Source organism: Phoxinus phoxinus, assembly GCF_949152265.1.
Source record: "Phoxinus phoxinus genome assembly, chromosome: 21".
Taxonomy (NCBI): Eukaryota; Metazoa; Chordata; class Actinopteri; order Cypriniformes; family Leuciscidae; genus Phoxinus; species Phoxinus phoxinus.
Genome location: NC_136896.1, coordinates 26,779,611 through 27,048,233, shown reverse-complemented (window position 1 = coordinate 27,048,233; position 268,623 = coordinate 26,779,611). Strand labels below are relative to the sequence as shown.

The 268,623-nt window shown below is 37.5% G+C and overlaps 12 protein-coding genes across 20 annotated transcripts; 6 read left to right on the top strand and 6 right to left on the bottom strand.

The window, feature by feature from the left end:
* Window positions 1-1,829: 1,829 nt before the first annotated feature.
* On the top strand, window positions 1,830-10,430 carry cep55l (centrosomal protein 55 like). Of its 2 annotated transcripts, none has more exons than XM_079596348.1 (9): window positions 1,830-1,971; window positions 2,137-2,356; window positions 2,547-2,798; window positions 5,624-5,668; window positions 5,751-5,901; window positions 6,000-6,262; window positions 9,216-9,287; window positions 9,636-9,761; window positions 9,862-10,430. In XM_079596348.1, the coding sequence occupies exons 2-9, from the start codon at window positions 2,162-2,164 to the stop codon at window positions 10,069-10,071; spliced, it is 1,314 nt and encodes a 437-aa protein (XP_079452474.1). In that variant the 5' UTR covers window positions 1,830-1,971; window positions 2,137-2,161; the 3' UTR covers window positions 10,072-10,430. The 2 variants fall into 2 exon arrangements, with proteins under 2 accessions (XP_079452474.1, XP_079452475.1); XM_079596349.1 differs by having other exon boundaries at window positions 1,860-1,967.
* Window positions 10,431-12,059: 1,629 nt separating this feature from the next.
* Window positions 12,060-13,231, bottom strand: rbp4 (retinol binding protein 4, plasma). Its single transcript, XM_079596248.1, has 5 exons — window positions 13,073-13,231; window positions 12,856-12,992; window positions 12,664-12,770; window positions 12,377-12,589; window positions 12,060-12,286 (listed from the first exon to the last, which is right to left on the bottom strand). Exons 1-5 carry the CDS (start codon window positions 13,172-13,174, stop codon window positions 12,267-12,269), a joined length of 579 nt encoding a protein of 192 aa, XP_079452374.1. The 5' UTR covers window positions 13,175-13,231; the 3' UTR covers window positions 12,060-12,266.
* A 4,214-nt stretch (window positions 13,232-17,445) lies between these two features.
* On the top strand, window positions 17,446-30,789 carry pde6c (phosphodiesterase 6C, cGMP-specific, cone, alpha prime). Of its 2 annotated transcripts, XR_013795790.1 has the most exons (23): window positions 17,446-18,047; window positions 20,147-20,299; window positions 22,215-22,304; window positions 22,382-22,522; window positions 22,605-22,679; window positions 22,768-22,832; window positions 24,128-24,194; window positions 24,457-24,504; window positions 24,737-24,886; window positions 24,982-25,125; window positions 25,199-25,264; window positions 25,378-25,524; window positions 26,193-26,300; window positions 26,381-26,490; window positions 26,577-26,664; window positions 26,744-26,844; window positions 26,935-27,042; window positions 27,128-27,191; window positions 27,276-27,350; window positions 27,457-27,540; window positions 27,746-27,899; window positions 28,230-30,312; window positions 30,359-30,789. XR_013795790.1 is itself a non-coding variant. In XM_079596245.1 (22 exons), exons 1-22 carry the CDS (start codon window positions 17,580-17,582, stop codon window positions 28,286-28,288), a joined length of 2,565 nt encoding a protein of 854 aa, XP_079452371.1. In that variant the 5' UTR covers window positions 17,446-17,579; the 3' UTR covers window positions 28,289-30,789. The 2 variants fall into 2 exon arrangements, 1 of the variants encoding a protein (XP_079452371.1); XM_079596245.1 differs by having other exon boundaries at window positions 28,230-30,789.
* A 1,635-nt stretch (window positions 30,790-32,424) lies between these two features.
* fra10ac1 (FRA10A associated CGG repeat 1) lies at window positions 32,425-47,452 on the bottom strand. Its single transcript, XM_079596247.1, has 14 exons — window positions 47,324-47,452; window positions 45,942-46,021; window positions 45,347-45,439; window positions 45,205-45,250; window positions 44,873-44,949; window positions 44,626-44,709; window positions 44,443-44,527; window positions 43,682-43,727; window positions 34,831-34,944; window positions 34,182-34,224; window positions 33,963-34,099; window positions 33,612-33,659; window positions 32,711-32,798; window positions 32,425-32,605 (listed from the first exon to the last, which is right to left on the bottom strand). The coding sequence occupies exons 1-14, from the start codon at window positions 47,360-47,362 to the stop codon at window positions 32,563-32,565; spliced, it is 1,023 nt and encodes a 340-aa protein (XP_079452373.1). The 5' UTR covers window positions 47,363-47,452; the 3' UTR covers window positions 32,425-32,562.
* Window positions 47,453-47,641: 189 nt separating this feature from the next.
* On the top strand, window positions 47,642-56,835 carry lgi1b (leucine-rich, glioma inactivated 1b). The gene is made up of 10 exons (XM_079596246.1): window positions 47,642-47,729; window positions 48,412-48,495; window positions 48,649-48,985; window positions 49,150-49,221; window positions 49,989-50,060; window positions 50,152-50,223; window positions 50,817-50,888; window positions 50,979-51,148; window positions 52,425-52,589; window positions 55,460-56,835. Exons 3-10 carry the CDS (start codon window positions 48,795-48,797, stop codon window positions 56,275-56,277), a joined length of 1,632 nt encoding a protein of 543 aa, XP_079452372.1. The 5' UTR covers window positions 47,642-47,729; window positions 48,412-48,495; window positions 48,649-48,794; the 3' UTR covers window positions 56,278-56,835.
* Window positions 56,836-58,382: 1,547 nt separating this feature from the next.
* Window positions 58,383-66,485, top strand: slc35g1 (solute carrier family 35 member G1). Of its 2 annotated transcripts, XM_079594624.1 has the most exons (4): window positions 58,383-59,341; window positions 59,438-59,673; window positions 62,428-62,602; window positions 63,600-66,484. In XM_079594624.1, exons 2-4 carry the CDS (start codon window positions 59,499-59,501, stop codon window positions 64,345-64,347), a joined length of 1,098 nt encoding a protein of 365 aa, XP_079450750.1. In that variant the 5' UTR covers window positions 58,383-59,341; window positions 59,438-59,498; the 3' UTR covers window positions 64,348-66,484. The 2 variants fall into 2 exon arrangements, with proteins under 2 accessions (XP_079450750.1, XP_079450749.1); XM_079594623.1 differs by having other exon boundaries at window positions 59,226-59,673; window positions 63,600-66,485.
* Window positions 66,486-73,011: 6,526 nt separating this feature from the next.
* Window positions 73,012-161,002, top strand: plce1 (phospholipase C, epsilon 1). The gene is given in 36 exon segments (XM_079595346.1): window positions 73,012-73,370; window positions 78,143-79,469; window positions 112,759-113,005; window positions 122,732-123,048; window positions 125,477-125,622; window positions 126,661-126,919; window positions 127,260-127,468; window positions 131,906-131,932; window positions 133,572-134,241; window positions 134,947-135,132; window positions 135,219-135,336; window positions 135,535-135,715; window positions 136,730-136,852; window positions 136,946-137,082; window positions 137,166-137,404; window positions 138,319-138,380; window positions 138,519-138,684; window positions 138,880-138,987; window positions 139,073-139,189; window positions 139,291-139,449; window positions 140,717-140,846; window positions 141,071-141,112; window positions 142,866-142,975; window positions 143,070-143,187; window positions 144,177-144,308; window positions 147,613-147,906; window positions 149,301-149,464; window positions 149,558-149,819; window positions 150,708-150,826; window positions 154,772-154,900; window positions 155,291-155,482; window positions 156,376-156,537; window positions 156,623-156,835; window positions 158,479-158,605; window positions 160,667-160,681; window positions 160,684-161,002. Coding segments are annotated over 35 exon segments (6,945 nt in total). The 5' UTR covers window positions 73,012-73,370; window positions 78,143-78,371; the 3' UTR covers window positions 160,851-161,002.
* A 962-nt stretch (window positions 161,003-161,964) lies between these two features.
* On the bottom strand, window positions 161,965-175,805 carry noc3l (NOC3-like DNA replication regulator). The gene is made up of 21 exons (XM_079595347.1): window positions 175,608-175,805; window positions 173,486-173,696; window positions 173,285-173,411; window positions 171,808-171,965; window positions 171,673-171,723; window positions 170,543-170,673; window positions 170,310-170,471; window positions 169,085-169,178; window positions 168,829-169,004; window positions 168,620-168,748; window positions 167,653-167,784; window positions 166,658-166,738; window positions 166,471-166,571; window positions 166,290-166,362; window positions 166,140-166,203; window positions 165,993-166,064; window positions 163,656-163,837; window positions 163,441-163,569; window positions 162,679-162,776; window positions 162,519-162,603; window positions 161,965-162,437 (listed from the first exon to the last, which is right to left on the bottom strand). Exons 1-21 carry the CDS (start codon window positions 175,614-175,616, stop codon window positions 162,309-162,311), a joined length of 2,394 nt encoding a protein of 797 aa, XP_079451473.1. The 5' UTR covers window positions 175,617-175,805; the 3' UTR covers window positions 161,965-162,308.
* A 247-nt stretch (window positions 175,806-176,052) lies between these two features.
* tbc1d12b (TBC1 domain family, member 12b) lies at window positions 176,053-214,454 on the bottom strand. 5 transcript variants are annotated; one of them, XM_079594604.1, is made up of 20 exons: window positions 214,317-214,454; window positions 211,937-212,096; window positions 209,111-209,192; window positions 208,888-208,976; window positions 207,641-207,678; window positions 195,667-196,098; window positions 193,781-194,666; window positions 192,303-192,414; window positions 190,104-190,160; window positions 187,743-187,864; window positions 186,370-186,452; window positions 184,879-184,996; window positions 184,605-184,711; window positions 184,151-184,231; window positions 180,802-180,887; window positions 180,643-180,714; window positions 179,905-180,033; window positions 179,572-179,681; window positions 177,523-177,781; window positions 176,053-177,200 (listed from the first exon to the last, which is right to left on the bottom strand). In XM_079594604.1, the coding sequence occupies exons 6-20, from the start codon at window positions 195,668-195,670 to the stop codon at window positions 177,132-177,134; spliced, it is 2,295 nt and encodes a 764-aa protein (XP_079450730.1). In that variant the 5' UTR covers window positions 195,671-196,098; window positions 207,641-207,678; window positions 208,888-208,976; window positions 209,111-209,192; window positions 211,937-212,096; window positions 214,317-214,454; the 3' UTR covers window positions 176,053-177,131. The 5 variants fall into 5 exon arrangements, with proteins under 5 accessions (XP_079450730.1, XP_079450732.1, XP_079450734.1 ...); XM_079594606.1 differs by lacking the exon at window positions 207,641-207,678; XM_079594608.1 differs by lacking the exon at window positions 190,104-190,160 and having other exon boundaries at window positions 214,317-214,453.
* Window positions 197,607-198,914, top strand: drd6b (dopamine receptor D6b; the record flags this gene model as incomplete). The annotated part of the gene is made up of 1 exon (XM_079595462.1): window positions 197,607-198,914. One exon carries the CDS (start codon window positions 197,607-197,609, stop codon window positions 198,912-198,914), a length of 1,308 nt encoding a protein of 435 aa, XP_079451588.1.
* A 613-nt stretch (window positions 214,455-215,067) lies between the features above and the next one.
* Window positions 215,068-238,744, bottom strand: LOC306989665 (poly [ADP-ribose] polymerase tankyrase-2-like). 2 transcript variants are annotated; one of them, XM_079595572.1, is made up of 27 exons: window positions 238,445-238,744; window positions 234,847-235,034; window positions 233,677-233,901; window positions 233,438-233,533; window positions 232,192-232,228; window positions 231,991-232,066; window positions 231,673-231,767; window positions 230,227-230,293; window positions 229,942-230,128; window positions 229,738-229,859; window positions 229,118-229,209; window positions 228,946-229,024; window positions 227,696-227,867; window positions 226,439-226,518; window positions 226,155-226,300; window positions 225,097-225,262; window positions 224,734-224,953; window positions 223,924-224,033; window positions 220,873-221,095; window positions 220,707-220,789; window positions 219,683-219,803; window positions 218,871-218,968; window positions 218,557-218,631; window positions 217,793-217,898; window positions 217,231-217,417; window positions 216,884-217,040; window positions 215,068-215,937 (listed from the first exon to the last, which is right to left on the bottom strand). In XM_079595572.1, the coding sequence occupies exons 2-27, from the start codon at window positions 235,025-235,027 to the stop codon at window positions 215,878-215,880; spliced, it is 3,261 nt and encodes a 1,086-aa protein (XP_079451698.1). In that variant the 5' UTR covers window positions 235,028-235,034; window positions 238,445-238,744; the 3' UTR covers window positions 215,068-215,877. The 2 variants fall into 2 exon arrangements, with proteins under 2 accessions (XP_079451698.1, XP_079451697.1); XM_079595571.1 differs by lacking the exon at window positions 238,445-238,744 and having other exon boundaries at window positions 234,847-235,265.
* A 173-nt stretch (window positions 238,745-238,917) lies between these two features.
* Window positions 238,918-246,834, bottom strand: abi3b (ABI family, member 3b). The gene is made up of 5 exons (XM_079595219.1): window positions 246,608-246,834; window positions 241,127-241,294; window positions 240,753-240,947; window positions 239,742-239,818; window positions 238,918-239,657 (listed from the first exon to the last, which is right to left on the bottom strand). The coding sequence occupies exons 1-5, from the start codon at window positions 246,737-246,739 to the stop codon at window positions 239,123-239,125; spliced, it is 1,107 nt and encodes a 368-aa protein (XP_079451345.1). The 5' UTR covers window positions 246,740-246,834; the 3' UTR covers window positions 238,918-239,122.
* Between the last annotated feature and the right edge of the window lie 21,789 nt (window positions 246,835-268,623).

Below are 268,623 nucleotides of genomic sequence, written 5' to 3'. Positions count from 1 at the left end.
TTGGTCACAGAGACGGGAGAGGACACTTATGTACAAATTTTTCAAATGATTTGCTAAGAAATGCTATGTTTGAAATAGAAAAGGAACAAACAACAGAAATGATTGATTAATAGACGGATGGACAGAGAGATAGATAGATAGATAGATAGATAGATAGATAGATAGATAGATAGATAGATAGATAGATAGATAGATAGATAGATAGATAGATAGATAGATAGATAGATAGATAGATAGAAAATTTAGAATAAAAGAACAAACAAGGTCAGAATAAGAGAGTGAGAGAAATAAAAGATGGCTGCCATTATCCAGTGAAGCGAACACTGAAGGGATGGAATGAGAAAGTCTCGAGGGAGGAGGAGTAGTAGGCAGCCAGGAGGGAATAGATATTTAATGAGGAACCGCATTCTAGCCTTTAAATCTGCTGTAAACATCTAACGCTGCTTAAATGATGTTTACACTGAACTGGAGGATCACCAGGCGAAGGAATGAGATCAGTGTGTGAACGACAGCTTCATCATCCTCAGATCCCGAGATCACAGCTGCACACGCTCTGTGTGTGGACTCCCATCATACAGTATTTATTACAGAGGAAATCCTGACAGACTCATGGGGGGAAGAAAGCTTTCTTCAAGCCTTTTCCCTCCTCTCTGCAGAATCCTGGGTTAGCTGGATTTTGACGATGGGTTTTGCATTAAGCACTGAATTCACAAATGAATACTGCTCAAAGAGTGTGGAGGATTTCTGATAATGAAACCCAAGTCTTTCAACACCCAAATCCCAGATGTACCCAGAGCAGTATGAGGCCCATGTTGTACTTCTGAGGGCGATGTGTGAGCGTGTGTGTACGTGCGTGTGTGTGTGTGTCTGTGTATGTGTGTGTGTGATAAACAGCTGCATCAGCCTGCTGTCATTAGTACAGATTATTGCAGTTGAGTGCAGATGCAGCACTAAAACCCAAACATCATCCCCCCCGCACACAGCAACACTGACCTTGCCAGAACCAACCAACACCAAAGTAACTAACTTTAAACCACGTCCTCATCAGCCAGCATCACCAGATTTACTGACACATCTGTTTTTGCATTCGATTTCAAAATGATTCTAAATAGAAGCATATTAAAATAGACACACCCACCTAAATTACTTCTTGTATTTAATTATTTATGTACACGTTTTCAGCAAGCCATAGCATTGTCACGGAGTAAGATCACATTTGAATGACCCATTTAAATGAGTGAGAATAGAAAAGTTTTCTGTCATTTAATTTATTTTAATTAATACTTAAATTAATTAATACCTTTATTCAGCAAGGAAGCAAATTGAGTAAACGTGACAATACATTTAAAATGCAGATTTCAAATGAAAGCTGTTCTTTTAACATTTTTATTCTATAAAAAATGATCACAGTTTTCATTAAAAAATAGCAGCAAAAATTCAGCTTTGCCATCACAGGAAGAAATTACATTTAAATTATTTTAAATGAGAAAACAGTTATTTTTATGTGTAATTATTTTAATTGCATGGAGACTTGACCCCAAACTTTAATAATGGTAGTGTAAACGAAATGGAAATGTATTATTATATGTTGTTGTTGTTGTTGTTTACATTTTGGGCCTTATATAGTTGCATATAAATATTTTAGACTACGGATTACATTACAGATTGTTTTTATTGTAATACTGCATTTTACAGACAATAAACTGGTATGCTATCTGTGGCCTGAAGATAAAACGGCAAGATCTGTGTTCACTGTAAGTAAACATCAGGGTAAACCATAGACAGTAAAAGAAGGGGTAAACATATGTTACAGAATCAGCGCCATCTGTCTTCACCCGACGACTGCTTTCCGGATATGACGCAGGACGCGCAGTATTTGAACTTGTTTTCAATATCACGGAAGTGAAACAGAACCGTTTACTCACAGGTTGATGTTGCTATTCTGCTACACCTAAGCATTCATTCTTGTGCGTAAGTAAATACTTTATTTGTTTTATCCAGATTATTTTGTATAACCCTCCGTCTTAAATCGAGCAGAACTTTCGCTATTTGCTATTCGATATAACTGTGATTTTACTTGGGAGGTTCACGGGTCCTATTCATTTTGATTTTGTTATGGTTCGTTTTACACATAAGAAAAAGCTGAGACATCACTCCAGACATGGCAGCAAAGGGGGCAAAGGAGACTCTCGTGAATAAACTGGGCTTTAAAAGCAACAGCTCGAAGTCAGTGGACATGGAGATGGAGAAACTGAAGAGAGAGAATCAGCAGCTGAAGAAAAGTCTGGAGGACATGAAGAGAGCTGGAAGACATCAACACACACACCCAGACTCGGACAGAGCCAAACTCCTGGAGGTGAACTCATGCTTCCTACCTGAAATCTGACGGAGCTTTGCAAAAATAATAATAATAATCAAGATGTCTGTGTCATTCTATAAATGTTTATAAATATAGATAGATGTAATATTCTCTACATTTCCTCGTTATGAAGTGAAAGATTATCATCCTGAACATATGATCTCTTTAAATCTCCATTGTGCCTCAGAGGATTCTGTCCCTGGAGACCCTGAGGGAGAGGAACGCTCAGCAGCTGCTGGTGAAGGATCAGGAGGTGTGTGTCCTCAGACAGCAGTTACGCTCCGCTCACGGGGACGTGGTGTCTTCACTGCAGAACCAGCTCGAGGAGAAGCACCAGGAGGCCGAACAGAGAGAGAAACAGTTTCAGGCTCTCTCAAAGGAGACCGAAGACCTGAAAAACAAGTATTGTGTGGTTTCTGAGAGGTGTGACACACTAAAGGTAGGGGAGTTGACTTTAGACCCTTCGTATGGCATTTGGGCTTTCTTAAACTTTATTTTAAAGTGTACTGTTGATCATTTTGAGCTTGAAATATGCACAGTTTCTACTTCTGTCGTAAACTGCTGTCATGGTTGAATAAGATATAACCCTCTGATAAGAATAAGATACTAAATAAATGTAAAAAAAAAAAAGTGTCACACACAAGTCAGAAATTGACAGGGTCCCTATATATATATATATATTAGGGCTGTCAAAAGATTAATCGCGATTAATCGCATCCAAAATAAAAGTTTGTGTTTGCATAATATATGTGTGTGTACTGTGTATAATTATTTATATATATAAAAACACACAATCATGTATATTTTTAAGAAAAATTGGTTATATTTATATATAAAATATTTATATATTATATAAATGTATATACAGTATATAAATGCAAATATTTTTTAAATATATACATGAATGTGTGTGTATTTATACATAATAATTATACACAGTACACACACATATTATGCAAACACAAACTTTTATTTTGGATGCGATTAATCGCGATTAATCTTTTGACAGCCCTAATATATATATATATATTTACTGTAAATACTGTATTTTAACCATAGTCTTTAAGCATAGAAACATTGCATTACATTACAAGCTCAATTCTTAATGGTACACTTTTCTCTCATTAATTAAAGGGATAGTTCACCCAGAAATTAAAATTACTCACACTCATGTCATTCTAAACCCTCCATTGAGCGGTTTAGTCCAAATTTTCTGAAGAGACTCGATCGCTTTATATGATGAACAGATTAAATTTAGGCTTTTAGTCTAATATAAACATTGATCAGTGAACATAAACTCAACCGAACCTGCTTGACGCGCGAGAACAAACCTCATTGGTTCTTGCTGAAGCTCAAACGTGCTGCGTAACACATGAGAATGAACCTCATTGGTTCTCGTGTCAAGCGAACATGCTCAAGCTTCTGTTTACCACAACTGATGTGTGTGTTGATGAATGTTTATATGTGAATAAAAGCCTAAATTCAATCTGTTCATCATATAAAGTGATCGTGTCTCTTCAGAAACTTTGGATCAAACCGCTCAATTCATGGATTAGTTTTACAATCTCTTTATGAACTTTTTGAAGCATCAAAGTGGTAGTTGTGTAGACTGTCAATGGAGGGACAGAAAACTCTCAGATTTCATCAAAAAGATCTTCATTTGTGTTCCAAAGATGAACAAAGTCTTTTTGATTTTTGAATGACATGAGGGTGAGTAATTAATGATGGGATTTTCATTTTTGGGTGAACAAACCCTTTAAAAACGAACAGATGTTTTTTTTATGTGCGTATTTCCTTTTGGGCTTATTAAAGCAATGTTATATAAGCAATGTTTTGATTTAATTTTGTGTGTATGTGGGTTTTTTTGGTATGTAATTTCCTGTCATTTAGCATCGAGGTATTTCCAGGCACTTGAGTGCACGACGAGGTTCATACACTAGATGGCAGCATTTCATCTCAAACTACTATTTTCTTACTCCGAGAAGCCGCCTAACTAGTGTTCAGTGATGTCAGTAGACCACAATAAATTATTTTATTAATGTTGAAATAATAAAAAAAAATTATATTTGAATCTAAATTGTTTTATTGAGACAATATCATTGGTCAACTCAATCACAGTCTTCTGTCAAGAAGAGTTCAGACTTCTTGGATTCAGTTCAGAGTTCAGGAAAATCATGTGCTACCAACACTAGACTAGGGTTAATGTTCGGGCTAGGGGTTTGTATTCGTGTATAATTTGTGTATATATATGCATAAAATTCAGTAATTTCATCAAGAATCTTTAATTGAATTGATCGTAGCCAAACTCTTATGAATCTCTGAGCTTTGTGAAAGTACACACACCCCTGTCGTCCTCGTCCATTTGAATAAATAAACACTGCCATTTTTAAATGTAAATATTTCTCAAATAAACACTCTTACTTTAATTAAATTAAAGTGGGTTTTAACTCTGTCATGTAACTTCCAGTGTAACCTTCACAAATTATGCTAACAATTCATCCTTTTCAGAGATAGTCAGCGTATTGGGTGAAGTTCCTGACGGGTCTCAGCAGGGCGTCGGTCAAAGATGTGCTCGGTTTGCACTGTACGAGATTGGTGTTTTAGCTTATGGGGTGTAAATCTGACATTTCATCACCGTACGATCTGACATTGATTCTCTTAGCCAGCGTTACGATCTTTGCTGATGCCTCCATACTGCGATACGCTTACATTGTGATCAGATTCAGAGGCCTGCGATCGATATATGGATATTACTGCATTATGTGCCTATTTTTCACAATCAGTTACATTTTTATTAGCTCACAAATGCAACCAAAATATAACAGGAACATTTAACCCAACTATGAAAATAATGTATCTCAACTGGAACATCCACAACAAATAAATAACATGAAAAGTAATAAAATGTTGCACACATCAATACATCATATTATTTGATTTTTTTTTTTTTTTTTTTTTTCAAACAGCTCAGTGCCAATTTGATCTCTTTTTATACTTTGACATCTTTTTGCACATTGCATCAATACATCATATTATTTGTTAGTCACATGGAATGCATTGACCAAATCCATGTGTCATTGTTTAAAGATTGGACTAGTAACCCATAAATGGGTGGTTCAAACCCAAGAAGAGGTTATTAGTGAAGTAAATTATGTAAGATGTGAAAGGTTTCATCTTTTTTATCATTTATAAGATTTGCGATTTCAATTGTAATCATCCGAACACATTTATCTAGTGTTTATTTTGTGTTTATTTCCCCGACAGGTTTCATCCAGTGAGCTTGGGACAGTGCAGGAGCAGTTACGAGATGTGAGTTCACAACCCAAGAGTTCAGATGAGGCGTTCCTGCTGGACTCGTCTGTTCATCACCTCTCTCTGTTTTTGAGTACAGGCTCTGGAGAAGAACCACAACTGGCTTGTTTACGACCAGCAGCGGGAGGTTTATGTTCAGGGCGTCTTAGCCAAGGCCAAGGAGTTTGAGACGCAGTTAAATGAAGCAAATAAAGCACTCCAACAACAGCACAAAGAAGCCAGTTCAGAGGGTCAAAATTCTTTAAAGACACTCAAAGTGGACAGAATAAAATGGTGGACGGTCTATATAACCCAGTCTCATCATTGGTTCTCTCTTCTTGCCCCACAGGCCAGTGTGCGCAGGAGGCTCAGCGTGAGCTGGAGGCCGAGCGGGCCCGTGTGAGCCGCTTCCAGGCAGAAGTGAAGGATGTGAGAGGGAGGTATGAGGAGAAGAGCAGGGAAGCGGCTCAGGCCCGGGAGCAGCTCCTGGAGGAGAGGAAACGAGACCGAGAGACTCTGCAGGAGGAGAGGAGGTGTTCATCAGAGCGAACTGCTCGACTGCACGCTGAGCTGGAGGACGAGAGGAAGAGGGTGGCCGAACTACTCATGCAGGTACACATGCAGAGTTTGCTGTTAGAAAATATCAACCTCATTTGGGTGTTAGATCAATATGGACTTTTTAATTGCCAGCATTTGGAGAGCAGGAGGGCCAAAGGTCCTTCTCATGCCAATATACATTATGGAGTTTTAGTTGGCAAGTACACATATTGCAATTTTGTCAATCATGTACATACTTATAATATATATAATATAATATATACTTATAAAAATATATTTAATTTTAATAATAACAGAATGCAATGGACTCGTGGCCTCAGTGGCCAGTCTGGCTGACACAATTTCAATATTTAATCTTAAAGAACAGGACAAAGCAATATGGAGCTTATTGGGGGTCATTGATGTTATCATTTAATATAGTAATGTGTTATGTATACTAGACCTGCAATCATGAATTTTGTGCTGATGATAAATTGTCATACAGACAAGCCCGATTAATGATTTTTTTTTTATTTATTTATTTTTTATTCTTTTTTTGCTTTTTAACTATACACACGAACATATACATGTACCAAAAAAAAAAAAAAGACATAAACACAAAACAAAACAAAAAAAAAAGAGAAAGAAAACAAACAGAGCAAAAACAAAACAAAAAAAAACAAAACAAAAATGCCTCTCAGTATTGTACATTGATATTCTATACCTCCTATTTTCTTAGTCTTTTATTAACACCTTTCAAAGCCCGTCACGTTTTAAGAACGATCTGAAAGGTCCCCATACTCCATCAAAAACTGTATGTTTGTCTCTCAAAATATAAGTCATCTTTTCCATTGTCATATTTGTTACCATTTCTTTTAGCCAACGTTCTATACTTGGTGCACAAACACTTTTCCAATTTAACGAAATAAGTCGTTTTGCTTGAAGAATGCATATATTTATAAATACATACTCTTTCTTTTTTAACTTCATCTCCTTAGGAAATAAATGTAATAGAAAAAGTAAAGGTGACAGTGGAATATTAACATGAAGGATCTTCTCTATCATTTCTTTCACACCTTTCCAGAAACGTTTGACATCTTCGCACTCCCATATGCAATGATATAATGTACCTTTAGACTCATTGCATTTTAAACAAGTGTCAGGGACATTTTCATTATATTTATGCAATAAAACGGGAGTTATATAAATCCGCATCAACCACTTATATTGTAGCAGTTTCAAACGTGTGCTCGTTGTTTGTGCTTGAGCCTTTTTACATGTTTCCATCCAGTCCTCCAACTGAATATCGTCGTTAATATCCAATCTCCAGGCTTCCAGTTTGTGGTTTGAGGAGTCCTTTGATCCTGACACCAGCATATTGTATAGTGATGTAATTAAGCCTTTACTTGAACAATTTCTTGTAATCTCTTTTTCTAAAATAGACAATGCTGGCATATCCAGAGAATTATTTTGTGATTTAAGTATTAAATTTCTTATCTGTAGATACTTAAAGAAATGTTTTTTAGGAACATTATATGTATTGACTATTTCCTCAAAAGACATAAGTGTGTTGTTAACATATAAATCTGCTATCTTTCGTATGCCCTTGTCTGCCCAAATCTTGAAACCTGCATCTAATCTGCCTGGTTTAAACTTTGTATTGCCCCAAATGGGACTAAAACAGGATAGAGGGTAGGAGACACCTAAAAACTTTTTCACATCATACCATACGGCAATCATATTTCTAACTATAGGATTGGAAATTTTTTTTTTTAGATCTTTCAATTCGGATGAATATAAAAATAAATGTAAAGGCAGGTCCGATTTGCTAGCAGAAGATTCTATATCCACCCATGGTGGGCAGTCTTGGGATAAAAAATAAAACATAATAGTTCTAAGTTGGACAGCCCAATAATACCAAAGAAGGCCGATTAATGATTTACTGTAATTCTCTGTAGTTTTGTTTAGTTTAGTTTTGCTGATTAAACGCACAAACCTTTATTTCTGTGTGTACTTTGCAACAGTGTTTTTTGTTGTGATTGAAATAATTCGGATTAGATTGAAAATCCACGATCAGTTGATTAATCAATAATCTCGACAGGCATAATATTTTCTATAGTTAATTAATATATTATAATTCAGTTTACTATTTATATTGAGTTGCGATCTATAGTTTTTAGAAATGCCAAAGACTTGTAAGCTACTACCACACATTTTTGTGTAAGTACTTGGGCAGTAGGCATTGCTAAATGCACACTACCAGTCTAAAGTTTATACAGTATTAGTGTAAGCTAGTTTTGATTTGATGCCGATCTCAAAATGGCCAAATATTAACAGATTGACCAGTCCAAGCTAGAACTGGATTAAAATATAGATTTTTTTTTTTTTATGAAACAATATAAATTTGAAATACCAAGAAACGATTTTGAACAATTAAACATTTGCAGAAGCGCCTCTTATCTGATACATCGCATTAAGCTTTGAGCGTTGCTACTTCTAATATGAAACAAAGTCTCAGCTTTTAAATTCTGTCAATTTTATAATGAAATTCAAACAATAAAGACCGTTTTGGTGCTCTTTAATGTGGCGTGACAGATTTATGTAGTGCCTCATTTTAAGCGATGCGGCAGCGTGTGGAAATAAACATCAGAAGGAATGTTGAAAACTTTCCCAAATGTATCATGTCTCATGTAATCGCTTAATCAGTGTTTCAATCACAGAAAAATTTCAATAAAATGCTTGTCAATGTCACGTGACGTTACATTTACCTCTGAAAAGCCATTCAGCTCATAGCTCGCTTGCTGGCTAGAAAAATGAACACTTCAATGAATCGATATTGAATCAAATCGCAAGTTTGTGAATCGAAATTGAATCGAATCGTGAAAGTTGTGTCGATGCCCAGCTTCATGCTGCATTTCCCAAATACTGTCCATTTTGGCTTCAAGTGCTTTTGGGAAACGCATTCCTGGTTGATATATTGGTATCTATCTACTCATTTCATTTGACAGACATTTAACTGTTTTGAAAGGTGAACCAATTGCAGAAATCCCTGATGAATCAGCAGGAGGAGCAGAAAAGAATCGCTATATTGGAACAACAGGTATTCAGATCACCCTTCAACACTAGCTTTCATTGTTTCATTCCTGGGTCAATGACATGATCTTCTTTTTTATAATCTTGCTCATGTTTTAGACTTGTAATATGTATTTTGAGTGTATACACCCCCTACTGCTGATTTGTGCTGCTCGGACTGATACACTTTAAACAGCGTTTCTCACAAACGCTTACTATGCCTTTAATGGTTACACCACATGACATATTTTTAAACCAAATGAAGCCAACATAAATTTCTAAGACATGCACTTTGCACATACATTTTAAACTAGATTGATGGAAATTAGTGTTTTATTGGTGTTATCACCCTTATTTGTCTTTGACCATCCTACAGATCCATTTGTCAGCCAAAGAATCTGAAAATGAAAAGGTAGACCGTCAAACTTTACAGCACCAACTGCACAAAGTTTTGAAAGAGTTGCGGAAGGCCAGAGACCAGATTACACGCCTGGAGTCTTCCGTAAGTTCTGAGATGCTCCTGGATGCGTCCCGACGTGATCATTGACATTTTTTATCATGTAATTGTGTAATAATATGCTTGTATTGACCTTGTGCCTCAGAAACAGCAGAGAGAGGCTCGTTTCTCTGAGCCCAGCTCATGTAACAGGATGGATTTTGAAAGGCTGACTATTCAAGATCGAACCACGTCTCCATCTAAAGTCCATAACATGCTAGACGAGAGTATGCTGGAGTGTCCGAACTGTGGCGCGTCTTACCCCACCAGCCAGCACAGAGAGCTGCTCGCACACCTCGACTACTGCTTCAGATAAAACTTCATTATTTACAGGGATTTATTGTAAGCACCAAATGTTTCAGTATTTTATATTAACTTGTTTCATTTATATATATTTTTAAAGAACAAATAAGTAGTCACATTTTTAAATTCTTGCATTTGAAAAGTTTGAAGGTATCAATAAAGGTATCTGTTTACATGGGGCATATTTAAATATATTTTAATTTATTAGTTTAAATGTATGTTATTTTCTTAGTTTGCTTTTGGTGACCAGGTTGCTCTTTTATATGCAGTTCATATAATCAGTGTTGTACCCCCTCCAACTAAAAAACAAACATTTTTCACATAGTCCTTCACTGAATTGTCAACTCTACTTGAATAAAAGGAAAACGACAGAAAAAACCCTGTGTTTGTCTTGTATCCTCGTTTTCCCTTGTATCCTCATGGCACCTCTGAAGTGTTACTTGTCTAGAAACAACTCCAATCCATCAGTCCTGACTTTGCGAACCAAATCTGTCTTGAATTAGACTGCATGTGTAAATCCTGCATTAAACTATTTAAAGGTGGGATTAGGTGAAGGCACAGTAGCCAGAGGAGAACGAGTTTATTAACTCTTCGGTTCCAGGAAGTGTCATGCATTATTTCATTGCCAGTTAAGCAATATATTTGAGTAAGGATAACTGGCAACAACAATAAATAAATTGATAAAATCCTTCTGAGAGAGAGAGAGAAAAAGCATATACTCAGGACATTGTTTATGTCTAATCTAGATTGATTTACTAGACCCTGGTCATCTGTGATGGCATATATATGCAGGCTATACACACAGGGCTTGACATTACCTTTTTTGCTCACTAGCCACTCTGTAATTTCCCAACAACATAATTGTGGCCAGTGAAAATGCAGGTTTTTTTATTTTTTTATTTTCATGGGTACACAATATTGTGTGCATGAGAATGAGATGAGACGATATTTTAACACCATTTTTAATATTCGTCTGAGATTCACAAAATGCAAAACAACGCAGGTGTGTTTTGAAATGGTATAACTAATATTGTGTTAGTTATACCACAATAATAAGATTGTTAAACTTTACAGCACGATCAAATACTTGTTTAATATTGGCTCGATCAACATTTAATTGAAATGTCCACTTAATCTTTAATATTTGGCCACTTCAGCAGGATATGCTACAGGAACTGTCATTTCTTGGACAATAACATTAGGCCTATGGACATCAAAACATGCAAACTCCGAGCGAGAGTTTACATTTTTATTTTGAAACTGCGATGAACAACAATTAGCATATTTAGAAATTTATCGATGTATTCTCCTGTGTTGACGTAGGCTTACAAATTATTTGCGTAACAAATCGTGAAATGACGCACATTGCGTTCCCGGGTTAACGTTATAAGCAACCCAAACTCGTTTGCAGAGATGGAGTGGAAATGATGACTTCACTGTGAAACAAAGCGTGTCAGACTTGATATCTGCTCCCAAAAGCACTTTATTGTAAACTCAAACAAACAACACATGCAGAGACTGAGCATTCACTGTAAACTGAGACGCTGGAAGAAACACAACCTGCACACATGCAAATAATTAAAGCTTCACTGTGAAAGCTGCAGCGCACAGCATTCAACTGGCCAATGTGTCTAGATGGAGAGATGTCACTGCTGAAGTCGAGTGTTAATGTCAAGCCCTGTATGTATGCATTTATATATTTAATACTCTGTTTTATGTCCAGGAGGAGGTTCTTTTATTTAAAAGTCTTATATGTTGATATAACTCTTGACAGATTACATGTTCTTCTTATGTATTTCCTCATACTGACCTATAATGTGTGTGCTGACACCCGCTGCTCTGTATCATGGTGCAAGTTGCACAACATTTAGTCAACAAAAGCATTGATTTACCTCAGTGCTGTTTGTATTGTTGGTTCATGAGTTCAAGAGAACCTTTGACTTTGACTCGCTAAACCGTGGCGATACACATCAATCACTCAATTTAATAATGAATTCATACTTGTTTTTTTGTTTGTTTTAAGTTTATTTGAAAAGTTACACCATGCACTTATTGTGCATTAAAATTATTATTACACATTTTCACTTTTGCTTTGTTCAAACATTGTTATCCATTCTCTTTTATTAAGTAATATGCTTAATAATTTACATATCAGCTTGAAATATATAACAGATTACATCCTCAGAAGCTCTTTTGCGCAGTGGTCATTTAGGCAGCGTCACAGAAACCTGCGCAATTAAAAAAAGCAAAAACACATCAGCCCATTTAGATCTTAGTACATATTCGTGATGATAATTCATGAGGCTCAACCATCTTACCAGTGTGTGTAACGCGTCTGTATTTGCCCAGGAAGCAGATCTCCTGTTTCTTCTCCGTCACAATCTTCTGGTCTTCAGGCCTGAGTCCATCAGGGTATCTGGAGAATATGAAGGAATAACCATCCAAGCAGGTCCCATCCTCGTCCTGCTCTCTGCAGGAGTAGTGGATGGCGTAGTTATCGTAGTCGGTGTCAATGATCCAGTGGTCGTCATCTGTGAAGCGGTCACAAACAGGTCATGAGCAGATGACCTAACCTGAGATTTGCACATGATAAATCTACACTTACATCCAGTCTGGAGATATGCAGCGGCTCCCCAGTATTTCATCTTGAACCTGGCGGGGTCTTCGGTATCTTCAAATGTGCCAAACATGTTGGCGCACATCTCCCAGTTGCTGAAGAGTAAAACGGCATGCGAGAATTGAATGGTTTTTATAGCGTCAGTGCACGACATCAACATAAAATCCCACTTAAACTCACTTGAGAATGATGACTCTGCCCATAGCGGTGGCTGTCATGGTTCCATCTTCCTCTACTTTGAAACTGGCAACAATATTATCAAGAAGGAAAAGACCAACGGGGTCTTTCTTGGCCACGGCATACCATGTTCCTTGATACTGCAAGGTCAGTGGAAATGTATGAGGAACAAAAGCTCAAAAACAAGATGTGGATTGAAGGAATATACTGGGTGACTTACCCTCGTCCTGTCAAAGTCCTGTTTGACGGTGATGTTGCTGACCTGACAGTCCTGCGCCCAGCATGTGGCCAGGACACAGAGAGCTATGCAGAACCTGAGCATGGTGCTTCTGTGCTCGAGCTGTGGGAAATGAGTAGAACAGTTAGGAAAACACCAACAAATGCATCAGTCAGTCGTCCGTCAAACACATCCTAAAGCGCGTACCTTGATCACAGTATCTGAATGACTCCCGCTCAGCTGCAGCTGCATTTATATAGGGCCACGATTCTGGGACCCTAGATTCAAAACCCCACCCAACGACCCAAAATTAGGTCTCCACCATCCCTGTCATTGGACAAAAATCATTACATAACAGCAGTGTTTCAGGTCTCTGTTTGGAGCGCGGTAGCGTTGACCTCTGCTCCCCGAATGTGTTTTTCTTCAGCTGGATTGAGCAAGAGCTTGAGCTGAAGCTAAAATAAACGGAAATGCCGGCTTGTGCGCATTTCTGACTCGTGTTCCCTGAAACCTGTTCAATAGGGAACGTTTCTGTTTTGTGTGTGTAGAACCATTTCATTAAGCTTTGTAATTGTAACCAAGCAACATATTTGCCAGCTTATATATAATGTTATATAAATATATAACACTTTGATTCAAAGAATCACAACCCAGCCTCGAACAGAAACAAGAGTATATATATTTGTATTTAATGACCCTACAAGTTCAATTAAACCAACATACTTTGAGGAACACATATATATTAAATAACAAGAGAATAACAAAACACTAAACCGTGCAAATAAAATGCAAAAAAGCTCACAGGAAAAAAACATACATTGACTACAACATAATCAGTTATTAATATTTCGTTGTTTATCTCTTTATATGACAGCCTGAGAAAAATGATGTCCTCACAATGTGTTTCAGTGTGTTATTACAAATAAAATAATGGGCTCAAACTATGGAACATGCTTACAAAATCCTTTACTGTTATTTTAGGTAAATATGTCAATATATTCACTCACCGGCTACTATACTGTATTTGTTCAACTGCTCATTATCACAAATATCTAATCAGCCAATCACATGACAGCAACTCAAAGCAGCATGTAGACATGGTCAAGTCGATCTGCTGAAGTTCAAACTGGGCATCAGAATGGGAAAGAGATGTGATTTAAGTGGCTTTGAATGTGACATGGCTGTTGGTGGCAGACGAGTATTTCAGAAACTGCTGATCTACTGGGATTTTCACCAGAGAATGGTTTGAAAAAGAAAATGTCCAGTGAGTTGCAGTTCTGTGGGCGAAAGCGCCAGAGGAGAATGACCAGACTAGCTCGAGCTGATAGAAAGGCAACAGTAACTCAAATAACCACTTCAGAACAGGAAACTGAGGCTACAGTTCGCACGGCCTCACCAAAACTGAACAATAGAAGATCAGTAGAAGTTTGCCTGGTCTGATGAGTTTTGATTTCTGCTGCGACATTCAGATGGTAGGGTCAGAATTTGACGTAAGCAACATGAAAGCATGCATCCTGCCTTGTATCAATGGTTCAGGCTGATGGTGGTGTAATGGTGTGTGAGATATTTTCTTGCTATCATGACAATATGGACCAGAATCTCTGAGGAATGTTTCCGGCACCTTGTTTCTATGTCACGAAGAATGAGTTTTGAAGGCAAAAGGGATCCAAACATTGTACCGATAATGTCACAAAGCTCAAATCATCTCAAACTGGTTTCTTGAACATGACAGTGAGTTCACTATTACTCAAATGGCCTCCACAGTCACCAGATCTCAGTCCAATAGAGCGACTTTAGGATGTGGTGGAACAGGAGATCCACATCATGGATGAGCAGCCGATCTTTAGCAACTGCGTGATGCTATCATGACAATATGGACCAGAATCTCTGAGGAATGTTTCCAGCACCTTGTTTCTATGTCACCAAGAATGAGTTTTGAAGGCAAAAGGGATCCAACCGGTACAATAAAGGTTTAACTAATAAAGTGGCTAACAGAGTTTCCTGTTCATGAATGGGGGTTTGGGGGTTTAATTATTTTGCCATTTTCCAAAGAATCAAAACCCATCCATGAACAGGAAGCTCTGTTAGCCACTTTATTAGTTACACCTTTTTGAAAGAGTTTTGGCTTTTCCTTGTTAATAACACAGAACTAAGTGTAGAGTTCAGTGAAGAGTGTGCTGTAGAGTATTTCATGACTCTTTTTAGTGTCATTGACATAAGTTACGTAGCTGGTTTTGCAAAACTAGGTTTGCAATGACCTAAATTCGGGAAAACCTTGAAAAAAAGGTAACTTATGTAACTTGTTACACCTCTTTTTTTTTGGATGGTACATAAGGCAGCAAAACATTTGTAAAGGTGACCTACAAATTGCCATTTTGAGGTAAAACAATTAAAGGAATAGTTCACTTAAAAATGAAAATTCTGTCATACTTTACTCACCCTCAAGTTATTTCAAACCTGTATGAATTTCTTTCTCCTGCTAATGACAAAAAAAGATATTTTGAAGAATGTCGGTAACCACAGTTGATGAGCCCCATTGCTTCCACAGTATTTTTTTTCCAACTATGGAAGTCATCAACTGTGTTTGAAAAAATCGTACCGACCACAAACTTCTGAATGTTATATATGGTCAAAATTATTACACTGCTGACTGGAATACTGGATTCTGATTGGTCAATTTGTATGACTTTCATGTCTTTCTTATTAACGCTGTTGTGCACACAATATATATATTTTTATCAATTCAACATTAATTTATTTTAGTAAGCGTCCATGTAATTAAGAGACTAGCTGACTGTTCATTATCTGTTACTATAATGGAAAACTAACAACAAGAGATATTGTGATGTCATTGTATACATTAAAATTATTTTTATGGCCAGTTTGCAAACAAACTGTTTAATCTTCCAATGCTTTATTTGCAACGTTACTAATACAAGTTAAGGAAAGCAGATCTGATATCAAGCTAACTAAGCCTAATCTCAGCTCATTAGATCTTGACTGTTGTAGGCTGACGACGAGCAGCAGACGATCCTTGACACACAAATGGTGATCCTTTTCGGGTGTTTGTTTGGGAATGAGGGGTATCAGACAACTCTGTGTTTTGGCTCAAAGGTGATGCTGATGAATTGCTGACGTTGTCTTGAATATATCAGGGTCAAAAATTCAAGACTTTGCTGTTAGCCTGAGGCCTGGTATCTCCGTGCACCACTGCTCTGCTCCAAGCCAAGATCACTCAATAAATACATGACCGCACTTTTGTTCTCGTTTGCATGTGCATCAGACACACACATTTGCCTATATTAAAACATTGAGTGTGTGGTATTTTATCAATCAACATCCAATTAAATGAATGGCGAGTGTGGTAAATTTAGCATTGCTGTGTGTGTCGGCTCCTCATTGTGAACTGAAACGTGCCAAGCTGAGCTCTCTCCCTTCAAGAGAGGATATCCTGATAATCACTTTTACTTAATCCTGGATTTACAAAGCCAGGTACATTACATTCCGTATGCCTGCTACTGTACCTGATCCTTTCTTTGATAGAAAAGAAAAAGGAGACAGATCCCTTTATTTGTCTGGCAGACTGACAGATCCCACCGGTGTAAATAGATCCTGGGTGTGCGGCATCATTCCTGGGTGCAGAAAGGGCAATAAGGCTAATAATAGCCGATTCAGAGAATCTCTCTTCTTACTTGGAGAGCTTGAGAGCTATGGGTTTAAGAAAGGCAATGCTTCAAAGAATTTGCGTTTGGGTGGTTGGCATATAATTTGTTAACTTTTTGTATTTAATATCTTGATTTTAAGCATTTAAGTGTAAGCATATTAAAGGAACTGTCTGATTTTAATCATGACTTTGGCTTTCAGTGTGTGTGTGCATGTGTGTGTCTGTGTGTATATATATATATATATATATATATATATATATATATATATATATATATATATATTATATTGAGCAGCAAATCAGCATTTTAGAATGATTTCTGAAGGATCATGTTACACTGATTATGTGTAATTGAATAATATTTTTTTTCCACAAACATACGGTTTTCACGGATATGAAGATCTGAGCATGTCCAAGGACTGCAACTTCTCTCCCTGTGCACACACTGAGCACAATGAACACACAAGCGCTGGTGAGGGTGATGGTGCATTAGATCAGAAACACCATCGGTCTAATCGACAAACTGATGTGACAAATATTATGTCATGTATCAACACTTTCTCCACGGGAGAAACAGGGGCATTTGGCTCTGACTGGATTGTCTAACATAAAATGATCAGGGTGGGGATTTGCAGGTTAAGAAAGCTTAGTGGTTTAATGTCATGACGTCACTTTCATTAGCGGCCGCTTTGATCCCTTCAGCCTGTAAGCCACTATTCTCTGGAGGAGACCAGCACTGGAGGATGCTCCTGTCTGAAGCGGGCCACTGACACGCTTCACTTTCCATCCTGTACATCACACAAGTAATGAATCTGTGAGCGGACGAGCACAGAAGCGCACTTCAAAATGGCAGACAAGGATAGTGTGGAAAAGTACTTGGAGAATAACCCACAGTTCGCCAAAGAGTATTTTGAGAAGAATATCCGATGCGAGGCCCTCGCCGCCGCTTTCGCCGAGAAACTTGAAATCAAAGATCCGACCTCGTTCAAGGATGTCAGCCAAATCCAGGAGGCCACCATCATCTTCGACATGGTCCAAGACATGCATTCGCAGCCCATTATGGAAAAGGCCATGCACAAGGTCCTGCAGAGGATATGTATGCTGGTGAACGCCGACCGCTGCAGCTATTTCATAAACCGAGCGAGAAATGGCATCCCTGAGCTCGCTACGTGTCTTTTCGACATCACCCCTACCTCGAAATACGAGGCCAACCTGGTCAACCCTCAGTCTGAAATTGTGTTCCCTACTGACATTGGCATAGTTGGCCAAATAGCAACCACCAAAAAACCAGCAAATGTTCCCGATGTCAAACAGGTGAGTAAAAGAAGTAAAGCTGTCTTTCATTGCTCCCCTAGTTATTCTTTTCTTTAAAACTTAATTACACTCTGTAAATAACAAACATATGTGTTAAACACAAACACAATAAATCCAGGCAGCATACATTGAAATTTAAATTAAAAACAAAAAATGAATAGATAACAAAATATACAAAAAATGTTAGCACATAAAACACTGTCCTACATGGAATGTTGTTTTTTTCTGAAATGTTTGTGTTTTAAATGTTACTAACTTTTTCAGAACGTTCAGAGAACATTCAAAAGTAACGTTCCCATAATGTTTGCAAAATTATCAAATGGAATATTCCTTTAACGCCTGAATAACCAAGAAAAACGTTTTTAATACTTAAAAAAAAAAAACATTTTGAAACAAGGTTTTCATAACTCAATGAGTACATTATAGCAAACCGTTCTTAGAACAATATAATTAATATATATTGCTGCTACTTCAGAGAGTTCAAGGCATTCTTTTTTCAGCTCCTTTAAGGATTGAAATACATTTTTCAAGTCAATTTTTAAATGCCACAAATCTTGTAGCAGCTTTTTGTGTGTAAAAACTTCCAAAAATTCAACCTCTTTGTTTTGCATAAAAACCCTCATATTTTTTTTATGTCCAGCCACTGTAATTCCCTGAAAACCGCTGTTTTTAAATAGCATTTTTGCAATATGTAAATTGTGTTTAAAATTGAAGAACACATATTTTAAAAGGCCATTAAGCAGTGTTTTATATTCCTAATAGATGATGATGTATGCAGATAATACACCATAAACATATTATGTGGTAACATCTAAAAAAAGGTGTTTTTATTGTAGTCAAAAATATCATTATAATATTAATATGTCTTAATCAACTATTAGGTTACAGCAGTGAAAGTCATTATTAGTTCATGGAGAAAGAGCTCTCCTCCTGCTTTACACACGTTCGTTTATGAAAAGACTGCATGTGTTTAGGCAAAAGATCTTCTCTTACCTGAAAGTCGACCGCTAGTTTGACAAAATTAAACTTTTTCTGTCCCATGGTTATTAAGGCTCAGGCAACCCCCTGCAGAAAAGCAGCTTATTTTCTGTATTCCTGGTAGCCTGCACTTGTTCACTTATAATTGAGATTCATAATTTAAAATGAAGGACAATGTAAAAGTGATTTTATCACTCTTAATGTGATTTCTAAATAAGTGTTTAGTACTTCACTAAGAGACATGACACACATTGACTTCCTCCAACAGATATTAAATGTATTGTGTAAAAATTAACATAATTAAAGATACTTTCATCTGCTATATAGCCTACTAGCATGGTGTTTAATCATGGCACATATACTGGTGCAACCTCAGCTTAAGTGTTCGAGACAGGGTTAAATGTATTAACCTTCATAACATGCCTAAGTGTAAATTTAGGCAGAATTAGGACCGTTTCACACCAAGGAGGACGATACCTAAAAAGATAACGATAAAGATATCGTTCTAAAAATCGTTCTCAATATTAAAGAATAGCACATCACAGCTATAACGATAATAACTGCACAGAGAATCGCTGGAATCACTATTAGAACGATTGTATCCAGCTGATGGACGATAAAAACATTGACACGCACGTGCTAAGAATAAACAGAATGATATCGTTCGCTGGTGTGATGGCTAATATAGTTATAGTTAAATCGTTCTTGGGGTGAACCTTTAAGAACTCAGGGACAAGAAAAACAAATAAAAAATGTATCATTAAGTTAATTAAGTTGTTAATGTAGTTATTCAAAACGCTGTAGGTTATTCAGCAGTTTAAAAACATGCATATGTAGCCTAATAATATTAATTATTCAAAATACCTTCACTTTATTTGTGTCATATTTTAAAATATCACCAAATGATTCCCTGAAACAGCTTTAGCATTATACATTTCTGTGGAAATAAATATTTAAATAATTTTCATATGAATGCCAGCCAGATATAGGTTAACTGTCTAAAATGGCGGAATTTATAATTCGTAGTAAGTAGTTTTTAACCAATCTATATTTTAACCAATTTTTCAAACAGCCCGATTGGACATTAACGTATACAACACTTTCCTGTCTTTGTTCCTTAGAATTCCAGATTCAGTGACTTTGTGGACAAGCAGACAGGATACACCACTAAAAACATGCTGACTGCACCTCTCATGAGCGGGAAAGACGTACTTGGTGTGGTTATGGCAATAAATAAAGTGGGAGGAAATGAATTCTCCAAAGCAGACGAAGACGTAAGTATGCTATCTACTTGAAATATGACATCAATGTGAAAATCTTTTTTTTTTTCTTTTTTTTTTTTCTTTTTTTATCACAATGGGTATAAAGATGTAAAGCAGAAATCATTGTGATACTGACCTCAAAATTTGTGCTGAATCGGCATGACCAGATTGTTATGGTTTCGGAGTGCGGTCACATTTACCATATGCTCGGCAAAAATTCGATTATGGGAGGCACTTCCGGTTTGACGAAGTTCCACTCAAATACAAAACAAATCATTTCATAAAGTTGCGCAACAAACAATCAGTCAGTTTGACTGAATGTGCGGTAAAGTTTTTTCTATAAATTTTCAGCCACTGCATTCTTTCCCTCCTTATAATTTACTTTTTTCCTTTGTATCCCCCTGTATGAAAAAATAAGACTGCACATTTGTGGTCGCTCTCTTAAAGGTGGGGTATGTAATTCTCTTTTTTGGCCATTTTTTCAAAATCACTTAAAATCCTATTCCTAACCCACTTACAGCCACTGAGTTAGAAGCACTGAAATAAAAATTAAGCAATTTAATCATCTGTGGAGCAGGCAGGACTCAAAAAACACCAGCCAATCATTTCCAAGACCACCTAGAATCATTGGACAGTAAGTGTGTCCATCAATCGGTCGTACCATTGATTGGTCCATGTTCTTTGAATGGGTGGAGTCAAAGGAAAGAAGGTAGGACCATTTGAGTTGTGTATTTTCAAAATCTACCGGCCGTTTGGCAAATCACATACCCCACCTTTAATGTACGATAGATCCCATGAATAATTCATTGAAATGCACTCAGAATCTCTTGTTTTTCTCCCCAAATCCTCAAGTCTCTTTCCAGGTTTGTTTTCACAACGATGCTTTAAAACATAATTACCTTATCTCCCCTTTTCACTTCTAATCCCTATTAGCAGGGTTTACTGAAATGTTTCTAAAGCAATATTTATTGTCCCTCAAAATGACAGAAATCACTTTGAAATTGTATCACTCAATGTTCCAGTTAATGAACATTATTGTATAAGGCAACGTACGTTGCATAATACAGACTCATCTGGAAAACATCTGCTGTGTGCAAACATAAGCATCTTTAAAAGTCAGTTTTACATTCTAAATCATAAACATCATGAAGAAGTTTTCTAAATGTCTATTTAACATCAGACAGGAAATGTCTTAAGAGACGTTTTAGCAAACACTCTAAAAAAATACATCTTGCAGATGAAAAAACGCACATCAAATAGACGTCTCCGAGATGTTTGTGTGCTATCATCAGGGGATGCTGTGGTAATTTGTTAACGCTTTTACTCTTCGTCATGGGCCGTAGGAAAAATGTGGATTGGAATCTACGCGATCGGAAGTTCTCCACGCAGATTTTGCTCGTATTCAAGTTGGTCACACACTGACCAACAGAAAGCTTTTGAAGCGTTTTGAATAATGTGTGAGCATTGCTTCATACGTCTCTGCTAACTGACAATGGGCATCCAATTGACCTTTATATTCGTTGAAATTACGGCAATGTGACCGTACCTAAAAAGTCACCATGAAATAGAAGTTGCCATAGTCTTATCTTCCATATTGTGATGAGTGAAACGACTTTTCGAACAAGAAAAAATGTACGGCGGGACTTGATTTTGTCCATCGGGAATTGATTCGATGATTGTGGTTTGCTATTGGTCGATCTCATGTGAGTGACAGGTTGTCCCGTCCTCATGCCAGTAATCAAGTCATCAGAGAAGAGACGTCGCTGCAAGAGGGAGGGGAAGTTATTTGGATTAAAGATTATGAGGGCAGGGCACATTAATTTATATACAATAATGATTATTTATGACCAACACTGCAATATTCCATGAAATGGATTAAATTTTGATTTCATGTTGACTAAGTAAATGTGTTACAAATGTTTTTCAGCTCTTCTCCAAGTACATCACTTTCGCCACAGTCATCGCCCTACAGCACTACACTGCATACATGTATAATGTGGAATCCAGAAGAAGCCAGGTAATGCTGTGGACTACAGCACCTAATGATGTTTGACTGTTTTCAATCTTGATTCTGACTGTAAAGCGCCACCACAGGTTCTTCTATGGTCTGCCAGCAAAGTGTTTGAAGAGTTGACGGACATCGAGCGACAGTTTCACAAGGCCCTGTACACCGTCAGGACCTACCTCCTGTGTGAGAGGTACTCTGTCGGCCTCCTGGACATGACCAAAGAAAAGGTTTGTGACATCTGGTGAACATCCTCCATTTGGTCATTGATCAGAGGTTCATAAAACGCTCGACTTTGCTTTGATTGTTTAGGAGTTCTATGATGAGTGGCCGGTTAAATTGGGAGACGTGGAGCCATACAAAGGCCCGAAGACGCCTGACGGCAGGGTAACACATTTCTTTCTCTTCGGTAAACAAGTCAGTATTACTGGCTATGGCTAGTAGTATTATTATAACTTTTTGTTTCTTCTAACAGGAAGTCATCTTCTACAAGATCATTGATTATCTGCTAGAAGGCAAAGAAGAGATCAAAGTCATACCGTAAGCATAATTATTTAATACATTAAAAGAACATTATTTACTCATATTATGAAAAATCACAGGCCAAAAGTTATGTATTCTGTCACACACATGGGCAAAACTATTTGGACACCATTTTCTAACGAGCTTGGCTAATCATGTAATATCTGCGAGATCAAATCTTGTACAGATGTGCACAACCAGACCAGACACCTTTGGGATGAACTGTAGAGATCGACCAATGTTGGTGTAATGCATTACTAAGTAATTAATTACTATAATTGAATTACTTTTCCCTTGAAAAAGTAAAGTATGTTATTGCTCTTCATTTTTACTTCTATTACTTCTTATGTACAGTAAATACTGTATATGCTATAGATCAAATTCTATATAAAACAATAGTGTATTTAACATTGTCTGATGTTAAAATACGTTTGTAATGTAACCGTCTCCCTTTAAATGCTTTGGTCACTTCAAGAATAATTTATGAAATTTTATATAATTTATTTGCAGTTCCACGTTTATGCTTGTATTGTTCAACTAGAAAGTAATTTATAATAATTAATTCATTACTTTTTAGAGAGTAATTAGTAAAGTAATCAAAATACACCGTTGAAGGTTGATCACCGAGCTTATGATTCAATTTCATATTTAAATCCGCTTGAGCTTCTAACGGATGCTGTAGTGACGCGATGGCTTTACCAATTAGCGATTTGGACTTTTATTTAGAAGGTGGCACTTATTCCGCCATATTGTGCGTTACACTTTCTCCCATTCATAGTAATAAAAGTGCACAGTCTTTGCATATCTAAAGTCTTTGTTACAACACAGTTTAGAGACAAGGATTACCAACCAAAACGCTCAAATCTCTTGAGTGAATGGCCTTACATTAAACTGTACTTTTAAACAAATGATTACATTTATGCGCAGTTGATAGACTCTCGTGTCATTTATTTCTGTTCTTCATTTGAAAACATTAGACTGTTGCTGCTGTTGTTATTTAAAAATTGCTTTTTTAATTGTTGTGATATGCTGAAATTAAGCAAAAACAAAAGTAGAACATTTAAATATCGGTTCTGCATATCAGTTATCGAACATACAAATAATCAACATTGGTTATAAAAAACAATATCAGTTGATATCTAATGAACTTAAACCAAGTGTCGTCCAGTCAAAACTGTTCGGAAGGACTAACTCACTATTAATGACTATAGTTTTAAAGTGAAATAATCAACAGGTGTTTGTTTGTCTACATACTTTTGCCCATATAACATACTACATTGCCAGGCTCACTTATTGAATGTTACTGCTTCCAGGGGTCCTCCTGTTGACCACTGGGCACTTGTTAGCGGCCTCCCCACCTATGTGGCTGAAAACGGCTTTGTAAGTCCAAAGCATTTTCTTTAACAAAATCAATAACTATGCAGCTGTGAAAGTACATTATCCTAAAACCATGTTTGATAATGTTAGTGTGGCTGGAAATGGATAGAGCTGTGCCCTTGAGCAAGCACTTAGACTAAAGTTGTTTTATAACCAGGTTAAATAACCACTTACCCCAAGTTAAATGAGATACTTAATGGGTTAAACTTACCACCTTCTTGCCTATGTTGATGGGGGAAATCTTGTGTTATTTCTCTTTCTGCAGATTTGCAACATGATGAATGTTGCTGCTGACGATTACTTCACATTCCAGGTACTGTAAGCCATCCCAGGATAAATCCCTCTCAGAGCTCATATTATTCCTAATCCACACCTAAAATAGACACAAACCTGTTACCTTCGAAATAGATTTAAACTGAGCTGGAAAACATTTTGGTCTTAATTTTGATTAGTTTATCAGCAAGGTGGTTGTAAGAATTTTTTTCAATGATCACACTGTTAACAAACCTGTTTTAATTTGACTTTTTTTGTTTGCAACTTTTTAGAAAGAACCTGTGGACGAGTCGGGCTTCGTCATCAAAAACGTCTTGTCCCTTCCCATTGTCAACAAGAAAGAAGAAATTGTGGGTATTGCCACTTTCTTTAATCGAAAAGATGGCAAGCCATTCGACGAGCAGGATGAACAAATTACTGAAGTGAGTCTTTAGATGCTGAGTAGCTAGATGCATTCATTTGGCTCCATGAATCTTGTGCAGCAACACTAAAGTCTGTTTGTTGGACTTTGTTTCAGGCCCTGACACAGTTCTTAGGATGGTCTGTACTGAATTGTGACACATATGACAGACTGAACCGGATGGAGTGGAAAAAAGAAATTGCACAGGAAATGGTCTTGTACCAGACCAAAGCCACTCCAGTTGAAGTCCAACAGATTCTGGTGAGGCATCGTAGTGTAAGAAACTGCAATCTGTTTTATTGTGTTGACTAAACATTTGTTTTTGTCTTGTTAGAACACGAAGGAGAAGTTTGACCAAGAACCTGAGGACTGTGATCAGAAAGAAATGTACAAACTCTTGGTATGATTTCCCCCCCATCTGAACCAATATACTCCTAGTGAACATATTATTGATCTGATATGTTCAATGATATGTTTGATTTTTAATGTATCTACCTGTATTTTTACACACAGAGATCCACCATTCCAGAGGCCAAAGATGTCGATCTCCTATTATTTAGTTTTAGTGACTTTCCTCTCTCTGAGGTTGAACTTATCAAGTGTGGCATTCGTTGTTTCTTTGAACTTGGAGTGGTGGAGAAGTTCAAAGTGCCAGCAGAGGTGAGACTGGACTTTACAAGCATTTGCACGTTGACTTTGAGCGCACAAAATGTCAGCGGACACTGCAGCGGTCGTGATATGGCGCCATGATTTGCAGCATCTTTAAAAAAAAAACATAAATTAAACATAATAAATGTTGTAGCGAATAATAAATGCAAAATGAAAACATATACAATCTACTCCACTTTCCCGCAATGCAGCAGATTTAAAGTTTGTGTTCTTTCATTTCAGAAAAGAGGTCACGCCGTGACTTATCGTTATTTTTTTGGTCTACCAAACTTGAACTTTGCGAAATGCGACACTTCTTCACATGAGCTTGCGTTTTCGGTCTCCAGCATTCATAAGCGTATGAATGGAATGAAAAGTGTCGTGTGAAAGCTGATTTTCCAAGTAGCACTCATCTTATTACTTAAGCCTATGTTTATTTGGCAGGTGATTAGCCATACATAGAAAGCTCAGCAGATTTCCACAGAAATCAAATGTCCACCTTTCACAAAGTTTTACATATTCCCCAGCCATTGCAAAAATCTGGACCTGACCTGAACATAATACAAATTTGAATGCAACAGTTTGGCAACACGTGTATGATTTTGTGAAATCAATAGCATGGCATGTTCCTTCACTTTTGGGATGAAACTTTTTTGGACTTAAATGTCGTCTTACACCAGGTCCTAACCAGATGGATGTACACCGTACGAAAGGGCTACAGAGATATCACCTACCATAACTGGAGGCATGGCTTTAATGTGGGCCAGACCATGTTCTGTCTCCTGCAAGTGAGTTTTTTTAGTCCACACATCATGTTATTTATCATTAAAGAGGTCATAATATTAAATATTTTTTGCTTGGCTAACAGACCGGAAAGCTGAGAAGATATTACACAGACCTTGATGCCTTTGCAATGGTAGCAGCTGCATTCTGTCACGACATTGACCACAGGGGTACCAACAATCTCTACCAGACAAAGTAATTTAATATATATATATTTGTTACTACTAATATTTTACAATAAAGCAAGGAAGACATTTGCTCACAATTCATTTCCAATGTAGGAGCGGATCACCTCTGGCCAAGCTTCATGGCTCCTCCATCTTGGAAAGGCACCATCTTGAATACAGCAAGACGCTGATGGCAGAAGAGGTTTGTTAGGATACAAAGCACAAGTGTTCCAGAGTTTAATGCAATAACCAGGCCAACGTTATTCTTTGCTCTTTTACAGAATGTAAATATTTTCCAAAGTCTGCAGAAACGCCAGTTTGAGACAGTCCAGCACTTGCATGATGTCTGCATCATTGCGACTGACTTGGCCTTGTATTTCAAGTAAGCGCTCGAGAGCATATCTTCACCTCAAGTAGAGCCACTCTTGAACATATCATACTGATGATGGTCCTGTTTTCTTCCCCAACACAGAAAAAGGACAATGTTCCAGAAGATTGTTGATGCCACCGAACCAATGTCTGATGAGAAGGAAGCGGTCGCCTATGTGGCCAACAACCCCATTAGGAAGGAAATCATTATGTAAGCATCACTTCTCATTGAAACCCTAATACTTGAGAAAATATTGAATTGAGCTTTTGAAGACGTGTTGTTTGTTTCCAAACAGGGCAATGATGATGACCGGTTGTGACTTGTCTGCCATTACCAAGCCATGGGAGGTCCAGAGCAAAGTATGTGCAACTGTGGTAATTCATGGTCAGGATTATCCAGTCCATGGGTTATTGTGAACTAATGGTGCTTTTTTCTCTCTGAAGGTGGCTCTCATGGTGGCAGCTGAATTCTGGGAGCAGGGAGATCTAGAAAGGAGTGTGCTAGATCAACAACCCATTGTGAGATTATGAAGATCAATTTCACCTAGTTTTGCTTTTCAATTGGTTGCATTGTAATATCACTAGTGCCTGAATGAGAATACATTTCTTTTGAATCTCTTCTCAGCCCATGATGGACAGGAACAAGTCGGATGAACTTCCGAAGATGCAGTGTGGTTTCATTGACTTTGTGTGCTCGTTTGTGTACAAGGTAAATCCATCAAACTGTCAAGCTGGAATCAATTTGTTTTTTTGCACAGACATCCCTGTAAGCAGAAAATGGGACAACTGTCTATAATGGCCTTTCCTGGAATGTCAGCACAACTTTGCTATAATGTTCTGCCAGGGAATGATGTATCGGCAATAACTGGTGGGCTTGTGAATGCTTGCAATAAAAGGCCTCTTTTCTCATACAGGAATTTTCAAGGTTCCACAAAGAGATTACTCCCATGTTTGATGGCCTGAACAACAACAGGGTCCACTGGAAGGAACGGGCTGATATTTGGCAAGCAAAAGTGGACGCTATCGAGAACGAACGAAAGCGACTAGAAGAGGAGCAGGCTAAAAAAAGTATGTTGTCCTTATTTGGCACTTTTATAGACAGGGATAGTAGATAAATGAAAGGAAATAAGGGAACTGGGTCAGAAAATGGCAAGAATTGCCTTCTAAAGTAAAGCTAGCTGTGATTTTGGACTGAAAGTCTCTCTATCACAGCCCCGTTTTCATCTGCATAAAATTTAACAATTTGTCTAACCTGACTAAGGTTGAAAGCATGTGTATATGGGATACCCTGTGCTAATCATAGCCTTGGGGGAACAAACGTACATGACATAAATTGTTACATCAACTACTTCAATTTCTCTCATTTAAACCCTGTTTTTTTGCTTTTCTTCACCAAAGCAGGTGGGGATGAAGGAGGGGGAGAGGGAGGAAAGTCCAAAACCTGCACCATATTTTAAACATCATCTGCCAGAAATTCAGAGCCAGAGAAGTCTGGGCCAGCTGGCAATCATGTAGAGGGAGGTGAAATGTGCTCCTAGGATCACTACATTTTCACCAGTTTCCTCCATTTTCTGTCTCATTTCCCTGGACGTACCTTCTCCAAGTGAACACGTAGGCATTCGCCAGAAATGGAAGTACTGTACCTGTCAGATTCTCTTTCTGATGGGGTGCCAGCCTAGAGCACCAGCTAATTTTCACCATATAGGCAATTTCATGCTTTTTCCTAACCGTTGATTTCACCTTGACTGTACCTTTTATCGTCTCACTACACTGGAGGAAGTAATGCATATGCAACTACTACTATTTGCCACACAATGGTGGCCGAAACACAACTCTATACATATGTTGAATGTGCTGTAGATCACAGAGCTTACTTGGAGAATACGGCTTTTGAGTCCATAAAAGTTCTGTCATTATGAATGAATAACTCTCAAAATAGCATAATTCTCAAATGATTCCAGAATTATGTGATGTTTAGCTTCTCTGTAAAATGATCATAGAAGCTTCCAATTTGACTTGATGAATTCACTCCCATTTAAAGGTGAAGTGTGTAATTTCTGTGCCACCAAATGAGTTTCAAAAATACTGTTTTCAAGCAAGTTTCCTGAACACGCCCCCCATCTGTAATTGGTCAATCAAAAAGATAGCCCCACCCCCAAAACAAACGCCATTGGTGTTGCTGTTGCCAGGCTGTTTATTATTTTGATAGCACCTTTTTTTGGGTGAAATTAACTTACAAATTACTTGCTTATAGCTCTTTCTGCATACTAAACAGGAGAGAAAGGATTTTAAAATCCCATAAAACTACACACTTCACCTTTAAACTACCAAAATGCATTTTAATACATATCAGTTGCTTTGTTTAGAGTTGAAGGACCAACTCATTTGAATAAGAGCTTTTAGAAGCTGTGGCCGATGGCTTATTAGCAAGGGATTTGTAAAATGCTCAAAGATCTCATGCTACAAGTCTTTCACACTGACGATGAGTTGTTCAAAGGGCCGATGGCACTGCTAATGCTAAACATCTTGTGCAAAGTTAACCACTTGTTGCATTTGCGTTTGCTTGTCGCAGTTGTGTTTGGATGGATGTGATACAGGACGTTTGGATTCTTAAAAGATACACTTTTCTACTTTTTTGTTCTTTAAGGAAGACGAAGCTGAGAAGGTGAAACGGTCTATTTCAGTGTCAATGGATTATGTATTCAGGAACATTCCAGCTGTGAAGAAACATTTATGACCAGAACTTTGATGTTTGTTCTTTATTCATTTAATGATACCTAAGCATTGCACATAGTTTTCAACCATAATGTATTATCGAAAGTATAACATTGAGTGTATTACATAGAATATCAATTGATAACATAGAGGTATTTGTTTATACCAAACGTTTAAATTACTTTTAAGGGGTATTCTATGGAGACTCAAACAAGAGGTACAAAATGTCAGGGAATATTTAAAGAAAGTCTATCATATGCTGTGACAAGGCAAGAGGGAACGGTCAGTTCTTGAACGTGTGTAAACCTATAAGGAGATTTGAAGAGAGTTTGATGGGGGAGCAGCTCCTGAGATTCACTCAGATTTAATCTTTAAATACCATGCTTATTTAAAGCAGACTGCTGAAGCCTCTAGATATCTCCTCTGGCAGAAGGCACTAACCCAGTTCGTAAGGTCAGAGTCTCCTTTTTCTGATCTTCGGCAGTAGCATTTGAACTAGTAAACGAACTGTTTCTTTCAGGTAGCTGCACACTGATATCGCCTGATGTCTAAAAAGCTCATTCTGCTTTAGGAAATATACTAGGCCCTGATTTGACCAACCAAAAGTGTATATAGCCTATATAAAACGACCACTGAAGAGATTTAGAAAATGTACTAACATAAAATTCTTATGCAACATCCGCTTGTTAGAGAAATCTGTTAAAGGGAAAGTTCACCCAAAAATTACAACACAAAAGAAGATAATTGATCAATGTTGGTAACCACAGTTGATGGAAGCCATCGACTTCCATAGCAGGAAAACTCAATGGAAGTCAATGGTTATCGACAACTGTGGTTACCAACCTTCTTTAAAATATCTTCTAGACGAAAGAAACTCATACAGGTATGTAGCAACATGAGGGTGAGTAAATTATGATAACATTTTCATTTTTAGGTGAACTATCCCTTTAAGGCCTTTAATCCAATAACAGGGGCCATGACAGTTTAACTACACCGGAACTACTAACTGCATTTAAATGTCAAACCCTCTAAATCCAGATCAGACGGTAGAGGCCAAAAGTGAGTAAATCTCATCTCAGGTTTATGGTTTGTACACTTTGTTAGGCTTGTGTATAATAATATGTACTGCATCTTTTGGAGTGAGCATGGAACTGATATCCGATCCTCTTATTTACCGAATACTACCACACATATAAGATACTGTAAATGATGTCATGTGAACAAATAAAAACATTATTCAGAGCTTTCTGGCGTAGTCTTTGACCACATCTGCTGTTAGTTTAAGGTCAGGTGACCGCACAGTCCTGTCAGGTTGCTTAGAGGGCATGTCAGGAAGCTCTCATGACTTTTCTATCATGCAGCGGATTACCTAATAAAGCTGGATCATCCCCAGGAAAAGAGGCTCAGGTAATTGGCTGACAGCCGAGACAAACGACTTTTCTCTTTCAGTGGATCTTATAATAAATATAGAGCAAAACGCTTCATGTTCAACTTTTAGAACTACACCTCATTTGTTATTTTACGTTTTGAGGAAATACAGAAAGGCATCAGAAGCCGATTCGCAAGGGCGTAATAGACATGGATCTCATTGAACAAATGGTTTTCTGCCCCCACCTGACTGATTCTTCACATTGATTGGCTGGCAGCCACCGTCGGGTAAGCTAAGGCCCGGGAGAATTTGACAGTCTACCGTGACCATGAGAGTTTGACGTGAGAGGTATACAAAAGAAAGCCTGTCTATTTCAGAAAGTCAATGGTTGGTGCTAATGCGTTGGTGATTCCCAGGCAAAAGTGACATCAGTCAGTCATTCTGTCAACATTGTCAGATAATACAAACAGTGTCTGATTGTAAACTCACAATCGCTAGTTAAGTTGCTATGGGTTCCTACAATGTTTTTATTGACATTGCTGCGAAAGTAAAATCCAAATATCTATTAATGATAATAAATAATAAAATCTATTAATAATAAATATGAGAGGTAAACATTATGTGCCTCGGGTAAAAGTCGGGTTTTTACGTAAATGGTTGGATTATAATATATAATATATATATATATATATATTAGAGCTTCACAATTAATTGTTAAAAGATTGTGATCAAACATCCATTCCTAAATTACAGCGATTCACCGGTGTCAATTAAAGGGTAACTAAACCCTAAAAAAACTTTTTTTAGTTTATGATCTGTGAGACTGGGGCTTTATTAATGCTGTTCATTGATTAAAGTAATTTTTTTGACATTTGGGTATAAAGTGTTTTAATTCTACAATATATGGTGTAAAAACATCTTCAGGTTGAACGGTGGCTACTGCAGTTGTATTTTCCTATTGGAAGTTGTGGGGCCCTGTGACGTAAGAGGCTCACGCCCTTGCCCACAGAGAGACGGGTCTCAGGTGCACGCCCCCCTCCGCTGGGCTATGCCCACTTTTACAGCATTTTTCAAATATTGCGAGTGGGTGGAGTCAGGCTGACCAGGGGTTTAGTTGCGCTTTAATAACGATTGTATCAATTACATTGTTACGCCACTAGGTGTGCAAGTGACTGTTAAAAATGTATTTGCCATTGAACCATTCATTAGAGATTCGTTCAAAAACGCTGATTCATTCAGTAATGAAACAAGTGAAGTCTTTATGAGTGAGTCATTGAATCAGTAAAACAAACTATTATTTATTTTATTTCAAATTTAATTCATTTTTTTTATTTATCCATAATCGTGCAGCTCTAATATGTATGTATGTGTGTATATATATATATATAGTTTACATTGAAATTAATTCTAGTAATGTCTTATAAATAAGGCCTGATGTGTTTTAGAAACACATGTATAAAATTCTTCATATGCATATCAACGTAAATGAGGACCAGTGAAAATTATGTAAAAAAAAACTGGTTTAATTATAACAATCACTGAATTGTAATCAAACCATATACTTCAAAAAAAAAAAAAAAGCTAAATGAATTTGTATAAAAAGAAAACCGTAGGAATGGGATTCTTTTGGATCCTCCTTTCGTAGTCTCAGAGAAACATGTCTTCAAAATACTCATCAAACTCTTCCTCCCTGAAAGACAATCAGACACACCAGGTTTGTTTTAGAGACACACTCCCCACAGTGTTTGTATATACTCCACATCGTAGTAAAATACATCATAATGGCGATACGCACCGTGATTTCTCCTCCACAGTGGGAGCTGGACCTCTCCAGTGGTCTGATTCTGAAGGACCCTCTTCTTCTTCATCCTCACTTTCTGCATCTGGAGAATACACCACATTAGATCAAATTACTGTAGTAAAAGAACTACCAAATGTGGGGAAAGATTTAAAGTCAGGGGACATTATCCCATCCAGCATCTTCTAAAACGGGATTTTTCTAAATATAGGAGTTGTTTTAGGGTGTGTTCACACGTGGCATGTTTGGTTTGATTGCTCTGTGCGGTTCATTTTGAATAAGTGTGAACGCTGCCTGGTGCGCACCAAACAAGCGGACCGAGACCACTGAAAAGATGGATCTCGGTCCGCTTCCACCGGAAAGCAACACGGAGCCAACACATGTAAACAAACCAAAAACGGGACATGATGTCAGGGTGAAACCCTAAAAAAGACAGTTTTTTCTTGTCAGTCGTGATGTTGCCCATCAGTTCGGTAGTCGGTACAGACAGTGTGTGACGGAGGGATTCCTGCTGCTGTTTTTACTCCGTTACACATTTTATAAACTCTCTACAAGTTCTCAGCTGGTCATCATATGTAGGCCACGTACATACAGCACACAGCATTGTTTTGGATGTTTGATAATTTACGTCATGAAATATAATAAAAGCCGACCAATCAGGTTGTGAACATATCCGTATGCCTTTAGGTTCGGTGTTTAAATACCAAGCAGACCAGGATTAAATGTTTGGGGGTTTTTTTAGGTCTAGATCAAACGAACCGCACTACAAATGTGAACACACCCTTACAGGTCTGAACATATTTCTTAGGGTGTACTGAGAACATTCTCTGCCTGAGGGTACTTCATGAGGGCCATTCATCATTGTTAGGGGAATGAGGGCAAAAAGGGGCATGCATACCTTTATCTGACTCCTGAGACTCCTCCTCTGAACTTGAAGATGAGTATTCTGTAAAGAAAAATGTTTTTATGTTTTGTTTTTTTAACAAATAACTTTTGCAAATATAAAACCTAGAATTTAAACCAAGTGTTAATTTGGTAGCAACAAAAATTAGATTGGAAATGGGCCTAATCTGCTTTAGGAAAGGAACTCTTTTGTGTCAAAATACTTTCAATCATAATCCATTGCATGTATGTTCTCTTTTAAAGACTACAAAACACCGCCACAAAAATACGCTAAAGTTAAGCATAGGCATGCAGTGAAAATCTTGGAAATGTTTTGAGGCTTGATCGGCAATGAATATGTGCTTGCCTTTGCGCCTCTTTTTGTGTTTGCGCTTGTCTTTGCGCTTGTTCTTTCTGGAGTGGGACGATTTGGATTTCTTTGAGAGTGACTTGTCCACGTTCTCTTTCGATCGCCGTAACTTCTTCCCTGTTACTTCTTTTCTCCTGGAACAGAGTTTAAGCGTTTCTGGCCAGTCCAAGGATATCTGAACATTCAATTGTGTTTGTAATAGTGGAATGTACTTACTTGTGATGATAGTTCAGTTTGAATGAACACTCTGGACACAGACCTTGAAAACAATGTGACGATATCAAAATTGAACAGTGAATGCAACATTAACAGTGTCTTAATGTCGGTTAGAGAAAAAAATATTGCTGAGTAAACTATTTACAGTTTCATTATTTTCTCTGTTTTTTTTAAATTGTTAACTGTCACATAACCGTTTGAGCATGGATCTAACCTTAAGTTCACAACAGAGTTCAAGTAAACAAAAATATTATTTTATTGGTACAGAATTAATATTTTCTTAATATTTCTTATAGTCGTTAGGTCATGTATCTTTCTTTCTTTTTTTTATCAGAATGCTAAAAACTTTTTCTAGGTATAATTTAGATTTAGAATCCCAGATTTTAATTTTGGTCTCAGACTTTTGGACCCCAATTTAGTATAATATTTAAAAGGCATTTTAATGCACTGTAGACAGTTTAGGTAAAGTAGTATTCAACAATAAGCATGCTATATTAACAGTAAAAACTAGGCAGTCTCACAAATAGAGACTTGGGCTTCCCTAAATCCAAGCTAATTAGATTAGCTCTACCCCTGTGTCCTGTGAGCGGAGGGGATTACAGCATGCAAGGTTTAGACGGCCACGTGGTTTCGCAGCTCTGGCACTCACGCAGTTTCAGCAGGGCGTTCCTCTTCTCCTCGTGCTCCACATAGGCAAAATTCACCTCCCAACTCTTCAGACCCTCCTTATTCTCACAGCGCTTGTTACCGCAAAAGAACTGGCCTGTGTAATTCACAAAATATCCACATGTGAGTTGCATCCAACATACATGACAAATAGAATATAAACTGTAGGCCATGATCAAGCCCAGTAAAGCATACTGTATCATTTTTTATTACAAATTTCGAACCTGACCGCAACAGCTGGAGGGTGTCTACACCGACCGCAACAGCTGGAGGGTGTCTTCACTGACCGCAACAGCTGGAGGGTGCCTACACCGACCGCAACAGCTGGAGGGTGTCTACACTGACCGCAACAGCTGGAGGGTGCCTACACTGACCGCAACAGCTGGAGGGTGTCTACACCGACCGACCGCAACAGCTGGAGGGTGTCTACACCGACCGACCGCAACAGCTGGAGGGTGTCTACACCGACCGACCGACAGCTGGAGGGTGTCTACACCGACCGACCGACAGCTGGAGGGTGTCTACACCGACCGCAACAGCTGGAGGGTGTCTACACTGACCGCAACAGCTGGAGGGTGCCTACACTGACCGCAACAGCTGGAGGGTGTCTACACCGACCGCAACAGCTGGAGGGTGTCTACACTGACCGCAACAGCTGGAGGGTGTCTACACCGACCGACCGCAACAGCTGGAGGGTGTCTACACCGACCGACCGCAACAGCTGGAGGGTGTCTACACCGACCGACCGACAGCTGGAGGGTGCCTACACTGACCGCAACAGCTGGAGGGTGTCTACACCGACCGCAACAGCTGGAGGGTGTCTACACTGACCGCAACAGCTGGAGGGTGTCTACACCGACCGACCGCAACAGCTGGAGGGTGTCTACACCGACCGCCTGACAGCTGGAGGGTGTCTACACCGACCGCAACAGCTGGAGGGTGTCTACACCAACCGACCGACAGCTGGAGGGTGTCTACACCGACCGCAACAGCTGGAGGGTGCCTACACCGACCAACCGACAGCTGGAGGGTGTCTACACCGACCGACCGCAACAGCTGGAGGGTGTCTACACTGACCGCAACAGCTGGAGGGTGCCTACACCGACCAACCGACAGCTGGAGGGTGTCTACACCGACCGCAACAGCTGGAGGGTGCCTACACCGACCAACCGACAGCTGGAGGGTGTCTACACCGACCGACCGCAACAGCTGGAGGGTGTCTACACTGACCGCAACAGCTGGAGGGTGCCTACACCGACCAACCGACAGCTGGAGGGTGTCTACACCGACCAACCGACAGCTGGAGGGTGTCTACACCGACCGCAACAGCTGGAGGGTGCCTACACCGACCGCAACAGCTGGAGGGTGCCTACACTGACCAACCGACAGCTGGAGGGTGTCTACACCGACCGACCGCAACAGCTGGAGGGTGTCTACACCGACCGCAACAGCTGGAGGGTGCCTACACCGACCGACCGCAACAGCTGGAGGGTGTCTACACTGACCGCAACAGCTGGAGGGTGTCTACACCGACCGACCGCAACAGCTGGAGGGTGTCTACACCGACCGACCGCAACAGCTGGAGGGTGTCTACACCGACCGACCGACAGCTGGAGGGTGTCTACACCGACCGCAACAGCTGGAGGGTGTCTACACCGACCGCAACAGCTGGAGGGTGTCTACACCGACCGACCGCAACAGCTGGAGGGTGTCTACACTGACCGCAACAGCTGGAGGGTGTCTACACCGACCGACCGCAACAGCTGGAGGGTGTCTACACCGACCGACCGCAACAGCTGGAGGGTGTCTACACCGACCGACCGACAGCTGGAGGGTGTCTACACCGACCGACCGACAGCTGGAGGGTGTCTACACCGACCGCAACAGCTGGAGGGTGTCTACACCAACCGACCGACAGCTGGAGGGTGTCTACACCGACCGCAACAGCTGGAGGGTGCCTACACCGACCAACCGACAGCTGGAGGGTGTCTACACCGACCGACCGCAACAGCTGGAGGGTGTCTACACTGACCGCAACAGCTGGAGGGTGCCTACACCGACCAACCGACAGCTGGAGGGTGTCTACACCGACCGCAACAGCTGGAGGGTGCCTACACCGACCAACCGACAGCTGGAGGGTGTCTACACCGACCGACCGCAACAGCTGGAGGGTGTCTACACTGACCGCAACAGCTGGAGGGTGCCTACACCGACCAACCGACAGCTGGAGGGTGTCTACACCGACCGCAACAGCTGGAGGGTGCCTACACCGACCGCAACAGCTGGAGGGTGCCTACACCGACCAACCGACAGCTGGAGGGTGTCTACACCGACCGACCGCAACAGCTGGAGGGTGTCTACACCGACCGCAACAGCTGGAGGGTGCCTACACCGACCGCAACAGCTGGAGGGTGCCTACACCGACCAACCGACAGCTGGAGGGTGTCTACACCGACCGACCGCAACAGCTGGAGGGTGTCTACACCGACCAACCGACAGCTGGAGGGTGTCTACACCGACCGACCGCAACAGCTGGAGGGTGTCTACACCGACCGACCGCAACAGCTGGAGGGTGTCTACACTGACCGCAACAGCTGGAGGGTGTCTACACTGACCGCAACAGCTGGAGGGTGCCTACACCGACCAACCGACAGCTGGAGGGTGTCTACACCGACCGACCGCAACAGCTGGAGGGTGTCTACACCGACCGACCGCAACAGCTGGAGGGTGTCTACACTGACCGCAACAGCTGGAGGGTGTCTACACTGACCGCAACAGCTGGAGGGTGTCTACACCGACCGACCGCAACAGCTGGAGGGTGTCTACACCGACCGACTGCAACAGCTGGAGGGTGTCTACACTGACCGCAACAGTGTTGTCATTATCATGTGACCTAACAGCGTTGCTTCACTGCCATTCATAAACCCTTTTTTGTGGCCTCATGGTATAGTAAAGTGTCCATCACATTAGGGCTAGGTAAAAAATATTGATTTCTCGATTTTAATCGATTCTCATTTTTACGAACCGATATCGATTCTTAAATCCTAAGAATAGATTAGGCTAGTCATCCTGAGCATTTTGCTAAATATATGCACCATATCACATAGTCATTTTAATTTTGAATGTTCTTCAATATTTAATGCATGTTTGAATAAATCTGGCAAGTTTTTATGACAGCCACCATTTAAATGTTTATATTTTCATATAACTTTATTATTATAAAAGTAAATAAAAGTGTTATTTAAGTGTTTGTATACAAATCAGTTAATTTTGACCTTCAATATTATAGTAGGCTAATGAAGCCTAGTAGGCTACAACTGACTCCCATAGTTTACAACATTAGTTTAGAGATTTGTTTTTCTTGAGAAAATTGGCCATGTATTGTACCTGATATTGCAAGCTTGAGAATCGAAATCAAATTGAATTGTGAAATTTTTGTCAAAACCATCCCTACATCACATGCACACTTCAGAATTTTGTCGGAAGTAGTAGGTCATCTGGGGCACACTGTTGGCATACTGTTTTTCGCCTACTATATAGTAGCAAAGCATTTGATTTCAAAGTATTTTGTTATCCGTATCAGAAATAGATTTGTCATGTCGCGCCACATCCAGTGTAGACAGCATCACTGATTATAATGGCTTCTATCTGCTTATGTCTGGTGTAGACACAGTGTAAGGCCTCTAAATTATCAACATGATCAAAACTTTGCTGAAACCCTGTTGCACACAGTCTACTACATGCCTTCTGTCGTCTGATTTTGCGCTCCGGTACTGACAGGAAACGGCTAGTGAGACAGACAGAGCAAAAGCCACTCTCCTCCCATGACCTTGGCCTGACATTTCACCTCAGATATCAGCGGGCTGACATTTGCTCCAGCAGGTTTACAAGGGGATCCTCCAGAAAGTGCGTCATCGGGGAGTTTTTCTGACAGACTTCCCACACCTCTGACAGTGTGTTGTCTGGATTGGCTTTGGCCAATCGCCCTGAGCCTGACAACACTTCTGTTTGAAAGTGAACTGCTTTAAAGTTTACAACACTCACATTTCTGAGATTGATATTATTAGGTCTTCCAGGTATGTTCTGTATGGAAAACCCTCTCTGTGAATGAGTTTCTTGGTAAATGTTTTTGCAGTAACTTGTTAGGAAAGAAAAACTCTTATCCTGGAAGTGACCCCGAAACAGCAAGCATGGAAACAGGAAACATGTTTTAGCAATTTTCAGACCTTTGATAAAATGTGTCCAATTTGCACTGTGAAAAGCAATACAAATTGGCTCTGTTTAGAATGATTATGTCATGTTGCAACTTTGAGAAAGGCTTGAGCTTTGACGTAGCTGGCAGATGATCTCGCGGCAGAGAGAGTGCCTGAGGTATCATCCTCACGTTGCACATGCAGATTAACCCCTTAATTGATGTACTTTGAGTGGGGAAGATCTGCACAAAGGAGGAGATATTCCTACAGGTCTAAAATGGCCCACTTATGGAAGCTTGTTTCTGCCACAGAATAAAAAATAAAAAGGTAATTGCGACTTTTTAATCTAACAATACTGACTTTTTTCTTGCAATTTCAAGTTTATTTCTCACAATTCAGACTTTTCTTTGTCAGAATTGTGAGATATAAACTCACAATTGTTAGTTATAAACTATGAATTGTGAGATATAAACTAAGCAATTCTGAGAAAGTCTTTACGTTTTTAAGATATAAACTCGCAATTGTAAAAAAAGTTTTATGTTTGTGTGTTTATATATCACATTTCTGACTTTTTTCCTCATAATTCTAAAGGTATATTTCACAATTATGAGAAAAAAGTTAGAACTGCAAGTTATAAACATGGAATTGCAAGTTTAAAAAAAGAAAAAGGTCAGAATTGTGAGATACAATTACCTTTTTCAATTTTGTAATTCCATTGTGGAGACGAGCTTCCACACTCACCATGCTTTTGGCATGGAGGTATGGGACTTTTCAGTTTTTCGCTCACTGGATATTTTCTGTTTTTCGGACACCTCTCTGCTGATCTACTGGGATTTTAATGCACAACCATTTCTAGGGTTTACAGTTTCTGAAATACTCCAGCTCGTCTGGCACCAACAACCATGCCACGTTCAAAGCCACTTAAATCACCTTTCTTTCCCATTCTGATGCTCAGTTTGAACTTCAGCAGATCGTCTTGACCATGTCTACATGACTAAATGCCTTGAGTTGCTGCCATGTGATTGGCTGATTAGATATTTGCGTTAACGAGCAGTTGAGATACCTTCTAGATAGAAACACATGTTTTGATAAAAACAGCTTGAGGTCATTTTTATATGTCCAATAATAAGAATTTAAAGAGAAAAAGGGGTTTTTAGGGTTGAAAGTTAAAGGGTTAATGCGATGCCCAATTACCCCGTCATTCTGATGACGTACATGCCTCTGCAACTAAGCTCGTGTGAGCAGCACTGAAGCTGTTAAAGCCAGTGAAGCTGACAAACAGCGTCTTTGGAGAAATGACAAAACGCATCAGGGTTAGCCCTCATTAGGAGTCTCAGGGAAGCCCTTATTATGCTAAACTGTGAAATAATGCCCAGCAGATGGGAACTCCTCATGACGAACTCCTAAAGAGACCTGTTAGAATGTCCCTCAGCAGCAGAGAAAACAAGCTGGTAGAGATATTAATGAAATGTGCTGTATGAGTAACCTGTATGAGTTTCATATTCTCTAAAGAAATGCGAGTGGCGTTTACCAATGCAAAACTTGCCACTATGATGCAAGGATGTTGTGGGTGGTTGTTAAGGTGAAATCTTCAAAAAACTAATTCATGAAAGTCATTCATGTGAGTACCAGATTTCTCAGCAATTTCCACCTGAAAAAATATCTTAAAGCTTGACATTAATTTCAATGCCACTCACTCTAAAAGAAATGGGTTGGCTCAACAACAACAAAAAAGAAAAAATTAACGCAAGCGTTTGCATCTTTTTTTTTTTGTTATGACAACTTCATATTAAATTCTGTTCACTAACAAATCATTAATCTGATCTAAATCCACAGGTCTCATAGCACATGCTAAATCTAACTTATTTAGCATACATTTAAAGAATAAGTAAGATATTATTCATTGCTTAAGAGTCAATAGTGTTTACCTTCATGTTTTGTAGTCTACTCTTCAAAACAATGGTATAGCCTAAAATTTCAACATTACAACTCGACTTTGTCAAAATGTCCAACATAATGGCATTAAACACTAAAGGGTCATTCCCTTTACTAAAAAACAAATAAATGAATACTTAATTTCAACATTTATTCTCTTTATCCAGTCCTATGCAAAGCATGCTGGGAACTAGAAATCCACTGCCCAATTTGCCTTAAAGTTTTCAAGACATTTTCATTAAAGAGGTAGTTCACCCAAAAATTTAAATTATCCCATAATTTAATCACCCTCAAGCCATCCTAGGTGTATATGACTGTCTTCTTTCAGCCAAACACAATCAGAGTTATGTTAAAGGAGTCCTACAATGCTTTTCCACTTTTTCCACTTTAGCTAGTGTGTAATGTTGCTGTTTGAGCATAAAAAAAAAGATCTGCAAGGTTACAAAGCTGAAAGTCCAATCCAAAGGGAGATATTTTAATTAACATAATCCACTTTCCCAGAACTACAACGAACGACTCGTTTGGTCTACAACACGTTTTTTTTCTGGTCTTTGTGAAGTCATAATGTTCCTCATTTAAATAAAGCCCGCCCTCTGAATACAGAAAAGGCAGATGAGGCCTGGTTGAGCTGTGTTAGAGAAGACAGTGTGGTCACTGTTTTTTCCACCCCGTTTCCAAAACTCTTTTAAACACTGTTCCTGAACATTATAACCCAAATGTTTATCTGTGTGCAGAACAATGCAGGCTACGCACATAAGCTTCTCCTGAAATGGAGCAGTTCCCACTTTGTCAGGACAATCTGGTGTTTATGGATCACAACTTGTAAGTATGTCTTATTATTTGTAGTTGTGTTTTCTACTAAAAGTTCCACTTATAAGAATAATAACTATTAGTGTTGATGTAGTGTTTACTGTAGCTTTTGTAAGCTCTCGCTTGTGTAAGACTGTTTACCACCCGTTAGGAAAATTAACCATGCTTTTGTGATCAATTACTGTTTGTATTACCAATGGTTTCTGACAAATATCATAATTAAATGGTGTATAATGTATCTAAAATGTATAATAAAACATACCACTCTGAAATCCGTGCTTGCAAAGTCTGTTTATAATGGGAATGAATAGTACCATTTTTATCAAACTCGACTCGATTATGGGTAATAAAGTTGTAAATATGGATATTTTTCTTACAAAAATGCTTCACTTCAGAAGGCCTTTATTAACCCCCTGGAGTCGTATGGATTACTTTAATGATGGATGGATGCGCTTTTTTGAGCTTCAAAAAGTGAAAGCTGGAAAGAGCCAGGATATTTTTTTTAATATAACTCCAATTGTGTTTGGCTGAAAGAAGAAAGTCATATACACCTATAGCTTGAGGGTGAGTAAACACTCTGGAGACAAAATGTATCCACAAAGATGGCAATATCCAAAATCCTTGTGGGGACATTTTTGTAGTCTCCATGAAGAAACGGCTTATAAATCATACTAAGTGATGTTTTTTTTCATGTAAAAATGCAGAAAGGTTTCTGTGATGGGTAGGTTTAGGGATAGGGTTAGTGTAGGGGAAAAAGATTAACAGTTTTTACAGTATACAAATCATTAGAAAGTCCCCATAAAACATGGAAACCAGGTGTGTGTGTGTGTGTGTCAGTAAGCTGTGGCTCAGGGTGCGAATGATGGCAGATGGTCCATGACAGTGAGAAAAATAAAGCACTTTGCTAGTCTCTCACATACAGTACAAGCGTGACAGCGCGAGGCCATCTGATCAATCGTTTGAGGGCCTCTTCATGGATCTGCCTGTTTGTTTGTGTAATTTTGATGATTGTTACACGTACTTCACCCTTGTTTACCTACTAAGATAACATAACCGTGAACCATGAACCAGAGACAACAAAATCATTGATTTTTGTTATGACACAGGCAAACCCAACACAACCTTACAATTATGTCACTGTCATAGAAAGTTCTATATGCTAAGTAAACAATAATAATCTAATATTAAATTACTCTGGAAAGACATCATGTCAACATTTAACTGAAAAAAACCCAAGCTACTTCATGAAGCATATTCAACATTTACTACTTACTCAAATTAAATAAAAATGTAATCAAATGTGCCCCATTACTATTTTAAATGGGGAAATACGTGTATTTATTGTCAAGCCTTCACCATCTGATCAGTTGAATTAAAAGTTGAATAATTTATTTATTATGTAATTTAACTGTGCTTTCTTTTTGCAATTCTGCAACATCTATTTATCAGCACACTAAAGCTGTTTTTTCAGTCCCAGTCTTTCCCTGGTTTGGTCAGGATCATGGTCAGGATGAGGACGCTATTTTACACAAGATAAAACCGCATCACCACCTAGTGGCTGAGAATAGTATTGTTTTGATATTGCCCTGAATTTTAGACCTGTTTTGTTCTTTATCCAACCAGAATAGGTCAAGTATGTGAACATATTAATGCTCGGTTTCACAGACAAGGTTTGAGCCGTTTTAACTGAAAGCAACTTGCACTGACATATCTTAAAATATGTCAGTGCAATTGTTTTGTCTCGAGATGAACAGCAGAAATGGTGTTTTCTAAGGCAAGTTTATTAAAGCTACGTAAATGTCTTAGTTTAACTAGGGCCTAATCCTGGCTTAATCTAAGCCCTGTCTGTGTAACCAGGCCTAAAAGTTTTATATATAAGTATAGAAGTAGAATTACCTTTTCCAGATATTACTTCATTTTCAATGCGCCACCGAAATCCAAACTAGTAACAGAAAAGATTTAATTCAGTATATATACAGAAATGAAAGAGCATTTAAGATACTAACAGATAACATGCCCAGAAAAGTATTTAACATTAGAAACATTGAACCCTGTGGTATCATATTTGATCTGTGAATTTCTAATGCCTCAAAATTATCAACATGTACTATCTATAGCACACGATTGATAGTTTATACTTTTTTAGCCAGTTAAAGGCTATAATACAAATAACTTTTATATTGTTAGTAATATTTCAAGATTTCAAGACTGAAGCAACTTAGGTTTACTTGATTAAATTGAGAATTATTATTTAGATATTATTATTTATATTGAGAATTTATTATTATTTTATATTTTATCATATCTTAAAACATATAATTTGGAGACAACTAATATTTTCATGCATTTTATGTAAGTATGCAATAGTGTTAAAAAAATATAATCGATTCACATTACAAGCTATCAGAATTGCATCCTTTTCAATTTTTGATTGAATATAAATAACAACAACAACTGCATCAAATTGCATATTTTTGCTTTTGGGCTTCTGAATAAAATTGAGGTGTTTTTGAGCTCCATATTTTCACTATATCATACTATATGAGCCTGGTGAATCAAATATGATACAAAAAATAAAACACATTACAGAAATCCAAACTTTTCTGACTATGATGTCATACATCAGGCTTTAGAGGGTTAAAAAAGAAGAGGCAAACCTTATTTTCTTTGTATCTGCTAAGGTCTGCGATACAGTACTCCTTGAAGAGCTTATCGTAGTACTTCTTTGCGAGCTCTTGCTCCCTATAAACAGTTCAGAAAATGTGTCTTAGGGTGACTGTGCAGAGGTCAAGAACACTGCTCAAGATTAAAATAAAAAAATAGAGATAAGCAGACATTACCATGTCATATCCTCCTCATCCTCCTCTCTCCACAGGAAACGGTGGTTCTCCTTCACCACATCCAGATCTGTCTTATCTCTAGACCTGCGTATGGAAACACACACTTCCAATCAGCATCTATTAAAGCAGCTAACCTGAAATAAAACTAAAGCTGAAGTGTGCACCACTTAACTGTAAAAATTGCAAACTTCAGTTTTCATGTGAGTGACAGTGTTTCTATAAAAGGCAGATTAAGTAAATTGCTCACGTGGATCGTCTGAGGTCCTCCATCGTCCCGCCATAATACAGAATGTAGTCGCTGACAAACTTCTTGTGACGTTCAAACTCACAAAATACTGTTAAGGATTGTTTGCCACTCGGAAGAAAAAATATTTATGCTTTGTAAGGTCTAACTTTCCAAAAAATACACTTTCAGCACTTTTAATCCAAACTTTATTACATCGTCTCATTCGGTCTCTCAGTCTAACGAGATGAAATCATAGAATGTAAAATGAGCCACAAAGAAATGCAGAGCTTTTCAAAAGCTACAAATCTGCAAGTGCCACACGATTTTGTGAAAAACACCCATTGACAGGATACAGCGTTCATTGATATCAGGTGTTGCCGTCGGTTTCTGGCTTCCTCTCTGTCAGGAAAAAAAACACGAAATGTATTTCAGCATACAATATTAAAATGATATTTTTACAATATACTTTGATATTTTGATTGACGAAAGCAGTACCTGTCCCATTCCTGGGCAGCAACATTTTTATGCGCCACCTTGGTGTGTCGACCTTTCTGGAAAGGCTTCTGTAACAGCTGATCTTCACCTGCCCTAAAACCCAAAGCACACAAGATGATCAGCACTTCAAATGCTAATTAATTACATTCTTTCTAATTATATTCCGTTATTTGCTGTTGCTTACATGTATATAAATTCACCAAGGCAAAAATACAGTAAAAACAGTAATATTGTGAAATATTATTACATTTTAAAATAACTGTTTTCTATTGTAATATATTTTAAAATGTAATTTATTCCTGTGATGCAAAGCTGAATTTTCAGCATCATTACTCCAGTCTTCAGTCACATGATCCTTCAGAAATCATTCTAATGCTGATTAGCCTCAAAATATATTTAAAAAGAAAAACTTTATTTTAAGTAGTAATAATATTTCACAATATTACTGTTTTTACTGTATTTTTCATTAAATAAATGCAGCCTTGGTGAGCAGAAGATACTTGATTTCTATGTGATATGTTAAAAAAATGGTATTACCATTATGCTATGCTGAAAAATATGATACCCAAAATCTTTTTTCTTTTTTTTATCTCACCTTTTCTCATCATAATTGGACTGCCCTCCACCACCATCATCATCACTGAAATCAGAGTCATACCCTCCGCCTCCATGGACCTAAAACAAGCACAAAAAAGGGACACTGATTACACAAAATGCATAGAATCACCAACAACAGTGTGCAGGTTACTAACCTGGTGTTAAAGCACAACATTTAAACATATTTGTTAATCTGTGAAATGCCAACATGGTGATTTGTGGCTGGCGATATACTAAACAAGTACAGGAGGAAAAGGGAAGGTGAGCCGGCTGACCACAGCAAAGATTGAAAGTACTTGATGCACTGAGTCAGCTGCCACGATGCCACTTCAGCACAGCACAGGACACACAACACCCAGAGTCCACGGCAGCAGGACGTGAGGGTGGGTAAAGAGTCAGTGACAGGAAATGCAGAACAACTGGTCTTTCATTCCGAAAAAATGGTAAAAAATGAAAGCACTGAAGGAGTTGCAGTGATCAGGACAGGCACTTCACTGTTCTCAAATGGCTATGAGAAAAATCCATAGAATGCAACAAAGAAACATCCTTATGAGCTTTTCAACAAAGACTGAAAAGGAAACTCATTACAATATAAACTATTTTGAACTCGATGAATTATCTAATACTAACAACAACAACAACAAGAGTAAAAATATGCGTATGAGCATGCGTATATCACAAAAATATGCAGTGACATTAACATTAATATAGTATTCCTTATAATATGTTATTTAATAGAAAGTTTTATTTAAATTATAATAACAATTTCAGTCAATCATCATTGTATTGCATGGCATTAGTTTTGCCCCCACAGTTTGATCTGTATATATTCTCTTTATAAAATATGTTATTGGGAGATATAGTTTATGCTAATTACTGATAGTTATTATGCTAATAACTGATATTTATATGCATTTTATGTAAGAACTGTGTTATACCTTTATGAAAATCATTTGATTTCAGTTATGCTATAATAATTTCATTTTAATTTCTGTCCATGTAAATACCAACATCCGCAACATACAATACATGCATGCTATATATACATATTAGATGTACTATATCGTTTCTGACTTATTTCACATGTCATGCTTTACAAGGTTTATTGCGGAAACGAATAAATATGTTTTTCTTCAAGGTAACAAACCACATTTAACACTTATTATTAGTGTTATACAACCTAACTTACATTTTAAAGCACGATCATTTCTGTTCTATAATTAATACAGGGAAAAGATGTGCCATGGATCATATGTACGATATGAATAAATATAACCTTTACTTTCACGTCACGCATGACAATCTGCCACAACACAACAATGCACGCAAATTAAACCACATCTTCAGATTCCTGTTCATAACTTGTCACTTATGAACTACCTTAACAAGGTCTAGAGCTGGTTTGTCCGAGACGTTCATCTGTGTTTACATGCCGCTGAACCTCCGAGCGGGCGCGAAATGATGACGTATAAGCCACGTGGTAAAAACAAAGGTAGACCAGTCTTCCCGTGTTCACAATGCATGGTTGCGTTGTGCTGGTTTTGATGGGAACCACCAAGGCCAATCCTTTTGTCTCAATTTGTGTCAATATTATTTTACAACGGAGTCTGAATAATAGTTATTTATATATTTTAGGAATAAAATAGCTTATAAAAGTGACAGGATTTGGGTAGGCTATGATTTTATTTGTTCTTTGTTTCAAACAGATTATATTATTCGCATCATAATTCATAACTGTTTACATCAGAAATTGGTAAAGATTCAGTCTGACTGGAAGTTAGAGGAGGTAAGGGGGCGAAGTGCCATTTTCTCACATGCAGAACAACTGGTCTTTTATTCAGAAAAATGCTAAAAATGAAAGCACTGAAGGAGTTGCAGTGATCAGGACAGGCACTTACTGTTCCCAAATGGCTATGTGAAAAATCCATAGAATGTAACAAAGAAACATCAATTGATCTATTTGTCATTATATACAGTATATGCACAGACACTTTTAATATACTGTATAGGTGACCTTATTGTTAAGTCTCTCTCTCTCTCTCTCTCTCTCTCTCTCTCTCTCTCTCTCTCTTTCTCTCTGTCTCTCTTACTTTTTATAAAATGTATTTTAAATATCTAGCATTATTCAAGCACCTTATATTTATACAATGGATTGTGCATAATTGAAACCTATATTATAATATACATATAATATGAGACATAGACATTAATTCATAATAGAAACCTATATTATAATATAGGTTTCTATAATGCACAATCCATAGTGCTTGAATAATGCTATAATTAAAATAAATTGTATTAAATGTAATACAATGAAATAAAAAAATATGCTTAATGAAAGAATAGGCATAGCCTATTACTGCTATTTCTTTCTCTGATTGCTTGAGGGGCGCAGGTGCATCTCTCTAAAGCCTCATGAATATTCTCACTATCACTTATTCATGGCTTTGGTTCATGCGCATTCACAGTAATAACACCATTGGATAGCAGCTGGTACATCATGATGCAAAAGAGGGATTCTCCCAGGATCTGAAGGAGCCCGCGTCGCCAAGGTTTTTTTTTTTTCTTCCCACTTTCATTTTTTCACTGTTGATTTTTTATTTTTTTTTTACCTCTCTCGGTTATTAAGGCAAAAAAAAATGTTTAATTTCCAAATCGGCATGTAACTAATGAAATCTGATCCCGCTCGGATATCTTCCTCACAGCAGAACGAATCGCCTGGACGAGCGCCTGCCACACTGAGACTAGACATTCATCACACGGACACAACTGAGGGGAGTCGACCAGACCAGCAGACCAGCACTTATCACCAGCGAAAACACCACGGCACTCAGGAACACACCGGGACAGAATGGGAAATGCAAACAGGAGCATAAGACGATTCAGTTTTCTGCTGTGGGTCGCCACAGTGCTGGTGTTAGTGGAGAGCAGAAGAGGCAAACAGCCGAGATGCCCCTCTGGATGCACGTGCACCAAAGATAACGCCTTGTGTGACAATGTGAGATCTGTGCCACACAGCTTCCCTCCTGATGTCGTCTCACTGTAAGTACAGTTTACATTCATATTCAAGTGCAGCGCTGATTCATTTACTACGATGCAGATGCAATCGTTTGCATAATGAATATGCATATACTATCTGAACCTTTGTTTGTGTTGTTGTATAATCTTTGTCCTGCTCACACAGTTCTTGAATCTTTTCCTAACAGATCATTTGTGAAGTCTGGATTCACTGAGATTGCCGGGGGAAGCTTTCTCCACACTCCATCCCTTCAGCTTCTGTGAGTTTCTCTCAGTGTCAAGTTGTTGTTGTTGTGGGTTCTTTATTAGGATGGGGTGATCACCATGTTAAGTGGTCCAATGTTTGTTCTAAGCAATTACAGCCCGCCCCCCATTTTGGGACATTCTTCAGCGTGTCTAATTTCTCAAAGCCTTTAAATTGCTGTGAATATTATGCAATGCAGCTGCTCTGTGAGGGACATGGCCCGGTCCTCGTGATAAGCAAATAAGAAAATCTCGGTCTTCTAATATCACACCGTCTCGCTCCTAGTTTATAAAACACAAAACCGTAGAAATGACCATCGGAAAAGGCTCGAAGGCAGCAAGTAATGCATTTCTATGCAAATGTAGGCTCACACAAAAGAAAATGCAAATCTGACTGCTGGATTTGGCACTATTATGCAAAATATGACCAGTCTTTTATATTTTACACCCTGTGTTAGATCTGATTGAAAATACCAGTCTTTGGTTGGGTATCATTTCATATGCTAGACTAAAGTGGTGTTTCAGCAATACAATTAAAAACAGAAAAGTATGCATGGAGAAAAATAATGCTATTGTTATTTTGTCTTCATCCGGATGAAACTGATTGTCATGTACACATTTAATTATGTGATTGGGCTAAACATCAGCCTAATATGAACATATTTGTGGTTATAAATGTTTTGTGGATGTGGTTATTGTGTTAAGAAATGAAACATTGCTTAATATGCAGCAATTCAAACTCTGTAACCACTGAAACTGTTTTGTGTGTTCCATGATTTCCTAGATTGTTTACAGCCAATTCTTTTGACTTCATCGACGAAGATGCTTTCCAAGGCCTGCCACATCTGGAATATCTGTGAGTTTGATTTATTGTGTTCGAAACTCTCATCATTCAATCATTTTAGATTATCACTCTGATTTACTATAAATGCAACACTCTATTTCAGATTTATTGAAAACAACAAAATTGAGTCGATTTCACCCCATGCCTTTAGAGGTTTGAAATCTCTCATACACCTGTGAGTATATTAAAAGTTTTTATTATATATATTATATATATACATAAGTCTCTTCTGCTCACCAAGGATGCATTTATTTGATCCAAAATACAGTAATATTGTGAAATATTATTACTATTTAAAATAATTGTTTTCTATTTGAATATATTACGATTTTTGATGAATCATGTGACACTGAAGATCTGAGTAATGATGCTTCAGTTCTTCAAAACTGGAATAGAATTTCACAATATTACAGTTTATACTGTATTTTGTATAAAATAAAAGCAGCCTTGGTGAGGATAAGACACTTCTTTCAAAATATAAAAAAATCGTACAGACAAACAAACTTTTGAATGGTAGTGTATATATTACTATATTATTGTTTTATTTAAATATATGGTATTATGCTAGAGTTCATAATACTGTAATCTTACAATATGTTCTCTATTGTTAACATTAATTAATGGATCAATTACCATAATAATGTTCATGTTAGTTCACAGTGCATTAACAACTTTTGATCTTAAAAATATAGTAATAAATGTTCAAATTAAAATTAACTAAGATTAATATATGCTGTAGGCTTGTTAACAAATGTTTTTGTTTGTTAGGAGTCTTGCCTACAATAATCTTGAGACGTTGCCCAAAGATATTTTCAAAGGAATGGATGCCTTAACAAAAGTGTATGTATTTTACCACTCATCATTATTGTAATATATAATATACCAGAAAAAAAAGTTCTTTGAAATGTCATCTGTAAATCCATTGAGCAGGGATCTCAGAGGAAACATGTTCAGTTGTGACTGTAAGTTGAAGTGGCTGGTGGAATGGATGCACAGCACTAATGCAACGGTGGATCAGCTTCACTGCAGTGGACCTTCAGCCTATCAAGGCAAGAAGATCAATGACCTAGTGCCTCAGTCCTTCGACTGCATCACAGCAGGTAACCGTGCACGGGGCTCTCCTCAGTAGATTCTGGCTTTTGAAATAAGCTGATCCCTCATGTCTGCTGAAATGCTTATGGATAAATAAAAAGGCATTCACAACAAAAGAATTACATATTTATTCCCCAGCAATTTATATTTCCCCAAAAGACAGTGAATGTAAAGTTGGCAATGTGCGAGTACAAGAGTATGTTTAGATCTCGAAAGCTTCAAATAGTGGCCATTGGTGATTGAGATGTATCTAGAGAGCAGGGTGGCTGATTTTTGCAGGGCAATTTATTGATAACAAGTGAAATATATGCTAAACTGCTGCTAAATGCAAATTGTCAGTGTTTTGAAGGTTACTTTGGAAATGTAATAAGTAATAACTATTTTTAATACTTTTTTTTAAAGTAATGTAACTGATTACTTTTTGATTACTTTTCTAATTTCCAGCACTGGTACACATTTTTATCACTCGCCAATCTTCCAATCAAAAGCATCAGAATCGCATCGCTTTACTAAACGGCCTTATAGCAGGAGGCATCGTGCACATCAAACAGGCAAAGCAACAAATTAATATTATTTAACATATAAAATATAAAATATTCAGATGTAACCCCCTTTGTAATCACATTTTAAATCACAATTACACATTTTTTCTCAGTAACTGGAACTGATTACAGTTACATTTATTTTGTAAATAAATTACGTAACTATGTAACTAGTTACTCCCCAACACTGCAAATTGTAAATAATTATTTAACAAAAACATTGAATGTCAATTATTATACAGTTATAGGCTTATAATCCCAGAATCCCAGACCAAATATCATGTGATTAATTGGCCTGGCTAATATATCGTCCATTAGCCTCAACGCTAACTATATCCTGCAGTATTTATTGCTTCATGTGAGTGCACTGTACAGTATGTATGAGGATATATTTATAGTATATTGCAAGTTGGAGTTATTAATACATATTTGGCTATATGGAAAGGCTGGGAAACATGACCTAAAAGCCACAAAACAAAATGAATGAATGACTACCAAAGTCGGTGTTTATGTGCTTTTCATAATAGACATTGTTTCAAAGCAGCTTTACAGAAAATCATGATGTTAATGTTTATTATACCTAAATGCATAATTGTCCACATTTAGCAGCTTGGAGACAGGATGGTTTACATATGGCAACGATATAAACAATCAAGTTTCAGTGATGGAGATAAGTAAGAAATGCTTGAAAGCATGATCTAAAAGCTTTTTCTTTGTCTTAATCTTTGTTTATTTGTTGCAGAGTTTGCTTTAAAGAAAACCCTTGTTGTTGAGTCCATATCTGTGGAGTCCTTTACATTTGGGAATGATCAGTATGTCGTATATGCCCAGCCTTTCTCTGGAAAATGCAGCTTTTTGGAATGGGACCACGTCAACATGGAGTTCAGAGCTTATGACACCATAGAGAGTGAGCATCACACATCACACCTCCTACCCAGAGTGCAATGCCTCAATCGCAAAGCCACAAAAAGTGGTTATAAATGTCAATTTGAATTTAGAGACTGATTGAATTTTAAACGGTTTGTTCACCCTAAAATGAAAATTCCATCATTAATTACTCGCCCTCATGTGACTTTCGTTCATCTTCGGAACACAAATAGAGATCTTTTTGATGAAATCTGAGAGTTTTCTGTCCCTCCATTGACCGCTACAGTTCGTGTCTCTTCAGAAAATTTGGACTAAACCTCTCAATTCATATGGATTAGTTTTACGATCTCTTTATGAACTTTTTGAAGTGTTAAAGTGCGTAGCTGTCAATGTAGGGACAGAAAGCTCTCAGATTTCATTAAAGGGATACTTCACCGATTAGCATTAAGCTTTGTATCAGTAGAAACCAGGTAGTATTTTCGAATGACCGTGAGATTTTCTCCTGAGACGAGAGATTTATGTATTTTTGTCTGGAAAAAATTCTCAGATGACGCAAAAATCGTGATTTTGTGTCATCTGAGGCTTTCCTGGCCAGAGGCTAAAAACTACAGCCAGTAGAAGGCGCTAGTTCCTCATGTTTTCAACCTGCCCATAGTGCAGTAGCAGTTTTAACATTAAGTGACATGGCATCTGACGCACAGAAGCCAATGGCACATGTCACTATGCGTATTGGCACATCCGGTGGCACATCCGGTCTTCATTGGCATGTGCCAGTGGATAGTGGCATGTGTCACTGACACTATTGGCATGTGCCAGTGGTGGAGTGGCATGTGTCACTGAAATCGCGACACACTGACACTGACATGACACCTGACTGACACCGAGTCGCGGAACATGTCACCGTGTTTGGACACCTCCAGTAGTGACGGGCAGATTAATCGAACACATAGCCTACTGACGTAATTGTGGCACGAAATCCTAAATAAATTGCCTAATTTTGTGATATTTAAAATATCAATTAAACGAATTAAAGTGCATTAATATTTTTTCAAACGTGTTATTTATGTCACGTCTGTATTTGATTGGTATGTGCCACTGAATGTTTTGTAATGTGGACTTACTAACACCTACTGTGTGGAGCATCATGCAAAAATAGCCAGTGTGGACTTACTGACACCTACTGATATGGAGCATCATGCAAAAATAAAGGTTACAGTAACGGACGCGTTATTCGTAGTGACCCATGATAGATTTATTTCATGTCTTTCCTAGAATGGCCAGTTTGTGACTTTGCGAGATATACAACATAAAGTAGCACTGGTATTACAAAACATTCAGTGGCACATACCAATCAAATACAGACGTGACACAAATAACACGTTTTAAAAAATATTAATGCACTTTAATTCGTTTAATTGATATTTTAAATATCACAAAATTAGGCAATTTATTTAGGATTTCGTGCCACAATTACGTCAGTAGGCTATAGGTGTTCGATTAATCTGCCCGTCACTACTGGAGGTGTCGCAACACGGTGACATGTTCCGCGACTCGGTGTCAGTCAGGTGTCATGTCAGTGTCAGTGTGTCGCGATTTCAGTGACACATGCCACTATCCACTGGCACATGCCAATGAAGACCGGATGTGCCACCGGATGTGCCAATACCCATAGTGACATGTGCCATTAGCTTCTGTGCGTCAGATGCCATGTCACTTAATGTTAATACCGCCTCTCCCATAGTGGGAGGAATCTCATTCACAGAATGTACAAATAGTGTCAGCCATCTTTTTTTGACACTAAACCAACAGGCTCTTGCTCTGTGGAGAAAGCTGAGTAGTAGGGTTGACCATACGTCCTCTTTTTTCCGGACATATCCGGCCAGGACTGCCCGGGCTCTTCCTCCCGACCGCCAAGCAGGTCTCGCTCAGGCCGCCTCCATCCACAATGGCTCCCCGCTGCACTGCGGCCCGCACAGGCAGCCACGAGCATCGGACCCGCGCACCAGACCTCGAGATCACCAAAAATGTCCGGGACTCGGCTCCTGCTTTCCACAGTCGCCATTCACTACGCAGACATTAATACATTATGTGACACTGACACGTTGGTGCCAGCTTTGCAGGTCATGCATTCTGCTTCACACGGATCCCGACCGAGACGAAAACACAGGAATTTTCTTAGCAATGCTAAAACACACATCAACCGATCACTTATTTAGCGTTCATGTAAACACTACATTCAGAATCAGAATGAATTCAGTCCGATTGAAACAAAAGGTGTGCATGTAAACATAATGAATGGCGACCGCAAAAACCAAAAGCCGAATCAGGACATCCCGGGCGATCCTGAAATCCGGGGATTTATGATAAAACGGCGTCTTTTCAGTAGCCTAGTTGACTCGAAACTGAAAAGACGCCGTTTTTTTCCGTAAATCTCCGTGACGAGTTAGTCCGCCCCTGCTCGAATCTGCCCGGGCTCTTCCTCCTGACCGCCGGGCGGGTCTCGCTCCTCTGCAGCGGCTGCTCCGGCCGCCTCTTGTTCCTCCATCGTCCGCAGCTGTTCCTCGCTATGTTGCGGCTCGTCGGATTCGCACGCCGGATTTCGGGATCGGATTTCCATGTCCTGGATTCGGCTTTTGGTTTCTGCGGTCGCCATTCATTATGTTTACATGCACACCTTTTGTTTCAATCGGACTGAATTCATTCTGATTCTGAATGTAGTGTTTACATGAACACTAAAGTAACCTAGTTGACTCGAAACTGAAAAGACGCCTTTTTATCGTAAATCTCCGTGACGAGTTAGTCCGCCCTAGCTCGATGAAAGTCTTACGGGTTTGAAACGACATGAGGGTGAGAAATTAAAGACAGAATTTTCATTTTTGGGTGAACATTAATGCATTTTTGTCATTACAGGCACTTCCACGGTCGTGTGCAAGCCAATGGTCATTGAAGACCACCTTTTCATTATAGTCGCTCAACTTTTCGGTGGCTCTCACATTTACAAAAGGGACAGCTCTGCCAATAAATTCATCAAAATCCAGGACATCGACATCCTGAAAATCAGGAAGCCCAACGACATTGAGACTTTCCGCGTGGAAGGCGAGTTCTTCTTCGTGATAGCGGACAGCTCGAAGGCCGGCTCCACAACGGTGTACAAGTGGAACGGCAATGGCTTCTACTCACACCAGTCTCTCCATCCCTGGTATCGGGACACGGACGTCGAGTACCTTGATATCGCCGGCAAACCCCATCTTATTTTGTCTAGCAGCTCACAGCGGCCCGTTATCTACCAGTGGAGCAGAAGCCAGATGCAGTTCGACAGACGGACGGACATTCCAGAGATGGAGGACGTCTATGCCGTCAAACACTTCAAGGTGAAGGGGGATCTGTTTGTCTGTCTGACGCGCTTCATCGGCGACTCCAAGGTGATGAAGTGGGACGGCGCTATGTTCACAGAGATACAGACAATGCCCTCGCGGGGTTCCATGATCTTCCAGCCCGTCTCCATCGGCAACTGGCAGTACGCCATCCTAGGCAGCGACTACTCTCTAACCCAGGTCTATCAGTGGGACCCCAAGAAGAGCCAGTTCGTGCACTTCCAGGAGCTCAACGTCCAGGCGCCGAGGGCATTCTCGCTGGTGTCCATTGACAACAGAGAGTTCCTGCTGGCTTCCAGCTTTAAAGGGAAGACACAGATTTACGAGCACTTGATGATCGACCTAAGCAGTTAGTGTGCCAATTGAAAGCGCAGAGATCCAGATCCTGGCTCAGCCAAGCCTGTTGTGAAAACACATGCATGATCTAGCCTAGCGCTAATAATAATAATTCCAGATGAATGCCTCTCTAGAAACGCCTCTTTGTGTCTTTCTCTGTTGTCATCATCTGTTCTGCACTTTTCTTCATTTTTCCTGTTTTTTTGTTGTCCTTTTCAACAAAAGCTATTGTTAACGTATTCTCATGCTTTGTCGTGTAGTCACTAAAGAGGTATAACAAGGAAACAACAAAGGTCAAATCAGTTAGCTGTTGACGTGATAACAATCTGCCAAATAAACTGTTTACATTTTTACAGTGATGTAAAAAGCCATTTTTAACTTTTTTAAACGAATGTGACCAGTTTAACCACATTGGATGTGATGGATTTGAAACTTGTCTTGACTCAACAACTTCTTGTATTAATGAGATTGCAATAAACTTAGATTTAGCTCAACTCTTGAGGAAAAGTAACTGTGGGAAGAAAGGTTAGTTGTCAGTACTTGTTTTTATTTATGTTAGAACTAATAAAACCTTTAAAAAAATGAGTCTGTTTTGTCGTGATGCATGAATTTTGCTATAGTGGGAAGCGTATGAGGGTATTGCATGCATGAAATCTGCCAAAATTATGCCTATGGGCATATTTTTCATTAGGATCAAAGAAAAAGAGAATATGGTCCTAAAATGTGTCATTTTCATTAAGCTGTATTAGTGAAATACGACCTGAATATTAGGCTCCCATGTCATAGGCATAGAAGCATAAGTGTTCGATAAAATAAAATAATTTTATGCTGTATTAATTTTTACACTATGGTACAACACAATTAGAACATAATAATTAAGAATAACACCAATAGAGAAAATAACAAAAACATGAACAACCAATACCATAGCTCAAAGCAGAAACAGACAGTAACTAAAAAAGGAAGAAAAGGAAAGGGCATTACACAAATGAATACAAATTTGAATTTTTGAACACATTGAATACAGTAAAAAGTTGTTCTGGGAGCTTTTTGGTTAAGCAAGTGTGAAATTGTGAGTAAATAATGTTTTATCTCTTGTAAGAAAAAAAAAAGAAAAAAAAAGGTTTTCAATTAGAAAATGTACATTTCTAATATAAAATCTACATAGAAAGTCTGCTTAAAAAAAATCCCAAAATGACAGTTTGTTTAACAATAACAAACCTTGTAAGTTACTTGAGATAGACAAACTAACATCTCTCCAGAGCTGAAAAGTATAATTGCACGACTAAAACAAATGACTTATAACATTCAGTCTGTTTCAGTGTCATTCTGACAAAATCAGATCCGAAAAGTTTTCTTCAGAAAAGATTTGACAGGGTAAATATTACGGAGTAATTTAAAAGTTATTTCTTTTACTTTGTTTGTGAAGAAAAATCTTTGTTGCACAGACCATATTTTACCAATTGAAATCATCAAATTCAAAATTACTTATTTATTTATTTCAATGCTAGTCACATTACAAACAATGAACATGACAATAGTAATTTCCAACATAAAAAATATAAAACTAATATAGCCTACACTGTAAATTAAGATGCTGCCTTAAATTTTTAAAACGATCAACTTGGATATTTATGTCATTTCAACTTAAATTACATTAAACTGACTTATATAACTTAAAAAATAAGTTGGAAATTGCTTCACTTATTTTGATACGTGAAGCAATGCATAAACATGTGTTGTCATAACTTATTTGTCATAGGAATTTTTACAGTGTAGAAATAGAAAAGGAAAATACAGTTTAATATATAAAATAATAATACAAGTAAAGGAAAGTAATTAAATAGTAGATGTGTTTCTTTTGCTTTTGTATGGGTACAAGTTTTATTAACGTTGAATATTCATTTTTACTCATGAGCATTTAAAGGAATATAATCATATAAGCAAAAAGCACATTATTAAAGATATAAAACCAAGCTTTTAGAAATGTTAAAAGTTAGGACAAACTTTCAGGAACGAAATGTTCTCTGAGTCATGTGAAGGCTGACAATATGTGTGTGCGCAGTTTCGATCAGCACACGAGATCTGTAGCAGCCAGGAAACTTTTGCTGACATGACAGTGTTCTGTCTAGATATAAATAATGTTGGACATGAGACCATGAGCTAAGAAGTCTGGGTTTAAGGTAACAAAGTTTTTTTTTACACAGGATATGTTAGGGTATATAACATTGGCGAAAGGGACTAGCCGTTTCGGAGGGCATTTATACCTGGTCTTTTTATGTGCTCATTTTTTTAATTAACGAAATGTCAATCTTTATAGGCTAACAGAAGATACAATACAACAATCTTCAAGATACAGTAAATCTTCAAATGTGAAGATGTGAAAACAGATTGTCACCTTAAAAACAGTAATTTGCGTGGTGGAACAAGTCATGCTAAATAGAATTATAGTTAGCAACTTGTTCTATTATTTTATTAGTTCATTAACTAGCCTAATTGTTAACTCAAAAAATGTCATGTAAAGAGCTGGATACTTACTAATTAAATAATGTCAAATATAGTAAATGTATTGTTGCCATATACTAAATATTTGAGTAGTCGCTAATTTAATTTCGTTAATTTCTGCTTAAATACTGCATGGGATATAGCCCATTCTGCGCTCAAGCATGTATAATCTTGACGCAAAAGCAGGCTAATGAATAAATATGTATTTAAAAATAACGATGCATTTTAATTGTTTAACAGAAAACAGCCAGGTATGAATTCAAACAAATTGCATAAAATCTTCACATATACCTAGTGCGTTTTGCTTTTACTATTTTTCAACCCAAGTAACTCAATATAATTTTTATTCAACATTAATTGTAGGCCTAACGTTACTACTCCCAGTGCTCCGTATGTAAACTCTTTGAAACGTTATTGTTGTCCAGCCTCTCTTCAAATGCATTTTGTCTTCCTCTAGCGGCAGAGTAACGCAAAACCAACTCTTTCTTGTACAAGGTTAATCATTTAACTTGTTGCTCTTGCTCGGTTGTAACCATTTCTCCCCGAAGTCAAGCGTGTGTCCAGGGTCGTGGTTAAGGTATGCCCAGCAGTTCTCTTCTGTCATGGGGGATATTAGACAGCGCAATGGCTCTATAGGTAACACTGACACAGATTTATCTGTTGTCCCCTGTAGAGTGGACGACAGAGTGCTTTATCATAAAGTTGACGATGGGGTCGATGGGGAAGAAATCGAGATGGAAACTCGCCCAGAAGTGCGGGATACGGATGCTGACGCTGAGGACCGCCGACGGGGACACGGGGCTTTTTACCGGGTTTGTGTGCCGGTTTGCTGTAAGAGAAGCGACACTGACCGCGATGAGGATAAGGATAATGATGAGGAGGACACGGGGGCAAAAACAGTTGAGAAAGGTAAACTGATCTCAACTCTAACACTAGTCAGACATACAGAGCCTGGATTTGATCTCCGATCGATATATTTCTGTTCTGTTCATGTCTTTTTCTACACGTGTGTGACCTCTGTGTGACTAACGTTACCGAGAGCAGAACAAGTCCCTTATATCACACCGTATAACCATCGTTTCCGCATAACATACCACTGTTAGCTTACGTTACTACTACAATAAATCTGCGGTAACTTGGTATCATAAATAAAAATTAAAAACAGCTGCTGTCAGAAATATTCTGATCGTATCTTTAACTGTTGTAACGGAACAACATATCAATGTAGGCTACTGATGACTTTAACATAGGGATGCACTGAAATTATTTTTTTGGTCATAATTGGTCAAAATTGAAAGCCGATAACCGACATAGCTAGCCTATCCTAATTTGTATATACTTTTTGAGAGCCTACAAAAAAAAAGCCTCACAATTAAAAGCCATTCAAACCACACAATTATGTTCTCATTAAAATTTAATGTAGCCTAGGCTATATGACAGCACTTTACTGTATTTTCCTTTTTTTAAGTGATTTCAAGCAATTCAGCTGAAGGAAATAATACATAATTTATCAGCTTTAATATATCGGCCAGATTTTCTTATCAGGTAGATAACGATAACATTAAAAATGAACATAAATTGATTGGCCAATACCGATATGGTATATTTTGCATCCCTACTATACAATTTTAATAATAGCTATGTTAAATGGCAGGTTTGCCATGGTACGCTACGTTACATTACGTTACAGTTACGTTGTAACAAACCTGTGACATACTGTACATTTACCATGGTGATAATCGTTTCTTCTTTTAAAATACCATCGATACTACAATAAACCTGCAGTAACTTTGTTCAACTTAATCCCATATTGATTTGCCATGATTTTACCATTTTAATTATAGCTATATTATCTTTGATAAATAGCAGATGGTAATATCATAGTATTTTTTTTAAATACCATCGATAGTACAGTAATCTCTGCAGTAACTTTGTATTAGCATATTAACATAAAAAGTTAGCTAATAAATAAATAAAAATGTATATATCAGATTTCAGATTGTTTTAACTGATTGAAGGAATTCTTTTATCAATTTTTCATGATTTTACAGTAACCTGTATGAATGAATGGCAGGGTTACCATGGTAACTCCTTTTTATAGCTGACGAGAACAGTTACATTGTATCAAGTCCCTTACATACAGTTACCATTGTAACCATTGTTTCCGTTTTAAAATAAACTGCGGTTTCTTGGCTACCTGTCATCCAAAAAAGTGTTATCTGAAGTGTTATAAGTTAATTCTTATAGCCTACATTAATTTGGGATTTAGTTATGTATTTTTATACTACAGTCATGGCTAATTCCAAGTTACCACAGTGTGTATAGTGTAGTACAATAAAGTGCAACAGGTCCGGTCCACTTTTTCTGCAGTGCTTCTTCCAGAAGGGAATTAATATAGGCTAAGTCTTCATTAAAGCATTATAAGCCATGACCCAAACTAACCAGTTACAAGGTGGATCACAGTATCAAACTTTGATTTGAACTTAAGTACAAGATGGTGTATTCAACGGCTTCAATGAGGTAAAGAACTACAATCTCATGAAGGTTTGCGAATTACATGATTAAATTAAAAGTGACCTACATTTAAAGTTTGATTTAGTCCAGTTGTTCAAAAACGAATTCCTCTATGGTGGAAATGAATGGGATTTTGAATTCAGACTGTACCAGTCCATTGTATGTTGTTGGAAACTGTGGTGACCATGGTAACTTTTGTAAGGGGAACACTTTTACTGTATCTAATTTGGCTGTTTTTCATTCTAGGCAAGTACCAATGGTATTTTGTTTCAAAGTACCTTTGACATTTTAAGTTGTCTTTTACATAAAGGAAATAACGGAATAAAATAATTTCAGGAAATGCTTTATCATCATGAGCAGTACTGGATTTGTATGACAAATCACACCAGGAAACAATGTCCTTTTGTGTATTCTGTTCTCTCTAAACGCTCAGGTGAAGTTGTTTATTTTAAACCAAACCCATATTGTTGGGTATGTGTTATGTTCCAGGGCCCATGATCTTTGAGTCAGCCCAGGTCCTCATGGGACATTTGATACAATTTGGCGTTTGTCCAATGTTGGCAGCCACACAACCTGATTGAGCATGGGCTCAGCTCAACCACAGGTAGTAAAGTTGCGTTTGGTTGCATCATCATTGCCGTCACATTTGATATCATTTCAGTGTCAAAGTGAAACAGAATATTCAACAGTGTGTTGAGATTCATGCTGCTTTTGTTCCATCTCACTCCACTCCAAAGATCAAAATTCAGATCACACATTATAAAGCCAAATCACACTGTGTGCTTCTCATGTCTCATTTCCATTGTTTGTGCAGGCGGTTTGTCTATAAAGAGTAATAAGTGTGGTAATAAAGTCATATTATATGGTGCTTCAATGAATAAACATGGTGGAAAAGAGAAAATATAATACAATTTAACCTTCTACAGGAACAGTTTAACCTAAAAGCAAAGATTATTGTCAATTATGCTCAGTAAACAAAAAAAAGAGGTTTGGATGTTTATTAGATAGATAAATAGATTTAATTAGATTTTCATCTAATTTTATTTATGCAGTTAAACAGTTAATTAATCAATTTGCACACCATATAATTAATTTGCTCAAAATGTTTAAATGACTGATGTTAAGCTGTTTTGTTATATTCATCCACAGAAAAGAAACCAGCTTGTCCAGGGCTGGGCCTCCTGTATAGCTTGTTAGCGTCCGTCTTCTTCTCCGCTGCTGCTCTTCTTGTGAAGAAAATCGAAGGGATGCACGCCATCCAAATCAGTGCGATTCGGTGCTTCTTCCAGATGCTGTTTGTCTTACCAGCCATGATATATTTCAAGTATGAATCTATGATACATTACAAGAATGATTCAGATATATTTCAAGTATAAATTTATAATACAAGTATGAATCTGTCAATCTGATATTACAAGTAAAAATCTGTAATACAAGTGTGAATCTATAATACAAGTACGGATCTGATTTATTACAAGTATGAATCTATAAAAACAAGTATGAATTTATAATACAAGTATGATTCTGATATATAACAAAATCTATACAACCAAGTATTAATCTATTATATATTTCTAGTATGAACCTATAATACAAGTAGAAATCCGATATATTATAAGAATGAATCTATAATACAAGTTTGAATCTACAATACATTTCAATGAATCAGATATATTACAAGTATGATTCTGATATATTTCTAATATGAATGTATAATACAAGCACAAATCTGATTTATTACAAGTACGAATCTATAATACAAGTATGAATCTGATATATTACAATTTAGAATCTATAAAAACAAATATGAATCTGTAATATATTTCTAGTATGAATCTATAATGCAAGAAGAAATCCGATATATTGCAAGGATGAATCTATAATACAAAGTTTGAATATATGGAATATTACAAGTATGAATCTTTAATACAACTATTAATATTTAAAGGTGCAGTAAAGATAAGCAGAGAGTAACCAGTTAAGCAATGAGGTTTCTTACAAAGATAAATTAAGAAATTATATTTACTTAATTATTCAGTAAAACGATATGTTATTGCAAATATTAGTAGTCCACTGTAGAAATATGGCGGCGCAAAATGGCCATTTCAGTGTAAGGGGACCCGCAGTGTAAATGGCTCATTCTAAGGTAATTAAAACGGTTCATTATGTAAGGTCTTTATACACAACTGAAAACAATTATGCATATCATATTGCATTTCTGTCCTAAATATTACACAGACTCTCTTGACCCTGTGATTGGATCCAATATTATTTTGATTCAGCAATGTGGGAATATAGCCTGTAACCTTTTCATTTTTCAGAACGGGCTTTTTGGGACCAAGAGGTATGCGAATCTACCTGTTCCTCAGAGGGTTCCTGGGGTCCAACGCCATGATCTTGTTGTATTATGCAGTTCTGCAGATGCCCCTAGCTGATGCCACGGTTATAATGTTCAGTAATCCAGTCTTCACATCCTTGCTGGCTTGGATTTTCCTCAAAGAGAGGTGCACAATATTGGACGTCGTTTTTACTGTGTTTACGCTTACCGGCGTCATACTGATAGCAAGACCTCCATTCCTCTTTGGTGGTGAGCTGTCTGGGATCGAAGGAGACTACACCAATCACATCAAAGGCACGTCGGCCGCCTTCGCCGGGGCGGTCGGAGCAGCTTGCACTATGGTCATTCTGAGAAAAATAGGTAAAAGTGTTCATTACTACCTCTCCGTCTGGTACTATGCAGTCCTGGGACTCGTCGAGTGCATTATTGTTTTGTTCATCATGGACGAATGGACCATCCCGTCCTGCGGCTGGGACAGGTGGACGCTCATGGCCATCGGGATGCTCGGTATAGCCGGACAGACGTTCCTCACCAAAGCCCTGCAGATTGAGAAAGCAGGACCTGTTGCACTGATGAGGACGATGGATGTGGTCCTGGCTTTCATCCTCCAGTTCCTGTTCCTCAACCGCAAACCCACATGGTGGAGTCTTGGAGGAGCGCTGTGTGTCATCAGCAGCACTAGTGGGGTGGCCATGAGGAAGTGGTATAACAGCACGAGACATAAGAGCTGATCTCGCATTATAGTGTGATGACAAGAGATTTTTTATGTTTCCTACAAATAATTGCTGCATTAGATACCAAAGAAGCTGATTTGCTGTAATCAGAAGTCTGATTTTATTCCATTAGGACCTTACTGTATGCAGTATGTACAGTTTATTACAGTATTTTCAGTAGTTTTGTAGTTTCTTAATGGAGATATTCTTACCCCAACTAAGGGCTGTTAGTCAAGATGCTACAGATATTTTTTAATCTAGATAATATTGTTGAGACAATACTGCTTTATCATAGTCTATATAGAGTATTGTAAACTATATAATAATAGACTGCTGGTCAGAACCTGAGTTTGGTGAGTGTAAAAATCACCAAAAATGTCAATTTTGTCATCCTTTACTCACCCTCATGCCATTGCAAACCTGTATGATTTATGTATTATTATATTTGTTTAATTATTTGGACTTCTCAGTATGTTAGGCACACAGTGTTTATACTGCAAGTTTGGAAAACTAGATGCAGGTTGTGGACATTAACCATTTAACCATTCTTAACCACTTATAAGATATAAACTCTCAATCCTAAATTACTAGAATTAAAAAAAAAAGGAAAAACACCATAAAATGAGTACATTATGGCATACGTACTCTATTCCAAGCCAAACAATACATTTGTTTGAGGACAACACAGCTGAATTTACCCCATTCGTCAACATCCACATGATGTGAATGACGTCAAACGTCATTGGTTGTTGTGTCCCATTCACTTTTATTGTATGGAAAAGAGCAGCGTTAGCATTCTGTCTAATGTCTCCATTTTTCTTCTATGGAAGAAAGTTTGGAAAAACACGAGGATGAGTAAATAATGACATAACTTTATGGGAAATATGCCTTTAAAACCCTTTGCACTTTGTCACTGACAATATACTGTAACTGGCCAGCTCCAGACGGCTTGCAATCTCAAGGAGGGCAACTCAGACGTTACAAGAACGGCCTCGAAGCCAATTTGAAAACTATGCAACATTGACCCAAATGACCTTGAAGAGATTGTCGCAAGAGATGGCCATACTGCCATACACTCTTTTGAGTTCAGCTGGATCACCATTGCTGTAGTAGACAAACGAAGACAACGAAAGCTCAATACCTTAAAACTAACAACATCTAGCCTGTGCTTCGAGGATCGGCCTCTATTCACATCGTAGGACGCACCATCAACTGTGACGTGATCCGTCATGTCGACAGCTCAGACCACTAGCATTACTTTTAAGAGGAAGACACGGGGTCAACAGTTTGTCTGAATATTTATTTTTGCATGCTGAAATTGAAGTTTGTTCTAGAAAACGTCTTGTTCTGAACCCTGATGAACCAAAGATTTGAACTCTGTCCTTGTGTACCTTAGATATACACACAGGTCTACTGCACAAATATTATCCTGATATAGAACGAGTCTCTCTTATTTATTTATCAGACATGTGTCTCGGCACTAAGATGAGTTATTTTGATTTGTTACAAAAGGCCGTGACTCGGTAATGCTGTTTTTCTGCATCTCATTTGTTTTCCCTTTTACATTTTCTTTCTTTCTTTCTTTCTTTCTTTCTTTCTTTCTTTCTTTCTTTCTTTCTTTCTTTCTTTCTTTCTTTCTTTCTTTCTTTCTTTCTTTCTTTCTTTCTTTCTTTCTTTCTTTCTTTAATTTGACATTTTTATTTAAACCTGTTTGTGTAAACTGACCTGAAAGCACTTTACACTGACGTGTTGTGTCAGTTTATCTTTATTAAAGGCACTATTAATGGTTTACTGAAAGACATGCTGCCTTAAATGTATTTTTTCTTTCTATCTGAAGACATATCCGTTTATGTAAGAGCAGATCCCTCCATATTATTTATTGAATAAGGTTGTCGATTTGAATAATGGCTGCTGTAGATTTCACCTTGCATATTTATACGACTTTTGAACTTATCCGTTTAAATAAATGAAAGATTCTTACCTCGTTGAGTGCAGTGTCTTTTTTTCTGGAAGTACTAACCAAGATTTAAACTTTGTATGCTGCAAGGTGGTAATCATGTGATTCTCACCACTGCCGAGGTTTAAGAAGGATTACAGCTGCATTCTTGTGGATTTTCTGTTCTTTCTTTCATTATTTTGTCATCATTTTAATTCAAACTTTATGCTTTGTGTATACTGTAGGCTATTTGGGGATTCTCTGTAAAATGCTATACACAGCATCAATTGAGATTTATTTTTTGTAGTTTTCTGCCCATGGTCTAGGGTTGTTTGCCATCGGCCTTCTAAGAAAAACATGCTGTTTTGCTCTTTATCCTCAAACAAAAGTCCCAAACTGTTTGATAAGTGTAGCCATGAACAACCTGTTCCAATGCAGTACATTCACCAACAGATAACAGCAGCTGGTGTTAATGATAGATCAACATAGATTCAATAAACACACACACACACACACTTCTAAATAATACACTCTCCTCACACACACAGACACACAACATCTAAATTGGACACCCCCTTCTAAATAATACACTCTCCTCAAACAAGCCTTTTCATTAGAAAGGGTCGTACTAAACTCCCTGGTTGGATGTGTACACATGATTAAGTGAGTCTGGTGTAAAAGGTTGTGATTGCCATACTCAAAACCCAGAAATCCATATCATTTGTTTGAGCACACAACCTTTGACATCATCAACAAAAGATATGGGTAGCAGTTTCCATTTCATATCTTTACCCGTCTTTATAAGAAAGCCTTGTTTAATATTCATTCTGAAACTTTTATAGCATATTTAATGAATCAATGTAAATCTTTTATGAAAAAACATTAATTCATATAATTTAATATTGTTAGAATAGTGCTGGATATGTGACAAATTGCTTTCGTAAATAGCTTTGGATAAATCTGTATGCTAAATGAATTGAAAAATGTTACATGTCTCTTTAGATGTGCTGTGATCAAAAGAAAGAACGTGATTATCAGAAAAATAAATAAATCACAGCCACTTATGTCGGGTATAATAAAGGCTTTGTTAAAATTGGGCTATTAGCCTACTTTAAAACCACAATAAGCATGTTGTGGCTAGAGCGGTGTGAACTGCAGGAAACAGACACAACAAACCGGTATAGCAAATGGGACGTGGGATTATATTTTGATTTACAAATTCATTAAAACAGAATTCATTGAATCTGCTGTAACATCTAAAAAGTTATCTGAGCCAAATATGTTAAAATAATCTCATGAGTCCCATCAGATTTAATATTTTACATGCTCATTTTGATGATCATTATCAGTAGGCCTACAGAATGAAGGGACTGTGATTTCAAAAAATAAAATAAATGTATGTTTATCAGTAGTAGCCTACTACCGAGTCCCTAATGGGACATGGACTGAAGGAAAAAAGAGATGGGAGGAAAATGTGCTATTTGTCAAAAATTGCATTCTCTCGCAAATGGTTTGCGTTTCCGAGAAACTTGTTCGCTTTTGAAATGTTTGTGTTCACTCGAGAAAATTTGTGTTCGCTCGCAAAGAACAAAAGTTGTGAGTGAACGCAAGAAGTTTCTTGTAAATGCAAAAATATGTATTTTTTTACTCCCATCTCATATTTTTTTCCACCACCATATGTCCCCTTAGGGGCTCCATACTTTATGGGCTCATAGCCTACTTTTGTGTGGTTATAGCTTTAAAGATATCAAGTAAGTCTAATAGATCTGAAATGTTTATATCTATTTGTATAAAGTTGGCAAATTTTTTATAAAGTTATTGTATATTGTTTTATGAACATGGTATGACATTTTTTAATGCTAATTATTTTGACAGTAATTATTTGAGTAAATATAGTCTATCAGAATGTATCAGAATATTATTTTGTCTCAATTGATAAAATAATTATTTATATTTTGTTTGAATTTTGACTGTGATGTTTGTCACATGTCAAGCATGCATTAAAAAAGTAGTCTATCAGTGAATTAAGATATTCTGCGACTGTGAGCCAAATAAATGAAAGGCTATAATGGAAATCATAAGAACGTTTGTGCAAAGGAACATATAACACAGATGTTAGAGATTAATAAATAAATAGAAAGCGAATAAACAAACATGGTTATTGCTTACTGCTTAGATGTGATTACATAACTTAAAAGTGCTTAGTCACTTTGAGCGAGCATATTCAAAATTGATTTGTCAGCATCTGGTTATTATTTAAGTGTCCAGTCGCCGTTACAATCCAGTAGAGGGCAGCAGTGTAACAGTTCAGTGGCGAGTTACATGAACAGAGTCTCAGTTAAAGGGATACTTCACCCAAATATGAAAATGATGTCATCATTTACTCACCCTCATGTTGTTCTAAACCTGTATGAGTTTCTGTTGAACACAAAAGAAGATATTTGGAAGAATGTCGGTAACCAAACAGTTTCTGGTCCCCCATTGACCTCCATATGAATAAAAATACTATGGAAGTACATTTTTGGGTGAACTATCCCTTTAAGACTGTGGCTTAAGAACTAGTCGGACCAACTAGCAAATAGTTATGGCTAATTAGTTCTACTTTTACAAATTTGACCTATATCTACCTTTTTATATAGCCTAACTGACTCAAAAATGAATGACCAGTCTTGAAGAAGTAAAATTAGAAGACTAACTTGTAAGCAGTTTATGCGACTGGGCCACAGGAGATGATAAGATCAACAACACATTTAATTGTTGAGACTTCAGTTCATGAAAACCTTCGCTTGCAGGTGTTTAGATGGAAAAACGTGGAAAAAGCTGTGGATGTTCCTACAAAACAAAAAGTCCAGGGACAGATTATGAATCACTTTTGTACAAACCTGTGGCAGACTCATTTGAATCTTTGCAATTACATGAAACCTTATTAATCTGCTCCAAAACATTATCAGACACATGACATAATATGCAAAAATATGCCTTCATAATTCCACAGCCAGCCAATAGATCACAATGAATGATCAGAAATCCTTGTACGAAATGCAAATACACAACAAAAACATAAAAGACTGTCATATACTGCAACATACAAAGGCTTACTTGTGTGGTTTTGTAAATGAATTGCAATTGGAAAGCAATAGTTCCAGATGCTGTAGGATTACATGTGACAGATTGACTGGGAGTGGAAGAATTGCACATTCTTTCTGGATGGCATAAGAGTTCCCTCCTTGTGGACTGAGAATTGGGAAAATCATTGCTATTCTGCCAAGAACACAAACACATGGTTAAAGTGAATATGCATTGGCATATGTCTATATGAGCCTCTGCCTAATAGCCCATTTTATATTCCCTGAGGTTATTTTTTTTAAAGAGTATAAGTGGTGGGAGGGACTGGATACAAGCCCTCTCTGTCTGGACTTTTTAGGTGTGAATTACCACGCATAAACAAAAGCATAATAAACATGAAGAAAAAACAAATCAAATAAATTATAATTATAATAATATTTTCTGCAGTAAACACTTTGAGATTGTAAAACACATGTACAGTTAATCTAGTTTGGCAAAACAGGAAATCTAACAATGTTATCAATTGAGCCAAAGGAAGTAACCTTCAAATGTAGCCATAACGAGATAATGTCCATCCAGCATTCCTAGTGTAACGATACTTGATTATTGATACGCCATACTTTAGGTATGCTAAAAAAAAAAAAAAAAAAAAAAAAATGTTTCTATTGTAAGTAAATGTCAAACAAAGTGGAATTGACATGATATTGTGCCCAACAAACATTGATATGGCTTATTTAGTAACTTGCAAGTGATATTGAGTATTGCCAGTTTGGCATTTTTCGCTCCACCAATGAAACTAGTTCCAAATTTCGAAGCAGAATCAACCATTGCATGTCCATGCATTTCAATAGTGGAGTTATTAAATTAATCAGGTGTGTTCGACTTGAAGTGGCACTGACTGCAGATGAAGTTTGGCATCAAAGAGAGTTTATATCTCACAATTCCGAGAAAATAAGTCAGAATTGCGAGATGTAAACTCTCAATTGCGAGAGAAAAAAAAAAATCAGAAAAAAGTTTTGAGAATTCTGAGATATTGCTGTTAATTTTACATATTTATGTTTTATGTGATATGCCTTTAAAACACATGACTGCCATGTATTCCAATAAATACAAAGACTGTATGTATGGTACATGCCTACTCATAAATTGAATTATCATGGTATAGTATCAGGTCCCTCGTAGTACCCCAGAGTGCAGTCTGGACGATGGGGCGGGGCGACACTTTGGGGCGGGGTTACACGTGTCGCTCCGCCCACCCCCAATTTAATTGGCTTATTATACAGCAATCTTATTGGCCTAGATGAATCAAGCCTGAGCATGCGCATTCTTTATGTACTATTTTTGTGAATGATTTGTCCATATTAAAGAAATATTAAATGCTAACTCTAATCGTATATTATTGTTAAGACACAGAATAGACAAAGTTTAAAAACGAACGCTTGGTGAAAGCACCAGTGTAGGCCTAACGTTAGAGTTGTTTTCATATTTCCATCAAACTCGGGATTTTACGCAAATTATGATAAATCGCTGTATTAAAGGAAAGACATCGGACAAACCCGAACGCAAGCAGCTGATTTAAAATTTTAAATGTAGCCTACATTTTTTAAATTTTAAAAACGACCGTTTTTTTTTTTTTTTTTAAACGAGATTTGTTCTGCTTGCATTTTTTGGCACAAAGTGTACTAAATGAAATGTTTAATGGCAAACTCATATTTCCATGTTGTTTACCTGTTAAAATAGTTTCAAATATTAACACTGGCATAGCTGTAGCCTAACTATTAAAAAAAAAATCACCGCTGTAAATCTGTGCATATGCCTATAGCCTAACAGTAGCCTACTTCAAATAGTTACTTATTTATACCTACTTATTTAAATTGAGGACATAAATAATAATATTTGCTATAGATCGAAATAATAATATCTGTTTTAGTAGAATTTTTTCTCCCCTTTTCAGCACTGCAGGTTTTTAAATTCCCATTGTAAGCAAAAAAAAAAAAAAAAAAAAAAAATGGCCAGGGCTTGTATTATTTGGTAGCCTATTATTGTCTTTTTTGTCACTTTCGGAACTGTGTCTTACTGAAATACAGTGAATTATATCATTATGTAGTGTAGCCTACAACCCCGAGTTTATTTTATTCACCAATTTAATGGAAAAATGAAGAAGCATAAATTAAGGATGTAAAATTACGCAGCCCTGCATGACATGCGGAAAATATTGTCTACTATCAGCTTAATATGGTATCTCTCCTTGCAATGCTAGTAATTTAATGCAGTCATGATCATTGCTCACTTAAAGGTCCAATGATTTATCTGCTGGGTAAATTAATAAATATAATTTAGCTAAATCTAAAACATTGTATATCAGCAACATATTTCTTTATATCGCCCAGCTCTAAAACTGCTCAATATCAATGCTTAGGCCTATATTACTTTTTGTAAAGCTGCTATAAAACGATGTGAATTGAGCGCTACACATTTTTTTGACTTGACTTCACTTGATATAGACCTATATATCGTGGCCACGAATGAAGAATTCGTTCCCCAGATTTAGCAGCACGTATAGGCTATATTACACGGCGGTCTGCCTTTGAAGGGATTGTTTGTTGTACAGTAACTTAATTTTACTTATTAAATCGTATTAACTGTAACTCGTATTAAGTTAATAAAGACAATAGGCTTGTTTGAGATGAGCAAAATCTGCGCAGGACCGATCACCGGTGATCACCACGAGATGCATGCCGGTTAGAAATGTGTCCGACTGCGTTCCGCCTGGCTCTGATGTCATGCTGACGTATGTCAAAAATCTCTCGCGAGCGCAAGGCACACCTGTCGGATTCTGCAGGTGCGCGCAGTTGCTCTCCACCGACTGCGCGGTTCAAAAGCATGATGGGAAACGACTTGCTGACGACACAGCTTAATGCTCATTGGTTTAAACAACCGTGATGTATTGTTCTTTTTTTAAATGTTTGAATTTAAAACTCTGATTTCGTGTTTTTATGTGTATAAATTATGTGTGAGTATTCCCAAACTATTTGACAGTGCGATCTCTATGGATTATGTGATTATGTCATTTTTGTGAGAAAAAAAATAAAAAAAAAATATATATATAGGCCATATATAAAAACACGTCTGTAGTAAAGAAACAAATGATTGATAAACACGTAGCCTATTTGGAGTGGGATTGAATAGTGCTTTGGGTGTCTTGTTCATTATATTTATTTTCATATAAAAGCAACAGAACTTAAATTACATCCAGTTGATTAGCAACACTGTGCACGAGCGTGAATTCCGTGAATCCCGCGATATCCATCTTTGATCTCACAGCTGTCAGATCCATGGTCAGATCCACTGTGAGAAGAGAGAACTGTCCGGCTTGCCTGCGCTTTTTTCACTCCTCCCCTCACTGCAGCCGCCTACTCTCGCATACAATTCAGGCGAGGCAAGGCGCATCTCAAACAAGCCTATTATTTAATTGATCGTTACTGAAATCGCCATGCGTAGTAGCCTACGGCCAAACTGCGTAGAAGATCATTCATAAACTCGTACATAAAGGAATGCGCATGCTCATGCCTCAAGTGTCTACTCCAATAAGATTGCTGTATTATAAACCAATGAAATTGTTAGTGGGCGGAGCGACACGTGTCGCCCCACCCCAAAGTGTCGCCCTGCCCCATCGTCCAGACTGCACTCTGGGGTTACTCGGTCCCTCTGCAACTTCTGAAAGTGAATATTAAGTATGAAGGCGTGTTAGCGTGAGGCTGTTGACAGTAATGAAGTGTGTCAGTCTCATGAGCGGTACCGTGAGTTAAAGTCCTCCTCAGACATTCCTATGCAGTGACTGTAGATCATCCATTGTGTGCTCGCGAGCGGGTTCAGTGTCTGCTGCTGCTGACTGAATAAGTTTCCCGCCTCCATCAGTTTAAACGCCACACCGTTTTAATACAGTAGCTGCAGGGCTCTGCAATTTTAACAGTCATTCTCTGAAACCACGATGAAGTTTCACCCGAGAGACGGTTTTCTGGTGTGACTTTCTGCAGCGGTAAGTTATAGCTATCTCCTGTCGTTGGCACGTGTTTATGTTATGTTTGAAGTGTTAAATCCTACGATTATGTTATCATCTAGAAAATATGCTGCAGCTGGACTCAAAACAACGTTTGATGTAACGTTAACTTAACGTTAGTGTGTGTTAAGTTAGTTGATCAATTGCTTTCTCGGATTATGTCGAAAATGAAAGAAAGACAGTTTGCCTTACGGTTTTTGCGTGTATTAATTCACCTCTGCTGTTTGATTTCGGATGTATTTATACTTTTGTATAATATTTAAACTGTACTCCATGGTACTTCATGATTCAATGCGGTGCTAGCATGGCAAAAACGTATGATACCATGTTTTGGGCATGGTATACTATGGTACTTTTTTGTCAGTGAGATGTGCTCAATGTGTTTGAGCTCAGACAAGTGTTACAAGTTTGACTGACAGAGCGGACTCTTGTTATAAAATACATGTGATGATGTTTTTAAATCGTGTGTGACGACGACGTTGATGATGATGAGTTTTTAAAAGAGGAAATATTTTAGTAAAAGGTACGTTTACTCAAAAGCACAGTTGAGACATTTTTCTGTCCCCCCTTTCTGCCTCACAGGCTCCCCCAAGTCTAGTTTGGTGAAATCAGCCTCTAATGGAAATCTTATGTTGTTCTAGTAAAAGTGTAGTGTGACTGAGTTGACCAGCTTTGTAACCCGATCTTGCACGAGTGATCCTGGGGTTTGGGCTTTTTATGCTCAAACTCACACAATCCATTTTCATTAACTAGCCTGGAAAATGTGAATAGATGGAAAACTCTTCTTCTGCTTTAGTTTACTTGCCACATGAGAACTGGATTGAGAGACTTGGAGGCAAGTAGTACTTGGTTACTGTCCTGTGATCAGATGGGATATTTTGCTTTGCATTGAACAAGCCTGTAATCTTAGACCTTTGATCAGTTATGACACAATACTTCGATGTTGTACATTTTTGCATGAATTTAATTACCGAATGTCGTGCACTTTCAGTCTTGTGAAATTGAATCTGGGATGACACACCTGAGTTTAATGTAGCTAAACAAGAATGACTGTGCCAGAAGACATGACACACCCACAACTGGTCAAAGATTGTCAAACTGTACATTTATGACTTCAAACACTGATTTAGCGTCAACAACTGTCTCTTACAAGTGTTTGGACATGCCCAAATTGATATAGCGAGATCTTTGATTTTGACAAAGTGTCAGCTTAAAGAAGATAATAAAATAAAGCTGAGAGATTATTTTAATAAAACTGAATAAAATGGATGAATAAATATTTTTAGACCCCCAGAGTGACTTAGACTAAGCATTTTTTTAGCACATTACGTGCAGTTAGTTGCCAAGACAAAAATGTTTTAGTTTAAGTTGTTCATCTAATATTTATATTTTCTTTTATTTCAATTAATTAAAACTAATTTGAAATGTTTTTGTTTTAGTTGGCCTAAAGTCTGGAATGCACTATACAAGCTCGAGTTTATGCTAATTACCAAAAGTCAGGTGTTGGTCAGTCGGAGTTGACCGTTTTCATGAAAATCGTGTAATGTACGAGGGGAACAGAGACTCAGATTTTTAAAAATTAAGCTTCAGACAGTGATTCTGTTCAGTTTGTAGGATATCAACCCTGATAGTTTAGAATGCATCTGGTTTTCATTGATCATAAATCTCCTAGCAATGAGGCGCATGTTTCTGCGTGAGTTTGTTGTTAATTTCAGAACGATGTGAAAGTTGCTAGTGTGCGATCCTCAGACGTTTTTGTGTACATTGCCCAGCAGTTTTTCTCTGTAACATTTACAAAGTTGGCAAGTGTGTGATGCCTATAGTGTGCTTAATATCTGTTCATATTTTAAAGTAGTGTAGTAGTTTATTCCAGCCCTAACTCTAATAAAACTGGTCTGAGATCAACAGCAGTTGACCTAGTTCATTTATGATGGGTTGTTAGTTTAGAGATTGTCCTAATCTCGGTTGAACCTGCATGCATGTTGACATTGATGCCATTGTTTACCCTCACATAAACTTTGTAATATTAATAATATGAACTGTTCCACGTCTGAATGAGGCTTTGCTCCAGTAGCTGTCTGTTGCACAGGAACATACTCAAGCTAGCACACATAATTAGTTTGTGCTGCCTTCAGAAAAGAAGGGGAGAAGGAGGGGTGCAGAGGTGGATTTGGGGAGGTGGGAATTCCCGTAATTTCCAATCGTTACAATGGCCTCATGCCTCAACAGACACTCATACGCCCACCGCTCTGGAGGCACGACTGCCTCTTTACTGCTACAGCTCATAGTTTAGTAAGAGCTGTCTTTGACAAGTTCAGGTTTTTAGGACACAAATGCCTGTAAAACCTCCTGCAGGCAGGCTGATACGTCGGCTGTTTGTACACCACCATGAGATCAGTAAGGATTGCAGGAAATTACCTTAATGGATTGGGTGCAATCTCTCGTAGTGTAATACAAGTAAACGCTGGCAATACTTATTGGCTTCCACAACTTTTTGAAGTTTAATTAGTGGTGTTTGTTCTCCCATGATGGGGGATTGGGAGTATTATAGATTCCCATGAAATAGTTTCAAGAAAATGTACCAGTCCCAACAACCTACAAGTCCCAGCATTAATGCTCTAAATGATTTGTTATTAAAGCATCTACGTTCTCAAACCGCTGTTCATTTTGACAGAAAAGCAAGCATATTTGACATGGCATCCAATACAAATAAATAACAACTGCCTTAACTAATGCAGAAAAATCCTGCGTTTGGGACCAGACCCGGTTCCAGAATCAAATCACAGAGGGTGCTTGAAATTAGAAACTAGGAACTATGGTTTCGGGAAACGCTGACCCGTTGAACTATGCTGATAACGACGGAACTTGCGACCATAGTTGGCTAACGATACTTTCGGCAAACGCACCCCAGAACAGCCAGCAGCTTCTTAACAACAGCCTAAAAACTGGCCAAAGTGAAATGAAAAAAGAAAAAAACTATATTTTGCCATCACTTCATGGTCAGACCACCTTATGAAGTCATGTGGACACATGACAGTTCATCATAAGAACGCAGGTGTGTCTGGTTTATCTGTCTGGTGATCTCATACTACAGCAGTAATGCATTTGTTATGTCCTTTAGCAATGTTGAAGAATGCATTTTGGGAGCAGATTAGGACAAAACTTGTTTAGTTGCTTCTGATGATGACGACAAGTTCTGAAATCACATTTTCCCTTCAGTTTTAAAAGTGAACGTGTCATGCCAGATTTTATGTCTGTGATGGCAAAAGCTATTATTTATTGTGTGTCTCATGAACACACAATGACAGAATTTTCCATTTGGGTGAAATGTTCCAATCATTTTAGGTGTGCAAATAAATGGACATTAAAGCTGCAGTACTTAACTTTTGGCGCTCTAGCGTTTAATAAACAGAACTGCATATGTCTTGCGGAAGAACATTGTAGCCGGAGCTACTTCTCTCTGTTTATATCTATGATGACGACGAGTCACGCAGGTACTGGGCTACTCCGCACCAGTACGACCCGAAACAGTCTAAAATAGTCCCAATATAAACACTTATTATAGATGGACCGTAGTAATTTAGGATAAGACAAAAACATGGTTTGGAAAATGGATTCATGATGTAGCCTACTCACTCATTTTATAATTTTTGTCCCGGAGTTCAATATGGGCAACCCCCTTTTTCCTGAGCATGTTATTGGCCAAGGCTTTCCGTCCTGTGCAAGAGCTTCTCATCTTTTACAATCCTCTATTATACACAGTAGATGGCATCATAAAGCCTGTTTTTTCACAGATGATTGCTTTTAAAATATATTAAATGGGGTTTAAACCATTTTGCCCAAATAGAAGAAAAAAAATATCAGGTACAGTACCTTTTAATGATACCATAAATCATGCATATTGTTGAGAAGGGTGTGCTGTTACTTTTTAAAAGTCGCTCCGTTTTGCACAACTCACATTTTCTTCAGAAAATATAAAAATTTAGTGTTTGTAGATGGTTAGCACTGATTATTTCATTCAGCCTGTGAAGTATATTGTCCCTGCACAGCATTAGTAGTATTCTAGTGTCTTTTACACCCTTTCTCTTTCACCGAGTCCATGTATGATTTCAAGCACTCAAGTACTGAGTTATGAAAGAAATACTCCTCACTGTGTTAGCACAGTGATTTATTGTCAACTGTGTGGGTGTGGGAACTGAGCCGTGTTTGAAGACTGACTGGCTGAATCCAGCTAGAATCAATACAGCGAATGCCCCCCTTTAATTGCATTTGGACTACCCCCTCCAAGCTAGGCTTTACATTCCTGAGACCCCTGCATTTTTATAGGGATGGGGGGCTGCTGACTGTAGTGAGATTTTGGACAGCTGTGTGATTTCCTGAGATGAAGATATTTTTGAGTGGATGTGAATTTTCATTTCATGCTGTCAGAATGTGCATCCTGTCTTTGTAATATTTCTTCAGGGTTTTAAACAAGGTTTCGGTTGTGGTGAAGTGCAATTTTAACAACTTCCCCAGATAGCACCTAGCAAGACACAAAACAGCTTGGCTCTGATAAGGATTGAGAAACTTTTTTTCTTACCTTGGCCATGCCAAGTAAAACCAGTGTGTTGAATTACAGTATGTTTATGTATCCTCTTGCATTGTCATATTTTCTTTATTCATTCAGGGAACATTTGCAGGCCACTTAAAATGCTATGTGGAAATAGAAGTTGTTTATTGAAATTTGTTTTTCTTGTTCCCCTCTCATCTAGTGTTCTGAGCCCCGAGGTCTTAGGAGAAGAGGTTAAAGTCGGGAGGGGCGAATAAATTGAGAAGACACAGCCGTCATTTTCTGCTGCAGTAATCCTAAAGCTTCCACTTCAGGCAGACCCACTGAGATTCTCTCTCTGATCTCAAGGCCATCGTCTCTAGGGGTAGTTTGCCAGAAGCTTGTCTCGCGTAAGTTGAGCAAGGAGAATCTGTCATCAGGTGTCTAGTGATATGAGGGTTCGTGTGGAGAGACAGGCGCATATTGGCTTCATGAGCTCCATGGCCTCTGAGAGGGCTTCCGCTGTGCTGGGATTGAAGAGTCTTGGTAAGAAGACTTCGGCAGATGCTCTCATATCTGTGAACTACGGCTTGCCTGAGAGCGAATCCCCTGACCCCTTGGAGGGGGAGTCAACAGGCACAAAGTGCAGAATACGTAAGTGTTTGGATACTAGGTCTAAGAGTTTGGATTGCTTGGGCGATACCTTCAGGTCCAAGAACTGCATCTGTGGGGCTGCAAGGCACGGGGAAGAAGGGTTGTACGTTTGCCAGATGTGTGGGTTTTTCAATCCAGTGGAAAGCAAAGAAGGCTGCCCAGAGAATAGCTTTCCTCCTAGAAGCTGGGGAACGGTGCCCCAGCAAAGAAAAGCAGAAGAGATTTCTTCTGATGTTTATTGCCTCACTGGAGGACGGCCAACATTGAGTGGCTCAGATAGTGAACTGTGCCAGATGGAAATGGTCATCGGCCAAAACACGGAGAGCCTGCCATTCTGCGGGCTGGATTTGAGGCGAAGCAGTGTGCCAGTATCCTCACCACAAGGCCCTCAATGCGCCAATGGCTGCGGCACTGCTGTGAAAAACAAGATGCGTGACAGAATGGACTTTGTATGTGCCGTGTGTCATAAAACTGGATTCTCTAGTCTGGAAAGGCTCAACAGGAAAACCAAACCCATGTGCTCTCAGGGCAGGTGTCTTAAGAGGTCCACACCCCTCAGGTTGTCTGCAAGTCAGGACTGTAGTGACAGTGAGGGCACCGTGTCCGACAGTGAGTTTGTGCGAAACAAGAAAGAACGCTCTACTGTCCTGGTCAGGAGGTACCTGAAGAACAACCAGAAAATTAAAAAGACTGTGTGCACAGGTACCAGAGCTATAGTGAGGACACTACCCACCGGCTGCATCTCTGACAGGGTGTGGGAGTCTGTTTGTGGGAAAACATGCCACCTGGGTGAGAGGCGCACGCATGAGGTGAGAGGATACAGCAGAGCGCTTCAGGCCATCCAGCTGCAGGTTTCCAGGGCCCTTCTCATCTACCCAGGGGTCAAGTATGCAGAGGTAAGGTCAATTTTTCTTTCCACTAAAGCTCTGCTTGGTATGAATGCTTCCTTTATGAACTGATAGTTATTCGGGTGTTATGTTAAAGGTCTATGAATGTGCCTCTCTCACAGTTGGTGCCACAGTTCCTGCATTGAATGTTGGTGTTGTAGCTCATATATTGAAATATTGTTTCAAGTGTGTTTTATCACTGAACAAATAATTATGATGGAAGCCTGCATTCTTAGCTTCTTGGGCACTTGTATACAGATTAATAATCAATATTGAAATTAATTTGTGGCCTAATTTGTATTATTATTAACTAAGCCTAAACAAATTCTAAGACGAAATTACTGTTGATTTTTGACATGTGGAACATGTTTGCATGTTATATAACTTGTTTGCTGTCTTTGCTTTGCTGTTTGCATTTCAAACTTTTTTTTTTCAACTAGACCTTCATGGTCTTGTTGAATTCATTTGAAAAATCTTAATTATAATGTGTAATTTTTTTCTTCTTTTATTCAATAAGCAGATGATTTTATACAACGTTACTTACAAATGAGAGAAATTACAAGCAATTTATTGTATAGGACTAAATGATATTTGCAGTAAGAGTAAGCCACAGTGATGCATTTTTTCATGGTAATTTTCTGTGGTAATTGTAATAGTTCCAGTCTATTTAGCACTAGCCAGCACTTAATTTTGCCTGTGATTTGATGAATTACCAATAGGAGGAAATCTTTCTTGCCAAGGAAATTCCTTTTCCTGGAGCTCACAAAGCTGAAGTCGGTGCATGATACAGACACAAAACCTTTCAGCTTGAGGTTTTTCTGACAGATGATTTAGTGGGCGACTGCTGTCTGATCCAGCAGAACTTCAGATCTATTATGCAGCGTATTATATCTGAGCTAAGGCAGACGTTTTACTAGTAGGCTTGTAAAAACCACTGCTTGTTGTGTTAAGGGTCGTTCCAGCGCTGGCTGGTTTCTCCCGCTGGCCGGGACAGTGGAACCCTCTGTTTCAGAGCGTACAGTGGTTCTCGCTACACTGGCTTAAGACATTAAGACTTTATTGCCCCTTTGAGGCACTAAAACCCTGCCTCCTTCACCTTTTCATTAATTTCTGATAGGTGAAAAATGGGTTCACTGAGTTGGTGAGTAGAAATAAATGTGTTGTAGTCATTACTCTTGAGACCAAACCATTTTTTCTTTACATTTTTTAGTTTAGTGTTCCACTGATTTGTTATTGGGGTTTTGTTTTGGACCCACATACTTTGTGTCAACATCAATGTGGTTATGGATTGAATCATGGTGAAGTGCGACCCGGCGTTATCTCAAATTGGAAAGGTTAAACATAGTGGATAGAGAAAAAAGGAGAAGACTGTATCTGTTCTGGTGGTTTAATACAATTGCATAAAAATTAAGTCTAATATATTGGGCTGTTAAACGATTAATCGCGATGAATCGCATCCAAAATAAAAGTTTGTGTTTACATAATAAATGTGTGTACTGTGTATAATTATTTTATATATTTAAATACACACACATGCTTGTATATATTTAAGAAATATTTGCATGTATGTACTGTATATAGATTTATATATAATTTATATTATATATAAATTATAAATATTTTATATATAAATAATAATTTTTCTTAAATGTATACATGAACGTTTGTGTATATATACAAAATAATTATACACAGTACACACACATTTATTATGTAAACACAAACTTTTATTTTGGATGTGATTCGTCGCGGTTAATCGTTTAACAGCCCTACTAATATTATACGTAGAAAGTGCATATCACATCCCTCAGGCCAGTGTTATTCAAATGGTGGACTGCGGTCCGGATCCGGACAACGGCTTGGTTCCATCCGGACCGCCGGACATAATTGCGCCATTTTACCGATTCTACAGATTAAAATGAGCAGCGCGTCAAAACAACGGAGCGGTTTACACCACAACCACTATCCAGAGCTATATCTATATTTTTTATCTAGAGCTAAAAGTGCTTCATTCAAGCCCTTTCCTCTCCATGCGCGCGTTGCTTCACTCTCTCCCTCACTAAAAACGTAAAGCGCCACATTAAGAGCTGCAGACCACGCGGTTATTTTTTACAATAGTAGCAGAAACACTGAGCAGCAAAATAGAAAATTTGGCTAAAACACTGTAGAAAACAAGAATACAGCTATACAATTATTTTTGTCTGTTATACAGATGACTCTTGACAGTTTAACTAAACCAGGTTTGAGACAAGTTGATGTGTGGCGTTTTTTAATACATTTAAATCATTATTAATCCGCACGAGCATTTCATAATAAACAATGTTAGAATTTGGAAAATTATTTAGAGATTGCAAGGGAATCTTTTCTTTAAATTACTTCGGCTACTAGTTAAATTTGTTTTGTCCTCATGATGAGAGTTTTGATTACTAGATTATGTACAGTAGGCTACATTGTTTGTTTGTTTGTTTTTAGTAGTTTGTTTTAAGCAAAATATAAAAATGGTCCAGGAGGTAAACCTTCCCCACCCAATATGTTTTCTCAGTCCCAATACCTTCAATGTCCATACACAAAGGTGTCTAAATGTAAAATAAAAACAATAGCCTGTTAAAACATTTGTTCTAACCTTTTTATATTCATATCCAGGTGGGAGAAATGGGTACATTATTGGTAAAAATTCACTGTTTTGGCTCTCAGGGCCCAAGATTTTCATCTTTGATGACTAATTTGAGTGTTTAGGTTTTTTTCTTTCTTTTACAAAGTACTACGGCTGCCTCGATGGAAATGTATAACTGTTCCCAAAAAGTATTGGCCGGACCTCCGCTGGGAAGGAAATATAGAGACCGGGCCTCTTAAACTTGAATTTAATACCCCTGCCTTAGGGCTTATGCTAGTGACATAGCCTAGAGAGTTTGTCCTTTGGTTTCTTTAAAGGTGCTATAAGCGATGTCACACGTTTTTTTGGCCAAAACATTTTTTGTCACATACAGCAAACATCTCTTCACTATCCGCTAGCTGCCTGTCCCCTGAACGCACTGCAAAAAAAAAGGAGATAGAAGCATGAAGAGGGAAGTTAGAATTATATTCTCTTAAAGTTTGATATGGCCGACACACGACCAAAGAGACGACGTTCCGATGAACAAATTGCAAAGAGGGAAAAGGATAAGGAACGCGCAAAGTCCCGAATTTACATTGGAAAAGCCTGCGAAAGGTTGCGAGAACTCCGCCGCCAGAGGGGCTTCCAATCCGACATCCAGGTAGCTCTGTTATTGCTGGACAGGTGGGTAAATCCATTTTTTTGTTTTTCTAAATGAACGTTCGTGTTCGCCTAACCAACACAAGGATATAATAATTAGCTAGATCTATGCAGTCAGCGCAAACTTTAGTGTATACAACATATAGGTTTCTAGCAGCTAGCGATCGATCTCTATTGTAAATGATAAAGCAAACTCACAGTAGGGTGACAGCTTGTGTGAATGATTGTGTTCACCCACTGTTTGTTATGAATTTGAATGTTCATTTATAGGCTATTAACAACTTTGACTAAATTTGTTTATGACGGAGCCGTTGTTTATGCTCACTGGGAAACGAAGGGAGGGGGAGGAGATGGGATGAGGAGGAGGGAGGGTCTAGCTAGCCTCCGTTTTGTTTGACAATACTTTAAATGTCAACAAGAAGTGACGTCACCCAGCATCGCTTAGAGCACCTTTAAGCCATTATGATGATTTGCATAATTTAATCTGCTTTATTAGGCCACTATTTCCATAACACAGTCTTTTATTGTTGGTATGGTTATTTTATTGTCCAGATTTGAATATGAATTGGCATTTGTCCTTTTGAAACTTTGTATAGTGATGCAAGTTTTGAGGTGTGAACTCATGTAACAGAACATTATTATAGCAGTTTTCCCAAGAGTAATTTCTTAGAACTAAAAAAAAAAAGCATGTTAGGGGTACACAATGATTTTTGAAATGTATAGGCCTACTGCTTTCTTGCTCAATTCAAAAGCGCAGACACCAAAGTTCTGGTTTCAAGAATTTTTTGAAAAGTAAGTTAGCCATACTGTCATCCTGCTTAGAAAGATAATAATAACAAGTTCAGAGTCAGACAATGTAATAATGATGATAATAGACATGTTGTGCAACTTATGCTTTGTGTATTTTCCCGTTCTCTGGCTGCCACTAAGACTGACAGGAAACGTACTTTTGTTGCACAAGCCTGTTACCTCATAAACAGGTTAAATGAGAAGTATTTTTTGGAAAGCTTCATAGATGCTTATCAACAGTACACACAATGCACCATCACAATAAACACTGAATTATGACCAGTACCTGTTTGCTTCTGCCATGAGCCTTTAATTGAGACACTCCAATTCAGAAAGTCACTCAGAACTCGAAGTTATGAAAACGTTTTTTACCCCTTAAAGGAACACTCCGACTTTTTTGGACTTTAGCCTATTCAACTTATCCCCCAGAGTTAGATAAGTCCATACATACCTTTTTCATCTCCGTGCGTGCTATAAGTCTGTTTGACGCACCCACCGCTAGCCTAGCTTAGCACAAAGACTGGATGTGAATGGTTGCAGCTAGCATACTAATCCAAATAAGTGACAAAATAACGCAAACATTTTCCTATTTACATGTTGTGATTTGTATAGTCACAGAGTGTACAAAAAACAAAGTCACATGAGACACAGACATATTTTATCCGTATAAATACTGGGAACTATATTCTCAGAAGGCGAAGCACTGCTACTTGGGCGGAGTGATAACCGCAGCACCTGAGACGCGCCGTGGTGAGGAGCAGAGAGTTCTTTCAGAGCGTGTCTCAGGTGCTGCGCCCAAGTAGCAGTGCTTCGCCTTCAGAGAATATAGTTCCCAGTATTTATACGGTTAAAATATGTCTGTGTCTCATGTGACTTTGTTTTTTGTACACTCTGTGACTATACAAATAGGAAAATGTTTGCGTTATTTTGTCTCTTATTTGGATTAGTATGCTAGCTGCAACCATTTACATCCAGTCTTTGTGCTAAGCTAGGCTAGCGGTGGGTGCGTCAAACAGACTTATAGCACGCACGGAGATGAAAAAGGTATGTATGGACTTATCTAACTCTGGGGGATAAGTTGAATAGGCTAAAGTCCCAAAAAGTCGGAGTGTTCCTTTAAGCTGGAGTCAACAGCTGGCGATCATGTAATTCGCTCTGTGCACGAGAAAAATGCTAACTTCCGGCTTGAGGGCGGATATTGGGTACTTCGTTTCCGGTTGCCGTCTTGTTTACATCAGTGGACCGGCGTTAAGTTAGTTTAATCGTACGCAATGGCCCCCTTAAACATAAAAAAAACCTTGTGGAATGTCAAGTCAATATAAGAAAACAACTCACCAAGGCAAAAAAGTCACATCTTATTCAATAGGAAGATTATCTGCGGTGCTTTGGTGCTCCGTGTATCTACATCGGCTTTTATTCATGATACTCTGTCTCGACGTCTTCTCACTTCGTCGTCAGCTCTTCAAAGTTATCACTTTCACTCATAACTGTAATCGTTTGATTGCATTTATAATTCTCTTTCTCAACATCTATCCTTTGATACGGAGTGTCTGGAGATCCTGCTTCATCTGACTCGCTCGCTCTCTCTCTCTCAATGTCTCTGACAGCGGCAGTGTCGCCGGCGCAGTCTCAGTGCGCTGCTACCATTGGCTTGTTGGAGTGTCAATCAATGCAGCGCAATCAATGATTGGACGAAACACTTTCTCTTCTAAAACACTCATTTTTCTCTCTTATTCTTTTTTATTTTCCCATCTTTTTACACATCTTTCAACTCTTTTACTCGTAGCCTGGATTATCCGGGTTACACTCTCCCTGCTTTGAAGATATGCAGGTCCCGCTGCATCCTTTAGGCTGCAATGTCACTGCAGTAGAATTCCCACTAACGTTAGACGTTTTCTGAGGATTATCTCCAAAAGAATAGGGCTCTCCCAATGACACAGTGAAAGCTGAAAGTAATGACTGCACAACCAGAGAAAGGGGATTACCCAACGTGGGGTACTGTTGCCTTCTTGGCAGAATATACTATGGAATATACATCCTCTACGTCGTCCATCAGGCTACCGGAAACTAGACACCCCATATCGGTTTCGCAGCCGGAAGTAGCATATGCTAACGTGCACATAGTCTATTCAGAAAGTTTCCCATGGCGTATTTGCCTGTCCATCTACACTTTAAATGAAATGACAGACTGCTCCTTTTAATTAAGCTGAGCTTGTTCTTTTGTTGTGTTCTTAAGCTTTTACTGGTGTTTGCACACGGCCTCAGATGTTGACACTCCGTGTAAAGAGCTTCCCACTCAACATGTGTTTTAAAGGCAAGCCCTTACATGGCATCCAAGAGGCATCTGTTAATCGTCTCCGTTGTGATTATAGCAGCAGTAGGGAGGAGGAAGTGCAGAGTTGAAACTGTGACCTCCCCCGGCCTTGACCCCTGGTTTTGTTGTCTCAGTGGACACCGCAGAGGAGTCAAAAGCAGCTTATGAGATTGCAAGGGGACATTAACCACAGTTCTGTTTGTGGTTCAAACAACAGCCATGAGATTGTAGGCTACATGACTTGTTATAAAAGTTATTATCATTTTAACAGTAAAAGACTGTAAAAAATCTTACGGTTAAAACAAAATTCACGTTTAAAAAAATCTTAACTTGGTTAACAACAATGAATTCCCTTAAGCCAGGGACACACCAAGCTGACGATCGGCCGTTGGGCAACGTCGGGTCATTTTTGAGCGTCGGCTGAGTTTTCCGGTGTGTTTCGCGCTGTTGGCTCTAGTTGGACGCCATACGGTTCAGCATGTAGAATCAGTGTCGGGTTGTCAGTGAGAGAGAGAACTCTGATTGGCTATTCAGCTTAGTGAATGAGTCAGTGCATGAGAATAATAGCAAAACAGCGAGCAAAGCAGCCAAAACGGTACAGATAAAAGGCTGTTCTAATTTTACGTCATCTTACCTGAGTGTTCCTGGGCGAATATTTTAATATTAACATGAGTGGAGTGGAATAAAGAAAGTGATCAGCAGGTTTGATATTCAAAACAGCCTGCAGCGTCAGTTTCCCTTTTTGAATGACGAACGAAATTTTAGTCATTTGGTGTATTAGCACTAGGCTATTTCAGTTAATGAAATGTACAGATATAGTAGAGATGCACTAACAATAGCCGATTATTCAGGATGATTCCTGCCGAGACTGATAGTTTAAATAATGCTGTTAAACTATACAGGGAACCTTCTCATTTGGTAAATGAATGACCAAAATGCATAAGTTTTTCATTTTTAGTTGCCCCTAAATGTCCTCCACAACTGGCATTTAGATCTGCCTCCATTTAGTTGGCACCGCCTAACTTCCCATGATTCAATCAATTCCCGAGGACGAAATGCTGTCCCTTGACTCCCTTCCCACTTTTTTTTTTTCTTATTTCACTCGGAGATGTCACAATAAGGAAAGAAAGGACTATCACAACTTCCGTTGTTGTCTGGGTTGGTGTGAAAAGAGAGACTATATTGAAAATGGAATTTACTTCAGCCGTCTGTAGTATTTAAGGAAATGAGCCTAATAGCTGTTGCCTGACACACCACAGGAAGATAAACACTGCCTGTGATTGGCTGATTAGCACCTAATTAGCAACAGAGCCAGGGGTCTTCTAACTAATGACCACACTGATAAGAGTACTGAAGAATGAAGAAGAAAAACATGTTAGAAAGTAACAACATGAATTGGAGTTTGTTTAGATTTTAACTTAATTTGTAAAGTACATAAACTTACTTATAAAACATAATAATATATGCTGTAAAAGGAGTCATATTCTTTCTTATTTGTTACATTCTATTAATATATAATTAATTAAAAATAAATAAATCAGTAAATGAATGTATAAATACATTTGTATAAATCTAAAAGATTAAAATACAACAAATGTTCTGTAGAGATTCAACTGAATGGGTTAATAATTTTTTTTAAACCACTAAGCACAAAAATTCACAAAAATGCGCCAGACTTCCCAGTGCTTCATAATGGTGAGAGAGGACATTTTATGAAAGCACATTTCTTTATTGCTTCACTCAGCTTGCTTGGCTGTAAAGCTGTGTGTGCAGTACAGTTTTACAAAAGAAAAAACATTGCTACTATTGGAAAAAGTAGTTTATTACTGGAAAAGCTATATCAAAACAGCTGAGCTGTAGTTAGCGTCGCTACTTTGTTTTCCAAATATAAATAAATAAAATAAAAAGGAGATGATATGGGTAACAAACAAGTGGGTTGACACCAACACATTCCTCTCCTTCTCGTAATGCTAAACAGCCTCATAGTTATTTCCCTCACGGACAGAGACCACCTAGAGAGCCTCTCTATAAACAGCCCAAACCACATCATATCCTGATTCAGACCTTGAAGAGACTGGCAGGTTCTGATAAGACCAGTCTAACTCTCACTAGCGCACTGCTGTCAGGGAGCGTCCGTCTATACGCCAAACAAAACGCAGGACAAGGCTGGGGGAGGGACACTGTGGCCCTGATACGGCACACAAAGTATGCCTTGTGTTTCTGAGAACTCAAGACACACAATGAGCCATTTAGAGGAGTTTCTTCTACACTTCATTCTCATCGACACAAATCAAGGGTGCACACTTCTGATACCTTAATTTACAAATTAGACACAAAGGAATAAAAGCTGTTCTGTACCTTTTTGAAAGGTACTTGTATGTACCATTAAAGTACTGATATGTACCTTCAAGGTATTTAATATTGCAGCCTTTAGGGGTAAAAAAAAAAAAGGTATATTTGAAAGGATTTCACACAGTGACAGCTTTTGTACCTTTTTTCCCTGAGATCATAGCAAGGCCGCAAGTTCAGATGTACTTCATTTGAAAATTTTAATATTTAAAATTCATCTTCTGAAAACTTCTACTAATCGCCCAGTTGAAAATGTTATCAACCAATGCAGATAATCATCCAAATTATTGATTATTGGTCTGGCAGGTGTATTGATGTAACACTACTTTGAACTCCTAGCGGTTTCACTGATACAGTTCAAGGTTCAAAGTGGTTTTGTGTTTGTGTTGGCTAAAGTTCCTGAGTGTAATAACTCTTTTCTAGTTAAATGGACTCTACTGAAACTGAAATGGACTGAACAGTCAACAGAGGAGCAGGTGCTTTTGAGAAGAGCTCACAGGGACATCCTGTTGGTGGGCTGTGCTCAAACTGTGACCTCATTCTTAATGTTTGATTAGCTCTTATAGAAGTGGAATGGATTTCGGACCCAACATATACCTAAATTATACGGTCTGTGTTATAAATGTGCGGCTGAAAAGCTGTCAACATGAATTAAAATCACTGAAAGTTTCTAGTGTCTGAATTCATTGCACCATTATGGCTGTATTCAATAGTGTTGTCATGATACTGGATACGATACCTTGAAAAAGATTGATATTCGATACCATTTTCGATACCACAGGGAAAACTGCCATAAGATAATTTGTTATCTAAATTCTTTCATAATTTGGGTAATTTTGTTGTAATGGCTTACACACAAAGCTTTATTTGAATCGTTGAAATAAATTTACAAAAAAAAAAGACAAAAACAGTCAGTAATAAAATAATAATAAAAAAACAAATGGCAAACAATAGCACAAATAAATAATTTGTAAAATAATACAAATATTTACAATAGCACGTAAATAAATACGTTTTTGAGGCGGGTATAACATACTATTCAGGTTAGAAATACTACATAAAGGAAAGTAATCAAATGTAAAATAAATAACACTGGATAGTTTTAATTGTAAAAATAAAATTCATGTTGTTAATGCTTTCAATTCAAGTTACAAATGTTAGTCAGTCAAGAGCAGCGAGTGATTTTCTTTGTCTTTCTTTGATTAACATGACAGCAGCAGGAATATTAGACTGCTGTCACATTAGGAGCATACACACTTGACTAAAATAATTCGCAATAAAAGCACTAGGCCTATTTAACCGAAGCGAATGAGACGAGGGAGTGACAGGAGGCGGGTGTGTGTGTCAATTCGCTGTTGTAGATGGCGCAGCTGGTATTGGCGTCTCTACTGTAGAAAAGCAGTATTGGAACAGTTTCAAATATGTCATTATCAATATATATTGAAATATCAATATTGTTTGACAGCACACTAGTCTATAAACAACATTAGATCCTTTCAGAAAGCAGATTGTGACCTCTTTATCAAACATAATAATAAAAAACACTGTTCTATTAATAATGCCTCATCAATGTTTTTGAAAAGATTTGAATACTCGGGCTCATCCCTAATTACAACAGGATTTGAATATAAAAAAAAGACTTGGCAAGAGATTTTCACAAATGCAAGGGCACACACTGCAAAAAAGGAAAAGGCAGATCATTTTAAAGTCACATCCATTTTTGCTGTAAATCTGTAATTCAAGTTAGTTATTTAGTCCGGTAATTTTGATTTCTTTGAAATGCCTGAAGGCAAATGAGTCACGTACAGTCTTTGATTCACTCCAAACTAGAGGTAAACCACCTTTGTATCACACTTAAGGTAGTTTCCCTATTTATGATGTTCAGGCTGAAACACTCTGTCCTTGATGGTTTGAGGTTGTCCTATCTTACTTTCCTGGGTGTTTTGTCTTAACCTGTCATTTGTATTGTCCTCAGAGGACTGCTGGCAGTTGAGGGTGTTACTATGGGAAGGTGTGGAGTACCGGTCTCTGATTCAGAGATGCGAGGAATGTGCATGGCAGGCTGCTTTCAGTCCCAGCTGGACCAACAGCCCAGATTTCAGGCTGCTGATACAGACTGTTGTTCCACTGAAAGACAATAGCGTGTCTTTTCAAGCTTTTGTCATGCCACATGGGATGCTGTCAAATCCGTTTTTCATGTTTATTTGCTCAAAGGGCGGTTGAATGTGCTTTAAAAAAAAAGAAAGCTTAAAATCTGAATAGATTTTTTGACACGCACACACTGTACGAATATACAGTTTCCTGCTCTTAGCGCATTGCTTCTTTACCATACCATAGCTTATTTTCTTTGTTTTAGAAAAGCAGACTTAATATTTATCTATTTTGGATCCTTATTAGGAGAGGACAAGCACATGAAGCTTTGTGCCGTGCTGCTTTATTTATGAAGCAATAAAAACGCCCCTCTCAGTACCTAAAACAATTAAGGCGTTTGAGTCTCAGCTCGAGGTTCAGGCTTATTTGTTCATTAATGACGTCATCAGCTACTAGTCAACGCCGACTCGACTTTCATCACATTAATGTCAACTTTAAAAAAATCTGACGTCGTTCAACCCCTAGTGTCAAACACTAAACGATAGGATGTAATATATCGTTCTGCCATAACATTGAGTGTAATGGTCTAGGATTTATGAGCTCCTCGACGTGCTGGGAAAATGGATGGAAATCAAGTTTATCATGTTTGTTGTCATGTTCTCTGGAGGGTAAGGAATCCCAGTGGTGAACTGTGTGTGTGTGTGTGTGTGTCATGAAAAACAAACACCCAGAAAGGCCAAAGGCGCATGCTTTCCACTGCAGGGGAGAGATCATTCCCTTTCACCAAACCTTAACCCTTAATCAGTGTTCAAGTAGGGTTTACGTTTCTGGTGTTTGGGGTCCGATAGACCCCAAACTTTTACAGAGCGATTGCATAAGGAAATATAATTTTTTTTTTACATGGCAAAATATATATGTATTTTTTTACTTCTTTACATTTATGCTGTTTTTGTGGATATTTAGCACAATTACTTAACTACGCCATAAATTGGCTCATGATTTTTTTTTTTTATGAAAAAATTCACTTAAATTATGATCTTAATTAAATCTAAATTGTTTTTGGACATTGCTCTATGTGTTAGCGATAGAATACTGCCATCTGCAGGTTTGTGGAAAAACTTTTATTTAGGAATTATAGTTAAAGAAAGAAAGTGCAATGACCACATATATCCAATAGAGGTCCATAGGGACTCATTTAATTTTCACTTAATTTTTCTTGATGCTTCAACTTCTCCTCACAACTTTATGATATATATATTTTATATATAATATTGGTATCGTTCTAAAACTTAGAATCTCAGCTTTTTAATACATCCAAGCACTTTGATCAACTCTTAACGAGTGGTGAGTAGTTCCTCTAAAATAGAGTGTACCGCCTGCAGGCGACACCTACTGCTAGAAAAATAATAATAATCATATTTTTCAAAACTACTACATAGATCAACTCAAGTCAAAATAGGTGTCATTTGAAAGCTTAGAGTCCGGCAATGAATGTAGCCAATTTGATTAACTCCTAAGTAGTAAATAACAGAGTTATTTGCTAGTGGTGTCAACAATAATCGATTCGGCGATGCATCGCAATGCGGGGCATGCACGATTCAGCATCGATGCGGCAAAGTGCCATAATCGATTATGTCACTGTTTATTTTCTGGCCTTGAGTTGGACAATAAAGTTGTGAAGTTTCAATTACTTCCGTGGGCATAACAACAACAACATTCAAGATGGCTGAGGCGGAGGGAGATGACCGCGATAGACGGGTAATTAAAAAACGCGCCCAAAGCTTGGAAAGCGGAACATTTGGGCACATTTCGGATTCTACGAAGTCAATGGGAAACTAAACAAGGCTTACGCGGTGTGTAAAACTTGCCACACTGAAATCAAGCATGTCATGCATGTCAAAGATACAGGAGAGTGATAATACACACATAGCAGCCAATAAAATCTGTTGTTCAATATCTGACTGCTTGTATTGCCTCATGACTGATGAAAAATTTGCCTTGTTGTGTGCAGTAGAATTTTGATGCATCGTATAATCGTATTGAATCGAATCGTTACCTGGTGAATCGTAACCGAATCGAATTGTGAGGGTAGTGCCAATGCACACCCCTATTATTTGCTGATAAATAGATTTTTTTTTTTTTTCAACATTTTTAAAATATGTTTTTGTGTACTGAAATGTGTCGAAAACATAATACAGCTCATGAAACATTCACAGATCGTATAAAATGGCACATCATTTTATACAGCGCATTTTATTACAATTAAAATGAGCCCAAAATGAACATAATCTATTCCTTTTATGACAAGATATTCCTCATGGAGGAACAATAAAAAAATGCCCATTAAAGGACTTCAAGGACTGAACAAAAATGCTATCTTGGTTCCAAATGCTGTAACTTTTGATAACTTTATGCAATCACCACAAAATTTGATCCAGAGGCAGCTCACATGTAGAGGGACTTCAAAAAATACACTTTTCCTACCGTATTTCCTTCCCGAGTTATAGCATCTCAAAGAAGAAAGATATGCAAATTCATAATAAAAATGATATATATATATTTTGTCTTTTATCAGCAGTTTCTCGGCATGAGAATGTCCAAATGTACGGTAATATAAATTTTCTACAAATTTGAAAAGTTTTCTATCAAACGATACCTACCTTTTGACTCTCCTTGCTATAGTTTTGGAATTATGAGTCTTTAGTTTTGTGTTTGTCACTCTGAAAAAACAGCTCTAAAAATGCTCTGTTACAGTCACACACGTGTGTGAGATAGAAAGTTCGTTCCACTTTGTTTATGCTCTTGGACCAGACCTTGGTTTATATGTAGAAATTTTCAGATTTATACTGGATTCATTTTTTTTTTTTTGACAAACAAAATGAAAAAAGCAATTTTTTCAATGTGCGGTCCATTTTTTTTACACACCTTTAGAACAACCAAATCAAGCCCAGATATTTTTTGCGTGTTAAGATAGATTATTTAGGAAATGCACAGAGTTTCGTGACCCTGAGATGAAGGCAACACTTTTTTTATTAATGAAGGAACAGTCCAGTGGGGTCTGCTGGACCCCAAACACTGATTAAGGGTTAAACATTTGTATTTCTTCTGATTCTGTCTCTGTAGAGTGACAGTATTGCCATTTTGCCACATACATTTTTTTATTTATAAAATAATAGTTTATATTCTATTAAGAATAAGATTCTGTTGTTAAAAATAAGTAATCACCGTCATTTGATCTATAATGCTATAAAATATACAAAAAACTGATGGTTTAAAAATTGGTTTAACCCCCTGGGGTCGGCGATCACGCCGGCGTGACCAGCTCGCTTTTTTCTTATCAGTGCAAAAGAGACTCAAAATACTCTGTTGATTTTGATCTTACATGTAAGTGTTATAGCTACATCATTCGATCCTGTTAAGTGTCATTTTTTTTTGTGTATACTCACAATAAAAACAGTGTTGTGCTTTTTGCCAAATAAAGAAAAATAAACATGCGAGTTCTGCCTTCTCTCTGTCAGTGAAGTCCATTCTGAAACGCGTCCGAAAATAAACTGTAACTCCGCGAATACTCCATCACACAGGCATAAAGCTTGAATTCTCTTCTTTTAAATGAAGTAATTTATATAAAAAACAAATATTCTCAGTTTATGTAATCTGTATGAAAAGAGAGAGAGAGAGATATCAGTCATTCTCATTTCATCTCATTAAGTGCTAATGTGACCACACCCACAGGGAGTGTGAATTCAAACGCAAATGATCTGAGGCAATCCATGCAAACGAGTCAACGCCCACATCAACTCAATAAAACACATCAAGTTTAATCAGTCTCATATACTTTACGAAACTGTGAGGAATAATAATATCGTAATAATAATCCTGGGAAATTTACCTAAGAAATGGATCCAGCTGAGGTGGAATAGTAAGTTCTTTATTCTTAAGTGCTTTGTTCTAATCGCGATATGCAATAGTGTTTGTAAACCGCAAAAAGACAGTTTAAATAGGAATTGCATGTCTGTGTGTGAATGAATGAACTGGATAGATGCGTGCTGTTGTTTACTAAACAGCTTGCATTTGTGCCGTATAAGCAACGTATTAAACGGCAAATTAACATTTATATGCTAATATATCATAAAAACGATATATTACAGACAAAATATGAATGTTTAGACAAGATTTCGTTGATTAGTTTTGGATAGATTATAAAGTTTTTACTGTAAAAAAGATTACTGTCACATCAAATAAGCTTTTGTTCGCCAATTTCTGCTCACATGTTATAAATATATAGTATGTGATGTTCTGTCAAAAATAAAGTAGATATATTGAATTATCAACTAAGATGTTTTTATAGTGTTTGTTCCAATATTCAAATAATGAATCCTTAACTTTGAAATACGTATGATAAAATGTACTTTTTACAAAGAAAGATTACACTTGAAATATTGTTAAAAATGTAATTGTTGTTGATTTACATGTGAAAACTTTTTAATAAAATAGCAAAAAATATATTTACAAGGTAGATGTAAGCAACATCTCAATAGGTCAACATAAGCTTTCTCATTAAATTATTTATTATTGTTTTTTTTTGTGTGACAGATTTGGGTAGAGGATATATTCCAAAACTTTCTGAAAATACAGTATGAGAATGAACATAGAAATGTTTACCTTGGATATAATACAATTTGCATGCATACAAAATAAGTCATCATCACATTCTTTCTTGTGGTACCCAGTGACACACCTGAATAAAAGGCTCATTATGCGGCTCATTATGCAGGTCATTGTCTTCTCAGGTGTGAACAGAGCATTATTCATGATCATTCACGCCCCCATGCATTCAAACAAAATGTGTCTTACAAAATTTAAATCAATGTATTGTTTTATGTGAATAACTAGGCAGGATGATTTTCAGATCATTTTGAAGAAAAAAACTCTAGGCGAGAACATCCATTAGTCAAAAGTCGTTTGGACACATTTATTTTGTATATAACACATATATATGTGTTTTGTGGCCTTATTTTACAAGTTTTTGTTCAATAACCATGCATGCATAAACATTATTCTCTCAAAAATACAAACATACATGTTGCTCACATATTATGGTAGCCCTGTTTGTGCATAGTGTAATTACACCTTTTCCATTAATATGTTTATTAACAACTGAAAAAAGCACAAATGTCAGGGCATGTCAGAACATTTCAAGGACCCCAAAAACACCTTAGACCCCAGAGGGTTAATTGTCATGAAAATAATGTCTTGATGTCTTGTTTAATGGGACAAAATTAGGTTTAATTTTCTTTGCAAAATATGATACTCTCAACTTTAGGGCAAAATCTACTGTCCAAAATCACAGTTCCTTTAGAGATATCAGGTATTGTTTTATTTCTCAGTAAATATACTGTAAGCGGTTTATTAATGTTTATCACCTCTGATCTATTGCATTCAACAGACTGAATCTTTTTCACGTGGCTGCTGATTTCTGCCCCCTGGTGTGCAGCTCTGGTAACATGCATCCTAAAAAGCTCAATTATATGTGGTATTTGGGAAAAAAATTATGGCAACAACATCTAATCTCTGTACTCAGATGTATCCGGTAGAGTGTCACAGCAGTGTTGTTTCTCAACATTCCTGTCATGTACATGACAACACGACATGTGACGCACATCTCATATAGTGAAGTCAGTAATAATATGAAACAACAGTGAAAGTATGGGAATTATGGAGCAAGTGAAAAAAATGTTTGACCCAGAGAAGATTTCTTTTAGATGAGTTAATGCTAGTTTATGTTATCGCATTGGACTAAAACTTACTGACTTTTCTCACAAATCGGGTATAATATCCCCCCAGTGTGTTGACGTGAGAGCAGTCGTTGCGTAAACGCGCGTTTGATATTAATATTTTGCAAACAAAGCTCGCGCTATGCTTCATAAAATTGAGTTTAAACCACATGGATTAGGCTACTTGAATAATGTCTTTACTATCTTTCTGGGGCTTGAAATTGGTAGTTGTGTAGACTGTCAATAGAGGGACAAAAAGCTCTCTGTTTTCATTAAAAATATCTTCACTTGTGTTCTGAAGATGAACGGAAGTCTTACAGGTTTGGAATGACTTGAGGGTGAATAATTAGACAATTTTTTTGAGTGAACTTTCCCTTTAATCTTTGTGTGTGTGTGTATCTACTTCAGAACACATTTTGAACATTCACTCAACCAACTTCACGAGATGCATCCTGGGATGGTTTCTATTGACGTTCATATGTGGAAATTCAATAGCCACTCCAACATTATTTTTTTTCCAAAACTAGTGAGTAAAATTTTTTTTTTTACTAGAATAAATCAGTCCAATGTGTTGTTCAGATGCTGAATCTAAACTATAGGTTGTAGATCATCGGTCTCTGTGCGTCTGGCTCTGCAGTGAACTGTACCACTTGGAGGCAGTGTTATACAGCTTCAGTAAATGGCAGTACTCCGAACCTCTGTAGCGAATGGAGAGAATATTCCAGTTCTTTCTGCTCTGTTCATGTATTGAGACAACTACCACATGAAAAAAACTGTTGTCACTTAGGAAATCATGGTTGCCATGGTTTGCCTTTCATTTCATTCTTGTCCCCCTGAAGGACTTCAGAGTGCTACTTGACATCCTTTTGCTGATGAGCATTAACTACACCATTAACTAATCACGCATTCATTAAGAACATCATCTCAAAGGTCATGTGGCTGCTTCTCCTTTTAAAATCTGTATTAAAGCCACGATGTATTCAACAGAAATTCAAGGTTATAGTGTCCTTTCTGTCTCTCTTCATCTCTGCTCAGGTTGTTTGTAATCTGCTGTCTTGCGAGGAAATTCACTTGAGGTCTCTGCTTATAAGGTTGATATAGCAACGGCAAGGAGCGTTTGTTAATGACAGGTATCAGGCAAGAATCCCTGGATGAAACACGCACAGGTTCTGCCGTTGTACTGCCTAATTAGATAATTGCACAAACAAGAATATTAGTCTAGAGTGAAGGGTTGAGCTGCCCGATCATTTACTGGCACATAAGAGATAAATAAAAGTAATGTTGTCATGCACCCATTTAGGGCTGGGCGATATGACCAAAATCTCATATCACGATATAAGTCATCTCATATCCCGATAACGATATATATCACGATATAGTACCTTTTCTGTAAATTCAATCAATTAATAATTTATATATATAATTACTACATGGAAAATACTTTTAGCATATATCAAATAAAAGAAAAGTTGATATATATATTGAGTATATATTAAGTATATCCTCAAAAATGTTTTATATATATATATATATATATTATATTCTCAAAAAAATGGGCAAATGTTTGATTAAGAATGTAGAAATATAAAATATGAACGAAATTTAAAACACTTTTCAAAAACAAATGATTACAGGCCCAACATAAAATATTGCTATATAAAATACCAAATGTAAAAATTCTATGGAAGATGTTTAAAATGTAGCAGAAATCAGGGCTCTGAACCTGTTCAATGAACGAAAACAAACAAACGAAATTTTGACAGGAGCATAACCAGAACCGGAAACCAAATTAAATTTAATCGTTCTGAACAGACCGTTTATATACTGTCTATGGAACAGACACGCTTATTTGAAATGGCCATTACCCGGTTAACAACGTTATTTTATCGTTCTGTTAACTATTTTAATTTGCCAGTCAACCAATCATGTATTCAAATAGTACAGACTGAGCAAATGTGATATTGACGCGCATAGCCTATCCAACGTGAGTGAAATGCCCACGCTCAGCTGTCAGTCATTATTGATAAGTCGCAATGGGAATGCGCTGGTGTTAGTTTTCCATACTGTATGTCACCAACTGTCAAAAAATTAGGCCTACATTTCAGTGAAAATGAATAGCAGGTAATATGCAACTTTTTGTTTTTTGAAACCAGCGAAAATTGCAGGATAGTGTAGATTAGAACATGGATCCACACAACGTCACATCACGCACTTAAAGCGCTTCTGTGAACGGAGAAAACAGAATAAAGCTAAATATATAAAACTAATATATAGGCCTATATGCGAAATATAGGCTATTTGCCTTAAATAATTACAGATTAACAAAACGAAAGGAAGCATTTTGCTGAGCTTCGGATCATGCGACAGGGTCCAACGTTCACAAAAAGGAAACCGAGATGTTAGAAAAGGGAATCGAGCTTGTTTTCTGTATTTTACGGCTTTACAGTTTTGAATCATTTTTTGCTTCTATCCGTATGACCATAAATTACGGAATAACGGATTCCTGTTCCTGTGATCGCGCCGACGCTTCACGGCACGCGCACACGTTATTGCATTGCTAACTTGACATAGCAGCATGTTCATTATCAAAATATAATAGTCAACCAAACATAAAGGAATTTTACCAAATCATGTTCAGGCTACGGTAGCCCCTCATTTAGGAACGAGCTCCTCGGTTTGTCCTGGCTGGTCCTGCTCGGAAACACCCGGTTCTATCCTATAGTATCCAGCTGCAGACCCGCAGCACCACCAGTTTCAGAACCCCAGCGCCAGAACCGGAAGCAAGGGGCGGAGCTTACGTTCTAACACCAGCGCCAGAACCGGAAGTGAGGTGCGGAGCTTACGTTCTAAACCGAGCGTTTTGGTGCGTAATTTGCTTAGACACAAAACGGTATACTTTTATTACACACGAAACGTCATACTTTATACGTATGTTATAATGATACATTAAGGTACAGAAACATTGGGCTTCACCATATTTTTAATATCGTGGTTCGTTGTATGCATTTATATTTACTATGGTTCTTTTTTTATAATAATTTTTACAATGTATTTACCTACATATTGTAAATACAGTTGTTATGATAACACATGTATTTCTATTTGTATATAGGACAGTTAAGCTGTCATTTGTAACTATACAAGAATATAGAAACTATTTAGATATTTTAGTAAAGTGGTACTATACTTACAAGCAGGAGTATGTTGTTTGTGCACCACAAATTGACACTTACCAATCAGGTATTTCAAATAATTGTAAATTAGCATGAGAGAAAATGCCACGAACTATTGTAAAGTGACACATACCATTATTAAAGTAATTATGAAAACTGTCACCAATCATTCAGAAGTGTGCTGGACCTTGACACTGGCTTTTCACAATGCAGAGTAGTGTACATCTGTAGATCCTATATTATAATGTGGATACAGCAAGTTAAATATTTGAACAAAACATTCGGGAATCTCCAGAAGGAATATATTTTAAATTAATTTGTAGTTATTGTAGACTAATCCCCAATGTTTAGTCAATGGTAGCTTATACAATGTATACACCTTTTTCAGTAAGCAGAGACAGAAAAGAGACTCAACAAATATGTAAGTTGAAGTAATGAATATTTAGAATAAAAAAGGAAAAATTACATAAAAGCAGATCATCATTCATTCAGCGCTGTGTTGTGGTTGCGCTGTGTCACGTGACAAGCAGTGACGCGTCACCATGGAAACCATAAAGTGACAGATTCGAAATAACGGTCGCCTTGAAAAAACTCACGCTGGGGGGTCAATTAGAATATTTTAAACTTACGTGTGAAAGGGTTAACATTCTTCAAATTAGTGAAAATTCTGTCATCGTTTACATGCTTGTCTCATTGTAAATAACTCCGCCCCTCACTTCCGGTTCTGGCGCTGGGGTTCTGGCGCTGGGGTTCTGAAACTGGTGGTGCTGCGGGTCTGCAGCTGGATATGTCTCGTTCTATCACCCTTCACTCGCCATGTTATTCACGTTTCTGCCTGCATTCTCATGGCGGCGTGTAAGATTGCAGTCCTCCAAATGATGAAAAAAGTTTTGCCGTAAACAATGGTTTTTTGCGACACCACGATATGAACGATAGAGCATAATATGAATCGATAGACTTTTTATATCGTCCATCCGATATATATCGTCATATCGCACAGCCCTACACCCATTTATTATTGAAAAAGGTATTTAAAAGTTACAAATGATTACCGGTATGACTATTACCAGATTATTATAATAAAACAAGTACAATAATTATTCAAATAAATAATAAAGGAAACCATAAAATAAAGAACAACAAAAAAATTAAAGTAACAGAACAAATAAAAACAAATGATGCAAACCAGTACCCAGCAGTCTAAAGTCTAAAAGCGTGTATTAATAAAATAAAAGCATGTGTGTGAAAGCAAATAATAACTTGTTTACAGACTTTAGAATAGCTTGAACTGAAAGCATTTTATTTGTAATATGTGTTTGTTTCATTATATTTTTTTGTCACGGCTGGCTTCAACACTTGGGTATTGAATTGTGTCAGTACAGCTAAGACTGTAGAAAAACTGCTTCATGACATTTTTTTCTTTATTTTTGACCGAACTTGTACCTCTAACAACCTTCCTTATAAGACTACTGTGAGTTTGTGTGGGCATCTGCTAATGTGAATGTCTTTAAATATATCATCTTTGTTTGTTTGCTCTTCTTTTGAAGTGTTCTGGAGTGCCTCGTTGTTTCACGACTTCTCATTTGGCCGCTGTGTTTGTAACATTCATGAGTTTACAGGCAAGATCTGATTATATGCTTCAAAATATGCCTTAAGAATGACAGCAGGATTAGAAGTCACTTCAGCAAGAGGTGTCTGCCAAGCAAATAAACAGGAATGTAAATTATGAAGTCAGTGCAGTTCTCATTTGTCTCCGGGATACAGTCTGCTTGAAGATGTTTCTCTTGTGTATGATTGTATCTGTTTCATTACCTCTATTACCGCGGCCCATTTGCCTCATATCCAAATAAGGGGAGCTGAACCTGACCCAAGACGTGATCCCTTCGGTCTTACTTAAACTGCTACTGGCTCGCTCTCGGTCCCACTCTCTCTCTCTTGCTCTTCCTTTGGCATCTGTAGTACATCAGGAAGAATGTAAAGACACACTACCCATTATTTGGGAACAAGGTTGACGATGGATCATCTGGCATGAATGGGAATTTTGCACAGTAAGTTGATCAAGGTTTTTTTCTTCTCGCATGCTCTCACTAGTATGGACTTTTGTTTTAAATGTCTAGTTTAGAGTTCAGTAGTTGAGCTTTGCACTTAGTTCTGCTTGCGTTTTGTTATAATTCATGTTAGTAACATGATCTTGCTGTCGTGAGGCTGCAGAACGGGGTTTAGAGTGAAAGTTTCAGTGTGACATCATGAGAAACAGGATGAGATAACAGCATCCTGCAGAGAACCTCATTTCTCTTTAATAAGTTCCAGATTTACTCTGTCACAGTACGCTTGTAGCTTTACAGTTCTGGAGGAAAGTCAGATATTCGCTGCTCTTAACCCTTTAACCCAAAGCCCTTTTAATGTCTCAAAAAACATACTTAACATTTGAAGCAATAGGTTGATGTTACATGACTTTTCCTAATCTTTCGATAACAGCTTATAAACAAAATGTCAAGTTGATAACATGAATCACACTTCTGTGAAAATTTTTACATTACTTGGTGTCTCAGAGATCCTGGCTTTAAAACAAATATAACGGTTCTCTTCTGCTGGTTATTGAATTTGATTGATTGATAGATTTTTTTTTTCAGTATTGAATAACATTCCATATGCATGTGTGTGACTTATTTAAAGAGGCATGAAACTGTAAGATCATCTTTCGACAGGGCTTGAATGGGTCAGAGGATCATACTAATAGAATTGAAAGGGGAAATTAGAGGTTTATTTCAAAATGACAGTCATTATTTAATTTAGAGAGATAGTTTAGCTAAAAATGAAGTTTCTGTCATCATTTACTCAGCCTCATGTTGTTCCAAACTTGTATTACTTTTTCTTCTGTTGAACATAAAATACATTTTGAGAAATGCCTCTGCGCTTTTTTTAGTTCAAGTCAATGGGCTTCAATGTTGTTAAGTTTCCAATGTTCTTCAAAATATTTTTCAAGATTTTTTATATTTGCCAAACAGTTACTGTATATGTACAGGAAACAACTTGAAATGTAAGTTGTTACATTTCAAGTCAGTGAAATGTAAAACTGGTCAGATACTTGGATGCATTTGTGCATTGAATATTGTGATATTAAGGTAAGAATGATAAAATTAGATGAACATAAGAAATGAGAATAAAATAGCAAAAAGGCAACAAGTAGTCAAATGTACAGAGATTGGCAAGAATAGGAGTACAAAAAAAAGGAATGTTATAAGGGAGTATAACGGATTATTAACAAATTTTTATGTTCTGCAGCAGAAAGTCAGTCATACAGGTGTGGAACGACATTAGGGTGAGTAAATGATGACCAAATTGTCATTTTCGGGTGAACTATCCCTTCAGTCTCAACAGACTTGGACTGGAGTATAAACATACTGTACAAATAGTGTGTGATCTCTGGCTCTCTCTTTTAGCGTTCCTCTTATGCACAGATTTTGCATACACGTGCTGAAAGCCCACAGCCAAACACACAAATGCACAGGCCAGGGAATTGTGATAAGCGATCGTAGAGTGTGTCCTGGGGTTTGTTGAGACGGCAACATGTGAAATTCAACAGGAGATTATGAAGTGGTCGGCCCCACCTCTCTCTGCCGTGTGCCAGAACAGCACCAAGTCCTCCAAAGACATCAGTCACTGAACGCTCTTTAACGGCCTGAACCTGCCTCCAGGCTTACAGCAGCCCTGCGGCCACATCCACACTAAATCTCACATGTGACTCTTACACAAGAAAAGCTGCTGTGAACCTAGTTTTTAGAGGCCCAGGGATCAATTGAAGGTTCTGAGGGGGATTTGCAAGGAGTTCTGTGAGTAACTTAAAGGTTTTGTCCTTTTTCTGCGTGATAATAAATGTTAAACGTTGCATATTTTGTCAGAAAACACAACTTTAAAATTTCTGCTGCGCTTATTTCTCAGTCAGTTTATTATTAGCCGTATAGGCTGAATCTGAATGTGACGTGGATTGTTTAAGGATCGCTATTGAAATGTGAAAATCAGTTAACAAATCTGCAAGATTTTCTCTTTCCACGTCACTTCCATTTAGTTGAGTCTTGAGTTGCCAAAGAAGCATGAGATTTGAATAGGTTCACTCTGAGTGAGGGAGACTATCAGCAATCATTGTTAAGTGTGCAGTTTGCTGAGCAGATTTAGAGTCCCCATGCGGTTCAGTTGAATTGTGGGAACTGGTCTCTGTATTGTCACGCAATGGTGCTGGTTGTAGCCTTTCACTCTCTATGTGTGTCTGTGACAATAACGGAGCATTTTTTGGTGTCTTATGGGTGTCAGACATAAGCAGCTCTTGTATGGTGGCCATTGTTTCTCAGTCTGGCGACAGAAGTGAAGTGATGGACGGTCCATTCCCAGCATTTCCCATCAAAGGGACTGAAAATCAAATTTTATTGCTCACATCAGACAGGTGTAAAAAATCTCATTTTACTTAAATGCTCATTCCCAATACTTTTTAAAAAGCATTTTGCACAAATCCCACTTTTTTTTTAGACGTATAACTAACAAATATTACATTGTCTATTACATTGCTAAAAATTTGTAAAAAAGGATGGAAAATGTATATTAGCAGTTCAGTTTTCTGAAGGCTAAGCACCTCCACTTCATATGTTGAAAAAGTGTTTCAGGCTGTATATTACCCTTTTGTGGAATTTTTTTTTTTTTTTTTCAACAAAACAACCCTATCAACTAAATAATAACAGCCAATATTTGCCAAAAAATGGTGGGTGACATCTACTGTTTTGACAAAACAGTGTTAGCGTAGGGTTCCTGCCATGTTGCATGCATGGTAGTTTCTGTCAAAATTAGCCATCAGGTGCATAGCACTCAGACAGGATCGTTGAGTTTGACAGCTGGAATCTCATGAATGAGACTGGACCATAAACAGTCACGTTTACAGCAGCAGAAATCGCTAAAACTGGAACTCTGCCACAAGCTCTTGAACTCACGCATCGGTCCAGTCATGTTGCCATAAGAGATTTTCCTCATAAGAAAACATTATTCCATACATACACTTCTCTTCATGCTTTCTGCGGGTGCTTTATTAGTAGGATATTATAGGGGGATATCATTTCCCACTTTCGAGTGCTTGATAAATGCCGTGGTCCTTATGCAAAAACAAAACAAAACAGTGGCTCTCTCACAATAAGAAAATCTATATCAGCAAAGATATTTTTGTTTCAGGCTATCCAAACAAAATTAATTGATGTGTGATTGGCTGAAGCCAGCATTGTCTGGAAAAGAAGGCAAGACTGGCGCGGATGCAAAATATTTAGTCAGCTCTGAAGAAGGCCAGACATCCATCCAGTGAGAGGGAGAGGGGGTCATATAAGACGAGATTGGGGATGGCTCTCTGCCTGGATGAAAGACCTGTCATGATGAAGTAATTTAAAGCTGTTTGTTCGCTGGTCAGTCCTGCTTTTAAAAGCTTGCTTTCAGTCTTCCAAACAATAAAAAAGAACAACACAATCCAAACACAAAGACCGTTTGCAAAGTAAGAACAGTTTAACAGACCAGTATGAAATATAAAGCCTCATTAGCATGACCAGATTCACACACATGCACTCTGGACTTTTGGAGAAAGGTCTGTCTTTCTCATTAGGGGCCAAGCACTGAAGGTGCGGGCACCTATTGTATCTGTTCCGGTTCTTCTTCTTCTTCTTTTTCTTCCGACTGGGCGTCTATGGCAGCCCATAGAAGCGTATGCGGGAAAGTTGTTTTGGTTTGACATTCTGATAGAGGACATTCCCAACATCAAATACACCAATTTTGGTGTTTCTAACTCATTCCCTCTAGCGCCACCACCTGTCCAAAGTTTCAGAAATTGTATGCTAATAACTTTTGAACCGTAAGGCCTATCAACAAAATTCTTTTTTCCTCTGATTCCTGAGCTCATGCCGATTCGATTGCACTCTATGACGTCATTTTCCGTCATAATAGTTTTCCCGCCATTTTGAATTTTCCAAAAAACCTACTTTTTCGAACTCCTCCTAGGCCGTTGCTCCGAATTTCACGAAAATTGAACCAGATCAACTCCAGACCATGACGACAAAAAGTTATGGAATTCAAGTTGATTCGAATTACCGTTCTCGAATACCGCGCAAATAAATTTTACGTAGCGCTTGCAAAAACAGACGTAAGGCCGTATCTCCACAACGCTTTATCGGATTCAGACCAAATTTGGTACATGTCATCACAAGCATGACTTGAGGCTACATGCTGCGTTTCGGCGCAGCGCCACCTACTGGTCCGGAGATATGAAGAATTTATATTTTTGCTTATAACCTCTGAACGGTTTGTCCAAAAATCACAAAAGTGGTCTCGTTAGATTCAGGGCATCGTGCTGAGTCGACCTATATCCAATTTTCCCATATCGGCCATTTTGGCTGTCGGCCATTTTGAATTATGTGCTAAAATGCTGTATTTTATGAACGCATGAACGTATCGTTACGAAACTCAGTATGGGTCATCAGTACAACGCCCTAAAAGTACTCAAAAATTTATGAGACAGCGCCACCTTTTGGTCAAAAGTTATAATGAAATTTCCAAAAATGCTAATAACTTTTGAATAAATTTGCCTATAGTAATGACACTGATCTCAATAGATTCCTTGGGTTATGCTGAAAACATAGATACCAATTTTGCCATAGTCAATCAAAGTTCCTGTCCGCCATCTTTATTTTCTTTTAAAACCTACTTTTTCGAACTCCTCCTAGACCGAACGTCCGATTTTCACCAAAATCGGATCGTGTCATCTCCAGACTGTGCCGAGTAAAAGTTATGGATTTCGTGTCGATAGACAAAACCGTTTTCGTATACCGCAGTGGCAAAGTTGAGGCATGATGCCAAAATGACTATTCAGGCTTTATATCTGCAATGCCTTGACATATTGACACCAAACTTTGTATGTGTCATTGTCACTTCACTCTGACCACATCACATCAGTTTCGTAACTGCGCCACCTATTGGTCGAAAGTGATAATCATATTTTTAGTTATTGTATGTGATTTTTCAACCATTTTGCCAAAATTCATCTTCAAATGTCTTTAATTGCTCCTTGCTGCAGTGGGTCTCACACTCCCAGCCACTTTGGCATGTCTTGTCGTCTTGCTTGCGCTTGGCCCCGGTGATTGCTGCTTGCAGCTATATTTTTTATTATTACTGTGCAATGGTCCCGTACAGATCTCCATACTATGGCCTGTTCTTGTGGAAACCTTATCAAAGAGATGCTGGCACGATTCCTAACCTCAACAGATGATTGTTCTTGGCAGAATGTGTGTCACACATGATTAATGCATTGAGGAAGTTATTTGTATGTCCCTTAGGAATATGGCGAAGGCTGCTGCTGTATTGTCTGCTTTTAACACAATGAAGGCCATTGGTGGGGGCGAATGTGAGGTTTTAGCTTAAATACAATTACTGGGATTTATTGGCAAGTTCACAAGTTCACCTTTTAAACTATGTTACTTTATAGTAAGCTTTCACTGCAGAGGCAAATTAAAGGCCTTGATGTACTCACAGCAAAGTTCTTTCTCGTTCTTCACTTAGGGGTGAAAAGAAGTTCAAAATACCTTTGCAGTAGTATACCCAAGCTGCCCACACCGCTGAGAGTGACATTTAGAGGAATACGTAGCCTAAATATGTGCTTCCTCTACATAACAAAATAAACACACAACAAAAATGACAGTGGTTAAGAAAGCATCTGAGCATAGTGACATGGATGTTACCAAAGGTGTTTGCCAGCTGGAGCAGACTTTTCCAGGAAAGTTTGCTTTGACAAACTGTTTAGATTTTTATATACATACACATAAAATTGTACATAGGTCAACCAAATTGAGAGATACACAACATTGTTTTAGATAACAGTATCAGCATATGCAACTGAAAAACTTTTACTTGCGAGTCATATCTCCCAATAGACACTCCCATACACAGTGAACTCTGGTCCCGATTTGGCCCCTCTTCACTGTAACCCTAGACCACCCATGTGCCGCTTTCCTACAAACTCACTACACCTAGCCCGTCTGTGACAGCTGCAGTGATTGGGTCACATGAGACCTTGCTCTCAGTGTGCTATGGATCTTCAGGTCACCCCGTATCAACCCTGAGGATCCGTGCTGAGTCATAATGCCCGAGTGCAGCTCTGACAGCAAGAGCTCTGGGTGAATAAATCAAACCCACTTCCAGTCAATAGCAACGCTGACAGTTTGCGGTTCATTACTGGTGGAGTAATGCACAGCGGTACAGTTGAGGCGAGATACGGGATATGACAGGCTGCGGAGTAAATAGGCCACACTGATTAGATAGGTGGGCCGTGTCACCGTTGTCATGGGCTTTTTACAGAGCGAGTACAGAACAAATGAAAAGAGGGCTTGATTGATGTGCAAATTCAGCTTTATCATGCAAATGAAATTGTGGATTTTAACTGGGGTGAAAGGAGACAGCATATTGTCCCCAAATACTTGCAGTCCCTATTTTATGCCACAACAATAAGAAATGTTCATCCAAAAAAGTAATTCTTTAATTCTTATATTATGGTGTCTGGTCCAACTATGGAAGCCTGTTTGTGAAAAAAAATAATAAAAATGCTATTTGTGAACTAAAATAAGGAATAGTCACAATTGTGAAATATAAAGTCATCGTGTAAGAGATATATGAGATATAATGAGAGATATAAAGTCATAATGAATATCTCACAATTGTGACTATATTACAATATGGTTGAGAAGCAAGGATAATGTCATATTGGGAAATATAGTGTTAAAATGGGATATAAAGTCACAATAGCCCTTATATTTCTTTTATTCTGAGGCGGAAATGGGCTTTCATACGTAACAGATTTAAAATGAGAACATTATGCAATCAGAATTTGCATGGTTGTTGTGGACACTTCGGTTCAGGCATGTGTTTGACTGCAGCAGGGACTGGATGTGCTGAGTACTGTATTCAGCTGCTGTGTGTCAGTCATTCTCAAGGTATTCCGGCCGCTCCTGCGTGTCTGCGGCCGCAGAGCCGGACTGAGACCCTCTGACCCTCTCAGCTTGAGTTTCATCCCCTGTGCTGGACGTTCAACCAGTGACTCTCTACAAAGCACCTGCTGGATTAGTGGCTATAGAGAGCTCAGGACATCAAGAAGACCGGGTCAATGCTGAAGCTTTTACAGGCCGAGAACTGAGAGGCCCAAAAGAGAGACAAGTGATGCTATGGAAGTCTTTATGGTTTGCGTAATTAATACTTTTTCAGTGAAATCTGATTTAGATAATCATGACATAATGACATCGAATGATTTCATTTAGGTCCCGGCAGGGTAATTATAGTTAATTGAAACTAAAACCATAAAAGGCATTTGCATTACTTGAAATAAAGTAAAATAAACATTAACTGAAATAAAATGTATTAAAAACAAACTTGGTTTTCATCTAGTTGCCAAGGCAACATTTGTGGTTTAGTTTAATTTGATGTACTTAAACAACTACAACTAAAACTGAAATAAATAATAAATAAAAACTAACTCAAAATATCGATATAAACTAATATTGTTTAAATTATTGATAAAAAAGGAATAATCTCAATTATACTAAAATAAGTCAAGTCAACTAAATTTTTATCGGTCTTATATAATATAGATTGTTTAAAGGAGCTTTAATGTGATAACAGAAAATTTTTGCATTTTGGCTGTTGTTCAGCTGAAGCCAGTTCAGTGTTGATTCAATTCTGTTGTAATGATCATCAGTTATTGAATTAGTTTCATCTATAAAGCAGTTCTGCAAAAAATTATGTCATCGTCCTGTTCGGTTCAGTTCTCATACAACAGCGTCAGTAGTCAGATCAATAATATTATTGAATATTAAGTGTCCCCAAGACCCCACCCCAACTAAGCAACTCAGAGGCGACAGTGGCAAGGAACACAAACTCCATCAGGTGACAGAAAAAACCTTGGGCCAACGAACGAACATTGTGATCTGATTCAGGCTGCATCACAAGTCAGAATTCAGATCGGGGTTGGTTGCATTAAAAATATTCATCCAGTTCCTTTTACTTGAAGATCGGATTCATCACGCCGGTATGGAGCCGAAGCTTGTCATGGGTCTGTGCGGAGGACCTGTCTGGTTCTTGTGGTCTTTGCTGAGGTTCTGTCCCGATGGCTGTCATGTCGACAAAGGCTTCACAGTCTTGTAGACCGTGTTCTGCTGTCATTCAGGGCTTTGTTTTGGTCATGTCTAGGTGCAGGTCCACCATCTGATCTGGATATGGACCAGATCCGGCTGACTACTGTAACCTCCTCGGGATAAGGATCAGACAGACAGACTAATATTAGCATAGATGCCATTCTACTTACGATGTAACAAGTACATTGTGCGTTATACGAAGTGTTCCCGGTTGACCTGTTACAAACACTGTGTCCTGGTTAACATGATAATAATACAACATTTTTGTATTAAAAATTCATCAAATTCATACAATTTGTCACATCAATACAGTTTGTTTGTAACCGGTGTTATATTACATGTTTATGAAAACCGAAAGCTAAGTTCTGCCCAGAGACTGTCTCCACCTCAACCTTCACAGGGCAGTTGGAGGTGACTCACACACCTGCTAGTGCTGTGGTCAGCTGGGGATATGCCAGTGAGAGAGTCAACGCTTGAGTATTTATTTCAGTGAAAGGAGGGAAACATGCCATACTCTGAAAGGATTTTTAGAGCCAGAGATGTTCTGCAGTACTGTGGCACTTGCCATCACTGAATCATGCCAAGTTATTACTTTCCTAAGCTGACGGTTTTGACATGGGCCAGTTAGCAACAATTTAGAAATGCTCTAGTAACCATCCAGATTACCTAACAAATATACAAATATGGCAACATTGTAAAAAAAGACCTATAGCAACAACCTTAAAAAGTAAAGATTTTTATTTATTTTTTATTTTATTTTTTCTCTTAAAAAAAAAGGATGGACCCTTTACATTCCACAAAAGGTTATTTCTATAGTTTTATGTACTGTTCACTGAAAGCTTAATTAGGGAAACAAAAATTGAGTTGCGTTGTTGCTCTACAGCATTGCTAAAAAAACGCTTGAAACCTATACTTTTAAGAAAATGGCGATATTTTCCTCAGGAAATTTGAGTATCGTTTGTGCTGTTGACTTTGAAACCAAAAGGAATGAGTGTCGACTTCAGGCGGCTGGTGAACGTGCAGATTTTAATCCCTGTGGTCCAGTTTAAGATCTGACAAATGCAGACTTTGCTTTTATCATGAGCAGTGCAGGAAACCCATCCCATTAAAGAGTAATTATAAAGGTCTACGGCTCTGGGAGGGGATCTGAGGACTGCCAATTCTGCAAAATAATTTTTCAGATAAGGAGACAGTTTGCTTAGTTTAACTTAGTTTAACATTCAGAAACAATGGGGCCCATTTTACAGGTGCAGTACTTGAAGTTCTGCATGTTTGTACAGTTTTCTACATCAGTCAGTGATGGATAAAAGCCTTTGTGTACAGTATTATTTCATTCACAATTTAGGTATATTACTGCTTGTAATGCAAATTGCAATAAAAGATAAGGATAAGGAAAGGTCTTTGAAGTATTGGAAATGAATGCAAAACCTGCATCTATAGAGATGCACCAAAAGTTCTTAAATGTGTTGTAAAGAATGTGCAACTGAGGAAGTCAACAAAGTACATAGACATACAGTTACAGAAATGAATAGACTGTCTTTGAACCAGTCAGATTCAACATTGCAACCAAACAACGCCAAGTTATAATTTATGAAAATCTACTGTGAATATGCCATTGGTTATCCGGGCTCTAAATAAGGGTAACTCATGTAATGACTGATCCCAATGTGACATGAAATATTTAGAGATCAAGTGTCGTAATTGGTCGGCAGCAACTCAAAAATGTGTTTGCCTTTCAAGCTTACCATGATGACATGTTCTTTTCGTGAGTATAATAAACCAGGCTTTCTTTTCTTGGTTAAAGCCCCATCAACACAGTTTCTGACGGTTTCAAAGGACCATTGCCTCATTATGCAAGTCCTCTTCTTGATTGGATTTTTTTCTTGTTGTTGTTGTCATGTCTTTGTTTGAAGTGAGAAAAATGAGAAACAGGGCAATTGATTTGCTAAGCACTATCAAGAATCTTTCATCCTGGTTGCTGTGGCAATAAGCTCCTTTATCCTCGGTGGAGAGCGAAACACTCTGTGTCCAATTAGAAACGTTACCCACCTCCACCTCACCCTTGAAATATACATCTGCTGATTATTTTTCTAGGGCTTAACAAAACCCAAAGGTGTGTAATGTGTAACACATGGGGTTTTAATTTTTAGCTTATTATTATTATTTTTTTTACATTAAATTAAATTATATACATATAGTGAACAATGTTGGCAGAGCACTGTAGGAGCTTATTTTTTTACCAAAAAATGGATCTTTGTGTGATTATAAACGCACTTTAAGTGAAATAACCTCAAGGTCCTGTGATGTTCCTTACGGTACGGCTGCTTCGCTCTTTCTTAGATCACCTGGTAGTTGTCTATATCATGCAGCACTGCCGCTGAATCCATTTATCCAATGAGAGTGGTTTAATACTCATCAGAGCCAGCGCCGTTTGGGGAGAGAGGTGGCAAAGAAGCTGGGTCAATCGTTTCAGAGGAAGGGCACAGACAACAGCTGTAATGACTTTCCTGGAAGCAGCAGGCAGAAGTGCTTTCTGGGGTCAGTAATTGTGAAATAATGGCTGCTCACTGCAGAGCGAGGATATGTGTGCTACGTCAAAGATGGAAGTAAAATTACCAAATTGCTCTCACTCAATCAGGATAATTTTGATGGGAAGACATGTGATTCTTCACTCCCCTTTTCTGCTTTTATAGGGCGGACCATTCAGCAGTTACTAGTTCAGAAGAGATTTTGAGATATCTTTGTTTAAACTTCCTGTAATCATCTTTATTAAGGTACCTGCTATTTGTTCCTTGTTGGGTTATTCACGCTTACAGCAATGAAGTCACATGAAGGCACAAAGTCAGAGATTATATGAGGATAGATGGAAAACTCCCATTTCTCTAAGAGGCTGCATCAACTAGTCAGCCTTTTGATTAGTTCTGCCACTAGTTGACACATTGAGCTTATTTGACTAGACCTGGTTCTCAACCAGGGGGCCTGGGCCAACTAGGAAGCCTCAGCAAACTTCCAGGGACACTAACGCATATTAAAATGATTCAGATTTAATTATATTAATATATTCCTTAGTAAAATGCTAGAAAAAACCTCCTCCAAAAATAAAGATTTTTTTCTTTTTCTTTTAAATAAAACCCTAAATATTAAGATGTACAACAAACTGACATCATATTTTTGAGATTGTTTATTACAACAGAAGTACCAGAGGTAAATATCAGCTAGGGACTTTGGATATTGTCTCAGACTAAGAGGGGCTTGGAGTCCAAAAGGTTGAGAACCACTATGTTAGAACCAAGCGCAATATAAACTATACAAAAACAAATATTAACATGGATTCTCATTGCTTCTCTTTTCTGCAGATTGACCATGTTGTTCCTACGCTGACTCCTGGGGTCTATCTCCTGCACCCATCCAGGAAGCTGCTTGCCCAAGCAGTGTCATGGCCGCTGGTCTCCCCTTTGCAGATAAAATTTCGGGCTTGTCCTCGTAGAACCTGCATTGCAGCTCATCTGAGCGGGGCCCTGCTGGAGGCGACAGCTTCCCTCGGGGCACGAAGTTCTCTGCCCAGCTTCACTGTTGGCTCCACTGGTCGACCAATGCTTAAAGGTAAAGAAACCCACCGATTTCTGTTTTATCAAGTTTTCATGCTGATGTTTTTACAATTAAAGCGGGAATACATTTTTTTATTTGGGAATCATTTTTAATTTGGAGTGCTGCCCCCATGTCAAACCAACTGTCTGTGGGCGGGATTAAAAAAATGACAAACTCTGATCTGTAGTTTTAACAAAAGTCTTAAAGGAACACTCCGACTTTTTGGGACTTTAGCCTATTCACCTTATCCCCCAGAGTTAGATAAGTCCACACATACCTTTTTCATCTCCGTGCGTGCTATAAGTCTGTTTGACGCACCCACCGCTAGCCTAGCTTAGCACAAAGACTGGATGTGAATGGTTGCAGCTAGCATACTAATCCAAATAAGTGACAAAATAACGCAAACATTTTCCTATTTACATGTTGTGATTTGTATAGTCACAGAGTGTACAAAAATCAAAGTCACATGAGACACAGACATATTTTAACCATATAAATACTGGGAACTATATTCTCTGAAGGCGAAGCACTGCTTCTTGGGCGGAGTGATAACCGCAGCACTTGAGACGTGCCGTGGTGAGGAGCAGAGAGTTCGTTCATAGCGCGTCTCAGGTGCTGCGGTTATCACTCCGCCCAAGAAGCAGCCTTCAGAGAATATAGTTCCCAGTATTTATACGGTTAAAATATGTCTGTGTCTCATGTGACTTTGATTTTTGTACACTCTGTGACTATACAAATCACAACATGTAAATAGGAAAATGTTTGCGTTATTTTGTCACTTATTTGGATTAGTATGCTAGCTGCAACCATTCACAGCCAGTCTTTGTGCTAAGCTAGGCTAGCGGTGGGTGCGTCAAACAGACTTATAGCACGCACGGAGATGAAAAAGGTATGTATGGACTTATCTAACTCTGGGGGATAAGGTGAATATGCTAAAGTCCCAAAAAGTCGGAGTGTTCCTTTAAAGCTGTCAAAAGTCTGCTGGATGGTGCAAAATGACATGGTTTACATCATCCGCCTGACTTTCTGACAAATAAACTGGAATATCTGGGTGCAGGTAACATGGAAAAGGCGTTCAGATTGTTCATTTACACACTGTATACTTCTGACATTGTAACAATACAATGGCAAAAAATTAGTCAACTTGTCCTTTTAAAGTTATTCGGGATGTTAAAGAGGCTATATGCGGTTTTCTGAAATTTAAACTCGCGACTGACACCTGTGGCCAAAAAACAGAACTGCTCTTCCTTTCTGCTCGCTCGTACGTGCACACTTCACAAGTCATCTGCTGCAAGGAGGTCAGGTCAACATTGTTTACAGATGTAAGAACAGTCAAATACATATATTGTTTGAGATAAGTGTTCTGAGTGATCTGAAACGTTTAGCTTGAACGCACTTGACGTCACATCCGCGGACAGCGTGGGAAAAATCCGACCCGACAGAAAATAGGAAAAATAGGATACAGGCTTATAGGTGCACCCACTGTGAGCAGACAAGGTGTCAGTATGCTCATCAGGAGATGTTTGAGTCATAAATGGTAAAATAAAAAGGCTATTGTTTCGTTTATTTTGAGGAAAAAGTTCCATATAGCCCCTTTAATGCTGTCATTTTTAAATTGATGTTCAGTCTGGTTATAATGATACTGTATAAACAAAATTAAATTATTTATTTCCATCTTTGATGGTTCTTTGCTACAGTTATAAATATTGTAGCAGGATTAATGTACTTTTTTTTATGTATGCTAATTCAAATCTTACAAAGCCACAACAATAAATTCACATGCAACAAAGTGGCAGCCAATGGCAAAAATCGTATTGACACAACCACATAAATTAGCATGAAATGTCTCTAGACACTGAATTTGTGTCCATCCCAATGTATAATGTACATATTAATGTAATTTATATTTTATGGCTATACTGTAAGTACACAGAATATACAGTTGCCCATGCATACTGTATTTGCATGCTATGTGGTACCTCATCTAAACTCTTGAGTACCAGCACTAACCTGACAATTCTAGCAGCTTGCATCTGTCTGAGGCTGACACTAATTTATGCATGCTACACAACCACAGTTAATACAAAACAATACTTTTTATGCAGGTTGAAAAGATAAAATAGAAACAACTTTGAGGGTCTTTTTACTCACATGTGGATGTTTCTTTTGATTTCCATGTGGATGTTTTTTTATTTTTTATTTCTATAGATCAAAGGCTGTAATTTTCTCTGTATCTTCATTGTCTTTGTGGTTCCTCTGGACAGAATAATCCAAGATTTGGTTTGTTTGGGATCTGAGGATCACTCTATAGAGATCACTTACTTTGTTTTCCCAGATCGAGCCCACCAGTGTTGACTTGTTGTGACACTAGAAGACACCATGATTTTTCATCAGCTCACAATGATTTTCTAATCATTCACAAGCTACTTCATATTTTGAAAGAAATGTTCGGCATTCAAAGTAATGCATTTGTATTTTTATAATCGTTCTGGAAAGATTTTCAACATTAATTGTAGAACCTAGTCTTAGTCTGAAACTTTGTCACAACCACCACAATTATGGAATAATTGACAATACAATAATAGTAAGATCATATTTTCTGCATGAGAATAATTGGTTTTCATATAATAAAGATAATTCATATAATCTTTTCTTTTGAGCATAATAATGAATTTGCTTTATTGTTGTGTGGTTTCAGAGTGTTAGTCTTGTATTCTGAAGAGAACACAGCAGTTCTGCTTGCTAAAAGATGATTTATGAGGAGGCCTCTTATAGGCGCCGCAGAAGTAGGTTATGAACTAATGAAAATCATCTCTCCTCCATCGAGGACTGTGTAACGTGACCGATGCGGGGGAGAAGGGCGTCTGTCTCTGACTTCCTCAACCCTCGCCTCTTTCACTCTGGCTCGCCAACCAATTCAAACAGCACACTTCAAACTGCTCTGATTTGCAAAAAGTCAGACAGTGCTCTCCCTTTAATTCGATTTTGGCCGCATTAGCTTATCACCTGGTACTCATCCATGTGCAGTGTAACCTTCAAGCCCTTCATGAGACATGTCGGTGTAAAACGATCCTTGATGATTTGAATGCACTGGCGCTCTGGACTAATTCCAGTTGACATGACGTCTGTGTGGGACCATGAGTCAGTGACCGTGGTATTCATGGACTTATAATTAAATACACAAGCATTATTTTTCTCTCGCGAGCTATGGGAAGTTCAGGCATCTGGGCCAAAATGCAATCTGGCCCCTCTCAATGGACATTCTCACCATTTTTGGGCTTTCAAAACATAGTGAGAGGTAAAGATGTTCTGCAAATTAAGTGACACCAAAAATGTCATTGTGTGCTGAGCTTTATTAGCTGTTTTGGGCAGCAAAGTTGGTTACAATCTGTATTTGTAGACTATTTTGTTGGGTCGGGCAGCGAAATCTAAGGCTTTAGTGTCATTACAAAGGATCCATCTCTATGATTCGTCTCTCATTTATGCACCAGCAAAGGTTTTTATTAACTTCATCCACAGGGGGTCAGGTTCACTCCAGATCGTCTTTTGTTTGGGAGCAAACGGGTGATTTTTTCCATTTCTAATTGTATCTGCAGGTTTTTTATTAAAGAGGGACATTCATTTTTGGAGAATTATAAAATAAAGAGTGGTGTGGTAGAATTGGGATACGCAAAAACAATACTGAAGCACACAATCAGAATTGCATTGGCGATAAATGGATGTGGACAGGAATAGTGCCGACCGGGTCAGGTCAGGAGAACACACTGAATGAGAGGCGGCCCTGTGCTCACAGGAAAAATGCAAACTCTGAGACCTTTACCACTTGAGGTGAGGCATTGCGCACAGCCTAGGTTGTGTTAGACAGTCAGGATGTGTTTAAATAGCACTGAAATTTCGGGCAGTCTGTTTATGACGTGTTTTGTGTTATGAATGGGAATGAACGGAACAATGAATGGAAATGGAAGATCTTCTTCTGTGTCAAATGAGACTTATTTTGCTTTACCTTCTTTTGTATATTGCAGTATTAAAAATAATATATTGCAAACTTACAAATGAAATAAATGAGAATTGCCATTATTTCTCACTCTTTCTTCAAACATCTATGGCTTTTCTTTTCTGTAGAACTGAAAATATTATGAGGTATTTTACAGAATGTTCATGCCGTTTAATAAAATTTGATGGTTAAAAAAGTGGCTTTCAAACTCCAAAAACCACCATAAAGGTTGTCCATTCTGGACATGTGCTCTTAATATCAAGTCTACTGAAACCCTAAAATATTAGTTTGATGAACAAATATTTTTGGTGAAAAGACCAAAATCGTCTCAATTGCACTTCAACCTTTGGTTTCGGCACACGAGAACCAACAACATGTGGAGTCATAGTGCCATACTCGTAGTCAGTAGTGGGGGAGAGTGAATACGACTGTCAAAAATATTTTGCATGCTTCAGAATACTTGGAATATAGTGCATTTCTCTGGGCAAATTTTATGGCACTTTATTATACTCTTTTATCCATATTGGAGCTTCACTGTATAGGAAAGCACTACATGAGCATTCTTCAAAATGCGGGTTTGGAAAGACATGAGAGGCCAGATTAACTCACAAAAGTTATAGAACTTTATTTGTTCTCCAGTTTATTTGTTGCATTGTTCTTCGATCTCTTGTTCTTGGTCTCTTTCAGTATGTGCTGGAAAGGTTAATGATAGAAACAATCACGTTCAAGCACATCCCTGAAGTCCCATACCCAAATTTATGACTTGAATGCTTATAGTCATTGTTTGCCTATCAAATTTTCACTGGACTCTTACCCAAGTCAACCACTGAGCTCTGTACTGGTGATCAGAGCATGTTTGGGTGCTCAATTTCTCTGCCCTCCACTTAACACTACGTGTTGCTTTCATCTTTGAGTAACATGACCTGCCTGGAAGGAGCAGCCAATGGAGAGAGTAAGTGCATGAGCGTGAGTGTATGTGAGAGAGAGAGGGAGGGGAGTAAGAGTGGCCAAACAGTCTGTGTGTGTGTGAACAAGCGAGATATGCAGCGAGTCAGATTTGTGGTAGTAGAGGGTTGGCAGCTGCAGTCAGGCTGAGTTGAAATGTGGCTAAGCACTTCTCGCCGCTGTGGCGTGAAGCAGGGAGTCAGTGAAACGCCTGCCGCTACGACCACAACCATGAAACACTCCCACTCGCAGAGGATGGACTACATGCTACTCAGTAAGTGACTCTTCAACTCTACCATACACACAACAACAGGCAGTGCTGTCACTTGTGGAGTTATTTACAATATAGTATCAATGGTGCTGTTCTGGTGACTAATGCCTGGTGTCAAGGACTAATGTGTTGTGGTTAGTTTTTGCTCCGTAGAGAGTTAACCATGGTCTTTACCTTAGCAGACCAAGGGTTTTTGGTCAATGAGACAAGAAGACTCACCAAAAACATCCCTAGAAGCACTGTTGTGACATTGATTTTTAGTAATATTTTATGTCAGGTATACAGTAATCAACAGTAATCAAAATACTAAACTGAGGGATAGATTAATTAAAATGAGTGTGTAGTTGGATGGTACTTCCACAGGTGGTTTTGAAAGATATTTATATTTTTCTTCGTCATAATGTTCTGGAAGCTTTCATTAATTTTTTACACAAAAATGAAACGTACTGTACTGTTCAAGGTTATTCTGAATTCTCACTCAGTCAATCACAATTCTGGAGGTTGTATAGGTGCATTTTATACCTGTTAACATTTGGTATAGGAAGCAATTTACAGTGTGTGTGTATGTATGTATATATCAATAATGCAACTGTAGCATTAATAATAGACCAAATCATCTTAATGCATGTGAATCAATCCTTTTTTTAGGCAGGGAGAGAACTGTACTAAGCATTTAAGCTAACTGTTTTCTGATTGAAGATTTTGTTACCGTTGCCCTTGGTCTTTCCTATATGTTCAAGACAGCAAATATAATAATGTTTGTATGGTTTATATAGGACTTCTGTCCACCTATAGGCAGTTACAGGTTCGTTATTTTGCAGAAGCACTGTCTATTAATGATTTATTCTCCTTAGGAGATGGGATGTTAGTGATGTTATTGCAAGTCAAACTCACTGGCCATGAATCAAACATGCAAAACCCCAGACTGTTTCTGTCCAAGACAAAGGGTCCTTTCTCCTAAAGCTATTGACTGATCTTAGACTGATTCATCTGTTGTATCAGTATCACGTCTAAATAAATTATTTTCTGTTAATTGCATATTACAGAGTGTGTTTGCATATGCCTAGAAACATAAACATAAGCTATAGGTCTGGATAATTACAACAAAAATGGGATTGCACATAAATGCAATTCTTTAATCAACACTTCACTATTTGTTTATTACAGTAGCTGTAAATGCAATCACAATATTTCTTTCCAATTTATTGTGCAGCTCTAGTATATACACATATGATCAACAGGGATGATATTAGCTGGAAGAGCACCTCAGATGCTCTGCGTGTCCCAATAGCAGGATCACAAAACGAGCGATGCTTCCTGTCTCCTTTGAGACCTGCACCATGAGTGGCCCATGCATAAAGATCAGGGCAGCTCATTCACAGCTTAATGTGGTGTATTAATGTCCCCCCATTTTGCTTCAAAAGATGCCATGTGCGAGGAGGAAAGGACACAAGGCAGATGCATGTGATGGCTAATGAAATGCGAATGGATGTGAGAACAGCATGCTGTGATGTACCTGAAGCTCACCTCAGAAGACCTCGTACTATGATTGGCCATTGGCCCTTCTTTATGTGACATGAAGAATGTTACTACACGGCTCAGGCTTATTACATTTTGTCAATCACTTATTTTTTCAAATAGTTTAATTCACTTCGCAATTGCATTTCTGAGCTGAACTGCAAAGGATTTTACTGCATTTTTATGCTAGTGAGCTGCTTACCTATACAAGGTACCTAGACTGCCTTGATACTTATATTCCGTATTGATAAAAGTTGAATCTATTTTACCTTTTATTTGTGTTCTAGGTTTTTTCTGTTTATTAAAGTATTGGGCCATTAGCTTAGCAACATGTAGGGTTGCCACCCGTCCCTTAAAATACGGAATCGTCCCGTATTTACATGTAAGATGATGCGTCCCGTATCAAATCAATAAGGGACGCGATTTGTCCCGTATTTTACATTAGGCCCACATATAGTTAAATAAAAACATAAGGATTTTGCAGTATGGATAATACTAATAGCAAATATAAAGAAATCAATTTCTTAGTAGAGAAGCTCATTGCGTGATTGCATTTTAGCGTCTTTGTTTCTATAGTGACTGAGTCTCGTGAACATGTGCTGTAAACCTGCACGTTTTTTAACCCCTTGTAGCGCGCTGTTCGGGTCTTTTCGACCCCAAATGACGTTTGCTGAAATAAATAAAACATTATATTTGTCCAAATAATGTGAGACTTTGCACGGTTGACAACACTCTACATCTACAAAAAAAAAAAAAAAAAAATGTCATTTTGAAACATAATAGTTTTTTTTTTTAGGATTTATAGTTTTAGGAGGATTTATTATATTTTTTTTACTTTAGGCTATATAAATAAATATTTTTTAAACAAAAACAGTAAAAAAAAAAGTTAAATTCACTTTATAAAAGACCCACATTTCTAACGTTCATGGATATAGATAATTTGACATGGTTTAGTGTAAGATTTTTGCCCATCTTTTGGAAAATGCTGTTTTAAAAGTAAAGAAATTATCACTTTAGTAGATGGCTGCAGAGCTACACCATTTGCTATTTGACTAAAATACATATTTTCAATAGCTTTTAGTTGGATTCATATCTACATATTATGAAATCACGGTGGCAACCCTAGCAACATGCTAACACCAAAATATAGATTGAGTTTTAGTGCGTACTAGAAACACACCCTCATGTTCTATCAGAAGGCTTTAGACTGGATACACAAATCAAACGGCACTCTCACACTGCCCCTCCTGTTCTGACGGTCGCCATGGTGGCGCGTCGAGCCGAAGGAGTCTGCAAACACTGCTTTTGACAGCTGATGCTATCCAGACAAGCATGATTCACAGTATTTATATTATTTTTGCTTGACCTGCCCTTGAGCACCATACCATCATAACCGTTTTCTGATCACAATCTCAGACGAGAGTGGAGGAAACGGTGGAGATATGTAAATATACTGAGGCTTAATGAAGGATGACCGTGCCCGCTGATGTTAAGAATTGGTCCATCAGTGTCACAATATATGGGTTATTTTGGTTATTTACAACTCTGGCATGTATTGCGTCTTCCACTTTTACTAGACGGCACTGATGAGACCAGTGTCACACAGTATACATTATCAAAGTTATTTATTTTTTTCTTTTGCGGGTACTCTCCGCTTCTCTTTAATTACTGTGTAAATACTGAGCTTTATTGTATTATGATTGGTTTATCTATGTCTGTGTTTATCTTCCTCCTTTGCGCTGTACCACGAACCCTGTTGTGCAGCAATAAAGTATATTAATTCGTATGTTGACATGAAAATGTTTGATTGATTTCATAAATACCATTTTAAGGGCATATGATGTAAGAAATGTCCCATGTAATGGCTCTGTTCCAAACCCTGCTAACCATTCTCTACAAATGCAACTTTGTGTCTTGTATAAATAGCCCTAACTAGTCTGTTACGTTTTAGCTAAACTTTCCAGGACATAATAAATTTGATTTATAATCAGTGTTTCTTCTAAGTTGTCCACCATCTTGGATTGATTTTTGAAGGATGCATGTGATGCTACCTTAGTATATAGCCAGGTTGCGAAATTGTTCTTCCTATTTTGGAACAAGCTTTGTATCAAGGCACTCCAATGATGCCTTAAAATATTGCCTGTGGATAGAGCTATAGAGATTTTGGAACGGAGTGGGTGTGTCTTTAAAATGGCAAACTAAAACAATCCCATTAGGCGAATCCCAGTTGAATGGCCATGTGTACACAGCAGAAGAATCTGGTTGTTCAACCTGTCCCCAGTACCCTTCTGTTCATACAGTTTGGTTATGAAAGAGAGTGGCTATGCAATCTGTTACTAGTGATGCAGCGATTAAGGTTTTTTTTCATTCCGTTTTTTTTATTATACCGGTTGCATTTTTTTTTTTTTGCTCTATAACAGGCAAACAAATAAAAAAAATAAAAAGACAAAAAAATATCTGTAGCAATTTGAAATTAGAGGCAATCATAATCTTTGATTTTAAAGCAAAAACAGAATCAGTTCCTTTCAGAGATACATTAATATAAACCCCCACCCCCAATTCAGTACGTATATTTTTCTTCTAATATTTCGTTCAACGCGAACATTAAGCTTGCTGTGGCTGGTAGAGTATTTGCTCTGCTTGGTGCATCTGTCACTTCTTTGTGTCCGTCTTCAGCATGTCCCGTCCTGTTTACAGACTTTGTAATATTTCCACACAAATTACATTTTGGGAAATGACTGCAATGCAATTTATGTGCAAGACTGGTTCATATGTACTTTGTAACGATAATCTCTGGCGACAACTAGTTGTCTGTTACATCGTTGATGCACTTCTTGTTATTCTTTGCTGTCAATCACCAATGTTAGAGCTTGCAACCTCTCTCATGTTAAGTAAAATGAAAGTAGTGGTACAGTGTGGTTGGAGAGTGATTTTATAGTTAGAGAAAGAAATTGATGGTTACCTGTCCATAAAGATATAATTCAGTAAACTCTGCTGTCTTTGTCTCTCTCAGAACGGCAGCTGTGCAGCTCCATGGCCAACTCAAGCATGCTCCCGTCTGCCGTGACAGGCATCAGTAAGGAACTAGCTGATCTGCGGCACCTCATCCAGTTTCCAGAGGAGATCGCTACCATCCTGACTGAACAGGAGCAGCAGCTGTACTGTCGTGTCTTTCCCCTTGACTACCTCAGCTTTCTCACCCGAGACCTGGGGAGCCCAGAGTGCCACAAACGCCACCCGCACCTAAAAGCCTCCTTGTCCGCCCCCATCATGCCCACTCAGAACGACCATCACAACACAGTAGAAGATCTCGTCACAAGATTCAACGAGGTGAGCATTCATTAATGGTGCAGATTCATACCGAAGGAAGTGGAAATGGAAGGGCAGAAAAGTAGCTTTGGCTTTTAAAGAAAAATTGAGTAGGACATCACAAGTGTTTGTTCTATTGCCTGTTTTACTTGGATCTTTTCACATTCACAACGTGCAGCTACTTATCAAAACAGATGTGAGTTTATTGCAGTTGTCTTAAATATTTGATACTAAGAGTGCCAGAGGAAAATTGTGTTTCTCCTTGTGAATAGAGTTGGAAGAAAATGATGTCATCTTTAAGGTACATGCTTGTCTTTAGATCAGCTGGTTTTGATTTTGAGAAACAAAATGGATGTGAAATGCATTGTTTGCCATTTTGGCTGAACTCTAAGACTTAAAACATTAAAAAAACGTCAAATGTTGAAGCTTCAAAGTTGGTTATGTTTCATGTAAGAGCCGGAATCTAGACAGGTTATGACTGGGAATAACATGTGAAATAAAGGTTTGCAGATGCTTACAGCCATGACATCAATGCTTGTTATATAAGACTCACACAACTCAGTAAAGTGACCTTCAAACTGACTTCACATTGTGACAGTCTTCGAAGCCAGTCTTATATCTTGTCAAGTAGCATAATGCTCTAAGGAATCACCTTTTGTCGTTGAGTGCAGTTCTTTGAAAGTTTTTATCCCCCGCCTAGTTGATCAGAAGAAACTTTTCTGGTAAAAGGGAGTTAAAGTGAATGGATCACATAACAAGACTATACTTCATCCCACCAAACATTAATCCTAGTTTCCTTTGTGAACAAGTCAAAGATTCCTCCTTTGATTTAGGTCGCTCTTTTACCTTAATGTCTCCTGTGGCTAATTCATGCCCCAGCAGTGTGATGTGTTATTTTGGTTGTGCTGTAACCCTCATACATCCCTGAAGTGTTGCCACTGGGTGTCCATACAGTCCAGGATTTGTTGTCTTTGTTGTGGTCAGTTGTTTGTGGTCTTACACAACACTTTATCGACGGCCACCTTTGAAGCCCCTTCCAGGGTTCAGTGTCTCTGGCAACACTTACATAAGTTTTTAATGTGTCAAATCTGCTGTCCGTTCGCCGCTGGCTGGTTGGCCTGCACAGTAACTCGAGCAGCAGTTTGTCCGGTGGAAAGCTGGCAAAATGACATGAGCTCCAGTGTACCCTCGTATAAAACGTTCCTGCCCATCCGGACCCCAGAACAACTGTTTATGTAACTGACTGACGTTCTGTGAGGTGTCAGGCCATCACATAAATTGTTATTGTTATAAATACCGTTATGAACGCTCAGGACTACAGACAGTCGTTTTCTGTGACTTTGTGTTTAAAGGAAATGTAAGTGGTGATTGACCATACAGGACTCGCCACCACAAGTGCAGTTGCTAAGGTGTTCTGAGTAGTCTTTAGCATGTTGCTATGCAATTTCTAGGATGCAATTGGTCAGGATGTTCAAACAGAGCAATGCTTTGATAACATCACATGGTGTTACTCTTTTCAAGGGAAACAACCCACAAATGACTTCATTCTCTGCATATTAAGCTGACAAATGAGAAAGTAACAGTGGAGATGGGATTTTTTTCCCCATTGTAAGAATTCAGATGACTTCTGAAAAGGGTGGAAAGGATATTCTTAAAAAATTCAGAAATACAGTTTGGTACAGGGCAATGCAGGATTTGGAACAAAATGTGTGTTAGTTAGTGAATACATAATGACTGAATTTTAAGAATAACTATTTATTTAACTATGAGGGTGTGTGTAAATAGTCAGTGTAAATAGACCAGGGGTGCAAAACACAGGTCCTTCATCTGATCTATTTTTCAAGGCAGCATAGATGTATCCTTCTCTGCCTTTTATATCCCAAAATCCTGTGCTTTCCATTCTGTGACATTTGAGCTAAAAAATAAAGAAAATGGTATCTGAAAGTTATAGTTGTTGGTCAGTTTGTGTAAATGTACATTTTTGAAGTCATCAGAAGTACATCAGAATTCTGTCCGAAATCAGTTTCGTGAGGTACCTTTGTGCGCAAACACTGCCTACAAAGGTATTGCCTGATAAGGCAGCGAGGCAACTGCCTAAGTTTGTACCCCTGGTCTAGACCCACTCCTGTTATCTGTGTTAGTGTTACAGGATCCAGTGGGCTCAACTCTACATTTGCACTCAAATCTTAATTTTTCATCGAAATGTAAATTAAATCATGTTTGAACTCTAGATTTAGTTTAAAGCTAGAGATTTATGTTACACAATCTGCAGTGTTTCTTCCAAATACATGATGATGATGATGATGATGATGATGTTGATTATACAGCTATAATGTGAGCGAGTGAATCAAGTATGGAAAGTATAATGGAGATCAGCATTTTCTCAAGACTGTTGTAGTTGTTCTTCTGTCAGCAAGGCCTTATAATAAGGCGTGTGTTGTGCTTTTAGGTGAGCTCATGGGTGACCTGGCTTATTCTGACTGCTGGGTCCATGGAGGAGAAGAGAGAAGTCTTCTCATACCTCGTCCATGTGGCGAAGTGCTCCTGGAACATGGGCAACTACAATGCGGTCATGGAGTTCTTGGCAGGTCTCAGGTATGGCATAATGCCTTGAAAGTGCTTGGTTCAAAAAAGAAATGGCCCTGTAAGAAAAAAAAATGGTCCTCTCTGTTTGAATTTCAGAATGCTTAACAAAGTGAGGAACATTCTTGAGACATTCATTTGTTTTTGACTGCACATTTGTAAAGATGAGTCTCATGCACTGTTCACACCACTGGCGACTTTATCGCTGTATGTCCCTAGTCTCTGTAATGTGAAGACGCTTGTGGGTGTTCCCAGTGCTGTTGCTCTAATGCTATTGGTAGATTGCATGTCTGGCCATATTTTTAGAAAATGTAATCACAAGTGATATAAATGGAAGATATCATTCTGATTAGACTTCTTTAAAAAAAAAAAGTAACATACATTCTGCTGTTGGAGAATGTTGTTATATAAATCACAGCAGTGCTCAGTGGATTAAATCATCAACTAGATTAAGGATCGATATATCCACAAATTAAACCCACTCATACTTTCAAAAATGACTAAAACATCATTCGAATTTGACACAATACATTTTCTTGTCCCTAATAATCAACATAATGCAGAGGAAACTGTAATATGAACTACATCAGTGCTAAACTGCTCACTGCATCATATACTTAACAAACAACACAAACTATGTATGAATCAAAGTCACTAAGAATGCCAAATGTTTTATGCTTACCTTAAAGATTAAAAATTATTAATAAAGTTCTCCAATGGGATTTTCACTACAGAAAGATGTAGCAACCTCTGAGTTTGCGGTGGAGCCAGTTTTTTCCCCCACTTGTGTTGGTATGGAAAGAGAGACGGTGTAATGATATGGACAATGGTTAAAAATACAGATTGTATTACTTAAACCAGAATATAACTCAGGTTGCACTTAAGAATCTATGGTGTCAGAGCATGTACACTAACCCACCACACTGCATCCCTAAATTAACTTTCAAATAACATTTAAAAAGAAAAATATTAAGAGGCCTTGAGCAATTAACAGTCAGGACTCCCAAAATGACGTACCTACTGCACTACTCACCACTTATTCTTCCCCAGGTCTCGCAAAGTGCTGAAGATGTGGCAGTTCATGGACCAGACAGATATTGAGACCATGCGTGGTCTGAAGGACGCCATGGCCCAGCACGAATCATCATCGGAGTACAAGAAAGTGGTCAACCGTGCCCTCAACATCCCAGGATGCAAAGTGGTGCCCTTCTGTGGCGTGTTCCTTAAGGAACTTAGTGAGGCTCTGGACGGTGCAGCCAGCATTATTGGACTACGTCCCTCTTTTGATTCTCAAGATGATCCTGTTGAGGTAAGGATTAGGTGCTTTCAAAGAGCGATGATGACTAACACAGGAAATTGTATCACCACAGTCAAATTTAATTGTCTTTTTCAGTTACAATAATAGCCTTGAGACGATTTTGGCTAGCTGGAGCAATTACCTTTTCATCAAACATTTTATACGCCTGCTGAATTGCTTCCTGAATACATTAGAATGATTCAGCTGGGAAAAATACATTTTCTCACTCTGGTGACTATTAAATCGCCCATTAAAGCTTTTAAAGCCCACAAATCTACTTGTATTGTCCATAATTGTGGTTATTGTCTTTTGTGTGGAATCTCTGTGGTGAAGTGCTCTTTACCTTCCACAGTTTGTCACTGACTACAACAGCCAGCAGAACTTCCTGCAGAGGGTCGGGAGCGATGGGCTCCACAGCTCAGACAAGGAGGCGACCGTCAGTAACATTCTGCAGACGATTCGCAGTTGCAACCGAAGCTTGGAGGCCGAGGAGCCAGAGGAGAAGGCACGAGAGATCACAGTGTGCCCCAAAAATTCCTTCAAAGACAAGAGCAGAAACCAGTGAGTTAATTTTGGACCCTGTTTGCAAATATATGTGTTTAATCCAATCCTTATATGCTGAGGCATTCACAGTTTGTTTTAATAACTTTAACATGCACTCTCCATAGAGGTTTGGGCTATTTCTTTACACTGGTTATCTATGTTGTTAACCAATGAGATCTGTAATGACTAGCATTCTCGTGAATCTTAATGAGTTGCTTGACTGGTGAATGTATGTGATTGACTTCTGCCATTGTTGCTCATGGACAGGGCCAGGGCTGTACAATCAACTTTTTTTGCGCATAGCACTGGTGCTACAGAGTTTGAAAGTTTTGTAGCACAGGCAGCACAATTTTAGCACAAGTAGGAAACGTCTGTTACCATCTCTGAAAATAACCACGAGTAGTGCAGTTCATCACTTATACAGGCATGTGACTGACAAAGGACAAATAATGTTCCATACAGGGCACACATAGGGCTGGGTGATATGACCATAATCTCATATCACGAATATAGTAAGTCATCTCATATCCCGATAACGATACATATCACGATATAGTACCATTTCTGTAAATTCTGTCAATTAATAGTCTATATATATATTTTTTACCACATGTAAAAAAAGACTATTTCTTTAAAGTATATACTTAAAAACTCATTTATATGTGATAATTTTTCTCCCTTTATAGAACTTCTGGGCAAATGTTTGATTAAGAATGTAGAAATATAAAATATGAATGAAATATAAAACACTTTTCAAAAACAAATGATTACAGGCCCAACATAACATTTTGCTATATAAAATGCACTTTTACTTTCAAGTTTAAAATGAGGGCTCCAAACCGGTTCAATGAACGAAAACAAAGAATTAAATTTTGACAGGAACATAACCAGAAATGGAAACAAAATAAAATTGAATTGTTCAGAAACACTTATTTGAAATGGCCATTAACCGGTTAATAACGTTTTTTTATCGTTCTGTTAATATTTTAATTTGCCAGTCAACCAATCACGAATTCAAATAGTACAGACTGTGTAAATGTGATATTGACGCATATCCAACGTGAGTGAAATGCCCGCACTCAGCTGTCAATCATCATAGGTAAGTCGCAATGCGCTGGCGTTAGTTTTTCCGAGGATAAATATGTCACCAACTCTCAAACAATTAGGCCTAAGTTTCAGTGAAAATGAATAGCAGGTAATATGCAACTTCTTGTGTTTTGAAACCAGCAAACGTTGCAGGATAGTGTAGATTAGAACATGGATTCACACAACGTTACATCACGCACTTAAACCGTTTATTAAGTGAAAAAAAGAAGAAGAAGAAAAATAAATATATAAAAGTAATAAATAGGCCCATATGCGAAATATAGGCTATTTCACTTAAAGGAGAACTCCAGCGCAAAATGAACCTTTGGTCTAATTACACATTGTTACCTAGTCAACCGTTATCTGAGATTTGTTTTCATGATTATCGAATGTAAATAGTTTTATCTCTAAAAACACTTTAGCCTATAACGCTAGTATAACGCTAGTATATGGGGCGTAGAGTAATGATGACAAATAAAAATCGCTTGTTAATACCACTAACAAGGCTCGAAATAGCCCCACACTAACACGGTAGCATAATGAGGGTCCCTACCTTCAAACCGAAGCATTGAGAACTTTGACAGTGTCCAGACAGTTTAATAAGAAGATATTTTATACATACAGTCAACTTCACATATACAAGCAGAAGCCATCTTAGAAAAACAGACTCGATCAGTCGATCAACGAAACGCCGATCCAAATGCGCTGAACTGTGTAGAATCTCATATGGTCCAGCGCATTTAGATCGGCGTTTCGTTGATCGACTGATCGAGTCTGTTTTTCTAAGATGGCTTCTGCTTGTATATGTGAAGTTGACTATGTATAAAATATCTTCTTATTAAACTGTCTGGACACTGTCAAAGTTCTCAATGCTTCGGTTTGAAGGTAGGGACCCTCATTATGCTACCGTGTTAGTGTGGGGCTATTTTGAGCCTTGTTAGTGGTATTAACAAGCAATTTTTATTTGTCATTACTCTACGCCCCATATACTAGCGTTATACTAGCGTTATAGGCTAAAGTGTTTTTAGAGATAAAACTATTTACATTCGATAATCATGAAAACAAATCTCAGATAACGGTTGACTAGGTAACAATGTGTAATTAGACCAAAGGTTCATTTTGCGCTGGAGTTCTCCTTTAAATAATTAACATTACAGATTAACAAAATGGAAGGAACATTTTTGCTGAGTTTCGGTTCATTGTGATGGGTTACAAAGCTCACGGAAAGGAAACGGAGAAAACGGCATTGTGCTTGTTTTCTGTATTTTACAAAAGCTTTACCGTTTTTAATAATTTCTTCCTTCTATCCGTATGACCATCAATTACAGAGTAACAGGTTCCTGAGAACTTCAGAAGGACAAAAATTACCGTGATCGCGTCGGCGCGTCACACGCACACGTTCTAGCATTGCTTGACATCGCAGCATGTTCATTATCAAAATAAAATAGTCAACCAAACACATAGAAAGGTTTCTATGCGTTTTAACAACTTAGAGGAATTGGCAGACGTTCCCTTAGGGATCATGTGCTCTGGTAGTGCGTCAAAGCATTCTAGAGTATAAATATGTAGTGAAATATGTATTCTATAATGGTGATTTTTAATTAATAAATGTCGATATACAATGGTTGGCTACATACTGTTAAAACTAATCGTTGTGTTGATATATTTTTTAGACTGCTGACTCTATAGAACAATGGCAAGGAAAACTAACTTTATCGCGCTCCGAGAGCCCTCTAGTGGTCGGGAGCATTTCCGTTGTGTTGCGGCTTTATTTCGTTGTGTTGTGGCTTATTTTTGTTGTGTTGTGGATTAATTTCGTTGTGTTGTGGATTCATTTAGTTGTGTTGTGAACTTATGTTTTCTTTTTAAATTTCGTTGTGTTGTGCACTACTGGGCCACCGTACTAATCACAATCCAAACAACATATATCTGTTGATTACTTGAAAATGCAGCTTAATTTTCCTATAAATCATTAGAAGTGTTTAAAGTTTTATTATAAAATAATGAAACTATTTTAGAGAAAAACTATTTGCATATGTTTACTTCAAATTTCTGTAGAGAGAAGTATTTTTCCAATTTTTACCCCAAAAAAGGGTGTTGTGAGCATTAATGAGTACACAGTTAATGTCATTCAAACTTGTTGCATGGCTCTGCCCTCCTACGTACTTCTGCTCAATTTTCATTTTCCTTCAGTACGTCGTCTGGGTTTGCGGTGTATTCTTGGGTTTTCTCCGGTCAATATTTTACCAGTCTAATCAGCGAACAGAGGGAGTGGCTTAGATCGATCACATTGAGGTTGTGCGCAAGTTTGAGTTGAAGTTTCTTCACGACCAAAAGTTAGCGATTGGTTATGGCAGATCCAGAGTGGCTCCGGGCAGATCCAATAGTTTTAAACTTCAACAAAGTACCCGCTTACAAGGAAGTTAATGCTTGTCAATGGAGAGAGGCCAGACTCTCTGTACAAATGAAATGTACGAGAGTCTGGTAGGACCAGGCTAGCTGGAGGTCGCCCCTCATGCAGAAAGTCCACAAATGAGACTCATAGAAGTCATGAAACTTATGACATTCAAGCAAATCAATTATATGGGCAACGGCATCCAGATATTGCTGTAGCAGAATAAAACTGATGCAATAAACATACAATATATGCAACAATAGGTTTATCTGTGTTCTTCTGGCACTTATGGCTGGATTACTGTAAAATTCTTCTCACACTATAAAACATATCATTCAGTCTACAGTTTACTACTAATTCTCCTCCCTTGACAACCTTGAGATAATTTTTTTTAAAGAGAGTGAAGTAACTACTGTAAAGTGCTTAGGGTTTATTCTGAAGCTTTAAATATCGTATCAAGGTAAAAGGCGACTCCAAAACCTGCCTTTTGACAAAATGTTTCTCTTTGGAACATGTTGTTGTCATGATAGTATTTATGCATGTGGACCTATGTACAGAACAGCATTACAGATCCTATATTTTCTTTAGAAGATAGAAAGCAGTGATGCTTTAGTTCTGTTAGTCTTCAACGCTGAAGCAGTTTTGTCATCTGGAGGAAGGTGCACATATCGGTTGTTAATACTGTGTCTCTGGAGAATCTTCATCGCCTGTGTTGTAGACTCCAGTGTTTTCATCTTTCAAAAGACTGAATCTTGAGCAATCTGGCTTTGATATACTTCTTTATTTCATTTTTTGAAATACTGTTCCAGTAGCAGGACTAACTTTATACCACAAATGTATCAAAGTTGAGCATATTGTGTTTGGATACAGATCCACCCTAGATTTGCCCATGTTACTTTCATTTCTCAAACTACTACCTTCTTTTTCTTTCTTCCATTCAATTCAACCCTCTATCGTTGCTGTCCACTCTCAAGGAAAGGACCTGGGTCAGAGCGTGTCCTGTAAGTTGTCAGATAGTTTCAATGGTTGCACTAACTGGATTGGTTTCTATGTGATGTAGTGTTTCAGATGAATGGGTTTGGTGTGTTTGCACTTAGAAATGCATGCATTTGCTGCCTCGGAAACCACAAGTTCAAGTTCAAGTTCAAAGTTCAATGCAGAATTGAAGACAAGACCTAGTTCTCCAAGACTCAGACCAATCCCCAATCACCTAAAGCACAGACCAAAACAGCAATTCTGATGTCCAGACCAATACCACACCCCCTAAGACCCAGACCAATGGCAACCTTTCTCGTTTTGGGATGAAAGACCTCATCCCAAAACCCAAGGCAAAAACTGTCAGTCCATGATCCAAACGGTCCAATTTAATTAAAAAGACATAATTCTGAATATATTGCAGCATTCATTTAGAACACTGAGGTTATTGTCACCTTTAATACACTTTGGAAATAGACTGCAGTCTTGTCTGATACCATAAACCAAAACCCATATGCAGACCAAGACACAGAGTAAATAAGACCCAAACCACAACCTTTCAGCTGGGGCGCCTTAAGATAACCAGAGGCCCCTGTGCTACAGCATTACGGTAGGCCCCCCTACTACAGATATTTTTTTTTATTTTAGCTTCCTGCCAATTGTTTATGTCAAAATGTATCTTGTCGATACACCGGTTAACATTGTGTATTCTGTGAAATTTGGGGCAAATATAGTGGAATACGCAAATTAACTATTTGCCAGTAGGTAGCGCTTGTGGAACAGCAGAATTATAGCAGTTACATAAACAAAGTAAAGCTGCGCTTATAAACACTACGTTATTATAGGCATGATACGGAGGTAATATGAAAAAATGCAATCAAAACTTTCCTGGCCGAAATGCAAGTTTACAGGTATGATATAAACACCATAAATTAAACAAAATATGATTTATTCTTTAGCAGTAGATCAAAACAATCACTTTGTATAAATGTGGGCTATTTGATGATTACAAACTGCTTTAAAAGCGCGAGCAAGGAGAACACGCAACAGCACAGCGTTTTTACTTTGAAACGTCACCTTTAATTTATTAAATCATAGCCTTTTAAAGTTGCCATTTGCCATTCCTATTTTTCAGTCCCCAGATTTAAATCATCCTGAAATTAATATTGAGACTTTAAAGCAGCACGGATGACAGATTCTATCCACAAGCAAGTTACCAAACCCGCATTCAGCGCAGAGCGGCTCTCTTGCACTGTATGACATGTCCAGTCCGGTTTTCGAAAATGCAGTTGCGAGTCCTGAAAATGTAGGGTTTGTCGTTTATAAAATGTGGTTGTCACTGCTGTAAACTCCCAGGTAAATGGAAGCCTGTGCGTTAATGCACCCCGTCTTTAAGATCAAGACGCCAGCTCTGCCACAGTGCACACATTAAAGAACTAAATGAATAGCATTGTATTGTATTATTTTACGACCCCTCAATTTGTATGTCATAGGTAGACAGTGCTCTTCAATATTGTATGCTCTTGTTAACTCCATTTATAAGACTAATATGGCATGACCTCTTCCAAGAAAGTGATAAGTTTTCCAGACAGAGTTCTGTTTATTCAGTCTCTTGATCCTTTATGTCTGCTTCACCTGCTTCATGTCATTTTTTTTTTTTGTTAGGTTTCTAGTAGGGGACCTCTCAGACTCTGAAGGGGAACCACTTGAGCTGGCTAAGGACATAGACGTCCAGATCATAGAAGAGGTGCATGGACCCTTTAGCCACGGTACAGAGCTCATCCCTTGGTACGTGCTCTCACTTCAGCCAGATATTCACCAGTTCCTGCTCCAGGGAGCAACCGTCATCCACTATGACCCTGAGACCCATCTCACTGCCCGCTGCCTCCTTCGTCTACAGCCTGATAACTGCTTCCTCACCTGGTCCAAGCCCCACAGCAGCTGCGGCCCAGGTGGAAGAGCCAGAGGCTTCATGGGACATCCACCATCCCCCGACCACTTATTCCTGGGCCAACCTGTGCACTGCGGACTGTCCGATGGACTCCTGGACCTTAACGTGGTGAAGGCTGTGTTTATGGGTCACCCTGGAGTGGATGTTAACTATGTGTGCCTGCAGCACAAACTATGTAACATGAACCCTGGTGAAAATGGTGTCACGCTGTTATATGGACTTCACACCACAGACAACAGGCTCCTGCACTTTGTGGCTCCCAAGCACACGGCATGCATGCTGCACAAGGGCCTCCAGGAGGTGCTCAGTGCCATCAGGAAGATTAGGAAATTTCCTGACCAGAGACTGCAATGGCTGCGAAAGCAGTATGTTAGTTTGTACCAGGTACATTTAAACTATTCATTTAGAATATGCAATTCATCCAAGTGAGAACACAATACAATAGACCTATCACTCCAAGTTATGTGTTTAGTATTGAAATAATGCAACACTATGGAAGATTTTTTTATTGCAAGGATTTTTTTTATTGTAAGAATTTTGCTAATGTTTTAAAAAAGTTTGAATGAGATTATGCTCATTTATCCCTTAAACACAGTTAATATTGTAACAAATATTACAACCCTTCTATAAAAAAGCTTGCTGGTCTTACACTAGCTAGCCACCAAGCTGGTTTCCACTGGTCATGCTGTTCTGGTTTGACAGTTTTAGAAGGGTTTAGGGCACTTGTCAGCTGATCAGGCTGGCAGATCTACTGGCTGACCAGCTAAATCAGTTGAACACCACTTTGGCCAGGCTGATAGACTAGCCAAACCAGCTTAAACTACCGTAGGCTGCTTTTAGATAAAGATTTTTGCTCATATGCAGTGTTCTCCTCAGTGTTAAATTACTCTACCGGTATATTGAAGTTCTCAACACCAAACACATTCCACTTTTGACGATTTTTGCCCTGCACTGTTTCCTTTTAACATAACTCTGCTAACTTTAGGTCAGCTGAGGCACAGCTTTCTTTTTTGAAAGCTGAATTCCATTCATCATTATGCATTTTTATTATTGATGGCTTTTATATTGCTGTAAAACTCCTTTTCCTAGGAGGACAGTAGGTTTAAGGGGCCCACACTGGCCCATGCTATCGAACTGTTCGGTGGGAGACGCTGGAATATGGGCGCTAGCGGCCCTGGATCCACCAGCAAAAGTGCAGAGAAGAACTCAGTCCAGAAAAACAGTCCGCTGGGCATCAACTCCACTGTCAAAAAGAAGAAGAAAGCCTTAGTCAGGGTAAGAAGAGAAAGACTGGCAATGTCAAGCTATGTGAAGACCTGGATTGGCTATTTCACTTGAGTAATGCACTGTCCTATTCACAGGGGGACAGTGGCGATGGAACAGATGATGAGATGATCTCCCGCAAGACCAGGAGCTGTAAGGAGACTTTAGGGAGGAGAGAGTCAGACCCTTTGGAAAGTGTTGAGCAGGAAGAGGCTGGTGAGAGTTACTAAACATTTTGTTGACCGCTAATTGGACTCTGGTAAAACATAATTGTTGAAAAATGTTGAAGATGGTATTTCAACTGTTTCACCAATATTTTTTTATTTATATACTGGAGTATATAAATAAGTGGTTTTGTGATGTGAATGTCTTAAGAGATCAGGGACATTGTGGCATGTTTTAATGTTTCCATAGAGGACTGCAGTACCTTTGGCCACCCTGGACCCTTTTCCTTATCCAACAGCAAAGGCCAGTCTCCTGGATCCTCCTTGTCCTCTTCCTCATCTTCCTCTGGCTCCTTTAGCACAAACATCTCCAACCCTACACGCCCACATTCCTCCCCCATTCTTTCCAGCAACTCCAAAAGTCAGCAAGGGTAAGGCCACTCCCTCTGCAGAACAGGCTTGTGCAAAATTCTGAATTTCAGAATTGGCCTCCATTCAATTCATGAATTTGAATTGAATTGACTCCGCCCCACAGGAAGTTGAATTTGAATTGGAACGACAGGAAGTGGAATTAAGTTTATGGCAATTCAAAGAAATTCCCCACAGTCACACAACAGAAAGAATGTGTTGAATCTCACATACATTCAGTGTTAGGAAGATTACTTTGGAAATGTAATTGCTTACTGTTATAAGTTACCCATTATAAATGTGGTTTGGATTACTTTATTTGGATTACTTTAGTTAATAATCAAATTAAAAGGAAATTGCTTTGCATTGATAATTGAATTACACATTTTACCTTTAGTAAATTACCATCAGTAATACAACTGTAAATACAATTACATTAATTTTGTAATTTAATAACATAATTTCATTCACTCCTCAACCCGCATACATTTTGTTCTAAAATATAGATAATGATCAAATTCTTGAAATAAATGACCCCCTCAATGTTGTTTAATTAGTTTTGTTCCAATGTTATTTTAATTTCAAAGTAATCAAATAACACAAAGTTCAAACTAATATAATTTCTAGAATATGTAATGCAATCATATCTGACATATACTGTAAAGCTTCATTGTTAAACACTTCACTTAAAATATGTACGGTATATGAATCTCTTTGAATTTTTATTGAATTGCAGTTCTGCTTCCTTTAATTAAAAATTCGAATTGTAATTCTAGATCCTGTTTTTGACATCAATTCAAATTCATTTCAAATTCGAGAATTGAATTGGAATTCAGGAGTCATTCTCAATTCAATTCTGAATTGTGCACAAGCCTGCTGCAGAAATACAAATGCAGTGCAGTCCCATACAAGATCCAACATGTCCAAGAAATACAAGATTTCATTTGGCATACGCATGCATGTTTAAGCTTACGTTAAAGTGATGCAGTTTTTCAAAGATGTTTTCCTTCAGAACTGACTGTGTTTTGTGGTCTCAGGGCCTGGAGCAGTCGGAGCTGGCATGGTCGAGGGGAAGGTTGCTTCAGGGGCTTCCAGGAGCTCATGAACTCTGACAGCATCATGACCTTTGTTGAATTTGTGGAGCTCTTCAAGTCTTTTAGGTAGAACACATTTTTCCCTCTAACCAAATAGAGGCTTGTGCTTTGATTTTGGATGATTGTTAAAAGTTTCCCGTTTGTCTGCTGTGTGTCCAGCATTCGCAGTCGCAAGGATCTGAAGGATCTGTTCGACACCTATGCAGTGCAATGTAGTCGCTCGGGTCCTGACTCTGTTCCTCTCTACACCACACTGAGGATTGACGACAAACTTACGGGCCTGCAACCAGATCTTGGTGGGCATGTGTGAATAATAGTCATTTTTAAACCAATGTAACTAATGAGGTAGGATGTTTTTACAAAGCTGATCTCTTCACAGATCTCCTAACTCGTAATGGCTCTGACCTGGGCCTTTTTATCCGCACGCGGCAGCAAATGTCTGACAACCAGAAGCAGATTTCAGATGCCATTGCAGCTGCTAGCATCGTGACCAATGGCACTGGAGTGGAGAATTCATCGCTGGGTGTGCTGGGACTGGCCATCTCTCAGCTCAATGACTTCTTGGTCAACTGTCAGGGAGAACATCTGAGCTATGATGAGATTCTTAGCATCATACAGGTGAGTAAAAGAACTCCCTGAAAGTCGGAAAGTCTCAGCCAGAGTTTTATAAACTTTTCTGATCAGACCTATAATTGTTACTTTGAAATTGAAAAAGGTAATTCCTGTTATAAAGCACATTGATATGCTTGTGTAGTAATTTACAGACTTTAAGAAATACATTTTGAGTAAATTTGGCACATAAACTTTAAAGTGGAACCTAGCAGGATTAAAAAAAGATCTAAAGTTCACTCTTATTTTATATTGTCTTACTCATTTATGGAACTGTATATAACAGCATTGAATGTTTTAAAATGATGCAAACCAGCTAATGCCATAAAACACCACTGGATTCATCAAAGCCACTGCTAATACTGACTTGTTTGTGCTGTTGTTCTGCCACAAATTATGTCATTTCCTGGATGTCATTAAAGACATTCCTTTTGTTATTTAAAAAAATATATATAAGACTGTTATAGGAAAAACATAAAAAGATTTTTCTGTCTTTTCAAACTATGTGCAGCAAACTTGGCACTGTCAATTTATCTGTCTTGTGTGGCTAACCTTCACACTTTAGAATTGTTTAAGCTGTTTTAAACCTTGAAAAGACATTTTAAAGCCAACATTCAAACTTTGTATTGACCGATTTTCCTTATTTATGTGAAAACTTATTGTCAGAAAAGAAAATTGCTTCAAACTTTTGTCAGAGCGCTGTCAAAAGTTGTTTAGAGCTGTTTTGGCCTGGCACTGTTTTAAAGTTCTGAGCGGTGGGTTACCGTTAAAAACACGGACAATTGATTCTTCCTTTATTAAGAATAAGAGTCGTTGACTGACGGTTCGATATTAGCATCTTACCAACTCATAAATCACTGTAAGACATCTAATGATATGCATGCCAATGTAATAACATTTAATTTGTTTTTTTGTTTCTTTAGAAATTTGAGCCTTCTTCAAACATGCGTCAGATGGGATGGATGTCGTTTGAAGGATTTGCCAGGTTTGGTTTTATTAAACATATTTGACAAAATAATGTGGACCAGAAGTTTCGGAAACACAATACTTTGGCAGATTTGGATAATATGCTATATTCATATAATCTCTGCTACATGACTGAAAATGAACCTGCCTCTCGAAGGTTTCTAATGGACAAGGACAACTTTGCCTCTAAAAACGAGGAGTCTCAAGTGAACCTGGATGAGCTCCAGTATCCGCTCTCGTACTATTACATCGAGTCCTCTCATAACACATACCTCACGGGCCATCAGCTGAAGGGAGAATCTTCAGTGGAGCTTTACAGCCAGGTACATCTTCAGCCGGACTTCTGTTTATCCTGAACCTGATCCAAGGCGAAAACCGATTCACAATGCTCTCCATAAATATATTTGATGACCGCTGCTTCACATGCCGTACTGTAGATGTCACCTGCTTGTGAATGTAGCTAAAACCACAGCATGTCAATGCATGAGTTTGAGTTTGATTTATGGCTTCTGTCACAGGTTCTGCTGCAGGGCTGTCGTAGCGTTGAGTTGGACTGCTGGGACGGGGACGACGGCATGCCTGTTATTTACCATGGACATACTCTCACTACTAAGATTCCTTTCAAGGTCTGTTTAGAAATCAATGCTTGAAGATGCTTCTGTTGATTCTATGTATGTTTTCTGCTGACTGAAAAGCTCTTGTGGTCTGTAGGATGTTGTCGAGGCCGTCAATCGTGCAGCGTTTGTGTACTCAGAGATGCCTGTGATTCTGTCCATTGAAAACCACTGCTCTTTACCACAGCAACGCAAAATGGCTGAGATTTTTAAGGTACCTGTCTGCATTTTTACACTATATATGTTCTCAAGCTGCTCATTTTGATGAGTCTGTCCTGTGGAAAGAGAACATTGTTTGTATGTTTTTCTTTTTAGACTGTTTTTGGAGAGAAGCTGGTGACCAAGTTCCTGTTTGAGAGTGATTTTGCGGATGAGCCTTTGCTTCCGTCTCCTCTGCAGCTCCGAGGGAAGATCCTCCTCAAAAATAAGAAGCTGAAAGCTCACCAGGCTCCAGTGGACATTCTTAAACAAAAGGTAGATGAGAGAGTGCAACACAGATCTGATCTCAAGACTATTTGATTTTACACTATTTAGACTTATTGACAATTATCCTTCTACAAAATCTCATCTGAATGAATCACAGCAGCCAGACAATCAAATTGTAACTGCCTGGTTTGGCTAGCTCTTGCCATTTATTGTGCATTAGTGATGCACAGAATTGAACTGAGGCGGTTACAGCGATCCATCACGCCACATTAAAGAACATCAAAATTAAATATTATTTGTTTGTATTTCATGATAAAATGGAGAGAATTTGAAAGCTGAGACTTTGTTTCAAATCAAAAGTAACAAAGCCCAAAGCTTATTGCAATTATTGGATGGCGGGCATGCTACGAATAATGTTTAGTGAAGCTTTGTTTACGCATTAACAGGAAACCGCATAGACTAAAAGGTTGATCTTGAGATTTAAGTATCAATAACGATTCATCAAAATGAAGATAGTCTAAAATCTATATCAAGATAGATGGCCCTCCAAAATCATTTAGTCCAAAACCGAAAATCCTTTTTTTTCCCATTGCAATATTTTTGGTTCTTGACATTTCAGTGCATCACTAACATGAATCAAATGTCATATGAGACTAGCTTAACATAAAATTTGTCTTGCTTTAAAGGGATAGTTCACTTTAAAATGAAAATGATGTCATCATATACTCACCCCCAAGTTGTTTCTAACCTGTAAGAATTTCTTTCTTCTGCTGAACACAAAGGAAGATATTTTGAAGAATGTCGGTAACCAAACAGTTAACTGGTCCCATTGACTTCCATAGTAGGAAAAAAAATACTATGGCAGTCAATGGGACCAGTTAACTGTTTGGTTACTGACATTCTTCAAAATATCTTTCTTTGTGTTCAGCAGAAGAAATAAATTCATACAGGTTTGTAACAACTTGAGGGGTGAGTATATGATGAAATCAATGATGTGAAACGGTGTATTTTGTGAAAAGCGTTATTTAAATAAATTTGTCTAGAGTCTCTACACTGATTTTGGAGCATTTAAACATTTTAAAATGTCCTTAACTGAGCTAGAAGTACTACACCCGTATTGAAAAGCACAATCAAATTAGCCAACATATTTAATGAACAAACATGCAAATGGTGGGGAATGTGTGGAATGTGTGTCTCGACTAACTGTTAAACATTTTTAGTATCAACAAATTTCATTGAGTCCTGGCTTAAAGCATCCAAATCAAGAATTAATATTGGAAAAGTTTCTGAACTTATTGTTCCTCCATTTCAAAAGGCACATCAACTGGCTCACATGCAGGCCCAGGCCAACAACGGCACAGTCAGCGGAACGTCCCTGGGAAACAATGATGAAGAAGAAGAGGAGGAAGACGAGTATGACTATGATTATGAGTCACTGTCTGATGGTAATCATACTTTGCATAACTCAAGCCAACATGTCCTTTATTTCAACTCGAATCGACAGCAATTATCTGAATATTGAGTAGAATTTTCTGTTCTGTTCACTAACTCTCTCACAAACTTTTACTGTTCTCACGATGGCACCTTCACTCTGTAGCATGCTGACCCTTTTCACCCCCACTTTCTTTCTTTCATTTTCTTCACTATTTTTTTTTCTCCTTTTTATTAGCCGATGTCCTCAATGCTTCCACAGCCTCCTATGGCCAGGAAGGTAAATGTACTGTGTGTGAGCATATGTGGGTCGTTGACAAATGGACATGGTTTTAAATATTGTTTAAAACTTTAGGATAAAAGTATATGCATTTGTATTAGGAAAGGTATAAGTCTTTTTTTCCTCAAATTTATAAGGTATTTCAATTCTAGTCTTTTGTTAAAATTGGAAGACCCCAAATTATGTACCAATGCATTGGTCACCACTTGCTAAAAATTGGTCCAAAAGAAAAAATGTGGACAATTTAAATGTTTTTCTGTCCAGCCAAAATAGTGAAAAATGTTGCCTTTTTTTAATTGAAGACAGTAAAAATTTCATGTCAACTGCCCATGTAAATGTGTGCCGTGATGTTGTGTGCTGCCCTTACTGCTGTAAGCTGCCAGTGTGTTGACTCTGATGTGATTGCTTGGCACTCAGAGGAAATCAAAGAAGAAGAATGGTGCTTATGTCTGAGATCCTTTACTGTAGGTGTGTGCTGTCTGCTCTGCCATGAATAAATCAGCATTTTTTAGTATAAAGATGGGTGGTACAATGTATAAACAAAATAACCCAAACCCGCTTCCACGTTTGCTTCTTCTACGTCCTTGGTGTTTTGAAAATGGCTCGACCTTGCTTGCGGCACTGGCTCATCGGTGGGGGAAAAACAAAGCCATCTGGTTTCTCATGCCCTCCGCTGCTCTCTGTTAAAAGAGACTTTGTTCTTTCCCAAATAGCCTTCCCCAGAGACTCCGCTATGAGTTTGTGCAGTCAGGGGAATGCTGGGCATTTACTCAACCTGCTTTCTTACTCCGGGTGCACCATGATTTTAAGTAAAATTTCAAAAATTGTATGCGATTTGTTTCGTCACAAGGTAAAAAGCAAGTCTTTGATTGTTTGTGTGACAACCGATGTACAGTTAATTGCCTTTGTAATGAATCTTGCCGTCTGACGAGGATCTGACAGTGTCTGTGGGTTACACGTCTGCAGAATTTTTTATTTTTCAGTTTTGTCAATCATGACCAAAATCTGAGTCACCACAAAATCGAAATTGTTAAACCTTCTTTTTGTTATGGAACACAGCAGTGTGTGTTGTAAATGATTAATCCATGCGGATCATTATTATTTTGTTAAATTCATGTGCCCTCTTAAATACCCTTATTCTTTACTCTGATGATGTGTTTACTGGCACGAGGGCGGGACAACCTTTTACTCAAATCATAATTAGCAAGCAACAATGATTCAATCAATTGCCAATGGACAATTAAGTCCCGCCCTACAATTTTTTTTTCCTAGTTCAAGAAGCCGTTTCACTTGCAATTTCCATTTCATGCTGATTTAAAAGGGATAGTTCACCCAAAAATGCAAATTCTGTCAAGTTGTTCCAAACCTATACAACTTTGTTTATTTTTTTGTACATTCAATGTAAATAGTCGCCAAAACTGCTTGGTTACCAACGTTCTTCAAAAAATATCTTCTGTTGTGATCAGCAGAAGAAATAATGTCATACAGGGTTGAAATTAAATGACAGAATTTGCATTTTTTTAAAGGTGAATTATCCCTTTAAGAAGTAATGGTGTCAGTCTTTTTTTTGCTTCTACTTTTATGACTGCTTTACCTTTATGCGCTTTGCAAAGTTTTTATTTCGTATTCAGACAAAAATTTTCTAATTTCTTTTTTTCTTTTTCTTTTTTTTAAATCGCTTGTTTTGGCTAAAACAAGAAAATTCTCTTTGGGTTTATGTAGAGATGTTTCTTAATCATATTCTTTTCTGCAGACAATATTCTTGACGACAAACCTGAAGGCAAGTCATCCACTGAGAAACTTCAGTATGAGTCCAATGATGAGATGCCGAAGCGTTTTAAGAAAGCGGGAAGCAAAGGAAAGGTCAGTACAGGACAGTATCAATGAAGCTTTGAGTTCATTTGAGAACCTGAATACTGACATGATCTGTGATGGTTGTAATCGTGTGCACTTGCAGATGTTTGACATGGAACTAGGAGAGGAGTTCTACCTGCCCCAGAATGAGAAGGAGAGCAGACAGATCGCTCAAGAGCTCTCTGATCTGGTCATCTACTGTCAGGCTATCAAATTCCCAGGTTTCCATCTCATCTAACTATTACACAACTACATAAAGGAAAGTTTATTGTTCTGTCAGTATCTGGGAAACATAAGATTAGTGATGTACCAAAGAGGGCTGAAATCATCGAGCAAAATTGTGACGTTTAATTATTGCTTCTCCGGTAGCATATTTTGACTGTCAGTGTCTATTTTATGTGCACATGGAATAAGCTACAACAAGTAAACATGTCAGTGTGTGACGCTAGGGCTGGTTGACGAAATCGATTTGTCATTTTTAATCGATCTTCATTTTGATGAACCAAGATCTTTTAGCCTACGTTTTTTTCAGCTGATGCGTGAACAAAAAAATCACTAAACATTATTTGTAGTGTGCCTCCCATCCAATAATCACAATAATTTTTGTGCTTTATTGCTTTTGATATGAAACAAATTTGTAAGTAAACAAATTTAGATCTGGAAATTAACATCAGATGGTATGTTGAAAGAAACAGTAGAACTTACTGAAATGTGTCATGTCTCTTTTATTTGCTCAATCAGTGTTTTCAACTGTGAAAGACGTCAGTAAAACAGCTTGTAAACAATGTCACGTAATGTTACATTAACCTTAGGAAAGCCATTCAGTGTCCATAGCTCAAAAAATAACTCTAGAGAGGAGCATTTTGATAAATAAATGCACTATTACACATTCATTCCATTTTTACTTAACCTGTTGTCATCCTCTCTTATTTATTCTGAGTTTAATTTATTCTCCAGTTTAAGTTAAAATAAGCAACACTTCATCTCTTGCATATTTGTGCTACATGGCTCATGTAAACAGCAGTTGAATTTGTGAAAAAGGGCGGGTAAATTAGATTCAGGTGTTTGGTTTTGCTGGAAACTGTAATAGTCCCAGAGGCGAGTCTTGAACAAACAAACAGTATCAAGCTCTTGAGTTTTGGAGGAGCGTATACCCTGCAGCCATGACCTTACATATGTGTTTGTTTGTGTTTGTGTGCGTGGGAACTAGGCCTCTCCACCCTCTCCCCATCATGCTCTGGAAGGGGAAAAGACAGAAAAAGCCGGAAATCCATTTTTGGCAGCGCTCCTGCTCGCGGAAGCCCCGGGGAGCCCGTGACGTTGGTTCGAGCTCCAGGGAAAGGTACGGCTGCCTCAGCTTTGCACGGATCTGTGCACAGGGCACGCAGGAAATAGAACACCCACTTAGAGCACCCATGGGAAAAGGGCTCTCAAGTTTTCCATTATATTGAAGTCTCTCGAAAGCACATAAAAATGCCTTTCTACAAAATATTTCCAGTGACTGACTGTCTGAGAAAACAAGCATGTACTTTTTGAGTAAAAGCACTTTTAAAGGGCAAGTGGTTCTTGAAAATTGGAAGCTTAAATGGATGTGAACTTCCAGCCATCCCAACAGAAGTGCATTTTTGATCAGTTTATTTTTTATTAAAGAGACAGTTCGCTGTAAAATAAACATTCAGTCATCATTTGCTTGCCCTCATGTTGTTTCAATGTTCCTCACAAGTTTTTATTTTAAATTAGAAGAATGTGCTGGTCGCTCTTTTCCATGCAATTGCAATGAATGGAAAATAACAAGTCGTATAGACTACGTTTGATTATTTATTTTTTTTACTGCTTTTTGGAGCTTGAAAGCCTAAAAAAATTGGATTATGCTTGAGACTGTTTTTCCTAGCATTATGTTACTGATGAATTGCTTGTAGTATTCCTCATTTGCAAGTCTAATGAAATACATGTAATTGTAAGTCCCAGGAACATTTCTACACCCTTTTTTCTGTGGCATGAAATACCTCTGTGCCCTGGTAAAATATTACTATTAAATCCTTTCCTGACAGTGAAGATTATCATGACGGCACCCTTATAAATATTTCCCCTGATGATATTTCAGCAATCAAGTAATATATCTTCTATCAGCTGTTTAGAATCAGAAATACACTCTAAAAAATAAAACATTGGGTCAACAAAAAAAAATATGTTAACGTTTTCCACTAGAATTTTTAAGTTAAGACTGCTGGCATAATTACATTAATGCAAAGCGATGTTTTGAGTATGGTGAATTACCTTTTAGTCCACAATAAAACGCATTTCTAAGTAACATGAACTTAATAATTTTCAACATGAATGCAAGTAATTAAGTTGATCCAACATAATGTTTTAAGTTAGGTGAAGAAGTTTTTTCCTACCGAAGCTTCGAAGCTCAAAAATGGTATTCGGACCAGCCCTAATTTTAAATAACACAAATGAAATGACTGACTTTTATAAGGAATTATGTATATTTTTAAACAGCTTTCCAATCACTATTTATCTTTTTAGCACCATTTTTAAATTGTAATATATTTCTCTTTTAAACATACATGTAACATTCATCTTTTAATATATTTCCCTTTCAAAACATTTAAATGAACTATAATATTAATATATAATAATATTAACATAATTAAAGAAGTCGTTTGACATACGTTATAACGAGTCATTAATGTCCTTTAAATTATATGTTTCATATAATAGAACAGAAGCTATATATTGTGAATTTAAACATTTCTCGAGTCGTTTACCAGCGGCAGACGTCAGGAGGACCAGCCGAGGTAAAGGCTGTTCCAGGCGGCTTACATGGGCTCGAGCACCCGGTGATCCCCTGGGTCTCACACAACCCGAAAACGTCCGATCAAATGTTTTAAATAGGCGCTATCTTTATAAATAAACCACAGATTTGAGCTTTAAACAACTACATTCTCGACTGAACAACTCTTAAAACTACATTTCGTGACACAATAACAGTAGTATTTTTAAATTTCCCGCAGCACTTGCCTCTCCCAGAAGAAGCGGATTTCGCCTCGGACGCGCGTCAATTTCGCTCCAAACGCTTGCTTTTTATTCGCGTCCATTTCGCTTTGGACGCGCGAATGCATTCAAAATGTTCAAGCGTCAAATTAGACGCGGCAGGCGCGAATTTGACGCGCTATTCGCGTCCGGTGTGAACGCACAGCCTACTATCAACACTCAACTCAAATTTCAGAATAAGGACTTCGAGATTTGGTATTCGGTTACTATACAGTAGGCTATCACCAACAGAATCCTGAGCGAATGCAAATGTGTAATTAAACATAAAATTACTAACCATTCACCAGATTGAGTTTCAACTGTGTGGTCCCACTCATCGTCTGGCATTGAACATGCATGCGCGCGGAAACTGTGGGCCGTTTACACGTCATCAAATTGTATTTTACATTAGCAGAACTTAAAATTAAATTATTTTTGATTGACTGAAAATGTTAAACTCTGACAAGTCATGATAGTATATTGAATCAATAGGCATAATTTGTGTGTCATCCAAGCTCAATAAAATAACAATTACAAGTAAAAAGTCTAACTGTATCTCTGAACTTGATTTTTTATTTCACAACAATATGTATATTTAAGTAATGACTAAAGGTCCTCTGAATTAGTTTTTAGAGTGTACTAATACCAGATTCGCAAATTAATCACTGTTTTAAATTAACGTCTTTGCCAAAAGGTCTGAATTCTTCACGATTCAGTTTGATTCATTGCCAAATGTTTGCAAAAAAAGAAAAGAAAAGAGTGCTGGATGAGGTGGATATTTACCTACAGTCCATTGTAAGAAACAAAACTTGCAAATGTCTTGTATAGTTTATCAGAGATGAAGCATCTCTTTATTGCATATGTAGCTTGTGAACAACCTTGTACTGCAAAGCCAATATATAAATTATATATATATATATATATATATATATATATATATATATTGATGTAAATATTTTTATATGGGATAAAATCAGATTCCGGTATGTTACAGTACATGGATTACAGTAATACGCGTGTAAATTACACATGGCACTGATGAAGGGTTGAACATGTGAACGTATTGCGCACCTTGCACTTTTTCACTTTATTTGTGGCCTCTGGACAGTAAAATCCTGTGAGCTTTTTGGTCTATATTCGTGTGTGGATCTTTTTTGTGATTTTTCACTAGTTAAATGTCACCATAGGCTGCCATTCAAATTCAATTGTTGATTGACAAGCATTGTTTAAAATGTTTGTGGAAGAAAGTAAGTCAGTCAGTCATAAAAGTTTGGAACAACAAGCATTCTTTTAATTTGTAAGTGAACTATTCCTTAAACAATCACGTGCAAAACCCTAAACCTTGCTGTAATGTTCTCAGTGTGTGAGAAGGATACATTTGTAGTTGCAGACTCTCCCCTTCTCTAAACTTTGTGCTCTGATTTGTCTCTGCCAAATTGCAGATGTGACTCAGCCTCACATAAGATGTTTATTTAACTATCTCATAGTGCTTGATTTCACTTTTAAACAGTTTCAATGAAAGAAATGTTTAGGTTTCTTGCCAGTTGTTTCAATAGCAACTTAAAGTCAAAATCAAAAACTCAGATCTGGAATGTTCTGTTCTTTTGCAGCCAGTTTGGAGGGCATTCGTATGAACTGGGAGGAACAAACCTCGCTGACGCTGAGCCCGAGCACCTCTCTTAGCTCCATCATCCGCACACCCAAATGCTACCACATCTCCTCAGTCAACGAGAACGCTGCGAAGCGTTTATGTCGCCGCTACTCCCAGAAACTCATCCAGCACACCAGCTGCCAGCTGCTCCGCACGTACCCAGCAGCCACACGCATCGACTCTGCCAACCCCAATCCTCTCATCTTCTGGCTGCATGGAATCCAGCTGGTCGCCCTCAACTATCAGACTGACGGTAAAGAGCGTAATCTGCTCATCTGCAACAGCACTGGGATATAATCAGTGTGAATGATAGTAGAATATAGAGATATTGACCAGGACAATCAGGCCATCCACCTATATTTTTAATGAAAGAGCAGGTGTGGCCATTTGTTACTTAAATGTGTGAGGCTTCCAGTGCCATTCGCTTCCAGTTATTTTAGCTGTACAAAAACAGTCCGTTATGCTGCCTGATATTTCAAGCTGGTTGATTTACTGTTTACTGCACTGTTATTTATCTGGTTATTTATAGTTATAAAGGGTCTCTGGCTGATTGATTCAAAGCTGTCATATATGTGGCTTTGTCAATATGGAAGACCAGTGTACTTCATTTAAAACATTAAAGGTGCAGTAAGTGATTTCTGAAAAAACAAGCCCTCCCTTCAATGCTCTGCCCCCAGAATGCACGAACACGCAATGCAGGAGTGGATGTCTCTTTATGAAAGCTGAAGCGAAGAAAAATAAAGCGAAGATGACGAATGAATGTCAAGGAAGAACAAAAAACCTAAAGCTCTTGCCAGATCCTAACTTTAAACTTCTTAAATATAACTTTTCCAGTGATATTCTTCTGAGCTTTTCTCTTTTGTAATGTCTCTCAGCCATCTCTCTTTCTACAGTCTCCCTCTTGCTCACTCTCTCTCCTCCCCCATCATGAGTGGACACACCCCCTGCTGCTGATTGGCTACAAGTGTGTTGTGCTGCTCGGTCCAATCCACTTTCAACAGCGTTTTTCAGAAATCACTTACTGCACCTTTCAATAGATCAATAATAAATTATACTATTTTATTTAAAATAAACCAATAAATCAAATAAATACATTTTTAAATATTACCATATTTAAAGGGATGGTCCACCCATAAATCATCAATTACTCATCCTCACGTTATTCTTGTATGACTTTCTTTTTTTTGTGGAATGTAAAAGAAGATATTTAGAAGAATTTTGGTTTTAACTTAAAAATTAAAATTTTGTCATCATTTAATCACCCTCAAGTTGTTTCAAACCTGTTTGAATTTCTTTCCTCTGCTGAACACAAAATAAGATATTTTGAACTATGGAAGTCAATGGGGCCCATCAACTGTTTGGTTACTTCTTCAAAATATCTTCTTTCGTGTTTTCAACTGAAGAAAGACATGCATACAGGTTTGGAATGACATGAAAGTGAGTGAATGAATCTTGAATAAACACATTTTAATTTTTGGTTGCTAATTTCTTATTGCTACCATTTTATTTAAATATGTTATACCAAATCAGTCAACTATATGTAAATATAATTCAGATATGCTATTGAGCATTATTCTAACAAGATGATTTCAAGAATTCAGTCCCTATTTTTTTAGATGATAATTGAATGTGTATATTCTCCTATAGACCTGCCATTGCAGCTGAACGCAGCTCTGTTTGAGGCTAATGGTCACTGTGGTTATGTACTGAAGCCTCCAGTCCTGTGGGAGCGAAGCTGCCCCCTATATCAGCACTTTTACCCTCTGGACCGAGACCTGGAGAACATGACCCCTACCCTATACACTCTCACTGTAAGAGCCTTGAGTATCCCATATTCAGCATTAAAACTACTTTTGGATACTCGATTTAATCTAACAGACATGAATTAATTCATATGCACACAGATTGTTTCGGGGCAGAACGTGTGTCCGGGTAACTCAAACGGCAGTCCCTGTGTGGAAGTGGAGGTGTTGGGTATGTCGGCAGACAGCTGCCATTTCCGTACCAAGCCCATACACCGCAACACACTCAATCCCATGTGGAATGAGCGCTTCCTGTTCCACGTGCACTTCGAGGATATGGCGTTTCTGCGCATTGCTGTGGTGGAGAACAACAGCTCGCAGGTCACCGCTCAGCGAATACTTCCCCTCAAAACCCTCAAACCAGGTAGAAAACTCATTACAGGAGCACAGTGTTGTTACTGCTGTACTGAGCATTGGTTGATAACTGCCACCTGCTTCATCCTCAGAATGTACATTTTACATGCCCTACACTAAAATATGTTTTTGAAAGAAGTATATTCTGTTAACCAAGACTGCATTTATTTGATCAAAAATAGTTTGAAAAACATCATAAAAAATTACAATTTAAAAGAACTCTTTTCTATTGTAATATGTTTTAAAATTTTATTTATTCACGTAATGCAAAGCTGAATTTCCAGCATCATTACTCCAGTCTTCAGTGTCACATTGCTCAAGAAACATTTCTTAATATTATATTTTTGTTCTTCTTCTTCTTCTTCTTCTTCTTCTTCTTCTTCTTCTTCTTCTTCTTCTTCTTCTTCTTCTTCTTTTTCTTCTTCTTCTTCTTCTTCTTATTATCATTATTATTATCAATGTTAAAACCAGTTGCTTAATATTTTTGTGGAAACCTTTTACAGGATTGGTTGTAAAAAAACAAACAAAAAACATTACAGCCTCTTTGCTGAATAAAATAATTTATTTCTTTAAAGAAATTTCTTACTGACTCTAAGATCTATAACATTCTTACTATATATATATAAATCAAGTACGAGTAAATATATTCAGTCATTACTTAGTATTAATATTAAATTATTATAGTATATAATAAAATATATATTTGATTTATTATAATTGTTTTTATTGTCTGTCAACAGTTGTTGTACAATCACTTATTGATGCCTTCAGATTACTCCATTTGATCATGTACTGCATTAAATCAAATTTTGTGTTGTTGTTGTGTCTTAATTCAATTGATACGTGACGTGTCCACCTTTGTCCAGTATATTTCATTTGGTTTGTTACATTATTCCAGGCTACAGACACCTGCAGATGAGGAACCTGCACAACGAGTCTCTGGAGGTCTCGAGTATGTTCATCTTCAGCCGCAGATCGGAGGAGAGTCCCACCGGAGGACCGCTCCCTGCGTCTGTGGTGAGACAGCATTCATAACCCACTTATAAAACCACACAGATGTCAGGATCACAGAGAGATATTTGTGTTACATGTAGTACTGGTGGAACTGGACAACAGAAATAAAACAGTTTACATTAATGAATCCTCTATACGTGCCATTCAGTCCCACAAGGGAGTAGACCGTATGTTTGAGAAAACATTGAGCAAATATTTCCGATGTTTTTAAAACTCTGGAATGTGCTGCATTCCTCTCTCTCAGTCCCTGTCATCCGAGTGCAGCCTAATTTCATTAACAACAGGAAATCATAAAGACATAGACATGCTACTGTATACAGAAGTGCCATGCCTATTCAAACTGCTCAAATATGAAGAAATACTATATATATATATATATATATATATATATATATATATATATATATATATATATATATATATTAGATTTTTCAGTGAAGTAGATTTGAACCCAACAAAATGTATAGGGTAACAAAAAGGTTTATATCTATCTGTATATTGATACATTATTGTAAACATCATCAGTAAAAAGTGTTTAAAGTCTGTGGCAGAAACAGTTATTATTGTGTACAGTTATTAGGGGCCAAGCACTGAAGGTGCGGGCACCTATTGTATCTGTTCCCGTTCTTATTAGGGGCCAAGCACTGAAGGTGCGGGCACCTATTGTATCTGTTCCCGTTCTTATTCTTCTTCTTCTTTTTCTTTTTCTTTTTCTTTTTCTTTTTCTTTTTCTTTTTCTTCCGACTGGGCGTCTATGGCAGCCTATAGAACCGTTTGCGGGAAACTTATGAAAATTGGCACAGTGATAGAGGACAGCCTGAACTATCACCATAGCAAATTTGGAGTCTCCAACTCATTCCCTCTAGCGCCACCAGCTGTCCAAAGTTTCACTCATGTTTATGCTAATAACTTTTGAACCACAAGGGCTAGAAACAAAATTCTTTTTTCCTCTGATTCCTGAGCTCACGACGATTCGACTGCACCCTATGACGTCATTTTCCGTCATAATAGTTTTCCCGCCATTTTGAATTTTCCGAAAAACCTACTTTTTCGAACTCCTCCTAGGCCGTTGCTCCGAATTTCACGAAAAATGAACCAGATCATCTCCAGACCTTGACGACCAAAAGTTATGGAATTCAAGTTGATTCGAATTACCGTTCTCGAATACAGCGCAATTTAATTTTACGTAGCGCTCGCAAAAACAGATGTAAGGCCGTATCTCCACAACGCTTTATCGGATTCAGACCAAATTTGGTACATGTCATCACAAGCATGACCTGAGGCTACATGCTGCGTTTCGGCGCAGCGCCACCTACTGGTCCGAAGATATGAAGAATTTATGTTTTTGCTTATAACTTCTGAACGGTTTGTCCAAAAATCATCGTGCTGAGTTGACTGATATCCAATTTTCCCATATCGGCCATTTTGGCTGTCGGCCATTTTGAATTATGTGCTAAAATGCTGTATTTTATGAACGCATGAACGTATCATTACGAAACTCAGTATGGGTCATCAGTACAACGCCCTAAAGGTACTCAAAAATTTATGAGACAGCGCCACCTTTTGGTCAAAAGTTATAATGAAATTTCCAAAAATGCTAATAACTTTTGAATAAATTTGCCTATAGTAATGACACTGATCTCAATAGATTCCTTGGGTTATGCTGAAAACATAGATACCAATTTTGCCATAGTCAGTCAAACTTCCTGTCCGCCATCTTTATTTTCTTTTAAAACCTACTTTTTCGAACTCCTCCTAGACCGAAGATCCGATTTTCACCAAAATCGGATCGTGTCATCTCCAGACCGTGCCGAGTAAAAGTTATGGATTTCGTGTCGATAGACAAAACCGTTTTTGTATACCGCAGTGGCAAAGTTGAGGCATGATTCCAAAATGACTATTCAGGCTTTATATCTGCAATGCCTTGACATATTGACACCAAACTTTGTATGTGTCATTGTCACTTCACTCTGACCACATCACATCAGTTTCGTAATTGCGCCACCTATTGGTCGAAAGTGATAATCATATTTTTAGTTATTGTATGTAATTTTTCAACCATTTTGCCAAAATTCATCTTCAAATGTCTTTAATTGCTCCTTGCTGCAGTTTGTCTCATACTTTCAGCCATGTAGGCATATCTCGTCGTCTGCTTTTGCGCTTGGCCCCGTAATGGCTGCTTGCAGCTATATTTCTTCTTTTTTTTCTTCCGACTGGGCGTCTATGGCAGCCCATAGAAGCGTATGCGGGAAAGTTGTTTTGGTTTGACATTCTGATAGAGGACATTCCCAACATCAAATACACCAATTTTGGTGTTTCTAACTCATTCCCTCTAGCGCCACCACCTGTCCAAAGTTTCAGAAATTGTATGCTAATAACTTTTGAACCGTAAGGCCTATCAACAAAATTCTTTTTTCCTCTGATTCCTGAGCTCATGCCGATTCGATTGCACTCTATGACGTCATTTTCCGTCATAATAGTTTTCCCGCCATTTTGAATTTTCCAAAAAAACTACTTTTTCGAACTCCTCCTAGGCCGTTGCTCCGAATTTCACGAAAATTGAACCAGATCAACTCCAGACCATGACGACAAAAAGTTATGGAATTCAAGTTGATTCGAATTACCGTTCTCGAATACCGCGCAAATAAATTTTACGTAGCGCTTGCAAAAACAGACGTAAGGCCGTATCTCCACAACGCTTTATCGGATTCAGACCAAATTTGGTACATGTCATCACAAGCATGACCTGAGGCTACATGCTGCGTTTCGGCGCAGCGCCACCTACTGGTCCGGAGATATGAAGAATTTATATTTTTGCTTATAACTTCTGAACGGTTTGTCCAAAAATCACAAAAGTGGTCTCGTTAGATTCAGGGCATCGTGCTGAGTCGACTGATATCCAATTTTCCCATATCGGCCATTTTGGCTGTCGGCCATTTTGAATTATGTGCTAAAATGCTGTATTTTATGAACGCATGAACGTATCGTTACGAAACTCAGTATGGGTCATCAGTACAACGCCCTAAAAGTACTCAAAAATTTATGAGACAGCGCCACCTTTTGGTCAAAAGTTATAATGAAATTTCCAAAAATGCTAATAACTTTTGAATAAATTTGCCTATAGTAATGACACTGATCTCAATAGATTCCTTGGGTTATGCTGAAAACATAGATACCAATTTTGCCATAGTCAGCCAAACTTCCTGTCCGCCATCTTTATTTTCTTTTAAAACCTACTTTTTCGAACTCCTCCTAGACCGAACGTCCGATTTTCACCAAAATCGGATCGTGTCATCTCCAGACTGTGCCGAGTAAAAGTTATGGATTTCGTGTCGATAGACAAAACCGTTTTCGTATACCGCAGTGGCAAAGTTGAGGCATGATGCCAAAATGACTATTCAGGCTTTATATCTGCAATGCCTTGACATATTGACACCAAACTTTGTATGTGTCATTGTCACTTCACTCTGACCACATCACATCAGTTTCGTAATTGCGCCACCTATTGGTCGAAAGTGATAATCATATTTTTAGTTATTGTATGTGATTTTTCAACCATTTTGCCAAAATTCATCTTCAAATGTCTTTAATTGCTCCTTGCTGCAGTGGGTCTCACACTCCCAGCCACTTTGGCATGTCTTGTCGTCTTGCTTGCGCTTGGCCCCGGTGATTGCTGCTTGCAGCTATATTTACAACTGTTTTTCTTTTTGGTCTTATCTTCTCTCGCCACTTGTGGTCTCCAAAAAATAAAAATGACAGTAGGTGCATGACACCCCTGGCTGTATACACAATATATGACTGAACCATTTTATTTATCTAAACTGTCACTAGTTGTTTAATAACTCTGAAACAATATTAAGAATGTGCTCTTCTGTTTAGCAGCATGTTATATGTCTTAAGTTTTAGAGTGTGAAAAAAAAGTGAACTCTGTTCCCTTTTTCCTGTCAGCTGTTCAGCACGGAGGAAAGACGCGCCGCTCAGCAGCACAAAGTGACAGTGCATGGAGTTCCAGGCCCCGAACCCTTCACCGTAATGTGTGTTGATGAATACACCACAGCCAAACAGCTCCTGGACTCTGTAAGTGTCAACACAACTGAACCGAGCCAGTTTAGACAGGTTAGCACACACCAGAACACTGTTTAGTGCAATGAACTGTCTGAGGGCTCTGTGAGAGGACATGGTCAACTACTATAGATGAAGCAGTGTAAGCACTCTGTGTGTGGCGCCATCACACATTCAGAGTTCTTTTAGAATTCCTGAGGAGCAATTTTTATATGTTCTGAAAATGTTTCGGATTAACCTTGGAAGTACAGCCAGTGCCAAACTGTCATCCTTTTAAAGAATGATTGTCATTTCATTCTCTCATTAGGAACAAGCAATGTTCACTCCAGTGTTTACGGGTCTGGTTCACATTTTCTTCATTCCTCGGCACATAAACGCATGCTGAAATAGTCTCTCTCTTGCCAGTTGTTTCCGACTACGTCCTTCAACTACTTCCTGATGGAGGAGAAAACGCCTCTGTCGAAGGAGAAGAGCGAGTCAAAGAAAGCCCCTCAGCAGCGCCCCCTAGCGAACGATGAACAGCTCCTGAAAGTTCTTCACAGCTGGCAGCCGGAGGAAGGATATGTGGGCAGAATATGCCTGAAAACCAAAGAAGTGGTAACAACCCTTTTCCCAGATTGTGCTTGCTTTCATTAATTTGATTTTTAAGGGTCATTCCTATTATGCAGTACCATTTGAAAGATTAATAAACTACCATTGAAAAGTTTGGAACAATTATGAACAATTATGCTCACCAATAACGTTTGTTTTCCATTTCAATACATTTTATACATTGTACTCCAGTCTTCAGAGTTCCTTCAGAAATCATTTTAAATGCGCTGATTTTCTGCTCAAGAACTGTTAAAGCGATATAAATGATTACCGGTAACAAGATGGAAATTGAACAAAAACCTTTTAATTGGTTATCAATTAAAATAATATTCCCCAGAAAACATGTTTTGTTTGAAACATTTTGATTAAAGAAAATTTGAAGAAACAAACTCTTTATATTAAGAAATGTTCGAGGTTTTATGTTAGAAGCACTTATTTTGTTTAAAGTTGTAGTAATTTAGTTTTTGTTGCCATTTTTATTATTATTATTGTCATTTAAAATATATCTATATTTTTTTTATTGCAGTTTTCATTTTAGTTAGAAACTAGATGAAAGACGTTTTTTTTTATATTTTATTTCACTTTTTATCATAACTTTAACAATTATTCATAATTCATTTCATGTTCACTTAAGGATATTTTGAAAAACAGAACCGAAAGAAAGCCAGAATGATGTCAAGCTTTGAAAATATATATATATATATATATATATATATATATATATATATATATATATATATATATATATATATATTTTTGTATCCAGTGAATTAGGATAATGGGAATGTAACTCATAACAGGATTGACCCCTACAGGCCTCATAAGATCCACACCCATTTCTTTTGTTTATACATTCACCATTTAAGTCTTGATCTGTTGCTCCTCCTGGTGGCTCATAGCAGAACTTCAATGAGAAGAATATAGTGATGGAGGGATTGGAGGAGGTGAGCAGCGGAGAGGAGGACACGTTCTTCGTGCAGGTTCATGACGTTTCTCCTGAGCAACCTCACACTGTCATCAAAGCCCCCCGTTACAGCACAGCCCAGGACATCATCCAGCAGGTCAGACGTCACTGTGACATCACTGGAAGATTTCATACCTGTCATGTTGATATCAAATTAGCTAAGCTGCTGTGGTCTATTGTAGACTCTGAGCAAAGCCAAGTACTCTCTGAGCATCCTGAGCAACCCCAACCCATGTGACTACGTCCTGATGGAGGAGCTTACCAAAGACGCGGGCAGTAAGAAATCATCCTCCGCTAAAGCGTGCCAGCGTGTGCTGCAGGACCACGAGTGTGTGTTCCAGGCTCAGAGCCGGTGGAAGGGCGCCGGGAAGTTCATCCTCAAGCTCAAAGAGCAGGTAAACGCCTGAACGCCTGCTCAAAAAACAAGCACAACAACATCTGAAAATAAAATGCCTTTCTGTTGCTATTGAAATAAATTACTTTTATTTAGCATTTTAATGATGATTAGAGTTAAAGCAACACTAAGGAATATGTTTTTACCTTAAAATAATGTTTCCAAAATCGTTTCAGTGGTTCATCAAGTCGTAACCGGGTGAGAGGCACTTCTGCCTCCGCTTTGCAGCCCTATATCTGCTATTACCACACTATATAAGAATGCCAGATCGGGTCGCATCGGGATCAGATCTGTAGTTCTAATGAGACATAAGAAAACTACAAAAAATAAGAAAACATTTGACTTGATTTACATCAAGCGTTACAATAGTCATTATTTAGTTTTTCTTCGTTTCTGATGTCGCAATACATCATATTTTCATAAAATCATGTATCATACTCTACCTTGTCTGTGGACATCGTTCATTCCAGAGCCGGCGCTGGATAAACAGCGAGCGTGCGTGCGACAGTCGGTAGGGTAAATTATTGACGACAGCGGTAATGGACAATTCCGCTTCCAACCTGTAGGGTGACCGCAGAGGAAAAGTTCCTTTGTGTTGCTTTAAATTATTTCACTAAAATAAATTGTATTAAAGGATAATTCCGTATTAAAGGATAATTTTGTAAAATCCCATTGAATTCTGTTGAAGGACTGCGTGCTCGTTAATATAAATGCGCTACTGGAAACGGAAAGGGGGCTGTTTACATGTGGTCGATGTAGTCTTTTTGCTCGCTTCCGTTTCTCATAAGGCTAGCGAGCAAAGCTCTTTACCGCAGTTTTTGACCGCACAAATTCTAACCATATTGAAAGACGTGACCACTGACCAGTGCAATATGAAGTTAAACTCGACTGTGACCGTGAGTGTCCCGCGAGACATAAACATCGGTTATCGCCATCAAGTGGTTGGAAGTGTGCTAACGCTTCAGATTCAAATATTGAGCGGAAGTTACACAGTTGTGAAGTGTCTGAAAAAATAGTTCCACTATAGCAAAATAAACGGATTGGAATCATATATTGCGACGATATATTGTTTATAATCATCAACGAACACCACTAACCACTCGGTGAGTTTAACAATTTTGTAAACGAACATTATTGGCTGTTTTAATGACATTTTCGGACATGCCCATTGACTCCAATGTTAAATGGGTCCATGGCCAATTCTATTATAGTCAAAAACTCGAGAGAGGAACCATTGTCAAAAAAATGTTGTCCACCACTCTTGTTCATCCAAAACAAACTACAATATAGACTCAAGGTGTTAAATACCGGAATTATCCTTTAATATATTTAAAAAGTACATAATAAATTAATTGATCTAAATCCAAATGTTTTTTGTCACATGACAAAAGCTCTTTGAAAAGGAATTAATTGGTCACAAAGTGCTGTATTGAAATGTAAATAGCTCAAGAGACCGCTTTGGATATACATTTTTTTAAATTCCCTGATATATAGATATTCATATAAATATATTTATTATTGGTGTAATATGTATTTGCACAAATCCAGACTTTATCACACTGGTGCATGAACAATCTTGCTTAGGAAAAAACGAATTCTTCTCAGTATGTCAATGGCATTTGTTTTCCTGTGGCCGTCTCTCAGATGGCGTGCGAGGACAAGCGTAAGGGTGTGTCTTTTGCCAGCAAGTGCCGGAAGCTCACGGGTCGGAGTCGGAGCTTGACTGTGAACACGAGCACGAACGGCTCCGCTGCCCAGGAGCCGGCACACAGTAAGGAGGAGAAGGCTGCATGTCCCAGCATGATGCCTCTGCCCGAGGCCTCGGAGTGAAGCAACACTGCAGTGTGTGTGTGTGCAGTGCATGGAGCTCCACCAGGTACCAGACACTAACACACCGCAGCCATTATTAACACTATACAGTCTGAATCTAATAGACACATTCAGCTGGGCCTGGAGAAAACATTACTGCTGGAATGATTTAGTCTCTGTGCTGCTAGTTGAGCAATACTATCAGAGAGTTTGCCATTCTTTGTTTAACAGTGTTATTAATGAGCAGTGCACCATGTCTTTCTTTACTTGCAGTGAAAAGTGATTAATGGCATGTAATATTTAATAGACCTCAATCATATTTAATTTGCCGCGAATTAATGAGGTGTACAATATAGTCATTGGTGTTTTATCACTCTGTAAGACGGACACCTTTAAAATAAAGGGAAACCAGACTGTAATTATACATTTAAGCACTGAGTACTTATAATTAACCTGTACTTGGTATAGGTTTGGTTTAGGGTTAGTTGCTTATAATTATGCATTATTTATAGTGAATACTGTAGTAACTACATCATGTAACATGTGAAACAAGGACACTGTTAAACAAAGTGTTACCCTACATATGTGATGACTCTATAGCTGTGTTTGAAATCTCCCCCTGTACCCTCATTCCCTTATTACTGCACTAATATATCCACTTGAGGGAGTGAATGAACACGAGTGAGCGGATTCAGACACTGAGTGCGCACCGCTGGAAGAGCTGCCGCTTGTGCATTGTTTGTGCTTGCTGTTTAATAATTATTTGTAACTTAGCGAACTGGCAGCTCCAGTACCAATGAAAAGATTTTGAACACTTGAACTCTGTCATGTAAACTAGCATGTAGAAATCTTATCTAAACAATTTAATTATAATTTTAAAAAGAATTTATACCTGTATATTACACTGAAGCCACATTGAAGCAGCAGTTTGGAAAATGGATGGATGGATGATTCAGCTGCGGCGCCATCTTCTGGTGAGATGCGGGAATTCATTCGGCATGAGACCTTAGTGCATTATGGCTCGTTATTGCAGTGCATTAAGGGATTGAATGAGTGCACTCGATAATGTCCACTAGTTTTGGACACCACTGCAAATGGCTCAAATAATGCCCTATTTAAGGGTATAGGGGTGATTTCAGACACAACCAATGTCTGTTCCTCACAGCCTAGCTTTTGTTCATGTCAAATCAAACTGACTGTGTTTATACATGTTTGGATTTAAATAGGCAAATGCTTAAGAGTCAATGATTGGATCATTATGGCAGTGAATATTGTGTTTTAGCGTGTTCTGTTTGGCAACAGCTCTTATAACACTAGTTGAAGTGTGTAGCTTTTTATTTCTTAAAAAAACATGAAGGAAAACACATCATGGCCATATTTCAGGATGACAATGTCAAGATCCATCAGTCTCAAATTGTGAAAGCATGGTAGGGAGGAGCATGAAGGAATGCGCATTCACACATGAATTGGCTCCTCTGGGATGTTCTGAGGAGACTTTACAGAGTGCTGGACTCTTGCATTGTCTATAGAGATCTTCACCAAAAATGTTTGCACCTCTTGATGGAAATAAATGTTTCGATGTTATTTTCATCAAGAGGATCATCCATTTTTGGTTAAGATCTTGTATACATTCAGCCTCTGTGAACAGAAAATATCTTACTGACCCCTAACTATTGAACAGTAGTTTAATAACAGAAGTTTGCACGTAATAAGAATATTGAGGATATAAATGTATTAAAATGTAATGTCATTTTTGGGATGTCAACAGTAACAGCATTTGCTCTGTGTCTGCAATGCAGTGATATGAACAGGTCAACAGCTGTTGTTCTCATTTAACACAGCTGGAACACTATAACCAATCAGCATCCAGGTCTAGAATGATCCACTTTGTTACAAAAACACCTTCACTCTGTGGTAGAAACATTTCAATAATGCATCATGTTTTCATTTGAAGAAACTCATTGTGAAAATGTCGCAGTTGTTGTGCGCCTGAATCTAAATCTTCCCGTCTGTCTCTCTTCAGAGTCTCTGTCGATGGGCTGAAGGCCTGGATGGCCGAGGGACGCTTGGGTTCTCAGAGAGAGTGTGTGTGTGTGGCGGTCGCCCCCTCCGGCTGGTCTCTCCCGCTGGCCAGAGCCGGAGCAGCACCTCTAGTGTTCACCTCTCACACGCGGCTCAGAGACTCGTGCAGTGGCCCGGGGTGCTGATGGCTCACGGGAGGGTCCGCTCAGGTCAGCAGCCTGTGTTGTTGTAAACGGATGTCAGATGAAGGCAGTTTCTCCTTACTTCTATTCTTCTTCTTGTCCTACTTCAACAGTACTGTAAGTGATGAATGCGTTTATATGCATTTCATTTTCTTTTGTGGTTTTGCACATTACTATTATTTTGAAAGTTTAATACTTTATTTACATCCCTGTTTGGATTGCTGAAACTAAATGGAGCATGAAAATGCCCTCAGCATCACACTATACAGGTTTTTTTATTAGTTGACTTGCGAATCTTACGAGTTCAGAGCAAATGCACAAGATTTTCCGACGGATGCGAGGCAGATTTGAGCAGCTATTTGATGGCTTTCATTGCACATGTCCTGTACCTGTAGACAACACTGCACGATGTTGAGCGGTACCTTTCCATACACGGCCACAAATCTATTTACAGTGTTAGAAAAACACCATTTTAAAATGTTACTTTATTTTAAGATTTCTTTCGCACTTTTCTTTTTGTACTAAATCTCAATTATTATTAAAAGAAAAAAATCTTGCATTTACAGAAAACTCACAATATTAAATGGTTCCTTTGAGTTCCACCGTCACTGCAGCGCTTTCGAAATAGTTTCATTACAGATCAGTAAAATTGAGGTTTGAATGCCAGTTTCTTATTTGTGTTAAATACAATTTTGCTATAATATATTCATGTGATTTTTAGCAGTTGAATCCCCTGCTTAACTTTCTTGGTGGTTGAAAATGACTATCTTCAAGTGGTCCATTTTCGGTCTTGAAATCTTTCAGAACTAATTGCATGTTTTATAGCCCAGGCTGGCTGTACATTTCCTGACGTGTACGTATGAGAGTATATAATTATAAACTGTACATTAATTTATTTATAAGGGCATGAATGCTCCTCCGGTTTGTTCATACTGTATGTATAATGTTTGTATTTTTGTAATTTAAATGTTTAGAATTGTCCTGAGATATTAAATATTTTGACATTTTAAGAGAAGGTAGGCACCATAAAGTATTTTATACTGGTACACTACGGCATTGTCTCGTGTGTTTTCAATGTATATTTACCATTACTTTGTTTTGAACAAGCATTTTTTTTAACTTTATAGCATGACAATGCTGTTATTTTATTGCATTGATAGTTAATCAAGAACATCTGTCTCTTTGGAGTTTAAAACATGAACTTTAATGGTTTTCAGCACACGTAAAATGCTATAGGAATGTATCGTCAATATTGTGATGTCAATATTGGGTTATTCGTTTACTTGAAACTACCGAATCAACTGCTTTCATCAATAGTGTTGAATAACCCATTTTTTGGTGAAACAGCGTCTTCTACATCAGTGCATATGCTAAATGATGTCAATAAAAAAGATCAAAGATTGTATCTTGGAGCATTTATTTTACACACATCGATAGAAAATAGCTTTTCCCAACTTTCATTCATGTTTCCTGCAGTGTGTGTTGTAATGTAAAGTCTAGACTCATGTGCTCGCTCTCGGTTTGAAGAGCAGCATCAATCTGTGACTTCAGGTCTGGATCGAAAAACGCATGACCGATTGTGAAATGTTCCTGTAACACAAAATTAAAGAAATATTCAGAAAAAAAAAAGTAAAAAAGAAAAAAGTAAAGCATTGTGAGATGGAGAAAGACCTTTTTCTTTGTGGGCGGCCCTGCGACAGGCGGGTTGAAGGTCATGTCTTTAACACTGTATTCTTCAAACAGCTGCACTGGAGTCCTGCACACAGAGAAATACCATCAACATCTCCATTCATCTGCAGGAAACCTGAAATCTGCAGCCGGCGGTCTCTACCTTCTGCTGAGCTCCATGCTGAGAGCGCCTGAACCCTCACTGGGAGCGCCCTTCATGAGATGAGCAGCGAACTTCCTCACCACGGGGTGATAGTGTCTCTAGAATCACAACATTTAAATCAGGAATCCTCTTCATCCAACAACTCATTACTGAGACCTTTTTTTCTAGACTTAAGTATTTTGAGCTGTAATATTTAAGACTGCATGTTATTTATGATTAACTCTCAAACCGGCATTTTCCCAAAACTTTCATTGGCCCCAGAATATTTTGTTGTTTTTATCATCTGAAATGTGCAGCAACTTGTATTCCAAAACGCACACATTTGGATGACAGGTTCGTGAGCCCAAGTTTTTATACACACACACACACACACACACATTCAGGGCATTTCCGACAAACCGGTAGTTTCAATTTTGCTTTAACTAAATATGTTTAGGCTTTGCTTTCATAATACGTGTTGAATTTGCTGAGTGAGGGGAACTAAAACACTTTTTTTGTGTTGTTAATATTTGTAAACGTTTCATTTTATCTACCCGTATTTTACATTATTTATATATGTAACAAAATGTGTGACACACTGATGCGACTTATGTGCTTTTTCTCAATGTAATTTCAACTCGGAGCAACTTAATTTTTGGAGAATTCATTAAACTGAAGCCTACTGGGGACTTTAAAATAAATGAATGAAGGAAAAGGGGATTTAATTTCCCACTCTGTTTAAATCTGACTCAGTAATAATGAATGAACATGATTGCGCTTCACCTTCAGTAAGTGAAGCTCCCACAGTCCTGTGTTCTGGGGGTTGCAGTATTCAGGCACATCCAGCTCTGGGAGATACACACCACTGCCCTGCATCTCATTATCCAGTAAGATGTCACACTTAGGGAAGGTCTACACAAACACAAGAGACACAATTCATACATTCACCTTAAAAGTCATAAGCACGAAGGCCTCCATTAGCTGAATTGAAGGCTCACATGCATCAGCGTCCTATTGGCTGCCAGGATGCCCACGCAGGAGTCGGGCAGCACGTGCAGGCCGAGTGTGCTCAGTCTCTTCACGAAGGCCTGCGCCCGCAGCAGATTGACCTGCTTCCTGCGTTTGGTCAGCATCACGTCCAGACACTGCAGCACGATCGTCGTGTCATCATTTGCACTTCCTGCAGACAGTCCAACACAATCGCTATGTTTGTGAATTAAACATAAATATCTGAGCGTTTCCATTCCATGTGTTCAAGAGAGCAAAATACACACTAATAAACAATGCTGGTCCTCCCTATACACAAAGTACACATGTTGTGTAGGGCCCCGAACCACTTGCTCTCAAAGATGATTTCATGACTAGGGAAGTGATTAAAGGGAGAGTTTACCCAAAAATTTTTAATTCTGTCATTAATTATTCAGCTTCATGTCATTTCAAACCCGTAAGACTTTCATTCATCTTTGAAACACAAATGAAGATATTTTGATGAAATCAGAGATTTCTGTCCCTCCATTGACAGCTACACATCTACCACTTTGACGCTTCAAAAAGTTCATAAAGAGATTGTAAAACTAATCCATATGAATTGAGCGGTATAATCCACATTTTCTGAGGAGACATGATGAACAGATTGAATTTAGGCTGTTGTAAAATAGTGTCCTGCTGGACCAAATGGGGGTAAAGGATTAGCCTGGGAAAACCCAGACCACTTCCGGCAAATTTAGATTTGCTCTGCAAGTGGGTCTGGCAAAGAGCCCATTGAAACCCATTTCCAATCCGCCGAAATCGCGGCACCAATCAGAAACGTTTTACACGATGACGACAGAGCAGAGACGGTGACGCAGATTTTGTACATTACAGAGATGGATGCCGCCGTGGAACATCACAACATCACTCGTTCGAATCAGCTATAGCGTCTGTTTCAAGCGATTTAAAATTGTCATTTTCGTTAACACAAACAGAGAATTGCTGAGAGTCTCGAGATGTTTCTCCGTCGCTCTGCATACGTCATGTCATTCATCGCTCTGATTGGTTTTAGATCTATCCGACGTCCGTTGGTGACGCCCCTGTGGAAATGAATTGTCTATGGAGCTTTGCCAGACCCTTACTCAGTTACAACTGAGAGGGTCTGGGTTTTCCCAGGCTAGTAAAGGATAGAAATCTCGCTGTGACGATCGGCTTAATCCGTTTATGAAAGGAAAACGGGTTAACATGTTTACAAGATCGCATGCATTGTAGGCTTAATGAGGTTAAGAACATGCATAAACACTGTGGAAAAAAAGAAGAAGATTTTTGTTGTAAATTTAATTTTAAATGTAAAAGTTGTCATTTAATCTGAAATACTATTTCAGTCTTTCTACTTCAAAATGTCACATTTAAAGGAGAACTCCGGTCAATTTTAACATTGAGCTAATTTTTTTTGTAAATTTGGAGTGCTGTCAATACAGAGAAATCATTCTAATATGATGATTTGCTAATATATATATATATATATATATATATATATCATTTAATCACTAGTTTTGTATTTAATCTTTAAAAGTTGGTAGGTTTGTGACTGAATTATTTTTTTTTAAAGAATTTTCTGAAATGTTTATGGAGTAAAATAATGTGAAATGAACTTCCTGAACCGAAGCCGCTGGTAAAGCACAGCGGCTTTCTGCACACGAGTGAATCTGACTGCAGTAGATGTGAAAGATATGAATAAAAATGAGTTATTTCAGCCAGCGCAAATACCTGTATTTACTTCCTGTTTTCGGTCGAAGTCCAAAGTAGTCGATTGTCGAGTTCACGCTTGTCAACGTGATCATATTGTCGAGTTCACGATTGTCGAGATCATATGTAACTAAACCTATGCGCGTGAACTCGACAATCGACTACTTTGGACTTCGACCGAAAACAGGAAGTAAATACAGGTATTTGCGCTGGCTGAAATAACTCATTTTTATTCATATCTTTCACATCTACTGCAGTCAGATTCACTCGTGTTCACTCTGAAGGAATCACTCAACATGGCTGGGCACTTGTAATGACACATCAAGGATGATAAGAGAAATAAAAGCAGGTTTATAACGTGCCCCATTCAAGTCAATAGGGTGCACATTTTAAAAAGAGGATAACACGGTGTAGGCAACACCGATTTTTGTCATTGTTCTCTGTATTGACAGCACTCCAAATTTACTATGCTAGTGACCTTTTTTTGTTAAGTAAATTGTATGTTCAATAGTCCATCTAACGGGTCTCACAATCAAAAACATTGTAAATGTAATACTTCGAAATAAACGTTTGAGTGCTTCAGTGATATTAGAGAACCCCGTGTCAGGACATCTCACCTGCGTGCAGCGTCAGCAGGGTTTTGTATAAGTGGCTGTAGAACTTCAGAGGGTCGATGTTGAGGACGTCACCTGTTGGACACAGAGATGTGTTTTAGCTCAGCGAGAGCAGGATGTTCCCGAAACAAGAGCTGAGGCTGAACTGACCTTGTCCTGAGAGGATGTGGAAGGACGTGAGAATGCAATGAAGGCTCTCACGATACGTCAGATCCTGGTAGAAGGAGAACGATGAGATGTTAGTGTATACAAGTTTCCCTGATAAATCATGAAGCTGACGCTCCTGGTTGAAACACTTACGCCCGATACGATGAGGCCGAAGAGCACCGCCAACAAATCATCGAAGAACTCCAAGTTTATAAGATGAGCAAACCTTCAGGAAACAGTTTGACATGTTATTCACAGGAAAAGAGACGCGAGCGCTTTACTACCGTGTAATAACGCTATAATAAAGCTGTTATACACATCATGTGGTTCTTACTTCGCAAGACCTTCTAAAACGGAGGACAGTAAGATGGACTTCTGAGCTTTCTTCAGGATTCTGAAGTAGATGAGGAACACAATGTTCAGCGTCTCTGTGTGCTGGAATCAAAGACAGATGAATGATGAGAAGTGATAACATTAAAAGGAAGTGTTCAACACTCTCCATCTACTCTAATAACACTCACCAGTTTAATTTTCTTGTCCTTGCTGTCTGTCGCCTCAGCTTCCAGAAGCTCTTTCTGCAGCTTCTCCTCGGCTTTTTTCCACTGTTGAGGACAAGAACATTGAGGATCACGGAAATAAAACAGATTTTTCTTTAAATCAACCACACCAGCATATACAGGTAGATATACGGCTTTACCAGCGGCTTCGGTTCAGGAAGTTCATTTCACATTATTTTACTCCATAAACATTTCAGAAAATTCTTCAAACAAAAAATAAAGAATTCAGTTACAAACCTACCAACTTTTAAAGATTAAATACAAAACTAGTGATTAAATGTATAAAAGTATTAAAGTAATTAAGTTTATTATACAATATTTCAAAAAAGGTTTGGGGTCTGTAAGATTCTTTGAAAGAAACTAAAGCTTTTATTCAGCAAGGATGATTTAAAATGATCAAAATGACAGTGAAGACATTGAAAATGTTACAAGATTTCTTTCTTAAAAAAGAAAAACGTTCTATTCAGCAAAGAATCCTGTTTCACTTTTCCCCACTAACATTAAGCAGCAAAACTGTTTTCAATATTAATAATATATATATATATATATATATATATATATATATATTAGCAAATCATCATATTAGAATGATTTCTGAAGGATCATGTGACACAGAAGACTGGAGTAATGATGCTGAAAATTCAGCTTTGATCACATTTTAAAATTTCAAATATAAAAACAGTTATTTTAAACAGTTAAGGCTATTTCACAATTATACTGTTTTTATTGTATTTTTGATCAAGTAAATGCAGTGTTGGTGAGCAGAAGAGACTTCTTTCAAAAACATTTAGAAAAATCTTACAGACCTCAGACTTTTCAACAGAACCCTCCCATGATCGGAGAATCTAGTTGCAGGAAGTGTCTGGTGTGTCGTTTTTAACCAGTGAAGAAACACTGATCTAAACCATTGCACAACTTTAAATCATGACATGTAATAGACAACACTGGGCTCAGCGCACCTTCCGCTGCATCCTGGACAAGCTCGTCTTCCTCTCCTTGAACAACATAAACTTCTTTTTGGGCGCAGTGTCTTCCGTATCTTTCTTCATGTCCACTTCTTTTATTCTCAGACAGAGGAGACACTTCAGCACCTGAGCATTCATATCACAAACATCATTCATGACAACAAGCCATTCAAAACATCTGCATCCAGATGTCATACACACATCACATCCTAAAGGGATAGTCCACACACAAGTAATTAAAATATATATTTTGAAGAATGTTGGAAACCAGTTTCGGTTCCCATTGACTTTGCAATACAACATGAACACAATAAGTACATGTATACAGTTTTTGAAGTTTTTAAATCTGACCATGTTCTTGAATTGAAAGAAAAGCTAAAATTGTTTACAATTTGTAAAGTGTTAATTCACCCAAAAATGATCCCATCATTTACTCACTCTCAAGCAGTCCTAGGTGTAAATGACTTTAAAAAAAAATAAAAAAGCAGGACAAAAAGCGCATCCATCCATTATAAAAGTAATTCACACGGCTCCAGGGGTTAATAAAGGCCTTCTGAAGCGAAGTGATATCCATATTTAACTATAATAACTATAATCATTGGGTTCCGGTAACGGCCGTGATTCAAGTTCCGGTGGAAGAGTGACCTCTGACCCGACACATGACGTATTGATGAAGAGCAGAACAAAACACCGGTCACAAATTAAAGTCTAAAATGGATGGATGTGCTTTTTTGGGCTTCAAAATCTAAGATACCATTCACTCCCATTATAAAGATAGGAAGAGTCAGAATATTTTAACACTCTGATTGTGTTTGGCTGAAAGAAGAAAGTCATACACACCTGGGATGGCTCGAGGGGGAGTAAATTATGGGATAATTTTCATTTTTGGGTGAACTATCCCTTTAAGTAAACTGTCCATTTTGAACTTGTATAGAGGAAACACTGTTCAGTGAGACTGTACCTCTGGCTTGACGTTGTAGTTCCTGCTCTTGACCATGCCTGAGATGACCTTCACCATTGCTAAAGAGGCCTGACCCAGTTTATCCTGTCTGAGCAGTTTCCTGACCGCTTCACAACTCATCTCAGACACCTGAACGCAAAACCACATCCTCACATTACTACAGCGCCGCATGCAAACCTCCAAAAGCTGAGATTTCCCAGCAGACTGACCGTCCTGATGGGGTCGTTCATCAAGGGCACCACCATGACTATGATGTTGTTGTGGAAATTGAAGTGTGGCAGAGCAACCAGCAGATCACAGATACACCTGATGGCCACTTCAGCGAGACCTTTATAACACTGAAGAGACACGGCTTGACTTCTCTTCTGCTTCTTCTGCTTCCAGTCTGAAACCGCATCAGATCAGTCAGACGGGACCGTGAGAATGGATGAATGACCAGTTAGAAGCACAGATCACATGATCTACCTTTGATTGTCTGTTCCAGATCCTCCAGGTAAAACTTGTACTGGCTCACGAGACCCTCCTCAAACTCTCTCAGCTGCTGCGTCTCTTTTTTCACCTGGAGAACCAAGGACATGCTTCAATGAGTCATGTAAGATATCTAAATACAGTCATTTAATCATGCCGTTGTCTCTGGGGTCCAATTATCCACTTCTTCAGCCAGAATGATTAGTTCTAAAGAGCATTTTTCACTTTAAATGACACTCAGCGGTAAACAGGGCAGTTTTTGTTGCTGTGCCTTGCGTATATAAATGCCTTTTTTTTAAACTCAAGTCAAATATTAAAACACAGCCAAAAACAACGATATTTGGCAGATTTACCCTTAATTTATTCTAACAATTAGTGTCTATCCTGCTTTCTCATCCATGGTATCTGCAGAGTTTTATCAAATTTAGGACCCTTTTTAAGACTATGATCTAAAACAGGGTATCTGGCAACTTCATGCTTAAATATGTTATCTACATGTACTGACGTTGGTTTATATACCAATATATTAATTCATACAAATTCGAAGCTGATAGATATTGGATTTTGCTCATACGATGTTTAAATAAAGGCAATAATCAAATTATTGTGCAGATACTGAAAAAGTCTATAAAGTCAACGTGATAAATAACGCTGTTAAATAATGTCGCCGCACAGAGAAGATACAAGTTTACTTTGAACTAAATGCCAGATGCAGTTTATCAAGTAACCAAAAGAAAAAGATTTTATGCATAATGCAGGACTTTTTAAACTAGATTTAAAAAATATAGTTATAAACTATATAATTATAAACAAGAAATCCTCGGAAACTCTTATTTTGAGATATATGTATATATCAAATATGCACAATTACAACCATCTACAACATATTACAATATAAACACCATGAAGTAAACATTGTAATAATTCACCAAAACAACTGCTCGAAACTGCAAGTCTGTAGAGAGCGTAACAGCACTCGCATTTAATCAAACCATTGCCTTCTGAAGTTTAATAACTTAAATTTGGAGAAGGACAAAAAAGAAATGACAAAAAAGTAAGACCTCTTAAAAATATAATTTTAAGACCTTAAATTTGATCAAACTGAATTTAAGGCTTTTTAAGGACCTGCAGGAGCCCAGTCGTCACTACCTGGACCGGGTTTCAGTAAGCATGCAAGCTCGGCCAGTAACGTGACCCTTTAAAGGAAGCTGAGGCACTGTACCTTCGTGGCCTTCTCCTCTTCCGTCAGTGGCCGGATTCGATATGCTGGCACGATGTCCTTAAACACCTCCATGAGGGAGACCATGACTAACTTTCTGACAGTGACGGCGACGCATGGGTCCGTCTCCATTAGCATGGCCCTCAACTCCTTCAGCTTCTTGATCTGAAACGTCATGACACGTGTAAAAACAATCCAGACCACATGCAGAAGTTCCCTGTGAGGGACAGCCTTACGTTAACATGAGGATCTGCGAGGACGGCGGAGGACAGACTCGCGATGTGCAGTTTCTTCTCCATCAGTCTGTGAGTCCGCAGCTCCAGCTGCTCGCGAGGACTGAGTGACGGACCGCTCTCTGGTTCCTCATCTGATGTTAGTCCAACACAATCACAAAGAATATCAGCAAAAAGCTGCACTGAACCATCAAACACATAAATACTGCATACACGCTTTTTGAAAGAAGTCTCTTCTGCTCACCAAGGCTGCATTTGATTGATCAAAAACAGTAAAAACAGTTTATAATAATTTAACAACTTAAAATAACTGATTTCAATTTTTAATATTTGTTCAAATGTAATTTATTCCTGTGATGCAAAGCTAATTTTCAGCATCATTACTCCAGCATTCTAATGTACTGAGTTGATGCTCAAAAAACATACATTTCTTATTATCAATAGTGGTTGACCGACAGTGATTTTTTTTGATGGCCGGTATATATAATATCACACTATTTAACTTAAAAACACTTTAGTAGATAGAAAAAACACATGCATAACAATTGCTGAAATGAAATTGTATTGTACTGTTTTGTTCAAAAGAACATTTACTTGAAATAGATAACTTTTATAACATTATCAATGACTTGAATGTGAATTTTAAACTATTTAATACAACCTAAAAAAAAGTTATAGTATGGTTTACCAAAGTCCCAAACTGCAAGGGGTTCATGAGTGGATGAACAGCTATTATTTAATATAATTTATTAAATCACAAATATTTAAAATGAAAATAAGTCATTTAAAAATTAAAAACAACCAAAATAAAACACTTACTAAAAAATATTAAATATTTTATTAGTTTGCCCGCATGTCATGTGACCATTATCCAACATCAGAGAACTTGTAAACATTCAATTGTGTTAAATTCTAGAAATATTAGCTTATAAATAATATAATCTCAGACAATACATCATTATTATTATTTTTTTTACATTAAATATTTTGCATCAAAGGTGTTAGGCTAACAAAAAAAGTGTTTTTTTCTTCTAAAACAAGACATGACAACAAAAACGACTACACCGCGCTGTCCCAACCCTTGAGATGAAAGACATTAGCATTTGAAGAAGTGAGGGATGCACACTACTAACCCATTTCGAACTCCTCCTGGTCCTTCAGTTCCTCCTCCGCCTCAGGCACATCTAGAGGACACAAACAGCACAGTTCATCACAACACACTCTCTAGCACTACAGCATCGACTGAAGCCTCACGAGTGGACACACACCGGGCTTCTCCATGGACTGAGGGATCAGGCCGCTCTTGTCTTTGATGGGCAGCAGGTGAATCAGCTCTTTCTCCTTCTTCTGCTGCATCTTCCTGGGCATCTTCTCGTACTTCTCCACAGACTGCTCCGACTTACGCTTCTTAGCATGAACTGGAGCACTGCAAGTTTTCACAAAAGAAAAGATGATCACAACTAGGGCTGCACAATATATCGAATTTATCGAAATATCACAAATGTATATATCGCAATATGCATATCGCAACAGCTTGCAATATGGGGTCATGAACAAAAGACAAAAAATGTCTTAGCTTTAATAAGTATCAGGATACATTTAATTTATACAGTGAAAACTAAGCAATGTTTTATTTTTATATTTTATGATTAAGTATCTTTTATTGAATAAACCTAATGTAGGATAACCTGAAACCCTGTGGTTTACACTGATGTTAAAGGAACACTCCGACTTTTTGGGACTTTAGCCTATTCAACTTATCCCCCAGAGTTAGATAAGTCCATACATACCTTTTTCATCTCCGTGCGTGCTATAAGTCTGTTTGACGCACCCACCGCTAGCCTAGCTTAGCACAAAGACTGGATGTAAATGGTTGCAGCTAGCATACTAATCCAAATAAGTGACAAAATAACGCAAACATTTTCCTATTTACATGTTGTGATTTGTATAGTCACAGAGTGTACAAAAAACAAAGTCATATGAGACACAGACATATTTTAACCATATAAATACTGGGAACTATATTCTCAGAAGGCGAAGCACTGCTACTTGGGCGGAGTGATAACCGCAGCACCTGAGACGCGCCGTGGTGAGGAGCAGAGAGTTCGTTCAGAGCGCGTCTCAGGTGCGCTGCGGTTATCACTCCGCCCTATATTCAGGGGATATAGTTCCCAGTATTTATACGGTTAAAATATGTCTGTGTCTCATGTGACTTTGTTTTTTGTACACTCTGTGACTATACAAATCACAACATGTAAATAGGAAAATGTTTGCGTTATTTTGTCACTTATTTGGATTAGTATGCTAGCTGCAACCATTTACATCCAGTCTTTGTGCTAAGCTAGGCTAGCGGTGGGTGCGTCAAACAGACTTATAGCACGCACGGAGATGAAAAAGGTATGTATGGACTTATCTAACTCTGGGGGATAAGTTGAATAGCCTAAAGTCCCAAAAAGTCGGAGTGTTCCTTTAAAATAACACTTATGCTACAGTAAAACGCTGATGTTCACTTTCTTGTCATAAAAAGAATGTATAACATGTAGGTTATATCATTTTAAATATATTTTAAAGATAATTTAAGTTTATTTTACACACTTTAAGCATTATCGTATCGCATATCGAATATCGCGATTATTTAAGGAGTTATCGCATATTGCGTTTTTCTTCAATATCGCAAAGCCCTAATCACAACAGACATTATCAGCTGGACGCTGTGTCCACAGCCTATGAAGATCTGATAAAGACCTTGATGAGATGTCTCGAGTCAGAAAGGAAGCTTTATGTGCCATGGCTTTGATCTGCTCGAGGTCGTCCTCATCCATCATATCAGTGGGCAGAGACTCCAGGAACTCCTCCTCCTCCTCTTCATCCTCTGGAATCATACATCATCATTACCACACTGAGCAGGAGTAATGAACATCATCAGAAAGCAGTGTGCGCGTTCACCTGGTCTCTTCTTGTAGCGCTCCAGGGGTTTGAGGGTCTGATGGGACACATCAGTGATGGCCTGCCGAAGTTTGCGCTGCTCTTTGCGCTGTTTCTTAGCTGAGCTCTGCTGCTTAAACTGTCGATTCTTCTGTTTGTTTTCTAGCTTCAGATTGCTGGTTTTCAGCAGCTTCCTAAAGCTAGGCCTCTTTTTCTTGTTCTTTTTGGAAGCCTTGTGTGAAAGATGCATTAAAGCACAGTTAAATAATGCAGGCTGGTGTACGTTACAATTATATACATAAGACACAAGTTGTTTATACATATGACAGATGAAGCAAAACAGAATTCAAGACTTGTAAAATATGCCAAAAAAAGTGTACCAAAACATAGTGTATTGCAATATAATACAAGGTTAACCAGTCGTGTATTGACTATTGACTATTATACAAATCAGTTATGACTCAGAAAAATAAAAAACAGCAATGAAGGGGTTCAACTCTACACATCAAGAGAGCAAAATAGACACATATGGACTGGTGTGACTGTAAAACTACGTTTGCAAATTTGCACTTCAAATTAAGATTTCAAAGATTTTTTTTTAAACATTGACAATAAGTAGTCTTTAAGAATCTCTCTCTCTCTCATATATATATATTAGGGCTGTCAAAAGATTAATCGCGATTAATCGCATCCAAAATAAAAGTTTGTGTTTACATAATATATGTGTGTGTACTGTGTATAATTATTTATATAAATAAAAACACACACAATCATGTATATATTTAAGAAAAATGTTTATATATAAAATATTTATATATAATATAAATTATATAAATGTATATACAGTATATAAATGAAAATATTTCTTAAATATATACATGAATGTGTGTGTATTTATACAAAATAATTATACACAGTACACACACATATATTATGCAAACACAAACTTTTATTTTGGATGCGATTAACAGCGATACATTTTTTGACAGCCCTAATATATATATATATATATATATATATATATATATATATATATATATATATATATAAATATATAAATATATATATATATATAAAATATATAGTAAACATATATTTTACATATATAGTACCGGTCAAGATTTTGGAAACATTACTACTTTTAATGTTTTTGAAATAAGTCTCTTTTGCTCATCAAGCCTGCATTTTTTTTTAAGAAAAAGAAAAGAAAAAAAAGTAATATTGTGCATTATTAATACAATTTAAAATAATGCTTTTCCATTTTGTTATACTTTAAAATATAACGTATTCCCGTGATCCAAAGCTGAATTTTCATCAGCCATTTCTCCAGTCCTTAGAGTCACATGATCTGATGTATTTGATCTGAGCTGATTTATTATCAATGTTGGAAAAAGTTGTGCTGCTTGATTTTTGAGATCCTTTTTTTCAATATTCTATGGCAAGTTCCAAAAAAATCTCAAAAGAATCAAAGAATCCTGAAAAAGTATTATAGGTTGTAAACATATATATATATTAAGCAGCACAACGGTTTACAATATTCATAATAAATCAGCATGTTAGAATGATTTCTGAAGGATCACACTGGATGACAATGAAGAGTATTTTAAAATACAAAGCCATTATTTTAAATTGTAATAATATTTCACATCACAACATCACTGATTTAAATGTACTTTTGATCAAATAAATGCAGGCATGATGAGCATGAGAGACTTCTTTCAAAAACATTGAAAATAGTAATGTTTCCAAACTTTTGACCGGTACTGTATGTGTGTGAGCACTGAGCAGTATGCTATATATATATATATGATCTGATACACCAGGTGTTTAGTACAGCATGATTGAGTTAGGGGTACTATATACTATAACGTTAGGGGTAAAGCTAGTAACGTTATAGTATGATGAAAAGTGTCGTTTGATATTATCCTGTAGGGACAACACAAGTACAGTATATGATACAGTAGAGGCTAGGCTAGTATTGTTTATAGTTTTGACTAAAATAATATATGATAAACAAGGGCTGTTAAATCTGAAGCTTTACTCTTACACGCTGAATCTGAAGCTCAGCAATATGACGAACAGCAGCGTGTGTTTTTAAACTCACTCGCGCATTAGTTTGTGTTATAATTACAAAATAACTTACCGGGCCCATTTTGATGAGTGATTCGCTTCAATTATCAATGACGTTTTAAATGTGTTAATCAATTTAATCCATAAAAAGTGCATGTATCCCCTCTTCACACATGTACCACATGGACCGGAAGTAAACCACCGGAGATCTTCGATGAATGCAGGGGCAGACGTCACGCTGCCTTCGAGCGCCACCTGGTGATCTGGATGAACGGACACTTCTGCTTTTACGAAATTATTGATTTTTCCTCTAAATTAATTTCAGTATTGATTACCCCAATTTAATTCAACTTTTAATTAGCTTTTATACATTTCAGTGTTTATCATTTGTAAGTATTTGTTTTCATTTATTCTCTTTCAATGTATTTGCTTGAATAGATTGTGTTTAACACAACTAAGGTATAAACAAAAAGAACACAAATTGTATTTGTCACGCTAAATAAAATAAAAACAACAAAAATGGTAGTTTTAGATTTATTTACACATTTGAATTTTGTGGTGTGAAATATTTCACCTATTTACAATTTATCTTCACTCGAGTATGAAAACTGTACAATAAAACAAGGAGTGTGTAGAAAACAAACCAAGAATTAATGATACAATTTACATTTTTCATCAAGACACATCACCAAATCGAAAAATGTTTAGAGACCCAATATTTACAGATATTAGGGGTAAAATCCACAATAAACAATGCATTTTGTCAATTTTTTAAACCGAAATAAAGCACAAAAATGACTCAAATTTGATTATTATACCACACATTCTTATTCTTTAACTGGCAAATGTCAGTTAATTTTAGAAAAATGTACATTAAGCACACACACGTCTGAATGCATTATTCACCTCGAGCTTGTGGGCTCTACTGTCACACTGACAAGAATAAGATTTAGTTTTAAAATTAGGCTACATATTAGTGTTTTAAAAGAAGAACAATGGGATGTCGACTTCCAAAATGCAATAATTCTTCAGCAAAATGCTTCTGAATACCTTACACACTAGATGCAGTATTTCTGCATTATTAACTGCATATGACTTATTTTTACAATGTCTATTGCACTTCATTATGGTCTTGTTCTACAAAACAAAACCATTTAAAGAAACATCACATTTTTTTTAAATCTCAGAACCTCTATCCTATTATATTGTATAAATCTCAAGTGCATTGAACAGGCTCCAAATGCATCTCCTTCAAAACAAACTTCAGCATACAAAAAGAGTGAATGGTGTGTTTGTCGGCACATTTGTTCAAATGCACCACATGATTCCTCTCAATAAGGAGGAATATTAAAAAAAAAGCCTGATGCTGGTATCTGGTACAGTACATGACTAAGCTGGTGGAATATTGTCTCATTAAAGGCTTATGTTTTGAATTCCTACAAAGTTTTGCTTCAGTAATACTGGCATGGTCACGCAGGAATCAAGTTTAGCTTTTTCTTCACATTGCATTGACTTCTTTGAACCCCAGTTTTATACAATCCTCTCTGCCAATCCATTCATCTGAGTAACATAATAGAAATATAAAATTGGAAAGAGTTCAAGAATTTCTCACTGAAGGACTGCTGCTTTTTTCCATTTCTTTATCCTTTATGAGGGCATTAAACACCTGATGAAGAGAAAAAGACAACGTGTGTTATAAGGAACGCCACACAAATCACAAGCAGACAAATCAAACTCCCTGCAGGTGGAGCTATACTCATTATCACGAAGGGTTATACAATATAATACATGAAAATCCTGTCGTTTCCTCAAAACAACTTCACACAGATTCATTTTACTAGATATCTATTATTAGAGATTATGCAAAACAATATTTGAAGAGAGTAAAATGTAGCCGGGAGCATATTTGCATTTCATTTCCTGTCTGCATTTCCCTCACAGCGAAATTCCTCTGGTTGATGTCTGTAGCGGCTCAGACAGGAACTGACCTGGGTCCACTTCCTGTTGCAGCTGATCATCTGAGTGTTGGCGATGCAGCTGAAGAGGCGTTCGGGTGGCGTGTCCTCCGGGAGTCTGGTCAGGAACTGAGCGATGTGAATGAAATCCATCTGCAGGAGCACTTCCTCATAGAGCCGCAGGATCCCGAGTCCCGTACGGAACAGGAACTCCTCCCCGTCTCTGCAGAACACATCCCACACCCGACACGCCACGTCCAACGGCAGGGACTTCGTGTAGAGGGTGAAGATCCTGGAAACACAACGCATTCAGGTGTTTTGTTAAGCCTTCATGATCACAAAGATGACTGTGGATGGAAGGCAGCATCAGACTCTAGTCCTAAACAACATACACTTACAAGGGGTGTATCGACTACATTGTTGTTTTAAAGCAAACGTGATATTGATTTTAAACAAACAGTTAAAGGGATGGTTCGGAGTAATTTCAACCTAGGGTCCTTTGCACCATGACCTCGAGCCAAACACCCCCAGAAGCCTTTTCCCCCCTTAGTCGAACATTATTAAAGTTACAGCTTATTTAGAGATATCATCCGAATGGCTTAGTGCAGGCGCTAATGGATCCAAGGTTGTATCAAAAATTACGTGCTTTTCCCAAATCACAGAAGTGACCTCGACGTCCATGTTAGCGGTAGCATAAGCCATCAGGCAAACTCCTGATGTACTTACAAACTTTCCAATGCCTCTTCTTATGAGTACAGACCCTATTTGTATTGCTGTAGAAGTTTGGTACCACTCCGGGTGGGGTCATTTATGAGATACAACCTTGGATCCATTAGCACCTGCACTAAGCCATTCGGATGATATCTCTAAATAAGCTTTAACTTTAATAATGTTCGACTGAGGGACAAAAAAACAAAACAGGGGGGGTGTTTGGCTTGAGGTCATGGTGACCTCCCTAGGCACCCTAGGTTGAAATTACTCCGAACCATCCCTTTAAAGGCACACTATGTAATTTTTCGCCGCTAGAGGTCGCTTATTTGAAACGAAGGCGCAGCTTGATGACGCCATGATTTCGGTTCGAGAGCAGTGGAGCTTTTAATATGCCGTAGACGACCTCTTACGCTTCTTCCAGTCATATATGTGGGGTAACAGTTTAGATACATTTGAGTGTGTTGAAAGTTATGTTATAATGCTACAATGCGGCTACTATGAGACACTTGTTAGACACTGCAGTAAACTAGATCGATATTAGGTATGGTTAAACATGGTACTCGAGATTTAAACAAAAAGACTGTGTTGAGCTATATAACAATGATTTGTTTTCTGTCTATAAATGTATCTCAAACAGTTGCTCACGTGTCCAATAAAACACATAAAATATTAAAGTGTCTTTGGTGTTTCTATGGTTTCTACAGAATAAAATGGAAATCGAGAGTAACACAGGTATGATGTCATTGATAGGCGACGCACGGACACGGCCCGTGTCCTGGTTAAAATTGCTTATGTGTGTGGATTTAACATTCTTAGAAATAATGTAAGTACACAAATCAACAAAATATTTAACATTGTTCTACCGGTTTTTGGATATTTCAATTCAAAGAACTTACATAGTGTGCCTTTAAGTAAACAAGCTAATATTGTGAGTTACATTTTAGACACAATTTTGTCTTTTTTTGCTGTACAAACAAAAATAGTTCCAAATGAAGACACAGCGACCTGTTGTGCGTCTCTGTAACACAGTGGTGTTTCGCTACTGAATGAATCAGCATTGTTTAATGAATCAACGATTCAATGATCCATTCAGTCACTGCACGAAATCAAATTGGTAAAAGGCTAAATGATTTGGTTTTATTATTCTAATTAAATGTATTGATTAAAAGCATGCATCATATTTTGTGTCAAATTCTTACTTCTAATAAGGTCAGAACAAATTGCCCTTATAAAATGGTAAAAATGCCTCAGGAAATCAATTGAATACATTTTTCTCAGACATACACACGTACACATCAAGCTTAGTTTTTAGACTTATTTCAAATATCCAAGAATTGTTTTCCTACATCAGAAGCTTCTTCAAGGACTCACCAGTCTATCAGATACAGGTCAGGTGTGAGGTTGTAACTGTTGAAGTGATTAAAAAGCCTGGGGAGGTTTTCTTCAAAGAACACCTCAAACGCTGCAAAGTACTTCAGCATCTAATCAAAAAAGAGACACAAAATTCTCATTTACGTATGTGTGAAAACCCCCTTGACCAATCCACCCAAAACTAAACTCTACGGACATGAACAAGCTGCTGTTTGTGTAGTCTTTAAAGCAAAATCTCAGCTAAAAAGATGCCGTCGACTTGGCTTGTTTTGAACCAAGAACACTCCTCCACAACAGAATGTAAATAATGTGATCTATTAAACGTTGCAGTACCAGCTCGTGGTCCACTCTGAAGAAGGCCATCTGACAGGGTTTGTTGAGGAGATTGGCGAAGGCGATGAAAGCGTCGGCCTCCTCCAGGTTGAGAATCAGCACAGCAGCGATGAAGGACATGCCCTGAACCTGCAGACAAAATAAAGTCATTATCGTCGTCTAACGGCTTTCATGAAGACGGGCTCTTTGAATGAAGTGCTGGATTGAACTCTAGCAACTCAGAATTCAATATACAACTATTTTATTACGTCACATATTTAGAAACGACTCAACAACTCACTAGTTTTGCCCATCTACACTACCGATCAAACGTTTGGGGACAGTAAGAAAAAAAATCTGTAATTTTTTTAAAATTAATACTTCTATTCAGCAAGGAGGCATTCAATTGACCAAAGATTTCTGAAGGATCATGTGACACTAAAGACTGTAGTAATGATGCTGAAAATTCAGCTTTGCATCACAGGAATAAATTACATTTTAAAATGTATTAAAATAGAAAACAGTTATTTTAAATTGTGATAATATTTCACAATATTACTGTTTTTACTGCATTTTCAATCAAATAAATGCAGCCTTGGTGAGCAGAAGAGACTTATAAAAAAAAAAAAAAAAAAACTCCTACCAACCCCAAACTTTTGACCGATGTGTTTAAACAGAGCTGGTGTTTTTAATACGCAGATGAGAAGCAGTAGAGGAACACAAAAGATCACTGTAAATATTGCGCTGGTGATCACTCACATATCCCACGTCAGGTCTGTAGCAGGTGTAAGCGCCCAACACACTGTGCAGGAGATCATGGTACGGCCCACCCTAGCAGAAGACAGTCCAACATGAGTCTGTAGAGTTACAGTTAAACTGATACCATAACAACAGTGTCAGGAAGAGTGCGAACAGTACCTTCTGGAAGATGAAGAGCGATGGAAATGTGCGCGAGATGTCCAGCTTGATCAGATCCAGACTGGACTCACGGTCGGCACTGTCCACTGTAACAAACACAAACACATAATGATGGCTGACTCCAATACAGATCTAATATACTCTCATTTAAAAAAAAAAGTTAAATATATTTCAATATTATGTGAAAATATCATGTTATATCTCAAGAATTTCAATACGGTGAGATCTTAGACTACCGGTTAAAAGTTTGGAACAATCATGATTTTTTTGGTCTCTTCTGCTCACCAAGGCTGCATTTATTTGATTGAAAATGCAGTAAAAACAGTAATATTGTGAAATATTACAATTTAAAATAACTGTTTTCTAATTGAATATATTTTAAAATGTAATTTATTCCTTTGATGCAAAGCTGAATTTTCAGCTTCATTACTCCAGTCTTTAGTGTCACATGATCCTTCAGAAATCATTCTAATAGGTTGACATTTCTTATTATTATCAATGTTGTTGTTTTTTTATAAAAAATAAATGACCGGTGATACTTTTATAATTGGTCAAAAGTGAGACTAAAGACATTTGTAATGATACAAAAGATTTTGGTTTCAAATAAATTCTGAAGTGTCTATTCATCAAAGAATCCTAAAAAAGTTTCCACACAAATGTTTAGAAGCAAAAACTGCTTTTAACATTGATAAAAATAAGAAACATTGTTGATAATTGAGCAGCAAATCAGTATTAGAATTATTAGAATGATAGGGACCAACATAAGAGCCTTAAAATATATTTTTTAATATATATATATTTTTTTTTTCAAACGTTTGTGTATATCTACAGTACATCGCTATCAGCCTGTGATTTCCTACAGTATATTCCTGGCAGTGGATAAACAGCCTCATCTGGTGTTTGTTAGTCCCAGAGGATCTGCTCAAGTGTATTGCTGGAGGCTAACAGTCTGGCTGTTGTGATGAGGGTCACATGTGAACAGGAGGATGTGTTTGTGTTCAAACTGGATGAAGAACCAGCTTTATTAACAGATTTATTATGGAACATCAAAGAAGGAAGCGCTCAGGCTAATAAAACACCATTTCATAGAGTTCACAAGCTGGAAGGCAAAGTGAAAAACAAAAAACACGAATTACCCGTTATTAGCGAGTCTGTGCTTGCAGCACAGGAAGGAAATAACCGCCGCTTCAAATAAAATGAGGAGAAAGGCGACTGGGGAGAACTGGAAGTCAGACACTCGCATAGAGACACAAACAACTGTTGCACTTCCTGACCAATGAATTTCCAAGAACTTTCCAGTTTAAGATTACTGAATAGGCATAGTGGACTCAAATTCAGATTGATTCGCTTATGAATCTTTCAGACAGAGTTGATTCACTGAACCAATTGCTAAAAACTTTTAAAATACAGACTGTTTCAATAATGAATTATTCAGACCGAATTTTGAATTGGTTCAACTGATTCACTGAGTAAATTGTTGAGCAAATTCTGATTGATTCACTAATGAATCATGCAGAGCAAATTAGTTCAACCGATTAAACCGATTTAGTTCACATTTTTGTCAGTTTCCAAGTACTGGATATAGAAAAGTGGATTGATAAAACTAGAGCTGCACGATTAATCGTTAAAAGATAATGATCTAGATTCAAACACCCATGTGATCTCATTCCTAAGTGACAATAATTCGCTTCTGTGTTTATTAAATCTTTGACAAAATCACACCAGAAACATTCAAATCTGTGTTGGCATTGCCGCTGACCCAGAGAGAGCAGTTATCATGTACTGTTCGAAACAGCTTCAAAAGAGTCTTTTCAACCACACAGTATCATTATCTCTGTCTTACAATAATTCAAATCATAACAGAAGTACTGGGATAAAAGTTTATAGTTCAGATATAAACACTGATGTCTCCGGTAGTAAGTAACATTGTCACGCTATTAACAACATCCGCAAGCGACTGTTAAAAATGTAGATTTGTTCAAAAACGCTGATTCATCCAGTAATGAAACAAGTGAAGCCTTTATGAGAGAGCCATTGAATCATTCATTCAAACCATTAAAAAAAAAGAATAATTAATTATAATTAAAGGTACAATATGCTAAATTTTCTGCCGCTAGAGGGCGCTACATTCCAAACAACAACAGTGTAGCTTGATGACGATGTGAAGGAGCGTGGAATCATGGGAACTGTCATTTTTAACTCCATCCGTGGATATAAATCAGTCAGACGGGAATCGAAAAATCATATTCATGGATGAGGTAAAGTTCTATTTTTATAAATGTTGCATTTAATGACATGCTTTGATTTCATTAAAATTAATTAACCGCAAGAAAAGTAAGGCTTAATACTAAATTGGTTATCATAGATGTTACTGTATTTGTCGAATTCATTGTTGTGATAACGTTGCGCAGTTTTATGTGTTCATAAACACATAATTGTTGTAAAAGTACATTCGAACATAACCACATCATTTGCCAAAAGACGGATTAATCTTTATGTATAACACATGCTATATTTATTTACATGGCCATAAACACCAGACGTGATAAACAATGTCAATAAACTAAACACAAACCTAAAGCAATAATACTTGCCTTTCATAAACATAACTATTACCGAATGCTACATTTGGAATATATATTGCCCCGTACGTTTATGGGACTTGTCTTTGTCTACAGAACCAGCTGTTAATCGGTAAAGAATAATTGTGTTCCATAACGACTGCACGAAACAAGCTTACGTTTGTTGCTTGATAGACGCTACAACCACAACTTCCGCATTTGTCCAGGACTCCACGCAGTACGAGCGGAAACCGAGGGTAACGCGGATATGACGTCATTGACTGGCGACTCCTAGCTCACCCGCTCACACGCCCCGCTTCCTCGGTTAAAATCGCAATTTTCTCACGATTTAAAAATAGTTGGAAACATTTGGGATATTGTAAGTAATCAACTTAACAAAATATATAACACTGGCCTTGTGATTTTGGGTTATTTTAATGCAAATCTTACATATTGTACCTTTAATAAAACAATTAACATTTTGTCTAGTAATTTACATTTTATTTAGTTGTCTATTCAGAATCGTGGGAGAATCGTGATCTCTATAATAATAATAATCGTGCAGCTTTAGTTGTAACCCATTCAAATTCAGACTGATTCACTAATGAATCATTCAGATTCAACAGATTCATTGAACGAATTTCATCAGTTTGTGATTACTGATTCGCTAATGAATAACTGACCGATTTGTGAATTGGTTCAACTGACTCATTGTCTTAGTCTTATTGTACTCGAGTTTGGTGTGTCTAAAATGCTCCAGTGGGCTGCCTGAGGGATGAAAGACGTACCATCTGACTCCATCTCACTGCCTGTCTCTCTGAAGCTCTTCCAGCGCTCTTTGGCCCGCGAGAGAAAGATCTCGTACAAATCTGAGGAATGGAAAGGAACATAAAGCAGCTCAGTTTTAATCATAAAACCTTTCAAAAAGCAGAAGAAATGTCTGGTAGAAACTAAAACTTTAAAAGTCTAACTAGAACTTTAAATTTAAATAAAGTGCAGAAATCGTTCTCTTTTGGGAGTGTCAGAAAGAAGCTCAGCCAAATATCTTTAGGAATTTCTTTGTCATAAAGGAGGTTAAAAATGGCCTCAGGCGAACCTGCAATCGTTCATGTGAATACTGCATAATGACATTCTTCAGACAGACTGTTTGCCCAAAGTTCTAGTTAATCCTGGGCTTAACCGCATCTTCAAAAGTGACTCTTCAATGAAACATGAAAAGACAAAGTCAAAATAAAATAAAACCTGAGGTTATGTTCAGCTCATTCCCAATGGCCAGACTCCAGACTTTACCCCTCACGTTGGGAGGGAGACCTTGCCACCACAGATCCTTCACACGCCGCAGGCCACGCCTGAAGAAAGACAGCGTCATGAAATAGTGCATTTTATATCTGATTTTATTAATATGTTTCTTAATAAATATAATATAATGCCTTCAAAATGCTGCAGCTCTAGTTCTAGCAACCGAGCGAGCGTGTTTATCACAGTTATAAATAATTGCAGGTGGTGATAGTCTCACATGCTCTCCCAGTTGGGAAGGATTTCGTTGTTCCAAACCACCATTGCATTAGCGATGCTCTCCTCCTGTTTAAATCTTTCCTTCATCTGCTTTTTCTTCTTCTGAGCCTCCTTCAGTTCTGTGAACAACAGTCACATTAGTATCATATTCAATTCCATTTCAAAATTCCAGACTCAAATTTTCCAAACCTCTCAAGACCATATTTAACATAAATGGTTCACACAGCATTATTTTCAGCATTATATTTGGTATATACGGAGGTAAAATCATCTGTAAATATATATTTTTTCATTTGTTTTCACAAAGTGATATAACATGCACTTGATAATCTGCGGTAGCAACAGAATAAACCTAAAAAGCTTTATAACCTGCATATATTCACTTCTGACACATTGGTTTGATACTGTAAATGTGCTTTGATATTGCACAATCGACAAACAACAAAGTACAGTGAATTAAATGGTTGTTTGCTCCTTTATCTGTTAATGGTTTGAGTGGCAATGGAGTAAACATTCTATTAGTGAAGTTCAACAGAGACTTGCTTATCGCTAAAAGACAAACAGTTTTGCACTTAAATAAAATGTGTGCCTTAAATTCATTAATTTGCGTTCAACAATCACTATATAATCTCTAAACTGTACAAATTCTTAATTTTACATTTTAGAAAAGTGAATAGGGGCAATAGTCTGGAAACACAATTTCTTTTCCATATACTATTTTCTTTAATCCATACTTATCCAGACCTGCAAATTACTCGAATCAAATTCCGTACTTTTCCAAACTGAGTAGGAACCGTGTAAATTTAAGGCAGAGCGCACCAAAAGCATTGCCTGACTAAGTGAAATCACACATTTCTGCATTTCATTTTTTGGGTGCATTAAGAAAATGTACAAAATTATTTTATGGTAATAAAGCACATTTCCCCGACACAGTCATTGCCGTAATCCTTACAGATGTTTTATTTTAATTTTAGATTTTTTTTTTGTAATTTCAATTATAGTCAAACTTCTGTAAATGTAAACCTTTTACTGGTTTTAGGTATTTATTATTTAAATCCAATAATCACAGTCAAAATGTATAAAAAAGTTCAATAATTCAAATGTATTTTTTTCATTACAGTCATGAGACAAACTTCTCAAACTTACTCCTAAAATTTGGCACTGCGGTATTGCAACCATAGTTAACTCCTCTTTGATAAAATACTTCTCATTTGGATAAAAGCATCTGGGTTTGGGATGAAATATGATGCAGCGCTCTTGACATGTTTCATGAGATTCAGTTATAAACAGATACATTGATTAAACATTGATTACTGGAAACAAATGGAAGTAAAATGTACTTTTTCACTCTGAAATGTGTAGTAAATTTCACAAATAATTACATAGAAAGATAATTAAATTTGAACATTTGAAGTAGAATTACTAAAAAGAGTATTTTCTATGTAAAACATACTCCCGTAATTTTTTTTTTTAAACCAATGTACAAAAGTACCTCTCTTCCTCGCCTCTGCCACCATCTCATCATACTCCTGACGGTGGCGCTGGGCTTCCTCCTCCGACTTAGCAGGGAGGTTCCTGAGGAAGGAAGCCAATGATTTTAGTTGACACAACAAAACGGACAATTAAATGTCTCAAATACACAGTCTATCAACCTTTTGTTACCATTGACATGTTTCAGAAAAAAATTCACTTCGAAGTTTCTGAAAAATGCCTCACTGTTGGTTTGGCTGACACGCTCACATTTCGCTGGTCATTTATTCTTAATAAGGACTTGGGGACTGAAGAGACTTGCGTGGTGAAATACAACCCAGTCTCTGTTGCTAAGACTTATTTATAGCCCATTGTTTGGGAAAGATGAGCCTCTAAAGGTTTGCTAGGATATATGTAACGCAGGTCAATGTATCCTGAGCGCCTAACGAAAGAACGCCACAAATTGGGAAGGACAAAGCATCTACCTTTACTGTAGATGGACCTCAAAGACTCCCACAACTTAATATTACCGTTGAATCAATGTCGTAACATATCTACTTAATTATTGACATTATTTGGAGTGTATTGCCAGTGGAGAACTGTTGTTGCTTGGTTTCTCCCAAGGCTTTTTTCCTCCATTATCCAACATTAAAAGGAGTTTGTTCTCATTAGTTTCCTTTGGCTTGCACACTAGGGGACTAAATATATTATGCACTTATGCACTAAATGTGTTTTTGTTTTAAGTATTATGCCATGACTATCTTTATTTAACTTCTCAATTAAACTGCTTAGGGGTGGGCGATATGATTAAAATCTCAAACCTGTAATTTTACTGTATGCATCATGTACCCGTGGTAGTGACACACATGACCACTAGGGCTGGGTAAAAAAATATAGATTTTAGCTAAAAAAATATTTTATCTTTTATTGCCAACAGCTGGTTAGGACAAAAATTCATCTTATCGTGGAAGAAAGTGCTGTACCTGGTTAGCTAACAACTTTATGATGATACTCGCTCATTGATTGTTCATATCATAGCAAAATGTAAACTATAATAACGCCCAGATATATTTTTAAAGCTGGATATATAGTGCATGCAACTCTGCATACATACTGTACAACAATTTACACTATATATCAAATCTCAACGGCGTGATTGTTTATATGTCGCAAAATGTACACCATTGCATCAGAAAAAAATATATTTTAAACCATTTTAAAAAATTGCAATATACAGTAAGTTCGCAATAAGGTGCTAAATTGGGATCATAGGTATGGCTAAAAATATTTTTTATTTCTATTATTTATTGTCAACAGGTTATTACAAACTACAGGTGGTTAGGACAAAAACATATCCTAACATGGGATAGCTTGTGTCTTGTGTGTGATACTCACGCGGGGCGGTCCTCTAATATGAGCGCCGTGGTGGACAATGGCTCGAATTCCAGGTTCTTCCGTCGGCCCTGGGAGGGCAGCGAGGGACTCTGGCTGGATTTAGACACCTTGGCTTCGTACTCCTGTGAGGAAACCAACAGGTCAAGTTCAAATGTGTGCGGCCACTGTGAGCTGAATGACAGGAGTGTTATATGGTATGAATGTGCTTGTGAGAGTTAAACATGAGAATATGGAGGCAGACGGCAGGCGTGTGAAGATCAAGGCAATGCTGAGGCTGGTATGAAGCACTGCGTGTGATGCTTATGGCCATGGAGAGAAAGGTCGGGCATTTGAAAGTTGGGTGTTTGTTCATTTGAGGAAGCGTGAAGACACCAGAATGTTTCAAAGTCTCATGTTATCAAAAATTGTGTAAAAAACCACCGCTTTCCTGAGAATAGTCAGTTTGGCTGGTTTCTCTTCCTGTACCATCTACAGCACAAGCTCAACCCCATTCATCATTACTGACTGAGCAGCAGCACAGAGACTCTTTCTCGTCTGTGTGAGAAACGTCTACAGATGTCAATGGGCATATTGTGAATGGGGCTCTTTTTCTAAGAAATATGGGTGATGAAAGACACTAGTCAGAGAGGAGAGAATAGAGGATTAACTGGTGTTTATCATGCAAAGTTCAACTGCTTGATATCAGAAGAATAACATTTAGGCTTCATTAAAAAGGGCTGCATAATTACATATTCAGTAGGGATGCACCGATATGAACATTTAGGCCGATACCGATAATTCTTTATATTTAAAAGCCGATAACCAATATATTGGCCGATACATTTTTAGATAATATTGGAGTCTAATTACAAAACAAAACCCTCACCATTAAAATCCATGTCCCAAGCACACAATTATAATGTTCTCTTCTTATTATAGTTTTATGTAGCCTAGATGACAATGCTGCACACTGCACAGTACTTTCCTTTTTTGAAGTGATTCCAATCATATTTCCAGTAATTCAAACCCATCATATTGAAACTGAAGTGTCTCAGCTGAAGGAAATAATCCATTATTTATCGGCTTTAATATATCGGCCAAATTTTCTTATCGGGCCGATAACAATAACATTAAAAATGGACAAATATCGGCCGATACCGATATGGTGGCCGATATATATCGCGCATCCCTAATATTCAGACTCAGGGATCAACAGTAAACATTTTAATAGTAAAGATTTTAATCAGGGAAATTACATTTTAAAAAATGTATATTCAAAAAGATTATTTTGTGAAATATTTTCATCAAATGTAAAAAATTCGTAAATTTTGTTTGTTCTTTGCTTTTACTTAATAATAAAAAAAAGGAAACATAACAATAGTAATTTACTCTACAAAAAGATGATTTATTTTGGTATTCTTCTAAAATTCATACTGATGGTTAAAAGTAGTGAGTTAGGTATCATGAACTAACAATAAACACATTTTTATAGCATTTAGCAATGTACCGGTATGTTCATTTATAGATAATATATTAATTTAATACTGCAACGTTATATTTACATTATAAATATTGTTCATTGTTAACACATGTTTGTTCATAATAAATTATTGAATATATATTAAAATGTTAAAAATACATTTGGTAAATGTAGAATTAGTGCTGTAAAGTATTGTTCTTAGTTAATTCATGTTAACTGTAACAATAATAATTCACCCAAACGTTATATTCTGTCATCATTTGATCACCCTTAAGTTTTCACACTGCTCTTTTCCTTACAATAATCTAGATTTAAAAGTATTCAAATATTTTTCCACATGATACTGTATTGATATTCTCAAATAAAAATAAATCTCTATTTTTGTCACATTTCACAAAGAAAGGAGACTGGTTGCCATTAAGAGCAAGACACATTGTGTTGTGTTGAGATGTGGCGTGCCAGATTAAACATCTTGAAAAATCAAAACGCACCAACTTTGAATATGCAAATGAAATTTGAGAGCTACATGAACTACAGAAGCATGGTCTGTTTACAATTTACAACTTCACAAGTCGAATAATAGAGCACACTTATGGACTACTCTTTCTTTTCTTGACCTTGATGGTCTCTGGTCAAAAAGAGCAGCGTGAACGTTCTTCCAAATATCTTCTTTTGTGTACGAAAGAAAGAAGAAAAATCATACAGGTTTGGAATGACATGAGGGTCAGTAAATGATTAAATTTATTCGACATGAACAGCAAGTCTTTAGTACAAGTCAAGCAGGCGCGTCACGTGACGTGAGAGTGGTTGAAATGGCCGATGGGAAGTGAAGGTGTACGGCTCAGTGCACAGAAGAGACAGTGAGAATGAAGGAGAGCTCATTTAGAAACCAAACATCATACCCCTGAACTTAAGAGATTGGGTGTAGATACAGATGTGAGATTCCCTGGGTTACCTTCCTGAAGAGAGAGCAAAATGACAGAAATACAGTAACATAAGCCAGATCCTGGGAACTGAGAAATAATGGCCCTTCCTTCAAAACTGTGCTGACTGGACTGAGTTCAGTTTAAAGAGCTAAAAGTGCTTTTGGAGTTTATGCTGACAGGATTTGGCAGAGCACAGTCGAGACAGCAAGATCTGCTGTTTCCCGGATAGGCTTAATTCAGACTGGATCCAGTGTTTGTGTGTAGTTTAACTCATAAACAGAAGGAGTTTGGCTGTTGGTAATCTAACAGAACGTGTAGAGGACCACGTGTGCGTGACTGAAGATAAGCAGGGCAGAGATAGTGCGAGGCAGGGCATTAAATAAAAACACAACATACACATATTGGATGTGCATTGTACTCCCTAAAAACATGAGCTGACCTCTTCATGACCTTCACAACCCCTCTCCTTAAACACAGACACTAATATCCGGAAAGGTTTTGAGCTCCAAGCCAGCTGGACTCACTCCGTTCCTACTCTCCCTTCCACCCAATCATATGATCAGGCCAGGGCACATTGACTTTTAGAGAACTTAGATGTAGCATTGCCCAAACAACAGAAGTGAAACCCATACGAAGCGGTCTGGTGAGAAGAACGGAATTGTTTCTGGTTAGACATGCATGGCTGGCAGAGTTGTCTTCTGCCTTCTTGGAGAACAGCACCAAAAGCAAAACTCTGTCCAATTTAGCAAAGGCTTAAATTACATTTTAAAAACTTAAATGCTCGTTTAAAACACCTTCTTCCAGGGTCCAAAATGTAATTTTTTCCCCCATAAAGTTGAGTGAACTGAGACAATACAGCCAAACAGAGTATTTCTTATCATTCACTGAATTTTTTAATTGCTCTTCTCAAAAAACTATAATTTTTTCTCACTGACAACGGAATTATCTGATTCTCAGTAAAACTACATCTGTCACAGAGACGTAACATATTGTGATTTTATTTCCCATATGTTCGTTTAGGTGTGAGGAATATTCTCACAATGTCACCTAACAGAGTTTTGAAGACCAAAAAAAGAAGTGAAAAAAGATACACTTCTTCCCACTAAGGTCAATATTGTTCAGAAGATGTGAAAGTTGCAACAGATGTTTTGTTCAGTCTGCAGTTTGATTTGAATCATGGATGTCTCTTAGGGTTTCAATGATATAGCAAGGATCAGATTAATATTTGTACACTGTCACTTAAACCGATGTGATGTTTCAGTTCCTCACAAACAAATGTGTAACTGTTTTTGGATCATGCTCTTCTCATAAAAGTCTTCCATTATATATTAATGTGAAAAATATTTAACAGGACATAATGAATGGCATTGTGAAAAAGAAGTGTGCTTAACTGCATTGGATGTGCACTTCAAATCTTAAAAGTATATTTTAAAAACTGTACTTGCAAATAATATAATATTGATGAAATAAAAACACTTAAGTGTACTACTTTCATTAATATGTTTCTGAACACATAAGTACACTTTTAAAAAGTGCATTTGTAAAATTAAAAGTTTTACTTTAAAATACATTTTAAATCATTACGTTTTAATAATCTTTTGTTGAGCTTTACACTTATTTTTGAGGGTTGACTAACATACTAAGACACTAGTAATGTACTAGATTATCATTTTAACTGTAGTGTGATATTTTATATTACATTTAAAGTCAATATATTTTAAATTAGTAAAACACAACTTCAGCATTACAGCATTTATATATATATATAAATGCTGTAAAGCTGAAATTGTATTTTACTCATAAAATATATTAACTTTAAATGTAATATAAAATAACATAATATATATACATAATTAAAAATTACTTAGTTACACAAATTTACTTATCCTACTTAAGTGATTTGGTTCGATCATCAAAAATCATTGGAGGTGAAAGCTATTAATTTTTGATGAAAGATTGTGATTTTTTTTCTTTAGAATAATAATGCACAGATAAAAAATGTGTGTGCATATTAAAACAAGGGAAATTCATCAAGTGGATACATTTTGATTTCATGTCCACTAACAATAATATAGAGCTATTTAAAAGATCTATAAAAGGTTTTATTACATTCTGTCTCATGTTGCTCGATCTAAATGTACGTCTACTCTCATTATGAACGAGATGTAAACAGACCTGCTGTATGGTTTTGGAGGCTTTGGGGGGACTTTCTCTCAGCGGGACCTTTCCAAAGAGTTTCCATCCTGGTGCACTCTGAGCCTCCCTCTGCTTCCTGGAGAACAGATTTCTGCCAAAGACAACATCACAGAGCATCGGTCAAAAGCTGAAGACAATACACTGAAAACAAGTGCCCGAGCCAGTCGTGGATGTGCTTTTTGGCTTCACAGCGTGAAGATAACCCTGATAGTATAAGTCACTGACTGTGTGGCACATGACTTGAGAGGAATGCCACTACAGCCTGTGAACTGAGATAAAGCTCAAGCTTATTCATGAAGAGTTATGCAAACACGAGGCATGACGTTGAATAAAACGTTCCTCTTTTTTGCAGGCGTTGCCAGAAGCAAAGCTGTTAAGACAGCGATCAGATCTAAGACAGTAACACGCATCGTAAGATATGAGGAAATTCAGTTTAAGCTTCAAGTCAACTCAGTGACTGGAATAAGATAGAATCCTTGCCCAAACCTGTTATGTGTTGAACAAAGGCATTCATTTCTTAAAGTAAAGAGAAAGCTAAAAATCTAATTTCACTATCATCAATTACTTACCCCACGTCATTATTATTTACTTTGTTCCATGCAACACAAAAGAAAATGTTTAGCAGAATGTCCTAGCTGCACTTTTCCATGAAGTGAAAGTGAATGAAAAAGACTAATACTTTCATGGTGCTTTTTTGTGTGTGTCATTTTGGAGCTTGGGAATATACCATCACCATCCAATTTTGTGGTTTGGAAAAGAACAGCTTATAAACATTTCCTTTTGTATTTCATGGAACCAAGAAAATAAAACAGAATTGGAATGACATGATTTTCATTTTTGGGTAAAATATCTACCTTTAAATGAACAATTCAGTTTTACAAACTCATTCTGCAAAATAAGAATAAATCACTGCTAAATTATTAATATTTGCAATTGTTATTAATACTCCAATCAACATGCAGAATAAAAACAGGAAATTAAATCATAGAGAGGACCCCAGTAGATTAGTTCAGGTTGTAAAATGTCAATGTGACATTTAGAAATAATAATTCATGATATGTGCAGAAAATGCTTTTTACCTTGAAAAAATAATAATAATATATATATATATATATATTTTTTTTTAAATAAGCTTAAACATATATTGAAGGTGTAAGGAAAATGTTATTTTATACTTGATTACATGTATTGAAAGTCAACTTTATATAAAATATAATAATATAAAAATGATCAAAATCATATAAAACGACAAGAATATAAACATACGCTAGATGTTTTTTTTTTTTTTTTAACTTTTTTTTTTTTTTTTTACAATTAACTCGTACATCATCTTTAAAACAATCTAATTACCGTTCTGATAAGCTCGAAACAATATGCACCTCTGATTTTTGGTTCTAATATTTATTTAGCTATTTTCTAAAAGGTATCTTAGCAAAAGCAAAATTGTGGAGCAATACCTGCTAAAGACCTCTGAGATGCCGTGTTTCCTCTGGCTCAGAGTCAGATCTGCGGCAGCAACACTCAACACTCCAGGGATGTTGTCTGGGGCGCTCTGACGTCGGCTGATTTCATAAGTGTTCCTGGAATTCAGACTCACGTCCATGAACCTCAAGTCATCAGGTCTATCTGATGTGGAAAAGGTCTCGTCGTCATCTGGACTGAGAGGAGCCGAGTCAGCGTTGAAGAAAGAGCTGGAAGAAAACGTCCTGAGAGAGTGTTTTGGAGTTGACGGACCGGCTGACGAGCACAGCTCTCCTTCGTCACCATGCGTTGACTTGAACACTGAATCCTGGGTATTTGAACAGCGGTCAGTCGATCCATCCTCGACTCCATCTTGAGGTGGTAGAGTTACTTCAGAGAGTGACTGGTTTATCAGAGACGTAGAAGGCACGGCATTGGAGTCTGCCGACAGTTCCCCGTTTGCCATCATATGGTCATCTTTAGAATTCAAGCAGCTTCCTGCAGGATGAGATGAATTTGCAAAGTCGCGTTCAGTCACTTCATGTTCACTGTGGTTCGCATGTCCATTTGGGAGCTTAGTGCCACATGGCTGGTTACTGGTCTGTTGCAGTACTTTATCACATGACTCTGGCACCTCATGGTCCTGGCTTCTCTGCGATTGGCCTTTCTCTCTCTGCGATGCACCAGTGTGAGAGAACATGCCTTGCATTATGTTCTCCTGCCTGTCTGTAACATCTGAGATGCGGGGAGGTGGTCTGCCTTCATCAGCACCCGTGCCTCCAGAGGAAGACGCCTCAACCATCAGCTTCACAGGTGAATCTACAGAATGCCCACTATGCTCGGAGATGACACTGCACTTCTGGACCCCACTGGGTGGATACCCTAAAATAAAACCAATTTGAATTGGTGCTTTGAAAATATACACAGTAAAACACTAGTTAAGCGCTCTACCTAGCAGACAGCATTTTAGGACGTGATGGGCATGTTTGGAACGTTTGTCTTTTTGGACATCATAGATAGTTTGGGATGTTTGATTCAGTATTTTAGACACTAAATATGTATTTGGAACATCTTATCAAGGTGTGTTTGATACCCTGTTGGAACTATTGGAACTTTTGATTCACGATTTCGGGGCTCATACTGTGTAATCAAACTTCATAATCTCTGGAATATTCAATATTTCGGACATCATAACATCATTTTTTAACAAAATAACATTTCAAAATGTTTGTTTTTGAACATTTGATTCAGTTTGTTTAACAACATTATCACGTTTAGAAAGTATGATTCAGTATTTTGGGGCATGACAAAACATTCTAATCAAGCATGCGTTTCAGTATTTTTCGGCACTGTTGAACTTGAATGTTCAAAATGTTGGAAATATTCTATTCAGCATTTTTTGGGCATCGTAATTGCGTTTGTAACGTTTGGTTCGAGCATTCGACTCAGCAGCCTAGCGGAGCATTAGAATCAAGTTTGGAATGTTCGATTCAGTGTTTTGTTTCGTCATAATTCCATTTGGAATATTGTATTGGTACATCAGATTCAGAAGTTTTTTTGAACATCGCAACAGTTTGGAATGTATGAATTCAGCTAGCTTTGTTGAAGATCATAATCAATCACGTTTAGAATGCTCGATAGTATTTTGGGACATGATCGAACATTCCATCCGTGCATTCGATTCAGCAGCCTAGCTGAGCATCAGAATCAAGTTTTGGTTCAATATTTTGTGGCATGACAGGCTCGCCTGGATAAAAAAACTCAATTCCGAACATTCCGAAGCCCATAAATGCTGACTAGGTAGACAGCTCAGTAATGTTTTAAGACTAAGCAAATACTGCATTACTGTCATAACGCACAATAAAGAAGAGACTGTACATACCCATCGGCCGCAGCCCAATTCCTGAAGGCAACACGAATGACCTCTACTGTAGACCCCTTTTTAAACCACCCAATGAGGAATATTTTTATCTCAGTTTGCTCTCATATAAATGAAATATATCTATACATGTCCATCCTCAGTCTTTTCCATCTCATTCAAAATCCTCTTGTGGATTGACAGCCAAAGCCCTGTAGTTCAGTGTTGGACTCCGCACTTTTTTCCCCATGACACCTTTTCAGACGGTCCTCCGACATATTAACAGGGTAAGTATTAATAGGATGCAAATAGCCCGAGTTAATAGACATGCCCGTTAAAACATTCAAGCTTTCCTGACTCTGACCGGTAGATGTTCGTATCCTGATCCGAAGCCATCTTGAAATTCCAGTGACGTCATTTGATGATGTACTAACAGGAGACTCCACGCGCCCCCTGCTGGACATTCAATAACACACATTTAGATGACGCAGGCTACACATAAATATTATACTGTACAGTCAGACTGACACACACACACACACACAAACAATGATTGCACAACTACATATTTATTTGTTGCCCCCCACATTAAATTGTGCTTCACAACTTTAGATTGCACAGACCTGTCAATAGTAGCCTACATTTTATTGGGGAAAAAAATCGTACAAACAGCACCACACAATGGATTGCCTGCAACTCAAAATCCTTCACCTCTCAAAACAGTATTTATGACAATAACATATCAGTGCCATCAGAATGACACATCCTTGTTTTTTCATTGTTTACAAACAAGAGTCAAAATGCTTAGCTGTGTTATCAATATAGCAATGTACTCTGTTTATATTTTGAAACTATTTTGATGACAACCAAGACAGCAACATATATCCCAGATAACGGATCTGTGCCGACACTATGTTGCTGTCTGGTATGGCATATATAAATTGAAACAGTAAATATACACATGTGGAATACTGATTGCAAAAGACTGGACAGGATTCACAGTTACACTTTTACTGTAGGTCTACAAACAAATTACAGTACAATGTCATTGTGATATAAAGAAAAAAACAAGACTACATGTAGTACAGTACACACACACATACTGTAAGTGTGTGTATGTGTTTGTGTGTTACATTATGTCTCAATAAATGTAAAATGCAAGTGGACTACTGTATTAGTATTACAGTAAGTATACAGTATTGTCTGATTAACTGTTCTGTCTACAAACGATTGAATGATTAAGGAAACGGTTGTTCTCCCAACATTCGGCCCGCCTCAACCATTGTAAACATGGTCCACAATGGTTTTGACATTTGTTGACAATGGTTTTGACATTTGTTCAAAAGAATGAGATACTAGGTGGTGTGGAGGTTGAACAAGTTGAACAACTTCAGTTGTGATTGGAGAAATGCATAGATAGATATTCTGGGAATGTCAATAGGGCTTTTCACTGAAAAGATGATTTGTTATTTTTTACTTCCAAAAACTAAATTTACAGATCTAGGTTAGGCTATTGGTTTCCTCCATAGCAAACTACTGTTAACCATTTTACAGGTTTTCCTGTAACATTTGTACAATTTTTTAGAGTTACATTTACAAACATTTTTACAGCGTAAAGACAGAGCCCATGTTGCCATTTTGAGGTATGATTGTATCTTATTAATTTCCAAGTCAGTGAGCGCACTCAGAAATGTCGTACCCTACTGAACCGACCCCCCCCCCCCCCCCTCTCTCTCTCTCTCTCTGTACCACGGCATACAGCATCAAACTCAATATGTTTTTCAGCAGCGAGAGTGCATTGTTCCCTCTTACGCACTTATCAGAAGGAATTCACGCGATGCCAATTTGCAAAACCGAAGATATCGAGAGCTTTTGGAAAAGAGCTTCAGTAGGAAACAGAGAAACGGGTGACGCGAGGAGCCACTTGAAGATGAGCTGTTTGATCTGTGTCCAGAGAAAGCCCCATGGAGAGCGATGGTGCTGAAAGGGACAGCTCCGCTGTGGGAGTCCGCGCGCTCACGGGCTGCGCTCTCTGCGCGCTCATCCTCTCCACACTGCTGGGGAACACGCTCGTGTGCGCCGCCGTCATCAAATTCAGGCATCTCAGGTCCAAAGTCACTCATTTTTTCGTCATATCCCTGGCAGTTTCGGACCTCTTCGTGGCTGTTCTAGTCATGCCGTGGAAGGCTGTCTCTGAGGTGGCCGGCTGCTGGCTCTTCGGGAGCTTCTGCGACACTTGGATAGCTTTTGACATCATGTGCTCAACGGCGTCTATACTCAACCTGTGCATCATCAGTTTGGACAGATACTGGGCGATCTCGAGCCCCTTCCGTTACGAGCGTAAAATGACCCAAAGGGTGGCATTTGTAATGATCGGGATGGCGTGGACACTTTCTGTCCTGATCTCTTTCATCCCCGTCAGACTGAACTGGCACAGGGCTGTGGATCATAACGCGCCTTTAAATCTCACCATACACTCGGAGGATTGCACTGCGACTCTAAACAGGACTTATGCCATTGCATCTTCACTTATAAGCTTCTACATCCCCGTTATAATCATGATAGGAACATATACACGGATTTATCGGATCGCACAAACGCAGATCAGAAGGATCTCCACTTTGGAAAGGGCAGCCGGACACATGCAGAACAACCACGACTGCGCGAGCGAACCGTCGCTGAAAAGCACTTTCAAGAAAGAAACTAAGGTGTTAAAAACACTTTCCATCATCATGGGGGTGTTTGTGTTCTGCTGGCTTCCCTTTTTCGTCCTCAACTGCATCGTGCCCTTCTGTGACCTGGACACTCTTGGAGACTCTCTGTGCGTGAGCAGCACCACTTTCAACATCTTCGTGTGGTTCGGATGGGCCAACTCATCGCTCAACCCGGTCATCTACGCGTTCAACGCGGATTTCCGCAAAGCCTTTACCACTATTCTGGGTTGCAACCGACTCTGCGCGTCCTCTGCGGTGGAGACGGTGAACTTCACCAACGAGCTGGTGTCCTACCATCACGACACCACTCTGCTCCACAAGGACGCGCAGGGTGTTCCCTCAGGCCTGGGTCTGGTCCCCGGTCATGGGGAGCACGTGGACTTACCTTTCGACAAGGTCTCGGTCGCGTCCGGTTTGTCGCGTACCCAAAGGCACGTGTTGCTGCCTGCGCTCGAGCAGCAGGAGGGCGAGATGGAGATTTCCCTGGTCATGATGCCCTTCACCTCCACTGCACTGAGCGACTGCTGTGGGATTCCGGGTCAGATTGAGGAGCGTTGAGTCTGGACTCATTTCACAAGAACCTATTTATAGCATCACAATTAATATGCGTATATGACCTCATTTTATTTTTACATGAAAGTAGCTACTTGATTATATTTGATATAATTCAAAGTACTTAATTTGAATTATATAAAATACTCATTCTTTTTTAGTTTTTAATATAAACAAGACAATAAACTAATTGCATTTGTCAATAAAACGGATAAGATGCACTAAGAAAAATCAACTATTTTTGCATCTAATTGATTTTTATTTAAATAATCGTATTTTCAAAATCCACGTAGCCTAGGCTACTCTAAAATAAGTCTAACATGGTTAAAATATTGCTATAGCCGTGGAACAAGCAATATTCAATTAGTTTAAATGTACGAAATTGGATTTATTGATGATCAATATATTAAACATTCAGTTTATTAGCGCTATATTGCCGAAATCTTACCCGTTTCACGGCTATGACTGACAAATATGCATCACATTAAGTTTATTAGTTTATGTTAAAATTATGACATTTTGGTAACACTTTACAATAAGGCTTCATTTGTCAATGATATAACTAACATGAACTGAGCTATGTAATCTTCAGTGAATAAAAATCCAGCTGTTCATTGTTTGTTCATGTAAGTTCGCAGATTAGGCCTATATAACGATTCAACATATCAATTGAATCATGTTTTAGTAAATGCTGAAATTACAATGGCTGAAATTATAATTAACACTACTAATTAGCCTACAATTACATTTATGTATTAGATTAATAAATGTTGTTAAGTGCAGTTCATTATAATTTCATGTTAACTAATGTATGTCTATGAAACCTTATTGTAAAGTGCTACCGAAATTTTATATGAAATTTAAATTTACATCTTAAATTGAGGCCAAAATATTTTTGAGTCCTCGTCAATGTCAGCAGTCCTTAATCTGTCAGAAAGGTGAAATTTTCATTTAGAATAAAACACTTTATTTGATCAAAGTAATACCACTAATCTCATTTCAAAATTTGAGTAAATTGAAAGCTGGGGTCTAAAAGTGTGAGACCACTAGTGAAATGCAAAATTATAATGTTATAAGAAATAATAATATCAACATAACAGTTTAAATGAAAAAAAAATATGTTTATTTTGAAGTATATAGATTTCGAATGCCATATTTTTAGTGTGGAGGCACCTGAAAAAGACACAAACATGCCTTTATATTTGAGGTGAAGTTATCCTTATCTAATCTTATGTGCACAGCTGGGCCCAGTTGTTCAAAAGTAAACTGATCGGATTGGATTAAATCTTCAAAGTGGGTTGTTAAAAAAAAAAAAAGGATTCTGAAATCGGATTAGATCCCAAAATCCACTCTTGGTTTTGATCTGGATCAAACTGTCAATTTGTATTGTTCAAAGCTTTCTTTTTTAGTAAAATTGCGATTCCTTTTGATGTGTTTTTTTTAAATCACTTTATATAAACTATAGGCACAATCATCAGAGATGAACCAGTCGAAAGACGTTTCTAGTTGCATCCATTATTGCATGTCTATTTGTTTGTTTTGTGTTGTGGATCACACGAGGGGCTACGGAAACTCTAGAGGGACATGGTGAAGAGCGGAAAATATGGGAGGAAAAATGAATTTTAATGCTTCGTTCTCTTGCAAATGGTTTGTGTTCCCGAATGAACTTTGCATTCACTCTCAAAACGTAAGTTTTCTTTCTTTTCAAATAAAACACTTAAAATGACATTGACTCTTGATATGTAACTCAATGGAACTGTTGTTCTTTACATAGCTGGCAGCCATTGTGAAATGTAACCCCATTTGGAGCACTGGTAATCAAAAAAAACGTGTGTATAGGTTGTATCCTTTTTCCTATAGGAAACCTTCCTACCTGATCCTGGATAGCAAACCATGGGATTTCCAAATCTATAGATAGCCTATAATTCTGATGCATTCAACTCTTTAAACGGCCCTGTTGTCAGATATGGTCACTACTAATGAGGAATGTTATTCCACTACATATCACATGTTGACTCCAAAAACAACAGTTAAGAGTCAGTCTCTGAGCCACTTTGAGCTTGAAAACACAAGATGAGCTCATAAGTCATTTTAGAACTTTGTCTGAAAATAACTAACCCAGTTATTATGTTTTTCATGTTTTTGAAGCAGACCACATCAATTATTGCCATAATGCTGAGAACTGCACAACTACTATAATGAGGTGCTCATCAGAAAATGCATTTCTGCCTTATTAAAAGACTTGATTAAACAAAATGCGGAAAAAAGCTTGGAGTGGGTCTCTGTTGTGTTTAGATGCAAATCTGAAGAGGCTTGTTAAAGATAATTGCTTTAATTACCACAGCTATTAAGAGATGAAGTGTGCTGTAATAGGTGCCACTTGGGAGCAAAAAAACTAAAAGAAGATAAAAGGAAATTTCAAGCATCTAATCAATGAAACCTGCACACACACACACACACACACACACACACACACACACACACACACACACACACACACACACACACACACACACACACACACACACACACACGTGCGCGCGCTTTGTGTTTTAAGGGGACATTCCATAGACATCATGATTTTTATACTGTACAAACTGTATTTTCTATCCCCCAATTCTACACCCATCACAGAAAACGTTCTGCATATTTACATTTTCAAAAAACACCATTTATATGATTTATAAGCTGTTTTCCTCAGTGGGACCTACAAAATAAAATAAAATAAATTCCCCACAAGAACAAGGGTAGCATCTTTGTGGAGACATTTTGTTCCCATAACATAGGGTTTACCTGAAACACACACACGCACATATTTAGATGACGCAGGCTACACATAAATATTATACTGTACAGTCAGACACACACACACACACGCGCACACACACACACACACACACACACACACACACACACACACACACACACACACACACACACACACACACACACACACACACACACACACACACACACACACACACACACACACACACACACTAAGTAATCTTCGTGGAAACTTTGAGGGCACAATGCCCTGAGTAAACTCTTGAACTTAGACAAAAAGCTATTAGTTCAGCAATTTATTCGTGGTGCAGTGCCATTTTTGTTCAAGGTAATAACGGCATGTGACGAGGAAGGATTTAGGAACCAGCACAAAGGAGAAATAAAAAGCTATATCAAAAGTAATTGGTTGCTAAATTTACCTTCACACAGTATAAGTGAATTGTCGATTTGCTGAGAGTGCATTTTGACCACGTCTTACAGTAACCCTTGAAAATACGAGTAAATACAATTGAAGTGTTCACTCCAAGGTCCTTTTGGGCACATTTATTATTTCACACCCAGAAAGTAGTAATTGTTTTATTGATTTCAAAAATTCTAATATGCATGCGGTTTGATGCCAGATATTGACAACACACACACACACACACACACACACACACACACACACACACACACACACACACACACACACACACACACACACACACACACACACACACACACACACACACACACACACACACACACACACACACACACACACACACACACACACACACACACACACACACACACACACACACACACACCTCTGAAATTGTTGAGCTGAAGTTATGTGAACAGCAAAGAGAACAATCAAAAAGAAGACTTCATTTTTCTGTCTTTCAAAATGCTTGTTTTGATTAAAACATACATTTTCAACAAATAAATAATTCATTATAGTATTGTTAAAATGGTAACATTTTACAATAATGTTTCATTTGTTAACACAAGCTAACAACATTAGTTAACACAAACTAACTATTAAAAAATACGTTTAGCATTTATTAATTTAAGTTTGTGTTAATTTGAACAAAAAATACCATTTGTTAATTTAATGGAATTGAGCCACCATATTGTTCGTTGTTAATGCATTAACTTATAACTTACAATGCATTAATGTTAATGGGAACTTATTGTATAATGTTGCTTTTCAAATTAATTGTATTCATTCTAAACTTACAATTATATTAGATCATACCTCAAAATCTGTTTATGCATTAGCCCTGTTGTCCTATACTAGTTATTCACATTATAGCAAAAACAATATCATTTATATCATTGTGAAGAATGACTGTAAAATGCACGAATAAGTTGTTGTTCGGACAATTTGAACAAGTCCGAGCGCTCTCGTCTGTCCAACAGCAGGTCTGTGATGGGTTTAAAAGAGCATCATGATGCCTAATATAGGGGCAAGATTGGAGATGAAAAGCCTTTGCGAACACTGATGCATCTACACTTTGTATTCACCCTTAAAGTTATTATTCTTATGAATGGTGTAAACACAATACAACAGAATATAAACGGTTATTAAAGCCTCTAACAGAGCTCAGGGAATTTCAGTAGCGGATGCATTCATATTATTCCGTCCAGACTCAATGGAAAACACCCCATGGCATGAATCATAAGATAAAATAAATATGTATGCAGTTACGCAGACATTCACAGTTTCATTATTCAGAATGTATAACGGTTACGTTGGTTATTTTCATTATAACATCCCTTGTGGTGAATTTATTACAGTTTTTTTGGATTGCTTAAGCACGATTTTCAAAACAGGGCCCGTGTTTTCAAAACACTACACACAGTTAGCAGAACCACACACCCAATAAGCAAAACCCTACAGATCCTTTGCATAATTAAACACACTTGTAAAAACTATACACTTCTGTTTTAAAACCACACTTTGTTACCATATGAAACACACACGTTTCACATTGCTATACTCTGTTTGCACGAGTTACACTCTGCTGTGATAAACCTAAAACACTTTTAGCACTTCTACTTCCCTGTGATTAGAGTAGGCTACCATCAACAAAGTATATATAATGTAAATTCACCAAACACTACACAAGACAATGTTGCAGACTGAAGAAACTCATTTATTTCTCAACACGCCCAAAATGTTGACATGGAGATTCATAATACTGTAACAAAATGTCACTTTACGTATTGTACTGTAAGTTTACTGTAAAAAAATAAAATAAAATAAACTAGACATTGTCTCTTCGCCTAGCTGGATCTGGCCAGAGAATTTAATCGCAAGCAATGTTGCAATGTTGTCATTAGCAAGACACCTTGGAAAGACGAATCCATCCTTGCATTGCTGCTACCTCCATCTGGTCACAGGCCTCCTCCATGGCTTGGATGAGGGGTATCTCAGCCTGGATACGGAGATCATATACCTTCCACCGCCATGCCGAGAAAAACTCTTCTATAGGGTTGAGGAATGGAGAGTATGGTGGAAGATATAGGACGGTGAAATGTGGATGTTGCTGAAACCAGTTCTGAACCAGAGCAGAGCGGTGGAAAGACACATTGTCCCAGACAACAATGTATTGCATATGAACTCTGCATATGATCGATTTGATTTGCTGCTGTTAACGTTGTGCAATTGGTCCAATAATGTAAGTATGAGTGCTGTGTTGTAAGGGCCCATATGGGCATGGCGGTGGAGGATCCCATTCTGTGTAATGGCTGCACAGTGTTATATTACCCCCACGTTGCCCTGGGACATTGACTATAGCCCTGTGGCCAATGATGTTTCTTCCCCTCCTTCGTGTTCTCGTCAGGTTGAACCCAGCCTCATCTACGTAAATGAACTCATGCTGGATCTCCTCTCCATCCATTCGTAAAACTCTCTGAAGAACAGTGTCAGGCAAAATTGTGCTGTTCAGTGTAGATCTAGTACCTTTCCAGTCGAAATGTTCTTATCACACTTGCCACTGTGTATTGGCTTAGATTTGGCTGTACTCGCAGTCCAGCCTCCCTCAGCGTCAGGCCGTGGTTGACAACGTGGTCAACCAGTGTTGCGCGGATCTCATTTGTCAGATTCGGTCCTCTTTGAGCACCTTCTTGTCTTCCTCATTCTCCTCCTCATCTTACTCTTTCTCTTTCCATTGTGCTTGAAGACCGATGAGCTCACCTGCTGCTTTTTATAGTGCTTATACACCTGATTGGTGTGTCTACAATTAAGCAAACAAGTGTTTGCACACCTGATGACTGTGTTGAACCAATTGGTTGGACGGTGCGGTAATTTGACAGTCAGTGCTTTGGTATTGCAAGGAAGTGACTTCATGATAGATTTTTGTGTGTAATGTATGTTAAGTGTGTTTAGTGTTTTGCAAATCACTGTGTGCAGAGTTTTGCAACAAGTGTGAGGTTGACAATGTGCTTATAGTTGTGCAAATATGGGCTGATGTTTTGCTTCTTGAGTGTAAGGTTTTGCTAATAGTGTACTACTTTTAATTTTAGTGTGTAAGCAATCCAAAAAAACTGTAATTGTAGAACTACTCAGGTATTTATAAACAATATTTAAAGTGTATTTTGGCCAGTAGATAGCTAGAAAGTTTGTCAGGACGATGTGGTAAAGACACATTTGGTTTGATATCTTCAGCAAGTTTGTCAAGATTTTTCTGGAGAATATGTCGAACATCAACAATCTAATGTGCAACTTTTATGAAGCTTGGTCTCAATGTGACCAGAGGAAATGATATGAATATATATATATATATACAGAACCAGTCAAAAGTTTGGAAATATAACTATTTTTAATGTTTTTGAAAGAAGTCTCAAACATCAGTAAAAAAAACAATAGGCTAATATTGTGAAATATTGTTACATTTTAAAATAATGGTTTTCTATTTCAATATACTTTAAAAAAAATGAATGACCCCAAATTTTTTAACGGCAATGTATATTGTTGCTAAAACAAATATATTTTAAATAATTGCTGTTCTTTTTATTCATCAAATAATCCTGAAAAAAAGTATCACAAGTTTATATTACAAGCAAAAATATTAAGCAACACAACTGTTTACAACATTCATAATAAATCAGCATATTAGAATGATTTCTGAAGGATCATGTGACACCGAAGACTGGAGTAATGATGCTGAAAATTCAGCTTTGATAACAGAAATACATTATATTTTGAAGTATATTCAAATAGATATTTTAAATTGTAATAATATTTCACAATATTACTGTATTTACTCTATTTTTGATCAAATAAATGCAGGCTTGATAAGCATAAGAGACTTCTTTCAAAAACATAAAAAATAGTAATGTTTCCAATCCTTTGCATATACAGTATATATATATATATATATATATATATATATATATAGAGAGAGAGAGAGAGAGAGAGAGAGAGAGAGAGAGAGAGAGAGAGAGAGAGAGAGATAGAGAGAGAGAGAGAGAGAGAGAGAGACCAAAATTTCCTTGGGTAGCCTATATATATATATATATATATATATATATATATATATATATATGGAGTTCAAAACCACTAATAAACTCCAAAAATGTTTAAATCAGTTTTGTTTTTGGGTCATTATGTCATTAAGTAATATGTGCAGTTATAATTGCTGGTGCCGCTAGAGTGTTTGGAATATGAAGATGCTCCCCAGTCAGTGTTCCAAACTTCATGACATACAACATGTGTTCTAAGGTTCTGCCTTAGAATCCAATGCAGAAATACAACATATCCTATGCGATGCTTTTGAGCTTGAGCCCTATAAGTGCAGACTCATTTGAAGCAATCACTCATTCCTTTCATAAAATATGACCAGCACTGAAAACATATGATAAAAATAGAACCCTTCTCCTTTCCTGTATATCAGGATGTCTGCAGTGAAAATGTGCGGTTTAAACACATGTGCAGGTACTGTATTCTCTGAGCCGTGTGACTTATTTACCCAAAACGTGACATCTCCTCCAAAAACATGTCAGAAGATATGCAAATGAGAGGAAAAATCAAAGGTCAAGTCAATGGATGATGTGTATGGAAGATTTTAACGCTGCCATAAGGAACAAATGTTTACTAAAGTCAGTGGAAGTGAAAACTGAGCACCAAGAATATGCTTAAAATTCATTCCCACACTGTACAGAAGGCTGCTTGTTAAAAAAAACATGCCACTTCCTCCTCTCAAAGGTCAAGAACTGGAGAACAAGAACATGCACAGTGCAAAATTCACAACTACAGACTGCCAGGGTGAATACCAAGAACATGTTCACGACATATATATCTAAAAATAAACTATAACTATACAACTAAGCACCATTACCATGCAAAATGTGTTCTCATTACTGTAAAATTGAAAAAAAAAAGAAGATTAGTACTAAAATTTTCGAAGCATTTAATGATAGTTTTTGTCGTACAGCTTTTAATTAACCAATCTAATGCTGAACGCTTCCTTTCGCTTTTCACAATACTGGATAATAGAAGACATCTGATGCACACTGGGTGTATTTCTATTTTGATCAGGTCAGGATTATCTTCTGCCCTGTCTTTCTTTCTCCTCCCCGTTGTATTTATTTGCATGCTAATGAACCTCAGGTGCTGCTATCTGAATTCTAATCATTGTTTAAATCAAGTGTATTATTGGAGTATATGTCAAAAGTTTCTTTTAGACTTGGGAATGACACAGGGTGACTTCATCATCGTCCTGTGATGAATATCTGTTTACCAGCTGCGGTTTCTTGAATTATATTATTTATTGTGCGTTTGAGCAAGTTTTTGTTACTGAAGTTAATATCAATGCATGAATTTGATTAGTGCCGGTGCCAATTCTTAAATGTTTCTTATTCATTTTACATAATGAAATGACTATAAGAAGATTTTCAATAAAAATATTAAATTGATAGTTCACTCTAAAATGAAAATGAAGTTATAATTTACTCACCCTGCATGATGTTGTTCTAATGCTGTATGTCCTTCTGTCTTTTTTGGACCACAAAAGAAGATTTTTTTAAAGAATGTCATCCATAATGGCACTGAATAGCAGTTTTTTTAAAAATATGCAAAAGTATCAAAGAATGATCTCGTGTGAAACATGGTGTATAATCCATGTGTTCTGGGGGTGATAGGGTTTGGTAAAGAACAAAACGAAATTTAATGTAGCCTAGTATTTAACGAAAATCCTGATCTTGACCATTGGTCTTCTGTGCTCAACTTTATTTATTTATTCTTATAGCCACCACTATGACTTGTGATTTTTTTTTTAATTGTTTGAATATTCGGTATAACACTTATATTAATGTGTCCTTGTTACCAATGCTACATGTATTTACTTAATTAATCCTCTTCATCCCCACTGGGACATAAGGCCACTATCATCTGCCCATATGAATATAGTAATAAGTAAACTAGGCATAATTACATACAACTAACCCTAAATCAAACCCTAATCCTATCCCTATAGTAAGTATATGTAGTTAATTTATATTACTCAGTACTTAAAGTCCCCCTGTAGTCAATAACTTTACCCCTTAAAATTCATATTTGATCACCAAAATGACATATTCAAGTTTTTTCCTTGGAAAAAAAAAAAGGAATTCATGCCTCATTGCCTCATTTAGTATACCGGTACGTGGTTCTATGAATATGCAAATTAGCCCCGCCCCCACTCACTCGAACCAGCTCAGAGATCCTCTCATTGACCATTGGTTACAAGTTAGTTTGTGACGTCAGAAACACCAGCGATTTCAAACCGTGTTTTTGAGACTGTCTTTGGTTCACTCAGCAATGGTGCTGGCTTATTAAAAAGCATATTAAAAATATCACATAGACCACAGAGACATATAAACAACATTAAAAGCTTGCTTTTCACCACAGGGGGACTTTAATTACACTGTAACAGGGACACATTAAAATAAAGTTTTACTGAAAATTCTCTTTTGTGTTCCACAAAAAAAAAAAAACAGCATACAGGGTTGGAATGACATGAGGGTTAATGAATAATAGTCTGCAATACTAAAACATTGGTTTATTGCTTCACTGTTGAGGCATGTGCCTAACAGAAACCTGCACATGCTAATCCACATAACAAAAGGGTTTCAAAAGAGCAGCAGAGTTCCCTCGTCTCATCAGTAAGTCTGAGGATTTTATACCTTTATTCCGCTCCTACATTTGCATGTCAACGGGACTCACCCAGAAGCAGTTCACAGGAAGGGGACTCAGGATCCGTTGGGAAGACTGATAACAGTGATGAAACGACACTCACAGATGCTTGCTGATCCCTTGTGGGCCACATGGAAACACACATCCCAATTAGTTACATACTCCTACCCAACACTCCCTAAAAAATGTGATTATATAAGAGAAAAGAACAACAAAACAAGATGTGGAAGGGTGTAAGTTGAGCTGGAAATACCAATTGGAACAGTGCTGCAGATTTGAGAAGTTAGATGATGTCTCACAGCATGCGACAAGTCACAAAGAGTACCAGGGTGAATCTAAAGAACATATTCAAGTCATTTTTCAAAATAAGTAAATACCGGTAAATAAAAATCGCACATGTTTGTCCATGTATGCTCAATTTCATAATTCAGCTTTCAATTCAATTTCAGCTTGTGTCATTTTACCTCACACAGACATGTACTGAACATTTTTAAAACTTTTAGCCTTTAATGTTCAAACCGAAGTCAGAAAGAAGGAGAGACTCAAGAAGAGGTGACAGCATGTAGACAACAATTCTGAATGGTTAGTTGATGAATTTATGTAGCTTATGTGTAGTTATCTTCTGGTCATTGATTAGCATATTCTGTCTTGATAATCTATAAATCGTGTTCTGGGGGCGGGGTTTAAGTCATTTTTAGGGTTGGTGATGTTACTAACCCGGGAGGAAGCTCGTGTAGTCCCTACGTTTCTTGTAGTCCTTAAAAAGCAATTTCTTTAAAAGAAAATATCTCCATTTGCTTTGAACTTTGTAACTTTGCAGATGTTGTATATGCGGAAACAGCAACATTAGACACTAACTAAAAGAAAAGTGAAATCATATTCAACCACCCCTTTAAGTGATCGTCTGATCTGTTAATGCCATGTGTCTTACAGTAGCAGACAGAAACAAATTCAATTTCATGCTATAAAAAGGAACAAAACATGCACTATACTTTAATTACGTAAATATTTGGGATTTATTTGTTAGTTAGGGTCACTGCTCACCTTAAAAGAGCCATCTGCCCATGCATTAGAATCAGTCATTTTTTCTCTAAATATAAACATGTGCCAGCTAGACGGGCGCCTTTGACTGTTGCATCATTTGACTGTTTTTTCAGTGTCTTGTTTTAAGTTGGCAGTTTAAAGTCATGAAATAAAAAAAAAATTTGTCATTCGGTAGATGGAAAAACTTGGTGAACGGGTGATGACAACAAATATATATTTTTTTATCCCCATTTGCTCCAATAACAAAATAAAACGTTCATGACAGTTTCCACGGCTTTTTCATACAGATTGGTTATCTTGGTCAGAAGAGAGAAATATGTCAAATTTGCCATCACTCCCTCAGCCGTTTTATTAAAAACATTTGCAGCAGTGTTCAATTATTTTGTTGCTGTTGTTTTCTGACATCATTTTTTTTTTTTTGTAAATTCATGTGCCCTTGTAATATTTCATCAAAATAACTTCCCCTCCCTCTTACAGCAACATCTTTTCTCTTCTCTGATGACGTGTTTACTGGCACGAGGGCAGGGCAACCTGTCACTCACATGACCATATTGATCCACCAATTGCAAACTACAACCAACCAATCAATTCCAGATGGACAAAAAATCAAGTCCCGCCCCACATTTGTTCTTGTGCGAGAAGCCACTTCACACCTTCACAACAGAGTTGTGGCCTAATGGTTAGAGTCAGACTTTTAGCCCAAAGGTCGCAGGATAGACTCTCAATACTGGCAGGTGTCCTTGAGCAAGGCACCTAACCCCCAATCACTCCCCAGGCGCCGCAGTGAAGAGCTGTCCACTGCTCCGCGTGTGTGCATGTGCCCACAGCTTGCAGAGTGTGTGTTCACTACTCACTGCTAATGTGTGTGCACTAACTTGGATGGGTTAAATGCAGAGGACAAATTCCATGTATGGGTTACCATACTCGACCTTCACGTCACTTCCCTTCACTCGGATATATACACGTTACAATAGGGAAGAAAGGCTATCGCAACTTCCGCTTCATACCGACTTCAATAAAAATGTAATATCTGGACCTTTTGGTGAAAGTAACAATCTGATCATTTTGTCCGCTTAAACCATACATGACAAAAGTCGATGTATTTTGATTTAAGAATGCTTAGATATTTAGAAAACAAGACAAAAATACTAAATAAGTAAGTAATTTTTCCCCAAACTTTAGTTGCTCACCTCCAAATGCCCACTATTGGACAGCATCTTACGAACTCCAATCACCAAACCTCGACCCCTTGGTTCTGATGTTGACGCACAACAAAACATGAACTGTAAGCATATCTAGAGTACTGTATGTGTCAGGCCTATTCAGATCACCAAAACAAGCTTGTCTTACCAAGTGTTAGGATCACGCAGTCCAGATGGGAGTAAATATTGTGATAAGGAAAAAATATGTTGATTGCAAGGAACAAATGAACTTGTGAATGAAGCTTGCAGTCTTTTGATCATCGAACAAAAGAAAGCGCAGGACTGAGAGAAGAAGATAAATACAGAGACACAGAGACGTGACTTCAATAGCCTTCTTTGTATTCATATTGCTATCTGAAGGGGTGAGGACACTAGAGGATGTCATTTGTCTGTGTAACCACCACTCTAATAGCTATACATCAAACGTGCGGGCTGACTGTCCGACTAGCATATGCATATATGCACACTGATTATTCCTATGAAGAAATAAACCAAGCTTGCAATATTACATATTTATTTCAGTGAACCGAATAAGTTTCCATTAGCAGTAGAGACGAATACATCCATCAACAGTCTGAATCTGGTGTGCTGTCAGAAGCATTCGACTGGAATGACAAAGACAAAGAAACACACACGGACACACACACACGGACACACACACACACACGCACACACACACACACGGACACACACACACGGACACACACACACACACACACACGCACACGCGCACACACACACACACACACACACACACACACACACACACACACACACACACACACACACACACACACACACACACACACGGACACACACACACACACACACACCTGGAGGTCACGTATGAAATGCCAGCGTTCTGCTTCATGGTTCGTCACCACTCTCTATGGTACATGATGGGAAGGGACAGCAAAATAATTTCATTGAAGGATCCTCAGAGCCATGTCTTTTTCTTCAGGGCAAATCAATAGACACTTTACAACATGTTGCCTAGAAAAGAAAAATGCATTTTGGTTGCATGAAGCCAGGTCAGTCATCTATCTTAGTTAGCTAGCTGTGGAAAACAAAGGTTTTATCTGACACTGTGAGAGAAAATGTATATATATATATATATATATATATATATATATATGTATATAGGCCTACACACACACACACACACACACACACACACACACACACACACACACACACACACACGCACGCACACACACACACAATTGAAATTGGAAACCATTAAGATTTGTAAAAGTTTCTGAAAGGCATATTTTTTACACACCAAGGCTGCATTTATTCGATCACAACTAGAATACACAGAAATATTGTGAAATATTATTATAATTTAAAATAACTATTTTCTATATTAATATATTGTAAAATGCTATTTATTCCTGTGATGGCAAAGGTGAAGGTTCAGCATCATTAGCTGCGTCTTTTTTTGCTTCTCAATTATTATAAATTATTACACGTGCTCAATTATTAATAATGGTTGTTATTATTATTATGATGTTATTACAATGTTTAAAACATTAAAACAATTTTGCAGCTTAATATTTTTGTGGAAACCGAGATGCATTTTTCCAGGATTCTTTGACGAATAGAAAATTCAAAACAACAGAATTTATTTGAAATATAAATATTTTGTTACATTAGAAATGTTTTTACTGCCACTGATCAATTTAACGCATATTTGCTGAATAAAAGTATTAAGTTATTTCTCTTTTTTTACCCCAAACTTTTGAATGGTAAAGTATCACGGTTTCAACAAAAATATTAAGCATCAAAAACTGTTTTCAACATTGATAATAATTTTTTGAGCAGCAAATCATCCTATTAGAATGATTGTGACACTGAAGACTGGAGCATTGATGATGCTGGAAATTCAGCTTTGCATCACAGGAATACATTTGAGTTCACAATTTTACTTTTTGGTGCATTTTTGTTCAAATAAATGCAGCTTTGGCAGGCATTAGAGACTTCTTATGTCAGTTTTCTAGGAGCAATAAAGAATGTGTTTTGAGCGGCAGTAGCAGCACTGGCACAGCTCAGGCTTATTGAATGTCCAGACAGTTAGATGGACAGCTTGGCAGCCCTGCTATACTGTTATATGTCCTTGACCTTGAGTGAATAATATGAGCATTGTGATAGTCAGACAGCTTCAGAAAACTTTTGGACTGAATACTGTCAACAGCCTGACACATGCCACAGCACACAATCTGCACACATTCAGTTATTAAAGTCCAAAATATTATGAGACAGACAAAAAGGTAAATGCAATAAATGGCACGTTCCATAATGTCACATCTTTTTTTTGTATTATGTTTACAATGTCTTCTTTATAAACCTTTGTGAAGCCTTTACGGTGGAATGGTTTTTCAATGGAGGGACAGAAATCTCTCCGGGTTTACTGAAAATATATTTTTTTGTATTTCAAATACGAACGAAAGTGAAAGTCTTATGGGTTTGGAATGACAGGAGGGTGAGTAAATGATGACAGAATTTCAATTTTTGGGTGAACAAGCAAAACCTTTTTTTTTATTTTATTAAAAATAATATAGGCCTACTTCTTTTGTTGTTTGATGTAGAACTTACATCCTAAACTTTCTTGAATTGAACACATAAGTGTAGCTTTGGCACTTCTTGCGAATACTTTTGAAGTAGTTTTGTTCTGCAGGGCCTGACTGAGTATCTCGTGTGGTTTCGACACCGGTGACTCTCTTCATGTGCTTCAGCCTTTGTGTTTTTACCAAAAATGTTGCAGATAGTTTGAGGGAGCAGTAAATGGGGACTTACTTGTAGGTAGTTCACCACTGCTGGGAGTGATTCAGTTAGTATAAGTGCAGACAAGGCTTCTTTGCTTTAAAGAGAGAGGTTTGTGTTTGACAGTCTGATTCTTTCAAAAGCATTCTACTTTTACGAAAAAGTCTGCAGCACAAAAGTAATTATTTTGTATGAATCTGTCCTGAAATGTATGTCACGTCACCACTCACGTTACCTTTAGAAGCTCAGACAAGTGTCACAAAGAAGGTTTGAGCGGTCTTAAAAACATGTTTTGAGACTAAAACATCTATCTTTCTTTCATGATAAAATTGGTTATTTATTTTTTCAAGCAGCTAACGTTAGCTGGCTAATAGATGCATTGACATGGATTAGCAACATGTTTTTCCTGAGCTCATTGTAGTTATTGAATTTGCAATGTGCAATACTTACAGTCTGAAGCAAGGGACTTTAAACAGAACACGGCAACACAGTCTAAAAAGTCGACAAGGAACGGAGGTTGATAGTCTTTTCTGGCTTCTCGAACAAGAGAAAATGTAGGGCGGGACTTGATTTTGAGCCTCGTGTTGTGATGTCATGATGTGAGTGATAGCAGAGAATGTCTAATGGTGATAGGTTTTCCCGCCCTTGTTTCAGTAAACACAAAAGAAGAGATGTCGCTGCAAGAGGGAAATGAAGTTATTTTGATTAAAGATAACAGGGCAAATGAATTTTTAAAATGTGAACTGATACATAATTTATAAAAACAAAACAACCATTGTCCATATGTATGACAATATATCATGGGAGAAATCCTAACAAAGACTACCATGGTAGCTAAAAAATAATTTGTCATCATAGTTTCTGTGTAGTTTTTCATTCGTTTCTACATGGAGCTTATATTGCATTTAACCTTTGCAATAAAAGGCCAACTCTGCCCCTGTAGTAGTTCCACGCTATTCTTTGAAGTATCTTTTTAAATATAATTTACCATGTAAATGTCTTTGTACATGAATATATTACTCGTCGTGAGTGACAATCACGCTACTCACCCAGTACAGTAGGTTTAAAGTTTGGCTTTTCAGTTTCATCTAAAGCACATACTGCCTCCTGTTGGCCATTTGTTAGTTTTACAAATGACTGCTGCACTGAGATGGAGGAACAGGTTCACTCGTGTGATAACGACAGAAACAATACCAGAGATTGATAAAAAGCGTCTCTTTATTTGATCGCACTGTTGTTGACGCCGTTGTTTGTAGTAGTAACACATCATTAACATGACATTACGAGGAAAAACTGACATGTTCATGCACAACATTGTACAAATACTCCTGAACTACTTAAAAAAATCAAAACAAAAAAACATCAAAATCATATAAAAATCCAGAAACAATTCGTTCAACCACCCAATATGTTGCAGACTGAGAATGAAGCAAATATTAAGTTATCTTGTTAAACAGTTCAGCAATTAAACACTTGCATCAATATGGGACATCCTGTGGGATGACGGACGGCGTCTTTTTGAAAGTTAAATTCATACTTTTTTTTGGAGGGCAACAATGCTGTCAAGAAGACATTTCTAGATCATTTTATATTGGGATTAAGTCTCATCCTGTTCTGCTAGATACTAGATGCTTTTCAATTGGTCTGATGCTTCAGAAAAATCCCTGTACTCACATTGTGTAAAGCTGCAGGATAGTGGCAAACATTTACATCTCAGGCATAGATCTCTTATGATACAAACATCGATAAATTAATTAGTACAAAATATATACATTTGTCTTTGTAAAATAAATAAGTAAACGTTGTGATGGATAAAGGAAATGCAACTTTTGTAACCAGTGTTAGTGACTGAACTGGTAAGGCCAGTTTGTCGGTCATTTCATTAATAAGTTGCTGTAAATGAGATAAAAACAGACAGATGTAGGAAGAGAAGAATAACGTTATACATTGTATAAAAATTGCATGCAGTAAACAAGCAGTTTCTCTCCTCTGAGACGGAAAGACCCGTGTGTTAATCTGAAGAACCGTCCGGTTTGATGATCTGGTATGTGATCAAATATTCCGGATAAGCCTTGGGATGCAAAATGAAAAATGTAGTATTAGTATCACATGATAGAATCTGTCAATATACAGTATATATATATATATTCCATTATATATATATATATACAGTATATATATATATATATATATATATATATATATATATATATATAAATTATAATTCATAGCAATTCATTGTATTCAATTAGAAAGCATTAAATTGATCCAAATTGACAGTAAATACATTTATAGTGTTACAAAAAAAATTATATTTCAAATAAATGCTCTACTTTTGCACTTCCTATTCACCAATATTCATTATTCCTATTCACCTATTCATCATCATTTCCACAAAAATAATAAGCAGCAGAAACTGTTTTCAACATTGATAATAGCCAGAAATATTTCTTGAACAGCAAATCCACATATTAGAATGATTTCTGAAGGATCATGTGACACTGAAGACTGGAGTAATGATCCTGAAAATTCAGCTTTACATCAAAGGAATAAGTTACATTTTAAAATATATTCAAATAGAAAATAAGTATTTCACAATATCATTCTTTTTACTGTATTTTTGATCAAATAAATACAGCCCTGGTGAGCAGACCCAAACTTTTGAACAGAAGTGTACACATTGCCAAATGACATAAATATGGGAAACTTTTGTTTATTTTTGTAGAAATATTTGCAATATTATTTAGAATAATAGACTAGAAATTGTGAATGATTCTTGCTTTATTAATAATATGAAACACTAATTTTCGATTGATTCTTGAGTGATTTCGATTGATTCTTTGAATGATTCTTGCTTTATTATAATATGAAACACTCACTTTCGCGATCCGAGTAAAATGCAAAAAAAAAAAAAAAAAAATCTGCCCTATACTTTTTGTCTCCGAATTAAAATGGGTTGAGAATGTCATTTCATGTTGACTATAGATAGATAATTCTAGAGCCCATTGCTGTATCACCTGCTCTCCTCTGTAGATGACGTACTCGGCCAGAGCAAGACCGTTGACACTGGGCCGGCCAGTGACTGAGTGGTGTCCTGGTGGCGAGTGGGCCATCTTCATAGCGCTGAACTGCAGGAAGGACTTTCCCAAAGTCACACGGCAGAACAGAAGATGCCTGGGATGGGTAGACAGAGCCAAAATCAAGAGCATGAGCACTTTAGAAAGGAAATAGGAAATCAATTTCTCCTCAAGGTTTTGGAGAAGAACACTTTGCTGAAAAAACACTTAGATCGGCACATCGTGCTGGGAAACGTGAAGCCACTTAAATGAGAGCCTCCATTCGCTGTAACGGGATCTCATCTCACCTCTGACACGCGTAACATGACCTGTCCTTGTGAAGAGGGCAACCTGTTCCTCCTCCTATCCCGTAAACATACTGGTTGCTTTTGGAAGAGTTTTCCGCAAAATAGATCCCGGCCCCGAACATTCCCCCAATGTACGCATGCCTCTCATCGAAGCCCTTGTGAATGATGGCGTTTACGAACGGTGAACCTGGGAAAGCAGTAAAGGTTCCATCAAGGTTCGATTGATCAGAATCAGGCTGCAACTAATGATTATTTTGATAATCGATTAATAATTTGATTATTTCTTCGGTTAATAGATTAAACAAATGGGAAAAAAATAATCCACACAAAATCCAAAAATAATAATTTTAATTAAAAAAAATGATTATTTTATTAAATTATTGGTCACAATTCGCACTATTAACTTCCTAATAACAATGACTTTTGCCTCAAAAAAGTCTTTGATTATTTCTTTATTTTTTATTATTTTAATGATCAATTAGTTGTTACAGCCCTACTGAGAAGAGCAGTGAAAGAATGAGTCGTTTACACCAGGCCTTGGATGGATAGACAGATCACACACCATGGAACAGCATGCGTTCATTGGAATGGTTGTGGTTCTCCTCAAAAACCTCCTTCCTGCGATGAGTGTATCTCTCCCACAGCTTCTTGTTGCACACCTTCTGGATCTGGGACCAAAAAGAAAAGATTTTAGTGGCACTTTTTAATTTGATAACATTACTTAATACATTAGGGATGAACTACTGAACTAAACGACATGAACTAGCAACAATAAACCATTTTCTACACATACTGAATTTATAAACATATAATTGTTAATTTTAAAATAATGTCTGTTGGTAATATTAATTGATTATAATTTATATAACTTGAAATTTTTAAAATTTAGAAATTGATTAATAAATGTTATAAAAGTATTGTTTCTTGTTAGTTCACGATGCCTTATGGATTAACAAATGTTAACAAAATAATATTAGAAAGTGTTTTCTTTATTATACCAAGAGTTTCTTGGCCAGGGGCATTGTAACGCCACATTTTTTGGTTTGGTATGGAAAGAGAGACTTTTTAAAGAGCACAATACACACTTGTACAGTATAAAAGAACAAGGACATATTTTGGAACAGCAAAAATATATATTTTTATTTATTTAAACAAGACAAAAAAAAAAAACCCTTTATTTGCATTTATCCAAAGGGACTAAGATTGCATTCAAGGTCTCAAATATAAATTTTTATTAATTTACATGACTTTTCCAGCCCAGGAAAATCAATTTACTTTTTGCAATTTAATTCGCTTTCCAAGACCGATTGAAACTAAATCTCTTACCTTCACAATGTTGTATCTGTTGAAAATGCCACCCGCATGGCCGCCATCCCTGTGTTCCCTTATTGTGCTTTGCATCTGTTCAGAGACACAAGAGAACCAAAGTACATCCTCTGTGTTTTAATAATTATTCTACACATTCTGTCCAAGGGTACTTATTTGTACGGCTTCATAAGCCACATGTACATGCTCTATTACTGGATTCTCCTAGTCCACTTGAGGATAACAAGATTGCGATTATGTTAAACACATATCTAAGGGTCTGAGGCAGATGCTGATCAAAGTGAGAAATGATAAACATATGAACAAAACTCTACCTCCTCTTCAACGGACTGAAACTCCTTGTCGTCTGGAGACAGATCTATCAGTATTGTTCCACTGTTGGTCGTGTTCAGGGTAGAGTAAGGGTTTAAACCTGGGATGGGAATATAAATATTTAAGTGCAAAAGAATCTACAAAACAAAAGCTTCAGCTACGATCTTAAAGGGTCATATGAGTAATCAAAGCAAAAAGGGGGAAAAATAATTACAATTGTTTACTGTACAGTTAGTTAGTATCAGAGCTTTCAATACATTTTTTAATATATTAGGGATGCACAATATATTGGCCACCATATTGGTATCGGCCGATATATGTTCATGCTTAATGTTATCATTTTGTTTTTGTAATCAGGCTCTCAAAAATATAGATTTATCGGCCAATATATCGGCTTTCAAATATAAATAATTATTGGTTATCGGTATCGGGGCAAATCGGTGCATCCCTAAATATGCTAATCAATTCATTAAATTCATTGCAATCAATCACATATATTAATATTAGCTAAAACATAAATGTGTGTGAGAGTGAGAGTAAGAATCTTTAAAAAAAACATCACTTTTAACTGTAATGCTGATAAATGAAATCATTTTTGACAATATAACTTTGTTTAACATTAAAAGTTGACTTCAGGATAAGTAAATAAACGTATGCATAAAATGACCCCAGTAAAAGAGCAGCTTGTCCTGAGAAGAAGATCCGACGTCAAGCAGAGTTCTCCGTGGAAACAGATCAAAGTGATCTTTAAGCCCTCTCTCTAATTAAGCATTCTCTCAAATGAACTGTTCTAGATGAAAGAAGAGGCTCTTACTCTGCGGTCCACTAATAAGTCTCTCCACTCCTTTGATGATCTTGTGTCTGTGACCGTAAGCGCTGATACCGATCTCCTTCAGCTCTTTGTGTCCCATTTCCACCAGGACGTCCAGAGATATCTAACGACACAAACCACACGTGACTAATGTATTAATCCACTGATCAGCAAGTGCTCAACATCGTGTTCCTCTAGAGTATCTATAATATTTCAGTCAGTTCTCAAGCTAAAACATATTTTGGGGGAAATTAAATAAAGATGAACAGATTACAAATATTTAAGTCTAAGCTTTGCTACAGGTTGTACAGAAGTGAATCGGTTCATCCTACAGCGGTCTCTCTCACATGCCACTTTTGAAAGTCGGATTCATTTTAGTGAATCGGTTCATCCCGTGGTACTCTCTCACATAAGTGGCGTTCTACTGAATCAGTTCATCCTAAATGGTTCTCTCTCACATGTGTCACTTTGGAAAGTCTGATTCATTCTAGTAAATTGGTTCATCCTAAAGAGTTCTCTCTCACATAAATGGCATTGAAAAGTCAGTTTCATTCTAGTGAATCAGTTCCTCCTAAAATTGTATCTGTCCCATTTGTTGCACGGTAAAGGCAAGTTAATTCTATTGAACTGGTTCATCCTAAATGGTTCTTTCTCGCTTATGTAGCATTGGAAAGTCTGATTCATTCTAGTGAATCAGTTCATCTCTAACAGTTCTCTGTCACATATGTAGCATTGGAAAGTCTCCATTCATTCTAATCAATTGTTTCTTTCGGACAGTTCATGTAAATCAAAAGATTCACAAAAATAATTTAGATACAGATAAATAGGTAAAATTTACCTGTTCAGGTTTGATATTGTGATCTTGTTCATTCATTCAAAACCCCTTTCAGTGTTTTGCTTTTATCTTAACAAGCTAAAGTTTCAAAGTACCTTTGCCAGTGTTGTAGTCTAACTCCGACTCTAAAACTCAAGGTCTCAGTTTTGTTGTGAACTCGGTCTTGACTATAAAAAACATTGGAGCAATTACCTGCTCTCTGTCAAAGATCTCCAGCAAATGTTCCAGGCCCAGGTTGTGAAGGAACTGGCTGATACTCAACTCCATAGCTAGACCTGAAAAACCAACAGGTTATTTACAAAAAGCTTTCAGTAGTCAGCAAATAATTGCTACAAGCATGAATCTTGAATTAACCCACCCTCCTCTTTCGTCTCTATGCCAACGGCCCCCTCGGCTCCAGAAGACGGCAGAAGTGTGGTCATCCCGGACTGGCCGTCCATACTGGAGTTTGAAGAGAGCGGTGTGAGGGTGGACGGCACGACTGCCGCAGACTTGGAGACGCTGATAACCTGGGGCTTATAGCACGCCGGCAGCGCTGAAGGAGGCATGGCTGCCGTGAGGAGGGCTCGCACATCGTCCGTCTGGAGAGAGAGAGAGATGCGCAACATCAGAAAGTCCCAAACAATTAAGTAACGACCAATTTCTTGAGACAGACAAGACTGCAGGTCTCCCAAACTGACTCGCATTTAGTCACAAACTTATGTGAGTGTCAGTCAGATCTCAAGCATGTAGACCGTGAGTTCAGCAACAAAAATGCAAATAAGGAAGCATTTGTATACAAGACCAGTGAAAATGCTAATTTCAAATAAGCAAGCTGTTGGCATGCATCCTTGCTTAAAGGGATAGTTGACACAAAAATGAAGATTTTGTCATCATTTACTCACCCCAGTGTTATTTTAGTGTCATTTACATACTATTATAGTTTTGTTAATATTTTGAACTAGATTTTAAATTTTCTTTTTCACCTTATATTTTATGTTGGGATTTTTTTAAAGAAAATATTGAAAAATTAAATAAAAAAATCATGGCAGAAGATACAGTTATTATTTATTGGCAAGTTAACAAAAGGATTAATTAACTAATCAGAAAATAATTGATAGATTTATCAGGGAAAAATAATCATTAGATGAATTGGCGAATCGTTAGTTGCAGCCTCAGTTTAAAGAATGCTCAAGCTGCTCCTTTCAAAACTCAAATGTCATGAGGCTGCGTTCATGACAGAATTTTCATTCTCGGTTGATCCATCCCTTTAAATATCTTCCTCCAGGCATCAGACAGGCATATTATCCCACTCCAGACGTCACTGCATGTGCAAATGTGGAGTATTTTCAGACAATGTTGAATGGAATGATCAGTAAGCCTCCTCAAGCACTGAATACACAAAAAGAAAAGTACCAACCCTATAAAACAGAGATTTATGACATAAAAAACTTGATTATAAGAAGTTTGGCTTGAGACGGCTTAACTGTATCAGAGGTGCAGAAAATAAACAGAACGGTAGATAAGCGGTTGGCGACAAAGAGAAAGATCTTCTTTCCCTGATGTGGCTTGTCCAATATGCACACAGAAAGAGAGAATACCGTCACGAGGTCCAGCGGCGACTGGCCTTCCTGGTTGCGGAGCGTGGGGTCGGCCCCGTGAGCAAGAAGCAGTGCACACAACTGGGTCCTGTCTTTCTGCGCCGCCTCGTGCAAAGGGGTGAACGCCCACTTATCTGTGGCACTCACGCATGCGTTGTACTTGATGAGCAAAGCGGCCACATCCACATGCTGCAATGAAACACATGGAGCGGTCGTGCTCTCGGGTTGGTGTCTGAATATGAATATGCATGGCTGCCAAACGGCACCGCACACTTTTCCCTTCCCCAACAGGTTATGAAATATGACGAGGTGAACAACACCTGCACAACTATAAACTGTCATTCCAAACATGTATGACTGAACATTTTTGGAGCCAAATTTAAAAATGCTGAAGCACAAATGAGATTTGAGAGCTGGACACAAACTAAAACTTTGTGACTTTCTCTCTTTGTGTAAATCAACTACAGGTTCAGAGTGTTTATTTTTTCCCCACATTAATTTCACATGTCTAGTACAATTATGTGGTTTTGTTTTATTAATAGTGTATACTTTTTTCTTTATTTACCCCAAAAGAATGGAAGTGAAATGTGACAACATGCCCCACAGGTGGGGTACATTGTAACATATGAGGGGCACATTGTAACATGACCATATGTTATCAGATCTATAAAAAAAATATATACATGACAAACTAAAATATTTTGTCGATAAAATACAATTATTAACTTAAATAACAAATTGGAGCATAAAATAATAGCAGATTTGCCTGATTGTGTATAAACACTAAAAACTAAGATGAAAATGTACCTTCAGTAAGAAATTTACTTTTGCTATAGTTAAATAAATGTTCTGTGATATCTTCCAAAGATTTTAGAATTTTGGCGCAATTTTTTCTCTATATAGTGTTGATATGGCAACTTGTAAATATACTAAGTTTTATCATGCTGGCGTGTGTGGAATCTTTTAAACCATGTGTGTTACAACTAGCCCCGCGTTAGGTTGTGCCCCGCTCACCCCTATATTGGAATCTTATGGATTACTTTTATGGTGTTTCCTTGTCATTTTTGGAACACATTTAAAAAAAAAATGTAATCCCTTTCTGTGTTCCATGGAGAAAAGAAAGCCATACGGGTTTGGGAAGACATATTTGTGAAACATTTCTTGAGTGAACTATTCATTTAAGAAATGTTTATAAGGTTGCAGATATCTGGTTGAGAAAGGAAAACTGATCTTTCACACTACAGACTATCAGACTTTTGTGATAGACTGCTGCAGTGATGAGATATTTTTGGAAGTTAGCATCACACTGGTTCCCTCGACAAAAACCCATTAGGATTTTTCCTTTGTCTTTTAAACCATTGCAAAAAATAAGCTCCGTGATCAACAAAAGTTTATGATACTTGCATGTTTTTATCATCAAGAATTTTCACAACTTTTTTCAATTTTGAAGCCTAAATACAATTACCAGAAATGAAAAGCTAACCTTAGGCCATAAACGAACTACACCACGGTCACTCAACTTCAACGTCACAACCAATAAGCTTCCAACAACTCTTTCAATCTTTAATGATTAAAAAAAAAAAATTTCCATTTGCGATTATAAACACAACAGGGCTCTGAAAGAGAGTAGACGAGTTTACCTGTTCAGGTGATGACGTTTAATGTCCTCGACAACCTTTGTAGCAACATTTTGCCACTTGTTAGCAACTACATTTTCAAGACATGTAAAAGCTTTAAAAATCACGAGTGGTGTATTACTGGTGTGTTTTATGTCGTAGAATAAAATGTGAAAATAACTGATCATGTTCCATCATGTTAGCAGTACTCACCCCGTAAGATGCAGCGTTGTGTAGGGGAATGAGACCACCTTTATCCTGAGAGTTCACCTCTGCCCCGTGCTGAAGCAGATATTCAGCCACCTCCAGATTATTATAGCCGGCTAATCATACACAAAACAAACACCACCAACATGAAAATATACTTTTTCAATTTGTTCATATTTCAGATATTTGATACATTTTTTTGAGCACATGTTTTGTAGAGTTCACTTCATAGACTAAGTATATTTTGAATGACTATTTGCACTTAAACTGATTCCAAATGCAAATGTAGCAACCGTTACAAAGCCAGAATGTTTAAAAAGGTCTCCAGGTTCGGGTTTTGCCATTAAATCAACTGTGCATCTGATAGATTCCGACCCATTCAATATGTGCTGTGTGCATAATTACTGTTTTCATTTGAGAGAATGCAATTCTCAGTGCGCTCGGTAATCTAGTAAGTCTGTGTTTACACGGACTGTTTACTCTCTTTATTTATACATTTTTTAAGTGTCTGAGTATAAATCTGTATTTTAGTACCTGCTGTTTTAACAGATTACTTGTATATTAAGTTAACTTTTAAAAATGTATAAGTTTTTCAATATTTTAGTAATATTATATAATAGTTTTATTGCAAAAATGTTGTGCATGTTATTTACAATTTGTTAAATAAATTGTGTGATAACATTTTTAATGTATATATCGGCCTAATATCTGTATTAGCATCTGCCATTAAAAAAAAACCTTATTGGTCAGACACAACGTCAACGAGTTAAAATTAAGTAAAGTATTATATGAAAGCATACTTTGACCCACACCTACCTGCGAGGTGCAGTGGAGTGGAGTGACGTCCCTGCGTGTCTCGACAGTTCACGTTGTCTGGAGTGCAGATCTTTTTAACGCGAGTTAAGCAGCCTTTCTTAGCGGCGTCCAGCAGTGCTGCGTCTCCCCTGAGCAGATCCTGAATGTCTGTATCCTCATCCTTCACCAAGTCCAGAGGGCTGCTTCCATCACGATTCTTTTTGGTCGGGTCGGCACCGTGCTGTGTCAAGGAATTACTTTGTTACACCGTAGTGAACACAGCACTGAACACTGTGCTTCCTCCATCACTTTGCTGCCATTGATAATAGACATGATTTCAATTCAAAGCCTGAGAAATTGATTTCAACCGGAGCTCTTCAATACCTGAAGCAGCAGTTTGCAGATCTCATATTTGCCCTTGGCGGCCGCCTCATGCAGTGGGGTGAACTTCCACAGGTCGGCCACGTTAACCACAGCACCGTGAATGACAAGGAGCTCAGCGACCTCGTAATGCCCATAGGAACAGGCGTTGTGCAAGGGGACCAGGCCACTATGTAGCACAAAACAGAGACATCATCATCATCTTACCAATGGGTCGTTTTCACATTTCTCATAAGCGGAAGTCGTCATAGTTAAGTAAACTTCTATAGTGGTGAAGACAACAAATATAATTTTTGTATTCCCACTACCTGATAGCGAAAGAAAAAAATCATGATAGCATTTCCACAACTTTCCAAAAGAGGGGAAAAATATGGAGAGATTGATTACGGCAGTCTGAACAGAGAATGATGTCAAATTTGTCGGCACTCCCTCAGCCGTTGTATCAGAAACACAGAGTTATTACGCTTTTTTGTCATTTACTGCTAAGGCAATATAAAACAAAGTATAACATTATAAATGTATATAATTTTTTTTTTTTTTTTTATGAAATTCGTTGAAAAACTTTACTAGATTGGTAAAAAATGATTTTAAATAACTGTATTTTATTAATTTGTTTGTTTATTTAAAAAACTTTTTTAAATGAAAATAAATTTCCTGTCTTTTTCATTTTAACAGTCTATTTCTATTTAATCAGAAAATGTATTATGTAATTTTTGGCGGAGTACTAAAACCTGTAACCAGAGTAATATAATCTGTATAATAATGAAAAAAATCCCTTTATTTGATTTTTTACATATTTAACATTGTTGCAGCTCCTCTCTTCCCAGTCTGTCAGTAACGCTCTATTTAGTTCCTGTCTCTATGAAGTCCCTCTGAAAAGTGCAATGTGCTCTGATTGGTTGGCTGGATCAGTATATGTTGTGATTGGTCAACCGCTTCCAGCATGTTTCGGAAACGTCACGCCCCTTACACTAACTGCATTAGATCTGGGGTGGAAAAAACAGCGTCTCTTGGACATGCGACAACACACTTCTAACGCAACTCAACTTTTGTCATCTCACCCCTTGTCTTTAGCGTGCACATCGGCTCCGTGCAGCAGGAGATACTCCACCACAGCTACACGGTTGTAGCCCGCCGCGAAGTGCAGGGGTGTGGACTGCCTTCCCTCCACGTCTATACAGTTCACGTTCTGAAGAGTACAGAGCTTCTACATGGAGAAGGTAAAAAAAAACAATATATCAGTCCTAACATGTGAATCTGGGATAATCAACTTCATAATGATTTCACAACTACACGGGGGGGAAATTGATCATTTCACACCGTTTGGTGTATTTTTAGTCCTCACCTTCACCACTTCCAGATCTCCTGATTTGGAGGCTTCTAACAGCTGCCTGTCTGTGTCTGAGTTGCCTATAAATGTTCCCTCTAGGAAAAAAAAACATTATTTATGTGCTTTGTGTTTATTTTAAAGTGCCCCACTGCCCCGATTATGTTATTTTAAAGGTTATTAATTTTAGTTTGAAGGTCTCCTACAATCGGTTTACATGCATTCAAGGTAAAAAAAACACTGACATTTCCTCATAATATACATTGCAGCATCAGCTCTTTTCTCACGGTGCCCGAAACAGTACAATAAAGGATTTAGTTTCTCTAAATGCTTCCTTTCCGAGAGCCTACTCCGCTCTGATTGGTCTAATGGCCCAGTCTGATCGTTATACTGCTTGTGTGTGTCGGAAATGAAACGGCCATTACACTGAATAATATATCAGAATTTCAGCTCCGGAGGCTTCCTCAGCACTTCTGTGCACAGTGATGCGAACAGCAAAAAATGGCATCAGTTTTACCGTATCAATTTGAGCCCGAGTCCAATAATGAAACACTGGAAGAAGTAGCTGAGAGGATTTGCTTTTGCAGAGCAGAAAACAGCGTCTTCTCGACAACACGAATCAAATTCTTCCAGTCTCAGCTACAACTACAGTGTTTGAGGACGGGTCAAAGTAGATGTTGTTCGCAGGCAGCCGAGAAACAAAGAGAAATACAGCAACATTTGTGGTGAAGAGAACTTTACATTTTATGTACAAATATACTGACTTGTTTCGGCTTAAAAGCCTTCCTCAGGGTCTCAGAGGAGGCAGCCAATGATGACGAACATAGGCTGGCATTATGCAAATTATGCTAATTTGTTACAAATCTACTCTGTTCGTTTGGAAAGAACGACGGGAATTATTGACGACTCGTTTCAGGCCGTTCAGTTCTTTCATTTGGAAAGCAATAATTACATTTGTCATGCACTTTGATCTTTTACATTCACAAACAGCAATATTACACACTACATGAAAGGTAATATCTGAAATAATGCATAATGGGGCACTTTAAAGGATTAGGTCACCTTAGGTATTTTATCATTCTTATTCCAATCCCGTATTACTTTATACAATTGTAAACAAACCACAAATTCATGCTGATCTTTTCCATACAAGTAAACAATGAAACTGAATAAACATTCTGCTAAATTTCTTTTTGTGTGTTCCACAGAAGAAGGTCATACAGGTTTAGAACGACATGAGGGTGGGTAAATAGTGAAGTTGAACTGAAGCGTCACCTTGCAGTATCTCCTGAATGCTTTGACTGGCGATCTGAGAGGGTGAGAAGCCCTGCAGGGAAGTGATGAGCGGGTCACATCCAGCACTCAGGAGCATGTGACAGGTCTGTAGGTGACCACAGTGAGCTGCGCGGTGAAGCGCTGTCTGACCCAGGTTATCTACCGCATTCACCTGCACGTCACAACAACACGTTCACGGCACCATAGACTGTTTTGCATTACTGTTTTGTTTGTTTTTACAAACTGAGAGACATATCAAAATAATTTGATGTATTTCCGATTGAAACAGGATATTCAACAAGACAAAACATGTAGGGGTTGAGATATGGGAAGTCACTGGTTTGTGTACTGATGAAATCGGTGTTATAAAAATGGATTTTGATTTCATGTTCAATCAAAAGTGAAGTAAAATGTATTTGTATTGCGCTTTTCACAATACACATTATATATATATACACATATGACACACATGCTAATGTTTATAATATCTTTATAGTCGCATTAGGCAGATTAGAGCTGGGGTAAAATATAGTTTACACTTTGCAACAGTACAAGCAATCAAGAAGTTGAGATTTGCCTTATATATATTTTAATTTTTTTGACTTACGCTAGTATACTGTATGCATGCGGATAAAGTTGGAGATACTTATATAGTGAATGTTATATAAAGAGCTGTGCCATAGTTTAGTTACATTTTTGCAACAAAATAAATCAAGTGTTTGTGATATATTACTGTATACACCCTATGCGAGTATACTGTATGTAAATACAATTTTATAGAGCTCTGCGATAATACAGTTTACCTTTTACGAAGATATGAACAATCACTCAGCCAAGATGTATAATATATTTTGCTTTACAGTACGTGAGCATACTGTATGTATGCAGGTAAAGCAGGATGTACTATATTTCACTTTTAATATATTGCTGGGCGATTATATAGTTTAAATTTTTTGATGATATAACATTTAAGGAGTTGCTATATAGTATAGAATAGCACTATATAGTACAATGTAAATGTGAGTGTACTGTTTGTAAAGGTGGATATACTTGTAGTAGTTGAATAGTTTGTATTAATTATTAATTTGTTAGTTCATTCGAGTTATTCATTTGTTATGTGTTGAATCACAGATTCATGAATTTTCATCCTGATGGCTTAAGTAAAGGCTGACAGAATAATTGTGATGCCATTTGTGGAGCCTATGTTTAATTCTCTATATGTTTCACTGCAGCTGAAAAGTCTCACTTACTTTCGCCTCGTGTTTCACCAACACCTCGATGATGTCATTGTGGGACTTCTCCGCGGCAAGATGCAGAGGTGTGAGGAAGCTGTGTGAAAGACAGAGATCCAGAAGCCATTACTGAATATGATACACGATCATTAAGCAAACCCTGCAAACCCGAGCAACGCGACTGACTCACTCTTTGTTCTTCTCATTGACGTTGGCTCCTTTTCTGAGCAGCAATTCACAGATCTGTTTCCTCTTGGGATAGGGCGACGTGGAGGCACAATGCTATCAAAGACAATCGCAGAAACCTCTTTTATTCACTTCAAGACCTATACAAATCTCTATTCTTTAGATGGTTTGTGTTTAATAGTAGCATTCACAGGTGTGTGGATATGTTTTTAACCTCTTCAATCGTGGCTCATTCAATAGGATTTAATAGTTTTAAATATGCTTTTTACAGTCATTGAGTCTTTTAATAAAAATTGGGTGCATTCAATTAACAGTAAAGACATTTATAATGTTATAATGTAAAATATTTATATTTCAAATAAATCCTGTTCTTTTGCTCTTTCTATTTAATAAAAGAATCTTGAATTTTTTTTATATATAAAACATATATTTTTGTTAGTGAATGCAGCACAATCGCGAACATAAATGATAAATGATAACCTACCTAACAAACCATACATCAATGGAAAGCTTATATATTCGGCTTTCTGATGATGTATAAATTTCAATTTAAGAAAATTTACCCATGTGACTGGTTTTGTGGTCCAGGGTCACATATAATAAAAAAGAGAAAACTAGCCTTACTAGAGCTGTCTCTTGGGTTAGAGGGTGTTTAAAGTTGATGGTCTCAAGAGAGAGGTGTTTTTTAAAGCAGGCCATGTCCGCCTCGCGTGCCGCCTGCAGCAAAGCGTGACCTCTGAACTCATCTGCAACAGAGAGAGACACCCCATCAGTCATTTACGCAGCAAACAAAACTCGAGCTGATCTTAGCAGCAGTCACACGCGTACACGCCAGACGCTCTGTCAGCAGGGTGTTCGGGGCCAGGTCCATCGCGCTCCTGTTGTGGCAGTTGAGGAACGTGGGGTCGGCCCCGTAGCTGAGCAGGAGAGAACAGACCTCCACTCGGTTTTTTGAGGCTGCCTCGTGCAAAGGTGTGAACTGCCACAGGTCCATAGCGTTGACGCAGGCTCCATGCTGCGGAAAAAAGGAAAAGATGGAGTGTAGTTAGTTACCACTTCAACTCAAATGAAAGAACTCAGAACAAGAAAGCAGACAAAAAAACGTGTGAATACCTTTACAAGCAACTCAGCTACATCATAGTGACCGTATGAACAGGCATTATGAAGAGGCACAAGATCACTGTAAACACAAGGCCAAGTGTAAGATAGTGTAGATAGGTTTAGTGACTACAACAATGAAAGAAGACTACAATTTTTATCAGAATGTTTTGGGGTCAAAGTTAAGTCAAATTTGTCACATTCCTCAAAGAAAGTGTTTATAGCTACGTCTATATACACACTGTTCCGAAAGTATAGCCACAATTATATAAGTTAGGTTAACATGAGACTCGTGTAATAGAATTGAATATTAACCTCGTCTGTACATCCAATTTTTTTAACTAGGGAATCGGGATGCACCAATATTAAAATTCTGGACGATATCGGTGGGCTGATAATAAATTGCATGTTACGGCCGATATCTAAATTAATTAATATTTAATAATATTTCAATCATGACAACTCTTGATCGTGAAAACTCATACTATGTGAGCATGTAAGAAGATATGCTGCTGCTTAATGAATCGGCATACATAAATCCTGCAGCAGATCTAGGCAGGTGGAGGGTTTCAGAGGAACTCTGCTGACGTGCAACAGAACACTAAACCAGACTATTTCAATTAGAGGTCCACCGTTTGATCGATTTTGACTAATCGGCAAAAATACGATAGTTTTTCAGGAATGTGTCCATTGCTGGAGCGGCTGAGAAGGGTGCACTGTCATTATACAGTACGAGAGCGGCCTCAAGAGGCGAAATAAAAACTATCACTGACGCCTCGTGGTGTTTGTTTTTACATGTGAGGCTGTACTTTTAATGTCACGGTTGTGACATCTATTTGCATTAGGCTAGTTTATATCCAGCTGGTCGCTTTAATGCATTATTTATCCAGCGAAGTTGCATATTTAAAGCTAGTGATACGAGAAAGCAAACTGCATCGTCATGCAGCGGACAGAAACAGAAACATATCAGAAACGCTTTCAATTTCAGCTCTTTTTTATCGTCACTGTAATACATATTTTGTTATTTTGATTAAATAATTTTTTTTAAGTGTTCTAAAATACAAGGAAATAAAGTGAGAGAGTGTACATACAATACATATGTTACATATCTATTTTCAATGCTATAGTGTTTGTGTAGATTAATTGGTTATCGGCCAGCGTGGGCCAAACTAGTTATCGTTATTGGTCAAATCCACTGAGCAAGAAATCTCACTGGCTGCAGAATCCGAAGCCATTATGGTTCTGTACATCTCTATGAAGGTGGTAAAGACAGTAAAAAGAGACTGGAATTATCCCTGCAGAGCGTCTTGACACGTAGACGTCCATTTTAAGTGCATTACTGTAAACAGAAGTTTTAATTTGTTTTTTAACAAACCAAAGGGGATCTATTTCTGTGCTAACTGACAGCATAGAGTTTAACTTGTACGGCATTTTAAGTCACACTCAACACAGAAATCGCACCCTTTGTCTTTAGCGTGCACGTCGGCTCCATGCTGCAACAACAGCTGCACTGTCTTCACACGATTATAGCCCGCGGCCAGATGCAGAGGGGTGGACTGCAACCAACACACAACCCATTCAGAAACACATAGATGCATGTAGAACCTAGAACGATTACATACTGTATGAAATGTCTGGCTACATTACGTTTTATTTGAGTGCCTCGGTAATGTTAAGAACATTTGAGGATTGTTTTACATGAACAATCCCACTGTCAACAGATTTTGAGGCAACATTAGATTAAATATAAATTAAATGAACTATAATTTAATAAATCACCTTCCTTCCATCACTAGCGTGACAGTTCACATTTAATGGTGTGAGGAGGCTCATCAGTTTTTCTTCATTTCCACTTCTGTATAAAAGCAATGAGCGGCAAGTCAATTAAAAGAACAATGCGAGTCACGACAGCAATTTAGCTTAGCAATATTCATCTCTCCTCAGGTCTCCTGAACAATATTGAGCTTAAATTGTTATTACCTTGCGCTCTCGAGAAGTTCATCCTTTCTATATTCACCTAGATTGAAGAAAGAATGAAGTAGGCTATATTAACATAAATGGCCATCTCATTTGAGCACAAATTAAAAGCCAAGACACCAGTAGAACATGGCACTTACAAAATTGGCACTTACTAAACACAGTCTAAAAAACAAGTAAGCATTGTGGGAATAACTCTAAATTATCGTAAATACAAGTTTCCTAGTTAAAAATTGGGCATGAACGCCCTCTCAAGTTGTAGTAGGAAGCTCTAGGATAATTTTGATACCCAAGTTCCAGAGTTGGGCGGGCCATAAACTTTAAACATGGCGGAGATTCCACAACAGCTCCATCCCCTTGTCTTGTCATTAAAGTAGTGCATGTTTACATTATGAATAACCATTTGAAGCATAATGTGTGTTTTATACTGTACACAGCGAAAACAGCCTGTATTTGAGTGAAATTCCAGAATCGTCAGCAAACTGACTATCTAGATAGTGCGGTGAAGGTTTATATGGTTGTCAATGAATGGGACACTAAATATAATTTTGTCTTTAATAAGATTTTCCCAATAAATAGGCAAGAATAAACCTGGTTTTCTCATTTCTGTTCTTTTCGACAACAAAGCACTTGGAGCGAGACAAGCTCGAAATCACAACTACAGAAGTGGAAAAGTAGGACATTTCCAATAGCACGTGAAGCCAGCTTAAGAATCAAGTATTCCAGAAACACGTAATAAAAAACAATAAAAATCTCATGTAATGCTGCAACTAACAAATATTTTGATCATCGATGAATCTGTCAATTATTTTTTCGATTAATCATTTAAACAGATGAAAGAAAAAAAACAAAATGATTCATTAAAACAATTTAAATATTTATCATATTTAATCCGTTAAAATCATTTTTATCCATAATTTACCTAAATTAAATTCCACATGCTGCTCAATGATTTCCTCCATACAATGTGCATTTTAAAGGCAAATATCGTGAACTTATAGATGTAGGCTATGCTACATATTATGTGAATATTTTTAAATGAATCAAATTTGAAATTAAATGAATTTTTAACCAATTAGTTAAAAATAATCTGTTAAAAATATTTTTTTATTTTATTAATCGGACTACACTGTTCACACTGTACAATGAGGCATGAGTTTGTTTCATTTCCCAGCAGCCAGTCTTCCTCTCTCATTACATTGAATCAGACTGTGGACTAAAGCTTCAAGAAGTTCAAGAGGTCACTCACCGGTCAGCACAGATTTGGTGGAAGCTTCAGCCAAGTCAAGCGCTGTCCTTCCATCAGTGTTTCGGATGGTTGGCTCAGCACCATGTTGTAGTAAAACTACCAATGACAAACATGACACAAACAGCATTAAACATTCAACATAAATGAGATCCACGTTTGATGTTCTTTTCTCATCAAAACAAAATATTATAAATGCATGTAAATTATAGTGTAAACTTCTGAGAGGCACCAGGTTTTACCAATGCAGACGTCGATCTTGCCCTTGATGGCAGCCTCGTGGAGTGGGGTGTAATTCCAGTTGTCTCTGGAGTTGGCATCGGCCCCGTGTTGCAGAAGCAGGCTGACGACCTCAGCGTGACCAAAAGAGCAGGCGTTGTGCAGCGAGATGAGTCCACCATCATCGCAGGCGTGCACGTTAGCACCGTTTAGAAGGAGGTAGTCCACCACATCTCTACGGCCAAAACCTGCCACAGAACAGTCCATCGCTTTATATGATGAACATATTTCATTTCACATCAGTCTTTTATTCACATATTAACATTGATCAGCAAACATAAACAGAAGCTCAACCAAACATGCTTGACGCACGAAAACAAACCTCATGGTTCTTGCTGAAGCTCAAACGTGCTGCGTAACACGTAAGAATGAACCTCATTAGTTCTGGCACGTCAAGCGAACATGCTTGAAATTCTGTTCACAACTGATGAATTGATGAATGTTTATATGTGAATTAAAGCCTAAATTCAATCTGTTCATAATATAAAGCGATTGAGCCTCTTCAGAAAATGTGGATTAAACCACTCAGTTCATATGGATTAGTTTTACGATCTCTTTATTAACTTTTTGAACCGTCAAAGTGGTAGTTGCGTAGCTGTCAATAGAGGGGCAGAAATCTCTCAGATCAATGATATTATATGTAATTATTATAGACACTGTTACAATATATATACATACACACATATATTGCAACAGTGTCTATGTACATATAATTAATTACAATAATGATAAGTGATTTCAAGTGTTCCAAAAACAACATAAGCACATGGTGTTCTTAGTAGCCAACTTAATTATATATTTACACTAACATCAACAAAAAATGTAATTCAATAATCTCAAAAACCCTATATAAAATTAGGCTACGAAGCTTTTGTCTTTTATAGTTGATTAATTATTAATGATGATATGCAAATACAATTTCTATTGGGGAAATAATACAAATTGTACAGTAATAAAATACATTATTGACGATGAAACAAAATAGCATATAATCATAGAAAATAACAGAAAATAAATTAATAGAATCTAGAAAATAGAAAACAGAATATTGTTTTAGAAAATAAAACGCATAGAATAGAATAGAATAGAATAGAATAGAAGAATAGAATAGAATAAATGACAGTGGCACTCACCCGCAGCGAAGTGCAGCGGTGTGGATTTCCTGCCCGCCGTGTCTCTGCTGTTCACATTCTCCGGGCACACGAGCTTCTTCACCCGCTCCAGGTCTCCTCTCCTGCAGGCCTCGAACAACTCCCTGCTCGGCTCGGCAGACCCGGAGCTCTCCGTGAGCCCCGAAACGCGCCGGAGCGACATGGACAAGCTAGGGGCAGAGAGTGGGAAATGTGGAATACACACTATTCCCAAGGCTTGACATGAAGGCAGGAAAGAGGCGCGGATCTCCACAGTTAAAACCTTTCTGTAACATCCATTAGAAGAGAAGAAATGATTCAGGGTGTCTTTGGTTGTTAATGTACAGAGCTGTGCGTCTCTAAATCACAGAAATGTTAGGAACGGATAGAATGTCAATCCGCGAGAACGTGGGTCTTGGAATAGGCGGGGCTTTGTACGTGTCTCAAAACGTGTCTCTTATTGGTCACGTACGTCTCGAGTCAATAATAATAGTGCAACCATATGTATTGTATTTATTATCTATGAATGCAACAACTGTGCACCCCTGCTTTTTTCAGTGGCCTTCGTTCTTGGAAAATACTCTTATGAATGTATATTTGGTGCAACTGAACGCCTGTGACAGTGGAATTTGTAGTTGATGAGAATAGGGTAGGCTATGTATAGTTTGTAAATCCTATTTCATACCTATATTGCACATTACCTGGTACCAAATATTCTACTTAGGCTACTCTGTTTTTAACATTTGCTTTTTTCATAACGTCACAGTGCTTAACTGTTATTCTATTGTTAAATATAGCTTGTAAATCCTTGTGCCACAGGTCAGCATTGCAGTTATAATGGTGTGTTCTACTACTGTTTGTTCCTCAGTATTTTTATATATAGATTTTATATATGTATACACGTCAAGTTTTGTTTATCAAAGAGACACGTAGGCTGGTCAGCATGTCATTGGTAATTCTTTTCATCACAGAGCTGACCTCTTTATTTATTAATTAGCCTATTTATTAACAATTATTGTGTTATAATTGACTTGTAAGGCTGTTTTAAAAAAAAACCAAAATATATTTGGAAACCTGCATGTTCTTTATTGTGTGTGTATTTATATGGGTTTTTTTCTTTTCTTTTTCTTCTTCTTCTGTTATTTATATTTCAGTGATCTGACACATTTTGTTTCAATGACAGTTAGGCCTGCTACTGTAGCTACTTTGAAATAAATGTGGAATGGGCTTTATGCACAGCTGCACTACTTCCTGAACTTCAGGCAGCTCCTTTGTTTCCTGTCTTCCATTATTGGACAAACTGATTAATCCAGGTGTGCCTGACCAATAACAATAATCAGACACACCTGGATTGATCAGTTTTTCCAATAATGGCAGACAGGAAACAAAGGAGCTGCCTGAAGTTCAGGAAGTAGTGCAGCTGTGCATAAAGCCAATTAAAACGGCAACTGGAAATTTGTCTGTTTTGATCAATCATTATTCTTGTTAAAACTGCATGCTAAATATTAAAAATATATATACAAGCGGCGGCAGATCGGTCGAAAATTTCGCTTTTAAAAAGCCCGCCCACAAACGTGTTTGCGATTAGGCGCTTCTACTGCCTCCGGAGCAACGACTCATTGCTATCTGGGTATAGCCACAACAGGCCTATCAGTAAATTTTAAGTCACAGAGAGCATTTTCCCCATTAAGAAAAAAATAAATAAAATCGATAATGCATCAGAAACCATGAACCAAACCAACCAGGGGTGCGTTTCTCAAAAGCATAGCCAAATATGATCGCAATTTCCATTGAACCATTAATGACAGAACTTGCGACTATAGTTGGCCACCAGATGAGCTACTTTGATTTGAAACTAAATGTATTTGAAAATCAGACAAAAAAAGACAAAGATACAAGACGAGGGAAAGAACTACAATCCCATGATGCATTGCAAACGACACAATCGAAATGCAAATGACAGTTAGGCCTATAAAAGTAATGTTGTAAAGTTTGAGAGGTTATCCACCTCATTTTTCAGTTAAGAACAGGCACGGCCATTTTACATTTTATTGCGTCTTGCATCCAGTATCATTCGCTTCCAGTAATTTGGATCTGTAGCCTACAAAAAAGCTTGGTATGCTGCTTGATATTGCAAACTGGTATTACTTACCATATTATTTTAATGTATTGTCTTAATTATAAACAGGCTGGTTTGTAGCGCAAACAGTTTTACAGTTTAATGCACTTTTATATATTTGTTATTTCCCATAGCGGCTAATAAATCGGAAGTCTCGCACACAGAAAACACCTTACTTCCGCGTTAAAAATGGTACATAGGGAGATTTCTTGGTGTTTTATTTTTAACTATTCTCTGATTGGTGGAGACTTTTTGCAGAATCATGGGTAATGTAGTTCTGTCCACCAGGAATCCGGTTGATAAACACGATTCATTAAAAAAAAAATATTGAAATAATGCGGGCTGTTGGCTTCCACAGAAGCCGCACCGATTAACAACCGTAGAGTTTTACCCCCGGAACATGACTGTTCCACTGTATTCTGCTAGTTCAACTCCAGTGTATTTCCAAATGAATTCCGCTGTTTGTCAGTATAATTATTTTGTTTTTAGATTGTCTAGATTGTCTGCTGAAAGAGCACTAAAACAGCGTTGTCACATGGTGTGACTTTTCTCAGAGGTGTTCACAACGGACAAAATACAGTGGTTTGTGATCACTATTTGACTAAACACAACGTTCAGAGATTTTATTTGCTCTGAGCTGACATGCACCCTCTGTAGGAATCTAAGCTGACTCGTCGCGCATGATGATGGCCAAAAATATGTTTAGGAAGGCATCTCAATTGGTTTTGAGAGTAGGTATCTCGTTACACAATGAAAGACCAACAGAGGTGGACAGTAACAAAGTACATACTTGAGTACTGTACTTAAGTACACTTTTTGAGTAGGCCTATCTGTACTTTACTTGAGTATTATTTTTTCTGAAAACTTTTACTTTAACTTCACTACATTTGAAAGAAAAATATAATTCATTTTACATTTCTGTCAAGGTCCTTGAGTAGAAAGTACTGTAGAAATGTCAGTCAGGGGATGATTTTGGTTGCAGGGGTTGCATTTTGGTTGGAAATGTAAGTCAGGTTGACGTCAGAAACGCGACAATGGATTGACATCAGAACTTGACTTGATGTTGGTTTCTGATTTTCATTTTAAACGTTGGGTTTGGTCTTCTAAATGCAAATTTTGTCATTGTTTTGGAGCACACTAGCTAACAGTAAGGCTAACATATTCATACTAAAAGCCAAAAAAAAACTTTAAATAGGGCACTATTTGAGGAGCCATTTGGGTGTCCGAAACCATTGTGGACGTTATTGAGTGCACTTTCAATTCAATTCAATCTCACATATCCCACACTACTGAAAATGTGTTCTAAATTTTTTTTTTTTTAAATATATATAGGCCTACCGGTATATTGATAAGAGGGTAGGCAGGCATAGATTCTGAGGCATAAGGTAGGCCTACTCCAAGTAAGTTAGCCTATTACACAACAATAAAAAAATCAATGTATTGACATATAGCCTAGGCTACTTTTTTACTTTTGATACTTACCTACTAATGTACTTTTACTTAAGTAAAAATCGGTCTTTACAACTTTTTCTTGTAACGGAGTAATATTTGACCAGTAGGAGGCTATCTGTAAAGCACTTTCACTCAAGTAAGGAAGTTGTGTCCACCTGCAGACCAATGGCCTACTATATCAGCAAACCCCGGCTCGTATATAGCCTAGATATTTAACGCGGTTAACTACATGAACACGGGAAAATATGACATGTCGCGTCACAACTTTCATCATAATGAATGCGTTCGTTGTGAATGTAATGCTCTTCCTGCACTGAACACCGAGTTCACTTCAGTTTCAAATAGGCTGACATAATGTAAACACTCGGTGCTGCCACCTTCAGTTCAGTGCCTGTTTTGTTTTTGTTTTAAAAAATATTGAATCACTGAATAAAATAAATGTAGAATTATATCATAGAAATATATAAATTAATCTAGAAATATATAATAAAAAAGAATAAGAAAAGTCTTATATTACACACTTTAATATGCTTTATACAAAACAACATTGCCTTTATTTAATGTTTTATAAACATTTATGTTTATAACATTTATTCATGTAAAATTTATAAAGAAAATATCATAATATGTAATTAAAAACCATAAAAAATATATAATTCCATCAAATGTTGTAGTCTTTTGCATAAAATTAACATTGAAATTCAACATTCAATATGGAGGAGGTGGAGGAGGAGGTGGTGGAACAAATTTTCCTCCCGTATTAGGAGGAGGCGGTGGTGGCATGGAGGCATTTTGGGGAGGTGGTGGTGGAGGTGGAGGTATAGAAGACCCACTGTAGGCAGAGCTAGGAGGAAGAGGAGGTGGAGGAGGCATGTAGCTGAGAGGAGGTGGTGGTGGAGGAGGTGGACCAGCCATGTTACCTGGGGGAGGAGGAAGTGGTGGTGGAGGATTTTCTGATGTCATTGAGTTATTATGGCCAGGTGGAGGTGGTGGAGGAGGAAGCAAAGATCCTCCATACTCAGAATTAGGTGGAGGTGGAGAGGGAGGAGGGGGTGGGGGTGGAGCGTCTCCCATCTCATCATCTAGGAGAGGTGGAGGAGGCAGCATGGACAGGTCAGGATAGGCATATGGAGGTGTAGACGAGGAGCGGTCAGACTTGAGTGAAGGAGACGGTGAAGCTGTGAAACTAGAACCCACCCAGTCAGGCACTGATGGAGGAGGAACTGCGATACCCAAGAAAGACCTGAAACCACAGCAAATACATCAGATACATTCAGAGTTCATTGAAAACATTAACCAAATCAGTAAAGACCATTGTGTTACTCGCCAGTTGAAGGTGCTGGTCTCCTGTGTGCCAAGTTGTTTTAAAGAGTCCTCATTGTCCGTGTCTGATTTTGTCTCCTCCTTCGTTGTCACAGATCAGCATAATAATTTGAAATAAATAAATACATTTATCAAAAGGGATTTTGCTGCACAAATGATTTAATTAAATATTAAAAGTATTTTAAATTCCATTACAAAATAGAGTAACCTTATAATTAATGATGAAAAATATATATTTTGGTTCCAATGAATTTATAAAAATAGTAATAAAAATAGATAAAAAAATGCATTTAAAACCCCTTTTTTAAGAGGCAAGTATGCCATTCACATGCTATATATATAAACATTTTATTACTTAAAAAATACATTATATCAATAAATACTATATATTACATACACCACATTTCAAATGTTTTCTGTAATGCCACTGAAATAAGTCTCTTATGCTGACCAAGGCTGCATTGACTAAAATACAGTCAAAACAGTAACATTGTGAAATATTACTACAACTAAAAATACCTAAAAAAATGCTAAGTTTTTTATTTGAATATATTTTAAAATGTGATGCAATATGAATTTTCAAAGCTGAATTTTGAGCATCATTACACCAGTGTCACATGATCCTTCAGAAATCATTCTAATACGACGATTTGCTGCTTTTCTACATTTCGTCCCCTCAATTGTTTGATGAATAGAAAGCATTTTTTTAAACAGGTTTTTTGCAAACATGTAAATGTTTTTAGTGTCATTTTTGATCAATTAAATGCACTGAATACAAGTATTAATTTATTTAAAAGAAAAAAGTCTTACTGATCCCAGCTATTGATAACCTAAAATATGTTACAACATAATTCTACATATTTTAGGCCTGATCCATACATTAGATCACATATTATTTATATTATATCATTTATAACATTAAAACATGTCTACATTTTTTTTATTCAATCACAAGTAAAAAACCCAGCAATGTAAGTAAAAAGTAGCTATTATGTTTGGATATATATTTGCTCACATTGTTGCTGGCTTCCCAGTGGCTGTGGCCCAGTTTGTCCAGGCGGGTGTAGGATATGGGAACACGTCTGTACACACGAAACGGCTCCCGTCCTCCTGCGGGGGGAACCAACTTCTGAGTCCGGGGAACTTTTGACTGTTTGGTCAGCACTCCGATCTCTCTCCGGGCAATTTTCTCCTTGTACATGCCAACTGTCTGAAAGTGAACACTGACATTATAATAGGCTATTTTTTGCAACTTTGACAAGATTCATGTCTACTAACCAGGAGCAAACACTAGTGTTTCATATTTCTAGCATTGTCCTGACTCGCCCTTAGTAATGACTGGCATTGTATTTCATGATATCTTTCCGTTGAGTGATAGCCGGAGCTCACCAGAGTCAGCATGTTGACGGAGGACTCCATCTGTTTGAGCTGAACCGTCTGCACATCTAAAATCTTCAGCACAGATGTGGCCAGATTGTTGATCTGGTACGAGACACTGGCCAGGGCCTGCGCAGTGAGAGCTTTGGACTCTTCAACGACACTTTTGGTGTCCTCCACCTAAAGGTAATCATTTTCAATAGGCCCATTCAAACTATTTTTTAAAATTATGAATGACAGCAGATTGAAAGAACTCCAGACGTTCTACGACATCAGAAACATGTAATCAAGGACTTACATTTATAGTTTGAATGAATATTACAGAAAAGTGTGTTGTGTCTGAAAAATGCTACCTCTGCAGACAGTATATAGAGGTATAAGTATCAAGGAATGTCTAAATAAATATAATAAATATGCACTATAGTTCAGTGTAAGATCTTCTGTAAGAGTCTTTTATGCTCACCAAGGCTGCATTTATCTACACTCTAAAAAATTATGTGTTGGATTTACTTAAAATATATATGCACCATTTTTGCAGCATACTTTTTAAGTAATCCCAACTTGAACAATTTTACAAAAAATTAACAAGAAAACCTGTGTTTTATGTACTTAAATTTTTAAGTAAAGAATATTACGTAAACTCAAAATTTTAAGTACATATAACACAGGTTTTCTTGTTAATTTTAAGTAAAATTGTTCAAGTTGGGATTACTTAAAAAGTATGCTGCAAAAATGGTGCATATATATTTTAAGTAAATCCAACACATTGCAGGCCATGTGAGATCTATATAAATCTTAGTTGTGTTAACTTAACATGTAAGCTCATATATAAATAAAATAAGACAATTAAATGAGTTGAACCAACTTAACCTTTTTAACTTAAGATCTTGAGCTATTGGTCTGTTTACTGCACAGCTTCAATAATCTTAAATAAAATAAACATGCAAAACACACAAAATAAAGCATTTCACTTTATTTTTTTGCAACAAACTGCAAAGCATGAAACCACACTTTAAATTTACAACAAAAGTATTGTCTTAGAGAGTATTGTCTTACAATCATTTTAATACATATTTTTTTCTTTCTCTCTTTTTTCAATTCTATCTTTACAAAAGCTTTAAAAAACTTAAACAAAAAAGTTTCACTCTTTGCAACAATACTTTAAATTCTCAACATTCACTTTTGGATTGTACAACAAACAACCTAAAAAATGATGCATAATCCTTCAGAAATAATTATAGTATTATAATGTTATGAAGCTCAAGAGACCTTTTTTATTATCATCAATGTTGAAAAAAAATCAGTTTCAATTTTTTTTCAAGGTTGATGAATGGAGAGTTCAAAATAACAGCATTTATCTAAAATAGTATAGAAAATCATGTTGAAAAACCATGCCACTTTTGATCAATTTAATGCATAGAAGTATTGATTTATTTTTTAAGACCCTAAACCTTTAAATAATTGAATCTTAAAATATATTCAAATAGAAAACAATTGTTTTCAAAAAATCATAATATTAGTTTTTTGCTGTATAATTGGATCAAATAAATGGTGGGCAGAAGGGACTCCTCTTGAAAATATTAAATCTTACTAATTTGTACAAATAAGTCAATTATTATATAAATATAAACATTTGTATATTTTATATTTAATTTAAAATTATATATATATATATATATATATATTCACAAGTTAATCAATGAAGTCTTTTGTCCAGGGGTTTTGAACGAATCTGAAAACAGTCACTATACTGGAATAGCTAAACAGAGTAACTTATTTGATCTACAATCTTTATTTGATGATAAACTTTTGTTTAAATGGTTTACATTGATCATTTCGAAGGTTTAATAGTAGCCTAAAGAGTCGTTGCTGTCATGCATGTTAATATCGCGTTTGAATTCAGATTCGCCATTATTTAATGATTGTGCACACATGGAGCTGTAACCAATTTAATATTTGTATAACTTACCCAAAAAGTAACCCGCGCCCAAGCAAGGCCTGGCCGCTCCCCTTTTCCCGCGATATAGAGATTATGAAATAAATTTATCCGAAAAATCAACAGGCAAGATCGTTACTCAAGTGCTCGTTAGGCCTGTACGAATTTCTCCGTGGGGGAAAGAATGTTCGAATTGTCCATTAATGCACAGCCTACGTGCCAGGCATTGCATTGTCATATATTTCGAAATATAACAATGACTAAGTTATTAAAACACTTGACCATGCGTTCGATGGAAGCACACTAACTTTAATATTTCGAACACAGGTTATAGATATTTAGTATTTTAATATTTTAATATTTAGCAAAGTAGTAGGCAAACGTTTTCCTATGTAGGCTATTCGTAAATAACACGTTTCAAAATGTTAAAGCAAAGTTCAGATTAAAAGTTAATTTCTGGACGAAAAATGCAAATTAGGCTGTTAAAAAAGTGAAGCACTTACCTCTTTTCAGCGTGTTCCTCACGTTGAGTTTGACTATTTTTAACCTACACATTAAACAAGTGTTTATTAACATTTTAAAAAATCTAATATTTTACATATAGGGCAAGTTTAAAGAAAGCTTACCTTTCGCTTATAGCCTACCGTCTTCACACAACAAAATGGCTACGACAAATGTCTGGTTCTGAATTTTTGGCTGGAAAGGCATCATGGGAAATTTGCATATCACGTGGCTCATAAAGTTATTTAAAATGTTATGTTAGATTTACTTAATTTTGATGCAATTTTTATAGTAGTTGACATTACTTATGTTTTTTTCATTTTATTTTTGCATACATTTAAGTTCACTTGGTAACTTATATTTTTGTGTTACACATACTATATATGGTAAGTAGAGGTTGAACAGTTATGAATACTATTTTTTTTGCGTTTAATCTAACTACTTAAATAAGTAATGGTTGTTCAGCCAACGAATCGTTTTTTAGAGTGTATGGATCATGCTCAGTATACTGTAATAATATCATGATGACAAAACAGGTTCGACTAGTGCGCATTTCTGTTTGCGGAAACTTTACGATTGAGAACATCAAATGTTTCTATTTACAATTTGTTTTTGCAGAGGTGAGCAATAGCCAATCACAGACATGTTTGATGACCTCTTAATCACAATGGTCAATCTCATTTATAGCCAACCTGCACAAAGTCATTTCAGGGAGTCAAGAAATCAGGGAGCCGCTATGCGGGAGACTTCCGGAACTTCCTGGAGACTATGGGATGTCTGCATTTAGACTCAATGCAAGTAAGATATTCATTGCAGTGTAGACATCACTGATTATAACGGAAATTATTTGTGAGATCGTGATGAATGAGGTGAATGACAGCATTTTAGTGATTATAACATGAGCAGTCTTTCAATATAATATTACGGGTTCTCTTCATTTTGACGGTCCCTTTAACAAATTCTGTTGACTATAAGCAACGTTGCATCGAGTGTTAGCAGATTATTAGTAGGCTAGACTAGTAGGGTTAGGGTTAGAATAAGTTGACGTACTTGCAAAGTTACTTATAGTCAGTATGACTTCTTGGGGAACATTACAATAAAGAGTTAGCAGATATTAAAGGGCACCTATTATGGAATTTTGAAATGTACCTTTCATGTAGTGTGTAACATAGATCTAAGTGAACAAAAACATCCTGCAAAGTTTGAAATATGAAAGTGCACCGTATATAAAGTTATTGTCTTTCAAAAGTAAGAGTCGACTCGGAGTCATTTTTATGAATGTTAGAAGACCGAAGCTTTTTCTCTGACTAGATGACGTAAACTTGTCAACTTATTTGAATACGATACGCCCACTTATTGCGCTCCAAGGCCAGGGGAAACATCATGGCGACGAGACGCTGTGTTCTGAAGTGCGACTCAAAAGCCAACTTTTTTCATCTGCCCAAGGAGGAGCATTTGAAGACTAAGTGGCTACAATTCATATATACAACTATACCACAGAAGTATAGTCCGAGCCTTGTGCTTTGTTCGTGCCATTTTGAAGACGATTGCTTTTTAAATGCACTCAAACTTGGATTCGCGAGCCGGCTGATATTGAAGGAAGATTCATTTCTAAGTGTATTTGCATCAGCTTCCTCCTCCGTATCACAACCTGTAAGTGTTATTAATAATTGTTGCTTTTATGTTTTATGTAGCATGCTTAATTATTATTTTGTTTGTTGTGTAAGCACTGTTTAGCTAGGTCTTCAATGACAATTGTATTGAGATATGTGAAGTGTTTGTCGTTGTTTTCGGAGTTGTCTTAAAGAATAGAATAATACCTCGTAGTAACGTAACTGCATTTTTTTTTTGTGTAAAAACGTTATGTTTATGCATCGGGCTAACGCAAACAAAGACTGATTGTGCTTTTACAATATGAACTCTGGGCTATGCTCGCTAACATTAAATTCTTTATCTTATTTTTAGTTTTTTACTACAAACTACAAAGCAGTGGACTATAATCATTATTATAACACGATTTAATTGATAAAAGCATCGTTGTACTCCGTGTTAAACAATAATTATCTTTGTAAACACTGCTGGGTCATCTGACCAATCGCAGATTAGCGTCGCGCAAAGGAGGGGTTTGGAAAAGTGAGTCGTTGAACGAATCATTTGGGAGTCGGTGAGCAAATCAGGTAAAAAATAAATGCATATTATACGAAAACAAAAGTGTTTTTTGACATTGCATGCACGTAAAACTGTTGTTGGGGACTCCCTAAACAACATTAGGAACATTTTAAATGTCATAATAGGTGCCCTTTAAGCAGTCTAATACTCTAAAGAGAGTTAGTTGACATGTAGTTGCAAAGTTACTCACAGTCAACAGAATGTTCAAAAGGGACCATCAAAATGAAGTGTTAGCCTACCATTATTAAATATTATCCTTATTATTAAAGACCTGCAAATTATATTACAGTAGGCTATATGAATATGAAAGGCATTTGCAAAATGATTGCTTTCAATAATAACAGACCTCCAGGATACAGATATGGATTCCTAGATAAACATGTTAAGAACAGTTTTCATGGAGTTCTAGGAATACATACCACAGCCTTGTTTAGGCATGCATGGCCTCGGTACAAACAGCACAAGTTGAAGACTCGAAAAGAGTCCAGACTTAAGGAAGGTGTTTTCAGTAACGTGAATAATTAATAGCAATGGAGCTTTGAAATGAATTCCACTTTTAGTGAGATACTCGTATATTTTGCAAATGTAATAAAATCCAGTTATTAAATTCACGTGCATTAAAAAAGTACTAGACTATATCACTGAGTGTAAATATTACAATGTTGTACAACATTTTTAAATCAGTAGGCCACATACTATATATTTTTAGGCCTAATGTAAACATAAGATCACAAAATATCAAGTAAAATCTCTAAAATACTCTATTTATGAGAATTTATATATACAGTATATATATATATATATATAGGCTATTAATAATCACAACAAATCAAATCTTATTTAATGCAAATTTGATGTATAGAAAAACAATGAAATAAAAGTCTCACGTTGAGGTATTTGCTCTGGCAGTAATCGGCCACTTTGTGCAGGTTGCTGTGGTTGTCTAGAAGAGCTTTCCTTGCCGTCGGAGCCTCTTGAAGGATTTTGTCTATGCATTCTTTACAGTTGTTGTCTCTCATTGTGAAGATCTGCAGTATAATGTACTGTGTGCTGCTGGTTATGGCTCCTCTACTGACTCTGGTAAGACAAAACTAAGGGGAACTAGTGAGCGACTGAAGTGAAGATGACAGGCACAAACATGTTGGAAGAGTGGGTGTGTTTATAAAGCAGTTCTGCACACACTGTCAGATCTCACAATTATCTTTAGTGCAGAAACACTATGAATGTATATTATCCATCCATCCATCCATCCATCCATCCATCCATCCATCCATCCATCCATCTATCTATCTATCTATCTATCTATCTATCTATCTATCTATCTATCTATCTATCTATCTATCTATCTATCGTCCATCCATCCATCCATCCATCTATCTATCGTCCATCCATCCATCCATCCATCCATCCATCCATCCATCTATCTATCTATCTATCTATCTATCTATCTATCTATCTATCTATCTATCTATCTATCTATCTATCTATCTATCTATCTATCTATCTATCTATCGTCCATCCATCCAACCACCATCCATCCATCCATCCATCTATCTATCTATCTATCTATCTATCTATCTATCTATCTATCTATCCATCATCTATATATCTATCGTCCATCCATCCATCCATCCATCCATCCATCCATCCATCCATCCATCCATCCATCCATCCATCCATCCATCCATCCATCCATCCATCCATCCATCCATCCATCCATCCATCCATAAATAAAGAACAATGTCAACATTCTTCAGTAAATTATGATATGATTCAATAATTTTACACCATCCCTTTAGAAGAGAGAGAGAAAATAATGCATGTCTTTGTGTGACCACAAGAGGCCACAATACAGCTATCAGAGTGTATGGTCCTTTATTTCAGTTCAGTTAGTGTAGAACTCTTCTTTCCCTTCTTTTACTCGTAGTGTATTACAGTAAATGCATTTGGGTCTGTTAATAGCGAATTTAACAATGTTACATCTAAGTTTGTTCAGAAAATATTTAACCATTCTATTAATTACAGTTTTTATCAGTCGCTTTGGTGCATTTCTTAGGTCAAAAGTGCAATTCTTGATACTACTTGTACAAATTCCAAATCATCTAGTCACTTGTGCACATCATTAAAGCAATTTCTTATTCCTTTGAACAAATTGCTATTGCTTTTGTATATATTGCAATTGATAATGTACAAGTGTCACCTTTTTTTCCACATTTTCAATTGCTCATGTCATGTTGATCAAAATATAGTAGATGGTTCTCTGTTGAATAGTCTTACCCCTCAAAACATCTAGGCATTATTTCCTTGCATAAGCCATTACATGCAAAATTGTTGAACTATTTGTCATAAAGTGTCAAGCATATTACACATTTACACAAAACAAATTCAACTGTGTGTTCTGGGATATAGCGTATAATGGAGTTGGAAATCACCATGTGTGCTGCTATTTCGGAGCATGGTGTCCTAACCCATATCCCCCTTATAGGGCCATACAACACCCAGCATCTCCTCAACTTTTTAGAGACTCTCTACAGGGCTGTCATCCCTGATGATGAGAGGGGTCTGTTTAGAGAGGATTTGCCAAAGTATGTGGTCATTTGTGATAATGTTAGTTTCCATCGATCAAACATCATAAGGCAATGATGTGTGACCCACCTGAGGATGCTCATAGAATTCATCCCACCTTATTCACCATTCCTTAACCCAATTGAGGAGTTCTTTTCAGCAAGGAGGTTCTTTTCTACGTTGCATTGGAAGGGAATATCCGGTGTGATGTGGATGAGAACATGTGGGCCGACAGACAGGAACGTCTGGATGTGTAGATACAGCACTAGAACAGTGATGCGGGCAAAGGGGGTGTTTCCTGTGTTTCTATCTAATTTCGTTTTTTTTTCCTTTGTGCCCCTTGTCTTTTTCTTACTGTAAATTATTTTGTTTTTTTTCTTTCATAAAGTAGCACTAGTAAAAGCTGTGAAAAACAAAATCCTGTCCAGTCTCTTTCAGTCAATAACCCACATACAGTAATATGTAAATAGTACTGTTGAAATTGATATGCCATAGAAGTGCTGCCTTGTGCATTTTCAATACAGTAACTGTCATCCAAACTGTAGACCAAGTTTACATCAGGTAATACTGTCAAAGTACACAGTTACATTGACAACATGCCTAAACATTTTGAAGACCTTGTTCGTGAACAATGACTCAATGACTTATCATTCTGATGACACTGACATGATCATTGGCATGAATATTTACGTTTGAGAGATGTACTAAAGATTTTTAGTGACTGACTTTAGAAACATATCTATTGTATATTGCAGTTTGTACAAATTGTTCTGAGAAATGCACTTATTATTTTGCACATGTTAGGGATGATGTGAAAAATGCACCAAATAAGCGACTGAGAAAAACTGTAAACAGTAATCTATTCCATGACCATACAACTCTGGTAATTCGTCAGTAAACAGACTTTTCTTGCCAATAGAACACAGAGAAAACAACTGTCGATCGAGTACTTTTAAAGTTATTATATTGCTGTAAATGCCCCGTCACTGTGAGCTGTGCATTTTAATGATGTGTCTGATAGGCACGGCTGTTGCTATTATGAACTGAGGCCCAATAGATTAGCCACCATATTTTACCCTTGTGATTGATATTTCATGAGCAAAGTCTGTGTGCAGCTGGGGTTCACTGATAATTGGTTATCATTATCGCTTATCTGCATGCCAGTTCCGTGCATTACGTTTTTACTACAGAGACAAATATTGTCATTTTGTTTTATGAATGCAAAGCATTTTCATGCTGTATAGAGAGCATATCAGCTCCCGTCTGCATATTCACTATATACAAAATAATATAATGTGTTACAATTATGCGAAAACATTAAGGCTGAAACATTTCATAATATTAACTGCTCCCATGCCAACAACAGCATTGAATATATTTGTGACTAATAATAACAATAGTGCTTTCCAGGAGAGGGAAAATCTTTTCCACAGGAAGACGGTGCATGCAGCATATAGAGCTGGAGAGTTCAATGAAAAAAAGAAATCCATCATGAAACAATATTGCCTTTGTTCAGGAAAGGCCCTTCAAGGGTGCTGCAAAATGATCCGTCTGACCTTTACATGTAATTACATTTGGTCCTTTTTGGTCCAATTTTAATCTTTCCTCATTGAGGGACATTCAAAAAATTCTAACAGCACTTTTTTTTTTTTTTACAAGCATGCACATATAAATATTTCAACTTATAGGCTATTAATGAAATATTGGAGGCTTTTAAAAGTTCTGTGTTCTCTTGCTGCTCAAGATAGTCACTATAGGGCTGTTTGTCCTTGTGGTGCCATCAGTCAATCAGTGTCGTCATGATGTCATTTTCCAGTTGATAGTCACATGGCATTTACAGCTCAGGTGATTGGCTCAAAAAGGTTTCACACGGTCCTCTCCGTAACTGCAGTTGTGATGAATGGGAATGCTAACGGATAGTTCTTAATAGATATTAGGCCTCCCTAAAAATTGGTTATTTTCTGTTCTGATATGATCATATCAACTTTTAAAAGAGAAAAGAAAACATTTCCCATATCTTTTGCTGTTGACGTTAAAGGCGTCCAATCAAACAAGGGTATTTTGGAGCTAATTCATCTGTCATTTGGTTATATGGCTAATACTAATACAATATTCTTTCAAATAATGCTCTTTCAAAGTTATTCTCTTTGTTCTCTTATCATTCCCGTAACCAATATTTTTTTTTTGAAAACCGGATGTATTAAAGGGGACATTTTATAACATAAATATGTCGGCAGTGTGTTCACATGCACCCTATAATGATTAAAATCCACACATGCCTTTTTTATATTCCACATAAATCATAAACAATGTCTCAAAATGAGTCGATCGCGTTTTCTATCAATTGTGACATCACAATGTAACAGGCCCCGCCCACGACTGACGGAATCTGCAGCCACGTGATAATCAATCTAAATGTTCTGTTGGTGTAGTAGACAGACATGTTTGACTGTTGCGCTCGGGTAAATGTGATTTCACCAAGTACAACATGTTCCCGGATCAACATCTTTGTTGATCCTGGAACAACATTCCAATCAACCAATCAGATTTGAGGGACAAGTTTAGAGTTTGTCAAGTTGCTTACAACCAGGGTTTGGTGCTTACATAAGTGATATTCATCTATCATTTCCCTCTGATCCTTTAATAATAACGTATGGGTAGGGTTAGGTTTAGGGATAGGGTTAAGATTACATTTTCGGACAGGAATGTCGTTCCAGGATTAACAAAATATGTTGATTCAGGATCGTGTTGTGCTCGCGTCTTGCATCTTTACAGCGTCTCGCGCAGGAAACGGCATTCTAAAAATACAGCGTTCTCGACACCTTGCGTTTTCCACTGCCAGCGTCTCGCATTTTCAGATGCAAAGATGTGCAGTGTGTGAATGGCCCCGAATGGGAGAAAAAGCAAGGTCTGTCTAGCGTGTGTTCTAGCGAATGCAAAAACGTGTGTTCTGTGGAAACGGCCCCATACTGTTTCTCCTGTTTTGTTGTTGCTGGAGCATGAGCTGCGTTCACGCCATGCCATAATTACCGTAATTTTGAGATGACAACAGGTGACGTTCTATTGGATTGGAAATTATCCATTTTTATCGCAGCAACACTATCAACAACCTAAATGAATCAGCACCAGTCAGGTGGTACAGCAGTAACGTTGTAACAGTTAAATATTACTGATGGTGTTATTCTACTACCCACCATTAGGGGACAATATTGTTCCTTTAGGCTAAGTTTAAATACAGGTAGGGAGTAGAAGGAGGGAGAGTTGTTTGGTAAGAGGAAAGCATGGCTTCCCTCTGGTAACCTTACCTTTACTGATGTCCTGATTGGGAAACATTCTGTTTTATGCTCAATCAAAGTAAGGTTCATTTGTTTCATATTCAATGGTGGCTGTATACATTTTATTTTCATTGTTGTGGAGGTTTATACTAATGTTTAATATTTTGTTTGTAGAAGGACTCCTTTTACATATCCTCTTTAATTGTACCAATGGAGCCGTTGCTACTACATGGTACCTTTTGGTAACAGAAAGGACTAATTTACCTGCATTATATCTCATTGCCTTTGGGTCATCGAAACGGGAAACTAATCAAGAGGATAATAACTGTTTTCTGCTTGTGTCTGGATTTGCTGTGTGGAGTATTGAATTGTTCTGGACTGTTATCAAGTTTCAAGGACTATGTACAGTGTCTAGAAGGTTTCTCCCTTCATCTATGGACTGTGGCATAAGTATCGCCACATTCATTGCAATCTGACATTTCTCATATCATGACTATTCTTTTTGTATTTATATATATTTGTTTGAGTCATTTGTACTATTGGTTTATGGTATGTTAATTTACTTTGGGTTTATTATTGTACACTTCACTATTGTTGTTTTTCCCCATAATATATCTCTGCTAAGAAAATTAGATTTTCTGTTCTATTGATTTCTTGACCTCAACCAGTTTAATGATTGTGAAGTTGGTATGTAGATCCCTCCCCCAAAAGACTTTCAGATTTATAGTAAACCTTTACTCATGGAAGTACGAGTTTATAACGTGGTACCAACTCTCAGAAAGTTCCAGGTTACAAGTTGTAATTACGAGTTCTACGAGGACGTGAGTCCTTTTCACAAGTTGGAATCTCGTAACTACGGTAATTGCGACATGGCATGAACGCACCTAAGGCACAGCCCACTTCTGGATAGGGGGGCGGGGAGAAGCAGCCCATTTGCAAGATATTTAAAGATACACACACAAAAACAGCTTGTTTTTGCTTCCACCCAAAAAGGGGCATTTTAGGTATAATAAATGAAGTTTCATGTAACAATGTTCGGGAGGAGCACGTTCAGGTAATCAACCAATCAGCACAAGAGGAAGCTGGTATAAATAAAGCCTTTCCTCACCTTCTGTCTCACGACAAGTCTCTCAGCATCCCTCCACCAGCCCATCACCTCACACTCGGCTGGGTCTACCCCAGTATAAGGGGGAGTACTCTGGGTTCGGGCCAAATTCCGAGCTCGGAGCCCTCCCCTGGACAGCAAGCCAAATACGCATAAATACTACATCAGATTCCATGTATGTGTGAACTCGTGAAATGATCTGCGGGGTTTTTTGAGCTGAAACTTGACAGACACATTCTTGGGACACCTAAGACTTATATTACATCTTGTAATAGGTCCCAAATTTTCATAGAACATTCAAAAGTAATGTTTTTATAACTTAATGGGAACGTAGCAACACCTTCCACCCTATTAGCTGTCTTACATTAGTTGTATTGCCTATTGATCTATACAACTGAAGTTGAGAACCTCTGTTATAAATAGCTTTGTGGTTACATGTTGATCGATGCAAATGAGAAACAGGGCTGCACATTAAAGTCATATCATTGCAAAACCCCCCACCCCCCCACCCCCGGCTTAATTTACATTTGGTGGACATTTCTCGTAATGTCAGTGAGAACCCTGCTGTTTTATGATTTGAACATACTATAAAAACCCTGGTGCACAGAGCAAACAATTGCTCTGAGATTACTTCATTTAACAGGAATATGTACAGCATAAATTCGTGCCAGCCCGGGGGTTTCCAAAAATACTCTGGGAAGAAGAAATGAGCATTTATGTTTTCACTCAAGAGAGTTGCACGGGAGTTTGATCAAGCTCAGTAAGTTTCTATATGGTCAGTTCACTAAAATCAACCTAATGCGTCCTAAACAAACCTCAGCCTTTATGGATTCACATGCACACACTCCTGATTGTTAGTAATTATTTACATAACCAGAAGACTCTCACGCAAGAAAAAATCATGTCGTGTTCTCATATTGTTTGTCCTAGACAATAACAAGATTAAATGGAGAGCAGTCGGAGACTAATGATGTATCCTGCTTCTCAAACTTTTCTGCTTAGGAAAAAAACCTAATCTTAAATGTAAAAATGGAAGCTTTTGTTTCTGCCACGGGGGAAACTTTTATCTCACAATTGAAATATTTTTTCTCACAATTGCCAGTTAATATTTCACAATTCTGACTTTCTTCTCGCAATTCTGAGTTTATTACTGCAGTTCTGTTTTTTCTCTCTCTGAGTTGTGAGATATGAACTCGCAATAACATGAAAAAGTCTGAATTGTGAGATTCTGAAGTCTTGCTATTGTGAGTTTATTCTTTCAAAATTCTGACTGGTTTCCTCAGATTGAGTTTAAATCTTGCTATTCTGAGTTTATACCGTAACTCAGTTCCATTTTTCCCAGTATTGTGAGATAAACCCGCAATTATGAGAAATAAAATCAGAATTGTGAGATAAAAAGCCACAATTACCTTTTTATTGTTTATTCTGTGGTCGGAAACAAGCTTCCATATCTCTTCCTCTAAAGTTTTACTGAAAAGATCTCAAAGAGTTATCTTTTCTGCTGACGGGTCTTGACCATACGTCAACATACGACGAAAAGGGTACCCCTATAACGTCAATATGAGACGCAGACATAAGCGCACCAGCAGCGCCTCCTAGCGGTACCCTAACGCATACCTAAACCCAACCATACCCGAATCGTCACACATGGACGTTAAAGGGTACCCTTTTCGTCGTATGTTGCCGTATGGTCAAGACCCGTCAGTATGTGACGTTTTGGGGTGAGACTGTTAAGATATCTGCAGTAAAATGTGAGATTTGACTGTATAGAACAATTGTCTCATTTCTGCCTAGTTTTAATGTCTCATAATCAATCCGAGGAAGTAGACACTTAACTGAGAACACCAAGTCTCTTGAGTTATGAAAAAGCACTTTGAGCGATAAAATCATCTGGGCTGTGCCAATAAGAGCTAAAGAGCATCAAGGGAGACCTTGGAAGAAAACAAACTGAAGAAATCAGCCAGAGATGTTCTCCACGTTGCAGCAGGTTTTTATAATGCCGATCAGATGAACCCTGTGTGGGTTTCCCCTGGCTCAGTCAAAGCTATAGCTCTTCCCTTATCTCTGCAGATTGGATGTTGTGAACAATCAGAGCTCTGACACACTTCGCAGAGTTCCATTACGGCCCCAGAATTGAATTACCAGCAGAAGTCATTGGGAGCTGGTGGATGTGTTTGTGGACAACGCTTCAGTGTAAAGTTCATTCATTTCACATGCACAGGTACCTGCAACTTTAGCTTTATTTCAAAGTCAGCTAGAAGATCAACAGATTTACATAAGGACTTGCAGTTAAAGTCAACACGAAATGCAGATCGGAACCATTTCCCTAAAGGGATAGTTCACCCAGAAATCAGAAAACTGTCATGTTGTTCCAAACCCATTAGACAACACAAATGAAGATATTTGTCTCACAATTTTTGTCTATCCATTGAAAGTACACACAACCAAAACTTTCATGCATCAAAAAGTGGACTTTCAAGGGATGGACAAAAAAATATGAGAGAAAATCTTAATTTGTGTTCCGAAGATGAACGAAGGTAAATTTTTATTAGGTGGACTTTCCCTTTAATAAGATTCATTTCTGAGTGAAACAGGATATTGAACAATAAAAAAAACTAAAGACTTGATGTTATCTATCAGGAATAAAATGTAATCAAATCAGATTGTACTATTAGGTTTTACTATATTTACTGTTATAGGTTTATGTTTGTATTTCTAGAACTGAGTGTTTTGGTTGGTTCTCGTTTACATTTAGTGTGGTTGGTGGTTTCCTGCGTTTCTATTTAGTCTCCAGCGATTATTTAAATAAAGATGATTTTTGTTTGATTTTCCAAGTCTTCTTCATGTGTGTTGGCTACCACACTGTAGTCAACACAAAATGTTGACTGATGAATTTCATGTTGACTTTAAATCCATCAAAAGTGTAGCATTATAGTTTCGATGGCCGTTTTCGCCACATTTTATTGATAGATGCAGTAGTACAGAGTCTGGAAATTAACCAAAGGGAGAGAAAGAGAGGAATGGGATGGGAACATGACCAAGTGCCCTCCAAAGTTTGGAAAGATAAGAAGGTACTATAAAAGTAAGGGTTTGGACCATATCATTACAGATTGTTGACATTTATTGTGTGAATGCATTAAAGTAACTTGCAAATATCAATGAAGAGCAGCAATAAGATCTTATCTGACTGCCTAACAAAGGCAATATATGAACGCCACAATCAGACGGCCCTTTGGCTGCTGCCTGATAGTTTATTGGGTCAGTAAACCTTTATAATTTTACTGATTGATTGGTTGGAGATTGATCACAAGAACAATATGGATATGCTTTTTGAACTAAGCTGTAAATATATTTTAATTTACACTATCGTTCAAAAAAGTTTTGGGTTGTTAAATTATTAAATGTTTAAAAAAACAAAAGAAAGAACATTTGCAATGAATATATGGTGTGAATAGGCATATTCACCCAATAATGCATGCAAAATAGAGCATTAAGGGGAAAAAACCCTGACAATCGAGTACCATACTGCTCTTATTGAGCTATAATAAACACAATGTCTTCAAATGTACAATGAGGATGTTTTTGAACAAGGGCTCGGGAGGAAATCCCTGTTTCCCTAATGAGGTTTAAATTACAGGGTTGTGGTGTTGTTCATTTTTACTGCCTGTGTGTTTTACTGCTGTGCAATAATAACTGCAAACCAGAGCCAAGTGTTAATCTCCAAGGCTGTTTTAGTTTGGTTACAAAGTTACGTCATTTTAACGTGACAGCAGACTCTTAACAATCATATCACATGAATAACAGTAGAACACAATGGCAAACGCGTCTCCTCAGAGAAATGCAAGGACAGACTCTGTTTTATAATCTATTGAGAAAGACTTATAATATTTGTGGTGTTGTGTGTGTTTACATATAGGGCTGTCAGTCAATTCAAAGTTGTATTTTTAATTGAATAAATGACAAGTTCATTAACTAGTCAACCGATCACAATTATCGGTGAATATGAATATCTGCCCCATATAGATAATTCAAAGACATGTAATTATAGTGGCAGATGAAGTCAGTGAATAGACATTACAAAAATATCAAAATACATTTTCCATAAATGTATTTTTAAGTACATTATTTTAATATTATTTACACTAAATAAACACATAGAAATTACAGCCCTGTTAATATGTGTTTAGGCTTCCAAGCTAATTGTAATATAGTCCACTGAAGGCAAGTTTGTAGAGAACCAAAGTGCAGTTTTTTTTTTTTTTTTTACAAAACGTGATCAAACATAAACAAAGGCATGACATGGCATGAACTCACAACATAAACGTGGACATGACACTTATCAACAGTGGTAACAGGAAACAATACTTTACAAAGACACATGTCAAACATGTGGGCTTAAATACACACAGGGACACCTGTGAACAATGAACCAATGACAGCATGACAACACAGAACACATCACATGACTAGAACAGGGGATCACATGGCAGACATGAAACAAGAGCATGAAACAAAACAAGACGTTAAACTAAAGTTTAACCTCCTGAATTTGTGATATCGAAACAAATTATTATTTTTTTCAGACGTCATTTGCTCACCATCAAAGGCGACCTTCTACACTGATTAGACCCTCGGTGAGATGATACATGACTTTATAAATCAAATTGAGAACCTGAGATACAGCAGGAATATGAGGATGTCAGCGGTTATCTATATCTCACCTTTGAATTTGATAGTTTATCAGCAGTTGCAGTTAACAGCACTGTGTTTTGGTCAATAAGATACTCTGTTATCAGAAATACCTGCTGTCAGCATGTTAAGAGCAATTTATGTCCCGTGTTGGCAGATAATATGGAGGCCATTCATGATACGTTATGGACTGTTAGACAGAAGCGCATGTTTAGAACAGACGTTTAGAAATATTGAAAATGTCAAAAATCAAAAGATCTATGTATTCTGAGAAACCATATACAGAAACCGTCCTGTGCTGTTTAGATTTTAAAACAGAACAACTTTTTACCCTGAAACTCTGACATCATCCAAAATCGAAATCAATTAATTAATGGTTGAATTCAGTTAAAGTGTCAGAGTAAAATATGTTTAATGGTTGTTGTTACTGATGTTAGATTAGTTGTGATTTGTCATAAGAATTTCTGTCTATCCAAAAAATGCAAAAACATAAAAAAGGATACTTAATTTCAACATAATTACTGTCCACATTAAATCCCATGCAAATCATACTTGGAACTATACAGTTTCAGTTGTCAACATCAAAAAATTTACTTTTTACATTTTTGTACTTGAATTACTTGGTTTACATTTGTATGCAAGCTTGTTTCCGCCACAGAATAACAAATAAAAAAGTTAATTGGTGATTTATAAAGTCAGAATTGCATGATATAAAGTTGCAATTGCGTGTTATAAAGTCAGAATTGCGAGATAAAAATATGCAGAAATCGAGATGAGACAATACAAAAGTTTTGAAATATCGCGTACCCCACCTTTAATGGTGCAGTAAGCAATTTCTGAGAAACACTGTTGATATTCGAAATCAACCCACACAAGCACACCCCTCCCCTCATTGCCCCCCAAAATGCATGGACACTCTAAAAAACAATTCAGGGGCTTAGTATATATCACAGTAATAATTAACTTTATTAACTTAATAAAATCTCTGAATATCATGTACTTGATTGTTTGAGTTGAACTTACCAAAATAATTGACTAAAAATCCAACAGTTAATTTTGTCTAAAATGTAAAAAAAAATTCACTAAAAGAATAAATTCTTTAATTTACATTTTTAAATGAGTATTTAATTTACATTTTACATTAGTATTAACCAATTATTTATTTTAAATAAACTTAATATATTTGTGAATTTTCTATCAAAATATTTGAGAATGGAGAATTAAACAGATCGGTTTCTAGAACCACAAAAACGACTTAATTCAAGTCAATATTATTAATATATTTAACACACACTTAAGAAATTGAGTAAGTTTACTCGATTAAAACAATGCATTCATCTATCGGAGAGTGAAATGCAGGATGGCGGTCTGAAGTCCGAAGTTCACCCGCAGAGCGCGAGTCCATCTTCGGCACGGGAACCAGCGCTGATATGGTGGATATTGGATAAAAGACCGGTTGATTACTCTTGAATTAGGCTACCTGAATGTTTAAATGTTTAATTTTTACTTCTAAAATGTTTGTTAAATGAGTGGATAAAATGAAGATGACAAGCTTGCAGTACTTCTTTTTCCAGTGATAATCCTTTGACCTTTTCTCTTTTGTAATGTCTCTCAGCCATCTCTCTTTCTACAGTCTTTCTTCAAATCTCCCTCTTGCTCACTCTCTCTCCTCCCCCATCATGAGTGGACACGCCCCCTACTGCTGATTGGCTACAAGCGTGTTGTGCTGCTCGGTCCAATCCATTTTCAACAGTGCTTCTCAGAAATCACCTACTGCACATTTAAACGTTCACTTGATTTTAATAATTATTTACATAGCGCTTTTATAAGCGCTTTACATATGGAAGGGAGAATCTCCTTAACCACCACCATTGTGCAGCATCCACCTGGATCATGTGACGGCAGCCATATTGCACCAGAACACCCACCACACTCCGGCTTATTGGTGGAGAGGAGACAATACAATAAGTTAATAATAATTCGACAATAAAACGACAATAATGTGTTATTTGCCATTTCTTTTAATTATTTGGGAAATTTACTATACATTTTTGAGTGAAAATTGTTTAAAAGTAAATCTTACACCAATTTTTTTTCAGTGCAGTTTGATCAAATCAGTGAACATCCACTTTTTTGGGGGACTGAAATTACCTAATCGTAAGTAAACAACTTAGTAAACAACTTTGTGGTTTTCCACTTAAACAAGCTGACAGAACAGAGTGAGTGTGTATTCAGCTCAGATTTATAATGTGTATAATGAAGTTCTACTTGCCAAGTGTCCTTGGCACAATATATTTCGGACTCTATCGGACCATGCTGGTTTCTTAATTTTTCACAGTTTTTGATTTCCTAGACCAAAAAAAAAAAAAAAAAGCATCACTAAAGGTCATGCAGTGCAGAATTTTAGGAGCAGTCATCATTAGCTTAGTCAGTGAATAACCTTGGACATGGTCATGACACCATAAGCTGCTCTAAGCCGCCCTCTCAAAAAAACACACCGCACATAAATTCCAGGAGGATGACATCGTTTGCTCAAGGATTATGGACAGATTCTCCAGTATTCTCAGCTGGATGTGCGAGTATGGCACCTCCCCTTTCCCAACACACAGATAATTGTTCTCCAAGTCACATGCAGGAATGAATTGTTTGTTTTGACTGTGACCCCCAGATTGTGCAGTACAATCTTCCCATCTTACCCTGTGTTCTTCAGTAAAGTTTCCTGCATGTATATCACTGCATTGCCAAGCTCAGACCTTCATGACATTACTTTATTCATTCATTCATTACCTCTTCAAAACATTACAATAATACTGTTTTAAGGTACACAGTAGATTAGGTACAGTGAAATGGGTCTCCCAAAGAAGCAAAAAAAAAAGCTTATAAGTAGGGGCCCATAGTTCTTAAATGGTTAGTTACAGACAATGTGCAGTGAGACACAATATATACACACAAAATGTACTATAACATACGTTACAACAACATACTTACTCATACATACAAACATATACATACAAACATACACACATCCCAGTAATCCATGAAGATCAGTTTTGGAAAATTAGATATAGGTTAATAAAAACTTGTGTTTTAATTGTCTTTTGAAGTTGGAGATAGAGGGTAACACCTTAATACCATCATCAACCCTGTTCCAAATCTGCGGCCCCCTACAAACAACACTCATACTGGCGCGCACATGTCTGCGATATTTTCCAAATATAAGTGGTTTGATTCTCGTTTGGTATATATGCTGGGAGCTGGAGATAGGAACAAGATTACTCAATCTAGGGTTCATGTTATTTACAATTTGAAACATTAAACAAGCATTATGATATTCATTTAGCTCAGCTAGTCTCAATAACTTAAAGCGATAGAATAGAGGGCGGGTCGTAGAATTTGTCTCTGACCAGGACAGAGCCCGTATGGCTTTCTTTTGCAACGATTCAAGTTTTTTTAGATGACTTGTGAAGGTGTTGCACCATATAACATTACAGTAATTGAGATGTGGTTCAAACAAAGTTTTATACAACATCATAAGGGCAGATAGAGGAAGAAAATGTCTGATCTTATAAAACAAGCCAACATACCTTGATAATTTACTTACAAGATGGTCAATATGACATTTAAAGCTAAGAGAATCATCAATGAGGACCCCCAGAAATTTCGTTGAGTACACTCTTTTTATCACCTGCCCATTAATTTTAATCAGGCAGTGAGCAGGGTTTTTAAAAAAAGACGATTTTTTGTTCGAATTAAATAAAATGAAATTTGTTTTGCTGATATTTAATGACAGTTTGTTGCATTTAAACCAGGTGTCAACTTTGGTTAACTCTGAGTTTACTATATCTTGTAGCATATGTGGATTCCTGTGTGATGTAAATAGATTTGTGTCGTCAGCAAAGATTATTTTATGAAATATTTTAGAGGAATTTATAAAATCATTTATGTATAGAATGAATAAAAGTGGCCCCAAGATTGAACCCTGGGGTACCCCATAAATGATAGGCTTACAAATAGAGTTTTGATCATTGACATGGACATACTGTTCCCTCTCATTTAGATAACTTCTGAACCATTCAAGTGCGAGACCTCTGATACCATAGTGATGTAATTTGTGCAATAAGATATTAAAGTCGATGGTGTCAAATGCTTTTGATAGGTCCAAGAAGATACCAACACCGCATTTTCCCTCTTCAATACAGTCATTAATTTGTTCTAATAAGTCGAGTATTGCCATACAGGTTGTGCTCTTTTTCCTGAAACCATATTGTGAAGGAACAAGAATATCCAATTTGTCAAGATACCCACTGAGTCTATTATATACCACTTTCTCCAATACTTTAGAGAAAGTGGGTAGAATTGATATGGGCCGGTAATTGCTCATATCATTTTTGTCGCCCAATTTAAAGATTGGGATTATTTTAGCAATTTTTGTCATTTTAGGTACAATACCAGTTAATAAAGAAAGATTAATACAGTGAGCCAATGGCTCTACAATGACGTTCGCTATGGCCTTCATGATCCTACTACATATTCCATCCACACCAGCGGAGCATGAGCTCCTCAAGTCTAAGATGATCTTGAGGAGTTCAGCACCGTCTGTTGGCATCATAAAAAATGAGTGAGTGTAGCTACCAGAGAGAAAATGCTTGAAGGTGACACCCTGGGGTTGGCTTATCTTTTTAAACAGATTTGCGCCTATTGAAGCAAAATGATTATTAAAAGTCTGTGCTAGATCAGCTTTGGCATCACTGATGTCAGGTAGAACAGTCGATTTATGTCTCCTATTAAGAACTTCATTTAAGACATTCCATGACCTCCTGCAGTCCCCCTGCGAAGCTTTTAACAGTTCCGTATAGTGAAATCGTTTTCTTTTTCTTATGATCTGTGTTAATTTATTTTTATAGGAAATATATTTCTCTTTTTTTAAAATAGAAGGATTTTTTATGTAGGATTTATAGAGCCTACCTTTATATTTAATCGACTTCAAAATCCCCTTTGTAATCCAAGGGCTCTGGAGGGTAGTGCTGCATCTGACAGTCTTCTCAGGAATTGTGTCATGGATGGAATCTTGAATGATCTTTATCAGACTGTCATATGCAGCATCAGGAGTCACACTGTCATAGACAGAGTCCCATGGCTTGGCCTGTAAATTAACAGTTAACTGTTGTAAGTTTCTCTCGTTGGTGATTTTAAATTTAGTTTTTGAAAGTGAAGGAGAGGATAATTTACCAGAGCCAAAAAATATTACAATGGGGAAATGATCTGTGATGTCAGACTGCACGACTCCTGTCTCCATCTTAGTATTTTGAATATTAGTCACGATATTATCAATAATTGTTTTGGATGTCAGTGTAACTCTAGTAAATCTATTGATGGTGGGAAAAAAAGAGGAGGAATGCAATGTGTTCATGAAGTCATGTTTTGCCCTGTCTTCCTTAGAGATATCAATGTTATAGTCACCAAGAATTATGCAATCTTTTTTTTGCTTATTTAGTTTATGTAATAGGTCTTCCAATTTACTGCAAAATGTGTCGAAAGCAGAATCTGGTGGACGATAAATAACACCTACAATAAATGTTTTGTCAGAATTTTTAATCTCAATAAATAAAGACTCACAGTGGTCATCCTCTAAGTAATAATCACAGATATTAACTCGTAGACTGCTCTTAACATAAAGGCAGACCCCTCCACCTGTTCTATTTGGTCTGTTCTTAATGTGTAGATTATACCCATCGATGTTAAATAAATCGGCATTTGAAAAGTCATTGAGCCAGGTTTCACTACATCCAATAACATCAAAATGACAGCTTAAATTAGATAATAGGGAGGTTAAATCAGAGTGATGTTTGTTTAGGCTTCTGATGTTTAAGTGCAACAGTGAATAATTATATATATAATTTAATGGTTTTAGATTATCAAGGTCAAAAGCATTACAAGTTATATTGTCACCCATGTCAATGCAGTGCTGAGATTCTCCAACGATATTAAGATCATCAAAACCCATTTAAATAGTACAACTTGATCATGGAATTTTCTGGAATTACATTGAAACATTTACACGGCAGTAGCCACAAACGCAAACGTAGCAACAAAACACACATACATACACATAACACACACATACGGAAATATTGTAGTACCATTGTGTAGTAATTTGTACCACGCCGCAGTCATCAGCGCCAACTTGCAAAAAAAAAAAAAGACCCCGTAAAATGTCTCACCTTTCCGTCCTGAAAAACATTGTCCAAGCCTCCCGTAAAAGGGAGTAGTCTATTGGAGACATTAAGTCATGATAGAGTCAAGATAGAGACACTGTCTCCCGTAATCAGCAAAAGTGGGTGCAAATCACCGTTGTCAATGGAGGATGCAAAAATAGGAACTCTACTTCAAACAACAGTAACAAGTCGTAGCCTGCAGCATCCTCGTAGCATGAATATAGGCGACCATGATCTTATGCGTTCCGTGAGGGCAAGGAGACAATAAAGGCTTTGGCCTCAGCAACAGTTGGAAAGTGTTTCTTACCTCCCGACTCCATCTTGATGTAAAGCCTGGCCGGGTACAGCAGGGCCGGCTTGAACCCTCGCTCGTACAACTCCGACATGACCACCTTAAACTCGTTCCGCTGCTGCACAACCTCTGGAGGATAATCCTCAAATACAAGGATGGAATGGTCCCGGAATTTCAGCCTACCCCTCATGGTCCGGGCATGACGGATGATCTTGTCCTTTACCTGGAACCTGAGGAGACGGATGATGACCGGTCTTGGCCGCTGGTTGGGTGGTGGTTTAAGGGCCAGGGCTCTGTGAGCCCGTTCACACTCCACAGGCGAATCGAAGACCAATATTGTTAAAGCTGAACCAATGCATTAGCAATGGAATGAAATGTCACAACTTCTATTCCAATGCTGAGAGACAGTTTCCTATAGTCAGAGACAGTATAAAGCGGAGACGGACCTCTTGAAGAAACATGAATGGGAGTAATCCCAGCAAACAATATGGCGGCTGTTGGAAGCTGTCAAAGTTAGCTCAAGATATTAATTAATTAAATATGTGCAATATACAATAACAGAAGATCCTGAAATATCCGTAAACCTCTATGATCTTCTGCAAACCCTGTTATCCTACAGTCTCACATCCCAGTCGTCTCATGTCTTGTCTGCTCCCTTACAAAGAATCTGCACATTGCTAATTAAAAGTGAAATTTTGAAATAGAAAGACTGATTAGAAAGACTTTCATTAGATAATGAAAAGACTGAAATAGAAATCCAATTATCGTTGTTTTATTTACAACTCCTAAAACAATATTTTTGTCAACAATCTGGGGCTAACTGGCCCGTCCGAACTAACTAAACCCTGACCCTTCGGCCTAGATAGAAACATTGCCAAGATGGCTTCCAAGACGACTGACTTGCCTTATATGGACTTTTCTATAGTGGACCACAGGAACAGGTTTCAGTTTGTATAAATATTAAAATACTTGACATTCTCTAATCTAAGAAAAGGCTTTTCAGAGCTCTTTGTGCAACATTACAAATGTAATCATGGGTATTTTTAGTGCAAGAAGATTTTTAACATGCACCCACCTGTTTCTCTTATCTATCACTTTAAGATTTACCTCCTTAGTGAACAGAAAGCAATTTTCTCCTTCTCTCCAAAGAATCACTGATTGAACAGTGATTGAAGAGCCAGAGCTTGGCAGCTGTGCTTAATGCTTCAGTCTGACACATCGTCTAGAACAGGAACAGGAGCAGTACAGTAATATTTCATTCTTCAAAAAATAATATATATTTTCTTTACTGCAGGAATTGTAACTTAGAAAGAACACTTTAGCATCCTTTAAAAAAATACTTATCATGGAAACAATATACTTTAAAATAATATACTTATGTTTGAATGTTTGCAGACACAATTATGCAATTAAATGAAAAATGTATTATAGTTTAAATTGATATAAAATACATTTAACTCTGCTCCCTTCTCAACCGGCACTCCAGCGGCTTCCGGCTCCGCCTTGGCGGTCATCGGATCCACATTGGTGTCCTGCTCCGCAATGTTTCCCCATCATGGCCGGCTCCACCGTTGTCTCCATCTTGCCTGCTCTATCTCTGCCAGCTCCACCGTGGTCTCCGGATCCGCCCTGGCTTCCTCCAGCTTGGTTCCCTGCTCTGCTAGAGCTTAGACTGCGTTTAAGTCCAGTTTTTAATGCCTTTCCCTTGCTAACTTTACTCTGATGTATGTCATTGCTTACGTTGCATGAGTGCCCACTACTGCCGGAACCCAATGCGTCTAAATGGAACGCTCTAAGCCCTTGATCACTTGGAATCTGCAATGGAGCTGATTTATTATAGTTTTTTCCTTACAAATTTGTTTTACCCACCAGTCTGTAGGCCTGTATGCATGCTTGGGCTGTCGGAGAAGATGCTGAACACAGCGTTAGTCTCCGCCTTGGTTCCCCGCTCTGCTAGACTACTTTAAGGGGCTTTCACACCTGTAGTTCTAGGAACTTTGTAGGAACTCGCCACCAGGGTGGGTCCATGAGAACTAATGGTTCCCTTAGGAAAATTTTCCTGGTTGCATTCGCACCGCCAGTTGGAACTCTGAAGTGACGTAAGCCACACTTGTTGTTGTGACTTATATTTTGACGGCACTGAGAACGCCAGAGCTTGAGCGCACCAGAGCTTGAGCGCACAGTGCTCACATTCCCTGTTTTCATTAGTTTACGATCTGTCTTACAGTCCTGTCTATACGTTATTACCATACATAGAGCTGTTATACATAGAAAGTAGATAGTATATGAAAAGTTATTAGCGTATGCCATGTAGTTGATGTCCAGTGCTGCTAGCTGAGCAGAAATAGATAATCATGTTTGGCTTGGTCCCCTCAAAGTTGCGTTGGATTTTCTCCTTAGTGTAAAGATTAAGAGGCCCATCTATCACTGTTTTCCATGTTCGTAGAGTTAGTTTCTGGAGTAAATATATAGGCTATAATCTGTGTCTACAGATTTTTTTTCTTTTTCTTTTAAATGGCGGGTACTGGTGTTTCGTGCTGGCCAATCAGCGTACACCAACACTACTGGTAGTTCGGTACTGGTTTAGACCCTGTACTCTGAAGTAGGAGCTAAATTAGTTCCATCAAAAGGAGCTCCGAACTAAAAATTGTTCCTAGTTCCTGCGGTGCGAGCACGCCAAAAAACGTGTACTTCCGCCAATAGTTCTAGGAACTATGAAAAGGTTCTTCCGGTGTGAAAGCCCCTAGTCTCTGGCTCCACCTTGGCTTCCTGCTCTGCTAGACTCGGCTCCGGCCTTGCTCCCTGCTCCACCTGGGCTTCCAGCCGGGTCCACTTCCGTATCACGGGCCGGGTCCTCCATCCCTCCTTCTTTCTCCGCCTTCGCTCCACCACCCTCCTGGACTCTTTTTGTTTTGTGAAGTATCTGGAAACCTCTCCTTAAATGGGAGGTTCTGTCATATTTGTTGTTTTTTGTTTGGACTTTTATGTTTAGTTTGATTTAGTTAGAAACTGTTCTGTCTCGTTAATCTAGTTTTTTCCAATGTATATAAGCCCTAGTGTTTGCTGTGCTAGTTTTCACTGGAAGGCTATTCCTGCCCTTTCGTGTTCCTTAGTTTCTAATTTAGTTTTGTTTGTTTTGTAAAATATTCTGCACTTAGTTCCTTGTCTCCACCTTCCTTCCTTGCTCTTCTTGCCTGAGACCGACCCGTGAAAACCGTGACAGTTACATTTAAGAGTTATTTTTTGACCCACGTAAGTACGACTCTTTTTATCTGATTTCATATTTCTATTGTTTTTGAAATATGGTACTGCTGAATGTTCTGATAAACATTTATGTAAACTAAAATATACTTTAATGTAATTTCCATGCAAACTTGTGTCATATTTTAAATACATTTGTAATGATTACGTTGCACTTTAATACATTTAACACATTTGAACTTTAAATATCAAATAACACACTAGTTAAAATTCTAAACAGGTACTTTAGTATGTTAGTCAACACATTAAAATATGTGCAATATGTGTATAAGCATGACAAAAGATGATTAAAACATACATTAAAAAATTTACTTTAAATGAAAACTTTTTGTAACACTTTAGTTTAAGGTTTAGTTGCTAATTGCATATAATAGGATATTGGCACATACTATATTAACATTATAAGCACATATTAACACATTATTCTGCATGACCATATTCTACATCCCTTAATCCTACCCAATAGGCTACCTAAACATAACAACTACCTTACTAATAAGCAGTAAGGAGTTAATTGAGGCATAAGTCTTAGTTAAAAGTTATTTATTGTGAAAATTGAACCCTATATATACTACATGTGCACATTCCACATTGTAAAAAAAAAACAATCATGATTTTGTCAAATCAACTTTGATAACTTATGTGTGAAGATAACATACTATTTTGAGTTTCTGTTTATTAAACTATTCTTCTTCATTGTATTAACTCAATTTTTTTATTACAACGAACTCAAAATTTTAAGGCAACAAGGTAACTTGCTTTTTTAAGTTAAACTAAAAAATTTTTTTACAGTGCATTAAAGGTGCACTTGGTAACTTTTTCAACTTAATAAATCCGTTTAGAAATCATTTGGATGGTTAAATAATCTGTTCTGGAGAGAATGGTTACTTTCCCCGCTCCCCCCAGGCGGAAAACCAGCCTTGCAACATTGGGACTAACGTCCCGGTAAGTTGAAAATAGGAAGTCTCGTGAGAAGCGAGAACGAGCGAGAAAGAGCGAGAAACACGAACTGCTTTACGGAATACAAAATGTACATGTCAATGTTAAATGATACTGTGTATGATGTATTACCCACCTCGGTAGACATAGCTCCACACGATAAAGTTGGTGCGTCTGGGACTCATTTGTTCACCACACCGGCTCCGACCATAACAAAAGCACATGAGCAGCGGTAGAAAGGGGGAGGAGTCCGCCGGCGCGCTGCAAGTGACTTTACGACAGTGATGTGAAAAATATACGCACCGCAGCTGTAGGGGGAGCTCGTTGAGAAAATCAGCAAAGCGGTGGCTAGAGTTACCGAGTGCCGCTTTAACCAGTGAACATCAAATTTTGTTGTCATCATTTACTCACCTTTGCGTTATAAATGTCACTTAATAAAAAATAGACACAAGTGAATGAGATAATTGCTGACAATGCAAACCCAAAAAATTAATGTTAATGAAATGTTCATATAAAGAATTTTGATTGCAGACTTTGGAATCTTGGGAAACCTCAACATTAA

What these genes read in the sequence shown, in the direction of transcription:
- rbp4 (XM_079596248.1), bottom strand. Translation starts at nt 13,174, where the DNA reads ATGCTCAGGTTCTGCATAGCTCTCTGTGTCCTGGCCACATGCTGGGCG. An exon ending in AGGACTTTGACAGGACGAGG is followed by an intron (nt 12,993 to 13,072) that starts GTAAGTCACCCA and finishes CTGACCTTGCAG; the next exon opens with TATCAAGGAACATGGTATGC. An exon ending in TGCATATCTCCAGACTGGAT is followed by an intron (nt 12,590 to 12,663) that starts GTAAGTGTAGAT and finishes ACCGCTTCACAG; the next exon opens with ATGACGACCACTGGATCATT.
- tbc1d12b (XM_079594604.1), bottom strand. An exon ending in GGCAGAGGCGAGGAAGAGAG is followed by an intron (nt 184,997 to 186,369) that starts GTACTTTTGTAC and finishes TGTTGTTCACAG; the next exon opens with AACTGAAGGAGGCTCAGAAG. An exon ending in CGCTCTTCATCTTCCAGAAG is followed by an intron (nt 180,715 to 180,801) that starts GTACTGTTCGCA and finishes GTCTTCTGCTAG; the next exon opens with GGTGGGCCGTACCATGATCT.
- abi3b (XM_079595219.1), bottom strand. Translation starts at nt 246,739, where the DNA reads ATGAGAGACAACAACTGTAAAGAATGCATAGACAAAATCCTTCAAGAG. An exon ending in CCGTCAACATGCTGACTCTG is followed by an intron (nt 240,948 to 241,126) that starts GTGAGCTCCGGC and finishes GTTCACTTTCAG; the next exon opens with ACAGTTGGCATGTACAAGGA. An exon ending in GAGACCAGCACCTTCAACTG is followed by an intron (nt 239,658 to 239,741) that starts GCGAGTAACACA and finishes CTGTGGTTTCAG; the next exon opens with GTCTTTCTTGGGTATCGCAG.
- cep55l (XM_079596348.1), top strand. Translation starts at nt 2,162, where the DNA reads ATGGCAGCAAAGGGGGCAAAGGAGACTCTCGTGAATAAACTGGGCTTT. An exon ending in TGCAGGAGCAGTTACGAGAT is followed by an intron (nt 5,669 to 5,750) that starts GTGAGTTCACAA and finishes TTTTGAGTACAG; the next exon opens with GCTCTGGAGAAGAACCACAA. An exon ending in TTACACGCCTGGAGTCTTCC is followed by an intron (nt 9,762 to 9,861) that starts GTAAGTTCTGAG and finishes CTTGTGCCTCAG; the next exon opens with AAACAGCAGAGAGAGGCTCG.
- fra10ac1 (XM_079596247.1), bottom strand. Translation starts at nt 47,362, where the DNA reads ATGAACGTCTCGGACAAACCAGCTCTAGACCTTGTTAAG. An exon ending in ACACAAAAAGAGGCGCAAAG is followed by an intron (nt 33,660 to 33,962) that starts GCAAGCACATAT and finishes TTTTCTTTACAG; the next exon opens with AATACTCATCTTCAAGTTCA. An exon ending in ACTGTGGAGGAGAAATCACG is followed by an intron (nt 32,606 to 32,710) that starts GTGCGTATCGCC and finishes ATTGTCTTTCAG; the next exon opens with GGAGGAAGAGTTTGATGAGT.
- LOC306989665 (XM_079595572.1), bottom strand. Translation starts at nt 235,027, where the DNA reads ATGTCGCTCCGGCGCGTTTCGGGGCTCACGGAGAGCTCCGGGTCTGCC. An exon ending in GTGCACGCTAAAGACAAGGG is followed by an intron (nt 225,263 to 226,154) that starts GTGAGATGACAA and finishes TGTGCTACATAG; the next exon opens with TGGCCTGGTCCCCTTGCACA. An exon ending in TCTGCAAACTGCTGCTTCAG is followed by an intron (nt 224,954 to 225,096) that starts GTATTGAAGAGC and finishes TCCTTGACACAG; the next exon opens with CACGGTGCCGACCCGACCAA.
- lgi1b (XM_079596246.1), top strand. Translation starts at nt 48,795, where the DNA reads ATGGGAAATGCAAACAGGAGCATAAGACGATTCAGTTTTCTGCTGTGG. An exon ending in CCTCCTGATGTCGTCTCACT is followed by an intron (nt 48,986 to 49,149) that starts GTAAGTACAGTT and finishes TTTTCCTAACAG; the next exon opens with ATCATTTGTGAAGTCTGGAT. An exon ending in CTGCCACATCTGGAATATCT is followed by an intron (nt 50,061 to 50,151) that starts GTGAGTTTGATT and finishes ACTCTATTTCAG; the next exon opens with ATTTATTGAAAACAACAAAA.
- noc3l (XM_079595347.1), bottom strand. An exon ending in TCAGTCCATGGAGAAGCCCG is followed by an intron (nt 171,724 to 171,807) that starts GTGTGTGTCCAC and finishes TGTGTCCTCTAG; the next exon opens with ATGTGCCTGAGGCGGAGGAG. An exon ending in GGCCGCCCACAAAGAAAAAG is followed by an intron (nt 162,438 to 162,518) that starts GTCTTTCTCCAT and finishes TTTGTGTTACAG; the next exon opens with GAACATTTCACAATCGGTCA.
- pde6c (XM_079596245.1), top strand. Translation starts at nt 17,580, where the DNA reads ATGGCAGACAAGGATAGTGTGGAAAAGTACTTGGAGAATAACCCACAG. An exon ending in AACAATCTCTACCAGACAAA is followed by an intron (nt 26,491 to 26,576) that starts GTAATTTAATAT and finishes TTTCCAATGTAG; the next exon opens with GAGCGGATCACCTCTGGCCA. An exon ending in CATGGGAGGTCCAGAGCAAA is followed by an intron (nt 27,192 to 27,275) that starts GTATGTGCAACT and finishes TTCTCTCTGAAG; the next exon opens with GTGGCTCTCATGGTGGCAGC.
- slc35g1 (XM_079594623.1), top strand. Translation starts at nt 59,367, where the DNA reads ATGGGGGATATTAGACAGCGCAATGGCTCTATAGGTAACACTGACACA. An exon ending in GGCAAAAACAGTTGAGAAAG is followed by an intron (nt 59,674 to 62,427) that starts GTAAACTGATCT and finishes ATTCATCCACAG; the next exon opens with AAAAGAAACCAGCTTGTCCA. An exon ending in CCAGCCATGATATATTTCAA is followed by an intron (nt 62,603 to 63,599) that starts GTATGAATCTAT and finishes TTCATTTTTCAG; the next exon opens with AACGGGCTTTTTGGGACCAA.